At 41.5% G+C, this 288358-nt stretch overlaps 9 protein-coding genes across 16 annotated transcripts in view; 4 read left to right on the top strand and 5 right to left on the bottom strand.

The window, feature by feature from the left end:
* atxn7l2a (ataxin 7-like 2a) overlaps positions 1-15817 on the top strand; it is a 16532-nt gene extending 715 nt beyond the window's left edge. Inside the window, exons 2-10 of the mRNA XM_084543387.1 lie at positions 606-674; positions 1195-1537; positions 2569-2816; positions 4857-4939; positions 9881-10092; positions 10335-10515; positions 11111-11232; positions 12800-13754; positions 14682-15817. Coding sequence (XP_084399513.1) covers positions 606-674; positions 1195-1537; positions 2569-2816; positions 4857-4939; positions 9881-10092; positions 10335-10515; positions 11111-11232; positions 12800-13754; positions 14682-14699 — 2231 coding nt within the window. The 3' untranslated portion in view covers positions 14700-15817. The remainder of the gene's footprint in view (positions 1-605; positions 675-1194; positions 1538-2568; positions 2817-4856; positions 4940-9880; positions 10093-10334; positions 10516-11110; positions 11233-12799; positions 13755-14681) is intronic.
* Positions 15818-17978: 2161 nt separating this feature from the next.
* On the top strand, positions 17979-28133 carry cyb561d1 (cytochrome b561 family, member D1; the record flags this gene model as incomplete). The annotated part of the gene is made up of 3 exons (XM_084542862.1): positions 17979-18135; positions 23303-23340; positions 26040-28133. The coding sequence occupies 3 exons, from the start codon at positions 17979-17981 to the stop codon at positions 26547-26549; spliced, it is 705 nt and encodes a 234-aa protein (XP_084398988.1). The 3' UTR covers positions 26550-28133.
* Positions 28134-28151: 18 nt separating this feature from the next.
* zbtb40 (zinc finger and BTB domain containing 40) lies at positions 28152-40756 on the bottom strand. Its single transcript, XM_084542861.1, has 12 exons — positions 40664-40756; positions 39905-40097; positions 37863-38290; positions 37522-37712; positions 36715-36928; positions 36237-36635; positions 34528-34734; positions 33372-33536; positions 32996-33210; positions 31439-31595; positions 30944-31116; positions 28152-29974 (listed from the first exon to the last, which is right to left on the bottom strand). Exons 2-12 carry the CDS (start codon positions 40054-40056, stop codon positions 29750-29752), a joined length of 2526 nt encoding a protein of 841 aa, XP_084398987.1. The 5' UTR covers positions 40057-40097; positions 40664-40756; the 3' UTR covers positions 28152-29749.
* Positions 40757-43382: 2626 nt separating this feature from the next.
* On the bottom strand, positions 43383-63442 carry usp48 (ubiquitin specific peptidase 48). 4 transcript variants are annotated; one of them, XM_084543958.1, is made up of 28 exons: positions 63268-63442; positions 62527-62664; positions 61944-62064; positions 61626-61767; positions 60740-60867; positions 60301-60425; positions 58578-58686; positions 58177-58310; positions 57950-58035; positions 57667-57846; positions 55389-55526; positions 55089-55238; positions 54553-54753; positions 53158-53269; positions 52906-53048; positions 52346-52420; positions 52110-52234; positions 51130-51252; positions 49003-49064; positions 48773-48883; positions 47891-48021; positions 47059-47165; positions 46858-46965; positions 45627-45836; positions 45411-45536; positions 45245-45293; positions 45124-45150; positions 43383-44142 (listed from the first exon to the last, which is right to left on the bottom strand). In XM_084543958.1, exons 2-28 carry the CDS (start codon positions 62658-62660, stop codon positions 44120-44122), a joined length of 3180 nt encoding a protein of 1059 aa, XP_084400084.1. In that variant the 5' UTR covers positions 62661-62664; positions 63268-63442; the 3' UTR covers positions 43383-44119. The 4 variants fall into 4 exon arrangements, 3 of the variants coding, with proteins under 3 accessions (XP_084400084.1, XP_084400083.1, XP_084400082.1); XM_084543957.1 differs by having other exon boundaries at positions 63182-63296; XM_084543956.1 differs by lacking the exon at positions 63268-63442 and having other exon boundaries at positions 62527-63168.
* Positions 63443-67924: 4482 nt separating this feature from the next.
* Positions 67925-81510, top strand: camk1ga (calcium/calmodulin-dependent protein kinase IGa). The gene is made up of 11 exons (XM_084543067.1): positions 67925-68845; positions 71680-71805; positions 72813-72887; positions 74249-74610; positions 75259-75334; positions 75598-75710; positions 77515-77593; positions 77689-77776; positions 78147-78496; positions 81202-81298; positions 81393-81510. The coding sequence occupies exons 1-10, from the start codon at positions 68760-68762 to the stop codon at positions 81263-81265; spliced, it is 1419 nt and encodes a 472-aa protein (XP_084399193.1). The 5' UTR covers positions 67925-68759; the 3' UTR covers positions 81266-81298; positions 81393-81510.
* A 160-nt stretch (positions 81511-81670) lies between these two features.
* Positions 81671-97999, bottom strand: lamb3 (laminin subunit beta 3). Its single transcript, XM_084542858.1, has 22 exons — positions 97722-97999; positions 96679-96833; positions 91635-91749; positions 91316-91389; positions 90775-90966; positions 90565-90628; positions 90269-90459; positions 89552-89672; positions 88536-88724; positions 88267-88422; positions 87423-87616; positions 87016-87112; positions 86449-86824; positions 86174-86334; positions 85873-86084; positions 85511-85717; positions 85236-85380; positions 84870-85077; positions 84309-84450; positions 84052-84228; positions 83679-83838; positions 81671-83282 (listed from the first exon to the last, which is right to left on the bottom strand). Exons 1-22 carry the CDS (start codon positions 97744-97746, stop codon positions 83143-83145), a joined length of 3501 nt encoding a protein of 1166 aa, XP_084398984.1. The 5' UTR covers positions 97747-97999; the 3' UTR covers positions 81671-83142.
* A 12550-nt stretch (positions 98000-110549) lies between these two features.
* On the bottom strand, positions 110550-124106 carry ldlrad2 (low density lipoprotein receptor class A domain containing 2; the record flags this gene model as incomplete). The annotated part of the gene is made up of 5 exons (XM_084543833.1): positions 110550-110851; positions 119850-119990; positions 120164-120313; positions 120805-121290; positions 124037-124106. 5 exons carry the CDS (start codon positions 124104-124106, stop codon positions 110550-110552), a joined length of 1149 nt encoding a protein of 382 aa, XP_084399959.1.
* A 1695-nt stretch (positions 124107-125801) lies between these two features.
* On the bottom strand, positions 125802-146732 carry nampt2 (nicotinamide phosphoribosyltransferase 2). 2 transcript variants are annotated; one of them, XM_084543782.1, is made up of 11 exons: positions 146341-146732; positions 141210-141345; positions 134719-134822; positions 134500-134628; positions 132648-132806; positions 132422-132552; positions 132084-132309; positions 131489-131608; positions 129258-129398; positions 128485-128610; positions 125802-128204 (listed from the first exon to the last, which is right to left on the bottom strand). In XM_084543782.1, the coding sequence occupies exons 1-11, from the start codon at positions 146386-146388 to the stop codon at positions 128043-128045; spliced, it is 1482 nt and encodes a 493-aa protein (XP_084399908.1). In that variant the 5' UTR covers positions 146389-146732; the 3' UTR covers positions 125802-128042. The 2 variants fall into 2 exon arrangements, with proteins under 2 accessions (XP_084399908.1, XP_084399909.1); XM_084543783.1 differs by lacking the exon at positions 146341-146732 and having other exon boundaries at positions 140951-141708.
* Positions 146733-152640: 5908 nt separating this feature from the next.
* Positions 152641-288103, top strand: LOC311487606 (calcium-dependent secretion activator 1; the record flags this gene model as incomplete). 4 transcript variants are annotated; one of them, XM_084543952.1, is made up of 28 exons in its annotated part: positions 152641-152991; positions 176807-176920; positions 179976-180308; positions 194208-194288; positions 194434-194670; positions 196711-196832; positions 200572-200683; positions 200774-200913; positions 207355-207421; positions 215095-215203; positions 215680-215892; positions 224228-224364; positions 225652-225839; positions 232848-232949; positions 233052-233115; positions 233465-233588; positions 235207-235275; positions 238345-238451; positions 243127-243283; positions 246126-246267; positions 250300-250455; positions 251225-251372; positions 253822-253896; positions 254415-254498; positions 255224-255256; positions 257910-258017; positions 278960-279064; positions 286490-288103. In XM_084543952.1, 28 exons carry the CDS (start codon positions 152641-152643, stop codon positions 286661-286663), a joined length of 3852 nt encoding a protein of 1283 aa, XP_084400078.1. In that variant the 3' UTR covers positions 286664-288103. The 4 variants fall into 4 exon arrangements, with proteins under 4 accessions (XP_084400078.1, XP_084400077.1, XP_084400080.1 ...); XM_084543951.1 differs by having other exon boundaries at positions 238345-238457; XM_084543954.1 differs by lacking the exon at positions 235207-235275.
* Positions 288104-288358: the final 255 nt, after the last annotated feature.

The following is a 288358-nucleotide window of genomic DNA, read 5'->3' as shown; positions in this document are numbered from 1 at the left end:
GCTAAGCTAGCCAGAATAGCCGTTTATGGCGAGGCGGTTAGCCTTAGCATGCTAATGTTAGCAGCAGAGTAGACGCCGGCGGTGGAGGAGGAGGAGGAGGAGTCTGGTGCTGGTGCCACCATGTAAATGTCCAGCCTTTATATATTAGCAGACGTTACTCGGTGTTTTCTTTGCTTCATCTCAGTGTTCACACCTGACCGGCAACATCGCCGCCTCCGTTTTTACTGATGTTAACGTTTTTGTGTGCGACAGGAAGCCATACATGTGTGACTTTAGTGTTCTTGTCTCCTAGCTTTATGTATAGGATATATATCCTATATGTATAGGATATATATATATATATATCCCTCCCAAGTATTAACGCTGGCCATAACTATCAAATAAAGTCGTCCTCCTGTTCACACTGCCATTAAGCAAAGTATGATAAACGTGACCAGGAAGAAATCACCTGCCACAGTCACTGGAGAAGCAGCTGACCTGTAAATCAGCCCCATGTGTAATACAGCTTTGTGAAATTATTTGATGTATTTGTGTCGATGAACTTGAACACTTGACCTCCCGAGGCCAACGCTTGCTGAACATGTGTGTGATGTGTGATGTTTCAGGACCTGATGTGGACGACTGTAGCAAGAGTGGCAAAAAGGCTGCAGAGGCCATGTCACTCAGTAAAGAGGGTAAGTCTGCACGCCGACATGGAACGAGATAAAGCCGTGGGCTGGATATTTGAAAACAGGAATGGAGAGGTTTCATACTTATGTGTGCCTGTGAATTCCCAGTAAACCCACCCTGGTTGCCTGAGCAATTGACGTAGCTACCGGTTTGCAGAGACCTGAGCATGTATTGGTGCTGGATAGTTTTGTTTATAGGCACCCTGCTGGCATGTACCACGGCTATCTGTACCAAAGCATGGCATGATTACTCCTGTGTGGAAGTGTGTTCACCTTACTGTCAAGCTGCATCTACTTCACAACACAATAAGACAGAGAACGGGTCTACACATTCACACGCAGGTTTTCTGTTCTTTCTTCCTTTTGCCACTTCTCACTCATTTAGTCTTCACATTAATATCCATCCACATATGTTGGTCAGAATCCAGGATGTTGGGGACACTTTCAGCGTCAACCCTGCCTGCCACGTTTCCTCTTCTACATCCTGATATTTATGCATTTTGTTTTTTTCCCGTTCTGCTTCCAGACATGTCCATCTTTGGTCTCTACCCCGGTCACGATGACTTTTACCTGGTGGTCTGCAGCCACTGTGGCCAAGTAGTAAAGCCGCAGGCCTTTGAAAAGCACTGCGAACGTAGACACGGCCCTTTGGCCAAGTTATACGCGCGACTGCGCTCTCCCACCCCTGCACCTCAGCCCCAGCAGCAGAGACCCCACCACGGCCACTCTCCTTCCCATGGGACCAACGCAGCTTCCGTTTCGTCGTGGGAGGGTCGAGGTCAGGGAGTTGGGCAAATACGGGCAGCCCCGCCTTCGCCTTCCACCCCACCCCAGTACAGACACTCCAAGAACTCCAAGGATGGAGTACGGTGAGCGCAGAGTGGGGTAGACTGGGGAGAAACTCAAATCACACTTCAAAGGTCATAGAATAAACTGATAAGAATAAGGTCTGAGCTGGGATGAAGTAAGGTTATGGTTTAACTTTTTGGGAAATCCTCTTATTCAGTTTGAGTTAGATCAGATGATTGGCTGGTAGCTAAGCTTCACCAAAATCCACCGTATGCCAAATTTTCTTTATTTTCAGTTGTTTTATAGCAGCTTAGACAGTAAGTCATACACAAGTAAAGCAGAATAATCACATGTACGGCCAGCAGAAATCTTTAAAAGGTTTACTGCTTTTTGTTTGAGTTTGTAAAAAGAATGACACTGTCAAGGAGAGGAGTTTATGGTTTCACTGCTCCCATTTACAGTGCTGCTTAAGAATTTTCTACATAAAAAAAAAAAAAAAACGACTTAAAACATCAGATTTTCCTGTCCTGACAACAGATGAAGACTTCCCAGTCCCAAACAAATCAAAGAAATAATTCTACTTGTGTATTTATGCATTCAAGAAAATGAATTATTTGTTCATATCTGTGAGTTGCAGAAATAAGTGAACCCTTGTCCTCAGTATCTGTTGTGACTCCCTTGTGTAACAACAGAAACTCAACATTTCCGCAATTACTTACTGTAATAAAGGCTCCGGCGATAACTTCACACATAACTTCACCCGCCTCCTTATACATCAGCATGATTGCATCAATAATTAACCACATGCTGATAAGTTACTTTATGAGAGTATCACACACAGCGTACGCATATTAAATACTTCCATTCGTTAATTGTTGAGTAGAGTTGAGTCTTATTTTGTTAATGAACAGCTACAAAGACGATATTTTAAAAGGCTCTCGCTGCTAATGAGTAGATGATCACTTAATGTTCAAAATAGTTTTGAAAATGCTGAAGGGCTTGAATACTTTTAAGTGCAACTGTATATCTGAAACAGCAGGAGTTGTTTTCTTGGCTTGTCAGCTGTAAAATGTACCAAAGTTAACGCTGTCCTTCCTCTCCCATCATCCAGACATTCCCCACTGGAGAAATCCTCCCACAGCAGCCACACAGAGTCATCAGTATTCAAGCAGCCCCCGCCTCTGGAACCAGTGAGCTCTCCATCTCCATCACTCAGAGATCCCCCCTGGCCACATGAAGGTACTCCACCTTGTAAATCAACGTCCAGTGACAGACACCCTACTCAAAGGAAGGACTCCTCTCAGCCCTCTATGTTGCCAGGCCACCGGATCCCCAGACCCTACAACAAAGTGGCCTCCAGTGAGTACAAAGGGAGAGATGTGGGTGATGTAGAACGAATAATGTGTAGATGGACGGATAAATATGTGGTCTGCTCTACTGATCATGTTTACCTACTAGATATTCATGATCTTGTTTTTAGATTTATTCCTGAAGACCTTAAGTGGAAGTTGTACTTGCATACGACTGTGTAATATAAGGTTATAGAATATGTGCAGCAACTGAAATGATGCTCTTCCATTTTGGCTTTCCAGGAGGTAAGCACTTGGGGAGCTGCATTATTTGATGTGTACAGTTAAATAGCACCCGGAAGGCTAAAAAGTAGGGATGCACCGAAATGAAAATTCTTGGCCGAAAATGGGGGGCCCAAGGCCGAAAACCGAAACGCCGAAAGCAGTTATTACACCAATGAAATCCCACATCTACTACGACAGAGAACGGCTGATCATCTAAGGCCGGGCATACACTGTAAGATATTTTAAATCCCTTGATTCAGCTCCATCTCAAACTGCACGACAAGATCGGTGAGTTCAAAAGTTCACAGTCTACGAATCATGTTCTCACACTATACGACCTGATGCTCTGATGCGACTTGACTGCTCACACTGTACGTCCATATACCACACGTCAGACTTTTGTATCCGGAACTGCAACGGCAAAAAGAAGTAGAAGAAGAGGAGGAACCCGGAAGTGGGAGACGCCCATCGAAGCTGTAACTTCAGCGATTGTGCGTGCTCTGTGCGAGAGGTTGAGGCAAATCGGCTCATGGCACTGCTTCTACTGTGCGATACCTGCACGAGGAGCGACCAGGATTTCAAACAAGTTTGATTTTCTTGCGAGCACACGATTTGTGATCGGGAGCTCGTCGTGAGGTGTTAATCTCTCCTCGTTACCCCACGTATACTGCACGAAGCACGACACGCGATTGAGCCGAAATTCGGCCCGATTCAAAAAAAAAAAAAAAATAGTCGCACGAGTGGAAAATCGGCTCAAAATGAGCCGACAATCGCACAGTGTATGCCCGGCTTTAGGCACTGATTCCCAAAGTGCGGTGGGAGTGCGTGAGTTGCCTCTAGGGGGCGCACGAGATGAAAAATGTAATGACGGAGAAGGAGGAGTTATCTTCTACTGCCATATATGCACACCTGGCTGAGCGACCTGCGCTGCTCTTGAAAATCCTCAGATTTATTTTTTTTTATCTGTTCCTGGGCCAGTGCTCTTTGTTATCCATGTTGTGGGTCGTTATTACAATTTAATTCAAATTATTGGCATTCTAATTTTATGTCCATAACCGCTGTGTTATGATGACGGGGTTGTGTTAACTCCACTCCAAAAAAGTTGGGAACCGATGATCTGAGGCAATGAATTCCATAATCTTTTGTAATGCCCACTGGGAAACTTCCTTGCCTTTTCAAAATGTCCGCCACAGACGGAGTGGGCGTGCTCAGAGGGATCCTTTTCTGTACCGCTGCCGCATCTCTCTCACGTTCGGCATAGCGATCGGGGTGTTTGGATTTCAGGTGATGAATTAAACCCGACGTGGGGTCCCCCCTCTTGAAATGTCAGCATTACACATCTTGCAAATCGCTATCCGTGGGTCATTCTCGGGTATATTGAAATACGTCCACACTGCAGACATGTTGGCCCTTCCAGGCAAGCCCGTGCTGGCCGCAGTTTTTGCTCGTGCCATTAAAACATCCTGTTTCGGCCGTGTTGTTTCGGTGATAAAAGTCTTTCGGTGGCTGAATATTCGGTGCATCCCTACTGAAAAGCTTGAAAGCCTATCGTATGCCAAAACACACACGCTATAGAAGTTTTTAATCCAACGAGGCATGATTTTACAACCCCAAAATGTCATCAGTTGACAGTCTTTTTCTACTGCTTAATCAATCAAAGGGGAAACCAGGGAAGTACACTGTTGGTGTATAAAAAGACATAGACAACAAAATGTCTGTTCTTTTATAGCAAGTTTGTTGAGATTCACAGCAGTATGTGGGCTAAGGAGAAGCTCCTATGTTTGAATTTGGTTCACTGACTGTGTGATATTGTGTGTATCCTCAGAGAGAGAGTGTGACTTGGACAAACACTGTGGCGTCCTCGACCCCGACAGGAAGAAAGTCTGCACTCGCCTCTTGACGTGCAATGTAAGCTCCACACTCACCGAGCTCCACCAGACTATTGCTCGCCCTTTTTTTTTCTCACGTCTCTTGTCTTTCTTTCTGTTTCTGTTTTGTTCTCTCTGTGTAGTTCTGTAAATTAGTGTATTGTAAAGTTTTTTTTTTCATTTTCCTGAACAACTAGAATCAAAAAGGTGAAGTCAAACAAGCTTAACACTTCCAGATTTTAACAAAAATGGCAAATTCAGATATTAGTATGTTAATACAGACAAAGTTTTTTCAAAATGGTTTCACAACAAACATCATCTGGCAATAGAAAAAAAGAGGGAACTGCCCCTGCCCACCTGATTTCCAGTCCTTCAGGATCTCCATCTTTGCAAAACGTAAGCGCAGATGTAAGCGCTTGCTAAAAATGGTGGAGGGAGAATCTGCATTTGTTCTGAACATCCTAATGTCGCTAAAAGACTGTCAGGGGTTAGGCGTTTGTTATATATTATGCTGTACGGATGGAAGATATCATCCCAGAAAGCTTGCAACAGGCCCAACGTTTGAGCCTTTTTATTTACAGTTTAGCATTGCAGTTGAACTTCCTGGTTCTAATTGAAGCAGGTTAAGGTGCTGACTACTATTACAGCACATGCAGTGAAAGGATCCTTTCGTCTGCAGCAGTACCAGTAAATTTCTACAGCCTGCTCATAACACCGGGCACAGCGTTTGTGTTGGTTATGTTGGTGTTGGGCGGGGAAATGTGTTAAAATGTCGAGGAACTTAGTTGTTTGTGTTTGAATTAATTTGTAACCAGGTGAGGAATTAGGCTCATTGATTATTCAACTGAATTAAGAGCTCACTTTATTGACCCAAACGATTAATTTCATATACAACACGTTTCCATATGACACACATTGTTGTAGAAGACGGAGAGATTTAATTTCAGCATTCCTTTTTGCTTTTGATTCAGTTGGAACACAGCAGAAAGCAGAGCGCGAGTTTGTGCTCTCTTCATTACTGAAGACAAAACACAACACATCAGATAACGTTAGATACCGGGTTGACTTTCTGAACTAAGCGTATTACGTAGTCTCCAGATCAGCTTCAATGTTGCTTCTATTATATGATATGATTATTTGATTTGAATTATCCAAATGCAAACCATTGACGTAAAACTTATTTTCTATATGGAAGCATTTGTGGTTTCTCTCGTTCAGCTTTCCCTTTTAATTTCTTATTTGCCTGTATAGAGAGAATAGATGGTACTTGGTTTACAATTTAATTTCATTAACTTCTAACCATTTTGTAGCCCTAGCTGGAAGTATGATAGCACATGAATCCTTGCCAAATATTACCACATTTACTTTGAATCACAGGCCAAAGATCTAATGGCAGTTATTTACACTGTCACACACTGTCAGTGTGGCAACAGATTTATTAAATCTGGAAGAAATGGGTAAAAAACAAAAAACAATTTTAGGTTGTGCCACTGTTGCTGTACCTCTTTGTTGTTATTCCTCTGTACTTTCATGCAAAACTTAAAGTGAACTGCTCACAAGTTGAAATTCGTTGTTCTTTGAGAAATAATTCCCTCCAGATTGTCTGCAGACAAAGCAGTATGATCTTGTTATAATATCTTAAAAATCATATTCAAACTTAAATGTCTCGCTCAAATCACAGACCTACAGTGAAGAAAATAAAATTGCCATTCAAGGAGTTGAAGCTGAAGAAGAATGTGGCAAGATGAGAGCAGATGTTCTCGAATAAATGAAAGAGCAGCCAGGGATCCTTGTTTCTGATCAGCACTGACTGATACTGACTGAAAATGGCTCCCAGCACAGGAAGAGTCCTTATATGGTGGCTTGTGTGTGTGTGTGTGTGTGTGTGTGTGAAAGAGGAAGTGAGTGTGAGGGGCCCACATCCAGCCACAGAAAGACAGGATGACCTGATTAACAGGAAATGACAGAGTGAAAGGAGAGATGGTGGGATAACACGCTACGTCTTATACCTGTTGTGTAGGTGAACTGATTTCTCTGCCACCTGCTACTGAGAATGGAACATGTCAGGCAGTCATTTTATCTATTCATTCAGCTACGTTTGAAAATTAGCAGTGTAGTTAAGCAACTGTAGCTACAACGATAAAAGCCACCTATTCTAATGAACCTAACCTACCCTAGAAGGACATTATTTCAGTTTCCCTTCTTTGCAAAGTTAAATAAAACATAATGCATCAAGGGCCACATGGGTTTAAAAAAAAAGGTGCTAGAGCATCATACACAACATAAAAGAGAAATGCATGTTTACTGTACCAACATACAAATGAGGCATCAGTAGGTACGTTTCTCATGTACCTTTTAAAAGCAGTTGATGAGATGATTTTTAACAGAACTGAAACCAACTTTATATTAGGTTTATAGTACGTTTTGGAGAGATGAAAAACGTTATTTTGCACCATTCAATCACTGCGGCTCAGTGTAAGGAGGTACTTTTCATTGCTTGAAATAGATGCCAGTATACACTGCCTGGCCAAAAAAAAAAAAGAGTCTCAACCTGGATTTAACTAAGCAAACAGGTAGGAGCCTCCTATTGGATAATTACTGCATGGGTGATTATCTTTCAGCTGACAACAAATTATGTAACCCCAACTGATGCAATGAGTAGCTTCTCATTTCTTCAACAACCATGTCTAAAGACACATCCTGTGGTCGTGGAGAAGATGTTAGTCTGTTTGAGAAGGGTCAAATCATTGGCATGCATCAAGCAGAGAAAACATCTAAGGAGATTGTAGAAACTACTAAAACTGGGTTAAGAACTGTCCAAGGCATTATTAAACTGGAAGGATAGTGGAGAACCATCGTCTTTGAGGAAGAAATGTGGTCAGAACAAAATCCTGATTGATGGTGATCTGTGATCACTTAAACGTTTGGTGAAATCAAATGGAAGAAAACCAACAGTAGAACTCAGGGCTATGTTTAATAGTGAAAGTAAGAACATTTCCACACGTACAATGTGAAGGGAACTCAAGGGATTGGGACTGAACAGCTGTGTAGCCTTAAGAAAACCACTAATCAGTGAGGCTAACTGGAAAAAAAGGCTTCAGTTTACTAGGGAGCAAGAAGGTCATGTGGTCTGATGAGTCCAGATTTACCCTGTTCCCGAGTGATGGGGGCATCAGGGTAAGAAGAGAGGCAGATGAAGTGATGCACCCATCATGCCTAGTGTCTACTGTACAAGCCTGTGGAGGCAGTGCTATGATCTGGGGTTGCTGCAGTTGCTCAGGTCTAGGTTCAGCAACATTATGTGTCCAAAGAATGAGGTCAGCTGACTACCTGAATATAAAATGTAAACGGGTCATTGGACTCAGAGTTGAAGGTAAAACATACACTCACCGGCCACTTTATTAGGTACACCTTGCTAGTACCGGGTTGGACCCCCTTTTGCCTTCAGAACTGCTTTAATCCTTCGTGGCATAGATTCAACAAGGTACTGGAAACATTCCTCAGAGAGTTTGGTCCATATTGACATGATAGCATCACGCAGTTGCTGCAGATCTGTCGGCTGCACATCCATGATGCGAATCTCCCGTTCCACCACATCCCAAAGGTGCTCTGTTGGATTGAGATCTGGTGACTGTGGAGGCCATTTGAGTACAGTGAACTCATTGTCATGTTCAAGAAACCAGTCTGAGATGATTCGCGCTTTATGACATAGCGCGTTATCCTGCTGGAAGTAGCCATCAGAAGATGGGTACACTGTGGTCATAAAGGGATGGACATGGTCAGCAACAATACTCAGGTAGGCTGTGGCGTTGACACGATGCTCAATTGGTACTAATGGGCCCAAAGTGTGCCAAGAAAATATCCCCCACACCATTACACCACCACTACCAGCCTGAACCGTTGATACAAGGCAGGATGGATCCATGCTTTCATGTTGTTGACGCCAAATTCTGACCCTACCATCCGAATGTCGCAGCAGAAATCGAGACTCATCAGACCAGGCATCGTTTTTCCAGTCTTCTATTGTCCAATTTTGGTGAGCCTGTGCGAATTGTAGCCTCAGTTTCCTGTTCTTAGCTGACAGGTGTGGCACCCGGTGTGGTCTTCTGCTGCTGTAGCCCATCCGCTTCAAGGTTCGACGTGTTGTGCATTCAGAGATGCTCTTCTGCATACTTCGGTTGTAACGAGTTGATTTTTTAGTTACTGTTGCCTTTCGATCAGCTTGAACCAGTCTGTCCATTCTCCTCTGACCTCTGGCATCAACAAGGAATTTGCGCCCACAGAACTGCCGCTCACTGGATATTTTCTCTTTTTCGGACCATTCTCTGTAAACCCTAGAGATAGTTGTGCGTGAAAATCCCAGTAGATCAGCAGTTTCTGAAATACTCAGACCAGCCCGTCTGGCACCAACAACCATGCCACGTTCAAAATCACTTAAATCACCTTTCTTCCCCATTCTGATGCTCGGTTTGAACTGCAGCAGATCGTCTTGACCATGTCTACATGCCTAAATGCATTGAGTTGCTGCCATGTGATTGGCTGATTAGAAATTTAAGTTAACGAGCAGTTGGACAGGTGTACCTAATAAAGTGGCCGGTGAGTGTATGTGATCAGCTACAGAAACTGCACTGAGGGTTTCTGTAAATGATACCAGGGAAAGTTTTTCTGATATGACTTCCTTCAATAATACACCTCTCCATTAGCAGTGAGCTGTACATCAACAGCAGCTGCACAGTTTGTTTATCCACTCTAGGTCAATACCACTGTTTACAATGGTTTGAAAAATGGTTTGTTTTTGTAATTACTAATTTACATCTACACCTAATTTACATTTGGAGGTACGTGATAAAAGATGAGTAGGTTGAAACTGTAGTTTATGCTGCTACAATCCGAATACACTTATGGTTCGGCAGGCCAATCACGAAATCCCCCACACTATCAAAATGAAATTGTGACTTACTCTACGTATCTTCACCCCCAGATCCACTCCATACACCAGCGGAGGAAGGTGGCTGGCCGCAGCAAGAATTTTGACCAGTTGGTGGCGGAACTCAAGACCAAAGTTCGGGAAAAAGGGGTCCAGGTGCTGGAGGGTGGCTCCTCCACGGGACGATCCCCTAGTCCTGAAGCCCCCAGGGAGCAGGCTGGGGCCCCACACTGCAGGAGACCTCTGGCCAGCCTTCCTGCTTTCAGGTTGTGAGCTCTACTGAAGCTCATGATGCATACGTGAGCTAGGGCATTATTATTATTGTGGATGTGTTTAGACTTTGCATGAAGATCCGATCTGGGCAACGTGGCCGTACTTGATGTTTGTTCATTGTTGGAATGAAAACCTGCAGCCACAGCGGCCCTTTCACGGATCAGTTTGACACCTGTGATGTAAAGGGTCTAATTGGATATCTAAACTGAACCATCTCACTCTCGTTGTTTTCCAGTCGGTCTACTGCTGCGTCAGACAGCGCCCCAGACGAGGAGAAGCAGCGGCAGGATGAGGGTAGTTTCCAAGCCCCCTCGCCGCTTGTCCATGGGCGAATCTCCAGTGATGACAGTGAGACAGAAGGACTTGAGGAGCCTGTCGAGTTCCCATCTTCAAGTGCACACCCCAGACCAGTTGCGGTGAGCCGTTTTTGTTTTTGGCTGTGGTTTAGCAGTGTCTGTTTCTCGTAGCTTGACTTCAGACCTAACAGAATTTTCTGCCCTCATAGAAGCACTTTGGGGGGGGTCGGTTCTATTGGCAGTATATGGCACATAGAGGGAGGGAGAGATGCTTTCGGGAGCAACAGGAGAAACAATGCGAACACAACGTTGTTTGAAACGTGCAAAAAACAAAATTCCAATTCGTGATGGGACCATGGCAGAGTAAATTAGATCTCGGCGGGCCTGCATCGTATTAGCATTGCATGGAAAACACTGGTTGTCAATTACATTTGAACAAGCAATTCTGTTGAGTGGAACAGCGCGGTGATAGTTCCAGTGCCAGCTAAACTTTCCTGCATGTCTTTAGCGGTAACAAGTTTTAGTCCAGTAACAATGTTGATGTTTATTTCAGTACATCTTTGCCCACATATCACAGTCAAGTCAGTGCGAAATACAAACTGGTGTGACATTAATGTCGTACAGCATTGCATTACTCATCGTCTTCATTCTACTCAGTCAGTATAATAGTATGAGAATTCAGATTAACGACAACATGTCTTCTGTCTTTCTGCAGATGTGTTCGTTCGGCAGCCATGCGTTGGGTCACGGCATCTACACGTTTGACCGGAGACTTCACCACCTGAGGTCGGCTCTCAGCAGTATGCTGGAGCAGCACATCAGTGCTCATCTCTGGAAGTAAGAAACTTCAGTTCACATTCCAGCATGGCTTTTTTTATTGGTTTGCCTGAAGAAAATAAGTTGTTCTGTTTTTGTAAATACTTAAATCTGTCTTACATTGTCGTTAACTTAAAATAAGGCTGGATGTTTTCTGATGTCAGTACTAATGCCAGAACAAAACATTATTTCCAACCTTTCTGCGCGACTTATACCATCCTCTTTGACAAGTCATTTTCAGGATAAACCTGTTAATCAGTAGAAGAGTTGTAGAATTGTCTCTGCTTACTATTTTTACCGCAGTGTTAAAATTCTAATGTCTGTATATACAATTAGGGATGTGCGATATTTCATGGTTTACGATATATCGTCAAAAACATTCCCCACGGTAAGAATATGTCATCCCGCGATAAAAACGATAAATTCCCATAGATGACGTATATATGTGCGCGACACACTCGCAGCCCAACACGTGTGGAATATTGACAAATTGACAATGGCGGAAGGCGGAGCAGATACGCCGGGCAACGAGGAGCTCGCTCCTAAACGAGGCTCCACCTCCATTATCTGGAACTGGTTTGGTTTTAACCCCTTAACGCTTAACGAATTGATTTTTCAATTATATAAAGAAATGAATTATTTGTATTTTTGCTTACCACTCCGACCGGTCCTACGAGGAACTAGTGCTTGCAAAAGGTTCCTAGGAATCCAAACTGACATTGGAGTATTACATGCGTTATTTCGGCTGCAGTCTGAACGGAAACAGTGTGTCGCGAATTCGCGACACTAGGCATGAAGGGGTTAAAAAGTCTGATGCGGAGCAGCAAATTACAACATGCAAGGTTTGCAAACAAATAGTGCATAAAAAGGACAGTAACACCACTGATTTGTTCCACCACCTCAAACACAAGCACAAACCAGAATATGAAGAAAGCCAGAAAATGCGCAAGGATGCAGAAGCAGCGTCGACTTCATCCAAAGAGTCCGGTAAAAAAACAACAACTCAGATAAAACTTGCCGATGCATGATAGTCAAAAAGATTAGGCTGAATCGGTGTTTATTTATCGTCATTTTTATTGTTACCGTGATAAATACCAGAAATTATCGGGATAATTTTTTTAGTCCATTTCACCCATCCCTATATACAATTAGATTTAAGTGCTAGATAAGTGATTCGTAATGCCAGTATGTGAAGTTATTTGAGTGTAACCCACTGCTTAGTCACTAACAAATGAGGCAGATGGTGTTCTCTCCTAGAGTAGCAACAGTGAATTGTCTGTGAAGTCGGCATGAAGATGGAGACTGATGTCTTTTGAATATCTTCTGCATTTACGTACATGAGAAAACTGGTTCAGGCTCTGGGGATGCGGTTTATTTGTCACATTAGACTTCTTAACAGTCACTTAATGTGAAGAGGAGGTCTTGCCACATCATTTCCTCAAGATATTTACCCACATGGACCAGTTTCCAGGTGTATCTGCTGTGATATGCACATTCATTCCTTTCTACAGTTCAAAGAATGGTCAAAAGAGAAAGAATCTAGTAGCTATAAGATATTATTTAATGACCTTTTTTTCTCTCCATACAGGAAAATACCTCAAGCCACCGATCTTCAATCTCCTCTTCCTTCTTCAGCCAAGGCCATGACGTCTTCGCCTCCCTCCTCCATAGGCACCACATCCTCCTCTTCATTACATTCTAAGGCCCGCACAGGAAGTCATATCACCTCCTCCCTCAAAACCACGTCGTCCTCACCTTCTTCCAGTCGGGGTCCAGGCAGACCCCCAGCGACCATACAGTCAGAGAACTCTGGTGCCAGTGGAAGCAGTGTCACTAGTGGCCATCTAGTGTCTCCAGGTAAGCCCTCGGTGGTGCGTCAGGGGGCTCCTGGGCGATCCAAGAATCCAGTGGGACGTCCCAGCAAACAGATGCTGAAGCTGCGAGAGGAGGCTGCTGCAGCTGCTGCCCTCCGGAAACGTAAAGCCCCAGCACAGGAAGGAGAGCACTCAGGCCCCGACAGGAACTGCATCATTCTCCAGGACCGGGGCCGTCCACCCTCAGCTCCCTCCTCCTCCTCATCATCTTCCTCTTCCAAAGCCCCTGTTTCCTTGCCTATTCCACATGGACAAACCAATGGCACACTTTCCCCCAGCAGCAAACCCCGTCCCCAACCTTCCCCATCAGAATCCCACTCACCAGCTGCCAAGGCAGTTTGGACTTACAGACGGACACACCCTCCTCTGGGACATTCATCTCCTCCCGACCCTTCCTCCGCCACCAATTCCCATAGCCGTGCTCAGGACTCGGGACTGCACGGGCAAGGCAGCGGGCGGACCTTTGAGCACCAGGGACTAGTGAAGAAACGCAAGGGAGCTGGCATAGAGGAGCACTCCCCCTCCTCCAAACCCACAGTGCACCGCCTGCCATCCTCCTCTTCCAGCTCTGCCACTTCTTCCTCTCCGCGCCCTAACTTCTACCCCTGGAAGGAAAGTAAAGGTGGGGGGCTGGCTGGGGGCGTGGAGAAGAAACTGGGCACACAGAAGGTAGGTGTGAAGGAGGGAAAGTTGAGGTACTGAATAGCACAGAATGATGGGGACAACAATTTGGCAGTCAAATTTGCAACTTGCTGATTTGTCTTGGAGGGTGAGGTATTGTTGGTGCCCTTGTTCCTAACCAGTAAATAGTTACCAGCCTGCCAATCAAACCAAAACAACACTATCATGATGTTTTCTTACCATCACGTCACTGTCGATGCTGCATTTACCAGGTTAAAGGAGCCGCCAGCTAAATGCAGATGTGATACACTTGTATTTTACGTTGTCCAAAACAAAAGTCTAATTCAGTCAAACCAGAGATGTATACATAACTGATTATTTCATGTTAGAGAGAATACAACAGAGGTAATGTTTGGAATATCAAACACTGCCGTGTGAATACTCAGCTGATCTCATTGCTGTCCTCTGTGAAGGAGCAATCTGAGCAACCACTGATAGAAAGTTGCATTACATTATGAACATAAACTACTTGACTGAGCTTATTTCACCTCTTAGACTAGTTTAACACAAGTCTCCTGGAAAATATTAAACATTATGTCTGAAAAGTTTCTCAACATACCCCCAGGCTATATTGCTCAGCTAAGAGCTGTTTCCATAGCAACGCTCAGTGTTCCCCTACTAGACGTGATGGACAGAGACTGCTAAACATTGTCTTGAGTTGTTCATCTTCTTATTTAAAAGCTTGAAGTTGGGGACTGGTCAACGATGAATTTTAGATTGAAAACAAACCGCAGCACAAGTTGTTCACTCTTGAGTTATTGTCCATATCCAGCAGTTATATCCCACAAAACCCCAGAAGCCACATATGAAGAGTGTCTTAATTCTGACTTCTCCAAATAGGTGTGTTTAAGTGAAATATGCACATGTCTGTAAGAATAAAAGTAATCATTTCAAACATTTTCTTTTGTTCCACAGCCAAAACTGCACCATTAAGTGTGCCTGCCTTACAAGCCACTATGAGGGAGCCAGCTCTGCTCAGTCTAGGACTGAGGCAACAGGACTCAAAGTGTGTGTGCGTGTGTGTGTGTGTGTGTGTGTGTGTGTGCGTGTGTGTGTGTGCGTGTGTGTGCGCGCGTGTGCCTATATCTGTATGCCTTTTTGTCTATTGAGTGTAAGCTCAAGTATGAGAATGCCAGATTGTGTTTTTACGTGCAGAGTTAGTGCAGTATGGATCTGTCTGTGTGAATCACAGCTGGGAGTCTGGGTTTGGATGAATGTCTGGGGGAGAACTGGGAGTGAGAGGGTGGGATGAAATTCAGAGTATGGATTTAGAAATACCTCAAGACCATCCGGTTATGCTGCTAAATTAAATATGTTGGTTTATAAAAATGGATTAAAAATGTCCTTTTCACTTGGTTTCTGTGACTTTTTCACTACGTCTGTTTGAGCCAAATGTAAAACGCTCTGCAGAGTTTTTTGTCTTCTGGTGGAGCAGTTGAGTGGGTCCTTGTTTACACACAGGCAACACAACACACACTCTGCCATTGGTGACACACTAAGGGCCCGTCCACACGGAAACGCAAAAACGCCGAAACGCAGAAGTTTTTCATCGTTTTGGCCTTTCGTCCACACGTATCCTGTAAACGCATTGCCCTAAAACGCACTTTTCTGAAAACGGGTCCCAGGGTGGAGAAATTCGAAACGCAGCTCTTGCGTTTTCATGTGGACGGCTAAAACGGGGAAAACGATGACGTCATCGCCACACTCCCGAGCAGCCTTCCACCTCCCGCGAGACGTCTCGTAACAACATCAACAACAATGGCGGACTACATGCTAGTTTTCATGCTGGAGACGATATTGAGCCTATTAGGGTTACTAGGGCAAAATATCATGCTCCTGTGCCACCACGCTGAGCAAAAAAGGAGATTTGTAAACAGCGCTGAAGATTTGTGCGCATGCTCCGCCTCTTCCTCTCCGTTTTTGGTGAATTTCTGAAACTGAAACAGCGCCACCTATAGGCCTGGAATATGAAGTAGCGTTTTCGGTCGTGCTGAAACGGATCCGTGTGGACGCGGATATTTTTCTTGAAACGATGATCGAAAACGGAGAGGAAAAAGATCGTTTTCGTACGTGTGGACTGATCTACTAGTCTACAGATACGCTGAGACACCGGCCATCCCCAGCAGGATGCAGCCTGACACAGACACACACACAAAAACGCTTTAGGAACAACTATAAAAACAGCACAAGGTGTTGACCTGGCCTCCAAATTCACTAGATCCCAAACTGATCAAGTATCTGTGGGATGATCTACAGAGGCCCCTCCCCTCAACCCATAGGACCCCCTCCACTAACAACATCCTGTTCCCAGACACCACAGGACATCCTCAGAAGGCCCATGTCCATTCTCTGATGAGTCACCACAAGGGAGACCTGCACAATATTAGGTAGGTGATCATAATGTTATGCCTGATCGGTGCATGTAATTTATTCTGGAAATCCTAAAACAAAGGCAACTGCATCCAGTTAGCTTCTCATTTCTAAATGATGGGGCAGGGAGGTTAGTTTATTTTGTAGGTGGTGTCAGATGGAAGGTCACATGATCACCAGCATTTAGAGGAATTTGTTCAGATGGTCCTGGGTGAGTGTCCTGATATTTCATGACAGCTGGGCTATACGTTAAAACATATATTATGAAGATGTGTCTCACTCCACCTCTGCCGAGTCCTGAGTCACACAAAGGTCTAATAAAACCTGTGTGTAGGTAGCACTTCTGTTTGTTAATGTTCCCCGTTCACACAGCAGTGAGAGTCAGTGTCTTGATATCCAGTACAGGAAGTTAATTGAATGCAATACTTATTCACACTCAGGGACGTAGCACCAAATTCTGGGCCCTGTACACTCTTAATGTCAGTGCGCCCCTATCCATGCCAGTGCATGAAGCGCGCAAGCAAAAAAAATATAAAAACTGGGGCATTTATTTATAAATAAACATTAACCGTGTTTTAAGCTCAGATCAGATCAGATTATATTGATGACTGGTTCTTTCATTCACCACCTGAATTGATGCATTTAGCCTACTTGTGCTCAAACACCTATCAACATCAGGCTACATCTGGTTTGTGTACTAACGTTTTGATCCATGACACATTTAAAAACATCTATTCTTGAACAGGAGCCAACAACAGAGAATCAAGTCAAGTAAACGATCTCATTTTTCAATAAAATTGTTCTTCAGCTTGCAGAAAAAGAAATAAAGCTTTGCTAAAGCCTAACACGAGATGTAAGGATGTAATTTAGTTAAGCAACAAGTAAACTGGTTCACCTTTCTGTGACCTTTCCCCAGAATGTCCAATATGTTGAGAGGGCTGTGACACAAAGTTCATTCTCTCAGTTGATGTTATCAGTATATTTGAAATACATTGACACCAATTAATAAAAATATATATATTTCATGGGCCCCCCTCTCCCTACTCGGGCCCTGGGTATTCAGCCCCCCCCCCCCCCCCCCCCCTCACGCCGATGTTCACACTTAAGCTTTATTCCAGGGTCACTCCTCGGCTTTTTGAAACGCTTTCTCTTCTACTTTGGATGAAACGCATCCAACACAGCCAGTCAGTCAGGTGAAGTTTTCCACTCATACTCGTGGGGCGGAAGAAAACCGAAACCAGGAAGTGGGAGTCGGCACCGACCGACCGGACGGCAGGTTTCACCGTCAGTGTTTAGCTCGTCGTGGGGTTTTGCTGCGGTCAGTACCACAGACTGCGTGGACCGTTGACTGAGCTGTGGACCGACTTGTCTGCGTCAGGAGCTGTGGTGGGGGACGGACGTGGGGGACGGACGTGGGGGACGTCGGTGGCCAGTTGACGGTAAAGCTTTGTGCAGATTTGTAGAAGCGGGATCTACACTCGTTAGATCAGGGCAGGACACATATAAGAACAGGGACAGAGCCCTTACTCTGCATTGTGCTGATCTAACAAGAACATAGAGATATGAGATGAAATAATGGAGACGGAGAGTCGCACCGGAAGTATTACGGGGCTGCTGCTGTTGTGGTGTGTATTTGTGTGTGTATAACGTGACTGGTTTCAGTCTCTTGTGTCATCTCCTCCTCCTCCTCCTCCTCCTCCTTCCACAGGTCATGGAGCTCCAGAGGTCTCCCTGCAGCTCGCTCGACGCACCTCTCGCTCTCGGTGCCCTACCGCTCCTCCGCAGCAGGTAGCCGGGCAGGGCAGTAGGGGGGGGGGGTCAGGGGCAGGGCGGGTCAGGGGCATGCCGTCCGACGTGGAGTACGGCCCGGTGGGAGAGGGTCTGGGGATGCGGGACTTCTGGCTGTACGTCTGGCTGCGGCGAGTGGCGGCGATAGCGGCTCATATCACTGGACTGGGACTGACCCTCGTCATCTGCCTGCTGTCCAGACCCGGAACCAGTGAGTGACTGGATGCATGGGTGATCAGTGTACAATACGATGATGATCATGGTCATCAACTGTGTTGAAACACCCACAGAAGGACTCGTGTGGTGGTTTGAATATATGCTCAGTCAGTCAGCTATAATACATTTATTTATGAAAATTATAACCATGGTGTCATTATTTGGCGTGAAGATGTAGTAAGAACTTTTAATATTCATGTAGTTTCTGTCAGCTGCATTCTTCTGCTTTATTGTACTGTACTTTTCTTGACTAACTGGAGCAGTTATTTCCCCTATGGCTTCAACTGGAGGAGCAGACGTTGTCATTTCACTGCTGTATATTTGTATATAATCGTAAGAGCTGTGGTAATAGACATTCATTAATACACAGGATTAGATGTTACAATCCCTTGTGCCAAAATCCCAGGCAAAACACATTTAGAGGCCCTGTTCAGCTGAGAAATTAAGCCAAAGCTGATATGCTAATAATTTAGCTTTTTTAACTTTTGAACCTCTTAATCTGTTGAGCAAATGCTCAAGAATTAACTAAGTTAACTACCGCTCAGTTACACTATTTAGCATTTCTCAGCATTATAATTAGCATTTATTAAGCACTTATGATACCACTAACTCTCCATGGCAACGGGGACGCTGGCTGCTCAAGCCGCTCCGTCTGACCTGTTTTTGTTTGGATTTTTTATTTTTTACTATTTTATTCCCGATTATTTTTCTTAAATTCTTGTATATTCGTTACTTTAGCTGTACAGTTATAGATAGCCTTTTTTGTTTTGATTGTTTGTTTTGTTTTTCCACACTTTTGTTGCGTTTTGTGGGGTCTGTCTCCGGTTCGCGTTTTGGTCGTTTTGGTGATCAACTGTTTTATTTATTTTTTTTCTGCTGGTTGCCATCGGCGAGGCCTATTTCACTGCTGTTGGACTTGCTGTCTGCTTGTGTGGTGGGAGGTGTGTTGGACTCGAGCTTGCTGGTGTCTCTCCTTTTCCATCCTGACGCTGGGCCAAAATAACGTCAGTATCAGGTAGTTTTCGAGTCTAGCGGTTGCTGCTCGTACAACACCTGCTCGGAGACTCCCTGGAATTGGTCATCGCTGCTGCTACCTCAGCTGGCAAAGTGGACACAGGACAACCTGGGCTCAGCTTGTCCCTGCCATCGTGAAGTGCATCTGGGAAGTCTGAAACCACCCATCGCCCCTGCCGCAGAGTTGGAAGTCCTTGTAGCTAGCATCCTGGCTACGCGGCTAAAAACAACCTGCACTTCTTCCACGCTGTCGCCGGCACCACCACTATGTTGAGTTACACCCCCAACCAGCTGATGAATCTCAACAGTTTTTTCACTCCACCATGCACTGCAGTGATTAAGCAACTTGGACTTCTCCGCCGCCCACGCTACATCCATAGAAGTTCCCGTAGAAAGTTTGTCTGCTCACAGACAAGTCCTACCATCCCGGTCCATCCCGGTCCACGCATACGTCATCAGAGCGCTGTCTCCCACCGGATAAGTAGTTTGGGCGTCTCCATGGCAACACCTCTCAGTGAGCTAAATGGGAAACGCGGAGTGGATTTCAGTCTGCTACGGCCAGTGCAAAGACCTGTTGCATCATCAAGTAGCAAAATTGAACTCTTAAATGCACAGTCTATTACAAACAAATCCTGCCTTATTCATGACCATATCCTGGATAAACGTCTGGATTATATGTGCATTACAGAGACCTGGCACCCACCAAATACTTTTTCCTCTTTAAATGAGAGCTGTCCCCAGGGATATAGCTACCTCCAGAAAGCTCGCAGCACAGGACGCGGTGGCGGCCTGTCAGTTATCTATCGCAGCGATCTGGAGCTATCTCTGCAACCATTACCTGAACTGTCTTCATTTGAATGCCTTGCATTTAAATCTAAGTCCCCTTCCCCTGTGCTGTTCCTCCTCATTTACCGACCACCAAAACCAAACCCGTCATTTATCACTGAGATGTCAGATCTTTTCACAACTTTCTGCACATCCTCTGCCGATGTCATAATTTTAGGTGATCTGAACATCCACGTTGACACCCCCTCCTCCCCTTTTGCAGCTGAATTTCTTCAGATACTGGACTGTTTTAATTTAAAACAACTTGTTGATGTCCCCACGCACACCAGGGGACACACCTTGGACCTGGTCATTACAAATTCTGCCCCTCTCACCAACCTGCAGGTGTATGACCTAGGTGTGTCTGATCACAAGGCCATTTCTATGGATCTGCAATCCCCATCCAGCCTCTCCAAGCCTAAGCGGAATATCTGTTTCAGAAACCTAAAAAACATAAACCCAGAACTCTTGGCAGCAGACTTTCAACATCTTTCCACACACTTTTCATCAGCCGATGAAGCAGTGGACTACTACAACAGCCATCTGAGCAGCCTCCTGGACCTCCATGCCCCTGTTAAAACCAGAACAGTCACCTTCACCCGCTCAGCTCCCTGGTTCACAGATGGGCTTCGTAAGATGAAGGCAGCAGGGCGAGTCCTTGAGCGGCGCTTCAAAGCCTCTGGCCTCACTGTCCACAAACAAATGTACCGGGTGCAACAGCAAAAATATGCTCAGTCCCTCAAAGATGCAAGGTCACAGTTTTACTCCGATGCCATCAGAAACAGTCCAGGAAATTCCAAGCAGCTTTTTTCCACCGTAAATCACCTTCTCAAACCACAACCCCCTCCACTTACTGCCACTACAGAAGAGCAGTGCAATAAATTCATGGATTTTTTCACATCAAAAATTGCACATATTCGCTCTGCCCTTTTTGGTCCTCCCACCCAAACTGTTCCTACAGCGTATACTGTCTCACAACCCCTAATCTGCTTTCCTGTGGTTTCATCAGAAGAGGTGCAGAACATCATCAGGAAGATGAAATCCTCGACCTGTCCTCTGGACCCTCTCCCAACCTCCCTGGTGAAAACCCATATCACTGTCCTAACCCCCCTGATCACCGCTATTATAAATCATTCCCTCCAAACTGGTCACGTTCCCCCTGCCTTAAAAAATGCCATAATCAGACCATTACTCAAAAAACCCACTCTTGATCCGGACGTCCTATCCAACTATAGGCCCATTTCTAATCTCCCCTTCATATCGAAAGTACTTGAGAAAGCAGTTGCCACCCACCTTCTGGACCACCTCAAACATAATAACCTTTTTGAAAAATTCCAGTCCGGTTTCCGCTCCGCTCACAGCACAGAGACCGCCCTCGTCAGAGTCACAAACGACCTCCTCATGTCATCTGATGGTGGCTCTCCCTCCCTCCTCATCCTCCTGGATCTTTCTGCTGCTTTTGACACTGTCGACCATGGCATTCTTTTAAACCGGCTCCACCTCACCACTGGACTCAATGACACTGCTCTCAGTTGGTTCAAGTCATACCTCACAAACCGGACAGAATACATCTCCCTGGGTCACTCCAAATCACATCCACACACAGTCACCTGCGGTGTCCCCCAGGGATCAGTCCTTGGCCCCATCCTCTTCATCCTCTACCTCACCCCCCTTGGCCAAATCATCAGCCGTCACAAAATTTCATTCCACTGCTATGCTGATGACACGCAGCTTTATGTAAATGCCACAGCTGCAACCTCATCCTCACCTTCATCCCCATCAAAACTCACCTCCTGCCTGGAGGAGATAAAGTCATGGATGGAGCACAATTTCCTCCAACTAAACAGCTCCAAAACCGAAGCCATACTGATTGGCACCCCTCACCAGACCAAATCATCATCCATAACCAGCATCACCTTCTCTGGCGCCAACATCCCCCTTTCATCAACAGTCACTAATCTTGGTGTAAAAATGGACTCTCAACTCACGTTTGAAGCCCATATAAATCACCTCTGCAAGACCTCCTTCTACCACCTCCGTAACATTTCCAAACTCCGCCCCATTCTCTCCCTCTCAGATGCTGAAAAGCTGGTTCATGCTTTTGTCTCCTCCAGACTGGACTACTGTAACGCACTTCTCATCGGGATTCCTAGCAAGAGTCTGCAGAGGCTTCAGTACATCCAAAACTCTGCAGCTAGGATCCTGATGAGAGTGCGGAAACATGAGCACATTACCCCCATTCTCCACTCACTCCACTGGCTTCCCGTCTCCACCAGGATTGAGTACAAAGTTTCCCTCCTCACTCACCAATGCATCCATGGACACGCACCCCCCTATCTCAAAGAAATCATCAATCCACAAAACACAACACGCTCCCTCCGCTCCACTCAATCAAACCTCCTCCACATACCCAGAACCAGACGGAGGACCATGGGAGATAGGGCCTTCTGTGCTGCTGCCCCACGTCTGTGGAATGCCCTCCCTGACACCTTGAGGGCACCACAATCCACTGACTGTTTTAAAAAAGGTCTTAAGACATTTCTTTTTAGCAAAGCTTTTGGTCCCCTTTAGATGTTTTTTCTTTTTTAAAACCTTTTCTTCTTCTTTTTAACCTGTAGCACTTTGAGATATTTGATGTAAAGTGCTTTATAAATAAAATTTATTATATTATTATTAACAAACCTACAGTCATGTGATATGACGCTTAACCTACAATCTAAACGAATTAAGTAAATGCTGCTGGCTTGTATGGCCCGCTCAGCAGCTAACCATAGCTACCAAACAACATGAAGACATCAGGAACCTGGCCTAAACAACAGCAGTATGCAGCATGTCATTGGGGTTTTCAAGTGGGCACCTCCCTTCACCAATGTTTTCGTTAAGTTAGGCCCAGGACACCTCAAGAAGGCTTAACAGTGAATTCCAGCATCCTGGAGTCACCCCCCTCCACGCTGCCACTGCAAAAACCGTTTTCCTCACCATTAATATTAGACAACAACTAATATTTCAATAATTAGCCTAGTCCTTTTATGAATCACAACACAAACAAATCTACCGTGGTTCGCCCCGACGATGCGGACTAAACCACGAACCAATCGACCACATCTATAATGATTTGCAAGCACACTAACGTCACGCAGCCATAAATCACACAATATTTGGCTACGTTCGCAGATCAGTTTCCTTTGTCAGTCATCTGCCAATTAACTTGAGCATTTCTAAAGCAAGTAGTCGTGCCATCTGTGTGTCTAACTGGAAACGCGTCCTGGAGCGCTACTGATTTCAGGTCGTGACATGCTCACCTGTGTTTCTCTCTGTTCCAGGTCTGTTTTCTTGGCATCCAGTGTGCATGTCTGTTGCTGTAAGTAACTCTCCATATATGACGTTACTATGTTTCTCCACACGCACATATTAACGGAAAGCAAAAGGATTTGTTTGGCGACAAAGCAGTTGCCGTGTGGTATTATCAGTGAGGCATCTCTGGCATAAGTCTTCTCTTAGAGAGGCCTACTGAAGAGAAATGCAACTCTGAAACATAATTGTCTACTTTAGAGTCCATGATTAGAAGGTCTGGCCTGGTTTGTTGTCTTTCGCATTAGAGACTGAAGCTGAGGGTTGAGGTTCACTCTTTCTTCTTTGGTTTATCTTTAAGTGATTGTAGATTCTGCATGAACGCTTTAGTCAGATGTACATATCTATGACAGATGTATGTTTATCCTATTCTCTCTCTTTTTCTATCTCCACCCAGCCAGCCTCAGGCAGATGGGTGCCTCCATATGAGCTGGGTTCTGCTCAAGGTTTCTTCCTGTTAAAAGGGAGTTCATGTTCGCCTTCATGTTTGCTCTGGGGGTTTCAGACCCGATTTTTTTTAAAGCGTCTAGAGACAATTTGTGTTGTTATTGACGCTATATAAATAAAATTGAATTGAACTGAGGTGCATTTGAATACACCTAATAATTTTGCTTACTGACCCTACTCGGTGTCTGCATAGGCCAACAAAGTAGCCCCTGTCCTTCAAATTCAAAGCAGTTTAGCTCTATTCTAGGAAGTCTCTCCCGTTTTCAGGCTGTGTGGGAATTGTCACAGCTATCTGGAATATTGTGTCAAATGCAGCACTGATATTCATTCATTCATTCATCTTCTGTACCCACTTATTCCTGTGAAGGGTCACGGGGGGGCTGGAGCCTATCCCAGCTGTCATTGGTCTGGAGGCGGGGTCCACCCTGGACAGGTCTCCAGTCTATCGCAGGGCGGCTGTGGCTCAGTAGGTAGAGCGGGTTGTCCACGAACCAGAGGGTTAGCGGAATGTGCCACATGCCGAAGTGTCCTTGAAGCAAGACACTGAACCCCCAGTTGCTCCCAGTGCGTGGCACTGGTGTGTGAATGTGTGTGTGCTTGTGTGAGCGAATGGGTAGATGTGTCTATGACTGTAAAGCGCTTTGAGTACCAATAGGTAGAAAAGCGCTATATAAAAGCAAGGCCATTTACCATTTAACACAGAGAGACACTCACACCTACGGCCAATTTAGAATCACCAATGAACCTAACCAGCATGTCTTTGGACGGTGGGAGGAAGCTGGAGAACCTGGAGAGAACCCACGCAGACACAGGGAGAACATGCAAACTCTACACAGAAAGGAACCAGTCGGCCCACGGACTAGAACCCGGGACCTTCTCGCTGTGAGGCATCAGTGCTAGCCACCTCGCCACTGTGCCGCCCGCAGCACTACGCTAATATAGCGTAATTTAGGTTTTATTTACCCCAGTGTGATGCACTGGGACATGCCTGAAATATCATCAGAGATGGTATAATAGACTTGTTCCTACAGTCACTAGTTACTAAAACTTATATGTAGTATACTACATTAATTAATGTACTCTCCTAGAAGCACTCACCTCAGGCGCCTTCTCGTCTTTGCGTCTCTGTCTTTTTTCCACTTGAATAATAGATAGGATGGACTGGCAGAGGGAGTGCTGACACGGTCCAGCTAGCGGTGTTGCATCACTGCACCAGCTATTGTGTTACACACCGACAACATGTAGGCACTAAAACAACTTTCCAATCGATGTTTGTGCGTTCACGCATCATTGCAGAATGTCGTCCTTCATATCTGAACTGTTCTCCTGCCAGAGGCAACTCCCACCAGTGAGCTGTAGACCTTTGATTGATGCGTCAGGCTTTAACCACTGCTTTTGACGCATTGTTCTATTTGTTAAGCACCACACACACATTCTGAGGTCAGACTTATTTATCTATTATAAATTCATTCAGTTTTGCTTCGTTTGATCTCATAAAGTATTTCTGTTTAATAGCTGGACTGATATTCACAAACTTTAAAGGAATGATGGATCCTACAGTTCTGGCTGTTACTGGCTTATTGGTCTAATTGTGCTCTAAAATCATAAACGGACAAGTTGGAAGATAGAGAAATAGACATGGTTGTGTTTGAATTTTTGAAAGGGTTCGAAAATAAATGGACACAAAAGGTTTGTTGGGCAGGTTTGTCTCATTTATTTAGAAAGGACGCAAACAGTTCAGAGTTTTCAGCAACAAACCGTAGACTGTATATAAATATGGACGATGTCTCCTGCCACCCTTGTTCAATAGAATCTTTTTCCACCAGGACCTGTGCTGCTTTTTTGAGTAACCATTGACGGTATATTCCTATACTAGGAAATAACTCAACTGTTTGTGTGGATCAGTTGCTTCTGCGTTGCCAGAGGCGGCTTCTCTTTCAGCTGCACCAGCCATGCTGTTTGCCGTAAATCGCACATTGGCTGACAGCTGTTGTAAAACTTTTTTTTCTTGAAGGGGGGTGAACGTTGTTATTTCCCCCCAGATTGAGCCAAACTCACGTCTACGCTCGCAGTTGGAGAAATGATGCGTTCAGTTCACAGTTTACAAAAAATATGCACAGCACTGGTTCAGGAAGTTTCCTGATGTAAGAAGATAATAGAAGCTGTGTGTTTTCTCATATACAGTCTATCAGCCTCTATTTGCTTTGCTAATACGTAATGAAAACAGCTTGATTAGCCTGTCCTTATGTTCTTTCTCTGCAGTATTGCCTGTGCCTGACTGAAGGCGTCCTTCTCTTCTCAGCTGAGGGATCTCCCTTCTGCTTCAAGTCTCGGAAGGGTAAAGTCCGTCTGCACTGGTTCTGTCAGACCCTGGTGCTGATAGCTGCCGCCACCGGCCTGGGCTTCATGGTGGCCAGCAAAAACGTGTCAGAGCTCCCCCACCTGGTCACCTGGCACAGCCTGCTGGGCGCCTGCACCCTGGCCGCCACCGCGCTCCAAGCCGCTTGTGGCATCTGTGTGATCTTCCCCAAACTGCTGCGCGTCTCCTCCTCGTCCCCGCCGAGACTGAAGCTGTACCACGCCACCTGTGGCCTGGTGGTGTACCTGCTGGCCACGGTCACCGTGATGTCGGGCATGCTCTCAGACTGGTTCCAGGCCACCGTGAAGGGAGTGGCGTGGTGGGCATTCCTCCTGCTGCCCCTCTTCCCTGCCCTGGTGGTGATGAACCAGATCACTAATGCCTACCTGCCCCGCAAGAAGATGTCCAGTTAGGAAGCACTTACTTTATACTGAACTCGGAGAAGAATCAGATTAGACTAGAGCAGCCTGGGAAGATAAAACATTGAAGCCATGGCTTTCTGAAAGGAATTCCTGAAGGTGTTTTTTTTTGCTTGAAACGTCTAGAAAATCTGCTTTGGCAAAGGGGTGTAGTATGGGCAGATGAGTTTCTACTCTTGAACTGAAATGATCCGTACAGTCTCATCGTATGCAGGCTGCTTTCTGAAGGGTTATCTACTGCTGTTTGTGTGAGGACACAGCTTTAGAGAGGAAGGTGCTGTGAGTGATTACATACCAGCCAGCCTGTAAACTCTATTTATTTATTCAGTTATGGTATGTGAAGGGCGGTTACATTATTTTTGTTTGTTTTCCAAATCTTAACTTTGTGTTGAATTACGTGTCGATCACACCAACAGATCATCATAGAATCATCATCCACTGCTAATGTGAGATATTGACCGTCTCACATTAGCAGAAGCAAAGGACTCTGATTAACACAACAAGCACTACTCACCCACCTGGGTCGGATAACCAACAAAAAGAGAGACTGATTTCTAGGATATTATGCTGCTGCTCTTTATATTCCACTGGCACAAACCACTTTCCAGCTGCAGCTCAACAATAAGACCGTCACATCGGTAACAAATCAAATTTCCTTTATTGCGATGCAATGTGAGCTCTGTCTACCCTCTATGTTTATAATCTGACTTTGTTTTTGTGAAAAATTAATCTCTTTTTGTGTTGCTTTGTCACAGACGAGGCTTTCCTCTAGCACTGACGTCAGCGACCCACCAACCCCGTCATTAGTTAAAGAATTCAAAAACACTCTGAACGTTACCAATCAGTTGCACTACATCCTAATCAGACTGACTCTTTACCAGCCGTGGTATAATAACTCTAAACCGAGCCCAAACAAACCAGCATCAAATCAAATGACCTTGGTTCCTCTGATCTCATCTTTCTGGTCATTCCACAATTCACCAAACAGTTTAGGAACTTCTATCTACTGTCAACCGAACTAGCCAGACGGGTCGTTGCTGGACATGCAGAGGCTACAGACAGGCAGCATGTAGGTTGATACTTTGCTTTGTGGTTTTCCAGGGAAGCAGCTTCAGATTTGAAACTGCAACAATCAGGACGATGAATGTGGACTATTTTAAAATGCTGTTAGATAACTAAATGCTTAAAGACGTACTGCATATATCTGCACTGATCCTCCAGCTCCTTGCCTTAATGTCCTGTTGTATTCAATACATATTAAATCCATTATAAAAATCAGGGTGACCTTTGGACAGCCAACAGGGCTCCTGTATATCTACTGTGTGTGTGGTATAATAAAAGATGATTCAGCATATTTAGTTTCTTTAAAAGTACTCAACAATGCACTTGGTCGAAAATATCTGTTGTTTTACTAAAATCTGAACTTCCACTAATAGAAAACCTTCCTTTCTGCTTTCTTAGCAAGTTTGTACCTGGTTCCACTATAATTTGGATGAAAACTCTGAATGCAATGAGATTGTAGAAACTACTAAAACTGGGTTAAGAACTGTCCAACGCATTATTAAAAACTGGAAGGATAGTGGAGAACCATCGTCTTCCAAGAAGAAATGCGGTCGGAAAAAAAATCCTGATTGATGGAGATCGTTGATCTCTTAAACGTTTGGTGAAATCAAATGGAAGAAAACCAACAGTAGAACTCAGGGCTATGTTTAATAGTGAAAGTAAGAACATTTCCACATGTACAATGTGAAGGCTCTTAGACGGTACCGTAGGGTTGAGTGCTTCGGTGGTATGCAAATTCCATTTTAGTAGCCGTTACCAGCATAGACATAGACGTATATACATATATATTGTTTATTGTTTAACCGAGGTCTGACGTGTGCATCAGTGTAATCGGACTTTGGAACGCAAACTGTGTTCAAAGACAGGAGCCAATTAATATCGTCACTCGCCACCAAGTGGTCGGAGTGTGAATTGCAATCTGTCAAAATGACGGATGACCTTCAGATTTTTCCGTCAAAGTTTAAAAACTTTCATCTTCTGTAACCACTTAGTCCTGTTAAGGGTCGCGGGGTCTGCTGGAGCCTATCCCAGCTGTCATCGGGCGAGAGGCGGGGTCCACCCTGGACAGGTCTCCAGTCTATCTCAGGGCTAACACAGAGAGACACTCACACCTACGGCCAATTTAGAATCACCAATGAACCTAACCAGCATGTCTTTGGATGGTGGGAGGAAGCTGGAGAACCTGGAGAGAACCCACGCAGACACAGGGAGAACATGCAAACTCCACACAGAAAGGAACCAGTCGGCCCATGGATTAGAACCTCCCCACTGTGCTGGAGCCTATCCCAGCTGTCATTGGTCTAGATTTATAATCAATCTGATGCTATTTTAATTTATTTTCTTTCAAAAACAAGGACATCTCCAGGTGGCAGAACCCTTTGCACCGCAGCGTACATCAACCTGCTGCTTTGAATATTTCTGTGTTACCCTGCAGCCGAAATGTAAAATACCTTTCTTTCTTTTTGAGGATGAAATGTTGGGCGGCACAGTGGTGAGGTGGTTAGCACTGATGCCTCACAGCCAGAAGGTCCCGGGTTCTAATCCATTCGCCGAATGGTTCCTTTCTGTGTGTAGTTTGCATGTTCTCCCTGTGTCTGCGTGGGTTCTCTCCAGGTACTCCAGCTTCCTCCCACCATCCAAAAACATGTTGGTTAGGTTCATTGGAGCAAGCAGATACAGAAGATGAATGAATGAATAGTAAATGTTTTACAAAAAACTTTTTATTTTTAACAGTGAAACTACATAAGTGACCCATTTTTTTCAACAGGAGCCAGTGGTCCCATTGAGCATCCACAGACAGGGCAGGGAAATTCATAAAGTACTGAAAGATAAATAGTCTTTTCATGGTGTCAGTGGACACTAAAATAATACAAACCTTATTCAACAATCTTTCACAGTATGTGGAAGTCAATAAAAAGTTAAGACAACTTTAAAGCTACACACCATATTCCTAAAGTGTACGTTACATCTCTACGTGGTCCAGAAAGTTCAGTAAAGGAAGGAGGGAGGAGGAAGCTTACTCAAGGTCATATGCTTCTGCTTTTGGGTTGCGAGTGCACTTCAGGGTTTCCGGCGCAAACTAGACACACTGTTCTGTGTCCAGAGTGATTCTCCATGCATCAGAGATCGTACTAAGAGTCAGACGGTGGGGGTTTATCCTCGCAGATGAAGGTGACTGAGCTGTTCAGAAGGTCGTACATGTTCACCTCAACCACGTCTGCTGGCGATCTACCTTCTGTCTCACCTGCAAGAGCTACAAACACCTGCTGGCCATCTCCCAGCTGCTTTTGCTCCTCAGGCAGGATGGCTGACTCTGTCCCTTGCTCTCTTTCCTCTACTGGATTTGCTGAAATCTCCTGATTGGACAGAAAAGTTCTATATTAAATGTAGAAATTTAAAAGGTAAAACTGCTCAAAAAAAAAATCATACAGTATGTACTTGGACTTACTTATAGATGCATTTATTTTATAGGACTTATTAAGTATGTGTGTATTTTAGAAAACACAGTCTTTCTTTTGTCTCTGTGAGAGAACTGAATGCTATAGAACTGTGAAATGTACGTAATGTCACATTATATCACTCAAAAGTGTCTTCACTGTCTTATTTTATAATTTTAAGGCTGGCCATGCAAACTATTATTAAACTATAGTTTTTGTGACAAGAAAAAACACACAAAAAAAATATTATATTTCCCATCTGACAGTTGTGATACCCTAGTGCTATTCCCCGCTGACTCCAGAGTTACCTGTTATCATACTAACCTCTGACCTGGATGATGTCACCTCTGAGCGACGGTCGGCTTGTTTACCTGTAATGTGCTACTGCTAGTTTTTTGGAACATGGCTGAATATTTTTCCGATTCTGAGGTTGTGGACGACGACTTTGTTTATGATGGACGTCCTTACCGTTTTGAGCCAGAGTATACGGATGAGGAACTCGTTGAGGCAGAGAGAGGAACAGCTGGCCAAAGAACAACAAACCGCTGCACGTCCGTGAATAGTTAACAGGTAACTCTGGACTCAATGGGGAATAGCACTAGCGTATCATAACAAAATATTGGTGAAATGAACAAGTTACACGGCAGATAATGTGTTATTTAGAGGCTGCGTTTCGGTGCCCCATTCACTCCCACTATATGGATATACACAGACCTAAATATTGTCCGAATGACTCCAAATGACACCAAAGTTATATGGGTGAGTATATTTTATGCCAGAAATAAGGTCCAGGTTGTACAAAAACAGTAGTTTTTAAGATGAACATTAGTATTCAAGTATCTAGCAGCAAAAGGCTGCACTTGCTTTGTTTGAAGTCATCATCCTTACTGTGTACGAAGTGGAGGCCTGCTCCTGCTCTGTCTCCATGTGGCAGGCGAGCAGGTGCTCCTGTAGTTCCAGCTGGGAGGTGCAGACCAGGGAGCACATGGGGCAGCTGAATGGCTCGTTGCACTGGCTGATATGTTGGCTGCTGATGTGCTCCTGCATCTCCTCATCACCACCTAGAACAGAAGGGCAGTAAAGGCAACGTGCTGGAAACGAGTCTGGCGGACGGTACACAGATAGATACATAGACAGATTAAGCATCTGCCTCCAGAGGTTAGTAAGTAGAGAGGAGCATATCTGCCATGTTGTATGAACAGATGTCTTGTGTAATAGAATGGAGGGGTCATCAACACAGCGAGTCAGTGTGTCCGCCCATGCAGATGTGTGAACAGACTAATCCGATTCGTCTGCGGTCTGAATAAACCCCTTTTAAGTCTTTAGCTTTTTCAGAATCAGAACCACTTCAGCTCAAAATATCAAAGTCTGCGTCATCCTCACCTTGGTGCTCAGCAGCTTGGTGTTTCGCCAGACTGGCAGCACTGGGAAAGAATTTAAAGCAGATGTCACACTGGACCAGGGTCTTGAGCTGCCGGGTGTGGCTAGCAAACACGTCAGGATGGTTGGTCCGGTTATGGTACCATAACCCTGAAAGTTGCTATTGCAACAGAAAGACACATTTATACATATGAAACACACGACACACTATTTGAGGACTGACGGATTAGAACATACACTGACTGGCCAAAAAAAAAATGGATTTAACTAAACAAACAGGTAGGAGCCTCCTATTGGATAATTACTGCATGGGTGATTATCTTTCAGCTGACAACAAGTTATTTAACCCCAACTGATGCAATGAGTAGCTTCTCATTTCTTCAACAACCATGTCTAAAGACACATCCTGTGGTCGTGGAGAAGATGTTAGTCTGTTTGAGAAGGGTCAAATCATTGGCATGCATCAAGCAGAGAAAACATCTAAGGAGATTGAAGAAACTACTAAAACTGGGTTAGGATAGTGAGGAACAATCGTCTTTGAGGAAGAAATGTGGTCGGAACATAATCCTGATTGATCGTGATCGGCGATCAGTTAAACGTTTGGTGAAATCAAATTGAAGAAAAATAACAGTAGAACTCAGGGCTATGTTTAATAGTGAAAGTAAGAACATTTCCACACGTACAATGTGAAGGGAACTCAAGGGATTGGGACTGAACAGCTGTGTAGCCTTAAGAAAACCACTAATCAGTGAGGCTAACTGGAAAAAAAAGGCTTCAATTTGCTAGGGAGCATAAAGATTGGACTCTGGAGCAATGGAAGAAGGTCATGTGGTCTGATGAGTCCAGATTTACCCTGTTCCAGAGTGATGGGGGCATCAGGGTAAGAAGAGAGGCAGATGAAGTGATGCACCCATCATGCCTAGTGTCTACTGTACAAGCCTGTGGGGGCAGTGCTATGATCTGGGGTTGCTGCAGTTGCTCAGGTCTAGGTTCAGCAACATTATGTGCCCAAAGAATGAGGTCAGCTGACTACCTGAATATACTGAATGACCAGGTTATTCCATCAATGGATCATATTCCAAGATGACAATGTCAGGATTCATGGGGCTCAGATTGTGAAAGAGTGGTTCAGGGAGCATGAGACATCATTTCCACACATGGATTGACCACCACAGAGTCCAGACCTTAACCCCATTGAGAATCTTTGGGATGTGCTGGAGAAGGCTTTGTGCAGTGGTCAGACTCTCCCATCATCAATACAAGATCTTGGTGAAACATGAATGCAACACTGGATGGAAATAAATCTGGAGACGCTGGAGAAGATTATCGAAACAATGATACAGAGAATGTGCTGTAATTAAAGATAAAGGTGGTCCAACCAAATATTTGAGTGGGCGACTTTTCTTTTGGCCAGGCAGTATATTTGATTTACTAATTTATATAATGTCACTCAGTGCCACCTGAGCTTAGAATAAAACATGCCAGGAAGTGTTTTCTCTTCTCTCATTTCAGTTGTTTTCTAAAATGCTTTTATTTTATTTTTTTAATCGTAGCTTTTACCTGGTATGATTTGTTGCAAAGGTCACAGCTGAAGGGCTTTGTTCCAGTGTGTGTGCTCTTGTGTTTGTCCAGCAGGGCGGCGCTGGTAAACACCTTGTCGCAGGTGGGACACTTGTGGAACTCCTTTGGGTGCAACTCCTGGATGTGCTGCCGATGCTCTTCCAACGAGGAGAAGCTGAGGCAACACTTCTGACAGTCGTGCGGCTCTGACATGTCTGACACAGACAGCGGAAAACACGCACAAGGAAAAAGTCACTGAAGCCACTGGAACGACTTGTTTCATCATTAAAATGAGATCTGATTGAAATCTAACTCTTCATAATACAGAATGTGAACATATGAAGACAGAGTGATTTCCATCCATGGGTGTTCTTACTGTGAAAGGTGTGCAGGTGGACAGTGAGACCGCTGGCCTGGCTGTAGCCTTTGCCACATTCCCGACACACGTAAGGCCGATCACCGGTGTGTGTTCGCACGTGGCGTGTCAGCTCTATGGACTGAGCGAAGACCGCCTTACAATACTGACAAACATACATTTTCCCTAAAATAAATAAATAAAAGACACATAAAACAAAAATATAATAAAGGTCACAAATATATAGGTTTTGTTTTGTGTGGTGAAGTGTTGTAGCAGTTTGTAGACCTTTGGACTGAGGATGTTTTGGGGAAGTGAGGACATTTTTCAACACCTCTCAGGTGACGCACCACATGCCAACCTGCTTCAAGACCTCCATTATCATTCCTGTCCCCAGAAAACCAAGGGACCTAATGACTACAGACCTGTTGCCCTGGTCTTTGTGGTTATGAAGTCATTAGCGCACCTTGTTCTGTCTCACATCAACAGTTCGCTTACAGAGCATGTGTAGAAATACAGCCCTCCACTCCATCCTTCAGCACCAAGACTTCACAGGAACCTACACTACGATCCTGTCTGCTCAGCCTTCAACGCCAACATTCCAGCTTTGCTGCAAGACAAGCTCTCCCAGCTGCAGGTGTGATCAGATTTCCTGTTGGACAGGTGGCAGCGCGTGAGGCTAGGGAAACACTGACTGACTGATTTCTGATGGGGATGAGTCCACGTACAGGTGTAAGATTGAGCAAGTTGAATGGATGCCATCTGCCGTCTCTCGAGGAGTTGGCCATCTCTCTGGCAGGAGGCTGCAGCCCACAAACCGCACATCACAACAGTTTTTTCCAGTGAATGTAAGCATGAATGGACCTAGACTCATGAACAAGCACCTCCCTCCCTCCTTCCCTCTCCTACCGGCCAAGGCCGGTGCTGCTCAGGGGCCGGAATGCAGATTAGATTATGATTGTTTGGGTTAGGGCGAGTAGTCGCGTTTCAATAGACACGACTTACTCTGTTTGTCCATTCTGGTCTTCAAATCGATTCATTCGCCTTTGCAAAGCCGACAAGCTTCTCCAAGATGTTTTCCATGTTGCGGTTTATAACCACAGTCTGAGCGCTAACAGCTCTCTCACAAAAGTAATATTATGTCAATGGAAACATGTGTTGTGTGTGTGTGTCTTACCCTCAGAGTGTTTCTTCTTGGTGTGGTATGCGAGTGCAGCAGCCACACTAAAGGTCATGTCACAGTGTTTGCAGTGGTACGGTTTTTCTCCAGTGTGCAGCCGCATGTGATTCTTCAGAGATGAGTTGGCGCCAAACTTCGCGCCACATTCCTCACAAGCAAAAGGCTTCTCCTCAAAGTGCTCAGTCCGTTTGTGATAGATCATACCTGAAATATGACTTTAAGTTTAGTCTCTCACAAAAGTAATATTTGCAAGTTTCAGATTTAAGTTAATAAATAACAGACATCTATTTATAACAGGGAATATGTAAATATATGTAAAAACTTTTTTTGTATTGATGTGGTGGGACTAAGTTCAGTTACTGTCAGATAATTTGCCAATACATGGACATGAACATTATTAGGCAGGACCCAAGGTTTCCCAGCAGAATGCTGCCCAAAGCATCACACTCTCCCCATAGTGCATCCTGGTGCAATCTGTTCCCCAGGTAACCCAGCCATCCACGTGATGAAAAAGGAAAAGTGATTCATCAGACTGGGCCACCTTCTTCCATTGCTTTGTGTTCCAGTTCTGATGCTCACGTCATTGTTGGTGCTTTCAATGGTGGACAGGGTTCAGCATGCTCACTCTGACTAGTCTCCATATGCAACAAACTGTGACGCACCGTGTAATCTGACACCTTTCTGTCAGAAACAGCATCATCAATTCAATTTCATCAATTTGAGCTACAGTAGCTTTGTCTGTTGGACTGGACCACATGCATCCGTGGGCCTTGGTCGCCCATGACCCTGTCGCCGTTTCACCCCTGTTCTTTCCTTGGACCACATTTGATAGATACTAACCACTGCAGACTGAGAACGCCACACAAGAGCAGCAGTTTTGGAGATGCTTTGACCCAGTCGGACGATATTTAGATCCACGTATATCCATATAGTGGGAGTGAATGGGGCAGCGGGACGCAGCCTCTAAATAACGCATTATCTGCCGCGGAACTTTCACCAATATTTTGTTATGACACACTAGTGCTATTCCCCGTTGAGTCCAGAGTTACCTGTTATCTATTCACGGACGTGCAGCGGTTTGTTGTTCTTTGGCCAGCTGTTCCTCTCTCTGCCTCCACATCCTCCTTTCAATGAGCTCCTCATCCGTATATTCTGGCTCAAAATGGTAAGGACGTCCATCATAAACAAAGTCGTCGTCCACAACCTCAGAATCGAAAAATATTCAGCCGTGTTCCAAAAAAACTAGCAGTAGCAAATTACAGGTAAACGAGTCGACTGTCGCGGGTGCACGTGGCGCTCAGAGATGACATCATCCAGGTTAGTAGATCAATCTACAGACCCCGGATGATGATAACAGGTAACTCCGGACTCAAGGGGGAATAGCACTAGCGTATCATAACACAATATTGGTGAAATGAACGAGTTTCGTGGCAGATAATGCGTTATTTAGAGGCTGTGTTTCGGTGCCCCATTCACTCCCACTATATGGATATACGTGGATCTAAAAATCGTCCGAACGACTCCAAATGACACCAAATTTATATGGGTGAGTAAACGATGGTATTTTCTGCCAGAAAATTGTTGCTGAAATCAAATTCAAAATTAACAAATTAAAGTTCTTCCTTTGTTTGTCTTTGTTTTCCTTTCCGCTTACATGACACCATCATGATGGGAGGTTTCACATGTAACCATCAGCTGATTCCTACCTGATGGATGAGCAAAAGTGCGTCCACAGAGGTCACAGGCCACCTTCTTCTTGACCCGTGGGGTGCTGCGGTGAGCTTCAGCCAGGTGACGCTGCAGCACTCTCGGATTGCCCAGTTTCTCATGGCACTGTGGGCACTGTTGCTCACAGTCCTGGGACATGGAGCAGCGCTTTGTGTGGGCCAGCATTCGGCACTTGTAATCAAAACTCTTTTTACACCAGTGACAGGAGTAGGGCTTTGCGTGGGAGCAAGGAGAAGAGGAGGGAGGAGGAGACGATGAGTTTGTTGTGGCATTTGCGTCTTTCTCGTCGTCTTCAGTCTCCTCCTTACTGTTTTCATCTTCTGCCTCTACCTCCTGTGTTTCTTCACTTCTGGGGCTTTTCTGTTGTTCTGAGTCAGCTGTAATAGAGAAAGCAACGCTTAAAAAGGAGAAATGTTAGCATATCTACTCACACAGTCACTAAGCGCTCAGATTTACCTCCAGTTTTGTTTCCATTGGGAAGCTGTACATTCCTCTGTAACTGCTCCAGCAGAGAGAGCAGCGGCGTGGGGAAGGAGGACGAAGAATTCTGCTGGGCGGTCTGGAGAAGCTTGAGAAGTGCAACGTCACTGATCAGTCCTTGCTTCACTCCACTCCTCAGCTTTTCCAACACTGAGCTGGGATCTTCCTCCTCACAGCACTGACTCACAACCTGGCCAGAGCAGAGATGTACAGCGGATTCTCACAGCGCATATTTCATCAGTATAACCTCTGCCTAATAAAAATAACGTTTTCATTCACTGAATACTCCTAATTGTTTCTACTTCTCTGTTGTTTCTTCACTCAGGATTAAGTTATTGAGAATGAAACACTATAGTCCCTTGAAAGGTTTTCATCTTAGGCTTCCAGTAGTTAAAATGTCATAACACTGCCTCTTTTTATTACGCTTTTAATTTGAAATATCCGAAGGAGGTGTATGTACAAATTTCATATGTGAGCCGTTTAATTCCAAAGTGACTCGAGCTTTGTTTCACATGCTAATTATGCAGCTGACATGGCCTGGGCTGAGCTGTAGATACATATGTGTTAGTCACATCTAGTGCCACGTTCTTATTTTCATGCACTTTCTCCTCCCAAGAATTGGCATATATACAGGAGACAATTAAAAAGTGATTCTCAATTAGAATGAAAAGCAAATGTGCAGACCACGGCGGAAAGGCAAACAGTAGGCAAGTGCAATTGAATGCATAAAAAGCTGCTAGAAAATCATCAATTGTAAAGCCAGGTAGAAGATATACAACGTACCTGTCTCTCCTTTTCATCCAGGCTGCTCTGTGCTGCTTGACTCAGCAGATCCAGGACAGATGACATGTTAGTGGGCTCAACAAGTTTAGAGGAATGTAGCATTAGATCTGTGGCAGGCCCGTTGGATATTGTGCTTGCCGATGTGCTGTTTTCTTCCACTGCACTCTGTGAAGATTTTGCTTCTTCAGGCTCTGTGTACACAAATGGAGTCCAGCTGTCAAGTCAAGTTTGTTGTCTGGGATTGCATTAGGTTGTAAGTGTTCAATCAGATTAGTTATTCTTTCAAGACACATTCTCACACACAAAACAAGCTTTTAACATGGTAACCCACTGAAACGGACCTGAGGCATCCACACAGGGTCGTTTACATGTTGGTTCCGCTGTGTCGTCTCTGTCACTCTGACAGTGTTCCCTCTTCTTCACCTCAGCCGTCATCTCCACTTTGTCCGAAGTCAGGACGTCGCTGCAGGGCAATGCTGAACCTTCAGGGCTCCCGCTCTGGGTTTTGTCGGACACAGGGGAGCTTGGGGTTTGCGCAGAATTGGCTGGAGCCGAGGGTTGCTGGTTCACCAGGCTGGTGAGGATGTGTTTAAAGCCGACAGCCACATCGAACATCTGCAGGCTGTCTGCAGCAGCAACAATGCGACCGACGTTATGCTTGCCCAGGGGCAGCTTGCCAGTGTAGACCATGTCCAGGAGACAGTCAAACTCCTGTGAGGAAACCACAGCTGTGTCGATGGAGATGGTGTCAGAGCCCTCAAGGAGAGACCTGAAAGAGATGAGATGACTCGTGTTTTTACTGTTCTCTTATTAATATTTATACGTATGTGATGTTGGCAAGGAAAAACTTCCTTATAACAGGAAGAAAACCCAGCTCATATAAGGGGGGACACATCTGATTGAGGCTGGATGAGTAGAGACAGAACAATAGAGAGAAGAAAAGTAAGGGAGGAAAAAAGGAAGCAGTTAAATTCATACCTAACTGGATAAAGCACACATGACGCATCTAAACATGAGACAAACAAATCATTGCATGGACAGAGAACATTTCTGAAACTCATTGACGGTGAACCCAGCTCATCATGGTATCTATAAATGCAAATTAAGACCGTACAATGCAAAGATAACAACATGGCTTCTATGCAAGAGCCATAATCACACTAAACAACTTGAACATTAACGCAAAATAATGTGAATTGTGCAATAACTCATACAATAATTGTCACAATGTGCAATACATCCGTGCAATAATTTCAAATGTTTCATACAATCTCAATTTCATGACGTAGTAACGTGACTTCTTATTATGTGTCAATGGTGTTGTTATGTCATGTTAATGTCTATAGGTTTGTACATATTTTTTACTTTTTTATTTTTTTATTGCAATACTTCTACGGCACCTAAGGGGGAACTCGGGTCACCTAAATTTAGTTGTACCTGTACATTGTCAATAAAGACATTCTATTCTATTCTATTCTATTCTATTCTTTTGGTCTGACCAAACAAAAATGTGAAAAGAGGAGATGCCATTAGTTTAAATGACATGTCGAGACAATATTTGTTAAACAATTTATACAGAAGTCCCGGTAACCTGCAGGGTAAGGGTTGGACAGTCCTCCATGATGTCTAAAAACAGTTATGTGGGCTGTCTTTATAATGTGTGTAATATTAAACTTTTATATCCTAGTTTTAAGAAAGATTGTAATGCAAACTACTGTATTACTAGTTTTGCGCTGTGTTTTTTAACCAGACTGTAAATAAAGATGGACGACAGAACTGCTCCTCAAAGGTGAAGCCAAAGCAAGTAGAGCTCCCCCTGGTGGCTGGCTGCAGTATGGGTCATAAGATCCACCCCCCAAACTCACCAGATGGCATCGCCCGCATCTTTGGAAACTGGCTTCAGTTTGGCCGGAGGAAGGAAGTGGGAACGTGTAGTCCATATTTATATACAGTCTATGTTTTTAACTAACAAGACCAAGCATTCCAACGCATACAACAAACATAGCATAGATCCCATTAAGGCAAATGTTCAAATGCACTGACAGGACTGTGTCACTGCTTATTATTCACTTCTTTATGAAGAAATAAAAACTTACATCTTACCCTCAAACATTTTAAAATGACACGAGACCTTACAAAATATCTGGAAATCCACTTATCTTTTTCAGCAGCATTGAGACTGAGGTCCAGGAATATGTTTATGTCAAAGTACTTTTTTTTACAGGGTAAAGAATGAACTTTCATACTTGATTTGTCTCTAATGGGTTGCTTGGATCTAAGGGAAATGACTTGCTGGATATGAATTTCAATCCAATTTCAACATTTTACACGAATTAATCAACAGCTGACCAGTCTTTTTCCAATCCCACACTCACAGCACTACCTGAAAAGCATGCTGGAGGCAGCCAGCACCAGTTTATGTGCACGGTGACAGCCGTCCCCCACCAGGATGGTGCAGTCGCAGAAGTGGCCCTCCTTTCTCAGGGCCCACAGCTGCTGCATCAGCTGGCTGCTGTAGTTGGGTAGCTCCATCATCCTGTCTAGTGGTTTGGAGGAACAACGTTCTTCTTCCCCCACTGTTCAGGACAGAACATCACGTCAGACTCACTAGAGAAATGGTCAGGGTATTTTGTGTTTGTGCTAAAAGTTGCCAAAATACTGAGCCACTCATTGTTTGGATCGTTGACAAGGGGAAGTAGGCTACTGGATTATCTGCCAGCCTCCATATCCTATTGCATATTTTGGGAAGTGCTTAACTGGAAGCTTACTTTTGTGCTTTGTGCTCTGGAAGTATGCTGAATTTGTAAACAAACAGGTTCACTTACACTGTAGGTGAATAATTGTGTGAATAAAAGTGGTATTTGGCATAAGAAAATGTGCCATATACTGCCATGTACAACATAAGTGCTCCACATTTTCCTTAACAGCACAGGTTCTGTTTTCCAGGTCAAAGTTACTCATGTTGACAGGGTTTGCACTAATATTTATGGCCATGCTAACCAGCTCGAGCACTACAGTATCCATCACTAGCTTTAGCTAAGATTGCTAATGCAGTGAAACACATTAGCACAGTTACATCTCTAGGGTAAAGAAACGCTTCCGGCTACCCGACTAGCAGCTTCCAGTCAGTCATAGTCGTTACCTTGAAAATTCAAACGATCCGTTTCTTTATTTAAACGTTTCTGCTGAACAACGCTGGCGTGCGCAATAAAGGTTAGCCGTTTTGAAAATGGCGTCAGGCGGTACGGCAAGTGAAAGGGACCAGTTCCGGCTGGAGAAAGTACGCTTTTAGTTTTATTCTTAAGAGTTGGGGTTTCAAGCTGCAATAAATAAGCTCCCAGTGGAATTGTTATGAGAATTAAATGATACTCTGGTTAATTTTAATCTTTTGATTCAACAGTGACAGCTAAGGCTAAGAGACCAGTAGGGCTGCCAACTCCCTGAAAAATAAATAACGGACACCTAACTGACAGGGCCAGCCGACCCGACTGCCCTCACCCTTCCCGGCGTGATGCTTTTTTTTTTTAAATTTTATTCTTTTTTAACTATTTGACTCGAACCTGAATTGAATTAGATGCATATTTTTGAGTGATATAAAAAATATGGAAAACAAAATATTATTCAGCAATTTATTTTTAATACAAAATTAACAGAATAAAATAAATATCTTTCTTAAACAGTAACCTGCTCTGTTTAACTTAAAACTGTATAAATTAATATAAAACAATAGAAAGCAGAACATTCCTCTTGTATAATAAAAAGTGCAATAAGAAAAGTGCAAACAGAAACTGTGAGGAAAAGTTTGTTGTCTTCCGGTATCTTCTTCGCAAGCGACGGTACCTCGACCAATGAGATGAGCGGGATTCCCGCTACGCTGTCAGCTCATTGGTCACAGAGCAGGAGACGGCCCGGGAATAAGTTTACCGTAAATCTTCACATAAAGCGCCCTGTTATTCATTCATTCCATTGACATTTTACACACTATTTTTGATTCTCACGGTAATACGGGACAGCATAATGGACTTAATGTTATGAGCAGGTTATGCGTGAAGGACATCTACCTGGCTGTGCTGGTGGTGTGAAAGTGTTTGCCCTCCCTTCCTGATTTCTTATTTATTTTAATTTTTTTGCATGTTTGTCACACCTAAATGTTTCAGATCGTCAAAAAAAATTTAAATATATGACAACACGAGTAAACACAAAATGCAGTTTTTAAATGAAGGTTTTTATTATGAAGGGGGGAATCCAACCCTACATGGCTCTGTGACAAGTGTCCCCCCCCCCCACTGGTTTGTCACACCTGAGTTCAGTTTCTCTAGCCACACCCAGGCCTGAATACTGACACACCTGTTCTCAGTCAAAAAATCAATTCCATAGGACCTGGATGACAAAGTGACGTTAGACCAAAAGATCCTCAAAAACTAGACATCACGCAGAGATCCAAAGAAATTTAGGAAGAAATTAGAAAGAAAGTAATTGAGATCTATCAGTCTGGAAAAAGGTTATAAAGCCATTTCTAAAGCTTTGGGACTCCAGCGAACCACAGTGAGAGCCGTTACCCACAAATGGAACAGCGGTGAACCTTCCCAGGAGTGACCATTCGACGAAAATTACCCCAAGAGCACAGCGAAGACTCATTCAAGAGGTCGCCCCACAACAGCATCCAAAGAACTGCAGGCCTCACTTAAGGTCTCATTTAAGGTCAGTGTTCATGACTCGACCGTAAGAAAGAAACTGGTGCAAAAATGGCCCAAATATGGTTCCAAGACAAAAACCACAGCTGAGCACAAAGAACATGACGGCTCGTCTCAGTTTTTCGAGAAAACATCTTGATGATCACCAAGACTTTTGGCAAAATACTCTGGACTGAAGAGACAAAAGTTGAACTCCTCAGAAAGCGTGTGTCCCATTACGTCTGGAGGACCTGGAAGACTTGCTGTGATAAATCCTGAAGGAGAATGTCCGGCCATCTGTTCATGACTTCAAGCTGAAGTGAACTTGGGTTCTGCAGCAGGACAATAATCCAAAACACAGCAGCAAGTCTCCACCTCTGAATGGCTGAAGAAAAGCAAAATGAAGACTCTGGAGTGGTCTAGTCAAAGTCCTGACCTGAAACCTGTTGAGACGCTGTGGCGTGACTTTAAAAAGGTGGTTCATGCTCAAAAACCCTCCAATGTTGGCCGCCTTCAAGTTGTGCAAAATGCAGCTGTCCGTCTTTTAACTAGCACTAAAAGAAGAGAGCACATCACTCCTATCCTCTGTTCCCTCCATTGGCTGCCGGTCCATTTTAGAATTGATTTTTAAACTTTTAATATTTGTTTTTTAAAGCTCTTAACGGCCTCGGCCCATCTTATCTGTCTGAGATGTTGACCATTCGTGAGTGCGGTAGGTCTTTGAGGTCGTCAAATCAACTCATGTTGGAAGTGCCCAGGTCAAAACTTAAACACTGGGGGTGACCGAGCTTTTTCGGTTGCAGCACCTATAAGCTCCCCAGTGACATGTGTCTCATTACTGACCTGGGCCTTTTCAAATCAAGTGGCTTTTAGTATCCGGTAGTGTGGTGACACTTTCGTATTTATTTTACTTTTTATCCTCTCATTTATTATTTTTACTTTTTAAGCTCTCTTTTACTAATGTACTTGTTTTCCGTTGTGTTGTTTTAATCATTGTTTAATCTTTTGTAAAGCACCTTGGTTCACCTGTGGGTCGATGTAAGGTGCTATATTAAATAAAATAAATTCTGCATTTCCTTTCTATTACAGTATGATGACCGTCTGTCCTATGATTGTGAACAAAACTATGAAGAGAATTACAAAGTGAATAAAGAACATACTGGTGTATAAGTGTCATAAGGTTTTGGCTTCATAGGGCTGAAATAATTGTCACACCACTTTGTTGACGTAACAACAAACGTTAACAATTTTAAGCATGTGAGGAGAGTGCTTTGAAAATAATTTTATTGTCCAATAGAAATAACAGTGAAAAGAACAGGATATATTACTGCTTGCTTTCTGTTTCTCACTTCCAGCTTACGAGGTGTGCACTGTTGAAATCTGCCTCGATACACTTTGTAGTTATGGATCTCTAAATGCCACAAGGAGTATATGGATATAGATTTGCTGTAGAGGTAATAAATGTTCAAACACTTAAGAGCAGTTATAGTTGTAATACTTAACACTTACTCGTGCATTCTTTTAACAAACCTGAAAGCTCTTCAGTTGAGAACACAACCTTCCACATAATGAAAGAACATTGTCTTGAATTTATCTTCTGCCATAATTAAAAAGTTGATTTTTTTTTTTGTGAAGTCTAGCATCAGAGTACAATATATCATTTTAGCTACTTCAATTTGTTTCTATTAGTCAGGCTGAAGCACAACCACAGAGTCCTTCAGAACAATTAGAAACTTTAAATATCAAAGCCAGCTAACCTTATGTAGAGAAAAACAGCCGCTTTGGAACATAGTCACAGTTTTATCAAAGAAAGGCTACTCAAAAAATAAAATAAAGCACTTATTTATATATGGACACTTGACAAATAGAACTTTTTTTTAATCTGTCATCCATCCAATTCAAGCATAACTACAGGACAGTCTTCCTCAATGCCCAAGAAGCCCAGTGCCTGAATAGAGACAGAAAAGAGTAGATTAACTCAGATCTCTAAAGACACAAAAAAGAGCAGACCTCTCCATAATACAGTTAACAAAACTCTGTTTTAACAATACTATGCTAAAAGTGTAGTGCCATTATTTTCCTGCATTCTGTTTCTACACCTCTGAAAGCTGCCCCATATCTCCAACGTTTTTCCAGTACTTAACACAGAATCGTGCTGATGATTCAGGTAGTTATCACAGTAGTCCCTTTCATCTTTAATGCACCAATGTAGACATCACCATCACACAACTAATCTAATCACCATCTAATATTAATGGTGAGAAATGGTGAGGAAAACAGGGGTTGTGCAGTGGCAGCGTGGAGGGGGGTGACTCCAGGACGCTGGAAGTCACTGTTAAGCCTTCTTGAGGTGTCGTGGGCCTAACTTAACGAAACATTGGTGAAGGGAGGTGCCCACTTGAAAACCCCAATGACATGCTGCCTACTGCTGTTGTTTAGGCCAGGTTCCTGATGTCTTCATGTTGCTTGGTAGCTATGGTTAGCTGCTGAGTGGGCCATACAAGCCAGCAGCGTTAGGTTAGCTTATATTTCACAAGTTTCGAATTATCCTCTGCTGCTCTGTGGGCCTACAAGCCAGCAGCATTTACTTAGTTCATTTAGATTGTAGGTTAAGCTAGCCAGTAGCAGCTGGTTTGCTTATATTTCACAAGGTTTGAGTTAGCGTCTGCTGCTGAGCGGGCCATACAAGCCAGCAGCATTTACTTAGTTTATTTAGATTGTAGGTTAAGCGTCATATCACATGACTGTAGGTTTGTTAGGGTTTCTCAGCTGGACAGGGCCTCTAAATGTGTTTTGCCTGGAATTTTGGCACAAGGGATTGTTACATATAATCCTGTGTATTAATTAACACCAATGTAGACAATGAAGAGCTTCTAATTACTGGATGAAGAAAAAAAACAAACAACAAATGTCGAAAAAGGGTGCTCACCTTTGAAACCTTCTTCAGGCATTCTCACTGTGAAAGAAGTAAATCGTTCCACATAAGAAAGGTTTTGTTTGTTTGATTTAAAATCAAAGCCCATGCTGTAGTAAAGGTGAGAATGACTTACCTTGGTAGACATCATCCATTGCAGAATAATCTGCTATTGGCTCATCAGCCTGCAAGGAAAGAATGCAACTCAAGTTTTGGAAAGAAAAATGTCTGACACTCCTCTGTTCTGTTGGTGCTATTACACTGTAAAACATCAGCCACAAGGAAATGAAAGTAACGCCTACCTTTAGACAGATGATGCTCTCTGGAATGACACCCAGACTGCCCAGTGTGGCCGAGTCATCTGTCAGACTTTTTCCATCAATAGAGAGGTTCTGGTCAAATGGAGCCACAGAGAAGGCGTGCATAATCTACAAAAAAAGTCAGGCACAGCAAAGTTAGCGTCGTGAACACACCATTCCTTACCTGCAGCACTGCGTTGAGTAATATCAATCCCTCACTTGTATTTTCAGCTCTTTTAGTGTCTGGTTAGCTGAAACAATGAGTGCTTTTTCTCCTCTCAGTTTTCTGTGCCGGGTGCTTCTCCGGATTCCACCCAGTTTGGTCACATTGGTCACAGGAGGAGGAGGAGCAGCAGCAGCAGCAGCAGTAGCAGCTACTGAGGCTACACTGTTGTCACTCAGCTTTAGTCGCTTTGCACCATCCTGTGACTGAAAGAAAGCATGTGATTATTAGCACTGGATGACGGCTTTATTGCTTTTTTTTTTCAGTAGAACTCCAAAAAGGTGAAAGTAAACAAGAATGATTAAATATAAAGACTATCTGGCAGGAAAGTGCGCTTTTCAAATTACTATTCGGTTGACAGCTGCGAGCAACTAACTAACTTGTCCTTGTACCAGTTGCATCCAAAAATGGTCGACAGCTGCTGTGCCCCAGGATGGCAGAATAGTCGTGGACAAGCAAAGTGGAAATCGTTTTACAGGATTCCCAAAGACTGTAGATGTAGATCGCTGCAATAAAACTTTCAAGAAGCCGGAACGGGAAAACGGAGCGGTGGGATCCCTCCAGAAACGGATTTATCTCGTGTAGCGATCACTTTATATCAGGGACAGAATCCAGCGTCTACCAAGTGTAATGTCTTGTTTATTCAGCATGTTAACACCATGTCCAACAGATTTCTTTTCATAAAGGGAAGTTAGGTTAATGTTTGTAACGTGGATTATAAAGGGGTGTTGCTCATTCAACACTAAAACTACTCACAACGAGAAAGAAATTCAGGATTAAACAGTTATTTGTTGTTGTAGTTGCGTTACTGTCATGAACCTACTCAGAAAAAACATTCAATGTATGCTTTCAGTGACTCTCTGGAGTGGGACCAAGGAAAGTTAATGAGATGGTTATTTGTATCGGGATACTGCAGGTCAGGAAGATTGTCCACACCTGCTGTTTAAATGCTTGAAAAAGGACACCTGGGGCATGATAAGGGTCTGTGATATATAATCTGTTGTTGACCAGTACAAGGTCTGTCTGTTTAAAGTGCTCAATAAACCACAAGATGTAGGATGTTAGAACAACCAATCGTATGAAATTTCTGAGCAATCACAAACTGTCATATACTTAATACTGTAGAGTGCAGTGAAGTGTCTGTGTTTGACCTTAAGATAAGTTAACTTCTGTTACTGTGAGTGCAATTTCTACTAGAGTCAGATAGTATAATACTACGGAGGTTACCTGATTAAAGTCTGGATCTTTCTCTCCATCCAACTTTGGATGTTCTTCCCTTTCTTCCTCTGCCTCAGAGCTGCTGGCGTTCATCTCTGGAGCTGCCTCCTTTATCATCTATTTAAAGAAGACAAGTGTGGAAACTCATTTTAAAATACGCTTGTCACTGTTTGGCTAACCTAAAATGTCTAAAATGTTTTTTTTTCATACCCGCTGGTCTTCAACGACTTTGCGGATGTAAACAGTCGCTTGGGTGTACTCTCTGAGATCCCTCTGCTGCTGGAAAAGGAAGCTCTCTCGGCACTCCCAACAGAGATCTGAACGTACAAACACAGTCTCACACCAAATGTATAACCACCTAAAACATTATTTTTATTATATAACAAATATATAACCTGTTAAGCCCAGGCCATATTTTAAGAAAAACGCCTAAAAATACATACCCAAAGTAAATGAAGAATTGTGACACAATTACATGGTTCATATGCATTTCCTTCTAGTCTGGGAACATCTGGACCTCAGGGAATGTATTCCCAGTGTCAGAAATGTTGTGTCTGTTACTATAGTTGAGTAAATTGCAATAAATGAAAGGAGAAATGTGACATTTCTATCCTCGCCTATTTTGTTTCCTATTTGTAAGAGGATAACACTATGCTAACAATAATCCCATGCACACAGGTGCCACTTTTTCAATAACTTTTGATACGCAGTAATCATTGTAGCGCTCTCCCGGACCCGGTACCAGGAGGATAATATACATAAAAACCTTCTTCAAAACCTTCTTTAAATTTGGATGTAAGTACCCCCAAATTCAAGTTGAGAGTCTGCCCTTAGTACTATATTCATTATATAACTTAAATATGTTTTGGATTAAACGACAGAAATTATTTAAGTGTCCAAACATATCAGGGCCTAACTGTGTGTTACAGTATATATGGTATATATTGATAAAAAATGTAGTCACTCTTGAAATATTTCATAACAGAGGTGAAACAATCCAAACTGACTTCTGGCTGCTGCCCTCCTTACGTTACACTCTTACCAGGTTGAGTGGTGTACTGGGTGGTGGAGCCACTTTGCGTAGTCTGTACGAAGCAGTGGATGGAGATTGCCTGGTCCACAATGAAGAGTCTGCTGATAACGTCCCATTCACTGGGCCAGAGCAGAGCTATACTGTGCAGGACAAACAGCACAACATGAGATCACTGCAGTGTCCACAAGACTCAGAACAACGCCCTTCATTTATTAAACCTGCCCGGTGCCAGTAAAAGCTGCACATCGGTTTTCATTCAGATTTGATCACTGCACTGTGTTTGATTTATCAAATACTTAAGATATGTGCAAAAAGAATTAAATGCAGAAGGGGGCGACAGTCGCTAATGTTGGTTGACATGTACAGTTTAAGTGGAAAACTTTCAGGTATTTTTTCTTTCTTTCAGAAATAAGCAGTTTTGGTTCATGTTTAGGCTCACTGTGGCTAACTGGTATTTGTTCATGAAGTGAAAATAAGCAAATACAACCCCTGCATATTTTTCCAATATGAATACACTGTTGCACAAATGTAAAAAACAGTGATTTTGAAGCAGTTATGGCACATGGTATTGGTATATATTGGTATATGGTATATAAGTATGGTATTTTTAGGATAGGCTCCAGCAGACCCCCGTGACCCTTAACAGGACTAAACGGGTGTAGAAGATGAATGAATGAATGAAAATGAAGTATGGTATTTTTAGGGTTTTTGAATTTCTGGTAATGGTTCCACAGTATTCCAGTGATTAAGTTCATATGGATTCAATGAATTAATATATTACCTACATCTTTGCAATGTTTTATGAGGAAGGGAATGCATTCAGCACCTTGGTAAGACCACAAGCAGAATCCATTTTGACATAACTGCTTGTTGAAAATAAGCAGAACTCACTGTTGTGCATCTCCACCGATCAGTGAGTCATAGGTGAACATGAAGCCTCCATGAGGACAGAGCAGCAGAGTGTTTCCCACATTGGACACTGGAGAGGATTTTGTAGGCCTCCTGTCATACATGTGATAAACAGAATTATCTGAAGGTTTGACGACTCAAATGAAAGGTTGTAGCGTCAAGAAAACAAATTTATATGGTGTGACACTTTACAGTTACTGTAACAAACATACCTGATGAATTTTCTCCACTCCTCCACAAAAAACAGAGGGACTATGTAAAGTACATCTGTGTCCTGTGGGACAAGGCAGAAAAATACACTTTTGTTGTCATGTGGAATCACTGAAACGTTTTATATTAAACGATCATTTTGGTCAGTTAGGAGATCTGCTTTACGCATAACAAGAATGTTTCACTATTTCCCTATTCAAGTGGATCAGAAGTTTACACACACACACACACACACTGTTGATGGTGTCTTTAAACAGCTTAAACAAATTCTAGAAAATTATGTCATGGCTTTTGATAGGACAACTGACATCATTTGAGTCAACTGGAGGTGTACTTGTGGATGTATTTTAAGGTCTTTACACTCAGCGCCTCTGTGTCTGACATCACGTCAAAACAAAAGAAATATGACAAAACCTCAGAAAAAAAAAACACTGTGGAACAAGTCTGGTTGGGAGACACTATGTTCATCTGTACAAACAACACCAGGCACATTTAAACATCACGGGCCCACGCAGTCTTCAGTCTGTCTGCTAGAGGTGACCATACTTTGGTTTGAAAAGTAGAAATGGATCTCAAAACAACGTCAAATGACCTTGTGATCTACAGCATGTCCACAGTAAAGTGAGCCTAACGTCAACGTAACTTGAAAGGCTGCTCAGCAAAGGAGAAGCAGGTCCTCCAAAAGAGCTAAAAGATTAGCTGCACATGTGGCCATTTGGAGAATTGTCTTTGGGTTTGATGAAACAAAACCTGCCGGCACCTGGACAACATGTCAAAGTGTCCTGGATCAAAACAGTAAGCCCAAGAGTTGCTCCCGGGCCTCGACACTGGATGTGTGAATGTGTGAGTGATTGTGTGAACGAACGGGTAGATGTGTCACTGTGACTGTAAATTGCTTTGAGTATAAATCGGTAGAAAAGCACTATATGAATACAAGACCATTTACCATAATGACCAGTGTTACGTCTGGAGGGAAAAAAGGGCAGGTGTGCAAATTGAAGAACGCCATCTAAACCGTGAAGCATCATCAGATTATATAAGGGGCTGGTAGATGACGTCATGAGGAATAAAGATTATGTGGATATTCTAAGGTATTGGACTGGTCATCCCAAAGCCATAGTCCAATAGATTTGTGGCAAGAACTGAAAAAGCATGTGCGAGCAAGGATGTCTACAAACCTGACCCGGTGACACCAGTTCTGTCACAAGGAACGGGTTAAAGGTCTACCCAAAACACTTGACCCAAGATCAGGGGTCAATGACCGAATATTTTCCGTCATTGACCGTTTTTTTTAAAAATGCGACGAAAGAATCTGAAGGCCATCCATCATTTTGACAGATTGCAATTCACACCTCTGACCACTTGGTGGCAAGTGACCTTATTAATTGGCTCTTGTCTCTCGTCGCAGTTTGCGTTCCAAACGTCGCAGAACTTTTGTTGGTGCACGATTTCCTGGTACACCGATTACACTGATGCACACGTCAGAGCTTGGCTACCCAGAGACATACATACAATATATATATATATATGTCTATGTCTATGCAGCTAACGGCTACCAAAATTGAATTTGCATACCACCGAAGCACTTCAACACTAAGGTACCGTCTAAGAGCTGTTTACGCTAGCAGCCCCGTTCCGAGTACGGATAAGACGTGTCGGCAGCATTGACTGTTTTTTTTTTGTTACCATTTAAACTCAATACTGTTCTGAAAAAAGTACTTAAAGTTAATGAAACTTTAATGAAAATGACATGCCTAATATTGTCTATATTATCATTTAAAAAAATTCAAGTGACAGGTAAAAATAGATTACGACGGGATTTTTAAGACCCTGTCAGTGAAAATGACAGACAACGAAAAAGTCTAGCGCAACCTCTGACAAAGATAAACAATTTGCAGCCACTGCTACCAAAAACTGTACTAGCGTATATGTTTTCTTCTGACCCACTGGAAAAGTGATGAATGAAATAAAAGCTACAATAGATCTCTCTCTCTCTCTCTGCTATCATTCTGAAATTTCATATTCTTGAGTTAAAGTAAGATCCTTATGATTAATGTTCAGTTTCAGTAATTTTAATGATGTAAAAACGTTACACAGTTGACAGTTCGGTGCATCGCCTTTGTGTTTACCTGAGGCCACTTTGTGAGTGTCGGCCGGTTCTTCTCATGGAAGAGGTTGAGCAACTGGTTCTTCTGGTCGAGGGCCATCATCTTACTGACTGCCTCATTGTCCTTTTCCTCCTGCTCTAATGTCTGGACACGCAAGAGAGAAAAGTTTTACATTTACAACAAAAGGCACATCTTCCTACTATCATAACCCATTAATGTTTCTGACTGCTCTATTGCTGCAGATGCCATCACTCATTACTCAAGTATGTCTGTGAAGGTTCTCAGTCATCCAGCTCATGGCATATACAAAAAGGTTTGAGAAAGGGCAACTGGACTTGTAGAGTTTTTTGAGAAGACGTTTCATCTGAGTAGCTTCTTCAGTTCTAGGGGACTGGTGGGAAGTCTGAGGTTTCAATAGGAACTCCTACTGGAACCTGCTTGTTGTGTTAATAACCAGAAACCGGTGCAGCTAATTTCCGTTAACGGTTTGGGTACTTACCTGTCGTTGAGGGAGGGACTGCTTTTGTCCCCGTCCTCTTCCCTATGAATGGTGCTCTAACGACTCTTGTCTGTCAGAGGCTCCAGAAGAAGAAGAAGAAGAAGCTACTCGGATGAAACGTCTTCTCAAAAAACTCTACAAGTCCAGTCGCCTTTTTTGAACCTTTTTGGATATACTCATTACTCAACAATAACTGTGACCGGTTAGTTTGATACTGAGGACAAATAAGCAAGTTGAAAAAGTCACAAACATGAAATAAGGCAAAAAGCGAATTAAAGAATACAAAACACACTTAATATGGTCTTGTACTGAGCCAGTACTACAAACTAGTCCACCTCACGTCAATAACACCAGAGGCACTTGCAGCAAGAAAGATTTACACTGTGCATAATTATACCTTTACAATTTTATATAAAGGGTTATATAGGTACAAAAAATGAAATGAAATCTAGTGTGGGACCAGTTGTGTTGTAACCCTAAAATGGCATCTGTGTCCATTCACCAGGCACTGCTGACAGGGCTGTTGGTTTTGGGTAAATTCTGGAGCTTTGGAGAAGTATTCCCTCAGCTTGGTCCAAACTTCAGAGGACACCAGTTTCCGTTCCGTCTCCAGAATACTCAGACCTCCTAGAGAAGGAACATACAAATTATAATATGGGTCCATGTACAATTGAAATGACAACGGCAAACTTTTGATCTGCTCAATTGTATGAAAAGTTTTGAAAACATGAAAAATACCGTGACTGCAGACAATATCTTCATTGAATGTCTTCATCTCGTCTTCTGTTCCCTCTGAGAGCTCCGAGCAGAATTCTACAATCACACAATTTACCAAACATGTTGCTGTTCACAACTCACGGAAACTGTTGAATCTAACACCAACATAAAAAGGAGGTCAGCCTGCACTTATTCAGTGGGGCATGGAGCAAATCAAGTACCGTCTCAATATCAATATACACTGCTCAAAAAAATTGAAAGGAACACTTCTTAATCAGAATATTACACTAAGTCAATTCAGCTTCTGGGATAATGATCTGGGGCCTCATGTACAAAGACTTCGTGGATAAAACGTGGTGCACGCTCAGATCCAGAAGCACATTTCCTTTGTACATTCCAATCAACGTGGAATTGAGCGCACATGTTGTCCACGCCCCTTTTAAATATGCAGAAATACTGTCCAAAAATAGCAGCAAATGTTTTGACAATATCTGTTATTAATAGTTTGGCTTACAAATATATAAAAAAAAAGAGAGATCTACATAGTCATCATGATTTACCAGCCATAGAAGAAGACCTACCTTTGCTGTTGTTGGTGTGTGGTCCCTGTCCATTGGTTTGGCCGTTGCTGTGTTTGGTTTCATGTTCGTCCTCCTCCAGTTGTTCCAGAGCCAGCTGCCTCCAGCTACGCAGAGATGCTTTGCCCACCCAGTAACCCTCACCACTAAAGACAACACACAAACAAATAACTGAAATGCCAACTGATGTTAACTTAAAAGTGGATTCACAACATTACAATCCATCCGCCTAAAACTTATCTTTAGGCTGTTTACCTGAATGTGCGTTTGACAAGATTAGTAACTTCTTTGTAGTCTTCATTTAGCTGGTTCTTTAGGCGCAGCACTCTGCATCGCTGGCCAACACACTCTCTACATAGAGACGAGCCTAAATAATAACAAAAAAAAAAAAAAAACACAAAAAATAACATAGTGATTTTAGTGGGAGGAATTAAGCCTTGTGCTTTCACTACAAAGCATCTAAACAAATGAGGTTCACAATTTGTCAGCAAATGATAAATTGAAGTTAGGATCATAAACTTGCTTTTGAACTAACTATTCGAGTTTGCTGCTACTTCTTTGACTATTCTTCCATCACTGTGTTAAACCTACCATAACTAATTGACCAGCTTGCACACATGACCCACCACTGAATATGTAAATATTATAAAATCCTTGTATCACTACTGGCGTCAGAGGTCGAGCAAGTATCAAATCAACCAAATCAACCTGCTCAAAACTGTGGAGATGACAGTGGACGTCAGGAAGAGCCCCCCCATCAGCCCCTCCTCTCACAATCCTCAACAGGACAGTCCCTACAGTAGACTCATTCAGGTTCCTAGGGTCCACAATCTCACGGGACCTGAAGTGGACCTCCCACATAGACTCTGTAAGGAAGAAGGCCCAGCAGAGGCTGTACTTTCTGCGTCAGCTCAGGAAGTTCAACCTGCCTCAGGAGCTGCTGATCATCTTCTACACCTCAATAGTCCAGTCTGTCTTGACCACGTCCATCACTGTCTGGTTTGGATCCGCCACCAGACAAGACAGGGACAGACTGCAGAGAACAGTCAGGTCTGCAGAGAGGATCATTGGCACTGACCTTCCCTCCATTCAGGACCTGTACCGGTCCTGGGTCAGGAAGCGGACCAGGAAAATCTCCACAGTCCCCTCACACCCTGGTCACAATCTGTTCAGACTCCTCCCCTCAGGCCGGCGTTACAGAGCACTGTACGCCAAAACCACCCGTCACAAGGACAGTTTCTTCCCTCGGGTTGTCGCTCTGTTGAACTCTGAGCAGTCACAGAGTGTGAGACCATCCACATGAACAATAAACAATAACTCTCCACTACTGTATATACTCACTTTACAAAACCCTGGTTTGGTGTATATATCTGCTCTATCCTATATTTTATGTGTACAGATTGAGATTTATTTTATTTTATTTTTATTTTCTTTCACTTATTTAAGTCTGTGTGTTTCTGTACAAGAGAGTAAAGTTACTGGAGTCAAATTCCCTGTATGTGCACATACTTGGTCATTAAAGCTGATTCTGATTCTGATTCTGAACCTCATAATAGAAATATATACAATTAATTTCATGCCAACATAAAATCCAAATTTTTGTGAAGTGCAGTAGCTCATGAGTTGAAAAGAAGCAGAAGTTTGACTAACCATTAAGCCTTGGCCCTCCACCATAGCGTTCGTAAAGGAGGGCTGCAGCTTGCAGGGAAACCCTCTTGGACTCTGCCACCTTATCTGGGTGCAGTTTACCATGGGAACACAGGAAGAGGGAGTTGTCAATTTCTTTTGTGGCAGTGGAGTCATCGAGCCATTTCTTCAGCCACTCCAGGGGGATAAACTCATACGTCTCCCCTGTGGTGGGAAAGGACAGGAAGACATCGGTAAATAAAAAGACAGAACCACAGCTTGTTTAAGATGTTAAATATTAATATCATTATATAACACTTAATCAGGAAATATTATTTGCATTTGGCAAAAAAAATCACGTTATGAGTCTGCAGGGTGTTGTGGCATGCTACCAATATTGCAACAGGCAGGGGAGCCGTAGACTTCAAGCAATATCGCCCCACTCCTCTGACTGACCATTTATTACACTGTCTGCATTCTATCAAGTTCTAAACTTAAAGTCACAAGAAAAATGCACACTGTTAAGTAGACTTTGGGTGATAGTGAATCTTTTTACCGACCGTCTCTTGCGGGCAAAAGCTCGTAGAGCTCCTTCACCTCTTCATGCTTGGCTTTGCCCTTATCCACGCTCTGTTTTCTCATGCTGGCCATCTCACTACACCACTCCTCAAATTTATGATTGTCTTGGTCTACCAGCCTCTGGAGAAAGGCTGAGGGAAAAGACAGAAAGAGAAGACCATCAGACAAAATAACTTGGACCAGGCATGCTGTTATTACTCAAAGTAAACAAAGATCAGCTCATCGTCGCTTGCCTGGCTGATGTCTTTGTTTTTAAAATGAATGAAATGTTTATCACTCACATGGCACCTCAACAATGGTCCTGGAGGGATCTGAACTCTCATCTTCTTGGATCTTATACACGAGCATGTAGGCATTTCTGGAGCAGTGGAAGCCTTTGCTGCACTTTGGTTTTCGCGACTGGGATTTCACCGTCTCAGCTAGGGAACGAAAAGACCAAGAAGCAACATGAGAAAGTGTGTACTCTTACAGACTGTTTAATTCAATTCTTTAGTTTACCAAAGCACCATCATTATCAATACACATTCTTGACAAACTGCATATGACAGCAGATGAAAAGTTCAACTTGTTAAAAATATGTTTTTAATACCAAACAACACTATTGTGCAATGATAGTAATGCCTAGAATACAACCAGAAAAACCTGCATAGTACTGTCAACATCAGTTCCAGGATCACTGGAGTCACACAAAGAGACTTGTGTTCCCTCTGAGAGAAATGGGTATAAATAAACAAACAAACAAATAAATAAATAAATAAAGGCAAAAAAAATATTAACAGCTAGCCTGACCTTCTGTCATGTGAGTTCTCTTTGATTCCTTCTGCTATTAGGTTACTAAACTTGGACAGTAGTCATTTTAAAGGACGTTTTAATGATCGTGACTTGATGACATGAAAACAGGGAATAAATGTCTACCTATTAATTATGCTGCAGTTATTTATATAAGTGTTATACACTGCCTGGCCAAAAAAAAAAAAAAAGTCACCACCTGGATTTAACTAATCAAACAGGTAGGAGCCTCCTATTGGATAATTACTGCATGGGTGATTATCTTTCAGCTGACAACAAGTTATTTAACCCCAACTGATGCAATGAGTAGCTTCTCATTTCTTCAACAAGTCAAGTCAAGTCAAGTCACGTTTATTTATATAGCACACTTAAACGCAATGTAATTGACCCAAGGTGCTCACAGAAATAAAATATATACAGTAAGAAAAACAAAAATATAAATGACAATAAATAAAATAAATAAAACATAAAATAAATGAAAATACAAAATAATAATAATAATAATAATAATAAACAGATTATGATTTGTAGATAAAAGAATGTCTAAAGACACATCCTGTGGTCGTGGAAAAGATGTTAGTCTGTTTGAGAAGGGTCAAATCATTGGCATGCATCAAGCAGAGAAAACATCTAAGGAGATTGTAGAAACTACTAAAACTGGGTTAAGAACTGTCCAACGCATTATTAAAAACTGGAAGGATAGTGAGGAACCATCGTCTTTGAGGAAGAAATGTGGTCGGAACATAATCCTGATTGATCGTGATCGGCGATCAGTTAAACGTTTGGTGAAATCAAATTGAAGAAAAATAACAGTAGAACTCAGGGCTATGTTTAATAGTGAAAGTAAGAGCATTTCCACACGTACAATGTGAAGGGAACTCAAGGGATTGGGACTGAACAGCTGTGTAGCCTTAAGAAAACCACTAATCAGTGAGGCTAACTGGAAAAAAAGGCTCCAATTAGCTAGGGAGCATAAAGATTGGACTCTGGAGCAATGGAAGAAGGTCATGTGGTCTGATGAGTCCAGATTTACCCTGTTCCAGAGTGATGGGGGCATCAGGGTAAGAAGAGAGGCAGATGAAGTGATGCACCCATCATGTCTAGTGTCTACTGTACAAGCCTGTGGGGGCAGTGCTATGATCTGGGGTTGCTGCAGTTGCTCAGGTCTAGGTTCAGCAACATTATGTGTCCAAAGAATGAGGCCAGCTGACTCCCTGAATATACTGAATGACCAGGTTATTCCATCAATGGATCATATTCCAAGATGACAATGCCAGGATTCATGGGGCTCAGATTGTGAAAGAGTGGTTCAGGGAGCATGAGACATCATTTCCACACATGGATTGGCCACCACAGAGTCCAGACCTTAACCCCATTGAGAATCTTTGGGATGTGCTGGAGAAGGCTTTGTGCAGTGGTCAGACTCTCCCATCATCAATACAAGATCTTGGTGGAAAATGAATGCAACACTGGATGGAAATAAATCTGGTGACATTGAAGAAGATTATAGAGACAATGATGGCCAGGCAGTGTATGTTTCACCTTCTTTCCTCATGTGTTTTTATCTGCTGCCCTTTACCAACCTCTGTATGTCTGTCTGTGACTTGTGATGTTGACATGTAACTTATTGGATGCAGTGTGACTGAGGACAGGGCATGCTTCAAATGAATTGTCCTCCCTGGGATCAATGAATCTGAATCCAAATATTAAATCGACATTACATATGATATTGGGGAAGTGCACAGTGTCTAACAGTTTAATATCACTCACCAATGTCCTCCTCAGTACCAAGATGCAGCTTCTTGCCTTCCATCTTCTCAATTTCCTCATCATTGAATTTGTACCAGTCGCCAGTACGAGCGTCCTTCACATGGGCAATGTAGTGGCCAGAGTAGGCGCTGATTCCTCGATGGATCAGCACTGCACTCAGTTCATAAACGCACTTCTGGTCTGGAGAAAAAAAATCAGTCCAAGCACACACAGAAACATCAGGATTTTATAAACAAAAAAGGTCACTCATGTGGTTGATCAATGCAGTTCATATTGCTGATACCATGTTGTCCTTCCAGGAAGGGCCCCATGTCAAGCTGCTCTGGAAAACTGATGAAAGTGTTGAGCTTCTTCTTGTGGCCTGTTTGTCTGGAGAAGAGAGTTGAGTAAAGCCTCTGTTCTTTAACCAGCAGTAAAATTAGTTTTGTTGTCAAAAAGCACTGTTATTGTATATTATGCATTTCCAAAGTGCTTTTTTAAAGTGGAATGTAGTATGCAGTAATGGCTGACCTATCAAAGACAAAGCGCATGAGCTGCAGGTTGAGGGTTGGAGGAAGGCTGTGCAATCTAATTCTTCGAGTGGCATTCTGTTTACTCTGGCAGCTCTCACAGAAGTAGCGGTTCTCCCCATCCAGCTTCTCCTCCTACAAGCAAGGCGCAAGGTGACCATTATGACAACACACAAACACGTGTACCAAGACATAACTTACTCATGTTTATTTAATATACTGTGGTAGACTCTTCGAGAAGCATTCATCCTAATTGGTAGTTTGGAGTACGTTCTACGTTCTTCGAGACATGTTTTCCACACACACAAATCCTAATTTGTTTATACACTCAACATCAAACATTGCACTCATCACAATTAGGATTTCAGCGTGACTTTTAACTTGGTAGAGAGTAATAGTTACCTTTAAAAACTCCGTGACACACTCTGTGAGGTTCTTGTGGCCCTGGATGTTCAGCTCCAGCTCGTAGAACCGGGACGGCAGCGCAGATGAGCGTCCACATTGGTTACATCTGGAGAAAAAGCCAAACCAAACAAAGACACATCTGTACTGACTTCATGCATGGTGCAAAACTGTTCTGTCAATGTACAATTTTGCAACAAATACAATGTCAGTTCTAAAAGCATGAATGTTTAGGCTAATTAGTGTTTCCAAATCGGTGTGTGCATGCTGGTGTGAAAGGTTGTGTCTCTCTTTGTGTTAGCCCTGTGATAGATTGCGTGGATGAAGTGAATGTTAATTTAAATTATTTTGTTTTCCCATTTCCATTAGGAAAACACAACCTTTCTTGGTTTGTTTTATTGAACATAAAGTACCTGGTATCTAGCTTTTAACCCAGCTGTTAACCCTAATCTCACCGCCGACTGGCTTAATAATGGGAAAAAGTGTTACACAACCAGCATCACTTTTAAGAATAATGTCCATAAGGACAACAGAACACCACATCACCGTAAGCAACAAGAAAATAATTTCATTCTCTGACACAACTCAGTCAAACATATGACACAGTATAAAAGCTAACTGTAACACATCCAAAGATAAACGACCTTTCTCGAAAACAGCTTATTTTATATTGGTTTTTATATGAAAAGGAAACACCAAGTTATACAGATGTCACAATTATGAATCAAAGCCTGGCACCTCACTCACAACTAATGTGTAATTTATAGTACTGCGTCAGTTTGACACCCCGGATCCCACGCCATAGCCTCATGTGCAGCGACACAGACCGTAACGGACGTGACTGGTCCGAAAGGCATTTTCTTGTTCACGTACCTCAGTGGCCAGATGAAATTAACTGTAAATCTACATGAGCCACTGGCCACTGTGTGAGGTACAGAGTGAAAGTCAACGTAGCTGGCCACTCGACGCCTCGTGTTTCGGTGGAGTAATTACATAAAAATATTGACCCGCCAGTGTACCGGTATAAATGCTCCGGATGGCGTAACAGCCTACACTGCAGTTACACACACGCAATGTGTTGTTACATCAGTGTGCAAAAAATATCTGATATAAAAACCATTCTGTGCATCTGCAACAGATATTGACCACTAGTGTTAATGTCACAGACAAAATCACACAGTGGATGGGACATAACGACTGCCAGCTGCCAGATAAGTTGACTGATATTCTTTTGCTCTACAATAACAAGATAAAGCAGACAGTAACTTACAAAAATGCACAAGTATAACATTTTAGTGATTCTAAATAAGGGAATTCATTAATATATTTTTAAATTATAGCAAAGCCAGCTGGTGCATTTGGTCTTATGGTAGCCCCACATTAGCCATTCAAATAAGTCGTAATTCCAATCTTGCATCACACGCAGCTGTCTTTTATCGATTTTTGAAGGAGTTCCACATCTCTGTTGCATTTATCTCTGTTAATTCAGTGATGCTAATGTGGTCGAAATCAACAATGAAACCAAAAGAACACAACACTATTTCTTCATATTGAATAGCCAAATTAAATTACAGCCCCAAGGAGGTTCACTGAAAACATTTGGCAAGTACTTATGTGGAGGGCGATGACAGAATGCCCCCAAAACATCCTCCTGGAGTTAACAAAATCTTTTCTCAATCAAAAAAACAAAAGAGATTCAGGTGTCAGTGCTGAGTGGCCTTACACAGTAACATAAGAGAACTGTCCACAGAACTGGTGCTGGATGACATTCTGCAGGTTGGGGTTCTTCTGTTTGGACAGAGTATCCTCCAATAAAGTCAAGAAAAGCTTTGAAAACTCCTGGGCATCCTGGAAATAAAATATATGAATTCGGTGTTCTGTAGAGAAACCAAGTGTGCAGTAATAAAACAAATCAATAAACAAGCTGACATTCCCACTTTCTGTTATATTTCTTCTGTGCCATCCTGAAATAAACTAGGAAACTTTGATGTTCAGTTTTAGACAGTAGGTCAAGTTATAGGGTCTTGTTGTTACCTTTCCAATGTTCTACAGAGAAAATAAAAAAAAAAATCTCATAATGAGCAAAACCCAAGTAAAATAAATATTTCAAACTGTGAAACCAACTCTGTATTTCTAAGTCACTGATTTATGTCTAAATGTACCTGTTGCTGCCCTGTGTCCAGGCCAAGTGCTTTGACCAGACCTGAAGGGTCAATGTACTTTCTGTTGCTATTCTGCAGGAGCGCAAACAGGTATTGCAGATGTTCACAGATGGACTCGGGCTCGTAATCTGAATAAAAAAAACAGAGATATATTTGAGAGGATGAGATGTGAATGGGTTTATTGTTGACAACACAAAAGGGGCCTTCATTTTTGTCAAATCAAGCGGAAAAATTTGCAAGGAAAAACTCAAATTGTCCAGTTTGTCTGAGCAACGCATGAAATTGGCAACAAGGCAATGGTGGTAAAATTTAGTTCATTATTATTGCTTCCAACAGCAAAGTAATTGTTGCTCTTGTTCCTTTGCTTGACAGAAAGCACAGCTAAATCAAACTAGAAGTGTGGTAAGATTTGAGGTGAACTGGTTTACAAAATAAAAAAAATAAAAAAAAATGTGGCATGAATAGATTCCTTTGGGTATGAAATCTACCCAAGCAGATGTTCTGCATTTTGTGAATGTTTATGCTCTTGGAGTGTAATCGACGTACGAATTCTAGATGAAATTGGACCAAACTGGCGTCCTCTCAAAGACGTAAATGTTGCTTTGTTCCTAATTAGAAAACTTGTGTTTGGATACAAAAACAAAACAAAGGATTTGATGAATTCTGGTTTTGGCTTAGACAAACTTCTAAATTACAGTCTACTACAGTCTTTGCCAGAAGAATTTATGCCGATATTTTCCAAGCACCAATGATAGCCTGAATGTTGCTGGTTAAGCTGGATGGTGTACGCACAACAAAATGAAAATATCTGACACAATAAGGCTGAAAAGAGATGGCTTAACCAGGGAACAAGGCCCCCCAAATATATAATAGTTGTCAGTCATACCCGACTCAATGTTGTGGTCATGTGCTCGGGAATTGTTGCATTGATAGAGGCTCCTACGCAGCTCCAGGTTGTGGAACCACACTTGCAGGAATGTGTTGACGTAACATGTTGCACCGAGGTTGGTCAGGCCAACAAATGTGTTCTACAGGCGGGGAAGACACAGACAGAGCAACAGACAGGATCAACTGTATCTGTAATATTCTTCCATCTCTGGCTTTATGACAACTTCTAGGCAGCCTAGTTACGAACAAGGTGATGGCAAAAAACAAAACAAAAACACAACCAGGCACTGTGAATATGTCGCAGTTAAAGAAATACCTTGTCTCGACGTTCTGAATTTGGGTCATCGATATTGTGGAAAGCATTTTCGTCAATCTCCCCAAGCCACGCTTGTTCACCGATACCCACGAGACAGTTGGGATTTCCTTTGCAGTTCCTCCTGGAAATGACAATTACAATAACTGAACTTAGTGACGCACGTCATTGTTTTAAATGAATTCCCTGTAAACCAAATAAAAACGAGACGGTTTAATACTGTTCTGCATGCTGCAAACTAACCACACTCCAAAAATAAGCTCTTGTATTCAGTTTGTGGTTGCAGCACAACATGTAGATCAATATTTCAACAGTGTGACTGCAGAAAGAAGAGATGTCTGTGATGGACACTGCCAGTGAATTGAGGAGTGGATCTTAGTGACCTTTCATCTTTCATAAAAAGTCTGTAGAGCTGCCCTACACACAGTATGAAGGCTTACAGGCAAGCGAAAACAGACTTTGACGCAGATTAGCATCTCTGAGAGGAGCTGTCCGCTGTCCCCTGTCCCCCCCTCCCCAAAAAAATGTACTATAGTAATAACTGTTAACGCAGTAGAGGCACGTGCATAAAAAGTTAATACTGTACCTGCAGGTTCCTCTCTTGCAGGCCGGGAGATTGATGCGATATGCTAGCTCGATATGCTCCTGTCTGATTTCTTCTGGTTTCACGGTTTCGACCCAACGCCAAGCCGCTTTGTCCAACTGTATGCGCGGCGCCATGTCCCTACAATTTAACGCCAACCACAGTCAGATATGCGACGTAGAAAAAGGAAGAAACAAACAAATGAAGTTAGCCAAAACTAACGGGAACGTTAACATAGCCGGCTAGCATGAGCTAAGCGAGTCCTAGCAGGTCATAGATAGGTTTTTTTTTTTTTTTTTTTTACGAAGCAACCTCCCGTTAGCAATGTGGTGCTACTTAACCTAGCCAGCTACTATTAGCGTTGTAGTGCTCTCACTAACTGGCTGACTGCAAAAGTGCGCATTTGACACGACATCGTAAAAATACGAAGAATAATGAAATCCGATAATAAGTCACGATAGGCAGTATTTTCAGTGTAACGTCAGAAGTAAGAACTATACTCGCGCTAATGTTAGCTGGCTAGCTTAACGCTGCTAGCTTAACGCTGCTAGCCCGACCCGGCTGAGCTAGCAAGTCATTTCCCCCTCTACTTTCTGTTTAACGCTATCTGTCACTAACGTAACGAATTTATTTGTGTTAAGGCCAAATATTTTCGAACCTTTCATGCGTGCGGCTGCTTTACCAAAATCTTTTTATGTATTTTCACATTTTATTCACGGTTTATTTTAGATTTAGCGCCCTTACGTCAGTTTTTTAAATAAATTATTTCTCCGCTCAAAATCAACACGACGTCAACAAGTGACGTCAGCGACGTCTCTTTGTTGTGACTGGAAGCAGGAAGAGATGTCTGCCTCTCCTACCAGCACGTTACTGTCCCAGATACAAGTCTCAGCCTGAAGCCTCGTCAATAAAACGGTGCATGCTGTTAAACGTGTTGAGTATTTGTATCACAATACTCCTTAATTCATTTGTAATAAAAAAAAAAAGGGTACATTTTTAGATTCAGCTTTATTGTCATTACACATGTACAGGTGCAGAGCAACGAAATGCAGTTTAGCATCTGATCAGAAGTGCAATAGGCAGTAAGTAGTGCACTTGGCATAAATATTATGGTAAATAAGTATGGTACAAGTTGTTTTTACAGCATATGGACAATATTTACAGATCAGAACCTATGTACAGGTGAGACCATATATACAGGTTAAGATTCAAGATTCAAGATTTCTTTATTGTCAGTTTTTCAGTACGTTCACAACATACAGAAAAATCGAAAAAACGTTTCTCTCTCTTCTCACACAACAATAAAAAAAAGAAAAACCTAAATAGACCTAAAGTGGATGAAGTGGCAGTGAAACAGTTACTATGTAAACATTCTGTATAAATATATGTATAAATATGGTGAATAAATAGAAATAGAAATAGAAATTACTATGTACAACTTAGTGTAATGTATAGTTTGCAGCTTGGGTTTTCCCAGTAAATGTGCAAAAGGTGCAGTAAGGTGCCCGATTACTGTCAGGTTGAGTCTTTTTGTAACTAAGGCAGGTGAGGTAGGGTCCCTGTGTGATGGGTGGGTTATAGCCCGGCAGGGGGCATGAGGCGGGGGGAGGGGAGGGGGAGATGGGCGGAGTTCAGCACCCTGACAGCCTGGTGGACGAAGCTGTTCAGCAGTCTGGTGGAGCGGGCCCGGAGGCTCCGGTACCTTTTCCCCGATGGCAGGAGACTAAAGAGGGGATGTAAGAGCAGGATATCAGAATCAGAATCAGAATACTTTATTAATCCTTCAAGGAAATTGTTTTGTTGCTGTTGCTCCCATAAAGTGACAGTTGCTAGTTGAATAAAGGTAATACAAAAATATATAAAAATAAGTAAGATGCATTTAAGGAACAATATTGCACAAGTGTTCACAATATACAGAGGTAGAATTTGCAAATAAATTAACAGCGTCTAAGTGTTAAAGAGTGACCAACAATCAGTGGGAGGAGTTATAAAGTTTGATGGCCACAGGCAGGAATGAGCTCCTGTGGCGTTCTGTTGTGCATTTGGGTAGAATGAGTCTGTTACTGAAGGTTCTCCTTAGACTGGCCAGTGTGTTGTGGAGTGGGTGAGATGAGTTGTCCAGGATGGTCTTAACTCTTGCCAGCATCCTCCTCTCTGACACTGTGTTCAAAGAGTCCAACTCCACCCCGACAATATCACTGGCCTTGCGGATCAGTTTGTTGAGTCTGTTTGCGTCTGCCGCTCGCAGCCTGCTGCCCCAGCATGCAACAGCGTACAGGAGCACACTGGCCACCACAGACTCATAGAACATCCTCAACATTGTCCGACAGATGTTGAAGGACCTCAGTCTCCTCAAAAGGTGGAGTCGACTCTGTCCCTTCTTGTAGAGTGCCTCAGTGTTCACACAGTGTTATACATAATGATTGAATGAGGTACTATGAACATATTATACAGATGGATTTGTTCGTTAAATGTGAGTAGACTATAAACAGGAACTATAGCAGAAGATGATGAATTATGTGAACTTGTGCGCAGGCGCCGACTTGAGCGGCTGCTTGTTGCTGGTGCTCCCGACTGAGTTTCCAACTTTTGTAAATATTTCTTTTGCACGCAAATATACAGTATATTTGTTAGTTTCATTTACTTTAAATGCATCTTACTTATTACTTATTTTTATATATTTTTGTATAACCTTTATTCAACTAGCAACTGTCACTTTATGGGAGCAACAGCAACAAAACAATTTCCTTGAAGGATTAATAAAGTATTCTGATTCTGATAAGCAATACAAAAACAGATAACGTGAGCAATTTACAGTGCAAAAATAAACAATAAGCAGTAGCTATCTAAAGTTACTAAACTAATGCAATATTCGGTACATAGTACTGTGCAAACAGTATTATATATCAGATTATATAAAGTGAGCATGTGCAGAGTAGTCCAATAGTGCAGTGGTTCTACTTAGCACTTGATGCCTCAAATGTGTGTGTGTGTGTGGGGGGGGGGGGATGATTCAAACAAAGCTAGTCATAATAAAAATCAAAGAACATGTGATGCATCTTTCAAACAAGTTTTGTAGGCTTACACTTCTACAGTGAAAAGGAACCCGGGTCAAAAGCTAGAGACGCCATAAAAGTGCATATGTTTAAAGACAGACAGAAAACAGCCAGACTGCCACAATAACTGGCTAGATTATAATTATTATTTTTGCCCAGTTCAGTTACTTTCTCCCAGATACGTATAAAAACTTAATCAAGTGATATACTAGCAGTATAGGATGAAAACCTAAACAACTTTGAGCCAGTATGTCTTTACGTTGCTACATTTCTGAGTTGAGTCCATCATTACCCCTAGCATCCTGTAGCCCACACACTGGTTGACTTTTTTTCTTTTTCTTTTTGTGCATGATTTTTCATCTTTTTACTTCTGTATATGTTTTTGTTCATGTTGCATTGTTTAGTTTGATGTTTGCTTCCCTTCATTTTGTTATCAGCATAAACTGCTGGCTAACTTTGGTGTTAATATCAGTGATGTATCTCACAAATCTTGGCAAGTGTTAAAGTAAAAGCACTTGTTTTTATTTATTTATTTATTTTTTACTCTTGTCATGTTCGTATGAATATTAAATCAATTATAATAGCTAATGATGCTATTGAATAGAACATCTTGTATTAGCTGCTCACATATAATCTGCTTAGCTGTGCTATTAACACCCTACCCCTGATAAAACATGTCTCGTGCTGCAGCATTGCATATCTTCATACTGCTGAAGTGAAGCAGGCCCCAGTGAAGAGTTGGTGCAGATGAAATCCTCTTCAGAGTTTTTGTTGTATTTTAAAATGTGAGTTTTGTAAGTACACTGTGGACATGTCACATACATGGATGGTTTATCATTGCACAAGTGCATCTTAAGAGATACATTGAACCTGGAAAGCTAACGGGCATATGGTTAGGTGTTGTAACTATGGCAGACATGCTGACAGCATGTGCATGAGATAATCACATGCAATAAAATGGCCGTGCTATTTCAGAGACTGCTGCTGTTCACTGCTATTCAACATGTGTGTTGTGCTTTGTAAATTTAAAATATGTCGTCCCAGACAAGCAGATTAGGAAAATCTACAGCAGGGTCAGTTACTCCAGGCAGTTTGAGTATCAATAGGTAGAAATGCACTATATCAATACAAGAACATTAACCACTATCACTTTGTAAAACATAGAGGTTCATGGGGCACAAAAGGGAATCGTGTTTTCTGTTGATTATGAATCTGTAGGCTTTACTTGACTGATTGGTGGTCTGCAGGCAACAGCACAATTATGAAAAAGACTCAAAGAGGGTCTGCTACTTGAGAAAGAAATTAAATATAAATTAATATTATATAATTAATATTGTTTATATTTACGTATTTCTTGTTTATATATATAATTCCGAATGTTATTTACAACTGACAAGAAGTTTTCTAAAATAGAAACAACAAGTTAACGTTTCAGATCACGGAATTTCCTAGAGTCTGTGAAGGCAGCACGTTGTCACAGCCGTGAGGAGATAAACGGACGAGGCTCCGCCCCTGGTCCTCAAGAGCCTGCCTCCACTTGAGACTGTAGGTACATGCAAGGATACCTCAACCCAGCTACCTCTACACCGCTCCACAGGTAAAAAAAAAGAAAAAAGAAAAAAGAAAAAGTGTTTTTATTGTTAATTATAAGCTTAAATCGTATTTATTCTAACAACTTGTTTGCTCACTTTCTGGCTTGTATAATGAATGTTGAAACTTGAGTAACTAGAAACACCAAACTAGCATGTTACCAGTGCCTGAACTACTTCCACATGCAGCTAATTAATTTCTAAAAGACTTAGGCTAAGATTAAAAGCATTTAATTCATCATAGTCAAAGATTTTTGTTTGAGGAATCACCAAGTAACAAACACAGCTAAAAGGGTCTTAATTGTCTTTATCATGTTTTATGTATAAGCTGAGGACAAGTGGTTACAGAAAACGAATGCATACATTCTGTGTTTCCAAAACTGCTCAGTTTTATCCCCCAGTTTTTCTTACATCTTCGCCTGTAGACAGTAAGCAACATGTGAGTGTGTTGAGTTGGTTATTTTCTGCAGATGGATACTTGAGGAGCATACAGTGTGTTTATGAAATGTTCAGGTCTTGCATTTTAGCAAATGTTCTGCATGCAAAATCTTTAAAATGTGATGGAGTCATCGTCATGATCAGTTTTAGGATTTAAGAATAAGAATAAGAAAAACCTTTATTTGTCCCACAATGGGGAAATTGCAGTTTGCAACAGTATGTAGAAATGACAGAGATATAATAAATAATAGATATATTGCACAATCAACGTGCAGTCCAGAGTTCATTGGCCTTTTAAGGCCAGGTTCGTAAAATAACCCAGTTTCTGTTCTGTCAGGGAATCAGCTGCTAATCTGTTCCCACAGCAGACACAAGGAGATGACAGGGAGCGAGGGCAGGAGGGGATGCTGTGAAGATTAACTAAGCCGTGCTATTTACCTCTGTAATCCTCTGGCTTTTTCAGTCTTTTGTAACTGATAGGTACAAATGTGCTTTACCAAGCAAGAGCTGACCTCAGGCATGGACATGTAACTGTTTATGCAACCAGAACATACGGATAAAGTGTAGGGACATCTGTGACAGTTATGAAACAGAGAAGGCTTAGGGGTCAGGGCAGGACTAATACTGAGGGCCCAAGCCCACCTACCTGTACAAGAGGTTGACTAAAATCATTGCCACTGCATGCAGAAAATACAAGAACATTTCTGCAGCATCGAAAGTGCCCAAGAGCGCCGTAGCCTCCATCATTCTAAAACTAATGAAGATCGTAACCGCCAGCAGTTTCCTTAGACATCGCCACCCAGCAAACAGAGTAATCAGGAATGAAGGTCCCCAGTCAGACAGATAACCAAGAATCTACAGTGAGACTGTAGACTTGGGAAAACCTTACAGTAAGAGAACTATCAGTGCAGGATTGCACCAATCAGGCCTATATAATAGAGTGGCCAGTGGCAGTCTAACATTAAGAAATTTCAATTTGATGGCATGCTTAATACATACATTGAAATGATTCCACTTTTTAAATAGTGACTTTCAAGCACTGCCTAACCGTGGTGATATGTCTTATTATTATTATTATTTTTTTATCTCATAAGAAATATATGTATTTTATGTTTTCTACACTTCAGGAATCTACGGCAACGTCAGAGCCAAGATGGGGCGGAAAGAAATAATGTGCAGCTGGAAGAAAAGCACCAGTAATATCAAGGATGTGTTTGTCTTCAAGGGAAAAATGGGATCGTAAGTACTGTGGACAAACATAAACAAACACAGACAAGATAAAGGGAGGTGATGGTCCGATGTAAATCTGAAGGAGAGAAGGAATGGCCATTTGTTTGCTATTACTTTTACCTCTTTTACTACTTTTAAGATTCGGAGCATGCTGAACCAAATTGTTGTTGCACAAAAGCTTTACCAACCGTAACTAATTCCTTACCAGGAAGCCGTTTAATGTAAACATATTAGTCAGAAGTGAAACCAGCAAGCACACTATTATTTGTCACCGCTTTAGGTTTTGATTTATTTCTGAAGGTGGAGTTTTCCTCTAGGGAAACGTGCTTGACTCCAGGTTTATATGAAAAGCATGAGCTGTCATCGAGGATGGGACACACGTCTTTGTAGCAGCTACCATGTTCTGTACTGTCCAGCTCCTGTTTTACAGTTAATTATAGGTTCACAGGGCACTTACTAGATGGAATAGTTTGACAGCTTTCGGCCTTGTCAGTGACTTGGGTGAGTTTGGCCTACGGACTAGGGATAACCTCTTTCATTATCTCCCAGAGAGCTTGTTTTATCAATGGAGCCTGTAATCTACTCACTGCTGAACCTGACGGTGGAGAGCTTTACATTGTTAACCCGTTGAATGACAGTGAGGCTTCACAGTTTACCAAGTAATGATGAACATCACAACTTTGAACAGACATTTTGCACAGAGCACCTGCAAAACTATAAAAAGTTATTTAGCTAAGATGGGATCTGATCTATTTTGCTCCATTTTTGCTTGACCCATACTAGGGAGAAAAAGGGAGTAAATGTTTAGAAGCGCACTAAATAGCTGAATTTGCCTTTTAACAGCCTTATCAAACTTTGTAAATCTATTTCTGTTCACATCGAAACACAGTTAACATAAAAGCAATACCGTACAAATGAGCAGCATCATGATTATATCACAAATAAGTCAATAAGGCTTAAAAACACTCAATGTAAACTAATATTTAAGTTTATGTGATAAGTATTAGGTGACACCAAACTTAATCGCTTTTACACAATTTACAGATATTTAGTGAGACTGGTAGAATCACCTGGAATAAACTGTTTGTGTGAAGAAGCTGTCCTGCAGTGCCAAAGCTGCTTAAAGTTCTCCCTTGTCAACTGACTGTGAATGAGCTGAGCCTCTGTGCATGTGTATGAGTGTCTGTGGTTCCTGAGCGCTGACGTCAGAGCTGCAGTGCGGGAACATCCTAGCACCACTTCATTATAGGATTAAGCATCTGACTGACCATATAATACTGACTGTATTATAGTCAGTATTATATGGTCAGTCAGTATTATCTGACTGACCATATAATACTGACTGTACTGAATGGACATGGAGGGAGGTGGTGTGAGCAGGCTCTGGTGCAGGTGTGGGTTTATCGGAAACACGAGACAGAGACGTCTAAATGAACGCATCTGCTGCGCTCTGCATCCAGCGAAGCAGTCGTTTTGTTTGCATTCATTAAAAAAAAAAAAAATGTTTAAATTGAGTGAACTAGTAGTAAACAAGCATTTTTATTCTCCAGTGTTTTTTTGTGTTTTTTTTGCTCTTCTACACTGTCGACTAATGACACTAATGTTATAGGCTTCAGTTATGTTTCAAGTTGTGATTAGACATTACAAATCTTCTGCTCTAAAAGATTAAAATACAAGTCTGTAAAGGTTCTCAGTCATCCAGGTCATGGTATATCCAAAAATGTTAAAGAAAGGCAACTGGACTTGGGCTACACCCACAGATGTCCCTATTTAGACCTCAACTTCCCACCAGTCCCTTAGAACTGAAGAAGCTACTCAGATGAGTGGCGAAACATCTTCAAGAAACTCTCTAAGTCCAGTTGCCTTTCTTTAAAGTTGCAGTTGTCATATAAAGTAATAAATATAAAGTGTATCTAAGTCAGAATGCACTGTGATCAAAAAAATACACCAACATGTACAGGTTAAGGGAGCCCAGATACTTGATTTGATATCCAAAATGTAGAATTACACCCAGGCTGTCATGTGAGGGAGTCAAAAAAGTTACCTGATATCAGCTGGCATTGACTGGGTTACATGATGGGGATGGCAAAGCACCCTGGCATATACTGAATTACACATCACATGGCAGCTACAGAGAAGTTATCTGTCTGTTTTTAGTCAAAGGCTGGAAGGGCTTGATATTTGACTTACCGTATATTATTTGACCCCTCGAACAAAGAAGAGAGGGCACATATTTACACCCAACTCTGATGCAGAGAAAACTATCAAAGGAACCATCTGGTCCCTTAACCAACATTTTTTTGTAATTTTTTTTTTTTTTTATGATTGGTCCTTGTGCTGCATCGTCACCAGTCATATCTACTTCGAAAATGGCCACGGTAGTGACTGTTTGGTGAATTGTCCTATCATAATTTAGACACACATAATTACCAAAGACTGAAGAGCCTAAGAGATGTATGTGCGTGACATTTATGACACTTCTAATGGAGGTAATACAACTCATGCTTGGGGAGCCCACTATTTTCCCTGTAGACCAGTGGTCCTATATGTTAGGTTTACAGTCCAGTGGCTTAAAATTTAATCGCAAATACTTCTGGGTTACCCATGAGAACATTAACAGATAACTCTCCATCACCCTGGAAATATGAATTTCTTTGTGAACAGTGAAAACCGTGACAAGTAAAGGAATACAGCAGAATAAAACTACTTTTGTGAAACCCTACTGATAATGACAAAAACTGAACGGCAAAACTAAACAAAACAAAAACTAAATGACAATAATTCATTAAACTGTCTTTTCTCCGTCAATCCTAATTCAATGTGTCTTTGCTGTCTTTGTGTAGGGGGTCGTTCTCAGAGGTTTTTATGGTGAGAGAGAAGGCGACTGGGAAGCTGTATGCCCTGAAATGTCTGAAGAAGAAACACCTCGCTCATAGCAACCTGGAGAATGAAATCAATGTGTTGAGGAGGTAAAACAAACACACACACAGGCATGCACACACACAATATATGGCTGTCTTTGTGAGGACATTCATTGACATAATGCATTCACCCTAACCATCTCAACTAAGAGCCTAACCCTAACCCTAATGATCCTAACCATTATCTAAATGTTACCTTTACCAGGGTTTACCATACAATGTTAATACCAGGGTCTAATTTACTCGCCATGGTGCCGTAATGAAACACCAGAGGTTGCGCTAGACTTTTTCGTTGTCTGTCATTTTGACTGACAGGGTCATAAAAATCCCGTCATAATCTATTTTTACCCGTCACTTTAATTTTTTAAATGATGACGTATTCAGTAGCATTTAAATTTTATTATAATATCATTAACTTCAAGTACCTTTTCAGAACAGTATTGATTTTAAATGGTAAAAAAAAAAAAGAAGTTTGGGCTGCTGACACGTCTTGTCCGTACTCGGACCAGGACTGCTAGCGCTAACAGCTCTTAGACGGCACCGTAGGGTTGTAGTGCTTCGGTGGTATGCGAACTATTTTATTTTTGCACAATTTGCACAAAACTCTACTTTTATCAAGGCTTCCATCAGGTAGTTTTTTTAAATAAAATTTGCGTTCCATCAGTCCTAGCAACGTGCTTTCATCCGATTTGTCCATTTTGGTAGCCGTTAGCCACATTTAGTTAGCTGAGCTCTGACGTCTGCATCAGTATAATCGGTGTACCAGGAAATCGTGCACTGACAAAAGTTCCGCGATGTTTGGAACGCAAACTGTGATTAGAGACAAGAACCAATTAATAATGTCACTCGCCACCAAGTGGTCAGGGGTGAGAATTACAATCTGTCAAAATGACCGATGGCCTTCAGATGTCAGTGACGGAAAATATTCGGTTAACGCGACCCCTGACACACACACACACACACACACACACACACATTCATGTAGATGATTTCCAGCAGAGGTCTGCCCCATATACTGTAAACATGGCTCTTTGTTCCCTTTCTTACAATTTTAGGATAAAGCATGAGAATGTGGTGGGACTGGAGGATTTCTACGAGAGTCGTACACACTACTACCTGGTCATGCAACTGTAAGTTGACTCATTATTATCATGTGTCCCCCAAGTGATTACCTTATATCAGGGGTGCCCACACTTTTTTGGCTTGCGAGCTACTTTTACAATCACCAAGTCCTAGTGATTCATATATATGTATGTATGTATATATACACAATTAAGTGGCTGGAATAGTGTACAGGAACATCTGTACCCAATATGGAATAGAAGCACCCAAATCCCAATGGGCCGCACCACAGAAGGTGGCTGAGAACAGCAGGGCCAAGGTTCTGTTGGGACTTCAGCTTCCAGACTGACAAACAGGTTCTGGCTAACCAACCGGACATAGTGGTGGTAGACAAAGAGCAGAAGAAGGCGGTGGTGATAGATGTGGCGATACCAGCAGACGCCAACATCAGAAAGAAGGCTCACGAAAAGGTTGAAAAGTACCAAGGGTTGATACATATTTGTCTATAGTACGTAGTATAGATGTAATTTTAGGTATGAACAGGCATGAATGGTAAAAATGGTAGCATTTAAATTTTGGCTGTCAACATTTATTGAAATTATTTATTGAAATTACAAAATCGGTATGTACAAATACATTACAAATTATACACTATTCACTATAACACATTATATAACATTATGATCCAATGTGCAACAAAGCTCAAGATTTTCACTTGGGACTTCTAAACTTTAAACCGTTAATATAGAAATGAACATCCTATTCATTAGCTTCCGTTAACCGGATGTAGTTCCCACTCCGACGGGTCCTACCAGAAACTAGTGCTTGCAAAAGGTTCCAAGGTGAATGTATATTGAATGTACACAAACCAGCATTGGAGGAACACGTACGTTATCTTGGCTGCAGTCTGAGTTGAAGCGGTGTGTCGTAAATTGGCGACACTCGGCGTCAAGGGGTTAATTGTTGCTACGGTGTTAAAAGCGTTATCCATCTTTGGTTTTATTTTTATTAAGAAAAAGTGCACTGCACCTTTAAAAAAGTAGAGCCTTCCCTTTAAGAAAGACGTTTGTCTTGCTGTTTGTTTTGGAGTTGCAACAGATATATGATTGGACTAACATCCAATTCAATGGCATGGCATCGACCAGTAGATCGCGATGATCGACCAGTACATCGCGATGATCGACCAGTAGATCACGATCGACATGTTGGGCACCACTGCCTTATGTAATGTAACATTGCCATTGGCACATTTTTCTCCTCAAATCACTGTAAAGTTAGAAACATCCCACTAAAAAAATCACATGCACTTATTTCATAATGCCATTAAGTAAACCCAAACTTTTCCTGATCTGTTTAATAGGTTTATTTATAAGTGATCACAAGCTTATTAGAAAGATAAAACCACTAATGACTCTTCTTGTGTGTGCAGGGTGTCAGGTGGAGAGCTCTTCGATCGCATTGTAGAAAAGGGGGTTTACACCGAGAAGGATGCCAGCAAAGTGATCAAACAGGTGCTGCAGGCTGTCAGCTACCTGCACGAGAACAGCATCGTACACAGGGACCTCAAGGCAAGAGATGGCTGTCCCACAAACATGCACACACACACAGATCCACACAGACACAGACATATTCTTTACTTTCTCAAGTTTTCTCTCTCTCCCTCACAGCCTGAGAACCTGCTCTACTATAATATGGATGAGAATGCTAAGATCATGGTCAGTGACTTTGGTCTGTCAAAGACGTTAGAACACGGTGTGATGTCTACAGCCTGTGGCACGCCGGGATATGTTGGTGAGTAAATGAGGAGAGGCATTCACACGCAGGTTTTGCAACACCTCCTCTTTTGTCCCGTTATATGTGCTTGAGGGTTGCTAGCCTCCTTAAAAATTAAATAGTTAGTCCAGGTGTCCAGATCACGTTCTGGGTCATTTGACCATGCTGCTTATTCCTCTACAGAGATGTTTGATTTGATTTGACTTGATGTTTTCAGAATTATTATTATAAATATCTGTTTTATATTTATTTCATCCAATGCCACCGCAGCTAAAACATTCACACAATCATAATGACGTGTTTAATTTCCACACTCCAGCTTCCAGACATGCTGGTTAGGTTCATTGGTGATTCTAAACTGGCCGTAGGTGTGCATGTGAGTGTGAATGGTTGTCTGTCTCTCTGCGTTAGCCCTGTGATAGACTGGAGACCTGTCCAGGGTGGACATAGGCTCCAGCCTCTGCGACCTTTCACGGGTCAAGCGGTTACAGAAAATGAATGAATGAATAAATTAATTTATACAAGTGCAGAAAATGAATTTACTTTTTTTTTTTTACAGTGTAATCATGCTGTTACATTTCTGTAGATGAACATCCATTATGACATCATTATCCAATCTGAATACTGCATCTTATAACTGTGTGATACTGTTATGTCAATCTGCAGCCCCTGAGGTTTTGGCTCAGAAACCCTACAGCAAAGCAGTGGATTGCTGGTCCATCGGAGTTATCACTTACATCCTGTAAGTATATTTCTGTTATATAATTGAGAATCGAGAGAATTGAGAGAATCACTCTAAACTTAAATTTGCAACCTTACTTTTATTAAAAGAACAGGCGTCCTAGATAATTCTTATATGGATATTGCATATGCTACGGCCTATAAATACTATTTTTTTCATGGAATGGTACTATGTTTTAATAATGGTGATATGATAATCTGAAAAGTACCTTTAAAGAAATGTATCTTTTAAATGATTTGCTAAGTTAGCTCTGTTTGCTGCAGGCTTTGCGGCTACCCTCCATTCTTTGAGGAGAATGAGAGTCGTCTGTTTTCAAAGATAATGAGGGCTGAATATGCCTTTCATTCACCCTTCTGGGATGACATCTCTGAATCAGGTAGGAGAAAAAAAGAAGTATTTATATATCTATTCAGTGTAAATGACATGCTAATTTCAAAAGACTTAAATGCGGGACACGGGATGCAGTGTCCAAACAACAAAAACAAGCTTTAATTAAAAAGTGAATCTAACATAGCAGTAGTCCAGTTAACACGAGAAACACGCTGATAAAAAAGAGAAAAAACATGAGGAGTAAAGCAAAGCTAGACACAAAGAACAAAGCTGAAGAATACCAGGAGGCTTCACTGAGCAAGGATGAACAGGACAACACTAACAAATATCCAAAGCAGGGATTTGTCTTGGACTAAGTAGACTTGGGAATTTAGACATTGGACTGGCTGCAGACTGGACTCAATGGGCAAAAGCTACTTAAAAAAAATATATAGATTTGTTATATATATATTGACTGTTTGCAATATGCAGATCTATGCGAAAAAAGTTGAGTGACTAGATTTTAGTTTGCTCTGTTGCACACTAACCAAACATTAGCTGAAAGACTGAATATGTTTAATGCTGAATATGTTTAATGTGATGTGCACAGTATAAAGAACAGTTTAGACAATACAATAAAATCCTTCCAGTGCAAAAATATTCGAGTTGTATGAACTGGCCTGAGGGTGGAAACTGTTTATGATTGATTGCTCATTCAGTTTTGCCATCTGCCATGAATGACTAAAACTCAGCTTTAGCTGTTTCACAAACTGTGACAAAAATAGTGTAATTACTATATCGGACTATGGTGTAAGCTAACTAGACGGGGATTGTTTCACATTACCTTAGAGATTAACCTGATATAGTAGGTTATAATACTGACATCATCTCCCGAGGACACAGTGTACTATGTAGTGGTTTGACCTGCTGGATTAGGTCAGAAATAAATAGGCAAGGACAACTCTCACTTGGCTGCAGAAATTAAATTAGCTGGTATTAAGATATTGGTCAGCTGTCCTCCTGACCCAAAGAAAGAAAAAAAAAATCATACATTTTTGCTTGTATTTTATTTTATTTTGTAAACACTTTTATTTTTACTAATGGTTTTCAGAGTGTTTATTTTTGTTTATTTTTGTGTACAACGGAGCTACTGTGACCAAGAAATTTCCCTTGTAAATCAAAAAAGTCAAAGGCCAAAATGTCTTTCCTCAATTTCTCTGATTGTTACTTAAGAAAAAGATCTACCTTCTTCCTTTCGCATCCTAAGACATGTTGCCTTAGTCTGTCCTCCCAAACCTACCTTAAACACATACAGAAACCTCTCTGGACCTCCCACAACCAGTGTCACTGGACGTTGTTCTGTATTCTCTGTCATGACTATATTCTGTTTTGCTCTTGTGTTTATTGGCTGAGTGTATATATTTATTTATTTATTTATCATTCATTTGATCAGAATTATATGTATACCTCATTATATCTACTTCATTATTTTAACATAACAGCGTATACTTGCCCTATGTGGATCCCATGGCTGCATGGACATGACAAATGATTTTATTCTCTTATTCATGCTCTAAATCCTCCACTCAACCACATCAACAGTCATGTTAATGCAAACATTTTATATGACTTTTGCTTTGTGACATGGTGTGTAGTAGTAGTTGAAGCTCTTGACCTGTATCTCAGGGAGTTTATGTATCACTGCTACCACATGTTTGGCTAATAAGATAATTGCACAAATATGCAGTTGCAAAGGTGTTCTTAATTGTGCTTTATGAGCCTTTATTTTTTCTCTTATTATATGCTTGTAGCATGTCAGACTGCTGAACTCTAATCTGAAGCTAATTATTGTCAATTTCATGTGTCAACAGCCAAAGACTTTATCAGGAATATGATGGAGAAAAACCCCACGAAACGCTTCACGACTGAACAGGCACTCCGACACCCCTGGTTAGTCCTTTATTTCGGCCACAGATAAGTTTTCTTTCTATCTTTCTTTTGTTTTTTTTCCCACACTAACCACTGTTATTTATTTTTGACTGCAGGATTGCTGAGGATACAGCTAAAGACCTGGATATTTATCACTCTGTCTGTGAACAGATGGAGAGAAACTTTGCCAAATCCAAATGGAAGGTAAGTAACACTGCTGCTGGATTAATTGAAGTGTAAAATATCAGCCTTTATGGCACGAACTGCCATCAATTCAAACAGGTTAGATCTGCTTTTCTAAGATACAGGGACTTAAGGTAAAGTGGCCAGGAATTAACCTAAAATACAGTGTCAAAGCCTGTAAAGTGTTGTCGAAAGCTAGGAACTTTGTATTTTATTATATTGTAAAAATCACTACAAATGCCCTTCACATATTATTACAAAGTTTCCAAAGTTTCCATTTAACAGAGTTAGAAAACCCTGTTAAATAAAGCTTATTGACATGACCTGTGTCTTTACTAATTCAAGCCAGACGTAGGCATCACCTGTATATGTGTATCCTTATCTCCAACAGCAAGCCTTCAATGCAGCCACAGTAATCAATCACATGAAGAAACTGCAGTTGTCCCACACTGAGCCCTCCCCACTATCCGTGCCCAACATCGCAGTGCAGTCCTCTTTTCACAACGACTGCACTCAGAAGGAGCTACTGGGACCCCACCACGGAGGGGATGACTCCCTCGACCCCAATGGGAATCTCGTTCACGCTGCCAGCCAGCTTTCTTGCAGTAACCCTGAGTCGGGCAGATGTCCAACACTGAGAGCCATCCACAGTGAACCCGGCAACCACCTCGCCACTGATGAGTCAAGACAAATCCATAACTTTCATTCAGAGAGCGATGCTTCATTCAGGCCATCCGAGAGGTGAGAACTGCTTCCTTGTTCCAGCTGCTAGAAAAGCAGCAATTTCATATTTAACAGCTAAGTAAGAAATAAATAAGGAATTAAATTGCTTTATTATAGTTAAGTGAAACACATATGACTATATGGTGATCATATTTGATAAACATTCCAAATGCATTAGCAACATTTTATTTATAGCTTTTTTAAAGATTGTTTATTATGAGAAAGACAAGTGGTTGAAGAATAGAGCCCTGAGGTACCCCACAATTGAATGTAAACACTAAAGATTTACAGTAAGTATTTGAAGTATTGTTTTTTTTCAGTGCAGTGGAAGATCTAACGTATAGACTGTGATATTGTTATAGAGCTTGACTAATTAGATTAGATTCAACTTTATTGTCATTACACATGTACATGTACAGAGCAATGAAATGCAGTTTAGCATCTAACCAGAAGTGCAATAGGCAGTAAGTGCACGTGGCATAAATATTATGGTAAATAAGTATGGTACAGGTTGTTTTTACAGCATATGGACAATATTTACAGATCAGAACCTATGTACAGATGAGACCATATATACAGGTTAATGAGCAAGATATACATAACGATTGAGTGAGGTACTATGCACATATTATACAGATGGATTTGTTCGTTAAGTGTGAGAAGACTATAAACAGGAACTAGCATAACATAATCATGGCAGATGATAAATTAGGCGATACAAAAACAGATGACGTGAGCAACTTACAGTGCAAAAATAAATAATAGCAATCCAAGTTACTAGACTAGTGCAATATTCGGTACATAGTACTGTGCAAACAGACTGTATAAAGTGAGCATGTGCAGAGTAGTCCAATAGTGCAGTGGTGATGATGTAAAAGTCTTTGGTCAGTGATTGAATGATGAGTTAAGGGGTGTGAATTGGTGTGTGGGGGTCAGCAGGGGTCAGCGGTGGATCGAGTTCAGTAAGGTCACAGCTCTGGGGAAAAAGCTATTCCTCAGTCTGCTGGTCCTTGTCCGGAGGCTTCTGAAACGCCTGCCTGAGGGCAGGAGGGAAAATAGTCCATGTGCCGGGTGGGAGGAGTCCTTCAGAATGCTGCGGGCACGACGCAGACAGCGCCTCTTCTGGACGTCCTCAATGGCAGGGAGTGGAGTTCCTGTGATGCGCTGGGCAGTTTTCACTACGCGCTGCAGGTGTTTGCGCTCCGCAGCAGAGCAGCTTCCATACCAGACTGTGACACAGTTGGATGTTCTCAATCACGCAGTGGTAGAAGTTCACCAGTATGGCTGAAGACAGATGGTTCTTCTTCAGTGTCCTCAGGAAGAAGAGGCGCTGGTGAGCTTTCTTGACCAGGCTGGAGGTGTTGGTGGTCCAGGACAGGTCCTCTGAGATGTGGGTCCCCAGGAACTTGAAGCTGGAGACACGCTCGACGGCCATTCCGTTCATGTGAATGGGGTCATGCGTCTTCTTCTCTCCTTCCTGGAGTCCACAATGAGCTCCTTGGTCTTGCTGATGTTAAGGAGCAGGTTATTGTCGGCACACTATGTGGCCAGGTGCTGTACCTCTTCTCTGTAGGCTGTCTCGTCGTTGTTAGTGATGAGACCAATCACGGTGGTGTCGTCTGCGAACTTGATGATGGAGTTGGATCCATGCACAGGTCTGCAGTCGTGGGTGAAGAGGGAGTACAGAAAGGGGCTCAACACACAGCCTTGTGGTACACCGGTGTTGAGTGTGACAGTGGTGGAGCAGATGTGGCCTGACCTCACGTGTTGTGGTCTGTTGGTCAGAAAGTCCATGATCCAGTTGCAGAGGGAGGTGTTGGTGCCCAGGGCTCCAAGTTTGGTGATTAACTTGGAGGGGATGACAGTGTTGAATGCTGAGCTGAAGTCAACAAACAGCAATCGTGCATAGGTGTGGTTATTGTCCAGGTGTGAGAGCACAGACTGCAGTGCTGTGGAGACTGCATCATCTATGCTCCTGTTGCTACTGTAGGCGAACTGGTGTGGGTCCAGTGTGGGAGGGAGGGAGTCCTTCAGGTGCGCCAGGACCAGTCGCTCAAAGCACTTCATAATGATGGGTGTGAGTGCTACAGGGCCGTAGTTCGTTGAGGCACGTCGGCTTGGAGTGTTTTGGCACTGGCACGATGGATGTCGCTTTAAAACATGTTGGCACAGCTGCTTGGGCGAGGGACAGGTTGAAAATGTCTGTGAAGATCCCGGTGAGCTGCTCCGTACATGCTCTGAGCACACGTCCTGGGATGCCGTCTGGTCCAGCAGCCTTGCGTGCGTTGATTCTGCTCAGTGCCGTGTGGACATCAGTGGGGGAGAGTGAGAGGAGCTGGTGGTCTGCAGGGAGTGTTGTCTTGGTGGCGGTGTCTCCGTTGTCCCTCTCAAAGCGAGCGTAGAAGTTGTTATGTAATGTTATGAGAACATCGATAAGGTATCATTTGCTGAATGCTTTCTGCAGTGGCGAATTGTCATTTATTAATTTCTAGGTGACTTTAAGTGAGTTTATTCTTGAAGGAATATTTTGTAACGTTTAAAAGAGCATAGACTCTATGCTCTTTTAAACGTTGCCATAGAGCAAATCAAAACGTTTATGCTGTAAGTTATCAGTTGCATTTTCTGTGACGTCCTCCTATTTTTCTCTAAACCATAGAAAGTCATCTACAGTTTGTCATTTTTATGTTACTCTAACATGAATGCGGCTGTGTAATGTTTTTCAGTCTGGATTCTGTGGCTCAGAGGAAGGACCAGCCTCTTCAGTCTGGAGTGTGTTCTGTCATGTGATTGGTTAACTGACCCGAGGTGAATTCTATGCAGGTAAACAGTAAAATTAAACGTCACCTACACAAATTCCTGTCTCAAATCTGACTGTAACTGTAATTTTTTAACACCTCTCCTCCTTTTTTTTCAGTTTGTTTCTCAATGTGATGGCACTCAGAGGCAACACAAAGGTGTTCTCACATCTGCTGCTAAGCTTTTTCATAACCCCTTGGCTCTCTGCTTGAGGAACTGTTCTGTTAGGTGCATACAGTGTCACTGTAAAGAATGTGTATGCAATGAATGAAGTAGGGATACCTAAACTAATATTATAGTTTAGGTATTATAATATGCATTTAATTTATCCCCAAAAATATTGTATATTACTCTCTCAGCATTTTACAAAAATTCCATTAAATATATTTGTTTTGACTAGACTTGTCATGGAATGTGTAAGCAGACTTATTTATTTATTTGAATCTATTTTGATGGACACGGCTGTGCTTTTAGTTTGAATGGCTTACAAGGTTTATAAACACAATGAGCTATTTCAGACTCTGACGCTGTGTATATCTTTATTAAGATTCTTCTTTTTAATCAACAGTTTCGATGCTATAACAAAATCTGGAAATGTATCTCTATTTTTTGGAAATGCATTGTTTTGCTATTCATGATGGAATTTATTCCAACTTCAACATTCAAAGGTGATCATGAACAGCACATTTTTGTATGAGATTAAACTTTATTTTGAGGACAAATCATTAAACACACACACACAGCAGTGGGATGTTAGCTGTGTTAACTATGATACGTCCGTAGTCTGCTATCAAGTGCCACAATCCGATGTAAAGCTGCTGTCACCACTAGTGATGGTTCTGATGATTCTGAACATACAAATGCAGATTTTTTTTTTTGTATCATTTTCACAATAAATATGTTGTGACCAGTCTTCCGGTCTCTTATTTTGTTGAAGAACCAGCCAGTTTACGGCGCTGGATTGACAGATTGAAGACAAAGTATTAACAAACTTTTATTTGAGTAAAACAACAGAAGCAAACAGAAAATAAATAATGTAAGTTTCACCTGTTATTGAGTCATAAAGATGCAATAATTGTAATGCAGTTTCTAGCAGGAGGCTTAATGCTGCTGACAAATAAAAGAGCTGTCTGATAGTTTTTCTAGATAAAATGTTGAATGTTGAAAATAACCAACCTACACATAATGCCTATATAATACTGATTAGAAAGGGAATACACTCTTGGTGAATGGGAATCTAAAGAATACTAAGTTGGCCACTTTTCCAGTTTTTTTTTTTTTTTTTTTTGAGTTGATGTTTAAACTCCATTTATTGGACAAAGTTGTCAGTAATTGCACGTTATACTATAGTCTGATGAACTGCGCCTGTTCATGAGGAGGTGCATGCTTGTGCCATTTGATCATTAGCATAAACTATGCCAATAGTGTTACTGTGTACTGTAACAGACTGGTCTGACATAAAGGTACACACTAAAAACACATCTCAAACGCAAAGCCGTGATGATGAGAGGCATGAAGGAGCAAAATGACTGCCAGCGTTACACTGTTGCTGTGCCAATGAAGCATGCCAGTGAAATGACAACAATATTAGTAATAAGAAATATGCTTTAACTGTTACAAATGCAGCAACTGGTTATGTTGAAATGAAAATTTGAATTAAAATCATCTTGTACTTTAAATCCATTTCATTTTTGGAATGAAACAATCATGCACATTATTGCATTATGACTTCAACGGCAGACGTTCTGCACAGCATAAGACCAACCAATCAGGCCTGAATCATCCATACATTTGGTTCGAACCAAAGAGAAATTTCAAACACAAACTGACAGTAACAGCTGCAAGTGTGTGGCCTGGCATGGTGGATCTCAGTGTATACAGGTGCTGTGGTGATGAGCTTCCTTTTGAAGGTTTGCCAAAAGGTCTCTAAGCTTGGCATCAAGTCCTTCGAGCTTTGTTGACTTCTGAAGGATCTCACCCTGCAGCCTTCTGAGGGAATCTGCTTTTCCTGGGAAAGATAAGAAAGATAAGACGACACAGAGTGACTACGGATCTGAATAAAATCTGTGCTCACACTCATGATGGAAATGTTGCTTTCTCTGTCTGCAGATTTTGTTTTTTTAAAAGAATTTCCCAACAAGCCTTAAAAAAAAACAACTCTTAAACCATCATGTAGGGTCTGGAGCAAAAGACAATAATAGTCACAGATGCTGTAAATTAAAAAATACGAAAAACAGTCAAGAGGTAATATTTGTACCATATTTTCTACAGTCGTCAATCAAAGAATATTCTAATGTCAGCTCACAATCAGCACTTGGAATCAGTGAGAAAGAAATCCTCTGTGGATTTATTAATTAGTCTCATTTGCGAATAAACAACCAATACAGATTTATGGCCGTATTACCTTCAAGAGCCTTCATCATGCTCTCGGTGGTATTAACCAGCGTTCCAGCATCTTGCTGCATCTTGGCCAGTCTAGTCCCCATCGGCCCCATCTCTCCACTCGTCCCACTCGCATCTTTAACTTTAAGACGATCAAACTGCTTCTCCAAAGTCAACAATTCCTACAAAAAAAACAACAACATACATCTTTGCATTAGCATATCACACTATTTTTAAAAAAAAAATTAAAATTCAATTCAAATTAAATAATTGAAACAATTGAAACCTATTAAACAAAAGCCCCCCGTAGCAATTAAGATGACGTTTAAGACACTGCGCCTTGTAACGGTGAATTCTCATATTTCAATACAGAGCATCTATAGCAGGCCTCTCACATTTCCTGCAGCAGCTGCTTCATCCTCAGCTCTCTCCGCATTTTCTTGTGCATCCCCGGCTTGCTGTTCTCCATTCTGGAGCATCCGTTTCAGCTCATCCAGCTGGGGTTTCATGAGCTTAATCAGCATTGACACATCATCCAGATTCTTCCCCGCTGGATTCAGCTTGTCTTTAGCCTGGATGGAAACATTTACACCTAGTGAGCAATTTTTATTGGAAAAATTTAAAAAATGTTTTATGAATCTATGCCTCCTACATTAGTCAGGTTGTTGTTCAGGTTGTCAATGAGATCCATGCTGTCTTGCAGTTTTTCCTCCAGGTCAGATTGTGATCCCTCTGCGGACCTGAAGCCTTCCAGAAGCCCATCCACATCAGCTTTCACTCCCACTGCAATGTCCCTGTGAATGTGCAACCTGTGAATACATTGATCTGCAGGGCTGCCCTATTAAACTAAATCAGTGTTGTCCTCTACTGGACCAAAGTCCTGCTCTAGATGTCCGATTTCTATTTATCTTTCAGGGACATGATGCTCTTATAGGGTTTTTGGGCCCTATGTAGTTTTTTTCAACGTTTCTGTATACAAATGACCGACAAACATCAGTGGAGATTCAGATAAGCACTGAAAGTAGACATAGAGAACCCAATTAAACAAATAAAACTGAAATATTACACTTGTGTATTGGTATTTTCTGGAACAGGAGCCAATATTACATATCTGTGAGGTGCAAATGTAAGTTTATTTAAAGGCTAAAATCTGTTCAGGAGCTTTCTGAGGAGCTCGGAAAAAAGTTTTAAACGGTATAATGTCAAGGCCTACCTGGCATTCTGGGCCTCCTGCAACAGTTTCTTGGCTGCGTCCAGCTGCGGCTGTGCGTCCTCTAGTACCGCTGTGCTGTCCGGTAGATTGGCTGCTAGATTCTTTAGCTCCTCCAGGTTCCCCTTCAGAGAAGCCAGGCTAAGGGGAAGTTTGGCTTTCAGGATCCAGTCACTCACGTTCTGGATATGGTTCAAGTTGGACGATGGGTCTGGACACACAGAAATGGGAATACTTGGAGATAAATGACAAAGGATTTACACTTCAGCGTCACCTTCTGATAAATTCATGCAATATTAGCCCAGTGTACTTTCACCCTAATTCCATTGGTCAATCCATTCATTCCTAACAACCCAAAACGATCTCTACCTGACAGGAAGTCTTTGAGCTCTTTCACGATGTCACGCGTCTCTTTTAAGTCGTCTTCTAGTTCATCTCTGGTCGACTTCATCTTACTGGACAGCTTCTCTGCAGACTGCCTCACCTGATTGGTTGTCTCTTGTGTTTTCTGGAGCTAGGAGACAATGCAAGTTATATAATCATTCAAAAATTGTTAACCGTTAGTCCAAATATAATATTTTATGTAATATTGTCATGCTTTTTCAACGGAGCGTGTCTTTGGAGCTGATAGAGTGAGTGTGTACCTTCTCTGCAGCCTCTGTGATCTTTCTTGTGAGATTGGCCAGTCGGTCCTTCACATCCTTAGCATCAGTGTTTGCCCTCTTGCTCAGAGGCAGAGCACCCAGACATTTTCCCCCCTTATCACAAGGTGGGATTCCCTCAGATGGACACAAGTCACCAGCCTCACACTGGAGAGGGGTGCAGGGCTCTGAGAGAATGCTACCACACACCTGAAACACAACACACAAACATTGTAGGTGCGTAGCAATTTGAGGACCACTGGTAGGCCGAGGAGGTTGTTTCTGAAACATACTGCAAAGCTGTTTGCTCCTGTCACACAATCACACACTATACTTTCTGAACTGACGTCAGCAATGCAAAGTACCTGTTTGGCAACAGGAGCGAGATCAGGCTGGGAGGCCATGCTGTACTTCAGTATGCCCAGATCTTTGGTGTTGGCTGGCTGAACTTGGTTTTGAATGTCCATAGTCTCTTCTCTGACATCAGCTGACTCCTTTATGGTGTTACTGCTGTCATTCACCTTCTTGGCTGCATCTGTAGACTGATCGTAGGCATTCTTGATGGCAGTGATGTCTCCTGAACAGAAAATCAGCATGAGCATATAAATCCATCAACAATCCTTAACTAAAACGTAAAAATGTTGCTCATGTGTCTTTGTTTCTGACCTGCATTGCTAGGATTCACAGAGTTATCCAAGGCACCTTTCTTAGCTTTGTACACCAGAGTGAGGCTGTCCAGCAAAGCCTGCAGTTTGTCCAGCTCTGAGTCCAGAGCAGGAGTTTTTACCAAGGGTGAAAGGTTGTTATTAACACTGTCCAAATTGTCCCTGAGAAACAATGAGAGTGTTCTGTTAGGCATCTCAATAGACTACATTCACAAATATGTTTGAACTTTCAAAAGATAAATATGTGTCCCCCTGAAAATCTACACAGTTCTTCACCTCAATTTGTCCAGCTGAGACAGAGCATCTTCAACCTGTCTAGCGCTACTGGGTGGAAGGGAGATGGAGTCCCGAATCTGGTTCAGGCGGATTTCCAGGGTCAGAATGCGTGGTCCAAAATTTCCAAGATCACCAGCACCTCCAGGACCAGAGGGTATTCTGGGAGAAAGTCTTTCCAAAGCTAGACTGAAGTTCTGACGCATGGTATCTAGGGTGAAGAAGCAAGAGGGGCAAAACTCGCAGGCAGGGAAGGAGTCACAGCGTCCTCGACTGCAGGAGTCACAGCGAGCACCGGTAACGCCTGGCCGACACAAACAGAGCCCTGTCTGCTTGTCGCAAACTTCTGGAAGGGTTCCTTCAGTATCACACCGGCATGCTGGGGAGGAAGAGAAAACACATGAACAGAAGATAATAATTTCACAATAAAACACCACCTGAAGTAGAGCAATTTAGTCAGTAGTCAGATTTTTATTCATTTGTTTATTATTTATTTTTGCACTCTGGCAGAGAGAATGTATCACCATTCATCAGTAAATAAATGTGGTAATCAAAAGATGTCTGACTCACGTTGGCAGCCTACGAGAGGGTCTCCATATGTGTTGTCTGGGCACTCAGTACATGTGCGGCCTCCAAAGCCTGGTCTGCACTGACACTGACCTGTGAGCTGGACAGAAGGAAGAAGAACTGATTTTAATATCCTTACCAGTGAGGACAAATATGAACTGAAATCCTACCATGTATTCAGGGACAGAACATATTCAACCTTAGAAGAAAAGTACAAACTGTGTAGTACATGTGGGACTGGCCATAGTCATAGTATGTCCATAGTACTGTACAAATATACACAAACCTGTCACAGATCTTATACCAGTCTTATGCTCTAAGTGTAGACAGTTGAAAGAGAGAACGCTCTCTTGTACATTTGAAGTAAGTACATGCTGTAGCTCAGTAAATTCATCATATTAATGAAATACCTGGTCACAGGTATCACTGCTTGACCGAGTGGGGTCACAGCCGCAGGGTTCGCAGCGTTCTGACAGGAACGGCTTCCAGTAGCCTTTTGAACACTTGTCACAGTTCAGGCCATGGAAGTGGGGACGGCAGGGACACTGGCCCGTCAGCAGGTCACACACATCTGACAGCGAGCCAGCTGCAGAGCAGGAACACTCTAGAGAGCAGGAATAAGACACATACAGTGTGGATATTTAGAACATGTGCAGACTTTCATGAAAACCTCAGGGTACAGTATGTGATGTACCGACTCTGGACATTAGGTGTACTTATCAAGACGCATGTGGTGAATGCATTTACTGGAGTAAGAAGGAGACAAACTATTCACAACTAGTACTTCAGTAAAAAGAAAAAATACTAACACTACTCTGTAACAGTTCCTCAACAGGCTGATACATACAGTATGTCAGTGTAATCAGAAAAATGAACCTACTGGAAAGTAGAAAATTGTGAGGACTATTACTGTATACCGTATACTGTATATTATTTTTAATCATGCTCTAATGTATTATAAATATTTCATATAGCTTAGAAGTATTCTAAGTCATTTGCTGATTGTTTTCTCAAGTCTGTATGTAAATTGAGTGAATAAAGGAAGCCCTCTCATTTGAGAGTCTAGATGAACGTTTTAAAAAAACAACTAAAATGATGATCAAATTAGTTGCTAATTAACTTGATAACTAGTAACAAACTCTGCCACATGAATGTAGTTGAGTTAAAAAGCATATTACCATGAAAAGTAAAGTATTTAAGCCCTGTACTTGAGCTGTGCAGTGATTTATATACTGTAGGTGTTAGATAACTCACTGGTGCAGCCCAGGGGGTTGGAGGTGCTCAGGCTGTGGTATCCTCTTGTACAGTGGTCACAGCGGGGACCCTCCACATTCACTTTGCACTGACAGGAGCCTGTGCTGTCATCACAACGCCCCCCATTTACGGTCCCCTCAGCACTGCAGATACAGCCTGGCAGAAACACAATCACAAGCAGAGCTTAGTGTCAGTGGTATTCTGTGTGTTTGCACTACAATGTGCCATGTGAAAAACCTGACTTAAAGTTTGGACTTTCATTCACTTACGTATACAGGCGTCGGGGCGGTCCATTCTGCTGCGGGGGTTTGGCTGGTATCCCGGGGCACACTGATCACACTTTGGCCCTGTGGTGTGGTGCATACAGCCATCACACACACCTCCACTCTTCCTCCCACTGGACTCATACACTGTCTGATCAAAGTGACAGCGCTCGGCATGGTTGTTACACTCACAACCTGAGGACGGGACAAAGGCGTTAGTAAACATGATACATAGGGCATGTTCAGACCTTGCACTAACATCCGATCTGGACCATCTAGTCTAAACGTACCTAAAGTGGCCAGTTTTAGGCACGTGTGTTCAGGCATTAACATGCATTTCCAAATGCGTTCTGAGTTTCACACTCATCTGCGGTAAGTAGAATATTTTAACAGCTACTGTCTCTAATGGATCTCTACTGTTGCTCCAGAATCAAGAACAGCATTGTTTTATGTGTGTGTGTCATGACTTTGGCACATTTTAAGTTATTATGTATTGATCTCTGCCCTGACCTGCACAAAAATCACATTATAAATCCAACCCTGGAAGTTTCCATAATCTCTGGCAATAAAGATAAACAAAGACAGCAGACCACTTACCATACAAAACAAGCAAAAGTTACTTTAATATAAAATATGTTGACTAGTATAGTGGACTTCAAACATTATGGGTGCACTGGTGGAAATATCTTTTATATAACCCATTGCATTGTAATGAAGTCTCTTCAGTATGTTTATTGGATTTATTAGAAGAGGGACATCCTATAACATTGGTATTGGTGGTACTTAAAATATGAATTGTATGCATTTGATTACATGCCTTAACTTCAAACCTCCATAACCTCCTGCTTAGGACCTATTTTCCAAGTTTCTAGTTTAGAACTTCAGAGAACCAGATATAAACCAGTTATACATTGTGAATGTTGGACCTCTATCATTTAAATTTTTAATTTTACCCAAAGATGGAAATGTTGGCCAAATAAATAGAGCTCATAGAGATGTGAAACATGTGTGGGTGGTCTCACGTTTGCAGGTATGAGTGTTTCCCTCTACCGCGGGTCTCCAGGGCAGATCATTGTAGAGGTCAGCACAACGCTCGCAGTTTACACCAGCTGTGTTATGTTGGCAGTCACACTGAGGGTTAACCTGCAAAGAGACAGAAAGAGAAAAAAGCATTTTAAAATAAATGTGATGATTAGAGGACTCATATCATACATCATTCACTAAGCTGCAACACAAGAGGAACAAGACAAACACAGATAATCATAGATACATACATCTGTCTAAAGCATACATGATGATGATGATACAAATACAAGATACACTGATCAGGCATAACATTATGACCACTGACAAGTGAAATGATTAACACTGACCATCTTGTGACAGTACAATGTTCTGCTGGGAAACTTTTAACCCTGGCGTTCATGTGGATGTTACTTAGACATGTAGCTCTCACCTAGACGCTTTAGGAACAACTAAAACAAAACAAAACATGAAGAACAGAACAAGGTGTTGACCTGGCCTCCAAATTCACTAGAAACTGATCAAGTAAATGTGGGATGACCCCCCCCCCAACAACATTCTGTTGCCAGACACCACAGGACACCCTCAGAAGACCCATGTCCATTCTCTGATGAGTCACCACAAGGGAGACCTGCACAATATTTGGAAGGTGGTCATAATGTTATGCCTGATTGGGGTATAGGTGATGCAATCGATAAAATGCCCTTCCCACCTACCTGTATGCCGTTGGGCAGTAGATTGTTGTATTGTTCTTGTAGGCATCGGTTGGCATGTCCGTGGCACAGGCAGCTGCCCATCACCTTCATCTCCTTCAGGGCGTAAAACCTACTGAGAGCTCTGCCTGGCAGACGAGGCACATCGCCCAGCTCCGTCATCCTCACCCTCAGTCCCGTTAACCCAGACACATCTGTGGATAAAACAGCTGTTGGTCAGCATGCTATAAACTTGGACTGGGTGTATAGCCCTTTTCAGTTACAACCCAGGGAATCATAATGACCTGACAAACACTTACCTTCAATTTTTTGGCTGTTGGGAGCTGAGACATAGGCAAACTGACGCAAAGGGCTGAACTCAATCTGGAGAAGAGAAATATATGCCATCACTTTTTAGCTGTCACAGATCACAGGTTTTGTTTTGTACTGTTCAGTGATGTAAGTGATATTGCTAAAACTAAAGTTGTAGAGTTAACAGTGGCTGCTGACAATAGATTGCTTGTTCTTACGTTGTGATCTTGGTATGGGTTTGCTCCAGTAGGGGGAAGCGTGTAGCAGTATGTCTGGTCCAGGGTAAGAGGAGTTGCTGTGGGGACTCCAGGAAATGATTTTTGACAACTTGCAGCCATGTATAGAGCTGGTTGCCATGTCTGACCATTATCAAGCGTCCTTTCTATGACCAGGGCACTGGGACGAGGTCCCTGCAGAAAAAAAACAGAGAAAAAAGTATAAATTACAGATTTTACATTAACCTAAAAGGAAATATGTTTTCCAAGTAATTACTGAGGAAATATTTCATCCTACTGCATGCATTATATTTATGGAAAAAAATATTAGTTTCTAATATTACTGTTAATTTACCTTTTTATTTTGGATTTTGCAAATGTTACTATTCAGATTAATTTCCTCAGGACTGAAACATGAACTTAGTGTATCTCAGTGTGATACAATGAAGGTGCTTGTGGACATTTAAGATTATTGTATTTGATCATTTGTGCACCGACATACAAAGAATCTTTAGATCTGTCTGGATTGCCCACTGTATCTTACCTTGAAGCTGAGCACCAGGTTGTCAAGCTGGAACAGGTTATAGAGGTCCAGCTGGAGAACAACTTCATTTACATCTACAGGACACAGAAGAAGACGAGCGTTAGACAAATTGTTTGATTTCATAAAAGTCATGGTATTCTCTGGACATTGTTTAGCAAAGTTTTGAGCTACATAACAGGCCCTCTGCTGGTTAGGATAGCTCATAGTATAGAAAGTAATAGAAAGTAAAGAGACAAAAGACAATTGATGATGTTTTAGCAATCATCAGCAGTTTTTCTGCATCAGTACTGAAGCCTGCATGCTTTTTTTCAGTCCCCACCTTTCCTGGACTGCCACCATCTGCCTGGTGCAGAAGTAGACAGGACATTCTGCACAGTGTGGGCCAGCTGACTGTTTGGGTTCCTGGAGTCACATGGACAGCACTTCATTTTCCTCTGAGAGAAACAAAAGACATAGAATCAAGGCTACAGGCTTTCATTGTAATGTGTGTTGCATGCATGTGTGAAATTGTGTCACTGTGAATGGCAGGCTTGTGACCTAAAACTGACCAATGGACCTGAGACCAACTTTTAAACTGGGCTTTCTGCCATGCCAGATAAGCTGTGTCACTGAGCAGGTCACATAGTGTCCAGAGGGACAGAAAATCTAAATGCCCGATGACAAACATTATCAGGAGACATGTGCTGCTCTTGTGTTTTGCATGGATTCAGATTTGTGACACAAGGAACTTGTGGCCACAGGGAAAACAAATTCACTCACATTTATTCACCAAACTTTTTCCACCTCACCAAATTTGAATGAACTGGTGGTAAAATTCAAACCGAGTTCCTCTCCAAGAATAAAAACATTTTGAGATTTTCTTTTAAGATTCATTTCTGAACACTACACTGAAATCAACATCTGCTCTTCACGTGCTGCTCATGCACACAGACCCTGGCTGTTTCCCCTGCAGGGAAAAGTTCTCTCTGGCTTGCTGATTGTTACAACATAAGCCAGCTACGTGTCTCAACTCATGCACCACTGTAGACACAAACTTATAATGGAAATGGTTTAAATTTGCTTTCCATTAAGGTAACTAAAGGTAAGGAGAAAGCACAGCTAACAGGATTTATTGCATCAACATCAGAACATTAAGTACATCTTTCAAGATTAAATATCCACTGTGATTAGAAGCAGAATTGTGAAATAGTTTACCTTCTTCCAGAGGGTACAAACTGAGATAGCTACTAGCAATTAGTAATCAGACAAATGAAACTGGCTGCAGGGGAAGCTGCTTAACAGAATAAGTGAACATTCCTCTGCACTGGGTAGTACTACTCCGATGCTGTATAAAACCTGGATATGGACATACAATACCAGGCCAAAAAAAACGTCTCCACCTGGATTTAACTAAGCAAATAGGTAGGAGATTCCTATTGGATAATTACTGCATGGGTGATTATCTTTCAGCTGACAAAAAATTATTTAAGCCCAACTGATGAGTAGCTTCTCATTTCCTCAACAACCATGTCTAAAGACACATCCTGCGGTCGTGGAAAAGATGTTAGTCTGTTTGAGAAGGGTCAAATCATTGGCATGCATCAAGCAGAGAAAACATCTAAGGAGATTGTAGAAACTACTAAAACTGGGTTAAGAACTGTCCAACGCATTATTAAAAACTGGAAGGATAGTGGAGAACCATCAGGGTAAGAAGAGAGGCAGATGAAGTGATGCACCCATCATGCCTAGTGCCTACTGTACAAGCCTGTGGGGGCAGTGCTATGATCTGGGGTTGCTGCAGTCTAGGTTCAGCAACATTATGTGTCCAAAGAATGAGGTCAGCTGACTACCTGAATATACTGAATGACCAGGTCATTCCATCAATGGATCATATTCCAAGATGACAATGCCAGGATTCATGGGGCTCAGATTGTGAAAGAGTGGTTCAGGGAGCATGAGACATCATTTTCACACATGGATTGTCCACCACAGAGTCCAGACCTTAACCCCATTGAGAATCTTTGGGATGTGCTGGAGAAGGCTTTGTGCAGTGGTCAGACTCTCCCATCATCAATACAAGATCTTGGTGGAAAATGAATGCAACACTGGATGGAAATAAATCTGGTGACATTGAAGAAGATTATGGAAACAATGTCACAGCCAGTGCTGTAATCATGCATGAGTGTGTGACCTTGTTTGTTTTTGGTGGTGACTTTTTTTTTTTTTTGGCCAGGTACTTTGGTCCTTCTCTTGCACCCATAGCATACATTATCTCTGAGTTGTCTTTAGCTCAGTGGGTTGCAGACATGCCAGTAAAATACAACCCACCCACATCCACAACTACCCCAGGTCCTACACTGACCCCTGCTATATTATCTGTAAATTTGATTGTTTTCTTTGCATTGCAAAAGTGAGAAATTTATCTAATCTCAGATGATAAGGATCCAAAGGTGTGTCTACACCATTTGAAATACTTCTTCACATCACTTTTGCCAGTAAAATCTGACAGGGACATTCTTAACTTAACTTTCTTAACTGTCTAGGTTAAAAGTGATTCTGCGGGGAAATTTTTTTGTGGTTTGTGGCTTTTGGCCATGCAGTGTGTCACCGCAAACACACTCTGTTAACATTTAGCCAGTGCCAGCTCAGGTGTAAAGTGTAAAGTCTAAAGTGGACATTATGATGAAATTAGTTAGCTAAATTTATCTGCTATCTTGGTCTGTATTGGCACCAAAGAGTTATATTTTTGACTTATATTAACTGCACTACAAAAAGACAGGAAGAAACAATACAAATAATATTCTCTATATATCCCATCAGATACATCAGTTAGACCAACAGGCCCGGCGTAATGTAGTAACAAAAATCTGTCTATTACAAGCATAAGCTGAGGAAACTTTACTAGCTTGGGTACATTATAGAATATGAGGTGATTTTCTCAACTGTAGAGTGCAATTAATCTAACTTTACAGTTTGCACTAATGGTGAACTAATGGGAACATGTTTGTATTTCCGCAATTTCTATTTTCTACTCTTGAAATAAAATAACACTGTACATAGATGTGAAGCTGAAAAGCGGTAAGCCTTTAAAAAGCATTTTTTATGTCTGTTAATTAAGATTAAAATAACTTTTTAAATGCAATAGTTCTTTCTGAATTCTCATCATGAGTTAACACAACCTGGATCTTATTTCTGGCATAAAATCTGATCGTTTACTCACCCATATAACTTTGGTGTCATTTGGAGTCGTTTGGACAACATTTAGCCCCAGTGGAGCGCAGCATATATCCATATAGTGGGAGTGACTGGGGCACCGAGACGCAGCCTCTAAATAACACATTATCTGCTGCGAAACTTGTTCATTTCACCAATATTTTGTTATGATACACTAGTGCTATTCCCCGTTGAGTCTGGAGTTACCTGTTATCTATTCGCGCCATGTTGCAAAAAACTACCAGTAACAAATTACAGGTAACCAAGCCGACCGTCACGGGTGCGCGTGGTGCTCAGAGATGACATCATCCAGGTCTGATGATGATTACAGGTAACTCCGGACTCAACGGGGAATAGCACTAGTGTATCATAACAAAATATTGGTGAAATGAACGAGTTTCGCTGCAGATAATGTGTTATTTAGAGGCTGCGTTTCGGTGCCCCAGTCACTCCCACTATATGGATATATGCTGCGCTCCACTGGAGCTAAATATCGTCCGAACGACTCCAAATGACACCAAAGTTATATGGGTGAGTAAACGATTGTATTTTATGCCAGAAATAAGGGCCAGGTTGTAAAAAACGGTAATTCCCCTTTAACTGTTCAACTATTTTTTAAAAATGACCTTACAATCTTTCCATGATTTATTGACATGATAATGCTATGGCACAAGACTAAACAACATCTGCCAGAGATTATTATTTTATAATTTATGCACTTAACCATTTGTTTTCAAAATCTGACACCCACATCTGTATGATGAAGCATACCCAACAAGATCCCACTAGTTTTCTACACCTCTGATGGTAGTTATTGGTAGTCATGAGTACATGTTTGTATGTGTCAGCTCTGAGGTGCAGCTGAGTGTTCCTGCCTTCCTGCCACTCCCTGTCTGGACGAGGTGTGGCTCAGTTTAAAACAAAAAAAGAAAAAAAAATGGAAAGCACTTATCAATAGGACAGGGTCCACGCCTAACACACTATTCATGTCCCAAGGCTAATCCAACACACTACACTCTGCTCTGTAACCTTATCTGCTCTGTGCTTATTGAAGCTTATGTAACATCAGCCTGTCTGTCTTAACTGCTGTTTGTCTTTTAGGTTGTGTATTATAGAAATTTAGAATAAAGAACACTGGGACACAATCTTTGAAGGTAACTTAAATTGATCTCCTAAGCCAGATCCAAGTTTATTTACCATTAGGCACTTATTTCCAGCCTGCTAATTTTTTCCTCAGCTATGTTTGTGAGGAACTCTAGCCTTTTCCATCCACTGCATTTATCTTCAGGATGGAGTTTTTAACCTTCAACTTCATGGACGACTTTTAGTATCTTTGACTGTGGTTTGGGAGCGTTTGCTGCCGTCACCCTTTTGTGTTGATGCCATCCCAAAGCTACAACAATGCACAATACATATCCCGTAGAACATTTACGTACATACGGAAAGTCTTTGGGGAAATTCTCACAGTGCAGTTGATAAATAATACAAAACATTAGCTAGATTAGACAGATGTGAACTACTGACTATGGTTTCACTAGAGGTATATCTGTATTGCAAACGAAGAATTTAATCTCACATTGGAAGCTACCTTTTTTGCAAGAATAAAAGTTGCAACACTGCAGCCTTGAATCTTGCCCACTCTGTGTCACTCTGTTGAATTCACATTTCAAAATCACAATTTACATTCTGTAACTGCTTGTGCTGAGGCAGCAGACAGACATCGGTCAAAGAGTACAGTTGCAACATGATGTTCTGGCACTAAAATCAGACATATTTCACAAATGAAAAGCAAACCGCCGCTGACTCCATCATGCACGTCTGTCTGTTCCCACTGACCTCTGCACTGCTTGTCTTCTGGGAGTAAAAACCCCATATGAAGACCCATAAGTCGCCTGTGTGATACCAGCTGGCTGAAGCAATGTCTGAAGTGGGGCTTCGCAGGAAAATATGTTGGTGGTGAATTTTGGAATATCTTCTACATTTGAACTAAACAGTTTTGGAAATCAACTCGCCTTCTTCTTCAGAGAGGTTTGTCTTGAAGTTTTGGACCTAATGTTTTTTTTTTTTTTTTTTTTTAGATGTATAGACATTACAAGTAATATAGTTCAAAGGAAGACTAACACAAATTTATTTTTGTTCCACAAAGATAAGACACAGAACTGTTGTCCTACCTGCTGGTAAGGGGTGCAGAACACCTCGGAACCGGTGAGGCCGCAGGTGGACGAGGCCCGGAGCTGGCCAGCCCTGCCCAACAGCAGGTCATTGGTTGGTGGATAACACGCACCCCGGGTGCAGTCATTCTGGGCCTGTGATACTGCTGCTATGGCTGCCAGAAGGAAGGAAATACAACCAGAAATACAATGTTACTGACATTTATCAGGACTACAGGACTATGGCTGAAAAAATAGAACTGCTTTATTAAATCTTTATTAAATCTGTACATATGGATTTTCATCTAATGTTTTTTTTTTGGTTTTTTTTCTGACTCGTGGAGGCAGTGATCTTGAAAATTGATTTTTTTTGCCATACAGCACAGTGTAAAATGAAATAGTTTAGTCTCTGAGCATTGTATCTGTAGACTATATTTACAATATTGTGTACTCTCATTCAGAGTAACACCAAGATCTTATTAGATACTTCCACAGTAGATGAGCTCCTTTTATTACAGTGTGGTAAATGGTCTTGTTTTTGGTACTCCAGGCGCTTTATAATCACCCTGTCACACTGACACATCGTCATTAGCTCAAGTACACAAACATTCACACTCCAGTGCCAAGCACAAGGAGCAACTGAGGGTTCAGTGTCTTGATCAAGGCATGTTCGGCATGCTCCTCTGGTTTTGTGGACGACCTGCTCTACCTACTAAACCACAATACAACTCCAGCAATAATTAGATAATTGATCATTAGTGCACTATTTTAATGTTTTAGTCATTTCTCAAGTTGAAATGACAATATTGTGTTTGTTAATACCAGGAGCGACTACTAGTTACTGTTAACAAACATAAATTCTTTCATGGTTATCAGCTCTGTAACCATTTGGTTTCAGTGGTTGAAAACCCCGCTTATAAGTTATCATCTCCCATGGATTTAGTATTCCAACATTTTCTGGATAACGGTGAAGTTGTAAAGTTAAAGACAAACCTGCAAAACAGAAAGCCACCAAAAATAAATCATTACATAAAAAAGAAATAAGAATAAGGGAAGTACCATACCAGCTAGAAGTAAAAGTATCCTCATGTTGTGTTCCTCTCGTGAATAAGTGTTTGTTTCTGTCTTGCGGCTGCTTTATACGCCGTCTCACCTGGACAGCATGATACAGTCTGTGTCAGACTCACACCCTTCTGAACCACTCCCTTTACTTTATGAATCAGAGCGCTCACACGCACTCAGGCATGCAGACAGATGCAGACATGTTGGTAGCACACACACAAGGAGCCATTTACCTAAACAAACTTGTGTGATACATCACTATTATGATTTCAACTGAGCTGAAATGATCCATTGAACTTGTAATAATTAAAAATAAAAATAGTTTTTTTTTATCCAGCTATTCAGGGTCCACCAACTTAACCTTTCACTTCACACATATGCAGCTTCATCATCATGTTGATACCTTTGGTTCTGACCAAAAACAGTCAAAACTAATGATGTTCTCATAAGTCTCTGCTGTGCTTTGCATTTACTGCCTATTACCAACTGTAAACATGCTTACACATTAATTACAGAGTATATTCTGTTATTATATTCACAAAAAAACTACATGAAACAGCTTCTCTAAACTGTTAATACTTAAGAAATGTATGGAAATTTGGTGTTGTATAAAAATATCTAAAGTGCTCATATTATTTAGGTTGTGGACCTGTAAACTGACACAATTCCACAGATCTCCTGTCTCACAAAACACTTATACTCTAAATACTCATTTAAAATATTTCTAGAATGACTGGATATTGTATAGTCAATAGGTTTTGCACACATGGTCACAGTGTATTAGGCCACATTTCTTTTCCTCAGCAGCTCACGGAGACTGGAAAAATGAGAAACTCAGATTCTTTAAATTCCAGAATTTTCAACAAACGTGTTCTGACAAAGTCCAGGACATATTCTACACGTATGTTCCGAGACAAAATGCAAGAGATTTGTTTCATTAGGAAAAAAACACAGTGCTTGGGAGGGGACACATTGTCACTCAGACAAGAAGAGACAATCCATGCCCTGCAGGCAGAGTTTAAGCTTTACCAAGCGGTGTGGTAACGTGCTTGGGTCCTTTTACTAATCACCTGTGTGTAATAATAAGGCAGCCTAAGGCCAGTGGAAAACACACATTATGGTTTTCATCACTCTCCACAGACACACTGACTAAGACCAGTGCTGGGTGTGTTGTCTCTCACTCACTCACTCACTCACTCACTCACTCACTCACTCACTCACACACACCTTTGTATGGCTATCTTTGTGAGGACATTCACAGACATAATGCATTCCCCAACCTCTTACCATAACCATCTCAACCAAGTTCCTAACCCTAACCCGTATCCTAACCATAACTTAATTGTAACCTTTACCCTAAAACTGAGTCTAAACCCTCAACCAGCCTTGTAAAGAAGTGAGGACAGGCCAAAATGTCCTCACATTTGCATGGCTATCTTTGTGAGGACATGCATTGACATAGTGCGCTCCCTAGCCCCTTGCCTAAACCTAACCCTTACCCTAATCCTAACCTTAAATCCAAGGCTTAACCCTCAACAAGCCTTGTAAAGAAGTGAAAACCAGACAATATGGTAAATGGCCTTGCTTTTATATAGCGCTTTTCTACCTATTGGTACTCAAAGCGCTTTACAGTCTCAGACACATCTACCCATTCGCTCACACAAGCACACACACATTCACACACCAGTGCCACGCACTGGGAGCAACTGGGGGTTCAGTGTCTTGCTCAAGGACACTTCGGCATGTGGCACATTCCGGGGATCGAACCGCTAACCCTCTGGTTTGTGGACAACCCGCTCTACCTACTGAGCCACAGCCGCCCTGTATATATGCCCTCACTTTGTGGAAATGTCCTCACTCTGATGGTGGGAAACCCCACACACACACACATGTTTGTATGACTATCTTTGTGAGGACAGTGATTGACGTAATGCATTCCCTAGCCCCTTACACTAACAGTCTCAATTAAGTGCCTAACCCTTACCCCAGCCATAATCATAATCATGCCATAATCTCACTGTAACCTTTACCACAAAACCTTAACCCTCAAACAGACTTGTAAAGAAGAAGGACTTTGAGAAAATGTCCTCCAAAAGTTAAAACTCAAACTGGTCCTCAGAAAGGACTCATACATCTTCAGACAGGAATTGCCACACCTTTAGTCGCAGTGATTTATTTCTTGGCAACAGCCTGATGTTTCTGCTTGTTCAGCACTTGTTCTTGGACACAGTGAGAGGGATCACAGGCTGCTTGGAGTTATTGATATAAGGTATAAGGTGTAAGCACAGGTAAGGGCTACCTGCATGGCGTTTCCGCCTGACACACCTCTGACAGTGCCAGTAGGGTAGCTGCAGGGTCTTCAGCTGGGAGCCACCCTTCACTGATGTTTCGCTCCATTAATCCCAGTACAGGACGTCTCCCTACAGTCCCCTGCAGCTACCCCTAGGATCCTTGCTTTACCCACAGCATGTCCTTTCTTTTTAGCCATAGCCAGAAGCTTGCTTTTTCTGCCTCTTCAGCCAAGTCCTTGGATGCCTTCTTCAGCCTTGGCCCGGTCACTCCCATGTTCCTCAGGAGGCGCTGGATGGATGTTCCCGTGAACCCCCTGCAGCCAACCTCCACAGGACAGTTGACCATCCCGCCTCTCGACACTCAGCTGCCAGCTCGGTGTATTTCTCTTTCTTCCTTTCATAGGCTGCCTCCATTCCTCCCTCCCAAGGGACAGTGAGCTCTACCATGATCACTGATCTTGCTTAGGGGGACCACAGGACGATGTCTGGTCTCAGAGCAGTTGTAGCAATCTCAGGTGGGAACTTGAGCTGCCGATCAAGGTCCACTCTCAGGTTCCATTCACATCCAGGTGTTAGAAGAGATCTTTTCTCCCTCTGGGCGATGTTCTGAGCTGTTTAGTATTATCACTTGCTTGTATACAACCCATTAAACACACAATAATGAGTGGTACCTGAACTGTATGGTCCCAAACAACACCAATCTCAGCTAACCAAACATAAACCACACGTCACATTATATGAAATGCAATTTCTGAAATAAAACTGACCTCCTAATCAGTTGTTGTCTGGACCTGAGCAACTGCAGCAACCCCAGATCATAGCACTGCCCCCACAGGCTTGTACAGTAGACACTAGGCATGATGGGTGCATCACTTCATCTGTCTCTCTTCTTACCCTGATGCCCCCATCACTCTGGAACAGGGTAAATCTGGACTCATCAGACCACATGACCTTCTTCCATTGCTCCAGAGTCCAATCTTCTTGCTCCCTAGGGAATTGAAGCCTTTTTTTTCCAGTTAGCCTCACTGATTAGTGGTTTTCTTAAGGCTACACAGCTGTTCAGTCCCAATCGCTTGAGTTCCCTTCACATTGTACGTGTGGAAATGTTCTTACTTTCACTATTAAACATAGCCCTGAGTTCTACTGTTGGTTTTCTTCCATTTGATTTCACCAAACGTTTAAGTGATCACCGATCATGATCAATCAGGATTTTTTTCCGACCACATTTCTTCCTGGAAGACGATGGTTCCCCACTATCCTTCCAGTTTTTAATAATGCGTTGGACAGTTCTTAACCCAGTTTTAGTAGTTTCTACAATCTCCTTAGATGTTTTCTCTGCTTGATGCATGCCAATGATTTGACCCTTCTCAAACAGACTAACATCTTTTCCACGACCACAGGATGTGTCTTTAGACATGGTTGTTGAGGAAATGAGAAGCTACTCATTGCATCAGTTGGGCTTAAATAACTTGTTGTCAACTGAAAGATAATCACCCATGCAGTAATTATCCAATAGGAGGCTCATACCTGTTTGCTTAGTTAAATCCAGGTGGAGACTTTTTTTTTGGCCTGGCAGTGTATTTAATGCATCAAGTCCCAAAACAATATCACCACAAATAATTCATATACTGTGCATCACTCCAAATATGTTATGAAAATATCATGTAAGTTTTTAATCTGTGTATAATGTAGTAAGACATGTTATTGTTAAAGCATTTTAGAATGTAATGAAAAGAAAAGTTACCATTGAAAGAACACTCCTGTAGTATAAAGTGCAATGTCTCTTTAAACCACAAATGTAATGGTTGGCTCATCTGGATCAAGTCATTGCTATGCTGCCACCCGAGGTCAATAAAAACAGTTTTAAAACATTTTCCCGTAGATTTAAACAGACAGCCCAGTATAACGTCCTGCCCTCCTAGATGAGGGGCCAGTCGCTCGTTACAAGTAGACAATCACCCTTAATCTGACATAGTCACATACAGATGTTCCAACTCTAATGTTGTTGTTCATCTGTTCACACTTGTTCCAACTAGTATGACCTGTTCAGATGATGCCTCATCGTCTGCTAAAATGGGATTGCCTATGGACATGTGGCGAGACATTTTTCAGGTATTGGATTGCCCCCAGTTACACGTTTCACTTGTTATAGGAAAACCGTAAGACAGGGTAGTTGCAGTTGTCAATCCTCTGTATGCTGGCACCACCACCCACCCACAGACACACACACACACACACACACACACACACACACTGATAACAGCAAATAAAAGAACAGATATCCCCGCACACTTTGCTTTGCCTTGAAATAGACATCATGAGTGTGTGTGGTACGTGTGGTTGGGTCCGTGCATTGTACTGTACTGCTCCACTGACCATAGTTCACAGCAGCAAAAAGGCTACAGCGCAACTGAGTTTACACAACCTTTCCCCTGATTTGGTGACTGTGGATGTGGAACCGATCACATGGACTCCATGGGCAGACGGGAGAAACATCGGTACGGCTTTTAGCCTATGTACCCAGACTGCACCGACGTGACAACAAACAACTGAGGGACTTCTTCATGTATTCCTTCTTTTTTTTTTTTTTTTTTTAATATCACCTTGAACTTTGACTGCTATTACAGTAACTGTAGTATTTTCCTTCCCATAACAACATTTAAAGTAGTCTCTGAAAACACATACAACAATGGTTGCAAAAAAAACAAACTAACAGAGTTGCATGGCTAAAGACTTTTGTATTCATTATTGTGGTCAGCATATCTATCTATCGATCTATCTATCTATCTATCTATCCACATACACACACACATACACAGTACACATCTAGAATACTGTGGCATTTGTCACCATAGACTCACTTGTTAATTCTACAGATGCTTTCATGGAATTTTAGTAAGAGCATTATTGTGGACTATGGATTAAGTCTACACACATCTGGGTAAAAGGTTCTAGCTCAGAGCCTTCTTTGACTTCATGAATATTTAACAGCCGTCACTGTGTGGGTGGAGAGACTGGTGTTATAAACGGCCACAGTGTCTACGAAAGCCGTGTTCTTGCCACATACTGGAGCTCACGAGTCGAGTGAAGCTGTGACTAAAACAAACCAACTACTTCACAGTAAGTTCTCTTTTTGTAGATATTTATAGTGAAATCTGTGTTAATACAACAAGATACTATACTGTGTTTACATTAATGCATTTTCAGGAGATTTCACTTTTTTATTCTTTATAATAATTGGAAGATAAATATATTTACATGTTTTTTTTTACATTATAAAAATCGGTTACATAGGTCAGTTTCTTATGTTCCGATATCGTGGCAGTGCAGTTTCAACAAAGCATGTTGTTCTTTTTTTTTTTTAGAGGTCTGCACACACAACAACTTGTGTCTCAGCTGAAGAAGAGCTGCTCAAAATGGAAAGCCTGCAGGAGCTGATCCCATTTGCCAAAGAAATGTTGAGTCAGAAACCCAGCCGGGGACTGCTAAAGGTCTACCTGGTGGGCTCCGTGTTTGCAGTGCTGGGAACAGTCATTGGGTTGGTCGATACCGTCTGTCACCCTTTCTCCTCCGGTGAGCCAGTGGATGCGGAGATGATCCTCATGTTGGCCAAAGAGCAGAGAACTGTGGAGGCCGAAACACAGCGCAGCTTGGGGGTTCAGGGAAAGAAAGAGGAGGAGGAGGAGGAGGAGGACCTTGCTTGTGAAAATGAAATCAAGACCCAGAGCACGACCCTCTCCAAGACTCATGAATCCAGCCCACGAAGCATGGCCAACCGTCTGCACGCTACTTAAAACCAAAGTCACTTGAGATATTTATTGGGGGAATACTCCTGCTGCACACAGTACACACAGTCAGAATGAATGAGAAGTGTTTAAGCTGCTATTCCATGGTGCATGTTAATGATAGTACATTTGCGTGCTGTCAGAATGTATGAATTGGGCACGCGTCATAGGTCTAGGTAACATGGAAGAGAGACTTTGTGATGGGCCTGTCGTCAGAGAACGAGATAGCACAGCAATGGTTTTGTACTCAGTTCTGTTGAGCATTCTTCTGCTGCAACAAGTTTAGAAAACGAAGGGAAAGACTTAAGTTCCAGAGGAGCACCAGAAGGCAGGAGGTGTTACGTCTTTCTGTCTGTGGTAAACTGGTGTGCAGCACCACCTGGTGTCTGCTGGATCAATCTGAATGGACACTCTAACCAAACTCCAGGGTTATTGTAAATATTGTATTATGTGTAAATACTGTAAATATAAAGTCTTTTTACATGAAACTTGTTATTTATTATTATTTGTTTAAGTCTGGTTTTGCTGGACTGACTCCTGCAAGCACCACACTGATTACTCCGTCCTTTAAATCAACAGTTTAATGATACTGTCAAAATAAGTGATTTATATCTTCTATTTAAATGTATTGCCATGCTAAAATGCAAAAAGGGCACCGGGGCTCTGACCAGTCAGTGAAAGATCTGCTACGTAAAAATAATAATAAAAAAAAACTAGCATGACTTAATGTATGTGCCTGTATTACACAACTGTGATAGTACCATTATGTTCTATATTTTGAACCAGCCAGACAATGTTCCAGCACCCTGCTGGATATATCACATGCTGAATTGCATTAGACTAAAAGGAAGCGTTGTATGGGCATTGCAGTCCCTTCTTCTGACCGCTCAGAGTCCACCTCCACCCTCTGGCACCCAACAATATCCTGAAATTACACATACTCACACAACGGTCATTAGTTTTGGTCTCGTCAAGTTTGGAATACCTGCCGTCTCTGCAGCGCTTTCTGATTTGTCTTATTTTTTCATTATATACTTCTGTCGCTAACTCCTGATTCAGCCCACTCTGTCCTGCATTTGGCTCTTACCCGCCCGCTAACCCCTTGATGGAACGACGTGACAGAGAACAAAGGGGAAGGCCGGGCCGTATATACACACAGGGGACAGAGGGGTGATGAGACACAGATGAAACAAATCAATACAGAGCACACACGGAGAAATCAATGAATCAATCGAAAGGGGACAACACAGGCAGCAACGCAAAGCAGGAAACCAAGAACTTAACAAAATAAAACAGGAAACAGAAACCCAGGAAGACTAATCACAAAACCATGACAGTATGACAACCTGTGTCTGCGTGGGTTCTCTCCAGGTTCTCCAGCTTCCTCCCACCGTCCAAAGACATGCTGGTTAGGTTCATTGGTGATTCTAAATTGGCCGTAGGTGTGAGTGTCTCTCTGTGTTAGCCCTGTGATAGACTGGAGACCTGTCCAGGGTGGACCCCGCCTTTAGCCCCAATGACAGTACCAAGGGGCAGTCTGTGTTAATCTGAGATACTCAGCTGGATACACTTTGTGGGTTTTGTGGGTTCTGGCAAGGTAGGACCCATATGCAGGATGCAGAATTACTTTAATAAAAAGTTACCAACTTGGTAACAAAAGACGCTGCAGGAAAGGCAGGCTATCCAAAAAAGACAACTCCAAACACAGGTGACGACCAAAACCAAGACGAGAACTCATGGAAACACAAGGACATGAACGGTAGGATAAACAGAGGTAACATCAAGGACGACGTGATGAAATAACAAGAGACAGGTGAGACCAATGAGGGGAGGAGCACGCAGAAAAAAAGACACGAGGCAAGACAGGTGAGGTGAGGTGAATCAATTAATTGATCAATTAAATCCAACAGGAAAACTGATTACAAAATAAAGCAGGAAACACAAGACAACATTACAGAAAACATCCAAAACTCACAGCCATGACACTTTAGTACTGTTTTAACGGCCGACTGCAGGGTTTACAGGGTCACAGGATGTTTCACAAGAAACACTAATAAAGAGACCCAGCAGCAGCAGGCCTCAGTGAGATAAAATGGCAACAAAGGAACACTTCCACCTGACACGTGAACACACACGAGTGGGAGGCCCATACAATCCTGGGTCAACAAGATAGTCTTCAGCCTAAGAATAGTTTGTGTGATGGTGTGTGTCAGGCTCTAAACCTGCTGCCTCTGAGCCCCCTCAAACAAATTAAAACATGTTGGACCATCTGGAATGGTTCTGAACTGGTTTATATCTTATTTGTAGACGTATCCAAACACACCACAGTTACTTGAGGAAGGAAAGGAGGGATTTTGGGTACACTATTTTTAATTTATTTATATTATTCTTTGGTGTTGTCTTAAATGGACACAGGAAACAACTATGCCAATGATACGGGAGCAACTGATGCTCTCTCAAGATACACAGCCTGGCCAAAAAAAAGTCTCCACCTGGATTTAACTAAGCAAACAGGTAGGAGCCTCCAATTGGATAATTACTGCATGGGTGATTATCTTTCAGCTGACAACAAGTTATTTAACCCCAACTGATGCAATGAGTAGCTTCTCATTTCTTCAACAACCATGTCTAAAGACACATCCTGTGGTCGTGGAGAAGATGTTAGTCTGTTTAAGAAGGGTCAAATCATTGGCATGCATCAAGCAGAGAAAACATCTAAGGAGATTGTAGAAACTATTAAAACTGGATTAAGAACTGTCCAACGCAATCTGAGTACATGAGTTTTTTTTTTTTTTTTTTTTTGGAGTAATATGCCAGATGTTCCATAGTCTGTGATTGTGTCTGTCTCCTTTTAACTACTGAGCTGTGTTACAAATCTAGGAGGAAAACAGTGAGTTGTGGTTTAGTGCAAAGTTGGTAGAGGAGTCTTTGTGGATGCATAACTTCTAGTGAGTGACTTGTAACTGTCAGTATTACATATTGCATTAACAGTTTACGCCACAGGGTGGCGCCTCCTTTGTTTTCACCGCTTAGTACGGCAAGTATCACACTTGCATCTGTCTCTTTTTTTTTTAACCTCCGTAATGTGGATGCTGGTGGAGGCTACAAGCCATGACTGTTTTATTGTCCGTGAGTGTTGTAGAATATGCCGTGGGACCTGGCTTTATGTGGTCCTTATCTGTGTTTAATAAATGAATTGTGTGGAAATCCCTCCACTTCGTCTCCTGCCTTGCAACTTTATTCATGCTGAAGCATGTTGCTAGCAATCGTGACTAAGCTTCTCTCCAACGCCACGTTACAGACTCCTCTGACTTTTTACATTGGATCCATTCTTGAATATAGAAATACTGACTATTGCAGCTTTTAGGCCTAAGTGATGTGTAACCTTAATTTATGTTTGAAAAGAGAAGAGCAATTAAAGGAAAAAGGGTGACACTTTATTTTATTGATTTAATAAAAAGCTGGAACAAACTTACACATACATCGATCAACCACAACATTAAAACCACTGACAGGTAAGGTGAATAACATTTTCTGGTAACACAATTCAGTGTTCTGGTGGGAAACTTTTGGAACTGGCATTCATTGGTGTGGATGTTACTTGACAGGTACCACCCACCTAGACCAGACCAGGCACCCCCACCCCATAGCAATGACACTCCTTGATGGCAGCAGCCATCCCCAGCAGGATGCAGCCTGAAACAGGCACACACACAAAAACACTTTAGGAACAACTCAAAAAACATGAGTTGATTTGTTAAACTGGCCTCCAAATTCATTAGATCCCACATTGTAAGTATCTGGGATGCTCTGGAACAAGCCTGATTCACAGAGGCCCCTCCCCTCCACCCATAGGACCCAAAGGCCCCCACAAACAACATTCTGTTGCCAGGACACCCTCAGAAAGCCCATGTCCATCCTCTGATGAGTCAGAGTATGCCTGTTTTGAAGGCATGAGGGAGACCTACACAATATTAGTAGTAGTTAAATGTGCTTTACAGTCAGAGGTGAGAACATGCACAAACATCCAGGTGGAGTGTTGACCTTCCACACAGAGTGACACACGTGCATGTATGAGTGTGTGTTTATTCAGTGGATGGCTGCTTTTGTGTGTGTTGTCTGATGGGCGTAGAGATGCACGTGTATACCTGTACAGCCGCTGAAGAAAGCAAGACGGATAAAGACATTTAGAAACTTAGTGCGTTGCAGCCTGGCAACCTGAGGGTAAGAAATGCAGTATTTGCTTAGGCATAGGGTCTTATGCCTTACCCAGGACACAAGTCAAAATCTCTTAAAAGACGGTGAGTGGGCCCTGTATGATGTGGTTACACAACACGCAGTGTATCAGAATAAGGAAAGGTTAGGGAGCTACTTCATCTAGAGGACGCCACAAAGAAAGTTTGCTTGGTGTACACATGACCCCCCCCCAACAAAACATCAATCCAAGGGGGAAAAAGACAAGGGCTTGAAGTTACTGTACTCTTTACTGTACATAAAGCCTGTGAGAGAACAGGAATCTGCTCAGAGGACACAGTCTGCATATTTTCACCTCACTGCAAGTGTTTAGTTAAGTTCATACACTCATTTCTTTTGCCAAGTACTTGTATGATTCACACAAACAAATCAAACTGTAAGCCCGTAGACACTGTTCATAGGGTCCGCAGGATCCCTATTGTTTTTCTTCCAATTTTTATTCTTCTTCGACTTAATTTTCTGCTTAGTGTCTGCCCAGGACAAACTGCGAGGGCGAAAGGCATCAAACCTGGTAACTTGGTAGAAGTCATAGCATTTCACTTTGCCAAGGTGTCAATACACATGCCTACAGCTAGGTGGCGCTATAATAAGCCAATTTACGTTTTGGCTCATATCTCGAGAACTGTGTGCCCTACAAACAAAATTCTTTCTCCGTCTAATTCCTTACGTAGCCCTGGTTCTAATGGACTAGGCCACGCCCATTTTTGTTCCACCATTTTGAAACAATTGCACCTCAAAGCAAAATAAACTCCTCCTAGCCCGTTCATCCAATTCTCAGCAAACTTGGCATCAAAACAAGAGACTGCAATCATGCCAGTGATGCTGTGCGACTGTAAGTGGGTTCAGCAGTGCTTAGAGTTAAATGTTTAAGTCAGCATGCTAACATGCTCACAGCGGCACAGTGTTTATCCATAATGTCACTGGTACAGCTGGCATTTGGCAGGAATAATGTGAAAATTCACCACCATGCAAATGTAAGCATAAAACTAAATGACAGTTGAGGCTCTCATTTTGAAAATAAACTAACAAATCAGAATAATTGAAATCAATGAAAATCAAGAGATCATCAATATTGTCAAGTCGGAAGATTCCTCATTGCACTGAACTGCATAAACGACATTCCTCTGTTTTAGGCTGTTTCTGCCAAGTATCATGAAATTATTTCATTTGAAAATATTTCATGAAAATTCCCCTGAGTTTCTCTGATACTCAGGTCTTGTACAGTGAGGAAACAAAACAACCCCTTCACAAACGCATGACTCAGCACAGCAGAGCTGAGTTCTTCAGGTCAGGATTCAGCAGTCCACCAGTAGCTGCCTTTGTCTTAGCCCTGCTTTTTTGGATATATATGATAGGAGTCAGTGCGCAAAACAAAGGAACAAGTTGGCCGTCACATACACATCACCGAAGTTTCACAGTTTGTTGATGGGGAACATAAATGGGTGTACCAAATATAATGATAATGGTCTATAATAAATACAGTTCAGTGAAAACCACAAATGTGAAGGTGTGATAGAGCTCAAAAGTTGGTAGGGTTAACCATCTGTGTACTGTTGATATCTACACAAAATTCCATTGGCAATCCTTTCAGTGGTGTCTAGATATTCCTGTTCAGACTAAAGTGATGGACCAATTGACCTGCCACAAAACACAGCATTGCTGTTGCTCGAGTACTACTGCAACCATGTCTAAAAACACGAGACATAATAGGTATATTAGAAAAATAGAGTTGACAAAAACCTCCTGTAGATACTTTCCAAGACTTTGAGTTTGTTCTTATAAGCTTCAATATACAGCTTCAATATATAGCTTCACACAAGCATTGCACACTGGCAAAACAAGCTGACATTGGCTTATACAGTGAAAAACAGAGGAGTGCTGGCAATAGAGTTTGAAGCGAGAGGGAGAGAAGGGAGAACAGCTGTTGTCACTATGTGGGTGACTCTGGGGTTGCTGCCTCAGCAGGCATCCACTAAGAATTTTTGGTCAACATTATAATCTAGAAGTGTAGTTTCACTGCAGGACTAATTTGTTTTGTGTAAGAGTGAATACAGAATGTCTACAAGTAAGATATCAGCATATGATTAAACTCTTCATTATCTGTTCGAAAAACTGACCTATTACTCAGATTTCACAAGTGGTCCTTCCAACAGAATGCCGCCATTATCTAGAAAAATATTCCACAAGAGGTATAAGAACCGCTTTCAGATTGTATTATATTTTGATACAATCCATAGTCAAATTGGACCCTGCATTACCATCTCATAGCAACATAAACAGCAGTCTCACCACCTGCAGTATCACATTTAAAGCACACAAACCATAGTACAGAATGTTCATCAAACACACCCCTTCAGCTCTGCTCAGCATTGCATTCTGGACCACGTCGGTCAAACCTGCACTAAAAAGACACATGGTCATGTCCACCAATAGTCACAGCTCAGTATTAGCATACTGTACCCACATTTATGCATAAACTGATCAGTTGGAAAGTCTTTCTCTACACAGCAGCTGTGGTAATGTTTTCCTCAGTGCTGTTGGCAGTGGCTGCCGCGCCGATTGTCCCATTGACTGGTGTGTGTGGGGTGACTTTTGCCAGACGGTGCTCCTTGCTATGGGTACAACTACGAGTGCAGAAGTGGCAGGAGGCGCAGGCCGAGTTGCAGCAGGGTAAGAAACGACAGATGCTGATGCGCCACAGGAACCAGCCAGGTGACCAACAGCACCAACAGAGCACTATGCCACCCGCCACCACACCTAGGATGATATAGAGAACCAACAGGGACAGAGAGGCAGGGGAATCTGGAAATACAAGGAGCAAAATACATTTTATTTTATTTGACAGCTATATTTAAAATCATAATTAAGAGTGGGAAACACCTACTCAGTGCTAGTGACTTACAGTATGAAGAACTGACATTTCTTACATTTTTAGGGTTTGAATCATAGACTGTATATAAATATAGACAACGTATTTCCACTTCCTTGCATTATCCAAACTGATGCTTGTTTCCCGGGGATACAAGCGGCACCATCTTGTGAGTTTGGAGCCAGATTCTGCGCAGTATGTTCGAAAGTGGACCCACGTGAAGCCACATTATCACTTTTTCATTTGATTAATACTGCGCTCTGCTCTACTTCCAGCAGTTACAAAGAAAAGTTGGATTATACTCTGTACTTATTTATTATTTATGTCTCGCACGGTCGTACGGACCGCTTTACGGAGTGGTTGACATGGCAAGTAGTATTGATCATAATGTCACATCCTGCTTGTTTATTCATTCATTCATTCATTCATCTTCTGTAACCGCTTGTCCTGTGAAGGGTCGCAGGGTGGCTGGAGCCTATCCCATCGGGCAAGAGGCGGGGTACACCCTGGACAGGTCTCCAGTCTATCACAGGGCTAACACAGAGAGACAGACAACCATTCACACTCACACCTACGGCAAATTTAGAATCACCAATTAACCTAACCGGCATGTCTTTGGACGGTGGGAGGAAGCCGGAGTACCCAGTGGAGCTTTACTTGCTTTGGCTTCACTTTAGAGGAGCCGTTCCTATGAAGGGCCATAAGGGACATTATTCAGAATTAGACTCATATACACACGTCAAAATGCTCTCACATACACATGTCAAATTTGAGTAGAAAAGGAAGTTGTTTTAGTGGAAACGGAAGGCATTTAAGTAGAAATGAAAGTCGTTTGAGCAGAAACCAATGATTATATATACCAGTGGCGGCCGTCATGGCCAGCAAAGCCTTCTCTGCTGGCCTAAACTTTATCAAAATCACTGATTTACATTAATCTTATTAAATTATTCCCAATAGCCTATTCTTTTCATGTTATGGCTTGTCTGTCTCTCAGCTGCGGTGCTTCTGGCAGTGTAACTTTGCATTAGAGCTTTTATCCAATCGTATTTCAGCCATCACGTGTTGCCGGAGTCAAAGAAACACATTGTAATGATGCCGTTCCTTTAACCAATCGCATTTCAAGTTGGTATTCTTAGGCCTTCTCTGTGGCCTATGGTAGTGTCAGCGTTTTCGCGTCCTCTGATTGGACGGTCAAAGAGCCGCTCCGTTTAAGCCAAGCTAGAGGTTCATGTCCATCTGTTGCTAGCTGCAGAAGCAAATCGTCCCCGTTAATGTTTTGAATTTTTTTTGTGACTCACAATGGTCGAAGGAGGAGAAGTTATTGATTCTGTTGGAGATCTTCTTAGAAGGACCATACTCGGATACTCCAAAAATGGGCATGGGGTTAGGGACGGACCGAACAGAGCCTGGTTGCTGAAGCATGCCCACGCAACCCTCTCCTTGAGCAAGACACTGATTCAGACTTTATTTGTCCCGGGGGGCAATTTAAGGCACAAGTGAGCAGCTTAACGTGCAAGTACAGACATTTTAAGGAGCAAAAACCAAAAATAGAACAAATACAAAGTATATACAAGTTACCATGCCACAAATGTTTTAACTATCCAGAATGTCCATGGAGAACGTAAACCGACTGTAGGAGTAAAGGGACTAAAGTGCAAATGTAAACAGTAAACAGTAGTTGCAGGGATTATACATTTACAAGTTATTGTCGAGGTAGAATGGGTAATAAATATAAAAACAAAATAAAATAAAAATAAAAATATATTTTAAAAAAGGTGAGGAATGTTCCTGGGCAGTTCCTGGGAGTATAGAGGTGGGGGGCAAGGGTGCTATGGCTGTGTGTGTGCTGGAGAAGAGTCAGATTGAGTGAGTGTGTGGGGAGGAGTTTAGGAGGAGGATGGCTTTGGGGACGAAGGTGGCCTTTCTCCTCTGAGTTCTGCAGGCGGGACAGCGGAGCCGTCGTCCAGAGGGGAGCCACTGGAATGCTGAGTAGAGGACGTGTGAGGGGTCTTTGGTGATTTTTTTCTGCTAAGTTGAGTGTCTGTTGGTCGCGAATGTGAGCAAGAGTTCTTACAGGCAGGTCAATGATATCTAACGTATCTAACGGCGCGTGCTCTGCTGCGACGACACACGTCAGTCAATGTTCCATGGCGGCGTCACGTCTCTGTCTACCGTCGGTTTGTTTGTACCAGTGTGTCTAGCGTTTGTCTCGTGAAGTTTCTCGCTAGTGTCTACGTCTTATCCACTCGTCGTTCTACGGATTGTCAAGAATGAGGGATCTAAACACACTCATCGCAATCGCGCTCATAACATCGTGGATTATTCAAAACAACAACCTGGCGCTGGCATTACTAACCAGTGACCAGAGACCACTCACCTACAGCCGGGCGGATCTCCTTCAGCTCCGATCCTCTGCACTCTGCCAGCAAAAACCACCAGTTGCACTCCCACCGGAGATTAAACCAAGGCGAAGAGGCAGACGAGGAGGCGTAAGAACTAGACTCCGGAAGCGTCCCTTCAGACCCCCTCTCCCTTCCATCATATTAGCGAACGTTCGTTTGCTCAGGAACAAAATGGACCTGCTGCACGCTAAGTGCTCCATGGAGAGAGGCTACAGGGACGCCTGCATCATCGCGCTCACTGAAACCTGGCTGGACGAAGAGGTCCCAGAGCCCGAGGTCAGTCTTGATCCCTTCACCATCCTAAGAGCTGACAGGACCCATCAGTCAGGCAAAGTGAGAGGTGGTGGGATCTGCATCTACGTCAACAACAGATGGTGTGATAACATCAAGATCCATAACAAGGTTTGCACACCAGATGTGGAGATGATGACCGTGAGCCTGCGTCCCTTCCACCTCCCCAGAGAATTCCAGACGGTGGTTGTCACCTGTGTGTACATCTGCCCAAATGCCAACGCTAGGGTAGCAGCAGAGCTGGTAGCCGACAACGCTAACACCATGCTGGCCGCCTACCCGGAGGCTCCGGTGTTTATACTGGGTGATTTTAACAACTGTAGGCTCAGCGATGTTCTGCCATCCTTCCACCAGTTCGTGGATGTTCCAACGAGGAAAGAGAACATTATTGACTTGTGCTATGGCAATGTTGCCAGTGCCTTTACCGCACATGCCTTTCCGCCACTTGGTTTCTCTGACCACAACGTCATCTTCCTCCTCCCGCAGTACAAACCGGAACTGAAACGAATCAAACCAACAACCTACAGCGCCACCCTACGGTCGGAGGACGCTATTCAGCAACTCCAGGGCTCTCTAGCCTGCACAGACTGGGACATTTTTCAGGGCACCTTGGACGAGAGGGTATCCACCATCACTGAGTACATCAAGTTCTGTATCCACACCACCATCCCCACCAGAACTGTCAAAAGATACCCAAACTCCAAACCCTGGATTACCCCCCACATAAAACATGCACTTAAAGAAAAACAGACAGCATTTAGGAAAAAGGACTGGTCCACTCTCAAAATACTCAACAGACAAGTAAAGAATGACATTATCAGAGCCAAAATGCAATATAAAAACAAACTGGAGCAGGAGTTTAGCAACATGAACACAAAACAAGCATTCCAGAGAATCAAAAAACTTACAGGTCAAGAACATAATCAACATCACAGGCCAAGTCCGGACCCTCTACATAATGCAAACACCCTGAACAGTTTCTTCAACCGGTTCGACACCCAAGACCACACCCCCACCTGTGAGGAATTTCTCAGAACCCTCCCCCCTCAGGAACCTCACCACCCGCCCTTCACAGAGGAAGAGGTTCAGCGGCAGCTGGCCAGGTGCAAAGTTGGCAAGGCACCAGGGCCAGACGGCATCCCGGCAAAGGTGCTGAAGTGCTGTGCCATGGAGCTCTCCCCCATCATCCACTCCATCTTCTGGGAATCCTACAGGACAGCAATACCCACCCTCTGGAAAACATCAACCATCACACCTGTACCCAAGAAACCACGCCCCTCAGAGCCCAACCACTTCCGTCCAGTCGCACTCACCCCAATAGTGATGAAATGCATGGAGAAAATCATACTGCACCTCATCCTACCAACAGTGAGCACACAACTGGACCCATACCAATTTGCATACCGGCCGAAAAGAGGGACAGAGGACGCAGTGGCATGCCTTCTCCACTCCCTCCTTCACCACCTCCAGACTCCCCATAACTTCGCCTCAGTTCTGTTTGTTGACTTCAGCTCTGCATTTAATACAATCCAGCGCCATCAACTAATCAAGAAATTACAGCACCTGAATGTCACCCCTCTCCTCATCCACTGGATATATAACTTTTTAAGCAACAGGCCACAGACGGTGAAAATGGGGACAACATCATCATCTACCATCATCACCAACACTGGAGCCCCCCAAGGTTGCGTACTCAGTCCCTTCCTGTACACACTTTACACAAATGACTGCCAGAGTTCACTACCCAACACCACTTACTACAAATATGCAGATGACACAGCCATAGCAGGACTACTTACAGACAACAGTTCCATCACAGCTTACCACCAGTCCATCACAGATTTTGCACTGTGGTGCTCTGTTAACTACCTCCAACTCAACATTGACAAAACAAAATAACTGGTCATTCACACATCAAAAACAGCCCCTGGACTCACCCATATCACCATCCATGGCCAGCCAGTTGAACAGGTCAGCACTTTCAAATATCTTGGCCTCATCATGGACAATAAGCTTAACTTCAATGAACATGTCACCATCATACAGAAACGTGCACAACAGAGACTGTATGTAATACGCAAACTAAGATCACTGTCTGTTGCCCCCCACCTCCTTCTGCTACTCTACAAAAGCATCATCCAACCCCTTCTACTTTACTGTTCCCCCTGTTTCTTCACCATATTAAATGTTACCAGCAAGAACAAACTCATTAAAATCTCACACATAGCATCCAAGATAATACAGCTTCCCACCCCCAGTCTCACTGATGCAAATGACACAGCCACCACACGCCTTGCCCGCACCATAACAAGTAGCCCTGACCATCCCCTGAACCGTTTTTTCACCCTACTCCCATCTGCCCGCTGATACAGAGCCCTGGACTGGAAAAAAGCGCACTTTAAGAAGAGTTTTGTACCCTCAGCCATCACTGCACTTAACAAACTCCAGTGACAATAATCCATCCCCTCTATTCTTTTGTGTTTATGTTGTCTGCACTGTCCACTTTTGCTTGCACTGTGTTGAAGAGGGAGGGTAACTAGAGGGGAGGGGGGGTATGGTGTGTCATATTATATGTTATTTGTTATATGTGATGTGTGATATACGTATGAGACTGTGATGTTAACATCAATGCTGCTGTCTTTTATGGAATGGAATGACGTGTGAAGAAGAATATCCTTTATAGGACAATAAAGACTCTATCTATCTTTCTATGATCTTAGAGCAGACTGAAACAGTGCTCTGCAATCGGTTTCTGTTGTGGAGGCTGATGGAGTGGAACCAGCAGGTTATTGAGAAGGTGATGATGCTCTCAATATAACTGTAATAAAAAGTCTGTAGAATGTCTTTGCTGAATCCAAAGGAGCTGAGTTTCCTCAGGAGGTAAAGACGTTGCTGTGTTGGAGGAGAATTTCAGGAGATTATTGAAGATCTGAACTCCTCAACCAGCTCCACTGGCTTCCATGGATGATGGTGGTGGCTGCTGTAGGCAGGTCCCTCTGATTCTTGGAGAAGGTCAAGGAAGACCTACATTTCAAGGCCTTCCTTGTTTTCTTTTATCCCACAGTTGTGACAGAATAGTATTGTAAACTCATCACTGTAAGTATTTTTTATACTTTTATTTTCCTCCTATAGTTGCAGTGTGGATCACTGGTGACATGATTGTCTAGCATGGGCTCTAGAGAGCTACAGACACCTTCAGTAGTAACCTCTGCAGGCTGGACGTGTGCATCTGTTTGACTGGTGTGGACTTGGTGTGGAAAGGTTTTCTCTTCTTCTTTTCATAATCCCTGCGAGGAAGAGCAGCACTGAATGTCCTCATTATCCTCTAAGATGTCAGTGATAAGGAGGAGGTCAGCGACATCAGTCTGGTCATCATGATGGAGAACATCCACCCACTTAGCACCTTTGCCCTTCCTATGAGCAGGGGTGCACATAACTGGTTCGCAGGTACACATGCGCGAAAAAAATCAGGAATGCGTAATACCACTTGCATTACTATGCGCCTTTGCGTACTTGATCATCTCATCTAACCATACACATGTTGCTTGTCAACTACTGTCAGAGATGTCCAAAAAGCAACAGACATTAAGCAGCTTCTCTGGCTTCTTTGTAACGTTGCCGTTACATTGATCGTATGGAAAAGTCAAACGAGACGTAAATATTACCTACTTCAATTGGTGGACTAATATCTCCCAACCTCAAACTGACACACTTTATTTAAAAGTATCACCCCTCTTAACACTTAAACTTCAAGTTTTGACTTTGGTGCCGGTTTGATAAACGCTACAAGTTCCTGTTAGCCACGGCAACACACTGGAGCTTCGGTGGAAGGCTAGACTAAGGCTTGATTCATTAGCTGGCTAATTAGATAGTTAGTTTCAGCTACCAGGCTACAGCGCCTCACTTTTTCCACATTTTGCTATGTTACAGCCTTCTCCCAAAATGGATTCAATAATTGCTTTGCAATGTTTGCAAATTTATTAAAAATAATAAAAAAAAAAGAAATCACATGTACACAAGTATTCACAGCCTTTGCCATGAAGCTCAAAATTAAGCTCATGTGCATCCTGTTTCCACTGATCATCCTTGAGATGTTTCTACAGCTTAAATGGAATCCACCTGTGGTAAATTCAGTTGATTGGACATGATTTGGAAAGGTACACATCTGTCTATAGGTCCCACAGTTGACAGTGCATGTCAGAGCACAAACCAAGCATTAAGGCAAAGGAACTGTCTGTAGAGCTCCGAGACAGGATTGTCTTGAGGCACAAATCTGGGGAAAGGTACAGAAAGATTTCTGCTGCTTTAAAGGTCCCAGTGAGCACAGTGGCCTTCATCATCTGTAAATGGAAGACGTTCAGAACCACCAGGACTCTTTCTAGAGCTGGCCAGCTGTCTAGAGCGATCGGGGGAGAAGGGCCCTAGTCAGGCAGGGAGGTGACCAAGAACCTGATAGTCAGTCTGTCAGAGCTCCAGCATTCCTCTGTGGAGAGATGAGAATCTTCCCGAAGGACAACCATCTCTGCAGCAATCCACCAATCATGCCTGTATGGTAGAGTGGCCAGACGGAAGCCGCCCCTTAGTAAAAGGCACACGGCAGCCTGTCTGAGGTTTGGCAAAATGCACCTGAAGGACTCTCAGAACATGAGAAACAAAATTCCCTGGTCTGATGAGACAAAGGCTGATTTGGTGTGAATACCAGGCATCATGTTTGGAGGAAATCAGGCACTGCTCATCACCAAGTCAATACCATCCCTACAGTGAAGCATGGTGGTGGCAGCATCATGCTGTGGGGACGTTTTTCAGCGGCAGGAACTGGGAGACTAGTCAGCAATGTACAGAGACATACTGGATGAAAATCTGCTCCTCTGCTCCGCTCTTGACCTCAGACTGGACTGACGGTTCAGCTTTCAGCAGGACAACGACCCTAAGCACCCAGCATATTCAGAAAGACTTGAGGCTGCATCAACAAAGTATTAAGCAAAGGCTGTGAATACTTATGTACATGTGATTATTTATTTTTTATTTTTAATAAATTTGCAAAAATCTCAAAAAATATTTTTTTCATGTTGTCATTATGGGGTGTTGTGTGTTGAATTGAATTTTGAGGAAAAAAATGAATTTAATTCATTTTGAGATTAGGCTTTAACATAAGAAGATGTGGGAAAAGTGAAGCACTGTAAATACTTTCTGTATGCTGAAAATTAGTACATGAGAGAGTTAATCATGACATCTATCGGACACTTCAGAAAATTGGTTTTCAAGATTACCAAATTCAGATGTGTGGAAATGTGGAAAAAGGCTGAATTAACAACCATGCAATGTGAATGTATTGAAGGTCATCGTAAAACAAAACTGCCACTGAAAAAGGACAAACATGTTAAAAAGATCTGAGGAGTGGCATTGAAAAACCTAAAAATGTAAAAGAGTAGTAAAGTAACGTTTTTTAATTCCAATATTTGTTTGAATGCCGTTACAGTGTTTTTCAATACAAATGTCTCAATGCGAATGTGAGATTATTCAAGTTTTTCTTTTCAATGTCAATTTGTACTTTCAGTGCCAGTGTTCAGTGTTTTATACGGTGGCACTGAAGGTCAATACACAACGACATTACAGAAAACACAACGACATTACAGATTATGGAAAGGGTGGGGACAACACTCCTTGTTTCTGATTGGACAGAACCCGACAGTGTAACGCCATTTCCTGTTTCTACTCCGCTGTGTCCGTGCACGAGTTTTAAACCGCGTTGGAAAGAACGGAGGACGAGATGACATTAATAGAGGAATATTTTGAAAGAGGACATATATATAATCTCATTCTTGATATGCTTTCAACCCATAATGACATTAACATGTCCCTCTGAACCGTGAAAGCACGGTTGAAGGAGTTAGGACTGAGTAGACGGGGCTACTACGTCCTCATCGTGCGTCTCCTCGGTCTCTTTAAATAATGCCAGTGTCTTTCCACGAGACATGCAGAAATTTGGCAACGACTCAAACTTCTTTCCACAATGTGGACAGTACATGTTGTCTGCTTTCAAAGATCATCAGCAGTGTCTACATTTCTTGACTGGCAGTGAAACAACCAATCACATCAGCTTATGTTTTGGCACGGGTTCTGTCCAATCAGAAACAAGAGGTGTTGTCCCTCCCCTTTCCGTAATCTGTAATGTCTGAAAGAACTTGGTGTGCTCGTCAAATTAATACACATTTATTATCGCAAATTACTCACTCACCCGTCGCTGACTCATGACTGGGAGCGCTGTCTGGCATGCCACAATTCATATGTAATGGGATCAGCACTGTGGGAGGATTCACAGTGGTTGGGGCTGGGGTAGCTTTTGGTGGTCCAGGTTCAGGGGGTAAAAGCTGACCTGCTGATGAAGGACAGATTTGAGGAAATTAAATTGCATCAGCTTAAATTTCCTCATTCCATACATTTGCCATAACATTTCAAAATCCTCAGATATCCTCTCGTCACACTGGTGGGACAGAAATGAGGGATTTTGTAGGAGTGGCTGAAATGGTACCAACCCATCACTTAACCGACCTTTGCAGCCTGTAGTGAGGTTTTCCTCCAGGTCGCTTCCATCCCCACAGTTGTCGATGCCTTTTTCATCACACACCAGACTGAGAGGGATACACTTCCCATTCTTGCATGAAAAGTAGGGTTCACTGCTGCACTCTGACTGGTTGAAGCCTGAGGAGGAAGATAACAATTAAGTCAAGGTGCAAGAGGAAGGAACAGGTTGGGCATCCTAATTTTAAATCATTAAACTAAAAGAGAAGCTACAGCACATTGAAGAGAAATTGCCTTTGTGGATTCTTAATCAGCACATGAAGTCAGATTTTCATATACATTGTTACATGAGCCATCCATTCATTATAATATGTATGAGTTTGTTTATTCAGTTCCTGCATTACCATTACCTGGACTTCCCTTTACCCAAATACAATAAATACTACACAAATATACAAAACTACCTAAAGCAAAATGGTAACTAAGGATCATGTAAATTCCAATAAACCCGATGCTGATATATCCAATACTGCCTTTTGTCTAGAGTCACAGAAAATACAGACAGTTGTGTTGTTTGGCAAACAGCTAGGGTTGAGGTTGGATAAAAACTGTATCTTTCTCTAACACAGGAGACAGCTCTGTCTTGTTACCAGTGTTTTTCATTTCCTTACCCAGTCTGAATGAGGTAAAGTCTCCGACAAAGTCAACCCTGGGCTGAGTCCCCCTGGTCACAAGCCTCAGGGTCAGGTAGTTTCCTGTGGAAAGGACAGGCCGCGGTGGGCTCTTCCCACAGAGAGGAGGACCGAGGGGAGGTGAGCTCCTGTCTAGACCGTCATAGAACTGAACATATGACCCAGCGTGACACGGGTCCCCGGGACTTTCACCAGAGGTGGGCTCCAGTCTGGCATTGAGAGGGGCGGAGCCACGAGGGGACTCTGGGAAGAAAGGGGCAGGGCTCAGAGGAGCCACTCGAAGCAAGCTGTAGACCAGGAAGAAGCGGAAGTGGAACTGCACTTTGTCTTTTGGAGAGCTGGCCTGCATGGTGATGTGACAGTCGGTCCCTATAGTCACAAAGTAGTACTTCTTGGATTCCTGGTGTGAGTTGACAATCATGCCATCGTCCCGGATCGTCTGGCCACAGAAGTCCACCACGTTCACTGACAAGGAAAATGAATCCTCCAACATTACATAAAACATGACCTGTGGGCCTCTCTTAATACAACAGTAAAAAAAACGTTGATTCACTTGTATTTTTTCAGTACTGTACCCTTTATGTACCCAGTACCCAAAACAAGTTCATGCAGTTGTGTCTTCAAGGCTGGATTACTGTAATTCATTACTGTCTGGCTCCAAATAGCTCTTTAAAAAGCCTCCAACTGATTCAAAATGCCACAGCAAGAGCATTGACAGGAATTAACAAGAGTTTTAGCAGTTTTAGCTTCTCCTCATTGGCTCCCTGTCAAATCCAGAATAAATTTAAAATCCTCCTCCTTACATCCGAGGCCCTTAAAGGCCTAGCTCCATCATATCTTAAAGACCTCATTGTACCATATCATCCCAGCAGATCACTTCCATCTCAAAGTGCAGGCCTACTTGTGGTTCCTAGAATTTCAAAAAGTAGAATGGGAGGTAGAGCTTTCAGCTATCAGGCTCCTCTCCTGTGGAACCAGCTCCCAGTTTGGGTTCATGAGGCAGACACCCTCTCTACTTTTACGGTCAGGCTTAAGACTTTCCTTTTTGATAAAGCTTATAGTTAGGGCTGGACTGAACCATCCCATAGTTATGCTGCTATAGTCCTAGGCTGCTGGGGGACGATGCACTGAGCACATGTCCTCTACTCTCTTTTCTCTGGCATTTTGCTCATATGCACTAACTTCTTTTCTAATTTCTAATCTATTACTACTCATGCAATTACGTGCATGACAAAAAAAAAAGAATATTTTAACCTGATAACTTGGATTATTAAAAAGAGCAGCTAAATGAAATGGTAATTTGCTTTTAGCACACTGCTAGATGTACAAAGACACACAGTAAAGGTAAAGCTGGTCTGCCATGTGATGGACAGTTTGAGAAGCAGCTCAAAGCCCATCCACAGGCAGGACCACGACAGATGGTTGGGACAGACCCGGCTCCAGCAGCCCCCTCCCAGTCACACCCACTGCCCCTGCCTCCGGGCTGCAGGCCAAATAATGAGAAAATTTATGACTACCCCTGCAGTTTATTAGCTCCGTCTCCCTGGGAGACAACTAGATCCTCCTTCACTGACCTCCAGGAATGTCCCAGCGTCCGGGAGCCCCTGTTGGTGGGAAAGAGCTGATCCCCTCCTCACAGAACAAGCAAATACAAAACCTCAAGGGGGCATTGCTGAAAAGATAGGTGACCAGAGGACGCTAAGTCCTCAGTAAAGATTTTTACAAGCTGAAAATTCAACTCTAAACACTATCATTGTAAATGGAAATCAGTTCAGTGAGCAAATCCAGAGGGCAAGTTAGGGTCAAGATCCTGGGTGACACACTGTTGAGAGAAATGTCTTTGAGACAGCATTGTGTGGAAAAGGGCAGCAGCCTCAATGTCCATCCATGTCTAATCCTAACACAGTGTAGGCTTCTATTTTATCACTTCAAAGTCCTGCTTTACACAAACTAAGTGTATAAACAGAAACTGGTGCAGTGAGTTTTCAGAGGGGATCTATAATTATATAATGTCACCTACCAGACTGATCAGTAGTGAGGCTTAATGATTTCATGGCTGACACACTCATTTTCTAATTTGTCTTAATGGAAAACCTCATTAATGAAGTCAGAAAGTTGGAATATCCATCCATCCATCTTCTATACCCGTTTAGTCCTGTTAAGGGTCACGGGGGTCTGCTGGAGCCTATCCCAGCTGTCAAGTTGGAATATATTCTTATTAAATAAACACATAAAGTTAATTTTAGGCCTGAGTGTACATCAGGTCACAAACCAGTGCAAATGGTTTGATCATCGTTCAGATCATCTGCACTGAACCTGCATCATGACACAAGTAATGCTGTCAAACATTTACACTGTTATTTTTCTGTTTGAAGGTTATGGGTAAGGTTATGTGTACTTTTTTCCTAATTTAATTTTACAAATACAAAATTCTTATGAAGCAAATAATAAAGTTGTTATTGAATAACCAACCCCCTTTTTCCCACCTGCCTTATACTAAGAACTAAAAAAAAAAACATTAATGTGTAATTTTTACACCTCAGCTGTCACACCCCAAGACGCATCCACCTTGGAGTTCATCCCTATTTCTTTTTAAGTTGGATTTTAGGTAACCTATAGCTTGCACTGTCCTCTTATACAAGCTCCCTTATATTTGTCTTTTTTTAATTAATTGCTTAAATGGTTTCCAGATTTCCTCTTGTTTCCCCAGTTCAGATGTTATTCATACAGATTGTGTACGTAGGCTATGTGTATATGAATGATGTTTCCTGTTTTGCTTTAATACGTTAGAGGCAGAACTCAATAAACCAGCTAGTTAATCAGTGTAATGGACTAAACGAGTCATGCAAGTCAGCATCTTATTTAACATCAAAAGTAAAATGATTAGAACACGATTTCTAACGAAATTCAACTCACATTCAGCATTCTGTTTACTTGTTAGACAGGAGCAAAGACGCATCAGACCACTCTTATTACAAAACTTGTTCCCTATACTTGAAATAACAACAGGTCTCTGCATCCTACTCGTCCAAATCGTGCACAGTGACGCACAGACAAAAACAGCTTTAACTTGGCACAGTCCCGGTGCGCTTTACTCTCAGTCATCAGTTCATACTTGAAGACTATTCAAAACAACAGCCACTCACTCACCCACTGCATGTGAGTGTGTGAGGAGAGCTTCAAGTCGACATATCTGTCCCGTAAGTCTTACCGGTCTCCATGGCCGAGCTGCGGAGGGTCATGAGGCGGAGTAGGAGCACCAGCTTGAGCACGAGCATCATCCGGACTGAAAGACGAGCAGAGTCCGATAGAGTCAGCTCACAGAGGAGACATCACATCAGTCACTGTGGCTCATCCGTCCACAGGAGCAGAGCCACGTACGGGCGTCAGCTGGGTTGTGTGAGAGCGCAGATGCCTGTCCAGATAGTTTGATCGCAGCAGAGCGCTTTATTCTGCCCCCTTTATCTGTCCACGTGTCCCTCTGTCTCCATGACAACAACCAACCAGTCAACAATCAAGTCACAGAGAAAAAAATTCCGTGAATAACTTTAAGGTTAGGGTTTATTATAAACTATTGCACTTAAAGACGTAGTAGCTTGATTTGAAGATAATCAACTACACTGTAAAATCTAATAAGTTGACTTTAGTTAAAAAAAGTCCAAATTAACTCCTTGCCCCCCCCCCCCCCCCCCCCCAAAAAAAAAAACAAAAAAAACCCAAAATAAACTTAACATAGTTAATTAAAGCTGCTGTTCAGTTTATTCATTCATTCATTCATTCATTTTCTGTTGTCCTGTGAAGGGTGGGTGGGGCGAGCTGTCATTGGACGAGAGGCGTGGTACACCCTGGACAGGTCTCCAGTCCATCACAGACAGACAGACAACCATGCCAGAGTGAATATGTGCTGTAATCAAAGCTAAAGGTGATCCAACAATTGGACCAAACAGTTGTAGACAGGTAAACCCTTGTGATGTCCCTGGAGAGTCCAGGATATTGGATGTACAAAAGGCTGATAAAGCCAAGAGAGATGCATTAATGCAACATGCACAGGGGTTGTGCTCTTTGCAGAAACCCTGAAAAGATTCTGTTTGGATGCCTATGACACCGTCTTCACCTCAACCACCAGCCCTTCACAAAAGAAAGAATCTGTTCTCATGAGGATGGAGGATAAGCCCTCTCCTCGACGGAGAGCACAGACAAGGACAACGACACTGACCCTGGTCTGTAGATACACCTATTCATCATAGAATTGCTTCCTACTTCAGATTTTGAACAAACACACGTTTAAACCATTTGCTACACAGACATCAGCTACATTTAAACTGTACTTAGATAAATGTGATGAACTATTTCAAAGTTCTTTCAGAAGACAAAAATGAGGACCTCTCCTCCAGCCCATCACATTCAATAATCCTGTCTGTGCCAGCAGAATACTTCTGGGTACAAGTCTTTCTTGGCAGTCAGGTGGCTGCCCTTGCTTGCAGGAAGGCTCTGATGGCAGGTGACGGACACGACACCTGAAGGTCTTCCTTTAGCTCAGAGTGCAGCCTCATCTCTGTGGAATCCCTCACACCCACTGAGCTGAAGGGCAACCGCATTTTGGAAAGCACTGTTTTCACCCATCCTGCCATCTCCTCTTCGAGCAGTTCCTGCATCAAGGAACTGAGCATCTCGACTGCCAGTGTTGTTGACGAGACTGAAAAGAAACGGTTGGTTCCTCCGAAGACATACGGTTGAATGATGTGGAAACACTTAAGGTTTCTTTGATGTTATTCAGTACTTCAAAGCCTTAACTCAGACTGCCCAAGCTTTGTTTGGTTTTGTCCCCCTCTTGTGGCTAAAAACAGAACACTCGCGATATTCTGTTGGTCTCAGCATGGAGCTCTTATCCATCAGGTCCACACACCTGAGGGACACACACCAAATGTCAAATTTTCAAGTTTTCAAGTGAAGACAAGTAAAATAACCCTCTCTCTCTCTGGTGTTGTTTGAAGCACTGTTTTCAGTTGAGTAAGACAACTTGAGCAAATATAAAATGTTTTTAATTTCACAAAACCAAATTAGAAAGATGCAGATCAGATAACAAACAAACAGTATATATATATATCTTTGAACATATATGTGTACAGAGCAGTCACTAACAGGCTCTGACCTGCAGTCTGAAATTTAACAGATTTCTGCAGAATATGTCGCTGAATCTAAAAGGAAGAAAGAAAGATGGAACACCATGAAAAAAAAAAGTAAGATGAAACGACACTTCAGAGAAACTGGTCCTCAACAGACAAACAAAGCAGCTTTGGCATAATTTAATCAATGCATATCGGTATGGCAAAGGGTTAAGTCATTTCTCAACAGGAGCAATCCACCTTGAACCAAGAGCTAAAGGCTAATTAGTCCCACAAAAATGACTACATTGATTACAGCAGGTAAAGACATGATTCACACACTCTATAATGGTTATTTTAGCAGTCCACAATGACATTACATTTAGAATTTGAACAAACAAAAGACGAGGTAATTAAAAAACAATACTGCATCCAAGTGAAAAGGATGCAAAGGAAGACCACTGAAAACCAAGCACTTTTGAAATGAAACTCAGCTGGAGTTTCCTTCCTCCTGATTAGAGTACTATTCATCAAATGCATTTAATCAGAATCCAAAACCTGAATGAAAACCCAAACTTGAAAGCACTCCATGACGCTGTGATTAAACTTTATGCATTTAGATGTGAGAACTTGGTCATCACATCTCCACATTACATTTTCTGTCAATATTATCCAAGAGATTACGCCAAATTATACGGAAGTACTACGCCGCACACTTAAATCTGAAGACTGAGGATGCATACGTTCTGCATGAACAGATGAGAGCAGTTCAGTGGGCCTTTACTGCATGTTGTTACAGCACCGCTGTTTCAATTGAAACCAAACTTAGGTCAAAAAGTCAGGAAAGCCAAATTGGCTCTTCCTGCAATAAGAACACAGAACTCTATATGTCTCTAAAGGTGTTGACAGACCCACTGAAGCAGTTCAGGATATCAGATCAAGCCAGAACATCAGGTATAGTTCTAATTATCTACAATGATGCTATTCTCCAAGAGAAACAAAAACCTGTACTGTCATATCTCAACACCAATGGTGGCAGCTTTAGTGTTTATACGTAAATAATGTGTCTTTACACCCATCCATCGCTGCTGATAGAACAGTTCAAAGACACCATTTGCATACATGTCCAGAAATCGAACAAACATCTCAGCCTCTCGAAAAACACCGCTTCACTTCACTTTCCAGCTTTCTTGACATGTCGGCCTTTGAAGGAAATTTCAGCTGACAATAAAAAGAAGTGCTAAATATCAAGTAGTAATAAAAGGAATAGTTATATTGGATTGTATAAAATATTAAAACCAAACAATAATTTATGGAGCAATCGAAGGATAGAAAAAGCCAACTTCTTATTATAAAAATGATTTCAGCTTTATGTGTTCCTTTATGTGTTAATGTGTTCACATTGCTGCTGTTTCAGTGTTTTTAATTGTTTATTGGTCAGGGCAAGCAAACCGTGGCAGAGCAGATTTGAGCATTATTTCAGTAGTTGTAAGCGTTGTGGCGTCTTTTATTCAGTACACAACATATGAAGTGTGTGTTTGTTGGAGGCTGAGTGGATAGATTAAACAATGAATGTGCTAAAGGAACAAAAAAAAAAAAACCTGTTGTAGACTCTATGTGACTTGTGAAGTAGGCAGACACTGACCTGAAATGAAACTTTATGAATCAAGGACTCTTTTTTTTTGTCTGAAATGCTGCTTCAAAGAATTTGAATTCATATATATATATATATATATTTCTATACCAAATTAAGAAAAAATAAAATAAAATAATAAATGAACTAGCTTGTGTGACCCTGAGCTTGTGTACTGGTCATGGTTTGACAGGACAGTGTAACTGTTTTCACAAGGCTGCAGACAGCAGCAGTCCTGCAACATCACTGTTATCGGCTGAGTGTCAAAGAAGCTGATCTACCTCAAAGCAATGATACCACGAGCTTCTCTAATCAAGGTGGTAGTGGTGTGTTAGTACTTGGTGGTAATTTAAACAGTGTTTCACACCCCTTCAACTTACTGAGTTTACACTCTTGATAGGTGACTTTCAAAAACACTGCGGTCATTCCAGCACACCCTGTTAAACACTGTATCCTATTCAGGGAGAGGTGGTATGGCTCTAATGAATCCCATTCATGATGTGATTGTGCAGCTGCTCGTGTTCGTGGTTGTGCAGAGTGGGGTGCAGCTCCTCATCTCGCAGTCGGGCATTCTTCCTGATCTCCTCCAGAGAGTAGTCCTGTATCAGGCTGCCATTCTCAAAAACAGTCACCAATAGATCCTGAAGAGTTCAGAGCACAGAGGTTACCTGGTGTGCACCGACAAATTCAAGCTGTGTCCAATTTATGGCAAAATTTGGGAGCGATCAAATTGAATTTTAGCTGGCATGCAAGGGAAATTCTGTTTGTGTGTTTTACTGAAGCATGGTCACTCATTGGTACTAATAAAAAGCTTGACCAGAATAGAAAAAGGTTCTAAATATTAAAGGACAAACAAATAATAAAATTTGTAGTTCATCAATTAAAAATTTATGTCAATTAAACTAAAATGATGTAACTAACCTCCTCAGGCTTGCCGGCTCCTCTCTCCACTGTCTCTAAGAATCCATCAGAGTTTCTTCTCAGTGATAATCGACCCCTCTTCGAACCCTTGGATGGGTCGGTCACTGGCTGCTTGTACACATCCATCTAGAAAAATGCATGAAACTAGTTTTATCAGCTATAAAAAATCCGACTTGTTTGAAAATTTGACTGAAAAAATTTAAAGTTAATACAATCACTAAGTTAAAGAAGGCTTTAACTGCATTACAGAACTGTGTTAGTACTTGGCTACAATACAAAATGGCTGCCGCTCTAAGTCTCAGTCTCAAATCCAATCAAGTCTGTAAAACTGCACAGTGTTGGGTAACTGCATCTATTATTTCATATTTTACAACTGTATTGAAAGAACAAAGTTGGTAGCTGTGTGAGAACTAATGGGTAAGTCGTTTTTCCAAGTATCTCTTAAGACAATACTGCCATGCCCATATGTACACTATAACAGTTTTTGTTTGCTGAAATAATTTCTCCTGTTTATACTGGGAAATATGAGATCCCTTCCTAACGTACTCCTGTAGTATGAGATTTTTGTTCTGAAGTGCATTTATTTTGCACAATTACAGAAATCAAACTGCCATTCTGTTCAGCGTCACTTCCACCTGCTGTTTTGCTGACAGACAGTCCGTAATTGTCAAAAACCTAATCATTAGGTCAGCCGTGTATTTGTTTAAACCTGTCTGGTAGGCAAGTAAAGTAATGTCACCGGATTCAAACAGAGCCAGAATCCTTCCACTTACCCCCTTGCCATTGGCCTCCACATAGCTACACTTGAAGGCACAGTTAAGTGTATCTCTGTTGAGTTTCTGAAGCAAAGAACTGCCACATCCAAAGAAAACATTCTCAGCGCTCCAGCCTTCATCACTCAGCTTTAGGAGAATCTACACAACACAGAGAAAGGAAGGCATCAGACTCGGGATGGGCGATATGGACTAAAAATTTTATCCCGATAATTTCTGGTATTTATCACGGTAACGATAAAAATGACGATAAATAAACACCAATTCAGCCTAATCTTTTTGACTATAATGCATCGGCAAGTTTTGTCTGAGTCTGAGGCTTTGGATGAAGTCGACGCTGCTTCTGCATCCTTGCGCATTTTCTGGCCTTCTTCATGTTCTGGTTTGTGCTTGTGTTTGAGGTGGTGGAACAAATCAGTGGTGAAACCTTACATGTTGTAATTTGCTGCTCCACATCAGACTTTTTAACCCCTTCATGCCTAGTGTTGCGAATTTGCGATGCAGTTTCCGTTCAGACTGCAGCCGAAATAACGCATGTAATACTCCAATGTCAGTTTGTGCACATTCAAAAAATTCCTAGGAACCTTTTGCAAGCACTAGTTCCTCGTAGGACCGGCCGGAGTGGTAAGCAAAAATACAAATATTTAATTTCTTTATATAATTGAAAAATCAATTCAGGCGTTAAGGGGTTAAAACCAAACCAGTTCCAGATAATGGAGGTGGAGCCTCGTTTAGGAACGAGCTCCTCGCTGCCCGGCGTATCTGCTCCGTCTTCCGCTCAATTGTCAATTTGTCAATATTCCATACGTGTTGGGCTGCGAGTGCGTCGCGCACATATATACGTCATCTATGGGAATTTATCGTTTTTATCGCGGGATGACATATTCTTACCGTGGGGAATGTTTTTGAGGATATATCGTAAACCATGAAATATCGCACATCCCTACATCAGACACATTAAAACAAACATCATCGTGTTTTGGATTTAGTTTAGAATAATACACTGTGTTTTTCAGTCAGTTCAAGGTTAAGAGCGACAACAGAATAAATACACAGATCAGCCACAACATTAAAACCACTGACAGGAGAAGTGAATAACATTGACCATCTTGTGACATCAGTGTTCTGCTGGGAAACCTTTAGACCTGGCATTCATTGGTGTGGATGTTACTTAGACATGTAGCACCCACTTAGATCAGACCAGGCACCCCCACCCCATAGCAATGACACTCCTTGATGGCACCAACCAGCCATCCCCATCAAGATGCAGCCTGACACAGACACACAAAAATGCATGCATGGCAGCATATTCTATCAGCAGATCTCACTAATGGATCTCTACTGCTGCTCCAGAACCAAGAACAGTGCTGTGTGCTTCATGACTTTGACACACATGTTAAGTTATTATTTACTGATCTCCACCCTGATGTTAGTTAGACCTGCACAAAAGTCAGATTATAACTCCAACCTTGGAAGCTTCCACAAGCACAGAAATCTCAGGTAATAAAGGTAAATAAAGACCTCAGTGTTTGATAAAATACGTAACTTAACCACTACACAGCTCCTATTACACCAACATGACCGCACCAATAATTAACAGAATTACACTTGTGTACACATATTAAATACTTTCATTTGTAAATTCCTACTTAGATTTATTTATTTTTTAGCTAGTTAACAGGAACAAGGACAGAATAATTTAAAATGCTTTAATGTGACTCAAGACTCACACTACCAAAGGAATGTAGACACAAGTGGACCCAGACAACCTCTGTGGATCAGGCTTCTAGTACATCCCACAGATACTTGATCAGATTGGGATCTAGTGAATTTGGAGGCCAGGTCAACACCTTGTGCTGTTCTTCATGTTTTTTTGAGTTGTTCCTAAACCGTTTGTGTGTGTCTGTGTCAGGCTGCATCCTGCTGGGGATGGCTGCTGCCATCAAGGAGTGTCATTGCTATGGGGTGGGGGTGCCTGGTCTGGTCTAGGTGGGTGCTACATGTCTAAGTAACATCCACACCAATGAATGCCAGGTCCAGAAGTTTCCCAGCAGAACACTGAATTGTCACAAGATGGTTTAAATGTTATTTACTTCTCCTGTCAGTGGTTTTAATGTTGTGGCTGATCGGTGTAATGTAAACTGATCCGTACGAAAGTTGATATTGTTAAAACACCAATCCTTATTAGATGTAAACTGCAGAATTTAACTAGCAATACGACTGTTTCTTACCTCATCTACTGAGCTGAGATCAATGCCATCTCCTTGGATGATTCGCAGGTAAGAAGGCAGCACCTTGTATCCCATAGAATTCATAGAACAGCCAAAACACTCCTCCAAAATTTTAATGACCTGCAATTGACATTTCAGTTATTTTCTAGATTTTGTTAAGTTAGATACATAGAATCTTACATCTGAACACACAGACGAACAACGGAAAAATATAACGTAATTGCCAGCCAAGAGGATTACACTAGAATTATGTAGCCACTAACCAGTTAAGTTACATTTTATTAAATGTCTGTCTGATCTCATAATATATAATATTATATTCAAGAAATTTGTTTTTGCAGAATATATACAGTAAACTATATACTGTATACATTAAAATGTTAAGTTGACCATTTGGATGTAAAACACCTTGATTTCATAATTTTATCATATTGGGACGTATGGAGGTAAAAATGGACAACCCAAAAACGTAACGACTTCGGTCACGACTGTTGCCAGCTTGGAGGCATAATAATAGCAATGAAGATAACACAAGAACTAGATGATACCAAAATGAAAGCAGAAATCACAGTACTAATCCAGCTCCGTTACTTACCTCAATAAGAGTCTCTGCTGGGTCTCCAGAATCTGGCCGGATGACCAGACAGGAATCCTGGCTGCGCTCCATCACTCGTTCCTTCAGCTTTTCTCCCCAGATGTGTTTACAGGCGTTAAAGATGTCATAGCTGTCACTGACCACTGACACCGGCCCTGAGGTGAACTGGTCTAGGAGACGCTCGAATGCCTCCTTCTCCCTGCTCCTCCCCCAGGAGATGATGGTGCTGGATAACAAGACGTGATGATGAGTAGTGAACGCCATGCGGTGCTGGAGGTGGCTCTAATACTTGAAGACACGTTTTAATTTCAGATTTATCCAGAGAGACACACACCCACCTGTGCTCAGCTGCTGGAATGGAGAAGCCAGCCATTGGGCAGCCATAATATCGTTGAGCCATTAGCAGCCCAGCTACTGTGTCTGTACTGCAGAAATTAACTAGGTGAGCTGCTCCACCTAATGCTGCAGACTGGACATAGAGATAAAAATGATCAATCACTCATGTTGCTACCACTAATCGTAAACCACTGTATACCATCTACAAAAGAGAAAAGTCTTCCTGACCTCCTGCGAGGAGACTCCTCTGTAGCCAAAGTCATGCAGTTTCAGGTCCAGGCCTTCTAGATTCCCTGAGGTAGCGTTGAGATGTTTGGCCAGAATCTTCTTAAACTCCCTGGATATGGTGGCTACTGTGATAGGATACCACATCTGGACCAACATGGTCTAAAGCCAACAAGGAGAGGGTATTTAAAACAGAAAAAAAGGTTGGTACATCAATAAATAGACAGAGAGAGTAATCTCTACTTGAAGAGAAAGACAAAGGAAACAGAGCAGCAATATTGATATTAAGTAGGGATGTCCCAATGAAGCTTTTACCAATCTTTTGATATTGGTGGCCGATTCGAGTCCCGAAATGATCTTAAATAAACTCATAAATAAACCTTCAATAAAATCTACCCTTAAGATTCATTAAGGCTTTCTTATCTTCATTGTATTCACCGAGATGACATGTGCAACTGTAAACCTGTGTTCTCTACTCCAGAAATTGGCTGGTCATCCAACGTGATACACCCTGTAACCCTGTCTGTATTATTTTTCATCTTGACGATGTCTCAAGGAAACGTTTGACTTTTTTAAATGCACCATTCAGTGTTTGTTGTTGTTGTCTTGGTGCAACCTTTGCCTGAGTGGACTCCAATTATTGTTTTGTAATTTTGTTTGGAGGTGGCCTACTACTAGTGGCTCCTACTACCACCTCCCCAAAAATCCACAATGCACAATTTGCTGCAACTTCGACACTAGCCAACAGCCAATTTTGATGCTACAGAGATGTGTTTTTTTTTTTTTGCAAACCTCAAACAAAGCATGTACAAAAGATCAGGCCTGTTTGAAGCTTGATCCAGAACCAATCATTTTAAAAATGCCTGGATCGGCTCTGCTTTGTCATACTTTGTCATTTACAGTTTATTTATAAGACGCCTAAGATCGGAAATTGAGTTTGCTGTGAAAAAATCTGAAATTTTACTTTTAGGACAGCACTTCTGAAGAATAATTCAAATACAAGACTAACTTTTGTGTCAGTAAATTGTCGAGCACTTTATTTTACTGACAGTCCTTATTGTTCTTTGCCCTTTAATTTAATAAGTACAAACATACTGTTTCCTCCGATCTCAAAAAAATCAGAGAACCATATTCTTTCCAAACAAACAGTTCCAGGAATTTTGTTACCAGAAAAATTCAACTGGGTGTTAAAGAGTAGCTTTCCCATATTCATGTTTATGTTTTTACTGCATCTAAAGAACTAGGAAAATTATATCAGTGATAAATTGAAACACACACCCACAAGAAGGCTTCATTCTGTTGATCTTATAATCCTATGTGACCGGCATTTTAGTTTACATAATGACTGAATGCAAAATAAACTGGGACTAAAAACTGTGCCAATTTGTAAATACAATGCCACATATTGTACCAGTCTCTTTAAACTCTCTTTAACCATTTTGTCACCAGCAACTATTCTACAAGAATTCAGTTTTGTTCTTTCTAGTTTAAGGTTTTGTGGGGAATTCAAATACCTTTTCTCAGTGGCCCGAATTGTTGTGGACAAATAACTGGGTTGGATTATCTCTGAGTATCACTGGCTTGTGGGATGCTTCCCATAAACCCTAGTTCCTACCAATGGTGGTCCAAGAAGGGACGAAACGTGAACCACTAGTGTTAAAGGATTTTTCTGAAACAACTTGGACCTGCAGGTGCTCCAAACTGCAACTTAAAGACAAATAATCTTCTGCTAAAATCTTGCAGCCAGATATCACAGAACACCTTCAGTAGTCAAATAATATTTTCATTGGTGTATGTTGTCTGACTAATCTGTTAATTTAAACCTTTCATCATTTAAAATCATTTCTGAGTTTACCTCAATGTAGTTTGTAAGCCAGAAGAAATTGGGATCTGTGTTTTCCACAGTGAAGAGCACGTTGCCTCTGGGTATGATCTTGCCCTCGGGAACAGCTTTGATTCGGATAGGAAGGCGACCATCGTGTTTCTGACACAATAAAAAGCAAATTTTATTCGTTCAGATATATGATGACAAGTCCTTCTGCCTCAGATAAACTAGAGAAGAACAGCTGTATACCTCGAGGACTTTCCTCCAGCCCTCTTCGTCAAACACAGCCTGTTTGAAGTGCATCTGGTAGAAGAGCTTGGCTTCCTGAATCTTTTCCTCTGTAACAACTTGGCCTGCAGAGAAGACACATGAAAATTCAGTCACATTCAGAGATACACACATCTGACCTAGTATCCAGAAAACTATCAGTAGTCTTGTCGCCAAAAAACTGTACAATTGAAGTTAATCTGCTTTTTCCCAAGGGTATTGGTTTGACCAAACTCACGCTTTTGTTGTATGAATCTTACTGTCAAATTACAGTGTGCTACTATCAACCATTCTCATTGAAAGAGGACGCATTTGCTCCTTTGTCAAATATAGGCAGTCACCACGGGCCCCACCTGCAGAGGGCGCCGCTGCAAGTCCTCAAACATACAATCAATTAAAAACTTGTCAGCTGAAAGATAATCACCCATGCAGTAATTCTCCAATAGGAGGCTCCTACCTATTTGCTTAGTTAAATCCAGGTGGAGACTTTTTTTTTTTTTGTCCAGGCAGTGTATTTGACTCCACTCCAGTGAGTGGCGTCTCCAATTCGCTTTCTGTGAAGTTTTTCTTTTTTCCCGTCTTACTCATTCTTATGTTTTAATAATAATAATAATAATCAATTTTATTTGTATTGCACTTTACATTTAAAGCAATCTCAAAGTGCTACAGGGCAAACAGTTTAAAAATAATGTAAGTTAAATAATCCAGGGTCAAAAATTTAAAATTAAGGTTAAAAAATAAAAATAGAAGAAAGAAAAAAATACAATTTAGTTGTAGGCTTTTTTTAAAAAGATAGGTTTTTAAGTCCTTTTTAAAAGTATCTGTAGTCTGTGGGGCCCTCAGGTGGTCAGGGAGGGCGTTCCACAGCCTGGGGGCAGCAGAAGCAAAGGCCCTATCACCCATGCTGCAGAGCTTGGTTCTGGGGGTTTGAAGGCTGTTTGAGGTTGCAGACCGGGAGCATGAGGAAGTGTGGGGGGTAAGGAGTTCCTGCAGGTAAAGGGGGGCATGTCCATGAATGCACTGGTGAGTGAGGAGGGAGACCTTGTACTCAATCCTGAGTGGGACAGGGAGCCAGTGAAGGGATTTCAGAATGGGGGTGATGTGGTCATGCTTGCGTACCCTCATCAGGATCCTGGCAGCGCTGTTCTGAATGTACTGGAGTCTCTGGATGCTCTTGCCAGAGATCCCAATGAGGAGTGCATTACAGTAGTCCAGCCTGGAGGAGACAAAGGCATGGACGAGCTTCTCTGCATCTGCTAGGGTGAGTGTTGGACGGAGTTTGGCGATGTTCTTGAGGTGGTAAAAAGCTGTCTTACAGAGGTGTTTGATGTGGGTGTCAAAGGTGAGTTGTGGGTCCATTTTAACACCCAAGTTGGTGACAGATGTGGAGAGGGAGATGGTTTGGCCAGAGAAAGTGATATTGGTGATGGTAGAAGAGCGGAGCAGATGTGGTGTGCCAACCAGGATGGCCTCCGTTTTGGAACTGTTTAGCTGAAGAAAACTGAACCTCATCCACGCCTCTATCTCCTCCAGGCAGGTGGTCAATGTGGAAGTTGGTAGGGGAGCAGAAGAAGTGGGGGTTGTCCTGAGGTAGAGCTGCGTGTCGTCCGCATAGCAGTGAAATGTTATGCCATGTCTGCTAATAATATTGCCAAGGGGAAGCATGTAGAGAGAAAAGAGGGTGGGGCCCAGCACAGAGCCCTGAGGAACACCGCAGGTGACGTTGTGGGTGTGTGACTTAGAACCTTTGATAGGAATGGAAGATTGGAAATGGGCCTGCAGTTGGAGAGAACTTCTGGATTTAGGGTGGGTTTTTTCAGTAGAGGTCTGATGACCGCAGTTTTTAATGCAGATGGGATATGGCCGGCCAGGAGGGAGTAGTTAATGATCTTGGTGATGAATGGAGAGATGGCAGAGATATTTGCCTTCAGCATGGCTGAAGGGAAAGGGTCAAGGGCACAGGTGGACGGCTTCATTTTTTTCATGATGTCCTCTACTTCCTCCTGTGTGGCATCAGAGAAAGTGCAGAGCGGCTGGACAATCTCAAGCGGTGGTTCAGCAGTTGGGAGGGGCAGGACCGCAGTGGTGGAGAGGTGAGAGCGGATGGTGTTAACTTTTTGTTTAAAGAAAGTGATGTGCATGTTGCACCTCTCTTCGGTGGTCTCAGAGTGGGAGGGTGAGGGGGGTTTAAGAAGGTGATTTATTGTTGAAAAAAGTTGTTTGGAGTCACCGGGGCTGTTGTTGATGATGTTGGAATAGAACCTGGAACGTGCATCCCTCAGAGCTTCTGCATACGCCCTCCTATGTTCCCTGTATGCCTGTTTGTGGACAGTCAATCCAGAGGCCTTGAGCCGTCGCTCAAGGACACGCCCAGCCGCCTTCATCTTTCGCAGCTCGCAGGTGTACCAGGGTGCTGAGCGCGAGAATGAGACTGTCCTGGATGTTAAGGGGGCGTGGAGGTCCAGGAGATTACTCAGGGACTGGTTGTAGAAGTCCACAGAGTCATCAACAGAAAGGAAGTCAGTAGAGCCAGAGGAGAGAAGTTGAAGGTCCAGGGTCAGGGCATCCGCATTAATGTTTTTCATTTTTCTGAAATGGATCTGTCGCTTTGGTTTGGTGTGGGTGGGGGGGAAAGGCAGCTCCATTGACACGACTTTGTGATCTGAAACCCCAAGATCGTAGACCTGTAGGTTGCTGATGGGGGCGGAGTTAGAGATGACCAGTTCAAGTGTGTGTCCCCTGCAATGTGTGGGGACATCAACATGTTGTTGTAGGTTGATGGAGTCTAGCAATTGAAGAAAATCAGCAGCTGGACGACATGAGGGGGTGTCGACATGAATGTTTACATCACCCAGGATTATGGTATTGGCAGAGGTAGCACAGAGTGTTGTGAGGAGATCAGACATTTCTGGGATGAAGGCAGAATTTGGTTTTGGGGGTCGATAGATAAGGAGAACAGTCATGGGAAAGGGGGGCTTACATTTAAATGCAAGACATTCACAGGAAGATGTTGTAGGCAGCGAGATGGGGGATAACTCCAAGTCCTGTCGGTAAATGACAGCTAGGCCACCACCGCGGCCAGTGCTGCGAGCTGCCTCCAAATAACTGTAGCCGGGGGGACAGGCTTCATTTAGGGCAGAGTAAACCTCGGGTTGGTGCCAGGTTTCTGTCAGACACATGAAGTCAAGTCCTTTCTCCCTGATGTGTTCTTCAATCAGTGTGGATTTATTGTTGATAGATTGAGTGTTAAAAAGTTCGAATTTGACCAGTGACTGTGGGGTGAATCTCTGTACAGAGCGCAAAACATTAAAATCCACTCCACGCATCTGGCAGGGATTTGCCTCCCCACCGGAGTCCACAGTGTGGTATGCAGAGTTGCAAACAGGAGTGGACCGTCCAGGAGAGCCGCACCGAGACTGCAGAGTCGGGATGGCATCCTCCGTCGCTCGATGATAGATGGTGAGAGAGCGACGCGACCCTCTATGCATATAGCGCTTCCTCCGAAGGATCCCCGCAGCCTGGCAAATGTGGAGCACATCTTCATCGATGGAAGTGATGGCATGCTGTCGGAGTTGTTCGGCGGTGTAGACAAATCTGCCCATGTAACGTTAACATTACAAGACAAACACTGTGGAAAATGGAAGCACGAACACAACACAAAGCCTCGATCTCCCTGGAAGGTAGTCAACCGACTGACCTAGCAGCTGGTCAAAAAACAAACTCGCCGACAGGATGGAAAGAGAGACACTGTGTAGCCAAAAGTCCAAAAACCACCAGCTCAGTAACAGTGGAGCGCAGCGCACTTATCAGCTGTGAGTAACGTCAGCCTTCAACTCAGTCCAGGCCAGTAAACTTAGTCCTCCAAAAAAATAAAACCCACGATGGGGTAAAGTGCAAGAAAATTACAGCAATGTCAGGATAAAAAATTTAATTTAAATTCCGAAAAAAAAAATGAAAAACCCAAACAAAAACAAGCCAGACGGAGCGGCGTCAGTCTCGCCAGCGTCCCCGTCTCCAGATGAAAAACTCAGTAACAGTATGGAAAAACGAAATAAACAATTGAAATAAAAAGGCTATATATAACTGTGCAGCTAAACTAAACGAAAGTACAAGAATTATGGAAGAATAATCAGGAATAAAATAGTAAATATAAATAATCCGAACAAAAACATGTCAGACGGAGCGGCTTGAGCAGCCAGCGTCCCCGTTGCTTCTGATCATGCAGAGAGAGGAATCAGAGGTGCAGGGTCAATTTAAATATAATTTGAATATTTAAAAGGTGGCATGGATAGGGGGTACAACAAGTGCGCTCAATTCCACATTGATTGGGATGTACAAAGGAAATGTGCTTCTGGATCTGAGCGTGCACCACGTTTGAGTAGGAAATCCACAAAGTCTTTGTACATGAGGCCCCAGGTCTTTATCATGAACACCACACGCATTCTCAAAAAAGCCCAGCAGCGTCTCTTTTTTTTCTGAAGAATAAATTTCCTCCACCACTTCTGAAAAACCTTTACCGTTGCACCATGGAGAGTGTGCTAACCTACGAATGTACGGTATGGTACGCTAGCTGGACCGCAGCAGAGAAAAAACAGCTGCAGTGGGTCATCAAGGCGGCCGATTGTAGGCTCCCCACTTCCACATCTGGACAAGATCTACTGGAGCCGTCTCCTTCGAAGGGCCACAAAGATCCGCAGGGACCCCACTCACCCAGGACGCTCTCTGTTCAGCAGCCTCCCCTCTGGTAGACTCAGAGTCATGCGGGCCCACTCAGGCTGCTGATGGAATGTTAACCCCCCCTGACTAATGTGTTTTTACTCCTTCTCTTTGACCTCTGTCCTTGGGGTTATAGCCTGTGCTCAATGCTGCAGGGTTCTGATGATCCCCAGCCTGTGTTCCAATGATAGGAATCAAATAACAGACGTTGGTCTATGTATGTGGGTTTTCTATACACATCAATGTTGAGACTCCTGTCCTCCTCAACACGCACCGTTCTAGTCCAAACATAGTGTAGGGACTTTAAGAATATGAGGAGTTTTTGTTTGAGTTAATCAAGACTACATGTCCCAGAATCCTTTGTGTTACTGTTGTGTTTCCGTTTCCTGTTAAAGGAGCCAATGTATTTTAAGTCTCGAGGAGACTCACCTGTGGGTGATGAACGGTGTGTGCTGTAGTGAGGTGGAAAGGATTACTAATGTCGTGCTGAGTCATTTTGCTGACTAAAATACAATAACGTATTGCCGCAAGTGCTATTTTGCTGATTTTTTTTTTATTTCGGTGCAAGTTACCGTGTAGTCCTCTCTTATCCTGAAGTCAGGTGACACACATTCGCTTTGTTTGATTTAAAAAAGTAGAAAAGTGTTAAACGGACTTTCAGACGCTAACTCTTGGCTAGGATAGACAGTTCTAAGAAACAGCTGAAAAAGCCAAGCGTTTGCCGTCACTAAGGACGAAGAAGGATAAGAGGAGCCACTGTTGTTCGATAAGAATCGGAATTAGGACGAACTCGACGCAGCGTGCTGGGCCAGTCTGATTGCATGGGCAATTATCAGCATCGTCATCATCCTGTTTCATCATCTACCGGCTCATGGATTCTCGCAAATCGGGTGGTTCCGTGAGTAACTAAGACAATACATTGAACCAATCATTCCAACTATTCTGAAGGAATTTTTTTTTTTTTTTTTTGTATATGCACCATCGTATGGGCCACAACAGCAAAAAACCACAAGTGCTTGGTTGTTTTATTTTTTTATTTCTTATTTCCTTACCTTATATAGTTTTAGACATTTTCCCCTGGGGTTACTTCGTTGTTTGCCTTAACGGAATAGTTTGAGTTGAAGAAATTCCAAGTAGAAACCAGTGAATAAATTATTTTTGTTTATTTTTTGTGTTAATTTATATATTTACTAAGTTTACTTGAGTCTTATTTGCTGATTTGAGATTATGGTTTACTGATATATATATATTTTTTAAACCTGATGATGTGGGAGTTTAGCTAATTCACCATCAACAGCTAAACTCAGGATACTGTTCAGTAAATATTGTAACCTGCTAAATTTTAATCACCCCTTAGTTGGCGGCAGAGGGTTACAATAGCAAATTATCTCTACTGATTTCCCAAGTGATCTCAGTGTTGCTGTCCACTGAATATATGTGTTGTGTGAAAGCTTCCATCTTCTGTGTTTTAATTTTAAGACGGGTGTCATCCACATACCTGACCCAGTGGGAGGTGGCTCCTGTAAAAGAGCTCTCTACATCTTCCATATACAGACTGCTCACTATAGGTGACACTGGTAACCCCATCACACATCTGGTCTTTCCAGTAAAAACCCCAATTAAATTGGCAGTAGGCGGTAGTAAGGCAAGGGTCGAACGACACACAAACGAGGTTTGGGGTGAGTTTGGACTGTCGACCAAAGCACTGTCCTGTAGTAGTCTTTCTAGTCTTCTTCTTAGATAAGAAGACAGCATACCTGTGAGGTACTTCTTCAGCAGATACTGAAGACCGAAGAACACCACTTCACTGAACTGAGAGCCTTTCTTGCGCCTGCATTCAAAGTAGGAGTAGATTTTGCTGACGTTTGGCGGATACTGCTTGTAGTGTGTGATCTGAGTGACGAGAAACAAGCACAAATCATGCACATCCAGTTAGCTGGCACAACCCAATACAAAAACTGAGACTTCGTTAAACACATTACAGTACTGGTAAAATTATTTCATCACTTTCTAATCACATCAAACAGATTTGCATTGTGAAACATAACCAGATGGAGTACACTGATGTTAACCCCTTAAGCTTTTTATTATTAGTTTTTTTCATGTCAGCCTGAAAAAGCATACCTAAATTCAATCAATAATAGTGTCTGGAAGCCTGGCCAGAGGAAGGGCTTTAGCCTCTCGACCTATCACGGCCCAGCTAAGCCAGGTTGGTGGCATCAACAACAACAACAACAACAAAAAAGAACGGCGTGGAATGAAAGGAGAATATGAGTGCGATAGTGCGAGAGGAAATTGTAGATAAAAAAAGGAAAGGTCACGTCACCAGTTTGGCAATATTTTGGTTATTTTAAGTCTGACAAGAGTCAAACTGATGTTGTCTGCAAACTTGGTGGCGAGTGAGCATATTAACTGTCTCTTGTCTCTCTTGATTAGTAGTGTAAGAGTCGGTTAAGTTTCGTTTATCTGCCGGCCGAGTGAGTGGCTGCTGACTCTTGGTAAAGCCGATCCACGAGCAGTGGTTATGAGTCGGTTAAGTTTCTTTTCTCTGCGTATTGTGCGTAAGTGAGTGAGTGTCTGAGTGCCTTAGTTTGCTAGTGGTCAAGTCTGGTAGTACGTTTTGTTATGTCACTGTCATCAATTTAAATTAAATTGAATTAAAGTGACGGGTAAAAATAGGTTATGACGGGATTTTTATGACCCTGTCAGTTAAAATGACAGACAACGAAAAAGTCTGGCGCAACCTCTGATCTAGAGGTACACGGCAGCAGAGAGATACGACAAAACATCAAATCGATATAAAGGAATAACGGATGCAGTGGTGTATCATTTAGAAGGACATGCTCCTGTTCAGCTCAGTTGAGAAGTCTGGGTAGAATAGGTTAAAAAAACTAATCAATAATTATCGATATCGACTGATATGAAACACTTATATCGTGATACATTTTTCAGCCAGGTACGTACCGAACCGTGACTTGTGTGTGCCGTTACACCCCTAATCCATATCCATGATCATTACCACTTTCATATTATGCCATATGCGTCATATATTATTATACTATTACAGTACTATAACCACTATATTTATCACAAATCAGCAATGTTCTTTCTTTATCCTTTTAGTCTCTCTTTAATTAATTTATTTACACAACACAGCACACCCTTACACACACACACACACACAGATAAGCGTTGCTCTTGTTTGTGTTGATAAAAGTAAGTACATTATGAAGTTTAATAAGCAATTACAGCAGGCTGAAGGGATATGTAGAATTGCACAAGTGCTAAGAGTCAATACAGAGTCAATAGTGTCAATACAGATTTCTGCTACATAAAAAAGCTTAATTAAATCGGTCTAAAGTGAGAAAAACTGAAGACTAAAGACAACATGTACAATAGCTGCTAAATTTACTGTTGTTAGTTGCAGTTTGACTAAATGTAATAAGTCTGTCATGACAGTCATTCTTAGTTGTTATGTAGCACAACCTCAATGATCTATAGTAACAACGAGTCAGCCACCGGAAGAAATAGCTTCAAGAGGTATTTCTAGATACTGGTTTCACGTCACTAGTTTAATTATATTGCCACACCATCTGTTGCCAAGCTATGCCAACTGAAAGTAAAATATTGCAGAAATACCACAAGTCTCTCTAAACAAAGACAAAATAAGTTTTGGGAAAACTAATCACACAACAGAACTTATTACATACTGAGAAGACAGTTTAATTTAAGTATCATATAAATCTGTATCAGCTACTGGAAACGGCTGCTTAAGAACATCCTTTGTTTCTTTGTTCTATTGCAAGAACATATCTTGGAATGTTCTTTGGAATAACAGACGTATACGCTGACTGCTTACAAAAATCTGTCCATTTGTAATTTTCCACCTATACGTGCTGTATGGGGTGGCTGATTATCCGATGTGATATCTTATGCCGTAGCTCAATGTGCACCTCTTCAGAAATGTAAGAGCATCTTTTGGTGACACAGTCCACAAAAACTGTGACTGCTCTGCTTGGCAGCATCACATTTCCTGCTATAACCCAAACTGTAGCAAGACCCCGAAACATAACAGTGCTGAAGGATAAAAGACAAAACAAGCAGCAGCCTCACGCACACACCATCATGATTATGGTATTAGCATGCTGTTGAACAGATCTAGGAGTAGTTGCGTATTAAGAGCTGCACACAGCAAGGCACAATAAGTCTGCGTAAACTTTAGCTGTGAAAACTAAAGCTCAGTACTCCAACTGTGGTGCTGTGGGTTCTTACTGAATATAGAGATTAATTATTACACACGTTATGCAACTGAGAATTCCAGTAGAAAACGAAAGCATCCAGTCACATGCAGAACAAATGCTGAAGCATGTGGTCATGCAGGCAGACCAACGTCGGAATGATTACTGCTATGAGAACCCAATTATGCAAGAGCAGATATCGGGAGCTGAGGTTGTGGGATCAAAGTAAAAGTCAACTTACAAGGACACACAGAGGACTGAAAGTACATCTATCTGATCCGTATGGTATAAAATATTTATATGAAAAGCTGGCAAACTACAGAAAACTATGTATAAATAAGAGCAGCGAGGCACATGAGGGTTAAAATATATTTACATTATTAGCGCAAGGTAGCGTAAAACAGGCCAACAGTTGTAAACCTTTGTATGCTACTTGTGTGATTGAGGGTGCGCATGTATCGGGGAGCCCGCGTCCAATGTGATGCCGCTGGACGTGTCGTTGCCAACCTGAGCTGCATGTGGTCCACCAGTAAGAAATGACAGCAACCACCAGACCCAGAGAGCTTTTCAGGCTAAAAGGGATTAGATTTGTTTTATAACCAATTGTTCGAAACACCTCATGAGCATCAGTGCAATAGACGGTAGGCACTGACACTGGACAGTGACGCCATCTTTGGCCCAAGTATATTTGTGGAAGCTTTGAAGCATGGCTCAGAGGGGTGTTTAAATATTGTTCGGCTGTTAGCTGACAAACCATCAGCGCGTGATGCTATCTCGAGGCACCACCATTACTTAGGGGTACTCAGGTAGTTGGATTGACTACGAAGGTGGACATTTGTCATGTCTTTAGTCTTAATAGGGAATAGAGAAACAGATAAAGAAAAATGGACCGCCATCTACAAGATGAAAAAATAAATACAATTCTCCAAGGGGATCAAGACAGATTTATCTTATTCTAATAGTTGGCATCAAATGTTTTTTCCATGGTTAAAAAAACATGTCCTACTAAAAACAGGGCTGCCAGACATCACTGTATATGTTCTGTTTTTGACACTGAGCAGATAATATTAACTTTGTGTTGATTAGATTTTCCTAGTTAGAGTAACTAACCTTTTTTTTTCACGAAAATGTCACAGATAGTGGACTGACTGTAGCCCCTGGAGAGAACAGGCCAATGATGTTGGCCAACTAACTCAGCTGAACAACTTCGCAACTGATGTTACCTGCTTCACTATGTTGAACTACACAGTTACATGCCAGTCATTGTGAGAAGAACTGATCCTGCCGTGCAGTTATTCAGGACAAACTGCTTTTAGTTCAGGGGCCAAATACAGCCCAGTTTGATCTCAAGTGGTCAGACTGAACCCTCTGGTGGGTCGATTTTGTATACAGTATGTCTCAGAAACTGACACTCATGAAGCAAAGGCTTCTGTATTTCAAATTCTGTTTTGCTACTACAGCTGAAGCAGATAAGAAGTGCACAAGTCCTTCGCAATTTGTCAAATGTAATATTACATAGATAGCAAAGGTAAAGCTTGTTACGTGTTAGATGCCACTGCAGTGATGGTGACTTGTTTACTGCCAGAACTTCCCTGATTGTTCTGCTCCTTTCTCTAATGTCTGTGAATCAATAGAGGCCGTCAATGCAAAACTCTGAAAACCAGTAATTACTATTTCGTTTACGAAATAACCGTACTCGAAACTGAATTCTGTGAAGTGCTGTAAACCTAGGACAGAGTGGACTTTCAGTTTCATCGCAACGTATCCATATCAGTTTCTATTATGTGATTTTGATGAAAGTGGAGGAATCCGGTCGCCCGTGTTGCTGTTTAGGTTTTGCTTTCATTGAAACAAATAAAAAGGCCAGTTGTGAATCACCATCCAAACATTTGCCATTTTGGCTGGAGTGCAAACATTTAAGTGACATCTAATAGTGGCATCTGACATTTACCACTCGGAGCTGAGCAGTGCAACCTGTCCAAGCAGTGGAATGACTCACTGCTGGATTTAAGTTGCAACTGAAGTGAAATGAAACTGAAAACTAGACAAGCATTTAAGGGCTGGGTTTCCCAATAAACTGCACTGCAATGAGTTAAATATTAAAAGTACAAAGGTCTTACTACCATACTGGCTGCAATATCTGACAATACTATGTTTAAGAAAAGGAGGCCGTCTTATATTCAGAAACTGTTCTCCATATCAGTGTTTACATAAAGAGAGTACCAGCGCAAATGTCTGTTGTAATGTGCTGTTACTACCATGAAGGAATTAAATGCCTGACAATATTCCTTAAATCAACAATGATCATAAACACAAAAATACAGCATGCCTCCCCACTGTGTATGTGTCTACAACACTGAACTATCTAAGTGCACCCAGATCACTTAAGTATAACTACGTTGTCATTTAGATCCTTCAAACTAACAATAACAAATTAACAAAGGTCACTGGTATACCGTAATACCTGGTGTGAACCAACTGTCAGGTGTACAATGAAAACAAATAAATATCTCACCAACAGCTGGCGCCTTACTTTCTGCTTTTGTTGTAATCTATTACAGTTTAATTATTGCTCGCTGTATTCCAAAACAAACTGAATACATCCACATTTAACTGAGAATGGGAGGAAGAACGGAGTCCACTCACTCACCTTGTAAGAATCCGTCGCAAGCAAGAAATTAAAATCCTGCGCTGCCATTGTTGTTGTAGAATAATGAATTAACGTAAATGACACTTTTAGTCTATGTTCACCTCCGAACGAATTAACAAACCAAAGACCCAGAACCCGCACCGAGTAGCCGATGTTAGCCTGGTCGAGAAGACGCTGGAGAACAGGCAGCAGAGACAACGAGCCTTCAGCGTCGACTTGTACGGATTTGAACCCCGCCGTGTTTCTCCAGACAGCGCTACAGCAGTGGTGGAACAGCCACAGCAGTCATTTTGTTACTTGAGGGGGTTGTTGTAAAGGGGCGGGGTTTTCACGCGCATGTCGGGTCACAGCCTTCCGACTTGTTACGTCATGCTGCATTCAGGTACTTGAATAGAAAGTGCGAACACTTTACGGTGGTGATTAGGGGTCCACGCAACGATATTGCATGATTTTGTTGCGATTTTTATTTCTTCTTATAATTATTAATCTTATTCTGCGTAGCTAAAGTGTCTGCCCAGGACAAACTGCGAGGGCGAAAGGCATCAAACCTGGTAACTTGGTAGAAGTCCTAGCATTTCACTTCGCCAAGGTGTCAATACACATGCCTGCAGCTAGGCCAATTTTCGTTTCGGCTCATATCTCGAGAACCGTGTGCCCTAGAAACAAAATTCTTTCTCCCTCTGATTCCTTAGATAAGGGGTTTCCAAACTTTTCCATGCCAAGGCCCCCCAAACAGCAATAGCTTCTGGCCGAGGACCCCTTTGCAAACCTACAGACAATGCTACAAAGTAAAGAAACATCGACTTTTAGAATGTTTTTTCTTACTTTTATTTACTATTCAATAACTATTAAATTTGTTTAGCATAAGTGCTGCCTCATATTTTCTGATTTTAGTTGGCCTTAGGTTTCGTAGGTTTTCTTGCAGCAGTGTCCTCCACAGCAGGGCTGTTGGTCTGTTCCTTCAGTCTCTTTCTTGTCAAAAACCTGTCAATTTTGCACTAGCTACATGCTAGCTTGAGGGGCAAAGCAGCTTGATAAATGGCACAAACCGATGAGCATGGCAAATAACATTTCAATATATTGGAGTTATTATAATACTATTATATTATTTTATATTTTATTATATTATGAAAATGATTTAAAAAAAATATTCGAATATATTTTACAATAATGATTAAATAATTAGATTCTATTTTTTTATTTTTGCAATTTTTTTTTTAACCTTCCCTCCAATTATCTGAGGCCCCCCTAGCGCCCCCTGGGCGCCCCCAGATAGCACCGGTTCTAATAGACTAAGCCACGCCCATTTCCGCCTGCCATTTTTTTCCCGCCATTTTGAAAGAATTGCACCTCAACTGCAAATCAACTCCTCCTAGCCCGTTCATCCAGTTCTCAGCAAACTTTGCATGAATCATTTATGGACAAAGATGATGAAAAGTTCTCAAAAGAACTTTACCAGGGTTATTGATTACACAGTTAATGGCTAATTAATTTTTTTGGCATGCAACAGTATAACTTCAAAGCTAATATTTTGTGAAGTATACACCCAAACTTAATCAAACTTCAGATCATTGATGATAATATGATTCTGTACAAGCACCCTAACTTTTGTGACCCTTGGTCTCTAGAGGGCGCTACACAAGCAATATATCAATATTTCTGCAATAGCTAACTTCATGAAATTTTGCATTCACAGTCTATAACATTGTGTAGACGCCCATCAAGTTGCGTGACATTACGTCTACAGGGGGCGCTACAGGTGACACGGAAACATTTCATATGACTTTAAGGCATATAAGTTTTGGAGTATTAACCCAATCCTTATGAAACAGCCGTCACTGTAATATGCTTGCGTACAATCATGCCAAGTTTTGTGAAATTCGGGCTGTTGGGGGCGCTACAACCACTACATGTTTATATCTCACAAACCACTACAGTAAACTGCTTGAAACCTGTGGATGACTCATTCACTTGTCAGCCAAAGGATTCCTCCGCAGACACTTTCAGCCCGTGTCCAACCCGCTTATGCCTCTGCCTCCACTTAGGGACGACTTGGCCATGGCATGGACCCCTTTATGATCACTTGCAATCATCTAGTGATCTATGTATGTCTTTTTTAACTGAATTTGATGACTGGAAACCATTTAATTAAATTTCAATTAGACTGCACTGCTTGATTTGTTTAAGGAGAAAAAGCTTTATGTCATCGCATGCGGGACTATTCTGCGCGTCAACAGTGTTGATCCGGTTTGTCAACATTATTCTTTAATGAGTTTAAGCTAAGAAATGACTGGCCACGTCAACACAGTAAATAGAAAACAGAAGCCAAAGTATAGATTTTATATGACCACTGAACAGACTGAGGCAATCAGAGGGTACATTTTCTGTGGTTGTGGACTGAGAGACATGAGCAAGGAAACTAATTTTGGACCAGTCACAGAACTGGTCATCTCGTCTCTGCGTGAGCTTTTGTTTGAAGTTATCCATGATTTGACATAACTCAACACAAGTGATTTCATCACTCTCCAGCTTCTTTACAGCATCCTCAAAGAGAAAGAGGATGTTATTGCAGAAGAGAAAGTAGACCTCCACAATGTCTCCATACTCCTCAGTTGAGTCCTCACTGAGCTTTAACAAAGCTCGTAGTTGTTTGGGACACTCCTCCCCCAGGCTGATGAAGTAAGATTTCAGTGCAGTCCAGGTTTGCATTAGCCAGGTGATGGCTGGATTAAGGGAGAGCCATCTAGTGGACATTTTTAAAAGGCGCGGGTTTTGTGAGCAGCCCCGTGTGTGTGGTGTCTGTCTCTAGGCAACCGTGACAGCACCACCGCACACAGGCAGCCAGGTACAGACACACAGAGGAGGGGGAGGGGGGGGAGGGGAGGCTTTTGACCATTAGCGTTGATGTATGTGTGTGTGACAGACATGTGTATTGGACATTTATGGAAATACATACATTCATTCATTCATTCATCTTCTGTACCCGCTTATTCCTGTTAAGGGTTGCGGGGGTCTGCTGGAGCCTATCCCAGCTGTCATCGGACGAGAGGCGGGGATCCACCCTGGACAGGTCTCCAGTCTATCTTCTTCCAACTTGTGTGTGCGGTGTGTATGCACCTGTGCTCGTTGAGTGTGTCTGCTCCTCAGGGGAGCGACAGCTTCCACGCATGTGTTGTGTGTTATGGCCCCTGCCATTTCAGTCGGCGCGTTCACAGGTGAGGCAGATTTCCCCCTGGAGACTTATCGCCAAGCCCCTGGAAGGACTGATTGGTCGGGGAACTCAGGGAACAGATGGAAGCGTGCCTGCAGCTTGCTCGACACTGGTGTGCCCATTCGTTGAATCTATGAATCTGTGAATCTGTGCTTATTGTTCTGTTTAACTACTTCCAAAATACACTCTGGCTAGTTTCGTTTGTATAGACCCAGGTTTAGGTTTGGGGTGTTGTTTATTGGTGCGTTTTGAGTTTGGTTACGGAGGTAGGATTTTCATTTGAGATTTTATTTCTTAGAAAGGACTTGGTCTATATGTTTAGTTACCCCATTGTCCAGCCTTAGTGATGCCCTTTTTGTTGTGTTAAATGCTTCGCAATCATAAAAATAAACCTTAACTAACTAAAAAGCCATTTCCACCTGGTTTTAACTCTGCTAGGGGTGTTGCTTCCCTCACCCCTACCAGAGTCGGGTTGTAACACTGAAATTTGAAGCCACCCTGACCTGAGATCGACCGGAAAGTCATCAGATTTTCAAAGAAAAATGGGACTGGATTTCCACATACACACACGGGGAAAAATCAGAAAAGTGGTCGATGCTCTCCCCGCTCGGTTGAGCCTACAGGCCAAACCGTAGTCCCTACAGAAATCAGACCCACATCATTTGAAATCCATCTGAATTTTGAAGAAAATCTGAAGTTAGAGTGCGACTTAGAGTGTGCCCATAGGCTCCGATTATAAACAAGACATTTTTCAGATTTTTCCCAAATTTCATCAAAACGTAAACTGCGACTGTGACCACACTGTAAAAGGTATTGAAGTGCCGATTTCAGGCACAAAATGCTACTCTTCCCGTGCCTCGCACAAACTTCCAGCTTCCGAGTGACGTCTCAGCAAAATGAAGGTGGACATTTTGGAATGCTGGAGACTTTTTTGGCCTTCTCCCACCGTTGGAAGAATCGCTTACACAGATCATAGCACACCATTCCCGATTGAAGCACCCATCTGGATGTCCAATTTGTCAAATTATTTTTTTTTTCAGAGCTCTGGGACGAGTTAATAGGTGAAATTTAGTGGGAAGAAGTTATAAGAATAATAAACACGCACAATAACAATATATGTGCCCTGGGAGCCACATCCGCTGGCAGGCATTGCATGTCAGTTTGGCCAATGCAAGGCAGTGGGGATGCATTGTCCATATTTATATACAGCAATGCTCTGAGAGACAACGTGATTTGAATGTAATGGTGGTTCATTTACAAAACCAGTCAAAAGTTTGGACACCTTGTTATTCAGTGGTTTCATCTTCTTCTGTAACCACTTGTTCCTGTGAAGGGTCACGAAGCTGGAGCCTATCCCAGCTGTCATCGGGCGAGAGGCGGGGTACATTTTGGACAGGTCGCCAGTCTATCGCAGGGCTAACACAGAGAAACGGCCGATTTAGAATCACCACTTAACCTAACCTAACCTAAAGAAAAACATCTGTTCATCATTGCCTTAAGACATGAAGGTCAGTCAGTCTGGAAAATTCCAAGAGGCAGACACATCTCAGCATCAACTGTTCAGAGAAGAATGCATTGATCAGGTCTTCATTGTCAAAGTGCTACTACTGAGGAAGAATAACAAGAAGCAGAGAATTACTTGAGCCAGGAAGCACAAGGAACAGACATTAAACCAGTGGAAATCTGTACGCTGGTCTGATGAGTCCAGATTTGAGGATCTTGGTTGTTGTGAGATGCAGAAAAGGTGAGTGGATTGTTCTACTTATGTGGTTCCCACTGTGAAGCATGGAGGAAGAGGTGTGATTGTACGTAGGTGCTTTATTCAAAATTCAAGGCACACTTAATCAGCAGCATTCTGCAGCAACATACCATCCCACCTGGTCTGCATTTAGTGGGACCATCATTTGTTGTCAACCGGACAATGACCCCAAACACGCCACCAGGCTATGTAAGGGCTATTTGACCAAAAGGAAAGCAGATCACCTGACCTAAAACTAATTTATAAGAGTTAGACCACAGAGTAAAAGCAAGGCAGCCAACAAGTGCTCAGCACCCACAGGAACTCCTTCAAGTCTGTTGGAAACCATTTCAGTGACTACTTCATGTGTGTGTGGTGTGTGTTTGTCTCTGCGGAAATCCACCACCAGCTCCTTGGTTTTACCCACATTCAGCTGAGGGCAGTTTTCCTGGCACCAGACTACAGTGGAGGTGGAGGGTGATTCCGTGTTGTGTGTTCTTTGAGGAGGGCTTGAGGCAGGGGTGGAGCAGGTCACAGTGGGTGTCGATTCCTAAATGACATCTTGTTTTCGTCTGTTGTCAGTATTGTTAATAATGTTGTTTACTGCAGTAACGTATACTTGTACTGTCTGGTGACAATTGACAATTTATGTGTTATTGTTATTCTGTACTGAATTCATTGCAATATCTCTTTTGTACATAGTAGCCTGTGTGTGTATAAGTAAACAAAACGTTTTTCCCCATACATCAATTATTCAATTCATTTGGTGCGGCTTTTATTGTGAAAGACACACAGATTCCGGTCTGGTGCTTGTCTAAACCTGTACTCTTTAGACTCAGCTGGATCATCAGGTGGTCGTTCATGCATTGTGCTCACAATCAGATCGAACTGATCCCAGAGCAGCCGGGTATCGGGTTTCAGCACCGCGGTCAGCTCCGAGCCCTGCCTCTTCCTCCTCCAGGCAGACGAGCATCAACACATCAGTGTTTCCTCTTTTTTTTTCTCTCTCTCTCTCTCTCCGACCCCTCCCCCTTTATATTCGCTCTCATGATAAATCCCTCCTATGTGCTACATACTGGCAGAGTTGAAAGGCTCGGAAATCACGCAGATAACTAGTCCAGTACAACACTTTCATTATTTTGCTCAGATTGACTCGTGTGACGGCAGTTTTGTTTTCGTGGGAAGCAACAGTCTGTGCCGCTCATCAGTCAGGTTTTGCGTCTCCACAGCGACTTCCCTTGGATATCTCCCTCTGTGGCTGTCACTGAAGCTCATCGGCATATTGTTCTCTACTTTTGCAGTTTTCCTTTGAAGGAGGTAGGTTATAGTTTCCATTAAAAGCCCTAGCAATATGTTGGACCCGTCTTCCAGCGAGGAGGAAGGCGATGAGGTACAGGAGGTGGAACGCAAAGAGGTGTCGGCCCCGAAGAACCTCGGAGGAGCCCGACTGTCACCGGGCCGAGCCGCCGATGGTCATGGCGGCGCAGGACTCCAGCCCCGGGGCCGCGGGAGTGGCGGTGGCCGACCCTCGAGCCCCAGCCCGTCAGTGGGCAGCGACAAGGAGAAGGAGGACCTGGAGAAGATGCAGAGAGAGGAGGAAGAGAGGAAGAAGAGACTCCAACTATACGTTTTTGTGATGCGTTGCATCGCCTATCCATTCAACGCTAAACAACCCACTGACATGGCCAGGAGACAGCAGAAGGTGAGATCAGGGCGAAGAACCCAGACCCAACTTCAAAGCTCTGATTTAAACGCACCCCTCACTTCCAGAACACATCTCTTTCATACACGACACCAACTGTTGCTTCCACAGCCGCACCACGCCGCTAGTTGCCTTTTGGTCGAATATTCAACAACGCAACAAAAAGGCTAACTCATTTTGTTGAGCCGTTGAGTCTTAGATGAACCTCTCTCTCTCTCTCTCTCTCTCTCTCACTACTCTGATTGCACGCCCCTCATTGATCCAAATGTTGACCGATAGTGATCAGTGACGTGCAGTCTCCCGTAATAGTTCCACCACCATCTCTTTCTGATTTAAAGTATTTTATTTTCTTCCTCCACCGTGCGTCATCCAATGCAGATGACAAAGCTAAATTGTCTCAGAAAGGGGTTAAACAGGTTTCAGACGCAATTAATGTGATCAGCCACGGTTAAAAATGGACAACAAAATTAGAAGCTAAAGGATGACACGGGAGAGAAAGAAAGAGAGAGAGAGAGAGAGGATTGTGAATTCATCCATTCACACCCACTGTAGTAGGCTTACATATGTCAATTGTCTTTGGGCATAGTAGCAAGAGTGCTCCCACACTCTGCTGGTCTCAAGCAACACTCTTATTAGAAAAATCGATTGAGCAAGAGAAAGCGCTTTTCTACACCACTCATCATGCCATCTCTGTCCAGAGAAATGTTCTGTCTACTCTAGAGTATGCCTCCAGGTTAGCCAGATGTAGACACACTCAGTTCATCTCAAAATATCACTTAAGAAATGCATATTTTTTTTGTGTGTGTGTGTGTGTGGGAAGTTCGGGTTGGCTTCCAGGCTACTTCCAGGTGCAATTGATGAAGGAATGTCACCAGGCTTTGTTGCCAAGGGGGATAGTCCGACTTCTAGTGTTCCATTCTGGTACTGCAGGCCTTTAAGGTCAAACACTGGTCACCTTCTGCATGATGGGAAAGGTGGTAGTACGCTATATTGTCCCACACGAACTGGAATATGGAGGGACGATCATGCTGCCAACTCACTTTTACAATCTTATGACCATGTTTTTTCAGAAAGTTGCAGAAATTCAGAAATTGCAGCATCTCAGTTCCAGTGTCAGGAGAGAGGGAGGGGAGTTCTTTGGCGGGATCAAGCTGACATGTCACACTTGAGACCCTTGGTGGTGGTCTGTACTGGTATTAGAGGGGTTTGTTAGCAGCATGGCTTTGAGCCCACAAGTGAAAGCATGCCATTGAGGGTCTGTGCAGTACTCAATCCAGTCCCTATGCAGTCACAGTAGTTATGTAAATCAGAAGAAATAATACTGTGAGTTGTAATTACAGATGCAAAATGTGATCTACTACAAGGCCAGTGTAGACAGCTGTACTAATAAAAACTGAAGTTTCTTCTGAACGTTCAAGAGATAGACAGCTGAAACATGTCCAATGTCCACAGTGTGACTCAGCCTCTACCGTGTGATTTGCCTTGATTTTGTCTTGGCTTCAATATTGCAGTACTGCTTTTCTGTCTCCCTTTTCTGTCCTTCTCAGTGTAAGAATGAATGTCTTCTCAAGTGATCCTCCCCCATCTCAATCAATGAGGTCCTTGTGGTTAGTTAGCTTATCACAAAGGGTTCAACCTTTAATGGAGGCTGAGGACCACTTTGTTGAATGTGGGACTCTTTACACCAGCTGTCCTTACCTGATCAGGCATAACATTATGACCACCTCCCTAACATTGTGAAGGTCTCCCTTGTGTCTCCAAAACAGTTTGACTCATCAGAGAACAGATTAGTCCTTCTGAGGGTGTCCTGCGGTGTCTGGCAACAGAATGTCATTAGTGAGGGCCTTTGGGTCCTATGAGTTGAGGGGAGGGGCCTCTGTGGATCATCCCACAGATACTTGATCAGTTTGGGATCTAGTGAATTTGGAGGCCAGGTCAACACCTTGTGCTGTTCTTCATGTTGTTTTTTTTTGGTTGTTCCTAAAGTGGTTCTGTGTGTCTGTGTCAGGCTGCATCCTGCTGGGGATGGCTGCTGCCATCAAGGAGTGTCATTGCTATGGGGTGGGGGTGTCTGGTCTGGTCTAGGTGGGTGCTACATGTAACTGAATATACTGAAATACAAGAAAAATCACTGGTTTTACCTGTGAGACATTCTGTCTAAAATAATCCAATCCACAGTTTGAGGAAACACAAAGAACTCTTTACTGAGTCTAATCTGAATCAGTAATTACGTGACTTTCCACAATTGAGCAGTAAATTAAAATTCAAGCACATGTGTCTGTGGGATAATGTGGGATGATGTCGCTCACACAGCTTTGACATTCCATAGAAAGGTGTTACTAAAAATAAACAGTTAGAATTGTCCTTGTGGGTAAATAGTCTCCACAGCTTTACATGAGTCTCTTTACAGTGGCAGTCTATGGGAGGAATGTTTTCTTCACTAGTAGAGTTGGCTACTGAAACAACCTGGCGAACGGCTGACTCACCACACTGTGTCTGTGGCTGTGTCTGAAATCACCATCTTGTTCACCCATTCACTTCTTCCTGCACTATGTAAGAGACAATCAATAGTTCACTCAAGTAGGAAACAGTAAACTAAAAAGTAGCAGATACCATTTGATAAATATCAGAAAATCTAAAAGTCTTGCTTCTTTGTACCTTCTGCACTAGACCATGAAAATGGTAGTAACGATCACCAGTGAGTTGTTTGATCACCATGTAGGAATAGGGATGTATACACCGGTTGAATTGCACAATAAATTCATTCCATCAGGTAAATGTGGCATCTTTAACCACAATACACAATACAATACACAATACAATATAACACTGCGCTCCACCACGAACAAAAAAAATGTCGCATTATACACTGTACTTATTTATTTATTTATATTTTCCTACTGTCACGGTCCTATGGGACCACTTTACCCAGCAGTTGGCATGGCAACTGGTAGTCATCATGTCACATCCTGTTTTTATAGCGTTAAATAACTAACTAAAACGAAACTTATCAGACAAATGGACACTTGAACATGCATCAGCATTATGTTAACTACCCAAAATGACAGAAACCGGCCTTGAAAAAAATGATTCGATGTGTATTTTAGTTTGTTTGTTTTAGTTTTCTAACATGGAGGAGGTGGAGCTTATGACCTATACTCCCTGGAGGTGTGTTCGGGGTCACTTTCCTGTTGAAAATATTGGTCCCACTAAGTGCAAACCAGGTGAGGTGGTGTGGTGCTGCAGAATGCTGTGTGCCTTGAATTTGGAATAAATCACCAACAGTGTCACCAGCAAAGCACCTCCACACAATCACACCTCTTCCTCCATGCTTCACAGTGGGAACCACACAAGTAGAAACCATCCACTCACCTTTTCTGCATCTCACAAAGACTTTGCAGGTAAAACCAAAAACCTGGATTCATCAGACCAAAGTCTAGGTTTCAACTGGTCTAATGCTAATCCAGTCTTTGTGTTTCTTGGCCCAAGCAATTCTGCTCTTTTTCTTGTTCTTCCTCTGTAGTGGCTTCTTTGCAGCAATTTGACGATAAAGACCTGATTCACACAGTCTCCTATGCATAGCTGATGTTGACATGGGTCTGGCTCTTGAACTACAGCATTAATGTGAGCTCTAATCTGAGGTGCTGTTAATTTGTTGTTTCTGAGGCTGGTAACTCCAATGAATGTATCCACTGCAGCAGAGGTGACTCTCAGTCTTCCTTTTCTGGAGCGACCCAAATGAAACCCAATATCGTCATGGAGTGGGTTTTCGTGACTTGGGGTTACATTTTCAAGTACTTGAAATTTTCCACGCTGACTGACCTTTTATGTCCCAAAGTAATGATGGATTGTTGTTTCTCATTGCTTAGTTGAGTGGTTATTGCCACAACATAGATTAGATTATTGTCAATAATTGCCATAAATGCTTTCATAATGCATTTTGTCTCTGGGAGATTATCCATGGCAAATAAAAAAAACATAAAAATCCTGCAAGGATTTTTCAATACTGTATGCTTATACATGGCCACCTGGATTTAACTAAGCAAATAGGTAAGAGCCCTCTATTGGATAATTACTGTATGGGTGATTATCTTTCAGCTAGCTAGAGTCAGATGAAGTGATGCACCCATCATGGCTAGTGTCTACTGTACAAGCCTGTGGGGGCAGTGCTATGATCTGGGGTTGCTGCAGTTGCTCAGGTCTAGGTTCAGCAACATTATGTTGCCCAAAGAATGAAGTCAGCTGACTACCTGAATATACTGAATGACCAGGTTATTCCATCAATGGATCATATTCCAAGATGACAATGCCAGGATTCATGGGGCTCAGATTGTGAAAGAGTGGTTCAGGGAGCATGAGACATCATTTTCACACATGGATTGTCCACCACAGAGTCCAGACCTTAACCCCATTGAGAATCTTTGGGATGTGCTGGAGAAGGCTTTGTGCAGTGGTCAGACTCTCCCATCATCAATACAAGATCTTGGTAAAACATGAATGCAACACTGGATGGAAAGAAATCTGGTGACAGTGAAGAAGCTTATAGAAACAATGCACAGAGAATGTGTGCTGTAATCAAAGCTAAAGATGGTCCAACAACCTTTTTTTTTTTTGGTGGCAACTTTTTTTTGGCCAGGCAGTGTACTTGCACCTTGTCATTGCTGAAATATAAAACATTCAGTAGCAACAGTAGTTTTAAAGTCATAAAAGTATGTGTGTGTTCACAGCAGTTCCTGCACAGTCTGAACTCATTAAAGCAGATGGAGGACATTTAAAGCTGTAACCACCACACTGCTGCTTACAATGTATATTACATCAGTAAATTACCTTTTCAAATTCAGTAATGATGTTGTTCTTCCCAACCATAAAAGCAGTTTCTTTTGCTATCATCATTTCCCTCCACCGAATTGAGCAACCTAAACACAATGTCCCATTACCATTCCTCCTTGACTTGTTTCCACCAGAATTAATCATTTTGCTGCTACATTTCAGCTCGTTCACACAAGAAAAACTGATCAGTAGGGACTAAACACTCATTAGATGTGGTTTAAATCATGGTACAAATATTACACATTTGTAGTTTTTAGTTCATTCATTCAAGCAATTGTTCCAAGCACAGAGACCAGTACACACCACAATAACTGTTCAGACACAATGTTATGAGAGGATATGCAGTCTAATTTGACATCCAGTTTAGATCAAACTCTGGAGTTCATACACCTTCACAAACACATTTGTCAGTCAGCTGGGAAGTGGGTGGCCCTACAGTGGCTTGAGATGCTGTAGACTGAAAAGAAGATAAAGCATGGCTCTTCCTTCTTTAAAAGGATTATTTAATGTCCAGATATTGATCAAACATTTGTTATACACCAATATGGCTTAACATCATGACCACCCAGAATTATGTCTGTGTCCAGGCACATCAGACCTGCATAAATACAAGGAGAAGAAAACATACAGGGCCTGGGAATACTAGGAAAGTAGCAGCGTTTAATTCATAACAAGATTTTACAGCAAACGACTGTTAGATAATTTGGGTTTTCTATGGTGATAAAGAGTAGGTTAGGTAGGTGATAAAGGACAAAACAAGAAAACTATAGGATATAATTACTCTTTCTTAATCAGCTTTCAAATATAAAGCTGAGCATAGTCACAGAAGTAAAGTTTAGCCTGTTTATGCAATGTTGTCATGGAGCTGGTTCTCTTCCAATTGGGAGTTTTTTGGGTGCTATAGAGACATCCTCCAAATCCTGTGTTTATTGCGTCTACAACTATATTTATATTCCAATCTTTGGTTATTGTTCACTGGGATACTTGTTTTTTTATAATGTATTTTAAAGTCTGGATATCTTGGACATTGGCTCTCCTTACAGAACCCATGAGCAAGGAAACATTCCCAGGAATTCTGCGGGTACCAGATGTGGGCTCAGCGGGGGGCTGTGTCAGTTCATTGACCATTCTTCTTCAGGGTGTAGTGATGGAGACACTAGCATGTGCCGTGGGAGCAGGCAGATGTGGAGGCAACCTCAGTTGGTCCTGGTTATGCAGTATTTGAAGTTGGAAAACGTTGCTAAAATTCACCTTTGTCGGCAGGCTTGTTGAAAACGCTTGCAAATAATCTTGTTGGTCGGACAAGAAAGCTCCACTGTACTATAAATGCAACTCTTTGAGTTCACAAAGCAGCAATGAAATCTTGGCTAACTGATCTTAATAAGTAGAAGAAAATGTAAAAGTGGCTCAGAAAACTGGACAAAGGAAGACTGAGGTTCTGGGAGTTACTGTGGGTGGTAGAGACCAGACAGGCCTATTTATTGTTGTTGTTATTTTTATTATTATTATTTGATAATTGTATTTGTGATACATTTTACAATGTTGGATTGAGACTAGGTTTACTAAACTGGAAGCGCCATTATATATATATATTTTTTTTACGTGGCTTATTTCTTCTAACAGACCTGTTTGCTTCTAATTCTGCTTTTATCAATTCTCATAATAAACATGGGGGTAAGAATCCGTGGCTCCAGGTTTTGTGGTGTGTTCTGGGCCTCTTGGCTAGTTGAGCATATTGAATCTGTGGAGGTGCTCACTGGTGAGAGAGATCACTCTGATTGGCTGTTTAGTTAACTAATGTATGAAGAGAGAAACGGAAGGGATGAAAGCAAGCAAAGGATAAGATGTCAAAATGGAAGACAGGCTCCTCTTATTTTGTTTTCATTGTCTTCATCTCGGGTGGCACAGTGGCGAGGTGGTTAGCACTGATGCCTGTTCCTTTCTGTGTGTAGTCTGCATGTTCTCCCTGTGTCTGCGTGGGTTCTCTCCAGGTTCTCCAGCTTCCTCCCACCGTCCAAAGACATGCTGCTTAAGTTCATTGGTGATTCTAAATTCCTTTGCATTGTTCAAACTAATGCTGTAGTGACAGTTAAGATCTTCGGGCTGCATTTACAACACACACTGTACATCGCTATGCGAAACAAATTTAGGAAGTGCCAGAGCTAATTCAAAGTTTAGGTTGTGTACAAACTAGTTCTTTAAGTGTGTGCTGATACAGTTAATAGTTGTTGTAAGTAAAACATTGCAAAAGTAGTTACTCATCATTTAACATAGCATTAAATCTAAATCCAAACTTCCTTTCTTTCTCCGGTGGCAGGAGTGGTCTGGAAGACACTTGCCCTTCCCCACCCCCCACCCCCCACCCCCCACCGAGCTCAGGTTCAAGCTTCTCCATTAACACTAATTCTCAGTCACTGCTTTTAGTGTTGGTTTTCTTGGTTACACAAAACCAGGCAGTCAAAGAAAGGAAAACCTTTTTGAATAATGCCATCAAAGGTTTGTGTGCGTTTGCTTGAGTGTTTGTGTGTCCACAAACAATAGTGTCTGCATAATTCATGGGAAGCATGTAGCCTGCTAATGATGATGAAAGCCTTGTCAGTTGGCCTGTTGTGCTCATGTGCAAAGACACATGCCGAACACTACGCTCAGACACAAATGAACGTGTGACCATATGCTTCACTGTATGGTGGTCCTTTGACACATTCACTTATGGAAAGGAGAGAGGGCCGGGCAATTAGGCTGAGTGAGTCATCGTACCAATCTATTCTCTATTGAGAATATGATACTCATCATCACAGTCTGCAGGGCCACAAGGCTATTAGCATGACAAGCTCATGGCACTCTCCACAAGCTTTCCTTTGCCACTGACGTCATGACACAACATGAGGTGATGTTTTCACACGGCGGAGATGAAGTTAAAACAAAACTTTTTGAAGAAAGCATATTTGTGACTGGTCGATTGATGTAATGAAGAATTCTTGTTAATGAACATATTTGACAAAACCTAAATTTAGCAATACTAGTTACATTGTAGTGCTAATAACTATCAAAACACTTTAAATAAGCCAGAGGCTAAAACCCCAAGCTTCTGGCTTTTATGAAGTAGATCATCTCGTTTGTGACCAGGCAGGTAGAGACAGAAAAAAAGAGGGAGGAGGAACAGAAGGGAGGAAAGAAGGAGAAGAATCAGAACCAAGCAAATAAATTCATACGTGTATCAGGATAAAGCAGTTTACATTGTTCTCGTACAGTTGCTTATATGGATCAGCAAGAACACAGGGCAGGAAACAATCTGTGCAGCACAAATCTAAAATGTGTTTCCAAAGATGTTTCAGTGATGAAATATTCTTCATATAAATCAGGTCTTACGGAAAGTAATTTACTTTGACAGTTGTGGGAATGATGTAATTTCTCGAAACTTTTGGACCGGACATTCATGTGGATGGTACTAGCACCCGCCAAGACCAGACCAGGCACCTCCACCCCACAGCAATGACACTCAGCACAAAGTGTTGACCTGGCCACCAAATTCTCGGGGTCCCAAACTGATCAAGTATCTGTGGGATGATCCTCAGAGGCCCCTCCCCTCAAAGGTCCCCCCACTAACACTAACATTCTGTTGATCAGACACCACAGGACACCCTCAGAAGGACCATGTCCATTCTCATGAATGAATGAATCGCAACTGTTTTGGAGGCCAAAGGCAGACTTACGCAATATTAGGCAGGTAGTCATTATGTTATGCCTGATCAGTGTATATTGAGTATACGTTTAATATAACCAAATCAAGTGCTTAACTAGAATATACAGGACATGGTTTAAATGTATTAATTAATTATTCACCATACAGAGACAATTAGTGTTGCAGTATCAGATGTTATTGATGAGCTAAAATAATAGAAAGGCAAAGTACAGCAAAGCACATTGCAGGAACAGGAAGTAAAGTAATACGCTCACTGGAATATCAGATGTCATTTGAGGGGAATGCTTTTAAATTTGATTCTGTTAGCTGTTGGGAGAGGCTGCCTGAGACTCTGAGAGCAGCTCAGACAAACACAGAGCATGGTAGTTGTATTCAAAAGAATTTTAGAACAGCTGATTGGTGAGTACGTCACAGTCTGGAAGCATACACTGTATTGCTATAACCAGTAATCAACGACTGTAAAATTCTTGAACATACTGAACCAGTTTATGTTTGAGAATTTACAGTAGTTTAGTACTGTAACAGCAGTATGTTACATTCTGTCACGTAATATCGGGCTTTTATGTCTAATCTGGCTTCAAGGATACTGACAAAACTGTTCTATTTGTCATCTACCTGAAGGTTCCTCTGAGCTGTGGCTGCATCTGGAGGTTTCTTTTCTACTTTTGCGATGTCCAAGCAGCACGTCAGCTGTTCAGATCCTTGTTTGTGATGCACTGATGTCCCAAGTGGAACAAAGATCCATATTGTTGTGTTAAAAAAACAAAACAAAACAAAAAAAGACAACGCAAAAGTTGCTCTAATAATAACATACTGTATTATATCCGTACTACAGAATATGTAGAGGAAGGGATTGCATTTATGCATAAGGCAATGCACTGGTAGCCTAATCCTTCCAGTCCCATTCTTGATGTGGTTGATGTGATTTCAGCATACAACGCGACAACGCTGCGCTCCACTGCCACTCAGTTCTCAGGAGCCTTCAACACAGCGATCAGACCAATCGAACATCTGGGCTCTAATTCAGATGTTGCAGCCTAATACTCTCACATTTACTCATCCTGTCGGGCTATACTAGATACTGTGGCTCCATTAAAAACAAGGCTTTCCAAACCTAGACCTGAGCCCTGGATAGATGATGCTATGTGTGCTGTCAGGCGTGAGTGCAGGAGAGCGGAAGAAGGACAAGCTACAGGTGTCCTTCCAGATGTTGAAGGACAGCTGGCATCCAAGCATTTTTCAGACGTCATTACGTCTGTCACAATCCTCGTGTTCTGTTTAAAACTGTGAACTCTGAACTGAAGTCTGTGACAACTTCTTGAGCTTTTTTATTAATAAGGCTATGAGCATTAAGGCCATCATTAATCCTCCCTCTTATGACCCCTCCATATCTGCTATATGCTCTGCTGTTTTTGAGCTTGTCAGCATGCCCTGTTTGAGAGAGATAATTGGTCATATGAAGCTTGCTGGGTCTCCCAATGATCCAATTCCATCTCGTCTTTTTAAAGAGGTTTCATCCACCGTAGCACCATATGTGCTCAATATAATAAATGGCAGCTTAGCAAACGGGATTGTACCTGCGAGTTTTAAACACGCTGATTAAAAAACCTGGCATAGACTCATCTGTACTTTCAAATTTTTGGCCAATCTCCAAACTCCCTTTCCTCTCTAAGATTCTGGAGAAAATTGTTTATCGCCAGCTGAAGTCTTTCTTAGGTTTTAAATATGTTCTTTTAGCCACAGACTCTGGTCACTGTGTTGTTTTGGTTCTGTTGGACCTAACAGCTGCCTTCGATATAGTGGACCATCAGATCCTCCTGTCTGATGGGCATTCGCGGTCGTGCCCTAGATTGGTTTAGGTTCTACCAAACTGAAAGAAGTTTTTGTGTCCGTGTTGGGGCCTCTTAGTCCAATACAGCGCTTCTCAGATCAGGAGTGCCCCAAGGCTCTATACTTGGCCTGCTTTTGTTTTCCCTCTACTTGCATCCTCTTGGATCAGTTCTCTGGAAACATGGCATTGCATTCCATTTTTACGCCGACAACAGTCGAATTTATGTGCCACTTAAACAAACGGATGATTACTCTGCAGACAAACTGCTAGAGTGCTTTGCAAAAATACATTTTTACACTTAAACGATAAAAAGACTGAGGTCATGCTGCTTGGGTCTAGTGATGCCTCCGAGGTCCATGCTGATCTGGGGTCTTTAAAACAACATCTGACAAAGACAGCAACTAACCTTGGTGTAAGACTTGACAGCGATCTCAAGTTTGACGCACAGATTAAATCAGCGGTTAAGTCCAGTTTTTTCAACTGTGACAACTGGCCAAAGTGAAACCATTTCTTTCTCTGCATCACTTTGAGATTTTAATTCATGCTTTTATCACAACTCGTTTAGATTATTGCAGTGCACTTTATGTTGGGCTTAGTCACACGATTCAAGATTCAAAAAACAAAGGTCGTCAGATCGGTCATTGTTGGTTGTCCCTAAGACAAAGAAGAAGTTAAGAGGTGACTGCGCCTTTTCAGTCGCTGCCACCAAACTGTGGAATGACCTGCCTTTGCACATCAGGCAGACTCACTTCTTCTTTTTAAATCCTCTCCTCTGTTGCCTGTATTAAAACAGACAAGCATCTTTAATTTAATCTTCAGTGCTGCCACTGTCTAAACAGAAGTCTGGAAATGAGTAGGATGGTCAGGATTCCAGAAAGCAGAAGGCTAACTGGCACAGATGCAGATTTCCAAGCCTGTACCTCTATTTACTGACGACTTGTTGGATTAATCACTGATGTCAGAGTCAGTGTCAGTGTTTCTATTCTACTGGTGAAATCTATCTAAATCAAAAGGTCTCCACACTTTTCCTTTGCAAAACCAACCTCTCACTTTATTGTCACTGAATGAGACAAGTACAGCATCTTTTGGCATCAAATGTCTTTTGGCAACCTTTGCCAGAAAGAATTGCCAGCAGCTGATTCAGTGCCAGTAATGAGTGGGTGGTGCGTTTTGAAGCTTTCTGAACACAGTATCCGTACACTTTCAATCACATTGTTATTGTTCTGAGGTTTTGATTTCCATGTGAAAGATTTAAAGGTTTTTAGTTTAGATTTATGTGAGAATGGATTATGGACAGATCAGGGCAGAACTGTAGGAGAAGGCAGAGATGTGCCTGTGACGGATGCACTGTCATGTATTCATGTAAAAGCCTTGTATGTCTGCCTTTGCCCCAGTGAACACTTTCTCGATCCTTTGTTGGTCTGCTGTGCAGTATGTAATCTGGGATTACCCATCCATTTGATGTTATATTATTGGCAGGGAGTTTGAGCATGTCCCCTACTTTGTCGGCAAGGGGGTGGATTTAAATGCAATATTAATGTCTCTAATAGTCTGTGTGTGTGTGTGTGTGCGGCATTTCATCAGAGCGAGCAATCTTCCTGATGTACTACTGGATCTTTGTTGTTTCATCCTGGGTGGTGGTTTTGACTCTCATTTGTGCTCAGCCTCTTTCATTCAGTTTAGTGTACAACCTCAGCGTGCTGGATTTGGGGTGCAACCATCCATGCGTTGTGAGGGACTTCACTGTCTTGACATCAGTGGCCTCTATCTCCTCCTTTGGGCATCTTATTATGCCAGTGGTGTTTCTGATGATCTGCAGTGCGTAGGTATTGGTTGCCCTGATCTTGTTCCTTCCATTCAGCTGACTTCTCAGGATTTCCACACTCTCTGTAGGTATTTGGCTATGGTTTGCTGTGGCGTATGCACTGGTCAGGCATAGTATTATGACCACTGACAGGTGAAGTGAATAACATTGACCATTTTGTGACAATTCAATGTTCTGCTGGGGAACCTTTGGACCTGGCATTGGTGTGAATGTTACTTAGACATGTAGCACCCACCTAGACCAGACCAGGCACCCCCACCCCATAGCAATGACACTCCTTGATGGCAGCAGCCATCCCCATCAGGATGCAGCCTGACACAGACACACACACAAAAACAGTTTAGAAACAACTCAAAAAACATGAAGAACAGCACAAGGTGTTGACCTGGCCTCCAAATTCCTTAGATCCCAAACTGATCAAGTATCTGTGGGATGCTCTGGAACAAGCCTGATCCACAGAAACCCTTCCCTTAGGACCCAGAGCGCCCCCACTAACAACATTATGTTGCCAGACACCACAGGACACCCTCAGAGGGTCCATATCCATTCTCTATAGAGTCAAAACTGTATTAGGCCAAGGGAGACCAACACTATATTAAGAAAGTGATCAGAATGTCGTTTCTGATCAGCGTATAGAAAGCTTTATAATCACTAACTAAAATAATGAAGGACATCAGTAAGGATGGAAGGACTCCTTAGGTTTATGGTTATCTGTGGGGCCTATGAATTACCCATTTGTCCCACAACGTCAGGAATATTAACTTGTACCTTCTCTACCATCAGCAAAATATAACCTGTGTTTACTACTAGCGTCTTCTTTTTCTTCTTCTTTTTGAGATACTCAAATAGCTACCTATAGTATAGGTGCAGACAGAATGTTGCTGTCATGTACTATTAAAAGCTGAGTTACTTCTAGAAGCAGCCTTGTTAGTGTGGGCGAGAGTGGAGACAGCTGTCAATAACCTTTCCAGCGTTTTGACATGTAGGGCCAGCTGTTACATGAAAATATACGTTCTCATATATGTGGACTGAACAGCAGAGTGTAAACATACTGACCATTGCAATACAAGAAACAGAACTTTGGCCCGAATTACATCTGCAAATTGTTAGACCATTGAAACTTAACCGATATTTAAAGCAAAAAGTTAACATGTGTTCTTGTGCTGCGCTCTTGCTTCTCACTCAGCACCATGGGTCGCGTTAACCGAATATTTTCCGTCATTGACCGTTTTTTTAAAACTGTGAAGAAAAATCTGAAGGCCGTCCGTCATTTTGACAGATTGCAATTCACACCCCTGACCACTTGGTGGTGAGTGACCTTATTAATTGTCTCTTGTCTCTCATCGCAGTTTGTATTCCAAAGATCGCAGAACTTTTATCAGGGCACAATTTCCTGGTACACCGATTATACTGACGCACCCGTCAGAGCTCGGCTAACCAGAGACATATATACAATATATATGTATATGTCTGTGTCTATGCGACTAACGGCTACCAACATGGAGGAATCGGATGAAAGCACGTTGCTAGGACTGATGAGTTTTTGTGCAAATTGTGCAAAATAAAAGAGTTTGCATACCACCGAAGCACTTCAACCCTACAGTGTCATCTAAGACCTGTTAGCGCTAACAGTCCAGGTCCGAGTACGAACAAGATGGATAATATTGTCAATACTGAAAAAGTACTTAAAGTTAGTAAAATTTTTAATGAAAATTAAATGCTATTCAATTGCATTATTATCATTTTAAAAAATTGAAGTGACGGGTAAAAATAGATTATGATGGGATTTTTATGACCCTGTCAGTCAAAATGACAGACAACGAAAAAGTCTAGCGCAACCTCTGGTCAGTACTGTAGATTCTTGCAGATTCCTGTTGACGCAATCAATAAAAACAATTCCAAACACAAAGTTATTTATTGGTTTTCTATTTGGAGTTGTGTTTAGTGACTGAGTGAACATGCAGAGATCTGCAATACTGAGTAGAAGTAACAAAAGAGCACAAGGACACATGTAGATGTCCATGAATGTCATTGCCACATGAAGAAGGTAATATTTCCATCGAAACACAGACACCCACACCCACACACCCACACACACACACTTCACAGCACAATGCATTGACTTACATTGACTTACATTCGTTGGTTTTACAGCCTGCAACTTTACTGTCTTGGTATATGCTTTCATCATTTGTGTTTGCTTTGCTTGTCGCTGCAGCAGGCAGGTGTTTTTAGTAGAAATCCTAAACTAATAATATGCCACCTGTCCAATAGAGTTTGCGAGTAACAGGTAAACACAGAAAAAGGTGGTGGAAACCAAAATAGAAAAGGAATGAGTGTAAATACTAGACCTGGAGAACCTTAAACAAGGTAGCTCGAAACACCACCCATATAGCATCTACAGTATATCTGAACCTAGAGGACTAGACTGTTGCGACTGAACCAGATGGTGAATTTAATGAACAATGGGCTGAACGAAAAACCTCAGGAGAGCCGAGGTGACAGGCAGATGGCAAGTCTGGTGATAACTTTCAGTGAGTTAGATGTAAAATCTGCCATCCCAATAACCTTTTAGCTGCAGTCTTTGCTGTTTTCAACATGTGTATTGTTATGTACTGTATATTGTATGTGTGAAAAAACTAAAATCTACACACAATATTTACAAGAACAGGGTGCAGTTTGTGAAAAAGTGGGAATGAAATGTTTTTGTTTGCGAAAATAAATCAAAAAGCACCCTGGATCTATAGAGACTGTGAAGCAGCTTGCAGCTGTTAAGTAACAGTAGAAAGTAGAAAGAAACTTTATTGAAACTATTTGCGCACATTATTTCTGTCCAGACCTCCCAGCGAGTGCCAATATATTTACAGTATTTATTATCTTAAATATTTTATAGGACATAATCACAAAGTGCAAGTGGAAAGACCTAAATCTCTATTGTCTGAGCAAACTGTACACTGAACTGGGTTATCTGCAAGGACTGTAACCCTTTACCTGCTCTCCTGTTCTTTAGAAAAGTATCCTGGCTAAATGCAGTCTTCGAACATAGCCTCAGAAAGCAAGATGTTGGTTTGTTATCCTTAATTTTTCATCACATTGTTCACAGAAACCTTCCATCTGCCTCCATAACAGCAGCTCCTACAGACTCTTTTTAACTTGTAATACTACTTTGATGTTCTTTGGTATCTTCTCCCTGGATTGTCCGTGGTAACAGAGTGTTACATTATAACAGATGCCTTTTAATACGCACAATTGGAGTGGAACAGTATTTTCAGAAGCCCTGAGGAAAGATGATTCTGGTGAAAGCAAAACATCACAACAACAATCTGCTGTAAAACAAATACAACACATCCAATTTATCTGCATATGTGGTGTACAAACACATCAAACAGACTAGCAGCAATATTACCATTCATATGGAGTCAGAAATCAACAACTGACAGATATGTAGCTTCGTTTTTGTCTCCATTAGTTATCGTGATGATTAATACAAGCAAGCTATTTAAGTTCTGTGCACTGTGCACAAACATTCAGGACTCACCACATTTTAAAAGCCTCAACTGTTGTTTTTTACGTGGTAAAAAGTATAACATTTTACATTTTACAAGTCAGAGAGCCAAGCAGAATTCCAGTTGCTTTCAGGACACATGACACAGCATCTTTGCCTCAAGTTTCCCTCCATGCCCTCCTATCAGTTTGAAAACATATACTCCAAAAGTGAACTACAGATAAACCACCAAGACATATTTTCAAATGTTTAATTAAACTCTGCATTTGAAAAAATGTGTCTCTTTGTCAGCAACTGGGTGTTTTCTCTGTTACTTATAATTGTTAAATAATATCAACAAAGCACATCAAAGTTACAGTAGATATTGTGCAAGTAGAAGTTCTGACAAGAGCTATTTGAATTTGTGTCTGTGCTGCCTGAAGTCATGTCAGCATAGTCCAAGAACAAACGTGTGGACAGACAGGCTTTGTCAACATGCACAGTGGAGTGGTTGGAAGTATCGGTCGTAAGTTTAAATGTTAAACTCTGCAGTCCTCTGAGGCACGGCTATAAAAAAATAAATCATGGGAGCTTAGAGAGGCTGTAATCACCTTCTCTTGTACTTGCCAGACACAACAAGTGTTAATGAAGCACAATCACATCAGCAGGAGAAAAGAGCTTGTTCGTGGTTGACTCCACACATCTGCTGGTTTTTAGGGATACTCACTTGGACAGAAAAGGAATATGAACTTTATGATTATGTGTGTCACACCATTAAACCAAATTTAGAGAATCTGGAATTAGCTTTTCACTTGTGTATTGCAAATATAGTTCAATTCAAATGAAGTCTATACGAGGCAGGAATAATCTCCTGCCAATGTATGGTTTATTTGTAGTGCACTTACTGTTGAGCTCACCAAGAAAAAAACAATGATGAGGTCAACAGTGATTTTCTACGTCTGTATCATGTGGGTTTTGCTACTGTTGTGCACTTGGCTGCATGGCCCAAACGTATTTATTTAACATGTAATTGACCAGTAACCTAAAATAGCATTGTAGCATAGCATAAGTACAGTATGTGCTGCTTGTTCCACAATGACAACGCCACGTAGCCACAGACTTTATTACCACGCATTGTAATAGATAATGGCAGACAGCAAGATTAGCCTCATAACTACTCAGTTTTGTTGACTTGAATATAATAATACAATTTGAAGCACTATTGTGTTCCAGCCAATGTGCAAAATAACTATTACAATTGCCTCCGCCCCACCAAAGCAGAAGGCTCTGCCTCCCAATCTACTACTGGAATTGTATGAATCACGAAAAAAAATAAAAACCTGCGAGTGAGCGAAGCGTTCTACTATTGGGATAGTAATGTTCTATGAATTGATATGAAGTGTATGTTCTGTTAACCACAGCATGGGTGAGAAAAACGTCTGTCAGCCAAGCATATGCTCAGTGTCCCTATAAACCTGTTTGCCTCATTCTCTATGTATATCTCAAATATTGACTTCCCTCTTATGCCAAGTCATGTCACATTTATTTACAGATACACAAGTTTGTCTCAAGTCTGTGCCTACAGAACCTTAATTTGGATTCTCTCCATCTGTATCTCACATGGAGAAGGTGATAATGACTCACTGCAGGTAACTTGCCCAACATGACTGGAGCCCTTGTATAGACAGAGACATTGTCCCAGTTCATGCTGACTAGGTCTGAGCTGTGGCAAGCCAATCCTGTCTACTACAAATGTACTGTATATTATTGTTAAACTAATCTGGAAGAGTTTTGAACTAAACGTAATTGCGACAATACCCACTTGAAGTAGCCACAGCATTATTGGGCTGTTAGTGGTTGGTTAGAGGGGCCTCTGTGGATCATCCTACAGATACTTGATCAGTTTGGGATCTAGTGAATTTGGAGACCAGGTCAACACCTTTTGCTGTTCTTCATGTTTTTTTTTTTAGTTGTTCCTAAAGTGTTTTTGTGTGTGTGTCTGTGTCAGGCTGCATCCTGCTGGGGATGGCTGCTGCCATCAAGGAGTGTCATTGCTATGGGGTGGGGGTGTCTGGTCTGGTCTAGGTGGGTGCTACATTAATGGAAATTAGCTGCACCAGTTTCTGGTTATCAGCATAACAAGCAAGTTTTTTCAGGAGGAGTTCCTATTTAAACCTCAGACTTCCCACCAGTCCCCTAGAACTGAAGAAGCTACTCGGATGAGTGGTGAAACGTCTTCTCAAAAAACTCTACAAGTCCAGTTGCCTTTTCTGAACCTTTGTTGGATATGGTCCTACATGTCTAAGTAACATCCAACATAACTTTCCATAAGACCTGAAGAATATTTCATCACAGAAACACCTTTGGAAACACATTTTAGGTTTGTGCTGATACACTGTTTTCTGCCTCTGTGGGCTAGGTTGGTGCTACATGTAACATCCACATGAATGAATGCCAGGTCCAAAAGTTTCCCAGCAGAGCACTGAATTGTCACAAGATGGTCAATGTTATTTACTTCTACTGTGGTTTTAATGTTGTGGCTGATCAGTGTATAAGCCATTTACCATTTCATAGGGTGACCAACGGCCATCAAACAATGTAGTAACGTAGTACCAACACATTCATCATATAATCATCTCTGACCATAGGCCTACTCTGCAAAATGAATGTAACTGTCGTGCTTATACATAATTGCTCCTAACTCCATTTTACTTTCAAATCAGCACATCTACATCTGGGAGCTGAAAATGATTCAGTGTTCGAGATTAGTTACAATGTGGACACTGTAAACTGTTTTACTTGGCGGTGCCTTCCCCTGTGTTCACAAGTGATTTAGGAGGTGCTTTCGCTTTAACAATTTCAAATATTGGTGGGGAAATAAAGCAACAAATGCAAACATGTTCAAAGAAGGACACTGTGTTCATGCCAACAGAATTCTTCCATGTTCGTGTTTAACGTTAGAAATTGGGAGAGCCTTGTATGGTATCATTTTCTGTGCATGCCAGCTGAAGTCACACCACAGAACATCTGCATCAGCGTAAGCCGGCTGAATTATGAAACACTGACCCACAGTCTACTCACTAGCATCCAGCTGGCTTTACTATAATTTAACTGTAAACTTTGACCCTCTTAAGAAAGCTGTAATCTCACACTGCTCCCTCTGCTGCAGTGACCATAGTAACCGTTACCAGGACAGCAAATGGGAACTGGCCAACGGTTGTGTAGTTTTCCAGCAGGGAGAGAGCCTCTTATTGGTCGTTTCATTCTGGTGTTTCTTTGTTGAGCGGTGGCTCAGTATTACATACAGTAATGCATTATTTGGTACCATTAACTGAGGAATCATCAGTCAGTGGTCTACAGAATCAGAATCATAGAATCAGAATAAATACTTTTACATATTAAAGAGTATGTTTGTAAATACAAGGGATTTGGCTTGGTGTTGTTGCACACAGTATGCATAAATAAAATAAAAATATAAATAAAATAGGGGAAAAAACTGTTACAGGTCAAAATTAAAACTACAATTTCTGTGTACATGTGCAGACATTTACATTTTGAATGGAGTTTTCCTAATAACAATCATCTGTGGGCGAACGACGGCACAGTGTTGCACTTAAATGACTGCTCCCATATAGCGCACATATATTGTAGATTTGTAGTATTTGTAACATTTAGAATAGAACTTGCTGGTTAATTTGCAAAATGCCACTGTCTCATAATCAATACCTGCGTGGGTTAAAAGTACAAGGGGTCTAATATTTGTGAATGTTAGTGACGTCAGCATGTTGTTTGCAATCAAACTAAACCAGGCACCAATCATAAACCAGATACCAGTTACTCTTTCACTTGCTAATTCATTCTCTACCTGCGCTGATTATTCAAAATGTTTGCGGTTACGTTTAGGCACTGTTACTTCTTGGGTAAGGTTTAGGAAAGATCTTGATCTGGTTTAAGACATAAACTGTCCACAGACACGAGGTGGTTAGCACTGATGCCTCACAGCGAGAAGGTCACCGGTTCGAATCCATGGGCCGACTGGTTCCTTTCTGTGTGGAGTTTGCATGTTCTCCCTGTGTCTGCGTGGGTTCTCTCCAGGTACTCCAGCTTCCTCCCACCGTCCAAAGACATGCTGGTTAGGTTCATTGGTGATTCTAAATTGGCCGTAGGTGAGAGTGTGAATGGTTGTCTGTCTCTGTGTGTTAGCCCTGCGATGGACTGGAGACCTGTCCAGGGTGTACCCCCTCTTGCCTGATGACAGCTGGGATAGGCTCCAGCAGACCCCCGCGACCCTTAACAGGACTAAGCGGGTACAGAAGATGAATGAATAAATGTCCACAGACATTTTAAATTGCATTTAAGCAAAACCACTGGACTGAAGTCTGGATGTGAACCCTGGTGCTACCCTGGTAGCGAGAGTCAAGTGTTTTGCAGACCCACCATCCTGTGCCTACAGAACCTTAATTTGTATTCTCCATCTGTATCTGATAATTACTCACTGCAGGTAACTTGCCCAACATGACTGGAACCCTTGTATAGACAGAGACATTGCTGGGAATGGCTGCTGCCATAAAGGAGTATCCACCCCATCCAAATTTGATGCAGTTCATAAATGTGGGGCCTCATACTATTTTGCTTCTGCACATATGTCATATTGCAATTATGCAGAAAAACACTTTAGTTGCATAGGAACATTGGACCTGGGCCCGTATTCCTAAAGATTCTAAGAATCCTCTAAGAGAGCTCCTATCTTAGCCTAAAAATTCCTAGCTAGGAGTCTTAGCTTAGGAGTGATTCCAGAAAATTCTTAGAGAACTCTGAGCAAGGAATGGACAGAAACTCTTATCTTAGTGAGGAGGTGTGGTTGACCCCGTTGCTAGGTATGAGTCATCATTTCAAGAGGTGTGATTGGTTGATCCTAAAAGCTAGATAAAAATACACTTTTGGTGATAATTGGCCTAGAATGGACCGTCAAATTAATAGACTTAATAACAGAATCTAATCTCTATGAAGACTGTATAATTATAAATAATACTTTACATAAATAAATAGTTCGCTATACTTTAAAAAGTATCCTATAAAATGTGTGATTAAACTCAGGCCACTACCACAGTATTCACATGCTGATAGTTCTATTTATTTGCTTTCATTCATTTACCACACTGGTAACATTTTTCACTTCACCTATTTGGTATTAACAAGAGTAAAATGGCTCAGCTTTCATCAATTTCTGTGATTGCTAACCGGCCTAGAAGAAGCAGTGTTGGTTGATGTTCAAATCTTCCAAAAACAATACAGCAGTGGAGAAGAAATGAAGTAGGAAACCCAACTGGACAGAGGAACAGTGTTTGCTTCTGGATCAACTGGTCAATGAGAATAAAAGTGTTTAAGACGTAGATTTGGCCCCAAGTCATCACTGCTGCATTGTTGCATTTTTCCTGTTGCTAAATACCTCAGTGTTGTGATGACTTTCATTTCCGATGATACAGTAGTCCCTCGCAGGGGTGGAGCAGCAATTTTAAAAGTGGGGGGGTTCTAGGGGTAGCACATGAGCACCGCAACCGCCTTTGGCCCCTGTTTCAGTCTCTTTCTAGATTTTTTTCATCAGGATATGCAAATACTATTGCATTGCCTGGACTTCCCTTCCTCATCCTACATAAATAACTCAATGTTAATATTCCTGAACATGGAAGTGTTGAAATATTTTATGTAAACTTAGAACAAACCTCTACAGCCTTGATTTTGATGAGGAAACATTCCTTTCTTTTGTTGTTCTTTAATCTGATTTTTATTATTTCACATATATTTTGTTGTTCTAATCTGTTTTAACTAGCTATTCTTTCATCCTAGCCTTTATTGTACTCTATATTATTGTTTTATCCCTCTTATTATTTAAGATTTTAATAGTTTTATTGCATTTCATTGTCTTCATTTCTATTCTTTTCTAGTTTCTGAGAGCAATGACAGGGATGAGTTGATGTAGGGGATTTTTTTCATTGAAAGGTTTTAAGCTCCAACAAATACCTTTAAGTTACGTAAATGAACACCTATATGGCATTAATGCAAGAATGTGTACTACTGTACAATTGAATTAGTGGATTTATGGATTGACAGCTTTCTGTTTCCCTCCTGTCACCTAATTACATGACAACATGAGTGGAAAAAAAGTCAATCTTCTGCTGCCTTTCCTTTTTGGCATTCATCACAAAAAGAATAATGCTTGCAAAACTTTGCATTAACTTTGTTTGCCACCTGGCTTGCTTAATAGTTTAGTTATTTACAGAGAAAATTCGACATTATTAACTAGTTAAATTACCGTTTCATACCTCTGCTCTGTTTGCTGTCTGCTGCTGCGAGTGACGGGTCGGCAGCTCCGTGTTAGCGTTTACTTTGCCGGGCGGCCGGGACTAGTGGATTTGGTCAAATGACTGTGATTGGCTGGATGGCTGTCAATCAAGCTAACTGTCTGGGGGACTGAGGTGCGCTCCATTTCAGTACGCTGGTACACAGCCAGGGCGGGCAAACGGTTTAATACCTTAGGAAAAAGTGGGGGGGATGAAATCAGCTTGTTGAAAAAGTGGGGGTGTTGCAACACCCCCATCCCCCACGGGTGTGACGCCCATGGTCCCTCGCTATAGAGAGGCTAAGTCCCGCCCCCCTACTTCCGGGTTATGGGACCTATCTTTCGAAAAAATATGAACGGCAGTCTATGGAGAGATAATAATTATTTTTTGGTCCCGATCGAATTGTGGCATGAATTTCACATATGATGTGTGTGAATTTAAAAGATAATTTTTCACGTCAAGAGATAAATTATTTGACGTAAATAAGCTGAACAACATTAGGTTTTGTATGAGATCGCTTAGTGAACTACATCTCTCTAGAGATCCCTAGAGAACTATGGCTGTCTCCTTGTTGAGCTTTACCGTCTTCTTCCAGGACGAAGGCAGAAGCATCAAACGAGGTGAAAATCATTATAAATCGGGTCATGTCGAGAGCTGTAGTTACACGAAGGGAGTTTTGGTCGGTTCTGTACGCGCCAGCATGCGGGACTTGTAGTTCGTTTAATTACGTATTTTCCATAGCGTTTTACTTAACTATCTTGCGACAAACTGTGACATTCTTGACATGTAAAATCATTTTTTATTCTGAAAAACAACATATGTATAATCCAAGGCACAAGTCGATCGGGACCAGAAAATAATTTATCTTTCGCCATAGACTGCCGTTCATATTTTTTCGAAAGATAGGTCCCATAACCCGGAAGTAGAGGGGGCGGGACTTCGGCTCTCTATAACGCGGTTCACCTTTCGCGGCCTCGCGGATTTTTTTAGTGCAATTTTGCATGCTTTTTTTTTTTTTTTTTTTTTACAGCGCATTGTTTTTTGCGTCCTGATTGGCTAAGGGACTGTAGACCATTGTCAATCAATCTCCTCCGTACGGTGTCTCTTGTACAGTACAGAATGCGTTCAGCTTGCCAAATTTATACAGTATCTTTGATCGTGCGGTATGTTTGCAAGTTATTGAGAAAAGTGTATAAAGTGTGTAGTGAGGGGTTTTGCAACCGTAAAACATTTATAATCATTGTAAAAAATAAAACTGACTACTTCGCGGATTTCGCCTATTGCGGGTTATTTTTAGAACGTAACTCCCGCGATAAACGGGGGACTACTGTATTGCGATTGTAACAAGCTTGATTGTCATTGAGTGTTTGGAGAATATCTCTCCTGTCTCTTCTTTCAGCCATTTTCTCCTCTGCTTAAGAAATTCCTAAGCCTCCTAAAAGTCCTCCTCCCTGCTCTTAGCAGATCTCACCTTAGGAGTACTCTTAAGAGCTAAGATTCTTTAGGAATAGCTTTTATCTTTACTAGGAGCTACTCCTAACTTTGAGAGGGAAACGTCACGATTCTAAGAATTTTCTTAGAATTTGGCCACTAGGAGCAACTCTTAGCGCTAAGAATCTTTAGGAATACGGGCCCTGGTTGTCAAAATAATCCTCCATATTGCTGTTTTCTATTTTTTTAATTTTTCATATTTTTCCATTTTCTTAACAGTATTTCAGTTAGTTTAGTGGAGGTTTTAATAATCAAATTGGGATTAACTATTAAATCATCTTTGTTTCTTGTCTGTTAATTTCTCCCTTAGATAAGTAAGCAGCACTTGCAGACGGTCAAAGAGCGGTTTCAGGCGTTCCTCAGCGGGGAAACGCAGATTGTGGCTGATGAGGCCTTCATCAATGCTGTCCAGAGCTACTGTGAGGTAAGGCCATGCAAAAGTGTGCTCACAGAATGCCTATATATTGTAGTCATTGTACAGCTTGTGTATTTTGACTGATAGCAGGGACATTTGCATATTACAAAGTGATGTGTTGTGCAGGCTGCGACCTGTCTTAGCAGAACTTTGGGTTCCCTGTGGAGAAAGAGACAGTTTCTATTTGAAATTAATTAAATTCTAAATGCTAATACCTTGTCATTAATTACAAAAAATTAATGTCTGTAGCCATAATTCCAGAAGTCTAATTGCCTTTTGCAAGCTGTAAACTGACCCCTCATGAGACCCCAATCTTCCCATGCAGGAAAACTAATATTGGAAGCAAAAGTTTACAAACTCAGCAGAGATAACATGTCCTGACTTTGATCAGTGATGCACAGTTTGCACCGAGCCTCTCTGGGGGGTTTAGTAATGTGTCTCCTAATGGCTTGAATTGAGTTTGTTTTATTCACCCAGACTAGGAGAGTAAAATGAAAAGAGATGAAAATAGACCCAGAGTCAGAGCTTTGCTGTCTTTTTGCTTCATTCTGGACTCAGCGGTTGCTTATGTGTGGCATTTGACATACAGATTAAAATTTGCTGCCCCATAATTTGTAATTACCCATAATTTTCAATTCCTTTTTTAACGTTAACCGTATTTTATTTTCAAAAACAACTCGATCACAATAGTAATCAGCGTAGGGACAAAACAATGTATGCATGTCGAATGCATTTATAAAGCAAACAGTTCACCTCGATTTATTTATTTATATTTATTTCAGCGGTATATGATGGCAAACATGATTTCCCTATCTTACTGACCACATGATCATGAAAATATTCAGTTAGCATGACCTACTGGCAGTAATCAATTAATCTATTGTATTGCTCATCCATATGTCATCAGTGAGAATGATACGGCTTCAGTTTTCCCTGTACTGCATGTACACAATTTAAACGTCAGTGTAGTTTAGAAATCTGTCGTTATTATTATTATTATTATTATTTACTTTTTGAAAGCCAATCTAAATACAAGTGTTCAAACTGAGGATATCAGGACATTTAAGGCTTCTGTTGGGATACTGTGTGCTCAAACTAACCTAGGGAATATGAGTGTGCTGGGTTGGCAGTGCAGACACATTGACTGGCATTTCCTTATCAGTTAATGTTGCTGCACAAGCCAGCCAAACGAGAACGGTGTGATATTTAACACATGAAACAGGTTGCACAGGTTGTGCAATTCCATAAAAACCTAAAGCTCTTATCTTGGTCTTACCTTTGGGTTAAAACTGGGGGAGAGAGAGAGAGAGAGAGAGAGAGAGAGAGAAAGTTGAGACAAAGGGTCAGACAGAGCTTGTCAGTGTTGGTAGCTGGTGATGAGGATTTACCATCCATCAGTCACAATCGTGAATGCAGTCATATGAGTCAGCATTCACTCATGGGAAAATGTGTTTTGTTTTTTGTGCTGCTGTAAATCCAGCATGTATTTCTTAGAGATTTTGCTGTCAGTGAGCATAAATAGTGCTCCACACACACGTCAGAGTCAGCTCAGAGTCAAATGCCAACATATTAACTAGACGCCACCAGAAGTAAGAAAGATAATAGGTTGTTTTGGGTGGAACTGATGAAAGAGAACAAAATGAGAACTACAAGTGGACACTACTTTATACATTTTTTTTTACCAAAACAGGTCAGACCTGTCAAGGTATGGACTACAAGATGGCTAAAGTTACCCCGTCCACTGTGGTATCTGGCATTAAAACATTAACAACAACACCTCAACACCCTGTCGACCCCGACTTTCGCTCCACCTTACTGGGAGTGAAAGTGCAGAAAGAGTATACAGACAGTTCATTAGTGTTAATATGTTAAAAATATGACAGTTATCAATGTCTTCATATAGGATATAAACGGAAAATAACAATATTCAGCGTAGGTGGCGGATTGTCACTGGCCTGACAGCCATGGGCATAGTGGGGGGGGGGACCTGACTACCCAGGGCCCGAGTAGGGAGAGGGCCCATGAAAATCCTGAATTTTGGTTTTTATTTTATCTATTTTTTGAATAAATTAGGCCCTCCAATTAATTGATGTCTTAATGTATTTCAAATATATTGATAACATCAACTGAGATAATGAACTTTGGGTCACAGCCCTTCCAACATATTGGACATTCTGGGGGAGACGCAAAATGGTTTAGTCCGCCCATAGACAGCGGCCGGCGACATGTACGTCAGTGAGCCCAGGTTGAATGACCTGGAGGCTAGCTGTCATCATGCCGCCCAGAAAACACAAATGGGGGTACCAGAAAAAGAAAGAGCGGAAAGAAAAAGAAATAAGGCAGAATGAGGGGAAGCAACTGTTAACTGCTTTCTTTCTGAAAGGTGAACCGAGTTTACTTGTTGCGTAACTGCATCCAATTAACGTTAACGTTGTCGTAGTCCAGAGTCAGTAAATTACATCCTTACATCTCATGTAAGGCTTTAGCAAGGCTTTATTTCTTTTTCTGCAAGCTGAAGAACAATTTTATTGAAAAATGTGATAGTTTATTTGATTTGATTCTCTGTGTACAGTTGTTGGCTCCTGTTCAAGAATAAATGTTTTTAAATCAAAACGTGTCATGGATCAAATCGTTATGTTGATAGGTGTTTGAGCACAAGTAGGCCAAACGCATCAATTCAGGTGGTGAATGAAAGAACCAGTCATCAATATAATCTGATCTGATTTTAGCTTAAAACCCTACTTATGCTTGTTTATTTATAAATAAATGCCCCCAATTTTTTATTTTTTTTAGCTTGCGTGCTTCGTGCACTGGCATGGATAGGGGCCCACTGACATCAAGAGTGTGCAGGGCCCAGAATTTGGTGCTACGCCCCTGCTGACAGCATTTGTTACTTGCAGTAGTCTGTTGCTGAAGGTGTTCCTATGTTCATCCAGAGTGTCAGTGATACATTTTTAGAAGCATCCCTTCTCTCCAAAACAATCAGAAAGGTGCCAGTCTTTCTGATTTTACAGAGTAGAGGCTGTAAACTGAACTGATCTTTTGTGTCTCAACTTGATTCCAGGTCTTCCTGAAAAGTGACCGTGTATCCCGCATGGTGCAGAGTGGTGGCTGCTCAGCCAGTGACTCTCGGGAAGTTTTCAAGAAACACATAGAGAAACGTGTGCGCAGTCTGCCTGAAATTGATGGCCTGAGCAAAGAGACAGTGTTGAGCTCCTGGATGGCCAAGTTTGATACCATCTACCGAGGTGAAGAGGACCTCAGGAAGCACCAGCAGAGAATGACAGCCAGTGCTGCTTCGGAGCTCATCCTCAGCAAGGACCAGCTTTATGAGATGTTCCAGCAGATCCTGGGCATCAAGAAGTTTGAGCACCAGCTCCTCTACAATGCCTGCCAGGTCTGTCCATTAACACATTATGTCACTTGCATTTTGCAATATGTTTGTGTCATGTCTGTTTTTCTTTCTTTCCATCTGTCACTTGTTTGTTTGAAACCTAATTTATCTATAGAAACCTGTGTCCACAAACTGTCATGCCACAAACACGATTACCATATGTTTTCTTTATTTAGGAACCCAAAAAAATAACTGAATTGTCATACTGCTTGACTTCATATAGTCATTGTGGTAGTTTTTGCTTTTGTTTTCCTGTGGATATTACGTTCAGAGAGGTTTGGCATATATATATCAGTCTGGGTGTGGGAAAGGCTGCCAGGAGCTGCTTCTCAATCAAAGAAAACTGATATTTCCTTGTTATTTCGATGATTGGATTTACAAAACCTCAGTCATCTTCTCTAATCTTAGGGATCCTGGCAATATCATATATGACATACATATTGTGTTTTTTGGTGGTGTTATTTTTTGCTCAAACATGCCTCGAAACTTAAAATCATTTACCGCAAATGACTCCCTATACAGTGGCGAGGTGGTTAGCACTGATGCCTCACAGCAAGAAGGTCCCAGGTTCGAATCTGTGAAAGAATCGGCCTTTCTGTGTGGAGTTTGCATGTTCTCCCTGTGTCTGTGTGGGTTCTCTACAGGTACTCCAATGAACCTCATTAGGTTCATTGGTGATTCTAAATTGGCCGTAGGTGTGAATGGTTGTCTGTCTCTCTGTGTTAGCCCTGTGATAGACTGGAGACCTGTCCACGGTGTTCCTTTTTGCCTGATGACGGGCTCCAGCACCCCAGCACATGAATGAATGACTCCCAATGCCAAACTGTCCTTCACCCTAAAGCCAAATCAAAAGTAAGATGTGACCAGAAGCAGTATCAGTTATCAGTTGCCTCATCTATCTTCACCAACCTAACTGAAGCGTATAAGAGGAAATTTTGTAATTCCTAATTGATTAATTTTTATCACTCTGCCTACAATGAAAACAGAAACATCTATTGCATCTCTGCAGGTACAGATACTATTAGTAAGTTGGCAATATGACGTTAAACAGTGGAAGAATAATGCATTTGAATGGTCTGTAAAAATTATGCTTCACTATGTAAGAAATAGATTCAGGAAAGTAAACATAGTAAAGTCCTGTGTCTAAGACCTAAAATAATGCTAAAACCACTTTTAATGAGATCAGATCACATATGATTCTTTGTGCATTACCATACTGTTGGATTAAAATACCTAAGCATTCTGAGAATTGGCAGTCTCTACTTGCCTCTATACTGTAGTTCGCATGGTTAAGGGTTGGGATCAGGGTTACTAATAATAATTCCTCTATGGATTAACAAGAGTGTGAGAGAGAGTGTAAGAGAGAGCAGAGGTGGTCAAGGGAACTAGTGGAAGCTGAATGAAGAAAGGGTTCTGTTAGTGAGAATTTAACAGTGAATCTGAGAATTAAAATGTTATGTAGTGATGGTTTCATGTAGATGCTATTTTCGGCCGAAAATGGCATTTTCGGTTTTCGGCCGAAGATTTTCGGTGCATCCCTACTTTCATGGTACGTGGCCACACCTTACAACCCCACGGGAAGGTGCCACGTTTCCCCATTTTGTGTGAATGCAGCAGAGAGGGACACTTCATTCTGTGTCCTGTGGCTTCCTTGCCTCGGCCTTGGCCTCGGTTAAACGGACAACATGCTTGTACATCTGTATAAATCTGTGATACCATCTTTTTCGCTGTCTCACCCAAGTGATGACAGAGAAGGATGACTTTTTCTATGAATCTACACATTTTTGAATTAGCTCCAAAACTCAAGTGTTTCAGGTAAAATCTTGGGCTTGGTCAAAAACAAACAAACAAAAAAAAAAAACACTGACCAGTGGTAAGAAACGGGACATGAACAGTTGTCTTCAATGATCAAGCTAGAGACACTCTATGCACAAATGTAAACCAAATATCATTTCTGAGAGAAGACAGAGGGTCTTCTCTCAGAATGTCATGTATTGTAAAACTTCTGCCAACAGGCTCCTAATAGATAAACCATAAAATGAAACACAGCAAATCACTGTTGATTTTCACAAAGAAGCCAACTTCACTTTAAGACATGTCACAGTTCAGTGCATTTCCTTTGAAGGAGAATGATCACAAGAGTGGAGGCTTGTTCAGGCTTTGTGGCAAACTTAATGCAGGAAGCAGTCTGAGCACGGTGGAGGAATAACAAGACAGGCTCCTATACACGGATGATCCACTGGCGCCAGGTATTGTATCAAGTAGAAAATGAGTTATTAATATATGTAGACTGTAATGATAATGACTAGGGTTAAGAGTTTGTTGTAAAGGCAGATTGTGCCATATGTATACCCATCACAGCAAGACATATATGGGAGCTATAATGGGGGAATAGATCCATGAAAATAATCTCTATCATGCATTAAAATCATACCAAAATAGAAAACGGATACAGAACACTACATCTGTGAAGGTTATTAGGTCTCAGTTTGTTGAAGATGTTTCGCTGCTCTTCCAAGGACTTGACTGACCAAACATCCAGTTGCCTACAACTTATTTTCCTGTTTTGCCATTCAAGCTTGTAGTATAATTAATTTGAGAGAATGGACTGTGAAATTTGTTGGCCTAAGCTGATCAGTATGTGGAGCAAAAAATGCTCTAAATCCACAATTTAAAGGATTGTGTTATAGGGTTAGAAACCGTTGTACCCTATATCACTGAATGCAATGTTTTCTCTGAAGGACTGCGGGTGCTATCTACACATCGTCAGTGGATTTGATTAAAAGGCATCATTTGTGCTACATCTCCAACCAAAGTGCTTTTAACAGAAGCAGTGTTATTTCTTAAGCAATATAGATGAGTATTCAAACATTTTGTGAAAAAAACACTTATAATCTTTACTGGACTGAAAAAGACATCGTAGTGTGTTTCTTTAATTGATGGAAGGGATGAATTACTAAACAGTTCCAGGTCTCAGTCCCTGGCCACTTTATTCATTACACATATTAAAAGCAATATAGTTCAAAAGCCAAGCTACTCTCCTACCTCTATGAATTGTATATGTATTTGTTAAAGAGTTAGATTTTAGGAAGGATTTAGGATTTCAATATAATGGAAACGTATGTATATTTGGTAGCCAATACAGTATGTTGTAAATAGGTCAATATCTCGACCTTTAGAGGTATGGAACTACTACATACATAAGAATACTCATCACACAAGCCAACTGAATTCATGCAGGATATTTAAAATGAAATCTAGGTATACTCCAAGAGAATGAGATGACTGGAAACTTGCTAGAAGCTGTCTGACAGCAGGCTGGCAATTCTCAGTGGCTGAATCTGTAGTACTTATTCTAGCATATCACAAAAACATCTTTTCGTGTCCGACTGAGACAAAAATTTTATAAATCAAAATGCTCCTCTTCTCGTGTCCAGAGTAACTACTAAGAATTAACCCATAGTAACCCAAGGAACCATGGTAAATGGTAAATTGTTTTTATACAGCGCTTTTCTACATATTGGTACTCAAAGCACTTTACAGTCACAGACGCATCTACCCATTTGCTCTCACAAGCACACACACATTCACACACCAGTGCCATGCACTAGGAGCACTTGCTCAAGGACACTTTGGCATGTAGCACATTCCAGGGATTGAACCGCTAACCCTCTGGTTCGTGGACAACCCGGTCTACCTACTGAGCCACAGCTGTCCAACCGTGTATGGTAACTTCATCACACATTTTAAATTGCCTCCCTGTGCCTCTCAGTGAGGTTTCAGAAGCATGCGGCCAATCAGTGAAGCTCAAGGGAACATTCTCACGCCAAGTCAGGGTCAAATGTGGTCTGCAAGGTTCACCTCTGCATGAACGCTGAGCGTAACTGCTTTATTAGGTACTAAGAAGAAGTGGCCTAGTGTGTACTGTGATAATGTGTATGTTGACAAGTGCCTGAATCAGCCCTTATGTTCTAGTGGTCTAAATACATGTTTACATTTGTTTACCACTTAAGGGCAAGGAACCATTTGAACCAATTCATTGACCTTGATTTTCTATATGACAATGAATTTGAAATTTAGAATTTCCAAGTATTTCAATGAGTGCCCTATAAAGGTTAATGAGCGTACTGAGAATTGTGATTCTGACTGTTGCAATACAGCAATGAACGGATAACAGGAGGTCTTGTTGCCAGTGGTGTTGCTGTTACTCTCCATTTGTGGTGCTGCATATCAATCCTAAAAGGTTACTTTTCTGTCAGGATCTGTGCAAAGCTGCACCAGGCTTTTATCAGATGTTTGTGCACAAACATAGGAGAAATTTAGTATGAGAGTGCACAGAGCTATAAAAGGGAGGCAGGATATTATTAGAGGCATAATATAATATAATATAATATAATATAATATTATATTATATAATATAATTCACTAGTGTACCTAATAATGTACCTAAAAAGTTAATTAAACACAGTGAATATGCTTACTGTATATTTGTCCCTGTCAGTCGGAAGGTTGTAAACAATAAAGTTCATAACACCACACAATCCTGGGTATGTATGAAGAAGACATATTTACCCAGTCTTGTGAACTTGTCTTGTGACCAAGACTTGGATAGAGTTAAAAGTGTTTGTGCTCTGTCTAGCTCTAAATTTGTGACGTGACCACCGTTTTTCCCTGACTTGTGGAAATGCATCCTAGGTTAGTGATGTGATTACTAGTAAACCAACTCATAGTGAAAGAATATCACAAGATGAATCTCAAGTTATGACAATGGAGCTTTTTGAACTGTTTGATAAAGAGAATTTGTGACAAACATTTGTTACTGTTACAGCTGACAGCAGGTACTGCACTGCTGCAAGTTGCAGTGGAATGTCAAGGCAGTCCACGAAGCTTCAGTTCATAACAATTAGTGATTTAACATGTCCATCTCGAATTTATATAAAGTGAAAGAGACGTTAAAAAAAGAGACAGAGGACTGGGTTATACAAATGAATGGCTACTGGAAGATGAGCACAGTAAGTGTGGGTTCACTGTTTAAATAAGGGTGGTGATTAGTAGGAGGCAGACAGGAAGGGAGGCCCTAGCATTACAAGAAACAAAGACATCCCCACTAAATAAGCCCTTAGTTTTCCAGTTATCCGTGCTGAGAGTAAATATTGGCTTGGTGCGGGAGCTGCATGCTGTGCTTAATAAGTGTCAATTAAAATCAGTACAACAGTACAAGCCACATTTAAACTAATCTAACCCAAGACACATGGTTACTGCTTCCACAGTCGTGCACTAACAACTATATCTGATCCCTCAGTTCAACAATAGCTGTTGTTCCCAACACTCCGAATGAAATTATTGCACATTATGTAAAGCTTTGAGTATTGACATATGGCCTGCTGATTTAAGATGTGTTAAGAAACTTTAAAAAATGCTCTATTATCATTTAAACAGGCTGTAAATCCCAGCCCCTAGCACGTTGTATGAGTTAATGCTTTAATCCACATTGTGAGCTTGGAAATCCCTCCACCAAACAGGATGCTGAAAACCCTTTCTCCCACAAGCTTATGTCTTAATGGTGCCACATAGCAGACTAATGCAACACCTGTAACATGTAACGTGGAGATGGCAGTAACTGGAACACAGTAAGAGCATATTAGGATGAAGGGAGCTGGAATCTGACTTGTTCCCAGCTGTTTTCTTTTGCTGTGTGTGGGTGGGGTCAGCCAAGCACAATGAGTCATGCATGAATGTGTAAGTGTCATTTTACCCTGCGTGCGCAATTATTAGGCAAACTGTATTCCACATAACTTCACTTTCAAATAAATACAGTGCTCTCTGTGAGTTGAAACCATTATTCAGTGTCATACCTCAATGATTACCTCAAAGATTAACTAACTATATAAGTGTCGACACTGCTGAACTAATACTTGTTGAAGTATGCACTGATTTTATATCCAAATTGGAAGAATGGACTACAGTCCCCTATTTTCAGTAGTTCAGAGGTGATTGGACACAAGCTTTTTATGGACAGATGTGTGATATTCCTTTAGCATTTGCTCATCAATTAAGTAGATCAGAGGTTGATTAGACTTTTTTTTTATATTCCCCCTCGCAGTTTTTTCCACAAATTTAAATATCACGTGTTCACATGTTGCACCCGTGTTGGTTGTACTATTCTGTTACAAAATGTCCAGTGAATGAGATTGTTGTCCTCTGACAAACTGCACACATCATATAAAGAGAAGCGGGGTCAAAACACAAGTTGCCTGTCTTTTGGCAGTAATGATGATATTACACAGTGAATATACAGTGAGGCAACAGAGTGGGTGTTCTTTCCTTTTCATCAGATGGGTTTTAGGACTGTGGTTTAGTCTGTAGCCGCTGAAAGCCTCTAACTGGCCACTATAGACTAGAGACAAACTGGAAAACACCATGTGTTCTGAATCAGTCAAACCACGAGCAGAGAGAAAAAGAATCAAGAGTGATTTAAATAATCAGTTAAAGGGTCAGTTCATCCAAATTACAAAGTGTTTTAACAGCAACATCCTTCACAATAAAACATTTTAATGGGAACTAGTTGCTGCTCCTGATGGAACAGCCTCTGAATAACATGTTTCTGAATTCAGTTCTGTAATCAGTTCTGTAATCACTAAAATAAACTAAATGTCACAGGGACTGATACATCAAAACCTGGACAGTCCACTTGCATGAATAAACACAACAACATATGTCAACGTTTGGTTGAACAGACCCTTTTTATTTTCAATGACATATTTTCTCCTGTGTTATTACTAATGTTTTTTTTTTTTTTTTAATCTTATTGTTCTGATGAATTGTAGCAGCTAAAGGTTCAATGAATAGGGTGAAAAAAAGAGGTGAAGATAAGGGTTCTATGGGTTCAATGAACACAGGAAAAAGATGTAAAGATAAGGGTTCTAAGGGTTTGATGAACATGGTAAAAAGAGGTGAAGATAAGGGTTCTAATGGTTCTGAGAACTGGTTATGTTTTTTCTAAAAATGCCAGAAATAATGTACTTCCCTCTTCACCTCATCCAAATAGAAGAAATTGCAATGTGACAGTTTTGCACAGTACACACTGTTACATCTCATAGGATGAAAAACAAATTAACTAATTAATTAACAGTTTAATTAATAATATGCATTAAATAATATGTTTTACTGTATTACTCAATGACTTGATATAAAAATGGGATTTGCACCCAAAGCCATGAAAACAACTGATTAAACTGTTATCTGTATTGCAAACTATTTTGACTATTAAAACATCTAGACTTAAGTAAACCAGACCCAAGTATCTGCAGGAATGTGCACCTAATAGGGCATCTGGTTGGTTTCTTATCTCAGGTTGAGACAGATAGGAGGATGTGTGTTTCTGTTTGTGCAGGAATGCAGATTATAATATCCTATTAAAACGTGGAAATAACATGATTTCATCCTGATAAATTTTCAATTTCTTTACGTGAAACTCTTTTTTTTTTTTTTAACCTTTCAGTTCTTGCCAGTAAACCCGACTCTGGTGGTTTTGTTCTTGTCCTGTGGGTCCTGTGTGTTAACAAACATCCATGGTACTGCTTGTAATTTGATCAAGCTAGTCAAATTCAGGTCCTTTTTGCCTGTGAGCTAAAGCCATAGATATTCCAGGTTACAAAGTTGAATGCAGCCATTGATACCATTTTGGGTAATCTGTCTCGTTTTGCAAAGCTGTTTGTGTATTCTAGTGACACGTAATTGGTGTGATTGTATGACTTTGCAATATGTGTGTGGTGTGTCATTACCTAATAGCAATGACTGGAGTACACTAGGAGTTTTGTTTTCTTTTCAAATAATGTACTGCACACACTGTGTAGCCTCTGTAACAGCATTCTGTATGTGACTAAAATGTGGCTAAATGAGAAAGCGACGTTGCCACATTAGTGACAGTTTCCTCCCTTTTAATGCAAAAGCAGTTATTCCAAAATTTAGCAAAATATAATAGAAAAAGAGTGCACTGTATGCAATCTGTCGTCCCAGATTGTATTGCTTCAGCCCATTATGTACCCATCCAACTGTGGTCCACCAGGAAGCAGATAAAACAGTGCAGACCAGGTATCTGTAGTGAATTTGAATATGAATTTGAAATGAAACACTTATCTGCCGCATCTGCAGCTTCTGAGCTTGTTGTCAGTTCATCTGATCTTCATATTTTTACAGATATCACTGGCACACTTCGAGTTAAGTAACGATGTTCTTGATTGATTTGCAATATAGTGTTATCTCAAGCCTGATCAGTTTATCCATAAATTTAGTTTTCACACAATTGTGAAGATGAATGAATGAATGAATAAACGAATGTGATGAATGTGAGACCGAAAAATGTTCTGATTTGAAAAATAAGGTGCGATTAGTCAAAAAGTCAAGTCCTTCTCCATGGTTGAGGCCTTTATTTTGGTCTGTGTGTGTGTGATATAAACTTTTGATGACATTCAGTATACAGCAAACTCATACTAGAAACATTTGAATGGATTTCTATATATGTGCTGATGCACACATATGAATACACTCGGTGCCCTTTATCTTCTTGTATGTGGTCACCATGACATCTGTACATAGAGGCTGCTGCTCAGTCCCCTCCCTTGCCATGCCGACTATTGTTCCCTTATCTGAATTAAGGGTGAGTGATTGCTTTTCTCGTAATCGCTATCAGAGTTTGACGCAGTTAATCCATCCAGAGAAGAGAACCACTTGTTTAAATCAGTGGCAAGAGAAGATGATTATGAGGAATGGTGTCTGTGGAAAGAAAGATTAGGAAGGAGTGAGATTATCTATACCATTAACTCAAGTTGCCTTTTACTTAAATTAAAATTAAAATAAAGAACAAAAACAAACAAAAAAAAAAAAACACATGAAGGCATGAGCACTGTTTTTTCTGAAAATAAAATATACGTCCTGGCTTTTTAAACACTGTTTATTTTGACTATAGTCTTCAGACAAAAATTAGTCTAAGTGATTTAGTCACATTTTAATCAGTTTTATCTTTCATTATTTGAATCTAGTTTTAGTAAAAGAAAGTCATTGCGTTTTTGCATCTTATCTTGTCAAACTGCAACTAACAGCAGTAAATTAGCTTTGCAGCTTTTTTATGTAGCAGAAATGTTAATATAGGTAACGGGGACTGCACTTGTGTTGATTCACTTGTGCAATTCTACATATTCCTTTACAGAGTCAGATATCAGCCTGCTTTGTTGTCCACTCTAATTTGTACAGTTACATCAAAAATTACAGTTTAAAGAGGTAGCATATACAATTCATGCCAGGAACTACATTTATGGACAATTTTAGTTTTCTGAATGCTAATCCATTATACATTCTACTGTACACTGTTTAAATATGTGCCAGTTAAAAGTCAGCAGAGGTATTTGTATTTCAAAACAGCAGCATTCTTAGATGAGGCTCATTTTTAATTTCACTGGATTGAGGAAGTCTGGGGGACCAGACAGTGGTGAGGTGTGCTGTAGGTGTGACAGATGTTTTCGTGGTGATGGTAGGACTGCGTCAAGGATTGACTCTAAGCCCCCCCTCTTGTTTGCTGTGGTGATGGACAGGCTGATGAGGTCAGGCAGGAATCTCCATGGACTATATTGATCTGCAGTGAGATCAAGGAGCAGGTGGAGGAAAATCTAGAGAGGTGGAGTTTCGCTCTGTAAAAAAAAAAGAGGAATGAAGTTAAGCCGAAGCAAGGCTGAATACATGTGTGTGAACAAGAGAGACCAGAGTGAAACGTTAAGGTTACAGGGAGAAGAGGTAGAGAAGGTGCAGGACTGCCGTTTTTTTACAATCTGTACCTTATTTCTGGCATAAAATACGATCGTTTACTCACCCATATAACTTTGGTGTCATTTGGAGTCGTTCGGACGATATTTAGATCCGAGTATATCCATATAGTGGGAGTGACTGGGGCACCGAAACACAGTCTATAATAACGCATTATCTGCCACAAAACTTCAGTTTTCAAAAAAAAGTTCATTTCACCAATATTTTCTTATGATACGCTAGTGCTATTCCCCGTTGAGTATTATGCGTCCTGCTTTTGGAGTGATGTTTGTTGGACGAGCACTCCTGTGGAAGGTAACAGTCATCTTAAATCTTTTCCACTTGTTCACAATCTGTCCAGTTTGTCCTAAACTTTTTAGGGACGGTTTTGTAACCTTTTCCAGCCGGATGATCAACAACAACTCTTTTTCTGAGCTCCGACAAAACTGTGACAAAACCCTGCTTTTTTAAAAAACAAAACAAGGCGCTAAGCAACACCTGAGTTTCACTATACCGACTGTAAAGACTTCTGAACAGAAGGACTGCAAATTGGCCTTAAAATCAACTTGTAATCCTAGAGGTGCACTTACTTTTGCACCTCACAGATATGTAATATTGGCTCATATTCCTGAATAAAATAATTAACAAGTGTAATATTACTGTTTCATTTGTTTAACTGGGTTCTCTCTGATTTACTCAGTAGACCCACAAAGCATCAGCTTCGTAAGTGGCAAGAATCTGATTGCCTTGTTTACTCTATTACGTCTATTTGAATGAAGTCAGCATTAAACCTAAAATCAAACTGCAGGTATTCCATGAATTCAGTACTCATCCTTATAGTAGGTTCACAGTGAAGCAGACGGTTCACTTGTTTTACGTTTCTTTAGGTAAAGGACAGCTGGCAGTTTATTGGAGAGCCAGATGTGTTAGATGAAGGCTTGATCACTGCCATTGAAGTCTGGAACTTCAGTGGCTTGAAACTTCATTGTGAGAATCTGAGACACCAGGCATTCAATCTTCTGCGGGATATGCGTGTTCTTCTTTCTCTCTGGATATCAGAGGGAGAATTATACATGCATGTACATATCAGAATGTCTGATGTGTATATTAAGGGGTGTGCACATGGCGTGTGTGGGCACATGTGTGCATGCCTGGGAGAAGGCGATAGGTCAAACATGGTCCTCAGAGATAATCAACGGTAAGGGCAGACAGGTGAGAGGGTGTGAGAAAGAGACAGTGACAATGAGACAATCAAACACTCTTGATCTGTTCTCAGAGATATTCAAGGGAACAGCTCTTTCTGGGAGTCCATAAAGGTTAGTTATGAAAAAAAAAAAAGCGGTATGTTGATGGCGTAGCTGCGGAGTAGTTCCTGACCCTAAGACATTTCCTTTTGTGCACATGAACAAACTGTGCATTCAGCCTAATACAGTTGCTCATTTAGATTTTCTCCTTGTCACACTCAATTGTATTTCTGATGAGTGGGTTTTTTTTTTTTGACCTGGGCCATCTATTGAGATGTTTGCTGGGAGCCTTCTGCCCAATAAGCCATGATAACTTATATCATCAAAACAAAATTACCGTAAAGGACCACTTTGCAGCCGAGACATTTAACTGTTAGTGTTGGGGCTTGTTATGACCAGCTCAGAAAGTCACAACCGAGGAGGGATGCAACGCCTGGTTACATGCCAATTACTGAAAAGCTTTATTCAGAAAGATAAGACACAGAAACAAGGCTGCGATGCTGGATCAGATGCTGAGAGAGTGAGAGAGTTGGTCATAATGAGAAGCCTCCAGGACACATTTTCTGAACTTTATCAAGAATCAGTGGTTGACTTTGTTCTCTGGTCTCAACCCTTTAAGGTGCACACTACCTGCTAAATGAGAGTTCCTTCTCTGGCAAATTCCACACGTCTGTCTGGTTAGGGTTAGAAAACATACCTGAGGAACTTACTAATATGACTTCTAATATGTGGCTCTCACTCGACAAAAAAAACAAAACAAACAACAAAAAAAAAAACACGCTCTACAACCACAGCAACAATGTCAACAAATAGAACACAACAGAACTCAACATAAACACATGAGCTATTGCTGCAAATAATGTTCAAAAGACAACTTTAAACTATGCAACCTCTAACTGTAAGTCCAAATAACATAACTGCCTTAATTTGGGTACGTTTGTTGTTGATCAGAAGTAAAAATATTAGGGATGCACCGAAAAAGTTCGGCCGAAAAAACGAAAATGCACTTTTGTGCCATTTTCGGTCGGAAATTGCTGTTGTTGCTTGCATCATCACAACAATCCTGTTTCGGCCGTGTTGTTTCTGCGATAAAATTTAAGCCGAAAATGGCCCGAAAGTGCATTTTTGGTGAAAGGTCATAGGTTAAGCATAGGTTTTTCGGCCAAACAATTTCGGACGTTTAACGCCGAAACAACACGTGCAAGCAACAACTGCAGCAATTTTCTGCCAAAAATGGCCCGAAAGTGCATTTTCGGTTTTTGGCCAAAAATTTTCGGTGCATCCCTAAAAAATATTAAGTTAGCTCTACTCACAATCATTATGCCACTTAGATAACCATTACATTCTCTTGTTTAAGTAACTCAGTAGAATTTTGTGGAACCTGTTGACGAAATAAATTTAATTAAACTAAATGTTAAAGGTGACAGAGAATGAAAGGTGACACTCTCATTCAATTCCCTCCCCTTCAAAATAATTTGCATACATCCGCCCTCTCGCCTCCAACGGGAAGTACATTGCAGCAGTGCTTGCGGAGTTCAAGGCGAAATGGCGAGTCGCGTTCCGAGGTGTGCTCTTCCAGGCTGTGCAAGCGGTGTGCAAACTTTCCATTACATTCCCACCGAAAGAAATGCACGAGATGCGTGGCTGCTGTTCATTTATAATCGGATTCCAACTACATTCAACCACAGACTGCTACTTCGTTTGTGAACGGCAGTCTATGGCGAAAGATAAATTATTTTCTGGTCCCGATCGACTTGTGCCTTGGATTATACATATGTTGTTTTTCAGAATAAAAAATGATTTTACATGTCAAGAATGTCACAGTTTGTCGCAAGATAGTTCAGTAAAACGCTATGGAAAATACGTAATTAAACGAACTACAAGTCCCGCATGCTGGCGCGTACAGAACCGACCAAAACTCCCTTCGGTAAGTAGAGGGGCGGGACTTCGGCTCTCTATAGCGAAGTTTACATTCTTTTGAGTGGCAGCAAATGCAGCCAATCAGCGTCAAGTGCTTGCATTTCATAATGAGGTTGCCAGTTAAGCCCGAAGGGGCGCCAAATAGGTGCAAAACCACGCGTTTAAAATCCCCCACCCTAATATAGCTTTCTGAGAGAGGTTTTTAGGAAGCTTCTAAGGCATTACAGACCCAACCAAAATTTTTTTGTCTGCATGTCACATCACAGATCAAGGATAAATACCCCGTTCAATCATTCTATGTCACCTTTAAATTTCTTTGTAGTTGATTTCTGAAAAACATACTAAACCCTAGCTTGGATGCAGCTCAGTTTGTGTCTATGGATTCTTCTGTGCCCCTCCAGTCAATGAGAAAAGAGGCCAACTCCAATCCTATGCGTTTTAAAATCCTTCTTAGCAGCCACATACATATTCAGATTTAGATTCAGAAAACTTTATTCGTCCCTGGGGGGCAATATAAGGCACAAGTGAGCAGCATAACGTGCAAGTACAGACATTTTAAGGAGCAAAAAACACAGTATCATCCACTGTGCCCAATAATAGCAGCAGAATGTCTCAGCCCAAGAATGCAGTAGAACTTTGTCAAATCATGTAAACCCTAACTCTCCACATTGTTTTCCCATTTGTGATAGTGTATTATAACATTATAAACTATCATATTATAACTTGAAATGTTAAAAAAAATATCATGTTATGGAGCTATGAATTCATACTATTCAACAAGGATGCATTTGACACTGTTTATATTTTAATTGAAGATGAAAGCACCATACGTGATTATTAGTAGTATTTTTAATTTTTAAATAAATTCCATTTGCCATTATTGTTGTACTAATTATTATTATTCAATGAAATATAATATATTTCTGTTGTATTTCCCTAGCTGGACAACCCAGATGAGCAGGCAGCTCAGATCAGAAGAGAGCTGGATGGAAGACTACAAATGGCAGACCAGATTGCCCGGGTAAGGGACAAGAGCTAGTAGATTGATAAATGGACGGATGGTGTATTTCCACAAACATGTCATTAACTGGTTTGCATATGTTGTTGGGTCGTTTAGTGGACCGTGCTCCTAATTAATGAATTGGCTGCCTTCCTGTTTTGGTTAGCATGGTGGAAGGTTCCCTAAGTTTGCCTCCAGAGAGATGGAGGCCATGTTCATTGAGGAACTGCGATCTTCTGTCAACCTGCTGATGGCCAACCTGGAGAGCATGCCAGTGTCTAAAGGAGGAGAGTTCAAGCTGCAGAAGCTAAAACGAGGCCATAATACCTCCATCATGGACATGGGCCAGGAGGATGAGAACACGCTGTCCAAGTCTGATGTGGTGCTGTCATTCACTCTGGAGGTAGGTGAGACCGTTCAGATAGTTTTGGTGGTGGTTTTTGCCTGTGCTGTTTTCTTGTACACATTAAAAAAAGAACAGACTGGAAGAAAAATATATGACATCAACCATTATGTGATCTGGTGAAACCTGACAGCTACTGGTTTATCTTACAGTTGGCAAGAATGTGAATTTAATCCCACTTTGTCCACTTCTTGTGGGCCTGAATATGCTGTGTTGGAGTAGGCATATACTGCAAAATATAAAATATGAGTAAGAAGTTGTAAAAAGATTTGACAAGGGAACAAAGAATAGACAGCCCTGAACAAGGGTTCACCCCCCATAGTGTAAAATAACAGTGATTCAAAAGGCCAGTGCTCCTATGGATGAATGAAATTATTTGAATCATGTATAATTAGGGCCGTGCCATTCACAATTTTCACATTTGGACCAGTGATTGTTATTATTAGAGACTTTTTACATGACCAAGACTGCATTAGTGAGACAGAATCATTATATTTTTTATTTTTACAAACCAAAAAGTCTTTAGCTATACATGTGGTCATCATAACATAATTTTGCCATTTCTAATTTGGTACAGATAAGCCCATCCACCAGCCAAAAACACCTGCTGTGTAGAGGGACATAACAGAACTAAGTCGTTGTTTTAACTCACTGTTTAACTAGAACACATCAGGTGAATAACATAAATTAAATAAAACTTCCATTATACACAAATATTAAATATTTGCCTTCCATCAGTCCTAGCAACATACTTTCATCCGATTCCTCTATTTTGGTAGCGGTTAGCCGAGCTCTGACGTGTGCATCTGTGTAATCTGTGTACCAGGAAATCTTGCACTGACAAACGTTCCGCGTTGTTTGGAATACAAACGGCGCTTAAATGCGTTCATTTTCTTAACGGGATAATTGTTTTGTACTTAATTAATCGCAATTAACGTGTTAAAGTCCCACCCCTATTTTTAATTTAATAATATTTAACAGTATAACATTCTCCAAAATGGTCATACAGTTGAATTGACAACTGTCTGACCTGTCTGCAACTGTCTTGAATCTGGCATAGTTTCAACATAAACTGAATATTACAAGGACTGTTTATATTAGAATGCATTTTGCAGGCATTCAGGCTCTGTGAAGTTTGTTATAGATTGAAGAAATAAACTGTACAGGATCTTTTATACACCCCTAGTTGAGGACAAGACCCCCTGTGCCAGTAACAGACTTGTTGAAAGAAATTCTTCAAGTTGGGGGACTTATCATGCGTACGGATTTGGTGTACTGAGTGGATACGCAAGAAACTGCTTGTTGAAGTTTCACAAGGAGTATAATTATATGACATACTATGTTTCGCGAACTTACACTTGTATCAGATCCTGTAAAAACTATGCTGCAAGTGATTTTATGCTTTTTTCAAATGATTTTGTCTCTTATGATGAATTATATATTGCTCTCAACATTGTCTTATGAAATGGGAATTCATAAATCCTCCACACAATCAAACATGAGTTAGTACAACTACACACTGCAATACATCTGTGTCAGTTGTCTTTTTCTGCAAATGGAAGGTGGCGACTCCACTCTCAACATTCAGCAAAAACAAAAACAAAAAACATCAGCGGTTATGAGCGGCCAGGACCGTGGGAGACTGCACAGAAAGCTGTTTAGTGGCCAAATGAAAATGGAGGGGTCTGTTGAGGGGAGCCCAGTGGCTAAGCTGTTTGTTTCATATTTTATAGGGATAAAATCAGTTTTTGACCTTGTGTCTATCTCATGCCGCTCCCATCCTCACATCTCCTCATCTAGACTTGCTTGCTTCCTCCTTCCTCCTTGACGTTAACGCAAATTTGCCTTTGCCTCAGCTTCACAGTATTTGCAGCACACTGCTGAGCCTTTATTTCGTCGTGTAAAAATATTTGTGCATGAATGACAGAGCTTTAATCAGTACTAGCAAACTCAGCATGCGGCCACCGTTGCTATTCACCCTGTAACAGTTGGCACATGACAAAATATATCTCGTTTAAACTCTGCCTGTGTGTGTTGTAGGTGGTGATCATGGAGGTACAGGGTCTGAAGTCTTTAGCTCCAAACAGGATTGTTTACTGCACCATGGAGGTGGAGGGAGGACATAAACTGCAGACAGACCAGGCCGAGGCCTCAAAGCCCACGTATGTATGACCGCAGAACTGGTCCTCCTTCACACTAATCACACTTTTTTTGGTAGACTTGTTAAAAATGTCTTGGGACACTCAGACATACACAGCTCACTTCACTTCCAACACATCAGAGGACGTTACTTTACTAATATTGTTTAGAGCCTGTCCCTCTACCCATAGTGACTGCTTGCCTAACCAGATACATTCCTCTGTATTTCACACTATACCAGAGTTTTAAATGTGTTTTCTGTGCTGGTGCTCCCATAGAGATGCGTTTCACATTAACCAGCGATGATGGTTTTCCAAAACTGAAGAGTATGTAGTGAGATAGAGTAGACTACAGCAATTACGACTATGATGGAGTCAATAGTGGAAATAACAAAGAAACTCACAATTCACAGAAGGAATCAATGATGAGGACAGGCCAGTGATGATGATTACCACCATTGTTGTAACTTTTCTTACCTTTCTTCTTTTCTAGAAGTAAATCTTTGATTTCTACTTGTTTATTTTTTCTTCATCTGCATTTTTCTTGCTTGTGAATTATGGGGGCTATGTTGGGATGTGCTTAACGTTTTTCTTTGCACAACTAGCTTGACGGTTTCCAGAGCCAGCCTTCTTTCTAAGCTTCTATCTAAGCTTCCTGAACAAATATTAACAATCAAAGTCTGCTCTGTGTCATGATCTAAAAAGCCTCCTAATACATTTCCAGCTGAATTAGTTGTTCAGGAAAGCACCAATCGCACCTCTTTTCCCAGATTCAAGATTCAAAATTTCCAGATTTATTCTATTGTGACTTCTCCTAGTATTTACAAGTGGTGTGGTGGTTAGCACTGATGCCTCACAGCAAAAAGGTTCCGGGTTTGAATCCATCCAGTACATCAGCGCTCAAAACAGCACACAAGTCGGAAATATTTGACAACGGCAGTAGAACCACTTCTTGAGATCCATTGTACAGTTTGGGGTGAAAACAGCCACTTGGAGTCACTTCTTGCTCTTAATTTGACCATAACTTTCACGGTATTGCAGCAAATGGAATGATTTTTGGTGAGGAACATTAATTTTACATACATTTTGAAAATAAGATCATTTTCAATTGCATGTTAAAGCAAGCAGTGACAAAGAGCAGGAGGCTGATTCACTCTGGCACCAACTGGTTTGAGGGGAAGTAAACCAAGATATTTTTTTATGCATGATGGCTGCCCAATAATAGCCGATTAGATTGGGTAAACCCAGTCCCCCAGCTGATCTATCCCTACAAAGTAGTGAGCAACTAGCTCTTGGCCGTTTACCAGCCCAGACGAATGAAGAAATAGTGTCATTTATAGCCGTGAAAAAGGATTTGGGAAGAAAAATAGGTAAGCACTGAAAAACATATAGGTATCTAACACATTCATTTTTATAATTTGGATCCTACCAACTAAGGACAGCGGCAGGTAATTCCATCTTTGTAAAATGGACTTGACCGTCGATGTAAGAGTTTGCTCTCGCATTGTTCACAAGGATCTTGTAATTGTAATGCCAAGATATTTAAATGCTGTGTTGACTATTTTAAAGGGTATAGTCAATGGTGGTATGTCTGTGGCCAATTGGTTGATTGGGAAGCATTCGCTATCTGATATATATTTTACAGCAATTAAAAGTTAGTGGCCACGAACACTATGAAAAGGTAGTGTTTTTGAACGGTACACAAGGATTAAGTGGTTGTTTTGGGTGGGCCAGTACAAAAGTGGACAAGGAGGAGAAAAAAAAAGGATTATAAGAAAGGACAAACACATAAACTGAAAATGCTTTCCCGACATAGTATCTTTCTATGAAGGTAGTACACAACCTACAGCCTATCCAGTCAAAAATATATTTGCAGTAGCAGATGCATGTGTCATTGCATAGGCGCAAAAGTACTGATAATAAGCCATTTTGGAAAAACATACATGCAGAGACATTGTTAACATACTGCATGACATAAGATACATAAGTACATAGTAACCATGTCATATATCACAAAGGTAACAACAGAAAAATAACATAATGTCAGAAACATTTCATTTCAATAATAAAATGTCTTTTTCTACACAGGCCAGTAATATCTCTTTTAGCCCTGTTATTTTGCTTCTTGCTATTTACACAGAAGTGTGATTGTTCAGTCTTCTTCTTGTCCTGTGGGTTCTGCATATCCATGTTTTTGCCCTTTTTTTTAAATACATTACGGATTTGAGAAAGAATTGGATTTATTATTGTCATTTGTTGTCTAATGCTGGGTTCAGCATGAGCAAAGATGGCAAGATGGTGGCACTGTATTTAAGGCCCATAATCGTAATTTTGGAAAGGCCACATCCTTGTCACCTTAAGTTCAGTACAGTGTGCTCTGCAAAAATGCCTCATGGACCAGGATCAGAACTACCAGATGCTGCTTTCAGGCAGGCAGCAACATACTAATATACAGAAATACCTAGAGGGAACGGCAGAATTGCATTAGAGAGGATAAATATAGGTGTAAGAGTGCAGTGAGAGGAAATAAAGCCATGGCGGAACACAGAAGCACCCCTCAATGACCTGCCACAACAGTAACCTGTTACCACCATCAGTCAGTTCTTTGTAGTCTGTATGTACTACTATAGGCCCCTCTGGCCCGTCTCCATCCAACAGGCCAGAGGCACAACAGGAACTTCATCCCCACTGATCTGGATCTGTTTGTCATTGAGGCAACAGATCTCTGGAGGATGAGCATTTAAACTCAGAATTTTATGTTTAAATGATCTGCTTAAACAGTTTCTATAATTGATTTAAGAAAAAGATTAAGGTTCTTAGTTGTACTGGTCTGTATGTCTCTGGGTTGTTTTACTGTACACTGCAGTATGTTGTCTTTGATGACCTTTGGTATAAAAGTGTGTCTGCCCAGAACTCCTCTCATGAGAGCTGCCTGAGTTACATATTTTATTTAATAGAACCCTGTGGAAATCATTCAAGTGAAACACTGCAAGGGATCTGTTTTTCTCAAAACCAGACAGAACCCTGTGACTTACTGTAGTGACAGCAGATCAAAGGGAATGTCCCAAAGGAAAGATCCACCACCCCTTGACAATTCTTAACACTGACAGTGGTTATTGACAGCGTTTGTCTCATCGGTTTACAGTATGCTCTACAAAGCCAAAAAGCCATATATTACCATATATTTGGTAAAAATGACATGAAGACTCTCTTCTAAAGGTGCCTGCATGGTTTGCTCCTCCCACACTAGAGAAACAGGTTAGGATAAGTTCATTCATCTTCTGTAACCGCTTGTTCCTGTTAAAGGTCGCGGAGTCTGCTGGAGCCTATCCCAGCTGTCATTGGTCTAGAGGTGGGGTACACCCTGGACAGGTCTCCAGTCTATCACAGGGCTAACACAGAGAAACAGACAACCATTCACACTCACACTCACACCTACAGCCAATTTAGAATCACCAATGAACCTAACCAGCATGTCTCTGGACGGTGGGAGGAAGCTGGAGTACCTGGAGAGAACCCACGCAGACACGGGGAGAACATGCAAACTCCACACAGAAAGGCCCAGTCGGCCCATGGATTAGAACCCAGAACCTTCTTGCTGTGAGGCATTAGGATAAGTTGATATTGGTAAATAAATGGAAGTTCTGGTTTTGCGGGACCCATTTTAGTCAGACACTGGAACAGACAGCCCCGGAGTTATCATCATTTCTTACATAGTGTTTGTTTGTATGCCGTCTGTGTTAATGTGTGTGCCGGTGTGTAGTTGGGGTACCCAGGGTGACTTCACCACCACTCAGCCGTTACCTGCTGTGAAGGTGAAGCTGTTCACTGAGAGTACAGGAGTGTTGGCACTGGAAGATAAGGAGCTGGGGAGGGTAAGAAATGACTCAAATTAATTGAGCTACTTTCACTTGTATGTGTCTCATATAGCTAATATGCAGTTTTTGTTATGACCTCATTCCCAGGTTGTGCTCCACCCAACCCCCAACAGCCCCAAGCAGTCTGAGCTCCATAGGATGACAGTGTCTAAAGGCTGCCCAGATAGCGACCTCAGGATCAGACTGGCCATTCGCATGGACAAGCCACAGAACATGAAGCATTGTGGGTAAGTGACAGGCAGATTGTCTTTGTTGTTGGCCATGAAAACTGAACTGAGCACAGTAGGCTGATTGTGTCGTCATTGTTTTGAGTACTACCCTAACCAAAGCAGCCTTGAACAACACTCAATGCTTAAGTGTGTATATGTGCACAAAGTAAGACCTTTCATGCAGGTTTTGAGGCACTTATTACTAAAAACAGATGGATGAAACGGTCTCCTCTGTTTTTTCATCTTTCAACGGTTTAATTATAGAATGATTATCAAGAGAAATTAGAGATTACAACTATAGACGTAGCCTTACACAAATAAGGAAGTATCTATCTCATTTACCTGTGAAGTGGTGCAATGCATGGTATGTACATTTATTCAAGTATTGTACTTAAGTCCACATTTATCCCTCAGGTGTCATTAGGAACATTTCTGTTCATTTGGGCAAATTTTTCCTCCTGGCACAATTTTTTGTAACAAAGTCACTCTCTACACAAAGTTTGAAGTTTAATTCTGTTTAATTCTAATAGGTCAACAGAACACTGTGAACAAAATGTACTGCCCTCTTGAGTCATTAAGGTCAAAAACGTCCACGTCCAAAAAACTGATATAAAAACATAACTGATTAATACTTTTTCTGCATAAATCTCTTAAACCACTTCAGCACTACCAAACAAAACTACCAAACCACCAGGACTTTTGCATATTTAACATGAAAAACTGCAACATACATAATGGCACAATACATACCATGGAACATAGTGAAGACAGTCATCTGCAAGTGTAGGCAACAATGAAATCCTTCCAAAATTGATGCGAAGACGAAAAAATAAATGGACAGTGAAGCTGACAAGATGTTTCTGGTAAGTAGCCCTACTGGTTGCCCAGATGTGACAACCATCTGCTGTATTCATCATCTGTCTGGCCTATGGTGAAAGATGCAAAGACATAACAATTTTCTGATGAAAAAACATCCGACTAAACCTTGAAAAGACATATATCCATTCTCGACAGACCGAGATGTAACTTTTTGCCCAAAACTGTCAGATGTATGTTTGGTGCAAAACCAGCACAGCACATCAGCAAAAGAACAGTTTCCCCCACAGTGAAGCATGGTGGTGGCAGCAGCAGAATTATGCATTCTGTTTTTCTACATCTGGAACTTAATGAAGAGAGGCGCACATTCAAATCAACAAAATACTGGCTTTTAAAAAAAAAAAAATGTGTCAAGCTGATTACCAGAGTGAGTGCTTTAATAATCATATCTAATATCTTAAAAACTTGTGTAGTAGGATAGTGAAACATTTTTCTAACTCTTTAGGTACATTTATCTGATTAAATTTTTGCTAATCAACAGGTTGCGATTGCAAACTTTCTACTTAAGACGCAGTATTTTAGGTATTTTATTATTTTATGATACCATTGGTAATATATTTTATAATGGATGAGTTCCTGGAGGTGCTTTGTGAAAACATTGTGTTTTGCTTCCCCCTTGTGGTTACCAGTAGTTACTACCCAGACTTCCGCTTCCACTTTTTATCTGGTGCCTATGCGTTCACCTGCATGTGCTTGAAACAAAACAGAGAACGAAACTCCAGAGGCATCCCCTCAGCTATAGCACGCCCACACACACAGTTGTTTTGTTTCCTTGATTGCAACCCAGTTCAAGACTTCCCTCTTTGTGACATGTGAAGGCCATCTCCTGTTCGTTTCATTGCACGTTTAGCAGCTTCCACATGCCTCTCTAGAGGTGCCATCGTATGATATACAGCACTGAAAAAAAGACACAATATGAAATCTCATATCATGTATAAAATATAAACAGAATAAAGGAGGAATGTCAGAGTGTGTTGTGTGATAATGTACAAAATATAGATAATAAAACTATATAATTCAATGAACAAGCATTCTGACAAACCTGCTGGACCCAGCTGGCAAATACACAGGAAACACACTTGTTCTGTCACTCAGGCTACAGTAAGACTGAACAATTTATCCACACCTCCTCAAGTGTAGCAGATTGCACAGGATTACTATTACCTCGGGATGTCATGTGAGTCTGAAATGACCCCCAAATGTCTGTGTTTTGTGTGGCACATTCGCATGGGATAAGCAAACTCTCAGATATACTGGTTATGTCTTTGCTGCTTTCTGCTTAATACCTCTACACTTTTTTGACAGTTTTAGTTACTTTGCAGATTCCGAATCATATTAAACTATTACTTTTACTATTTAAGTCAGCCCCACCTTTACTTCTGTGATTAACAAATCAATACTCCACTCAATAAAATCCAGCACATCTAAATATTCTTCCCCGCATGACATCCGTATCCTTTACAATCCCTTGCGATTTTCATTCTTTTGATGGTTTTGACTGAGCTTGCTTTTTTCTGTGAAAGGGTCTGTGTGCTCTGCAGCGACATCTTGACTTTGCGCTCAAACAGCCGTCCAAACTTTGATTTACAACACAGCCTTCATAATTCTTGAGGGAAAAGTGGCAGAAAAAAGATGTGAATCAAACAAAACTGACACAAAACACATCCCATATCACAGAGGTGCAGAGTTGTGCTGGGTTAATATTAACACAGGACCTCTATGTTAGGAGAAATAGGGTGGGTAATTTGTGGTGTAACTTTTACTTTAAAAATTTCCGACATGGACGATTCACACAGGACTAAGATCACAGATGACCTTTGCATTTACAAATTACCAGAGGTGCCTAGGTAAAAGCTGTCCTGTGTAAATAGGGCTAAGCGTGTGTGGAGGGACATAACAATGAATTTTGGTTAGTGGTGATGAGACCTTTTTGTTGACAATGAGTTTAACTTTAGACAAAATATAAAAAACAAAAAGCAAACTACTAACTACTAACTTGGTGTAGACCAAATCTAAGATCAGATGTCATCTGTTAGAAAGACAAATAATTCTAGTCATAATTTTAGTTCTGGACATAGTGTCCAAGATGTCAGCCTGGGACCGTCCAGAGCTTTGCAAACCAAATGCACTTCTGACATGAATCCACTCTGAGCCTCCTTGCACTGATCACCATTTTTTTCTATAATTCATTTTAAAATTGTTCTGGTGACATGGACGACTTCTCATTACAACGTGCCATAGTAATATCAGTCCAAGTTAAGGTCAGAGTGTGACTGAGCGTGTTCCAGTATTTTGATTTGAAATCCTGTCTTAAGACACACTAGTCATATTTCATGTTGTGTTACAAGTTAATGTTAATTTTGACAGTTGCTTATGTTTTTATTCTTGTCACTCTTCCTGAATTTACTCCGATCTATTTTTTTGTGAGATTTTAGATGTCTGCTTTGATGCCTTTATTAATATTAGTGATTAACTGTGTCCTCCACAGATTCATGGCACGCTGTGCAAGGTAGCATGAGGCAGCCCTGTAACAAAACTGATGTTCTGGTTCCACTATGAACTTGGAGCTGATGTAAAGTACCAACATTGCTAGGACATTATCTTAGCAGCATAGAATTTAGAGTTTAGGGACATATTATCTTATTGTGACTTCTCTGCCTGAATTTAGAAATTTTCAGTTACGGGATTTCATGTGCCAGAAGAGGTTCTTCTTCCAGGGAGACCAATTTTATTTTGACAGTGACTTACAGGACCAGATGCTATTGTACATTGACCTTTCATTGGTTATTTTTCTCCATTCACTACACTAAACTAACATGACGAAGCCTGACTCAAAACTAAGTTGTGGGAAGCGGGAGCTGGTCTGGCTACCAGACTAGGAATAAGAAAAAGTCAGCCCATTTCACAGCTTCTGTGACAAACCAAAGACATGCAGATATTTTCAGTGAAAAGGGAGAACTTGCACCTCTGAACTAGGCATGGTTTAAATTAGGGATCGGCTTCATGGCTTCGAGCTTCTGCTAAAATCAGCTTTTGTGGAACTTCAATAGCAAATCTCCAGCCCTCAGACACCTCTTTGCAAACTCTGGTTGCAAAGTCACCAGAAGACCATGGCAGTGCAAATTATGACTGTTGCACTACCCATCTTTATATACAGTCTATGTCTTATATGCCTTAAGTGGGAGTTAGTTCTGTTGACTGGAGAATAAATGGCTGTGTGTAATATATACTGGAGAACAAACACTCCACTCCCTGTGTAAAACAAAGTATTGCTGTGCTCTTTCTGTAGCTCTCGGGAGTTATATGTCGTCCTTTCTCCCTTTCTTTCCTCCATATGCTTTTTTGGAAGCCTTTAAGTAGGCTGCTGGGCAGCCCTGTAAGATGCCCATGCTGCATCTCTTTACTGTGTAACTGGTCACACTCTCTGCACAGCACACATGGACAGGATGCTCATGTGTCACCTCACGGATGCTGGTTTATTTGGGACGACAGGCAGGAGCAGCTTTGGGATGGGCCAAGGGCAAAGACGGACTAAGGCAGGCAGAGGCAAACGGAGGCAGCCCTCACCAGTGAGACTGACAGCTAAGCTGCAAGCAGCAGAGGCAGATCAAGCTGAGGTCTTCACCCTCAGATGTTCTTTTAAAATCAAAGCCCTCTTCTATTCTTCTCTTCCCGTCCAAACTGAAAAAAACAAACAAAAAACTGTAACATAAAACGCCTAAGGAATTACACAACACACACGTTTGTATTTGGAAAACAACTGATACCAAAAAATGCCGGCTGCTACATTGTGGTCTATTTCAGAATGAAATATTGAGAAAAATATTCTAGTCTCTATTTTCCCATGTGATTCCTAAAGATCACCTCAGAGATCTTCAGAGGTCATTGTCTTATAGTGCCTCTTTGACACAAACATGTTTTAAGAACTGACTGAAGACCACAGTGGACCCTAGTTATTGAAGCTCTGCCTTCATTACACTCCCAACAGACTGACAATATGTCATGCATGGTTCAAGCTTAAAATAAGTAAATGCAAAATTGTGCACATTGCTATTTGACTTTTATCACGTGTTTTGTTATAAGATTTTGCTCCTCTTTTGTGTTTCATGGACAAACAAAGTGCTTCTGTTTAGTCCTTGCAGTCTCGTTCATATTCCTCTAATTTCTCCAAAATGTCTTTTGTGCATATAGTTTCATTATCACTATTTTAAACTTCTCCATCATTAAAGTTGCTAATGTTAACAGACAAATTGTCATTCAAGAGTGATTTCAGCTTCTGCTTCGATCTCCGTTGATGTACCTCTTGATTTTATACTTGGTCTAAACCAGTACTCCATTTAGATGCTCCTGTCAGGTCACATTATTTAAAATAATTAAGCTGATGAATCACAGATCTAACTACACCGTGAACATAATACCTACAAACAAACTCACCAACCTGTGCAACTGTGCTCAAGACTCAAAGCCTCCATTTCCCCCACTGCCAACTTTTGTTGAATAAAACAATAAAAGCCTGTATGAACTGAGGTTTAAAATTGAAATTTGATTTAGGTGCTGTATATTCTCGTGCGTGGAGCTGGCAGCACTTTGCATCAGCAGTATTGTGTGTGAAGTGGTATACTGTATAAATAAAATACAGTACATTATTACTAAAATGAATGATTCCATTTACATGTCTCAGTTTTAGTTACACCTGCACTGTTTCCCGCCGCCATACCTGGTTCAAGAAAAGGCTCCCAAGGGCCAAGCAAACAATGGGCCTCATGCACGAATCATACATACGAACAAATCTGATCTTAAACTGTCCGCACTGACAATTCGAGAAATTCTGTGACATTCACTAGTAACTGCTTACTTGTCATGTGTTTTTTGGTGAGATGAAAATTTGTGTCCTTGACCACCCACGCCACTACCTACATAAGCCTACTGGCATTTTGTGCTTAGAATTATTGATAGTGGTTATGAAAAAAAAACAAAAAAAACGGTTTACTTATTTAAAGCTAATTATCTAAAATCCGTCATTCATTTTTCGGATCATCCTTTTGTGTTGATACTGAACAATATCTTGAGAACTTGCCAGTTGATCATGGGTTATGATGTCTGGTGCAGACAGGTGGTGTGGTTATCTGCGACAGAGTTCTGCACATTCAGTATTAATTGCACTGATGATGTTCCATGCTTTGCGCTCTTCTGGATGGGCGACACCACTGGGCACACTTGAAAATAATTACTAGATTTTATTACATTTCATTTATTATTGTTTCTATCTTTGCAGAAGAACTGCTCATATTCTCTTTGCTAAATAAAATACTAAATAAAATCAAGGAAACATTCCTGCAGGAGGCCCATTGACATGTGCTTGTTTCTGGTTGCAGTAATGGCATTTTACCAGGAGAGGTCAGTAGATGTACTGCACTGAAGCTATACATCCTTTCTGTTGCTCCAACCTGGTGCATCACAGTTCAGCTTCGAATTCATCCTTAATGGAAATGCAGAGAGAAGCAAAACCAACTGCATGAAGGTCAATGTGAGATATGTTAAAGTTTTACTTTGTATAAATTAGTTTCCCCTTCTGCCCCACAGATACCTTTGGGCCATTGGCAAAAACGTGTGGAAAAGATGGAAGAAAAGATTCTTTGTGTTGGTTCAGGTAAGCACAGAGATACTTCTACTGGATTTGTTTATTTATTTATTTATTTTTGCCTGCAAGATATGTCAAACACAGATTGCAATATAACACATACAAAAACAGAAAGTATTTGCTGTTTGGAAGAGCAGCGACGCCACTTAAGTCTTACTTTGCTACATGAGATCATTTTTTCATTTGGCGGATGTTAAGTCAGTTTCTCCACAAATTAATCTGCAATTATTTTTGATTACCAAATAAATAATTTTTTTTATTATTATTTAGATGGTAAACAGGTCTTGACTGTTGGACAAAACCTAATTTATTTTTACTCAAGATCACCAACATCATGTCAATTACATGATGTTGCTTTATGGAAATATTTAATAGCAAATGTTCACAGCATACTAGGGTCACTGTGTTCTTCTAAACAATAATGATAGATTTAAGAAGACAAGGTTTTAAAATGAAAGACCAACAGAGTTCTTTCTTTGTACAATAAGAATTATAGAATTCAATAATAATTAAGAATTAGATCCACGGCCTATAATTAAAAGAAGAACATCTTATGACACATATTCATCACATCATTTTTAGTGGAAGCCTTATATAATCCTAGATGTGCATTTACATGTGTAATTAGTGAGGCTGAATGTACATATTATGTTTTTTTTTTTTTTTTTAAATTGGAACTTAAAACTAAAAGAAAAGGTTGGGAATACCTGATAAATTGAAGCTGTTACAGATGATAGACGGGCGGGGTGGTTCTGCATTGGGAGGTGGGCAGGAGGCAAGAGGATGTGGGGGTGTGCAGGGGTGGCCGGGGGAGGTCTGTCTCTTGCGCGTCGGAGAGGATATGTCTCAGAGCTACAAGTTGACAGGGGATTGACAAAGTCGAGTGAACACTAGCTGGCCTAACACTCGCAGCTAGAAAAGCCTGAGCACCGCCAACTTGAAGCCTCTCACTTGCCCCCAGCTAAATTTATTGCAAGTGACAAATACTGGTCAATAGACTGCGCAGTTGTGTGTGTGTTTTTATGTCTGTCTTTCTATGTGCAGGGATGTTTGTCTTAAAGAGCAGGGACACTATCTGGTTATTGCTATATGTGTTTGCGGATGCAAGGCTTTGCTGCTGTTTCACTGATTCTGTATGACATATAAAAGTGCTGGTTGTCTTTTTTTTTCTTTGTTTTTCTTTGATCAGTGTCTTGCTCATACAGCCTTGTATTTGTCTTTAATTCTGCACGCTTTGATTTGGAACCTTGCTTGTGATGGTGTGAGGGTTTTTAGTGAGGGATTTCCAAGGGGACTGAGTTCTTCAGGGTTCCAAGACAAGGATGCAGGAGTGATCAGATGATCAGATGTGGCACTAACACTAACTAAATTACAGTATCTTCTATTTCCACTCAAAATGTGAAAATGAAACACCTTTAAACTTGTGTATCACATCTTCTGCTGAAAGATTCGCTACCACAATCACTTTTCTTTTAACTGTTTTCTAATGATTTCTTCAACATTTTAACTGTTGCCTCGTGGACGTGCATTTGCACCTCTCTTGCAAATTAGTAAATGGGCGTGTTTTTGGAAAGGTTTGTCTACAGTCAGCTTCTCTTCTGTTTGGATGAGCTATCTGGTTTCACTTTGGAATGAATAACGGATCACCTTATCTTTAAAAGAGGAAGTATGAAAAACATACGTATAGCAGCAGGTATATTGTACGAAACCAAAAAGCAACAGGCAGCAGGCTTTCCATTCAAGGCTAATGGTTGACATTACAAATATATACATCACAAAAGAAAAAAAAAAGGATTTAAAAAAAGAATAGTTAAAAGTTTAAGAATTTTTTTCAGGATGTCCAAGGTAAAACATAATGGCACAACTAAAATGAGAAACAAGTTTAAAGAAACAATAATAAAAGTGAAGAAGATTAAGAAATGTTAAATATATTAGATAAAACTACATATAAAATTGTCGCTGGTGGGACAGGATTTAATAAAACATGGAAAACTCTGGTTTGGATGGGTGGGTTGGGGACTGCAAGGAATAACTGTGATAAAATCTTGAACCAGGTTATCACAGATAGGGCCTTTTCCATTTTGGGAAATAATTACCATTTACAGACTGTCATCCCTGAAAAGAAAGGTTTGGCATTTTGGCAAATTAGTATTCCTGCAGAGAGATCTGTACTGCTCATAATACTCATATCCATACAGCAAGTTACCCTCAACAGCCAATTATGTTAATTTACTATAGCAACATTTCAAAAGGGTGGAAACAGCTTCAACAAAACCAGGCTAGCAGAATGTTTGAACAAGCAGTAGAACCAAAGGAACTACTTCATAGTTCTGTTGACCATACTGATTGACGTGAGAGTACATTGATTAGTCTAACACATAAATGCAGCGCTAGCCGTTTTAAAAACCAGTGTAAACAGGAAAACATAAACATAAATTAGCATAGCGCTAGCTAACCTGGGACTTCTGTTGGACTACAGAACTTCCACTTAAATAATGGATATGTATTAGCTTACTCACTGGGCTACTTCATTAAATATCAGCCTCAAATCATCACAGTTTACTCAATAACAGGGGAGCAACTGCAAAGCAGAACTGCAGACCTTTGGGAATCAGTGACAAAGAAAGTAAAATGTAAACAATTATAGAACTAATTTAAACCCTATATGTAATTAAAAAATAAAAGGCGAAATGCAATAGAGAGAGGGACAGAGAGCTATCCAGTAGTAATACACAAATGCATGGATGGTCAGAGAGAAGACATTACGGGTGTGCAGTGCATCATGGGAAGTCCTCCAGCAGCTTAAACCTATAGCAACATGACTAGGGGCCCAGAAGCTAAAGACTGCGCCTTTCGTTTTACTTTTTGAAACTCCAAGAACCACAAGTAGGCCTGCATTTCGAGAGTGAAGGATTATACTGAGGTGCTATGTAACTGTATTTGATGCATAGTGGAGCTTGGTCTTTGAGGGTGTATGTAAGGAGAACGTTTTTAAATTCTGTTCTGGATTTTACAGGGAGCCACTGAAGTCTTCAAACCAACCATTCCTGCCTAAACGGCCACACAGTTGATTAGCAACCAGTTTTGCTAGAATTTTAGATATAAAAGGATGATTGCATAAGAGCCTATAGTTGGCTAACATCTGGATCAAGATATTTTTTTACATTAATTAATGGCTTAACTACAGCATCCTTAAAAAGACTGAGGCTCGTAGCCACGGATAAATTTATATGCTTTAATAGGGTAGAGTTCATTATCAGAATATTATCTTTGAGCAATGTAGGTGGGATAGGGTCTAAAAGGCATGTTGATGGTTTGGATGCCATAATAACTGAAGTTAGCGCAGAAAGATCCAAGGACTTACAGATGTTTTTAATGCCACTGTAGTTTTTGTTAGTGTTGGCACGATGCCTTGAATTTTTTCTCTAATGCCTATAATTTTGTTGGTAAAGAAGCTCATGAAGTCATTACTACTGAGGGCTAAATGAACTGATGGTTCAACAGAGCTGTGGTTCTTTGTCAGACTGAAAAGTGCTGAAAAGAAATCTGGAGTTGTTCTTGTTTTCTTCTATTAATGATGAATAATATGATGGTATTACAGAGGGCAACTTGTATAAAAACATTAAGGCTGACTTCTTCTGAATTAGTGGAATGCCTCTTTCTTTCTAACTTATGCTGTCTGCTTTGCATATTTCCAAATTATACCAAGGAGCTAGGCTCCTCTGATTTGTGTTATTTAGTCACAGCATCATCAGGAAATTTATTTCCAATGGCTATACAGTTCAAATGTTAAATCTAAATTAAATCAGATTAAAAACTAAGAATTCAGTTAAAAGTTAAGAGTAATTCAGTTCAATTCAAGCACTTTATTCATGCCCGAGGGACAATTTAAAAAGACACAGAGAGCAACACAATACACTTGGCAGACAGAGTAAGGAGCAGACGGGTGATACAACTGTATGAACATAAGACTAGGGCCATTTTATTATTGTCTCCACTTTTTTGAAATGTTTTGGTGGCATAAAATTGAAATGCCGCCATCATTGCACACTCGATTCCAGTATATGATTTTCCCATTCAAACAAGTTGATAGTTAAATTGCTAAACAGGAGTATACAATACTTTCTGCATCACAACCACACTTTTTAGTCATTTATTCCATCCCTTTCTCAGTCCTCCTCCATCTCTTCTCCCTCTTTTCCCACCTCTACATCTTTAACTGTAGCATCATTTTCCTATCCTCCTCTTCTCAGATTTGTTCATCACTGTTCTGTCATCCCATCCTTCGCCATCCTCCACACTTCCTCTCGTCCTTAAGTCACCTCCTGGCACTGCCTGTTCTGTCAGTTCATAATCAGTGCAGTGGTTGTGGCCTGAGTCGCTCCTCTTCAGAGCACTCCGACGGATTACAGATCAGCTAAAACCCTGCGTGTTCATCTTGCACTAAATTTAGTCACCCAGTATGTCAACATCTGCCTTTCATTTTACTTCAGTTCATTTCAGTTGAGCTAATTTGAGCCCAATTTTATTTGGCTTAGTTCAGTTTATTTGAGATTAGTTCATTTCAGTTTGATTTACATTACCCCATGTCACTTGTGATGAATTCAATTCAATTCAGTTCAATACAATTCAGTTTTATTTATATAGCGTCAATAACAATAGCGTCAATAACCCCCAAAGCAAGCACGAAGACAGAAAAGAGAGAAGAGAACAGCAGGATGAACGAGATACACATACATCTGTCATAGATACGTACATCTGACTAAAGCGTACATGTAGAATCTGATGATGATACAAATACAACATATAGCTGAAGATGTTACATGACAGTTTGATAATGAATATAAATAAAGCTGTTAGTGACAGCAGTTGTTCTATCACAGGTGAGTTAGCTGCTATAATGATTGAATATAAGAGGAATCACAGGCAGGTTAGGGAATGATGCATTCAGGTAGGAGTGGATAACTGCAGGACATGAAGACTGGGCAGGTTGATGAGACCAGGAGCACAGATGTAGTATGGTTAATTCAGTTAATTCAGTTACATTCGCATGTCTCAATATTACTATAATTCAGTTCAGTTTAATTACTAAACTAAAGATCGTTTAGGATAGTTTGCCTTGATTCATTTAGTTCACTTCAGTTCAATTCAGGTAAAGTAACTTTAATAAAGGTCAGTCCAGTGGAATATCTGAAATTTCAATTTTCTATATGTATCTGTCATTATTAAGAATATCAGCCATAATATAACCAGTGTTGCTCACGGCATGAATTCTTTATTTGCTGTGCATTTATTGACATTTTAGGGCTCCTCAGGGATGGACTAGAACGGTTGGTTATGTGTATGTTCACATTCTTTTCACTTACCCTGCCTTTTGAATTCTTCATCTTTGTCTTATCTTTGCTCAGACAGCTGAGAGAAAGAGAGGAAGGGAGGAAGAGAAAGAGTGAGATACATTGAGAGGGAGGCATAAAGAAAGGAAGCTGGTGTTCTGGAGTGTGTTTGGGGGCGGGGGGGAGGGTGGGGGGTACTTTAGAATCTGAATTGCCATTATGATGTCCTGCAGGCCAGGGAGCTGCTGGAGAGCTAGTCCGGTTCCCTCCATCCTTTACTTGGCCCTAGGAGTCATCATTGCTGTTGTGGGGAATTTCATTTGTCACACACACACACACGGGGGAAATCCAACACACACAGGCACAACAGAATGCAGCTGCAGCTAGAGTGAGAGCTGCCACTGGGAGCAGCAGAGGTGGCAACAGCGGCAGATTGGCCAGGCCTGGTGATTTGTGACGACAGGCTGGTATGACTGGCAGCTACAGTAACAGCAGGCCAGCTACAGCTAGCAACAGAGTGTCACTACGGTTCCTGTTAGCAACGCAGGGGACAGCGACAAGATCCCAGCCACTAACCTAAACCAGAGGAACGCTTATAGTATTTGGCCTTTTATTAACTGGACCCAAAGCCAGCTACTAGTACCAGTTCCATTCACAGCACGTCAACACATGTCTTAGGTGCAACTTAGTAGGTTTGCTCTAAGACTGGTACTAATCCTATATTGATATCACAGTGGAGGGAAGGTAATTATTGTAAAGATTCCCTTATCCAACAAAGGTTCAAAAAAGGCAACTGGACTTGTAGAGTTTTTTGAGAAGACGTTTCACCACTCATCATCCGAGTAGCTTCTTCAGTTCTAGGGGACTGGTGGAAAGTCTGAGGGTTAAATAGGAACTCCTACTGGAACTTGCTTGTTATGTTAACAACCAGAAACCGGTGCAGCTAATTTCCATTAACGGTTGGGTACTTACCTGTCTTTGAGGGGGGGACTGTTTTTGTCCCCCTCCTCTTCCCTATGAATGGTGCTCTAACAACTCTTGTCCGTCAGAGGCTCCAGTGTCAAGGTGTGAATGAGACTGAAACTTCTTGGGGACAGAAGTTAAAACTGTATTGTAAATAGATGGCAGATTAAATCTCAGTCCACCTCCTCTGTTCAGAGAAGGTTTTTCCACTCTGACATAGATGGCTTCCTTTACTCCTCTTTCAAACCATCGGTCTTCTCTGGCTAAGATTTGGATGTTGTTATCTTCAAAGGAGTGTCCTTTGTCCTTCAGGTGCAGGTGGACCGCTGAATCGTTTCCTGACGAGCTGGCTCTCCTGTGCTGGTACATGCGTTTATGGATGGGCTGTTTGGTTTCCCCAATGTATAAGTCTATACACTCCTCACTGCACTGAACAGCGAACACCACATTACTTTGTTTTTGCCTGGGTGTTTTGTCGTTAGGGTGGACCAGTCTTTGCCTAAATGTATTCCCTGGTTTGAAATAAACTGGAATGTGGTGATTTCTGAAACCTCAGACTTCCCACCAGTCCCCTAGAACTGAAGAAGCTACTCTGATGAGCGGTGAAACGTCTTCTCAAAAAACTCTACAAGTCCAGTTGCCGTTTTTGAACCTTTTTTGGATATACCATGACCTGGATGACTGAGAACCTTCACAGACAAAAAGATTCCCTTCTTTACAATTTCGGGACCGGGATTGGCTTCTTTCACCTGACCTATATTGCCAAAATTATCGCTGTATCAAAGTCATGCTTAAAAACACTTCATGCATTAGTTTCTTTTAGGCTGGAGTTCCTCAGTTTATTATTATCAGGTTGTTCAATTAGCTCAAAAAGACTCCAGCTTAATCAGAATGCTTCAGTCAGACTGCCGGCAGGAATTCGCAAGAGAGATCTTAGTATTCTAATTTTATCCCCTCTTCATAGGCTCCCTGTAAAATCTAGAATAGAATTTAAAGGGCCAAGCTCCATCATATGTCATAGAACTTTATTACGCCAATATAACACTTGGGTCTTAAAATGCTTTTTTCTTACAGCAATAACTTTGTGAGCACACTGCATCATTTATTTCTCATCATACTCTTCTTTGTATTATGCATGTAGGCTTTATTCAGATATATTTATGTATTAATCTCATTCCTCCTGTTGCTCTCTCCTCTCTCTTTTTCTGTCTCTACCCGGTTGGCCTCAAGCAGATAGCCTACCCCCACATTAGCTGGGTTTCTTCCTGTTAAGGAAGGCATAAACCAAAAGTGTAATAATATAATTGCATCTTCTGATCTGAATGATACTGTACTTCTGAGACAGCTGATATGAGAACATTTCCTCTCTCTGTGATTGGCGCACAGGTGAGTCAGTACACCTTTGCCATGTGCAGCTACAGAGAGAAGAAGGCCGAGCCTGTGGAGCTCCTTCAGCTGGACGGCTACACAGTGGACTATACCGACCCCCAGCCAGGTAACCATGCCATGTCACGCTGTTTGAGGTTGAAATTTGCTGCCACTGTTCACCCACTCGAGCTGTTTTCACTCAGACGATTAGACCTTTAGGACTGCAGTATGTGTGGTTTGATTGAAATCTGCCATCGTTGTCCAGCTAGTTCTGTGGTGCCTGTTAGAGAAATTGTTTAATATTTGTAAATGGTAAATGGCTTGAATTTATATAGTGCGTTTGCCTACCTATACCTATTGATACTGAAAGCACTAAATGTCACATCTACCCATTTGTCACATAGGAGCTTTGTTTAGTCTGGGTTAGACTTGGGACTGATTTATAACAGAATGCCTGCATTAGAATATTGACTATGGTTTATAAGGCCCCTTTGTCTATTTGTGGCATTTTTATTACATAAAAGTGTTGTGATAAGCGAGTACCTATGAACTGATCCTGTTAACAAGACTTAACAATGCCCTCGTCTCCTGTCCATTTCTCAGGTCTAGATGGCGGTCGGACGTTCTTCAATGCTGTAAAAGAGGGCGACACTGTGATCTTTGCCAGTGACGACGAGCAGGACCGTATCCTATGGGTGCAGGCCATGTACAGGGCCACTGGCCAGTCACACAAGCCAGTTCCTCCCACCCAGGTCCAGAAACTCAACTCAAGGGGGAGTACAGCGCCGCAGCTTGATGCACCTATATCTCAGTTCTGTAAGTTTTCAACTCGTATTTCTCATATTGGAGTTATGCTTCACCCTGAACAGAATTTCATAATCTAAAATCTTCATTTCCAGACTGGTTTTTAGGTCTAACAACTGAATTGTTGTTCTTAATAACTGTTTGATCAGTCTTAGTCTTTTTCTTTGGTCACTTTTCTTCTCCTCTGTGCTCTACATCTCACTCTGTCTATTGCTGTTGAGGTGTACTTACGGCTTTATTTTACATATTGGCACAACACTGTCCTTAGTCTGTTTTGGTCAGCTGTTACTGTTAGTATTTTCCTTTGTGTTGCTTTGCTCTTTGTTGTAGGACTGCAGTGGTGTTCAAGTGTTGGTGGCTTTGCTGTGTGTCTTTATGTTTCTCTGTTTGTTCCTTCTTTCTTTTCTTCTTCTTCTTCTTCTTCTAAACCATGACCCTGCTATCTTGTAGCTGGATTAAAGGGTAAGTGCTTTCCTCCCTTTCTTTCTTTCCCATTTTGTTTTCCATCACTCTTCTTCTGTTAATAATCAGTCTAATTGTATCTTCATGTCTGTCAGAGGATATGCAGACACTAATCTTTTTGAATCCGGCCATGATTTGCTTTGGCTGTGTTTTTGTCCACATATTTGAGATTAGGAAATACGGTATTTTATAATTGGGTTAAACATTGTGTTTTCATTAGTAAATAAAGAAGAAGAATGTGTCCAGGTATAGAAGTTGCACAGCTATTTATTATTTTTTTTTGTTTTTGGAAGAGGAAGTGGAATGCACTTGAATGCGTCCTGTACTTATAACCTTATCACATAAGCCTTTTCTGCAGCCTCTATCAGTGATAAATTATTATTACACTATATTGTTAAACACCTAGTGGTGGTACCTAAGGTTTGTCTTAATCTAACTGCAACATAGGCGGACTAAGAGAAATATATGCCTAAACGGGCAATCTCAAACTTCCTGTGGTGACACCAGGCAACACCTGGCCTTTCCCCACCATTCTTTGAGCAACTTTAAAGTGTTTATATGCATCTCTTCATCTAACAGCTCACTGTGGCTGATCTTTCCTTTTCCACTACTGCTCTCATTACTTACCAATTTGTAATAATTCAGATATAAAAATATTGTAATTTCCATTAATTGGCAATAGGGTCGGTTTAGTGTTACTTGATTAGGGGACAGCAACTTAAAAGACATGCATTTAAATGAGAATCTTTGAGACTGCTTCTTTAATGTGATCATACTCTTTGGGATGTCCCCTGAAAGTATAAAGGACACACTCCGGTGCACTCACACAGGATGAATTTTGAATTCATATATATAATTGCTGACATAAAACCTCACACATTTAATACATTTGATAATACTCTGTAGTAGCACAACCAAGACAAAAAAAAAAATGGTTTCAGACCAACACACCCAATAAATAATGAAATGCTCCTGCACATCCTGGTGTAAGTGAATTCACTGAGTGAGATGTTTTTGACACAACCACTGGAGTCCCACTGAGTCTCAGCAGCTGGTAATTACCAAGGTAAAAGTGCCAGGCCATGAATAATACAGTGTGGTTCCTGCACAATTAAATCCGGCAGCAATCAGTCAATGTTACCAAATAACTACTTGCCAGTTCACACCTGTATCAGCGCAGTGAATAATATAACATCATGTCACCCACCCAGCTGCCAACCCCCCAACCCAAATCAAAATAGACCACATTAAAACATTGTAACAACAAAGACAGACCTGACAGTTTTGCTTTGCTGAAAGGTGAAATTGAGCTTCACAGTTTACTGTTTTTCTTATTATGCTGACTGACAGTTTAATTTGTTTTGACACATTTTAGTACCACAAAAGAAGATCATCTCTGCACTTGAAATTTTTAAGTTTGGTAGACTTTTTGTACTTTGTGTTTCGCTTTTTTTTCATACTCTATTGTCGTTTTCATAGTACTTATTGTATACTAACAAAACAAATCTGTTTTTTTTATTTATTTCCCACAACTGCTTACAATTCACTTGGTTTAGTTAAAGTTTTGTTATCCTCTTCAAAATGTCTACTCCAGTGTCAAAACTGTGTTCAGTCATTCACGCCTATACCAAACTGTCAACTTCATATCAGAACCAGAATCAGAATCAGAATACTTTATTAATCCTTCAAGGAAATTGTTTTGTTGCTGTTGCTCCCATAAAGTGACAGTTGCTAGTTAACAGAGCAAATACAATAGAATAAAAGTAGTACAAAAATATATTAAAAATAAAGTAAGATGCATTTAAAGTAAAAGAACAATATTGCACAAGTATTCACAATATACAGAGGTAAGAGGTTGCAAATAAGTTAACGGCGTCGGAAGTGTTAAAGGTGTTAAGAGTGACCAACACTCAGCGGGAGGAGCTATAAAGTTTGATGGCCACAGGCAGGAATGAGCTCCGGTGGCGTTCTGTGGTGCATTTGGGTAGAATGAGTCTGTTACTGAAGGTTCTCCTTAGACCACAGGTGTCAAACTGATCCGTGAAAGGGCCACTGTGGCTGCAGCTTTTCATTCCAACCATGCAGCAGCACACCTGACTTGGCTCAATCAATCAACTGAACTGCCTTCACGCAGTCATTTCAGGTGTCCTCTTGCTTGATTGGAACAAAAACTTGCCAGCCACACCCACTGCATGGGTGCTGCATGGGTGCTGCATGGTTGGAATGAAAACCTGCAGCCACAGCGGCCCTTTCACGGATCAGTTTGACACCCCTGCCTTAGACTGACCAGTGTGTTGTGGAGTGGGTGAGATGTGTTGTCCAGGATGGTCTTAACTCTTGCCAGCATCCTCCTCTCTGACACTGTGTTCAAAGATATTGCAGATAACCATGTTATAGTTGGCATAGGTTGTATTACATTACATGTTCCAATCTGTAGTCAGTGTAAAGTTTTTTTGTATGTGAGTGAGTGATGAGTAATATTTGTAAAATCATATTGTTCCCTATGCTGTTGTCAGTGCAACATGATTGCTATCACTAATTTGAAACTTTGAAGTTTCAAGTCAATTTAATATTTAGGGGTCAAAAACATTTGCAGACCTTTACACGTAGAACTTCTCAAGGCTAAATTAGCAAACAGTGCTGGGTTTACATAAGTGAAATCCACCATGGTAAAATATAGAAATATTGTCTCTTCCAGCCTTACTATCGCTCAATTCTTACTAGTGTTTCTCCTGAGTTATTACACAATCCAGTGGTCTCTCATACACTTATGATATGGTCACAGGTTTAAAAAAAACTTTCCTGTGCTCCTTTATTTGTCAGTGCAATGTTTGATGACTGACGTGGAAAAGATGTGCACAATAACAAAATAACAGATTCCTTGACTGTTATTAATGTAATAAATATGACATTTATAGTCCAAAGACGAAGTGAAGAGAATTATTCTCTATCCAGCTTGTTTTGATGAGGGTAATGACAGTAAGTGACATCTGTTTTTAAAGCGAGGCTGAAGGTGCCGTGTGACGTGGGGTTGTGCATCCTGACAGCTGCTGGCAAGAAAGAGCCTCCTAAACGCTTTGAGACTCGTGGCTGAATGTGCTTCCAAGCTGCCTAAACTCAGCACACAGGATGAGAGGAGTTGTTATAGATTATTACTGCCAGATAAAAGTTTTAGGGCTGTCAGTAGATTGAAATATTTAGTTGATTTAGTTAATAGGTTAATAACATTAGCATAATGAACATTCATTTAAATAAATCTGTTTTATTTTATATTCTTCAAGTTTTTATTCTTATACTGGACATATATTGGATAAATATGCTACTTTGTGCATATGCATCATCAAAAGTGAACGTGCGTGTGTTAATCTGTACATTTGTGGCATTCGAAATAATTCGCTTTAATGCATCATTAATACAATTGACAAATCTGGTTTCACATGAATAAACATAGTTATTAAAAGAGAAGACTGCCCCCTGAGTACAACCTCACTGCAACAAAAATTATTACACATACAGTGTAGTTCCAGTTTAGGCTTTAAGTATTTAAAAAGCATGCCAGTTCCGCCACACTTTGTGTCATGGTGATGCATTTTTATTCTACAGTAAAAAGAAATTAATTATTTGTATTTTTGCTTATCACTCTGACTGGTCCTACGAGAAACTAGTGCTTGCAAAAGGTTCCTAGGAATTTTTTGAATGTGCACAAACCGACATTGGAGGATTACATGCGTTATTTCGGCTGCAGTCTGAGCGGAAACAGTGCGTCGCGAATTTGCGACACTAGGCGTTAAGGAGTTAAGTGATATTGCACCACAGTATGTTTTGACGTATTTAGCCAATGTCACTGAAGCTTCCAGTGAAGAGACATAAAACACATCTGTCTGGATCAATGAGGAAACTGCTCACTCCCTCAAACTTTCCCATCATTTGAGGCAGCTATGTACATTTCTGCATTTTCTGTTGCATTCTGTTGATTCTCTAAGAATGTTCAGTTCAGTTCACTACATTAGCTAATTTGTCAATGCGGTAACATGTTCATGGAGTTTATTGCTGTTTTCCGGACAAACATTGATTATGCAATAATAACCCTGTGGAACAGCAACATCAACTCATGGGAAGACTCCACTTCCCATTTTCTTCAGAAAACGTCAAACATTCTGCTACTGCATCAAGGAAATTTCTTCTATCACTGTGACAAATCCTACTGACCCTGTTGACCCCTGGTAATTGGTACTTGATAGTATAGCTCAAAACCCTTGCATATAATGCTTCAAGTTAATTCGAGATGATGAAAACAATGCCGTACAAGCTGTTCAACTAGCATTTCATTTGTCCAAGGAAGCACCTGCCTATTTTCATCACCAGCTACTAGCTCCTACACATTGATTACTATGATACACTGTGTTATGGCGAAGTCCAGCTGGAAGTCCAACAGGAGGGTCAGTGAAACTGCAGTAAAACGTGAGGAGATGTAGAAGGTGATTGAAATCACTTTTTTGGTGTATGTTAGCCAGAGGTTGGTTTTGGGAATCTATGGTGACAGAAGAATCTAGATGTGTTTGTGTTCACATGTGTTTTACGGTCAGTCCACAAAAAAAGCATGCCACATGCTAAATAGCCCCAAATGCTTTTGACCACAACAACCATGACCAGTGTCCACTGCCTCCCAGTTCATCTCGTCTAGATCTATAATTGAGTAGCAGCCATCAATCCCCAGCCCAGACGGACGGGGGTGACTAATGTCACTCCATGTTACTGTCCAGCCCTCCCGCCTCCACTCCCACTCACTCACATCAAACAGACCTGACAGGCCACCAGCTACAGACCAAAGGGGCACCACAATGTCACCTTTTTAGATTTTTGGGGGAGGGTGTGGGGACTTGTTGAGGGGACACAATCAGCTCCCAGCATCTTGGTCTTTGTTTTGTTTGATGACTGACAGCTGGGGTGCCTTCGATGGGCAGTGAAGAGGACGCTGGCTGACAAATCTCTTGATTGCTGTGTAGCTCAGGATAACATCCATTCTCATCCATCCCAGGGCTTTCCTAGCTGATGGGACAGACTCCGTGTCTAGTTTGTATTCAAGATCAAAGTCAACTGAATCTGTGCGGTAAATAAGACCTTTAGACTGTTTTATAGCCAAATTTGATTGGACTCCAATTCTTCATCTTTACCGCAATCAAAACAAACATTGTTCATTTATATTTTGGGAAACACTGCTTGTGTTCTTGATATGACAGGTCACTTGAGAGATCCCTTCCTTTCGCTTTTTACAGTATTGGTGGTAGGCATTTCAGAGACATGCACAAGGTTCCGTTGCAACCCACCCATGTCATGTGACAAAATTTCTCTGTTGCTCCTTTATCCCTCGTCCATGTGATCTATTTAAATGCTATAATGTGAACTTTTCATGAACTTTACTAAGTAGTTTTGGTGCCTAAGAACCTGTTCAGTCCTTGCATTAACATCTATCCAGAGGAATCCAATCACAAGTGACCAGACTAAAGTACAGGTGTGAACACACCCAGGACGCACTGAGATCACATTTGGAGGTGGTCTGGGGCTCTGTTCAGTCCTTACGTTAACATCCGTCCTGGTCACTCTGCATTAAAATGCATCTCCACATGCGGCCCCAGCCGGATTCTCAGATCAGATCTCAGTTTTGCTCTCTGTACGCAAATAAACCCAGACATCATTTGTGGCGCAGTAGAATATTTTAACAGCAGTTGTCTCCAATGAATCTCTACCTACCACTGTTTCAGAACCACAAACGTTGCTGTTTTTGTGTGTGCGTCATGACTTTGGAACAAGTTATTATGTATTGATCTCTGCTCTGATGTTAAACCTGCACAAGATCACACTGGTGATTGAGGAAATACGTAACTTAACTCCACCAGGCTCCTTATACATCAACATGACTGCATCATTTTCCACATGCTGACACATTTTTTAATGACATAATCAGTGTGCTCATATTCAATGATTTGTTTAGATTTATGTATTAGTTAGTTGACAGCTATTTTAAAAGGCTATCATTACTTTTTCCTTTTCAAGTGATCATTTATAATAGTGGTTGTGTGTTTTTTTCTGAATGAATGAGGCAAATGCAACTCAGACCACCTCCAAATGTAGTCAGAGATCAGATCTTCCAAAGGCATCCCCCAATGTGTCTTGGATGTGGTGGTGGTCAGATTGTGAACTAGTGGAAGAGATTTAAGGTGACTGTTGCCCTCCATAGGAGTGGTTGACCACTAAAGATCACTGCAAAAGCAGGATGCATAATAGTCTGAGAAATCACAAAGGAACCCAGGGTTAAACAACATATCTGCCCATCTGTAGTTTGCTGAACATCATGTGGACAAGCCAGAAAACTATTGGGAAAATGTTTTGTGGATGGATGAGACCAAATAGTTTAAATGAAAGCTTTTTCAGGGCAAAGTAGACAAAGAAAACTCAATTAAGGGTTCTCTATGTCCACTTTCTGGACTTCAGTGGAAATCAGTTGTCTTGAGTTTTTATGCAGAAATGTAAAAACATTCTGGAGAGCACAAAATCATTTGATCGGCACGGCAGCATATTTACTGGGTGTATAAACATAGCAATAGAGTTTGGTTAAATGTGTCTCCTACTAATAAAGTGCCCCTGGGTAAGGTTGACTTTTATGTTCATGGGTACAGCAGTAAAATGCCAGGGTTGCCCAACATTTGAAAATCTTTCAGGTACTTACAAACTTTGCTTGGTCTTGCACCTTGTCTACGTTGTCCATACAGTGAAGCGGCAGGTCGTTCCTCTCCGCAGTATCTACATGTAGCGCGGATGATACATTCTGTTTAAACAGGGCTCAAAGTCCAATGCTCAAATAATGTATTTACACACATGAAGCTAAAAAGACGTCTTTAGATTCAAATTAATAAACTTAGGGAAAGGTCTTTTATTTTTATAGCACTTTTCTACCTATTGTTACTCAGAGTGCTTTACAGTCACAATGACTCATCAATGCCTTCACTCACACAAGAACACACACTGAGGAGGGCATGTGGCATGTGCCAGGGATCGGACCACTAACCCTCTGGTTCGTGGTCAACCCGGTCTACCTACTGAGCCGCATCTGCCCCTATTTGTTTGAATGAACACACTATGACTCCCAAATGTGATAACTAACCTTCAACATCCAGATCAGCAGTGACCTCCTGATATCTGCCTGGAAATGTCCACCTCAACCCTTTCTGATGAGGCAAGCCTCATGAAGGACCCACAATGGAGGCAGTGCTGGGAGCTTATAATAATAAATAATAATAATAAATTATGAATTAATTTTAATGTGAAAACCTTAGCTTAGTCCACTATGTTTATTCATTTTATAAATTTCATTTTATTAATTGCTCATTGATCATTCATCAGAAATACACATGTAATTCTAAATTGGATTCTAAATTGACCGTAGCTGTGAGTGTGAGTGTGAATGGTTGTCTGTCTCTCTATGTTGACCCTGTGATGGACTGGACACCTGTCCAGGGTGTACCCCTGCCTCTCGCCCAATGACAGCTGGGATAGGCTCCAGAAGACCCCGCGACCCTTAACAGGAATAAGCGGTTACAGAAGATGAATGAATGAATGAATGAATGAATGAATAATTCAAAATTGACTTTTCAGATATACCAAAATTCTTCCTTACCAAATACATTCTTTACCAAATATGTACCCACATCTGTTTAATTTTTCCTAATCTTATAAGTGTAATTATTTCAGTATATTATTTAACTTGTTTTAATCACATTTTTGTCACACATGAAAATTAATTTTAAATCACTTTTGTTCCTGCTAGACTCTGATATTTCCCGTCCTTTCCCCTCTTTCTCTCTCTTTGCTAAATTTATGGAAACAGATGCGGATCGAGCCCAGAAGCATGGCATGGATGAGTTCATTTCAGCTAACCCCTGTAATTTTGACCACGCCTCGCTGTTTGAGCTGGTACAGCGCCTCACCCTGGACCACAGACTCAATGACTCGTACTCCTGCCTGGTAAGAAAATACTTTATATCAAGTCCATCTATTAGTTATCGTGTTGATATGACGTGTTGTATTCCATTAAAAGAGATGGGAATATCTTGAAAAGGTTACAAAACCACCTCTAAAGAGTTTGGAAGAACTATTTTTCTGTCTGTACCTGGCCAGTCCCAAGGACATGGGTCCCTCTATATGAGCTGGGTTCTGCTCAAGGTTTCTACCCGTTAAAGTTTTCCCTTGCCACTGCTGCCTTTGTGCTTGCTGTGTGGGTTTCAGGCCAGGTTTTGTAAAGCGTCTTGAGACAATGTGTATCGTTAGTGATAAATAAAACTGAATTAAATTGAATTATCCCCTGGTCAAACTTTAAAATGTGCATATTTGGAAAAGTTCACTCCGAGGAGAACTGGCTAGAGGAAATAATGATAATAAAAAACAAAAAAACAACAGGAGTTCATCTTTGATCAACCACTGTCAGAGCAGTTTCTCAAACACAGTCTCTCTAGTGTGCAAATTACACACCGACTATAAACATTACAGTGGTCAAATTCAGGCGAATAAAGCATGGTAATAGACTCGTGTGAACATTTAATAAAAACAGTGGCTTTCCCGCCTGCAGTTTTTTAGCAAAACTATTTTTCCGCTTGGTTGAATAGTTTGTGGGCGGCGCAGTGGCGAGGTGGTTAGCACTGATGCCTCACAGCGAGAAGGTCTTTCTGTGTGGAGTTTGCATGTTCTCTCTCTCAGGTACTCCAGCTTCCTCCCACCATCCAAAGACATGCTGGTTAGGTTCATTGGTGATTCTACATTGGCCGTAGGTGTGAGTGTCTCTCTGTGTTAGCCCTGTGATAGACTGGAGACCTGTCCAGGGTGTACCCCACCTCTAGACCAATGACAGCTGGGATAGGCTCCAGCAGACCCCGTGACCCTTAACAGGAATAAGCGGGTATAGAAAATGAATGAATGAATGAATGAATAGTTTGTCTATTAATAACAGCAAAACTCCACTCCACTGCTGAGATGAAAACTAAGAGAAAAACAAAATCGACATGGAGAGATAAGGAAACAGTCACTTTCCTTGCATGAGCACATGAAATAATATACGTTATAGATTATCATTATGTTTTCTGCATTCTTTTCATTTTTGCTGGTTTCCCTCTACATTTAGATGGAGATCTAACTTATGTTGCAGCTTTTAAGAAATATAAATACTAATATTTGCGTCAAGCTCCCTGGCCTGGAGACATGTATGGAATTATCTCATCAGAGGAGTCATGCAAATGTGTTTACATGTGTTATCCTCAGGGCTGGTTCAGTCCCGGTCAGGTGTTTGTCTTGGACGAGTACTGTGCTCGCTATGGCGTTCGAGGATGCCATCGGCATTTGTGTTACCTGAGTGATCTCCTGGAGAGAGCAGAGAATGGAGCCATGATTGACCCCACTCTGCTGCACTACAGCTTTGCCTTCTGTGCCTCCCACGTCCATGGAAACAGGTATAAGTCCAAATGCTTTCTGACAGTGTGCTTCATTTTCCCCACAGGTACAAACTGCTCCAGGATGCTAAAATGATTTCAAAACTTAATTTTCTATTGGAACTAATAATAACATTGGAACAAGATCAGCCACTCCTGTGTTTTTTGTACTTCTAGGTGTTATGGTTTGATTTGTCTCCTCTGGTCTGTCTTTTAGTTTTCACTTTCATGTTGTTTGCATGTTGACTTTATTCTTTCTTTTGTCTTTTTCTTTTTTTTTTTGCCCTTGTGTATCCTCTTTACCCAATTCACTTTCACAAAATGACCTTCCCTCCACTGTCCCTAAATCGCTGCACTTTGACATAACAAGTCAACGTGTGTCTGAGCTGTTAAACTGGCCAGTATCTAAGGCAGAACTTGAACAAGCCCTGCTCCCCTCTGTCCCTGTACTCCATGCCCAAACTGCCAGGAGAGAACTCAAAATCATTGAGTTTATGAAGAAAAGAGACTTCAGAGCCACAGTTTTGTCAGGAACAAAAAGGTAAGTTATTTCATGATCCAGACTAGACGGTGGCTGTGTGCACTGCTACATTAAGCACAGGGCAACGGATGAATCAGGATGTAGCTCTGCAAAACATGAATTTATGAGAATGTTTCATCTATGCTTTCACATCTTAACAAGTGGTTTAGATAACTGGGAGATACTACTGACTTATTTCCAACATGTGCACTCTTTTGGAAGAAAAATGAGATCCAGGTTTTGTGACACCCTGTGGGCCTCAAGGCCTGCTTCCTGTTTAGGGTGGCTACTAGGATCTTGGAAGGGGCTTGTTTTCCCTTATTGCTGACACCTGTGACCGCCCACCTATATATACTGCAGCAGGCAGTCTCAATCTCTCTCTCTCCTTTCTGGGTTGTGGTTTGAAGGAACATAATGGTTTGCATGTTCTCGCTCCTTGTGCGGTATTGTTTAAGTTTGGTTAATAAATTTGAGTTTTACGTGTGTGGTCTCCACATTTTGTCCCTCCTCTGAGCTAGGTCGTGACAAAATGGGGGCTCGTCCATTCATCAGATTGTGATAATGGCAGTTTTTCTATCTTGCTTTTTTTGTTGGAGCATCACACATGATGAGTAGGTTTTCTTAATTTGGAGAGCTTTAATTCATCTAGACCATTTTGGCTCATTGTTTTTGAGGAAGGCACATGGTGCTAAATTGTTTGATGTGGCCTTGGTATAACTGGTGTTCTCCTCTGTTAGGTGTAGCAGCAGTTTCTGATAGGGAATCTGTTGAAAGGGGTTCTTAGTGTGACGGGGAAAGTGGTTGAAGCCATTGGCTCGGGACCACATTCAGGGTTTTGGGGTATTGCTGTTTTATGCAATTGCTTTCGAAGGCCGCTGAGTTTCAGTGAATAAATACCCACCACAAGTACCTGTACGAAGACTAGGTATCAGTTTAGTTATTTATTCGGCTAGGTAGTTAGTGGGGAGACTCCAGTTTATTTATTTATTTATTTATTTTTTTGGCCACTTGTCATATAGTCCATGCACAAAATCGTATTAATCGCATTAAAAAAAAGATTTGCACCATGTGAGATTGAGCATTTGTTTGTTTTAAATTCTTACTAACTTGTAATGTGACTCTGAAAAGTGAGCAGCTGGATCCACTGTGAAAGAACATTTTAATTCGTAACAGTGACAAGTAATCCCAGTGGTGACCCAAAAAGCCCAAACAAATAAATATGAACTAACAAAAATACTCCAAGTAGGCCAGAGCACTGTGATGTCTATGCAGTGCAGACTTTATTTTATGAGCTGATGAGTCATTTGGATTTGTGCGCCAGCCCCTGGAAAACAGGAATAGTAAAGTGTCTAAAAGTGCACAACCCAAAACTGGCTGATAATATAAAGAATGCTGGATGAATACTCTAGTGTACACTTTGACTATACAAACTGTAAATAAATTATAATCAAAGGCAGTAGCTAGTTAAGCACCAGAACTTAAAGCTGCGACTTGCAATTCACTCCATTTCGGACAAATTAATGTTGTAAAAGTTGCAGCATGCACTCCTTTTTTTTGGATCTATGCTGGACACAGTGACCAAAACATGAAGTTCAGGCTCCTTGAGTAATGAGTCATTTTTGTGTTTTGGGGATGGTTCTGAAATAGTGAGTACCTTGTAATAATGGATTAATAATGGATGTCCCTGCGTGCAAAGTCTTTTTTATAGCTGTGGTATAAAGCTAGCTTTCAGTCAGAGATCAAATGGTGTCATTTCCTGAAGGTTCTTTCTTCTGTGACACACAAGTCAGCTGGTTCCTATACCAGTATGTACCCTGTTATCTAAGTTGCACTATTTACCACTTGACTAATCTACTGTGATGTGCTCAGACATCACATCTGTCAACATCACAGTCTGCCATCTGCAGATGACGTGTAACAAAGATAGACGAGGGCCACTCCAGTGCTAAGGGCAAAGGTCAGTGAGGACTGTCTGTCAGTGCTCCCCACCTCCACCTCCCCCATCATCGCTCCAACTAACCCCATCCTCCATCTCTCCATCCATCCATCCTTCCGTCTGTACTGCTGACAAACACTGATGGAGGACTGAGGCCTTTTTTGATCAGCACGGACAGATCCAAGAGATCCAGGGACGCACTGAGAGAAAGAGAGAAAAAAAGAAAGATGTACAAATAGAAGACAGATACAACCAGAAGAAGTTTAATTAAAATCTGTGGACTGAGAACTCTTGAGTCTTAAATATTAATATTTAGGAAATAGTTTGATGACGGATTAAAAACCAGTTTCTTGTGGTCAGAAGAACAGTTGAGACAGCACACCTATGTACCATCCTATGTGACTTATGCAATTAACAAAACACATTCACTTTCCATAAAACCCCAAAATAATGAGGCCTACATATACTCACATCCACACGCACCAAACAGAGACCTGCACTGCAGTCCAGCAGTCGTGCCTGGAGGTCGAGGCATGACAGGTTGACAGGTTGTCATGTGTGATGGCCGAATGTCTCCACCGCTGATGCTTCTGCGTGTGTCCCCCCCATGCACACACCTCAGCCAGGCCAAACAAACACACATACAAACACCCCACCCCCACCCCTGCCTCCTAATAGCCTCCTGGCCTGGAGGTGTTGGTGCACCAAGTTGGACCCAGTAGCTTGGTTGCCTGCTTAAGTGTCAAGATTTGACTGCTGTCCAGCAAATCACAGAGTCACCATTAAGATCGACTTTCTGTTATGAAAAGTCTTTTAAATAAATACATACAATCTGTTTATCTTGGTTTTATATGAAATGAACTAGAACTATTAGTACTGATTAGCCAGGTGTGAACAGAAATGACTGGTAGCTTTTTTAAGTTAAATATTCAAAACTATTGGGTGGCAATGTATAGAACTGGTAATCGATGGGCTGTAAACCGCACTTACTATACAAAGAGTATACAAACAGAGTAAGAGAACAAATCATTTTGGACAAATTTAGTGCCATATATTCCTCTTTTTCCAAAGCATGTAGTAGAATATTAAAATTGTAACTACAAATATAAACTAGGGACTCTAGCTGACAGTGGCTGTCTACTATATTATAGTGTCATTTTTAGAGTGATACATTATAATGCCACATTTAGGACCTGATGTGGCTAAACAGAAAAGCACATGTGAAAGTGTTGGTGGCCTGATGTGTGTCTGTCACTGATGGCTCATTTGCTTGTTGCTGTTATTGGAGCTGTGAGGTCATCGGGTCAAGAAAACATGAGGAAGCTGCCAAGAAATAAAACGGGACTGGAAGAAAAGAAAAGAAAAGAATCAGAGCCCCCCTGGTCTTCTTATAAACTTATTTTATTTTATTTACTTATTTTTTCACAGTACAAAAAGTGAGATAGGTTTTTTTTTTTTTACATGACAATTCTTTCCCATCTTTGTTTCAGTCATGCATGTGCTGCAATTTTTTGTTTTTTTCTGATGCAATCCCCAGCCTTAAAACAAATAAAAATTTACGAGCTCAACCCTCTGATCACCACTGCCATCAAAAACTCTTTGAGGAAGATTTGATTTCACTCACTAGTTAAGAAATAACCAGGTTCAAGCTACACTGCATACATTTTAGCCTTGATAAATGCGGGATTTTGTACAAATTGTGCAAAAAAAAAAATAAATAAAAAAAAAAAGTTTGCATACCACCAGAGCATAAAATGACACTTTAACTTTAGGTCTGTTCGGTTTTGGCCAGGGATTTTTTCTTTCTTTTTCTACTGTTTTGAATTGAAATGCAATTAAATTCATTTTTCCAGACGTTAAAAGAGAATGAGATTACAATATATTACCTATTATTTGATTCAGTCGTCCACTAAAATCCATTTAAATTAAAAAATGTTCCTTTTTGGGGCAAATATTGTTATGTAATGTGATTAAAACGTGATTAATCAAAAGTAATTCATTACAAAGCCTCTAATTAATTAAATTTTTTATTTTATTTTATTTTTTTTAAATCTTGTCCCACCCCTAATTTTTTTATTGTCTTCTCCAGCCTGCTGTAATTTACCAAACTATTAAAATAACCAACCATTGCTATTCATTTTCGGGGCTGCAACAACTCATCAATGCCATCGGTTACGCTGACTACTAAAATACATCGATTTGCAAAGTTTATTAAAAAGCCCTTATCCAGATGTCAGAAGTGATTACATTCATTAAGCAGAGAGCCAGACGCGTGAGAGACATTTCTCGTTGTTAATACTTTTATAGCTGAGGGCATGACCAGTAGTTCAACCAATTTCAATGAATATTCTGTTTTAGCTGAGGTCAATACATTCATTAAAAAGAAAAAAGAAAAATTGATTGAAAAAATAATCGTTTGCTGCATTACTACTATTTTAGTTACTTTTTTTACAATTTACTTAATACCATGTTCATTTTGTTCGCTCTGTTGCAATTTTTCGAAGAAGACATACTTCAGGGTTAATAAGTCTTACCAGTTTAACTGCTGATGTGGTCAAAGCAACCAGTCTACAGACTACAAACCTGGACACCATGCTCTCCAGCAGTAGAGGCCTACAGGTGGCTGTAACACACAGAGGGTGTCTCAGCTCATGTCCATGAAAGCTGCGTCTGGATGAGATAATAACGGATGCTGAGCAAACTGAAGTCGAACACAGCTCTCATGGTGTACTGCAGCAGGGAAATGAAACTATATTTGAGATAGCCCCCCTCCTCCCAAACCCACACACACAAGCGGTGTCACTGCCCGTTGAAATGACATGTCAAACAGGGGGGGAGAATGGAGAGTGTCATGTCTCCTGCATCTCTAATGCTGTCATGGCCACCAGTCCAGCACTTCTTCTGTCACATGCACTCTGCTCAGAATCCACCCAGACCCTGCTATGTCACAAATGATAAATACACTGGGTACAAACATACCCTTGTAAACCTGCAACTGAGGCATGCATTAGATATTAACAACATTAATATGAGACAGTGTTATGTGCCTACCATTACTTCATGCTAATAAATATGAACTAAGCATCGCTAATATAAATGATTTTATATGACATTTTGAAAGGTCATTATCCAAATGAATAGTGTGTGCAGATGCATTGCAGAGTACAGACCAACGTGTCTTTTTTGTTTGTTTGTTTTTTAGTTTGCTTTGTTCTTAGTTTGTACCATACGTGTATTAAACTCGATTTATGGTAGGAATGAGTGAGGCGAACAGGTACATTCATTTAAGTTAAGGCTTGTGTTTATCCAACTTAAATAGTGAAAAAAAATAAAGTAAATGTTTTGCAAACTCCTGCATTCTCCAACTAAATAGCCCAATTTAACTGAATCTGCTAGCTATGTGATGAATCACACATTATGAAGTATCAGGACTCACTCTCTTTCATTTGAACAGAGATAAGCTTGATTTAATTTACTTCAGCTGACTAAACACGAGGCCTATATTCATTTAATTTATTTCCCTTTTAATCTCCCTTAAAAAATAAAAACACACTGTATTTGCACCCTGGCCCCTGCCATATTTACCATTCCTGGTTAAGAACAATGATTTGTTTTCATCATTAGACTTACCTGGGGCCTTACTTTAACTGTAATTTAGTAACAGAAAATCTTCCAGTTACAATTCACTTATCGTCAACATAAACTCGAACTTGTTGTGAAAATGTAGTGACAATTCCTACAGAAAAAAAGTGAATCTGTGTACGGCAGTTCACCTGTTTGGGGTCCAGAAATATGTTTAGGTTTAAAAGGCTAGCATAAAACTGAGTTTGAAAGTGGCTCTGAAGAGTTGTGTGAGAGGTACCGCCACTGTAACACTGGCTACTTGCAAAGTCTTCAAAGCTATGCTCCAACCCCTTAACATATAGCTGCAAATCTAACTATAGCCCTCACCCATGGACATCAGCTTTGGACCAGAATCCCAGATGAAATCATGTGTACAGGTGGACAAAATGAGGTTCTTTGCAGGGTGTCTGTGCTCAGGGTTCAGTATGGCTGAAACCGACTAGGTCATCCAACCTACATGTCATGAATGACCATGGTCAGAAACCTTCTGTAACCTTTCTGAAACTGTTCTGTCAGAGAACTGTGTTTCTTTTGCATACTAATCATATACATGGTAAGGTATTAGTCATGTTTGTTGTTGGGACCTTGTCACAACACTTGTCTCTATTTTCTTTACTGCTAATCACTACTTGTTTTCTATGGTGTCATAGCTAATCAGATGTTGTTTTCATGCTCCCTGATGTGAGCACATGCTATGTTATTTGCCCTGATTTATGCATTTTCACACTGATCTGATGAACTTGAGATAAGTGTATAGATCTGGGTGTTTTGAATCTGAGGATATTCGGAGACCGATATAGAGGTTCCTCAATCACCTGATTCTAATATCTGAGAATAATTCCCAGCATCATTGAACTCTCTGTTATATCAGTTGGTACTAAAACGCTGCCTGGAGAGACTTCAAAATATTTCATGACTCCGTCAAACCTGACATGCCTCTGTATTTCAGGCCGGATGGTATTGGCACTGTGACAGTGGAGGAGAAGGAACGCTTTGAGGAAATCAAGGAGAGGCTCCGGGTGCTTCTGGAAAACCAGATCACACACTTCCGGTAGGAACAAGATGAACCAACAGGTTGCTGTAATCAGGGCTCTGTGATCCTGCTGATTTGGACTGCAGAGGGTTCAAATAATAATAAAAATTTCTTCTACAGGTACTGCTTCCCATTTGGACGGCCAGAAGGAGCACTGAAAGCCACTCTGTCCCTGCTTGAAAGGGTAGGTTATGGTAATGGTAAACACATGGCCACTTGGTTTATCTTTAAATATTTGTTGAATGTTATTTCTACTACCTATAGTTCTGTCAGGCTTGCTTGCTTGCGTCAGGAGGAGACGGAGGCAACTTATCACCCCAATGTACATAATTGAATAGAGTGCACCAACTAGATCTATCAATACGAGCCCGAACACCTACTGACTGGCTGACTAAGTCATCAGCTAAGATCTGATCTAAATGTGTCATCATTTCATGCTAATCCAAGTGTGAATGGGTTATTTTAGATAAGGTTTTGTAACCACTGGAAACAAACAAAGACAACCTTTCATTTTGTTGGGTTTTTCCTGAAAGGTTCTGATGAAAGATATTGTCACCCCAGTCCCACAAGAGGAAGTCAAAGGTGTGATCCGTAAGTGTCTGGAGCAGGCAGCTCTGGTCAACTACCAGCGTTTGTCAGAGTACGCCAAACTGGAAGGTAAGTTACTGCTTCACCAGTGATCTTTCACTTTCACTATAGCAAATTTGGACATACAACGTCAAACACTGTTGTTCTTCTAGCCAGGCTGTGTAAACCTTGTTGTAACCGTTGCAATAGACATTTGAAATTAAGCCGTCTGACCTACTGTATATCATTATTCAGGTCGATGTGGGATTTTCATTTTGTTTGTATGCAGTGAAGTTGTTTAACTGCATGGAAATGGTATGATGTCTGAATGATTCTAGACAAAAACAGAAGATATTTAATCTTTGGCCAGTTGGGGTCCTTAGAATGAAGCACCTTTGCAGTACTAATGTACTGTTTGGTATTGTACTGCATTCCTATTATGAAATTCTTCACAGATGCAGAAAAATCAGTCTACTTGTCTTTCATAGTATATTTAATGACATGATAGTTGTTGAGTGGTTAAGAAATGCTTTGATTATATTGCTGTACCTTAAACCTATTTAAATTTGTGGTAGCAAATGTACCGTAAGTAAAAATGCATTCAATTTAATCTTTATGCTGACTTCATCCACCGTGCCTCAGCTTCTACTTCAGCAGAGTCCTACACTACCTCTGTCTCTGGCTTGTCTTTAGCTGAAGTGATGCTCCCTCCTTCCTCTTTCCTGCTTTCTGCTGACTTCCATACTCACTCCTCTCATTTCCTTGTCTGTTGGCCGCTTTTTGAAAAGAAGCCAATAAACATGATGGGACTGTCCCTTGTGACAGTTTTTATGTTGCATGGCCCAGGTTTTCTTTAGTAGGCATCAGACACATCCTGCAGACCTCTGAAACAATTAATACCCAACCTAATATGATAACTTTCACATAATCCATTCTATCTGTGATTCTTAACCACTGACATTAGGACAATATGCTTATTTGCTGTATCCGCCCTCTGTCTAGTGCTTGGTTTATGCTCTAGTAATGAATCTATGCAGAGTCCAAGCCATAGCGGGCTGCACCACTGTAAGCTTCTGTACTTGTGTGCACTGCTCAGTCCTGACCCAAAGAAACCTGAGTTTGAGTTCATGAAACAATTAGACAATTGACAGATTTGTGACTCATTAAGTTAATTTAAAGAGCGTCTGCACCTCAAACATGAAGGATTGCATGTTTCCCTCTTGGTAAACTCAACATTTTAGGGTTTGTACTACTAAGTTAACCTGGGCTTCACTTTCACTATTTCTTGCATTCTCAGAGGTAATGATGAAAATGTGAATTATTCCATCATAGAGGTAACCAGTTGCACAAATAGCTGATTACTTCTTTGACAGAATAATACAACCTTTCCCCAGATTTTGTCAGACAAAAAACAAAACAAACAAAAAAAGTGGTTTTGTTCATTTTGACCCTATAAGACTGAGCCACATGGGACATTGTATTTCAAGAGGTACAAATTTCTTAAAGTTTTGTGATAAGTCGTTTCTGTTCCCAGATCATATACGGTAAATATACATAGTTCTGCTGTTCTTGCATGAAATTGCTGAAGGTGTAACATATTTAACAGCAGCACAACCTTTCATATCGGTCAAACCCTAGTGACCTCTGTGCTCATCCTCTCTGACCCTGGCGTTTCGTATGCCACGGTATCCTCCCTCTTTCTCTCTAGGGAAAAAGAGAGAGATGTATGAGCATCCTGTCTTCTGTTTGGCGTCTCAAGTGATGGATTTAACTATTCGTGAGTACCTCCCTCATTCCCCAGCCTCACCTCACCAATCCACCCCTTTATTTTTCTCTTACAACTAATGTGCACCCCAACCACCACAAGCGACCACCGATGTTTGTCGTTGTTGGCGTCCTCTGGTTTGGTTGTTTGGTGTTTTAGTCTGTAATGTCTACTTGTTACTGTTCAATGATATGTTCCAAGCACAGTTTGTCGCTAGAAGTGCTTTCTACTCATTCTTTAAACTCGTTTTCTGTCCTGCCTAAACCACTTGTTCTTTGTCTGTCTTTGACTTGAATGCATTTTTACTTTGCTTGTGTGTAAATCCTTTTAAGTGTTTAAGATCACGGTACATTAAAATGAGACTCACATCCAGCACTTAAAGGATGCGTTCTTCACTTCTCATAGACATGTCTGTCTGAATGAATGAAACCACCATTAAATGCAGATAGAGACTGTATATATATATTACATTTGTTTTTTAAAAAAAGCTTGTTTCTCCAGATTTTCACCGTACTGGATTTTTTTGGGTCTTCCTTTTCTTTCAAAATGTAAACCTTTGGCTCAAGGGCTGCTGACATATGTTGAAAAGATTTGTCTTTATTTCTGATTCCTGTCTTCCACTGTATTGTCTCTGTATTGCTTGTATTGAATGTTAATCTTTTCCCTCTCACCTTCTACCTGACACTTCCCTACCTCTCTATACCTTTTTTCCATCCTTGCTACCTGATTTTTTTTTTTTTTAATGCAACTTTCACTTAGTGGAGAAATCTCAGCAAAAGCTGAAGGATCCAGGTGATGTTGTACTGCCTAACCTGTCACAGCCTTCCCGACACATTACATAGATCAGAAAAGTGCACAGATTCCAGGTCGTTATCCAGGTCTCTAAACCTGTTTACTCTTGCTTGCCCAGTCTTTTTATCTTGTTGAATGGGGATATTGGTAGGCATTCACTATGGCTGAAACTAACTTCTCTTCAAGGGCCTTCGCTCCCACCAAAAGCAACAATTTATCTATCTGCATTCTTTTCTTGCTCTTGTTTTCCTTTACAGTCATTAGTGTTTGCTGATTTGCTGTGATTTGCAAAGGTTTAAGGCTCATGGCTACTTTTTAACAATATATAGTAAATAATAATAATAATTATAATAATAACAATAATAATAATAGTTCACTGTGACATTATAATATTTTGCAAAGCCACTTTAAGTTCCTTCAAAGTTTTCCTTTCCATAAATTATATGGGTCTGGGTATAACTTGATAGGTAGAGTCATACAGCCTTAGAAAACAGAACAAGAAACTACTGTTTTTCTTTTTTTTTTTCAACACTTTTTCAAACTGACAGAGATCAAGAGATCTACAGACATTACTAGATGCTAACAACCTCCTCTTTTGAACAAGTACAGAAGTCTCATTCTGTGGAAGCTTTCAGCCGTGTTAGCCTGACGTAAGTTCCAGTAGACAATCACTCGTCATCCTGCTGTGCTGTGCACAGCATCAATGAGTCACAACAATTCTGCTATTAGGTGGACTGAACATAGTCATAGGCTCTGACAGGGCCTATGCGTGTGTGTGTGTGTGTGTGTGTATGTGCGTGTATGTGTGTGCCCAGTATATACACACACCTTGGCTTATACCACAGCTTCTTCATCATTCCTCATTAGGAAAAATAAACCTACTCTACATTACAACTTAGATGAGACTAGGCATCTGTCAGCCAGTTGGAAACTAGTCTATTTTCTGGCCATGGTATGACGCTTGTTATTTCGGCATTCTAAAGGTTTGATTAAGAGGAGTCTACGCTGATGAGCCAACACATAATGACCATTCCTGATTGATATGATGTTGGTTCACTGCATGCTTACAAAACAGCTCCTAGCCTTGAGGCATGAGCTCAAGACCTGTGTAAGTGTTCTGTGGTATCAGGCAAGATACAGCACGACCTTTGAGTCGTGTAAGTTGTTGTGGTGTAGCACGTCCCCCAACACCCTGTTGCGGGTTCTTTGTCTGTCCTTCCTTGGACCCCTGTTGAAGGTAACGTTGCTCACTGGGAGTACCCCACAACCCATGCCTTTTGAAAGATATTCAGTCACTAAATCATATCTTCCATATCCAAGATGCTGACTACTAGAAACCAACTGTTCACTTATTATATCCCAAACCTTGACATGCCCCATTGTCAGGAGAAAACCAACATTATTAACTAAATCATAAGTGAGTGGTCACAATGATTTGGCTAATCAGTGTATGTACTGATACTGAATTATTTGACAATCCTCATATTCAGTCCTCAAAACAATCAGAGACTGTGGACATAAGTGCAACATGACCGCGTTACTGCATGATGAATGTTCAGTGTACATGCCGTTTACATTCCTCAACATGTCCATGTTTTCTCTGGACAACCTCATCACTGTTCTGTTGCAGTGACAGAGATGTGACTCATTAGCCGCATACCACAGCTCATCACTACTTCCAGCCATCCAACAGTGCTTTCAGTATTCAGGGTAATAGTGTTGATATGAGAATGCCTTAACAATATGTAGTTAAACCTGGAATTACATTATAACTAGGGCTGAGTTAAACCTACAATGTGTTATAAACTTTGCCTTTAGAAAATACAGAACAAAATAAGCACCAAATATAGTTTAAAGCAGCCACTTAATTGACACTCTTCTGTGCTGCAAACATTATATAGTCTTTAGTCTCAAAGTATTAAGGTACTGATATCCAGCCCTAATTATAACAAGATGATATTTCATGCTTGTGTTTTAATATGACTATGAGATTGTCCCAGTGATTCAGGATGAGGCTATAGACTGGACTAAGGATCTCTTTTGATGCAACAGCTATGTCCAAAATTTGTGAGTGACTTAATCCTTTAGCTCAAGTGTTTGGGAGTTGGCAGGTTAATATGCATGTTGGTGGCATTGTAAGATCTAAATCCTGTACTTATATTTCATAGCAGGGTTGCTCTTATACACTAGGTTGCATGCATATAGTATCAAAACTCTTTGTTTAACAAAGAATAGCTGATGATCATGCCCAGAGGCTACCCACACTAAGCTTTAACTTTTGTGCTGCAGAGAATGTAGGGCGGTTAGTCACTCCTGCCAAAAAACTGGAGGACACCATTCGCCTGGCTGAGCTGGTGATCGAAGTTCTTCAGCAGAATGAGGAGCACCATGCAGAGGTCAGTGTGCATCTGTCCAAGCGCAAGCACCTGCACTCGCTCACACACACTGTAGCCGTTTAAACTAACACTGTTAATGTAAACTACCGCATATCCCTTAACCAAGTGCTGCCAGTGTCTAAGCATAATCATAAAATGCTGAAAATGTTAAATAGTATGATGGAAATGTCCAATTGGAAATGTTGTCGTTGCATCATAAAGGTGCTTAAAACAAATAATAAACAGGTCAAGAACTGATTCATGTCTGTGGGATTAATCTGTGAACACCCCCAGGATGCTTTGAGATCGCATTTGAGAGATCCGAACTCTAACCACATTTGGAGGTGGTGTGGGTTGCATGTGTGCCCATGTGTCCGCATTCCTTTGGTATTCTATTATTAAATGATCAGCTGTAAAGGAAAGAGCACCGTTAAAAATGAAAGTATTTAATATGAGTACAGGAGTGTTATTCTGTGTTAATTATTGATGCGGTCATGTTAATGTATAAGGAGACATGTGATATGTTCTCAATAAAGACATCTTATTTACTGATGTCTTTATCTACCTTTATTACTGGAGATTGCAGTGCTTATGCAAAGTTCCAGGGTTCAGTTACTGAGATCGGATAGCCGAGATCGGATCTTAATGCAAGGTCTGGACAGGCCCTAAGTGATGTGGTGTGGTTTCTGTAACAAATAATGCAAACAACACAAACTAATTACCAGTGTAAATAATCATAAACAAGTACAGGTAGTGTCACTGGGCGAGAGGCAGGGTACACCATGGATAGGTCGCCAGTCCCCAGTCTATCACAGGGCTGAGACAGACCATTCAACCGCTCACATTAGCCAGAACAAATTGCTTGAGAATCTACACTATATTGCCAAAAGTACAGGACTCTGTGTAGACCAGTCAAGATCTTCCACACCAAACTCGCTCATCCATGTCTTTATGGACCTTGCTTTGTGCACTGGTGCGCAGTCATGTTGGAACAGGAAGGTGCCATCCCCAAACTGTTCCCACAAAGTTGGGAGCATGGAATTGTTCAAAATCTCTTGATATGCTGAAACATTCAGAGTTCCTTTCACTGGAACTAAGGGGCCAAGCCCAGCTCCTGAAAAATAACCCCACACCGTTCTCCTGGCAACCACCAAACCCAGATTCATCCATCAGATTGTCAGATGGAGAAGTGTGATTCATCCCTCCAGAGAACACGTCTCCACTGCTCTAGAGTCCAGTGGTGGCGTGCTTTACACCACTTCATCCAACGCTTTGCATTGCACTTGGTGACGTATGGCTTGGATGCAGCCGCTCGGCCATGGAAACCCATTCCATGAAGCTCTCTACTCTGTTCTTGAGCTAATCTGAAGGCCAGATGAAGTTTGGAGGTCTGTAGCGATTGACTCTGCAGAAAGTTGGCGACCTCTGCACACTATGAACCTCAGCATCTGCTGACCCCACGTCATTTTATGTGGCCTGCTACCTCGTGGCTAAATTACTGTCTTTCCCAATCCCTTCTACTTTGTTATAATCCCACTGACAGTTGACTGTGGATTAAATTTCATGACTGCACTTGTTGCACAGTACCACGCTGGAATCCACTGAGCTCCTGAGAGCGACCCATTCTTTCACTAATGTTTGTAGAAGCAGTCTGCATGCCTAGGTGCTTGATTTTATACACCTGTGGCCATGGAAGTGATTGGAACACCTGAAATCAATTGTTTGGATGGGTGAGTGGATACTTTTGGCAATATAGCGTTCCTAATGTATATTTTACTGCTATAATGTAAAATAAACCAATAGATTATTAAATGCATAAACCATGTCTCTGTACCAAGAAGTAAATTTAACTGCCGCAGTTAATCATTTAAATAAATTTTTTTTAAGACTGCAAATAAGGTTACGATACAATGTAAATAAGCAGTATATGCACAACTAAATGAAGTTAGGTTACACAGTTCAACACTAAACATGAAACAAGTACTTCTCCAATAGCTACAATGAAATATGAATATAAATGGTACTTACTGATGCACACAAACTCCTGTACAGCAAACGTGGGCTCTCTGGAATGAACTAGCCAACAAACGTCAAAGTCAATACATATTAACCAATCAAAGGAGCTGATTGGCTCCTGACACACCAGGGTACAAGCCATCCAATGAAAATAAAGAGGCTGCGGATATGAGTCCACATTAATTACAAACCTTCTTAACAAGGGGTCTGAAAGTTGACGCTAAGTGCAAAGGCTAATGTGGCAAGTGTGCATCAGTTCTGGAGAACTATCACTAAACTTTATTTTGCAAATGTTGAGCTGAACAGATGTAGGATTATTGATTCTTTTTTCAGGTGTATTGAGATTCTTTAATCTTCCACTTTTCTGCCGTTTTGCTATGAATTCTGTGCTTTTGACAATACTTGTTGTTGAAACAAAACAAAATTGACTTACTACCGCTTTGCTTTGTATTTCAATTATTTATTTGGTTCACGGGGAATTGTTTGGACAGGGGAAAGAGGTATGTGATTATCTTAGTGCCATATGCCCCATCCCCTACCCTACTGTAAGATCTGTGCATGCATTTAATGACACGGATGTTGTTGTGGAAGATCATTAATGTTTCCCATCTAAACAGTGACCTAGACCTCCTTGCAGCTTTTTTGCTAAACAAGTGCTTATCACAGTGCTTGTTAGCTCCTAAGCTAGCCACAGTAATGTCTCTGCTTACGAGGATCCAAAACAAGCACGTACACAGTCTTTATGGTTTGTCATTACCCTTAACTTAACCCATTACCCTCTGCTCTGAGAAACAAAGTGCAGAGTTGTGTGTATTGATACTACTTTGTTACAACTCTGTATCTTGTTTTTATCAGTCTACCCTGAACCATCCCTGAACATGCCAACCTGTTTCATGTGTCCAACCCAGCAATTAAGAGACTCAAAACCAAATATTGCAAACACTTGTGTTGTTTTGCTAAATTCACAGTGTGAAAATTATTAGAATGAAATCCAATTAGCATTTATTAATTTTGATGTGATTGTAATGATGGTTTATTCTCATAATTAATAGTCCCATTTTATGCCTCTCATGTAATCACCAGTTCAACTGGAAGACTTTGATCACTAATACACACTCACAGTTTGCCAGAATGAGGATTAAAACTTCAGCAGGTTGTTTAACAAAACATTTGATGACACAGCCTAAGACAAAGACTCTTGCCATGTCACTAAAATATCCCTCCTAGTAGAGGTGAATTCAAGGGCCTTTCGTATGGGGCATCTCCTAGAAAATGGTGATGGAAAAATAATGCTGCCTAAACAAAGATGGCCTGCAGATACCAGTGGCCTATTCATAATCACTAAAAGTTCTTCAGACTCTCGTAGTTCGGATATAAACCTTAAGCAGCTGAGTCTCGCTAGATAAGGTGACTCCCCTCATAAATTCAGTAAATTTCAAAGAAACGAGATTCTTAAATCTTGACTCGTGTTAGCTTTGAATGATGTGACAAGATTGAGGGCAAGGCTACATAATGAGTATGTTGTCCATGTTTTATTTTGTGAATTATCCGAGTCGTAGTCATAGTTCAGCCAGTAAGATGTCGTCTCTTTGTTGGTTTACAATTAAGATTTTGTTGCCCTAAATGGCATGATTGACTTAATTTATAATATTTCTATGTGGAAATTATGCACATATGTTTAGGTACATAATTTAAGTACAATGGTTGTAGCTGAAAGGGGTGCTATTAGGTGCAGCTATCATTTCCAGTTGCCATCTTTGTTTGGTTTAATAATAGGAATAGGAAAAGTCGATTCTAGACATTTTAATAGAAATATCTGGTACAGTAAACCAGTATTTTTTTTTAATGAAGTGTATTAATTTTTTGTGTTATTCCTATGACTTCAATATATATTACATATCACTCAAGTCTCAAACGTAAGAATGATTACATGAGTGGCACTGACTGGCTGGACCCTAACTATCCCACACCAAACCCACTGCTTAGAAACTCCCATGGCAAGTGCATGAATCCCCAACCACCACCACAACTTAAGCTAGTGGGTACATTCACATTACAGTGTTGACAGCTTGATGTGAATGAGCAAACACAGTGGATCCTCAGGGGTCCCTATTAAGAGGCCTGGCATAAGTGGGGGTGCATGGAGAAAAACAAGTGTTTTTGATGTGCATGAGAGTGGCCTGGTCCCTAACAGTCACTCCACTGTGTCTATTGGATGGGAGAGAGCGTAGCACAGCTCGCTACCTCCTTTCTACTGATTGACTCACTGAAGGAGCTGCGGGTGAGTGTTTAAGTAGCTCCCTGCCATGCCTGTCAAGGAGCTGCTGCTGCTTCCTCTGTGGGCCAACAGAAAAGCGTGTGATTTTCCGTGCCTAAGCGCTGTTGTTTCTGCTTCGAGTTGTGAAGAATCCTTCCCCAGAGATCACGCAATGAAATGAGGCAAAAACTTGATTTCATGTGGTGAAAAGTGAGACAGAGCCAAGGGCCTTTGAAATAGATCAGTAGAGCTACATTACATCTTCTTATGGTAAATGAGAGTCGAACTGTTAACTGTGAATTCTTAAAGATATTTTGTTTTATCTAACTTGTCTTATCTCTTGTACTCTCAACTTCTTGATTTGCTTCCACTCTATGGATCCTGTGGCTTTCCCTCTATGCCCTTCCTCCTCTCCATCTGAAGGCCTTTGCGTGGTGGTCAGACCTAATGGTGGAACATGCCGAGACCTTCCTGTGTCTCTACTCAGCTGACATGGACGCAGCTCTTGAAGTCCAGCCACCTGATAGTTGGGACAGTTTTCCTCTCTTCCAGCTGCTCAACGACTTCCTGAGGATGGACTGTGAGTGAGGAACTAATAAATTATATTCAGCTGTCAGCATTGGTACTGAAGATTAAGATTAAGATTAAGTGTCTGTCGGCCAAGTATACTTGTGTATACAAGGAATTTGGTCTCTGCAACCGTGAATTAGTGAATTAGTGAACACACACAAAGCACACAGTGAGGTGAAGCACACACTAACCCGGAGCAGTGAGCTACCATGCTACAGCGGCGCTCGGGGAGCAGTGAGGGGTTAGGTGCCTTGCTCAAGGGCACTTCAGCCGCTTTCTACCTGGTCGGGGGTTCGAACCGGCAACCCTCCGGTCACAAGCCCAAAGCGCTAACCAGTAGGCCACGGCTAAGTAGCTCAGTGTGTCTGGTAAAGTGATTGCTCTAATCCCTAGTGCCCAGGAGTCACTGTGAGCAATCAGCTCAACTCACTGAGTTGGGTATTTCAAACAAGGTGTACTGACCAACGCTATTCACTGCTCGCTCTCTGCAACTCAGATTCTTTATTGTCCCTGTCAGCCATATCTTCATTCAAGGCTCATGCAGCTCCAAGATGTGAAGCTGCATGAGCCTTGTGAGGCTGACTGCATGCAGCTTCAAGATGTGGTAAAGTGCATGCAGTCAGCCTCACAATGCTCACGCAGCTTCACATCTTAAGCTTTTACAGCAGCTTCAAGAGCTTTTACCGACCATGAAACATCTCTCAGTACATGAGATGTACTTTTGTTGCTGAGCAGTTCATATAATGAATCTCTCTCTCTCTCTCTCTCTATTTCTCTCTCTCTCTCTCTCTCTGTGCCTGTGACTGAGGATAATGGTCAGGTCTTGAAGCTGGTTGCTGCAGGCCAGTCATCTCTCTAATGAACTGCATGTACTTGCCTGCAGGAACACTGTGGAGCTGTCCATGGTTCTGTAAAGGATATACTTCACTGTTCACAATGCAGACGCAATCTGCAGGGTGTTAATTGTCCCCAGGGAACGGTTTCTTTTTCAGTTTGTCAGCCGGGAGTCAAGGAGAAGCCAGAGTATGGTCCACTTATTCAGCTGAACAGAAATGACTGCAAATAGCTTGTTATGGTCGTGCCTTAGTATCATCAAATTGGCCTCCTTTATATTTGCTACATGTTGTGGTTTCAGTTGTGTTAAAATAGCAATTGAAATGCATACCAATGAACGTAGCTACACAGCATGAAAAGGAAACTGTGAAGCACCGGCAATAATATGATGACTTAAACAGATAATGTGTAATTCCCTGCGTCGCTCAGTCAGCTGGAACCTTTCATGCATAAAGGGCAAAGATTCCTCTCCTCGTAGAGTGGTAAAATGAGTTTGTGTTGTGGAAACAAAAACTGCATTGCACTGAGACTTACTGGAAATATATATTAAATATATTCTTCTTGTTACTAAACTTCCTCTGTCACGTCTGCAAAAACTTTAAGAAAAAAAGACAATCTCCAGTTTTCTTATTGTCAGCAATATGAATGATTTCTATTAAAACCATTTATTGTCTTTATTTATTTCATAATGTCTCACCAATATGTCGTGTCGTATAGTAGTAGTCTTTAATTGTAGCTTTTTTTAAAACCACCTAAAGTGGAAAAATGTATATGCATTAGATTTAAGCAGCTAAAAAGTAGTCAACTCCCTGTACTTCTGCAACTACTACTGGAGATCATCATGCTAATGTGCCACAGTTCATTTTGTGAATGACAATCCTAACACAAAGCATTAACCAACAGTGCTAGCACTTTGTTGCAGAATGTCTTGCCATATACACAGAAAAACAAACCGTCTTCGGACCCAGCAGAGCCCCCCACTGTCCACACAGTGTAATAAAAACACTTTGGTAAAGTGTATCATCACAGGGACATCCTTTCCATAGAAGGTCATCTTCTCTGTTGCCCCACAGCTGTGCTTTTATGTAGCAGTAAATAACCATAGCACTAGACAGACGCCAAAGTCGGGCTGCAATTCGAGGAGTTAATGAGGTCTAAAGCAGTGGTAGCTGGGCCATGGCAAGCCCTGCAAACACACTCCTGGACACAACACATCCAAGTGGACAGCAGCCGCTCAAGTGGCTAATTGGGAGAGTGGCAATCAGGGAACACAACAAACATTGCACCTACTGTGTATCATCGACCTTGACTCCAATGCCAACATACACAAACACACACATGCTCAGAGGGGGAGAGAAAAACAAAGAGAGAGAGGGAGAGAGAAAGCAGACACACTGCATGGAGCCGTGAGGCATCACATTAGCACACACTGGCCTCCATTTTAACTCCTGTGGTCTTTGTCAGTGTTGCCTTTTTACAGTTGGGAGCCGGCAGAGACTGGGGTAAATGTGTGTGACGGATTGGATTTAGAAACTCCCCTAGACGCCGACCTTTTGGTTAGAAAGACTGACAAGCTGAAATTCTGTGACATACCTGTTAATGAAGAACTCAAACAACAACCTTTTCGGTCATCATTCATTATTGCCACCTACAGCAGGGCTAGTCCATTCATTCTCTCTGTCGTACAGTTTTATTTTTTGTTCCAACACAATAAAAAGAGCTTTCAGGTCACAATTACATGCGTAAAGCAACAGTGAAATGAGGCCTGTTGCACTGCCTTTGTAAACACCTGTAGTGCTTGAAACCAAGGTCTTTCTGTTCTGTGAAACACACCTGAGAAAGACGAATGAAAAATGTGACTGCAACACATTTTGCATAGGAGGACGTTCAACATGAGTTCATAAGGCTGCAAATGAAGAAATGATTCATCTCGTGCTGAAGAACCAACCAAGTTATTTTCTGTTAGTGTTCTTTGTCACTTCCACATCTTATTTCTCCCCTCCCATTGCTTCTTTCAGACAACCTGTGCAACGGGAAGTTCCACAAACACCTGCAGGACCTGTACGCGCCCCTAGTAGTGCGATATGTGGATCTGATGGAGTCATCCATTGCTCAGTCCATTCACAGAGGCTTTGAAAGGGAATCCTGGGAACCTGTTAAGTAAGGGCATCTTCATTTACCTACCTTCTACATATTTATTTAGGATGTGCTGCAGATGATTAATCAATAAGGAGGTGGGTGCACGGATGTCCCTTTTTTTCAAGCTATACTAGTTCCTAGTTTGTTTGTTTTTGTGTCTCAACTGTTCTCACTGACACACCAGTGTCCTACCACGTCTGTGTCCCAAGACCATGCTAGAACTTTTTACTTACCTCTGTCTATACTTTATATTAATGTTGACAGTGGATAACTCAAAGTAAATCTTGAGAGCAAATTAAATCATATTATGAATTTACAGCACTACTGACAATTTCAAACCTGAACCCCAAAGATGAATGAAGCGTCAGCAGTATCAGACTTAATTAAAACCTTACCTTACCTTATTCTTCATGGGATATCTCCCAGTGTGTTTTTGTCACTATTGTCTATACAGTCCTGTTTAAAGTTATTCAGGATCTATTGGTCAGAAGTCTACTGAATCGTTCCTCACTTTTTCCTCAGTAATAACAAACATTTTTGTGTAGATATATAGACAGAAAGATAGAAAGATAGATAGATAGATAGATAGAACACAACAGTGTATAAAAGCAGTATACAAACTAAATACAAAATACTTTTTTTATTAATTCATGATGGACCGGAGTTTGTTCCAGGCAAAATCTTGCATCCGCCACTGATGTCAGAGACTCCAACTCTGCCCCTACCACAGAGCCCACCTTCTGTATCAGTTTGACTAGCCGCGAGGTGCCCTTCTTGTTAGTGTTGCCTCCCCAGCACGCCGCAGTGTAGACGAGGGCACTGGCAACGATAGTCTGGTAGAGGTAGAACATGTTCAGCATCTATCTTCTGGCAGATATTAAACAACCTTAGCCTCCTTGGGAAATAGAGGAACAAGGAAGTAGTGTACAGTGTTACATACTGCGAAAACATTTAACGCTAATCTCTCACTCATTTCTCACATTAGTAGCCCAGTAAAAGAAGAATCATCCAATTTCAAATGATTCTTTGAATTGTGAATTGTTTATCAATACTCAGACAATCCTAAGTAGTTTGCAGGAGTGATATGAAAGATACAGATTAAGTACTGGATTGTGAAATTCAATAAAATGGGACAGTAGTATTGATCAACACCATAGTATTTTCCCAGTGTATTTCGTCTACATGTCACTACACACAATAGATAGGAGTTAAAATGCAGTTGGGAGTTGTAGGAGTTTATAAACTACAGTTAGTTTTGTGTTTAATATATATATATATATCATATATTTTTTTTCATTAGCATTATTTTTCTTCCCTATATCAAACTCAAAGCACCCCAAGTACTAAATCTAACAATGCCTTGCCTTTCTCCACTCAGCCGGATGGCAGCTAACTATGCGGCATTGACCATAAATATATGGTGCATTTATATATTCAGTACTTGTATGTAATTAATAAATCAAAGAATACTTGTCAATAGCTCCGTTGGACAGTGAGGTAAAATGTCCTGTATATGTTGAATTGAAATGGCTAGTCTTTTATAAAGCAGCCGATTAAAGGATCTGATTAAAAGTAACACTGCTTTAAAAGAAAAGGCGTAGAAGCATAACTGACTGATGTTATTCAGTATATCCAATATATTTGAACAGCTGTAGCAGCCTCTGAATTCACTGAGGATTTTTTGTGAAACTGTCTTGTGAGCGCTGTCATTAAAAGCACTCTGCATATCATAATATACACTTGACACATCATCTATAGCACTTTGAAAACCTAAGCGATATGTTGTCTGCACAGAGATCAAAGGTGTAAAAGTGCCTTCATATTCTGTTGTATCCTGCAGAGTGTGACACTCTCACTACAGAATCTCTGTTCCCTCTTGTGGGATTTTGTGGATACATATTGAGAAATACCAGCACTGATGGTACTGTGGAAGAAAAATCAGCTTTTTAGGCTTCACTTTACAAAATAAAAAAGAAGGTGCCAGTAGAGATGATAGTTTCCTTGATGCACTGTGTGGAAAAATGGTTGCCACACTACAAGCAAGAGGAGGCATTGACGTGTATATGTTAACATGACAGTCAACTGCCATTACAAAGGCAGCTGAGGGCCATTGATACTAATATTGAAATGTATAAAAAGTAAATTAAGAACAGACATTTTTTAAACAAACAAAATGTAGATTGGAGCAAGCAAACACAAGTGGGCAAAAAGAATTGTTTGGATGAGTTTACCTTTCATATTGATACCTAGTCATGTGTGTTGCTCATGTCCGTAATTCTCACTTTCTTTTTTAAATATCGTGGAAAATACACCAATCAGGCATAACATTATGACCACCTGCCTAATATTGTGTATGTCTCTCTAGTGCCTCCAAAACAGTTGTGACTCTTCAGAGAATGGACATGGGCCTTCTGAGGGTGTCCTGTGTTGTCATGAAACAGGATGTTGTTAGTGGGGGGGGTCTTTGAGAGCAGGGGCCTCTGTGGATCATCCCACAGATACTTGATCAGTTTGGGATCTAGTGAATTTGGAGGCCAGGTCAACACCTTGTGCTGTTCTTCATGTTTTTTTTTTTTTAGTTGTTCCTAAAGTGTTTTTGTGTGTGTGTCTGTGTCAGGCTGCATCTTGCTGGGGATGGCTGCTGCCATCAAGGAGTGTCATTGCTGTGAAGTGGGGGTGTCTGGTCTGGTCTAGATGGGTAGTACATGTCAAGTAACAAGTAACATCCACACGAATGCCAGGACCAAAAGTTTCCCAGCAGCAGAACAAGCTTTGTATATGTGAGATTTCCTCCCAGCAGTCCTCTTTATCCAACATGGAACCTGTTTTCCCAGCTGGCATTAACAAACCGAGTCCCCACTCCTTCAGGAAAAGCTTAGTTTTAAAGCGGTAAATAGTCAATAAAATAAGCAGAGGACTCCCTAAACTGCATAAGTGAACTGTTTTCAAAATTCACAAAAAAAAATTTAAGGTCTGGACTCTGTGGTGGCCAATCCATGTGTGAAAATGATGTCTCATGCTCCCTGAACCACTCTTTCACAATCTGAGCCCCATGAATCCTGGCATTGTCATCTTGGAATATGATCCATTGATGGAATGACCTGGTCATTCAGTATATTCAGGTAGTCAGCTGACCTCATTCTTTGGACACATAATGTTGCTGAACCTAGACCTGACCAACTGCAGCAACCCCAGATCATAGCACTGTCCCCACAGGCTTGTACAGTAGACACTAGACATGATGGGTGCATCACTTCATCTGCCTCTCTTCTTACCCTGATGCCCCCATCACTCTGGAACAGGGTAAATCTGGACTCATCAGACCACATGACCTTCTTCCATTGCTCCAGAGTCCAATCTTTATGCTCCCTAGCTAATTGAAGCCTTTTTTTTCCAGTTAGCCTCACTGATTAGTGGTTTTCTTAAGGCTACACAGCTGTTCAGTCCCAATCCCTTGAGTTCCCTTCACATTGTACATGTGGAAATGCTCTTACTTTCACTATTAAACATAGCCCTGAGTTCTACTGTTGTTTTTCTTCCATTTAATTTCACCAAACGTTTAAGTGATCACAGATCACGATCAATCAGGATTTTTTCCGACCGCATTTCTTCCCTGAAGATGATGGTTCTCCACTATCCTTCCAGTTTTTAATAATGCCTTGGACAGTTCTTAACCCAGTTTTAGTAGTTTCTACAATCTCCTTAGATGTTTTCTCTGCTTGATGCATGCCAATGATTTGACCCTTCTCAAACAGACTAACATCTTCTCCACGACCACAGGATGTGTCTTTAGACATGGTTGTTGAAGAAATGAGAAGCTACTCATTGCATCAGTTGGGGTTAAATAACTTGTTGTCAGCTGAAAGATAATCACCCATGCAGTAATTAGGCTCATACCTATTTGCTTAGTGAAATCCAGGTGGTGACATTTTTTTTTTTTTGGCCAGGCATAATATATATGCATAATGATATGCATTAGATGTGTTGAGGTAGTACATTCCATATCCCATATCTTGTGGTCCAGATGCTAAATTCTGACCTGTGGTTTTGCAGTAATGGCTCAGGAACGTCAGAGGATCTTTTCTGGAAGCTGGATGCTCTGCAGACCTTCATCAGAGATCTCCACTGGCCAGAGGAGGAATTTGGCAAACACCTGGAGACCCGACTGAAATTGATGTCTAGTGACATGATTGAATCATGTGTAAAACGGTAAGAATATTTGTGGTTGTTAATAGTAATTTGTATACCAAATATGCTAGTGGTAACTAGAGCTGTGACGTTTACGAACAAACCAAATCTATTGACCAGGCTCTTTAAAACAAACGACGGGAACCGAGCTGCAGTTGTTAGCCATTCCCACCATTGTCCCACCAAGACAATATGCATTGCTGGGATGTCTAAGTTTGAATAATTCTGATTCATATCTTACCCTATCATAGTGCTTATTTTGAGGATAAAATAAGTTACCCCTAGGCTGGCCTCTTAAAAATAAATGTATAAATGTCAAAATGACCCAGTCTTTTAAACGGCTCTTTGAAAGGAACGGAACCACAAGATCCCTTCAAAGAGAAACAAATAATGGACGGATGCAACCAGTGGTATAGGAACTGGTAGATTCCTTAGTTACTGAAACAAATGGTGACATCTCCATCTCCAAATGTTTCTCTTTATCAACCAGTAGCTTTGTATAGTAATTATTTGTAATTATTAAAAGAGTTACAAGGGAACATCTCAGAAGCTTAAACAACATAAACGATTATCAAAATAACTTGTTTCAGGTCTACTTGCCTTTATTGTAATATAACGTATAGCAGTGGTTACTTTAAATCACTGTCCTCCCTTCAGGGGGAATTTAGAAAAAAAAAGTGTAAAAATATATATATATATATTTAGTTACTATTGTCTTTTGTTGGTTTGGGATTAAAGCACACATTTGTAAATGTGTCTAAATCCTGGTCATTCCTTCCTTTCTCTAAAGGACACGTGCAGCATTTGAGTCCAAACTTCAGAAGAGCAGCCGGGCCACAGACTTCCGCGTGCCACAGTCCATCTGCACTATGTTCAATGTCATGGTGGATGCCAAGGCCCAGTCAGCCAAGCTGTGTGCCATGGACCTGGGGCAGGAGGTAGGAGACACTGAATATTTCCTGGAAACTCACTTTCTTTCAGAGTGGAAACCCTGTTTTGGTACAAATAACTGACTCCCCATAGACATCATGGCCACTTGAGTTAAATGGAAATGAATTGTTTGTGTTTTTGTTTCGAGTGGCATTAACACTTAAACGTGTGAACATCTTTATTTTACTTTTATTTTGTCTGTCTGTTGGATTGCAGCGTTCTTTGTCTCTTTGTGTCTAACATATCATTTTACATGTGTCATGTTGCCTCAGTGTTTCTTCTTTTTCTTCTTCTGTGTCTTGTGAAAGTTTGTTAGAGAATGGGTAAGTGTGGCTACAAATTCAATTGAATTCTCACCCCTCCTTGTTCCCAAATGTATAATTAGTCATCAGTTTTGCCTGTCTGTCTCCCTCCACTTGAATTGTTTGGATTTCATTAGCATATGTGTAGATGGTATTGAATATACATGGGGTAGAAGTGAGAGATCTCATATTTCGCAGAATCTCAAGACTGATACCAATTCTGACGATGAATTAATTATTGCCAAGTCCTTCACTGTTCTGTTGGTGCCACAATGCTAAACAAAAGGATTCCTTGATGTGATTCTGTCTCTGAGTTACCATGACAGCAGATCTTTGCAAGACTAGTTGTTCCAAAGTGCTTGACTGGGCTCTGCTTTAGAGGAAGACAACCTCAGGGGTCTGGAAAATTGTTTTACAATTCAATAATTTACAATTTACAACCTACAGAAGTGAAGGAAATAAAAAGTAATTTTATTAATTATAAATTATTTAAAAAAAAAAAGGAATTAGTGCAGTGATTTTTCAGTCTCGATCTCCATTTAGATTGAACTGTGTTTTTCTTTGTAAGATGTGTGTCACTGTTCTCAAACTGAGCTTATTTAATCTTTTCATTTACTTATTTAATGTACAATAGATAGACGTGTACTAGACTGTTTAGGACTAAGCCAGAATGCAGATGATTTAGCTATATTATTAGGTTTTATTGTGGTGTAATGTGGTTGCTTGCGTATGTCAAGCAAGTGTTCTTGCACAGTAGACGGAAGCAGAATACAATCTTATAAACCTTTACAAACTCTCATGCACTAGGTCAGAAATATGTGGGCATTTCTCAGTACACAGGTGGAGAGAAGTACTGACCCCTAATGATTTAACAATAATCTGGTTCATCTAACAGTCTTCAGTCTTCTGAACTGGGAGCTATTTGAATGAAACACCCACTCAGAAATGCACCCAACCTAAGGTGACACTACCTGATGGAGTCCTGCTGGAGTCAATAATTTGTCCAAAAAACCACAAAACAATAACAACAAAAACTTTGAACGGGAGATCACCTGTCCTCCATTGTGGAGGTTGGTTATCTTGTATACAGCGAGGTTCCCCTCTTAATCTTTGAAAAGCAAGAAACTGAAACATAAATGTCATATGCAGCATATGTAGAATTTTCAACACATTTGAAAGGAGGATTTAAAAATATACTAGTCATTTTAAGAACAATTCAAGCTTTTATTTTGACAATAAGAACCAGACATTGAGTACCGCTAAATATAATTACTATTATTATTATTATTATTATTTGGAAACCAATGGTCAAGTTGTATAATCTAAGTTCAGTTCTACTACTCTTTGTTGCCCTGTGGGTCCATGTATTATGTAGTATTTCAAGTTTGGTTTTATATTCTAAAATAAAAAAAAATTAATAAGAGTTTATTTGTTTTTCTATTTCATTTTTCAACCTTTAATTTTACCTTTCGTCCTTTATATATGAAAAAAGAAAACAGGACTAAAAGAGAAAACGGTCGTTATTTGATTCTTATAAAATCAGACGTTTCTGTAGGTTAAAAAGAAGAAGGCAACACTGAAGAAGAAGTTCCGATGATGTTCAGTAGGAATAGAAAATGTAAATTTTTAGTTCATAGTTATGGTTTTTGTATAGGCTTGCAGGCGTCACATATTAATTAAACCCAGGTTAAAGGAGTACTACACTGTTATTTTTAATGATCAGCATTCTGCTACCTCCTTGCCACCCCTCTTTTTTCTGTTTACAAACCAGCATGAGGTCACAGTCTTAAAAGGGAACTACCGTTTTTTACAACCTGGACCTTATTTCTATCGTTTACTCACCCATGGACTTTGGTAAAAAGAACATTTTCTCTATGTAGACATTTAGAGTTAATTCTAAAAAATAAAAATAATCATAGTTACAGGTGATCCTACACTATAGTCGATGAATGTAGCTAGGCATGCTACATTTCATTTGTGCTTATACAGTTTATACAGTTGTGTATGGTGGATAGCTCTTCTCTGGCGAAACACTCTTTCAGTAGTATGTGAAGTATGAAGTGTTTCACTCTAATGGCTACTGTCACATCATGATGGGCTTGCATGTGTGTTTAGGTATAAATGGAAGCATAACGTGTTTTCTCTTCCTTTGCAGAGACAGTACCACTCCCAAATTGACAATCTTATTGAGGAGACGGTGAAGGAGATGATAACTCTGCTGGTAGCTAAGGTACAAAAGAATGTATCATACATTTATTTAATGCATAGATCCTGGGCACATTGGACACAGGCTCAAAGTTCATTGAAAGTGAATGTTAACATTTGTTGTAGGAATGGTCGACTATGAAGAGCGAAAGTTAAAATGACTACAGAGAAATACACAAAACAAAAATTAAGAGATTCAAAATTACCACAGAGACAAGATGTGACAAGAAAGTAAACAAAAAGTTAGGATAAATCAATACGATGTTAACAATATGGACATTTAAAATGACCAAAAAGTTATTCCTAATGACTACTTCTTCTCAAAACACCACAAAGAGAGACTCCTACAATGAAAAAACAGAATATAGCTACAACTAAATTGATAACCACCAGAAAAAGACTGTAAGTAATCGCAACCACCTTACAAATTTTATACAGAGAAAGATGCAGAACAATTTTCTGTGTGTGAAGGAGCCATTGACGTTTCAGTAGTACGTAACTGCCGCTCATAATACTGTTTTCTTCCTTTCTCCTCTTTCTCAGTTTGTGGTCATTCTAGAGAGCGTGCTAGCAAAACTTTCCAGATATGATGAAGGAACACTCTTCTCTTCCTTCCTGTCTTTCACTGTAAGTAGTAAATATACAAATTTCCATAACAATCCTCATTTTAGAAGGTTCCGGGTTCTAATCCATGGGCTGACTGGTTCCTTTCTGTGTGGAGTTTGCATGTTCTCCCTGTGTCTGCGTGGGTTCTCTCCAGGTTCTCCAGCTTCCTCCCACCGTCCAAAGACATGCTGGTTAGGTTCATTGGTGATTCTAAATTGGCCATAGGTGTGAGTGTCTCTCTGTGTTAGCCCTGAGATGGACCCCGCCTCATGACAAGTGGTTACATTAGATGAATGAATGAATGAATCAATCCTCATTTTGCCTATTATTGCTCCTAGTAGAATACTAACCAGATTCACTTTTGTGCATCAGGTGACCTGGAGTCATCACCTTTGAAAGAAGCCAACCGTGTAACCCACTGGACACTGAATGAATGTTCATTCATTCATTAAACAAGATGGGAAATGCTTTTAATTTTAATTTAGTGAAGACTGACATTTGTGCTCTAAATGTTTTCGTACACCTTTCATGCTAATTGTAGAATAGCTGAATACCTCAGGTGAATTCCCACAGTAAAGTAAAACCCAGGCTAGTGTATTTAAGGGCTCTTTTTGCAGTTAAAGTGACCACATGAGTCACAGTTGCCAGTTCAGTAGGAACTAAACTATAGCTTGGGCAATCTCATAACGGTGGGCTTCTGAAAAAGTGTTTGTTGATCCATTTCTTTCTTCTTTCTTTACGTCAAGGTGAAAGCTGCCTCAAAGTATGTGGATGTACCTGTAAGTATATCTTTATGTCTGTCTGTGTTTGTGTGTATGTTACGAGTCAACACAACATAAGCACCGCTAATATTGTGCTGGAATGTCATATGATAATAACTACAACAAGAAATATGTGAATACAATTCATATTGTTATGAAGTTTTTTTTGCCAACTTAATTAATATATTTTGGCATTAGATGATGGTATTCAAAGTGTCATGATAAACCTCTTAAATCGCCCACCATCCTTACATGGCGTGATATATTCCCCCCAAAAATCAACTTGATTTATGCACCGTATCTCGATATACACATCAGATATAAATAGTGATTATTTAGGGTTAATACCAATAGTTCCATCAGATAATGATTTCTCACACATTTCACTGAATGCATTTTATATTGACTGGAGCTCACTGTACAGGGCAGCAGTCGATGTTCTCTGTTGGATAAACTTAATAATGACATAGTTTTAAATTGTTTATTTTGTGTTTTATTGTGATTTTTCATGTAACTTAATTTGCTCATGCAAATTACTTAAATCTGAGCAATATTCCTCTGATATGGAATTCCAATAATAATAATAGGAATTTGCACCTGTAAAATGGAAAATGTAAGATAAGATAATGTGATGTGTGTGTGTGTGTTTGTGTTTTTCTTGTGCGTGTACAAATATTTAAACATGCTTTCACATATAGAATGATAATCCAGATGGTATTTGTGTCATAACTGCCCAATGAATGTCCCAGTTTTTCTTCTCCCAAATGTCCATTCACATGCATGTGGCCAGAAACTGACAGTCAGTCAGTCGTGCCTTGTGTCTCACTTTCAGTGCAGCATATATTTGTGAGTCCATGTTGCACAACAGATTCCCATTCCACTGTCAGGTTGGGGGTGGTGGTATGTGCATGTGTCTGTGTGCGCATCAGATCTGTATTAGCTGCCAACACTTCGGCCGCAGCAACATGCCAAAATTTAAATTAATGCCTTGTCAGTGAATGTGAGGAGCCACTGTGTACACTGGCAGGGGTTACAGTTTCAGGCCTGGTACGCTAATTGTGTCTTTAATGTACAAAATTAGAGTTCCACTGTTTGAAAAAAATGCACTCATTTACTCATTGCAATCGTTATACATATGTGTCAACAAAGTCCAGAAGTAGTTTTCAATGAGTTCATTAAATGTCTTTTAGAGTCCCGGAGAAACTGAGAGCAAAAGCTTAACAGAGTGTGTTATCTTGACAATGTGATATGTCCAAAGACAGCTAAGTTAGACATTCCCTGAGGACATTGTGATTGCAAATTAAAATATGAGAATTGCAGGCTCTAAGAAGCTGCACAGCAAACCAAAGTGAAGTGGCCTTGATCACTTTATACATGCCCAGACCGCAAGGGCAACTGATTTTAGTACTCATTTGACAAAAGAACAAATGGGAGCATGATTGTGTGTACCATCATTAGACAAGTCAAACAATTGCTAAGGATGAGCTCCAATAGCTGTGGAGATATTTCACAAAAATTAAAGAATGCCATTCTGATGGTGGAGCAACTGGAGAGGCTGAAGTCATTCAAGATCAATCTTCTACTTTTTCTAGTGGGTGTACTCCCCATCCTTCAGTTAGAAAAAAGCCTCAGCGGCTTGCAGTGCCAGCAGTTGACGACCAGTCACATGCTGAGGTTGCTAGGCACTGTTCACAACACACACTTTACTACACACAAATTAGCCCATAACCACAAATGCATATCACTGAGTCTGTGATCTCATCTAATTAAATCCTTTTTGTCCATAGCACATTTTTTAAGGAAATGACCGGCATTTTGTTCTTTCTGTTCTATTTAGATTAGAGGTGGGACTCGATTAAAAACGTTAATCTAATTAATTAGAGGCTTTGTAATTAATTAATCTCGATTAATCACATTTTAATCTCATAACAATATTTGCACCAAAAAGCAACATTTTTCAATTTAAATGGATTTTAGTGGACGACTGAATCACATAATAGACACAGACATGCATATTGTAAACTCAAGCTCTTTTAATGTCTGGAAAAATGCATTTAATTGCATTTCAATTCAAAACAGTAGAAAAAGAAAGAAAATATCCCTGGCCAAAGCTTAACAGACTTAAAGTTAAAGTGCAATTTAAGTACTTTAAGTACTTTTTCAGAACAGTATTGAGTTTAAATGTAAAAAAAAAAAAATAAAAAAAATAAAAATCCTATCATTATTATCAAGGTTTCCATCAGGTTTTTTTTAATTTATTTATTTATTTATTTTTTTAAATAAAATTTGCCTTCCATCAGTCCTAGCAACGTGCTTTCGTCAGATTCCTCCATTTTGGTAGCCGTTAGCCGAGCTCTGACATGTGCATCAGTGTAATCGTTGTAGCAGGAAATCGTGCACTGACAAAAGTTCTGCGTTGTTTGGAATGCAAACTGCGATTAAATGCGTACATTTTTTTTTTTTTATTTAACGCATACATTTTTTTTGTAACTAATTAATCGTAATTAATGCGTTAATGTCCCACCCCTAATTTAGACATTTTGTTATATCCTTTATATTAAATGAACTGTATGTAAAAGACAGTTATTTTTTAATGTACTCACTGAATGCAATGCAGCTGTTCTGATCTGTTTATTTTCCCTCTCTCTTCCTTCTTTCCTTCCTTTTGCAGAAGCCAGGAATGGATGTTGCTGACGGTTATGTGACATTTGTTCGTCATTCCCAGGACATGCTAAGGGAGAAGGTCAATGAAGAGGTGTACATAGAGAGACTATTCGACGTAAGTAAGCCACACCACCTCTTCTTTCTGTAAATGGAGGATTAGCAAGGCAACACAACCACAGCTCTATACGCCTATGTTATTTTCAGAATGTTTTAAAAGCACACTCTCATAATCACTTGAGTTTTTCACTTGAGTTCAGATTTTTGTTGCATTATTCACTTAACTGGTATTTGACCATTTTTGGTTTTCCAAAGTGCAGATACAGTGATGGGACTGATAATATCAAATTGTAAACTGTTTTACCTTCCAACACTTCAGTTTTTTCACTAGTTGCAATATGAAATAGACCATAGGGATGTTTTGTTTTTATATTTTAAGCACATTCTGACATATCATTAGATTTAAATAAAACTGCATTTATTTGTTATCATGGATCGACAGATAAGTCTCATTAATGCATGCTCTTCTTCATGTTGCGTGTCATTCTACCAAAAACCTGTGCAGAGTCATGCTTTGGGATGTTCACGTGTCATTTTTTGAATGTGACAGTACTCACGCATCACACGCCTCCATAGCTGATAGACTGCAATCAGCCCAAACTATAAATAATTTCCAAAACATTCCTGTATGCTGTTTGCTGTCACTTTTGCCGCCAACTCAGCTGCTGGTCTTCATTTTATTGGAGGATTTCTTAGCAGGATGCGCTAAAATGGTCTCTATGGGTGAGTTTTCTTACTGAGGCAAGCCTCTATGCAGATTCATCTCTGCCATACTTGTTTTTTAAAGTGAGACTTGCTGCGCCACATTTGCCTCTCCTTTCCTAATCAGCTGAAGATTTGCAAAATGATTTTGCTCCACCACAAATTCTGTACACATTTTCTTATCAGGATTTACCGGCAAATTGTTTCATCAGCCGCTTTAACAGAAGTTTTAGAACATGGAGGATAGTGGGGGTGTTGATTAGGCTTTGGGAATAAAATGCCACATTTAAGAAAGAACTCAATTATTTTGCAGCAAAGTAGTGTAAAGTGCAACAGCTTACCCTGGACACAGCCTAACAACAGAAGAAGAAATCTGAATGTCTAGTTATCAGTATTATTAGGAAAGATAAAGAGGCAGGAAACATTAATTTGCATATGAGTAAGGCAGTTATCAGGAAGTGTGGTTGTGTGGATCATTGAGAATCACAAATCTGAAACAAACCCATGTACAATATTTATGCACAGATGTGCTACACAGTGCATGGAAGCAGCCCTGTCTGTGCTCCCAGTGTAACTGACAGCCAATAAAGTCAGACCACTGACTACAATAATAGATTAATGCACACTGATTCTACAGCCCAAAAAACACACAACCAATGAAAGGATCTATCAGGCTCTGTATGGCTTACCCGCTCAGCTAAATTATTTCCACTGGGACTCCTAGTACGGATCCTGCCTGTAATGCTGGGTAATCTTTGATCTCCAAGTGGACATGGTCACGCAAACATGTTTGCCTTTACTCCAAATCTTAGCCAAAATTAAGTCCTTTCTAAACTTGTCATCTATGCCCTTATCTCTTGTTGTTAGAATTTTGGGTTTTGCTTTATTCAGCTCCCAGACAGAAGGCAGTCTACTTTCAACTAATCCAAATCACTGCGATTTCCTTCATTTGGCTGTATTTCTGCTCTAATTTGATCTTTTAAGCATCCGTTGAAAGATCGTTCCTTGTAATTGCTTTTACTGTATCTGGGAATGAGTCCACAACTATTGTCTAGACAAGACCCAGTATTTTGAAGAGAAAACAAATAAACATACAGTTTATGTACATACAACACAGCAAAGAAGCTTCACGCTCCACTTTTGATATGCTGGACTTACTGAAGTTCTGTTTGAAGTGGTTTAGATACAGTAAGGTTGGCTTGTAAACCGCTGGCTTGTTTATAACCTACCTAGTTGCATTGACAAGCTTGTGTTAATGTCACAGTATTCATAAATCTCAGCAGCATAACCAACAAAAAAGTGTAACAAAACTAGACCATTTTTATTGTCTTTAATCATAAATGTAACACAATATCTGTCCAAAAAGCTTGAATTATGTTCATTTTAATTAAGGCTGAAACAGAGACAAATAAAATAAAAGTAGAGTGGACAACCCAGTCGTAGGTTGTGTAATCTTCTGCACCTGACTTGAGTCTCACCTCTTTAGCCTGTGCGTGTGTGTGTGTGTCCATGGCTTCAGACTAAAGGGTAGGCAGCCATACAGATGCATCTGCACCTGTCTGTGACACTGTCTTGGATTAAGGCCTGGAGGTGTATTCCGTCTCCTATTGTAGGCCTCTCTGATTGTCCTGACAGAGGGTGACAGAAAGGTGCCCGGTGTGGAATGTTTGCTCCTTGCTGCTGCAGCTTGAGCCATTTGCCATGCATCTTCTTTCCCTCCATTTCTACTACGGTTAGTCTCAGCCTGGCTTATCTTTGTTGTCATCCTGTATTGGTTCTTCCTGCAGCGTCGCTGAGGCAGATGAAGGTGTCTGTGGCCGCTTTCTGCAGCTCTGTTGTGCTTTTATTGTCTGTCCACACTTTTTCATCTTTCAGCATTAGCGCTTGACACCAGGAATACGGTTAAAGAATAATGTTCAGAACGCATGGACAGAGAAATGTACTTGAGGAAGTGCAGCACATGTGGAGACACACTGCAGTAAAAGTGCAGTAAAAGTTTCACTACTGGCACCTAGTTTGGCTTGTCAGGTAATCTATCTTTTTTCCTTATGGTAAATGGTGTTGTTTTTATATAGCGCTATTTTAATTATTGGTACTTTACAGTCACACTGACACATCAACCCATTTGCTCACAGGAGCACACACCAGTGGTAAACGCTCTGGTTCGTCAACAACCCTCTTCAGCTGACACCCAAACTGAAATAAAATGTCACTGACTGAAAACTAGACTAAAGTGTCTCATGTTTTTGTTGAATCTTCTTAAACAGTTAATCAACTCTTAGTTAAGACCAATTGAACTGAGTGTGACAACACACAAGAGCAGAGACTTCAGAAAGTGTGTGCGTGTTGGGTTTAGGGGTGTGGTCTTCTTAAAATAAGGTCAAGATATATACCTCCACAATCTTTGCTTTGTTGTCTCCTCCCCTCCCTTAGTGGTCTTTATGTATTTGCTTCATTTATTTATCTTTTTTATCCGTTCCACCTGGTAAAGATGACAACTGATATACAACGCATGCTCTTTAAACAGAAATATTGTCTCACGGTTCACTGATTTAGCTTTGATGCTTTTATTCTCGTCTGTATGCATTTGTTCAGTAATGTATTTGTTGTGTAATGTTGTGACTGCTCCAGAAGGGCTAGCTAAAGCTAAACAATTGAACAATATCATTTATTTTGCTTTGTCAAGATTGGAAAGCCCTAAGATGTTTTTCTGCCGTGGCCAGGCACATTATGCGGTGGTTGACAAGATTACATTTTTTAAATCCTTCAATGTGCCACAGTATAGAATGATTGATGGAAAGAATCCCATCAATCATCCCAACGCTGTAATAAAGAGATTACATTTCAAATCACATCAACACCTCAAGTCGTTTTGCTTCTGAAGCCCAAAAGTATTTTTTTTTACATTTCCATGTGAAAAAACATCCCCAGGCTCAGTCAGTGACAGCTGCAAAACTGTAGGGCCAAAATGAACAACCTTTAATTAAGAGCATAGATAATTATCATTGTTTCAGGAAAAAGGTAAAATCCTGGCTCATGGACAATTTAAATCCATAGTGACACTAACATGTCTTCCTCCATGTGAGTTGTTGTCTGTTGGTGTTGTCTTTGTATGCACTTTGCACTTTAATACAGAATGGTGGGGTTAGGGGAAATTCTTTTATTTGTTTAGCCTCTTATAGTATATTTTTATGATGTTTAATTGTTTTGTTTTATGTGGATATATGTCCTGTCTTGTAACATCAGGGACCATGATGGAAATAAGTGCTTGCACTTTGTCGTGATCTATCCCTTGGATATGTCAGAAAAAACAAAAAACTAAAAAAAAAAACGTTGGCTCTATGGACAAGAGACACTGGGTAGAGTTTTGCAATACTGTAACTGCTTATCTTTATCTCCAGGCCATTGTGATATGTGTTGATAATAAACTACAAATTAGATACTAAATAACCGCCTTATAACAATGAGTCAGTAAACACTCGGGGTGTTAGTATTATTTCACACATTCCTGGTGAATCTGAAGATGAACAGCAACATGTGTTTGGTTTGGAGCTATTTGGAGCCAGCAATTGAAAGGACTGAAAATCTAATTGCATTTAACTGATTAGAATAGAGTCAAAAAGAATCATGTTTTTGTCTTTATAAAACTAGAGGCTAAACGTCAGTTTCAGTAAGATGATATGTAATTTAAATTAGGACTATGACATGCATTTAGCTCAAGAGTGGTATCAGGCGCAGTAAGGAGATTATTTTGCAATGACCTCTTAATTTCTAAATATGTGTCAACACTTTGACGTCTAGAGTCCCAGCAGACAGACCCATATGTGGTCTAATGCTGATCATGTTAAACAACAGCGTCTCAAGAAAGGGATAACAGATATGAGACATAACAAGTGCTAATACCTATGTTCTGACATAGACTGGAGGTTAGAAGAGCATGTCGGAACAGGATTATTTTAATTGATATTCGACCCACTTCTCTGATCACACCGTGTGGTGATTGCTCCGTCATAAGCATTAAATGTGGGGCTTTTTGAATCAAAAAGAAATCAGATTTACTTGATGCAATTTTATTTTATTGACCACAATCCTTACCAGAAATCCAATCATAGAATTGTTTTTAATATTATGCATCCTGCTACTGTGAAAGTTGCTCTGAAACCTGGTGTTTTGTGGCATCATGACTAAACTTTCATGGAAATTGACTGCAGAGAGGTGGCTATCATGAAGTCTCATTTCTTTTCTCATCAGTGGTTCCCTCCGATCATTTCCATATTAGATACATAGATTGCATTTTGAAATATTTTGTCTCCTTGCCCTTTACTACGTGTAGCCCACAACAGGAGCTTGTCTCTGTCCGACGTGTTCTTACTAGAAAAACTCAATTTAGTCAAAGTGTCGCGCCCATAGACAGTATATAGATGGACGGCGGAACAGCTCCTCTAAAGTGATGGCAAAGCAAGTAGAGCTCCCCCTGGTGGCTGGCTGCAGTACATGTCATAAGCTCCACCCCCTCCATGTTAGTGGGCGGGACTTGGGTCAAACTAAAACACTAAAATACACATCAAATAATTTGTTTCTGTCATTTTATTTAGTTCATGTAATGTTGATGAATGTTCAAGTGTTAACTGTTTGGATAGTTATTTGACGCTATAGAAACAGGATGTGACATAATGGCAACCACCAATTGCCATGCCAACTGCTCTGTACCGTGTATAATCCAGCATTTCTTTGTAACTAGTGGAGGTAGAGCAGAGCGTAGTATTAATTAAACAAAAACATGAGTGAGTCTGGCGGGTCATCGACATCGCGTGGCTCGGACCTTACTGCACAGACTCTGGCTCCAAAGTCGCAAGATGGCGCTGGTTGTATCCCCGGGAAAATAGTGTCAGTTTGACCGATGCAAGGAAGTGTCCATATTTATAAAGTCTATGTTAGAGCATGCAAAAGGCAGGATATGACGGAAAGTCTATGCTGTGGTAGTCGCTCACATAACACAGCACTTTCGAAGTAGGTTTATAATTTTGTGATAAACAAGCGTATCCCAGAATATGTCTGACTATTACGGTGTCAGCCCTCATCAACTTGTAATCTTGTCTCTTCAGTTTGACATTTCCATTGGTATCTTCGTGTAAAATACTCTTCTACTTCAACCTTGAACTTTGTATTGTGGCATTTTGCGAACATGCATGTAAATTACCTGGAAAGTTACCTGCTCTGTTCACACATGGACTCAATCTATGGCAGGTTTAAGTCTGTTCAGTGCCCCGCCAGACATTTACGTAACCACATCATGAACTTCACAGGGGAAACCAAAGGCATGTCTGAAACTTGTGGTACAAGCTGCAGCTCTTCCACATTCCTTGTATGTTCATGCTGCTGATGCAGTAATTGTGTCACAGTTATTTCATATATAGTTTTATAGTGTTTTCTTTTTACAGTACTCAGGCTTTCAAACTACCTCCGTCAGGAACTTTTGTTAGGTTATTGGATCTGTGTGTGTTTGTGTTTGTCTGGGGAACAGGGAGAAATTAATTTGGTCCCTTGCACCCTTCCTCCCCTCCCTGGTCCTTGAAAGAGTGGCTGAAGAGGCCCAGATTAAAACAGATGTGCTTAAATGATACGTTGGGGGTGGCGACTTAGCATGGCACAGCCTGGGGATCATTGATTAAAAAAGCCATGTCTTTAGTCTGAGCCAAATCCAGCCCTGCACTGATACACCACAGCTTCCTGTCCATGACACTGCCCCTTTACATAGACGGATAAACATGCGAGCCAGGTTGGGGCGAAGCAGGAAGAAAGAGGAAGACAGAGATGGCTCTGTGGTGCCAGTGAATCCTTGAGCCGCCTGCCCCTTTCCCCGTCCCTTCCCCCCAGGGATAGAGCCGCAGATACTGGGATTACACAGGTCAATTATACACTTAATCTGCCTTTGCTCACTGGGGATTAGGAGCATGGCTCATTGATTGATTTGAAGTATATCTGTTGACCTTGGATAGTTATCAGGTTCACAAGCGTGGCAAAATTGCACGTCTGTGTGACGAAAGTTAAAGCGCTTTTCAGTCACTGTTACTCCTCCCTTACGGCTGTGACAGAATGGAGCAAGTTCAGAGGTCAGATTAAGTTGCAGATTGGGGGATTTGAGACTGTTTTCATTGCCACCGCTGTACTTTGCTCACAGCGGGTGTGTGCGTGTGTGTGTGTGGTGGTGTATTTGGGGGCTACAGAGGTGACAGAATGCCCGCAGACTTGTGAGTGAGCGAGCTGCCGTCATACCACTTGGCTGTCTGGGGATGCTTCACCACTTTGCCATGGTCATGAACTCCCGGGCCCAGCGTCCACGCTAAGTGAACAATTTAATCAACTGAGCTTAGGCACCACACAAGAATAACTCCCTCTGCCTGTCATGTCTTATTCTGCTCCAGTGACTTGGTTGTATGGGAATGTAAGAAGAACTGTAAATTGTAAAAAAACAAACAAAAAAAAAAGTATATCATATATATATGCAGAATTTCTACACGTTGAATCTGGGTGGAAACGTGATAGCCACTGCAAGAGAATAAAAACAGAAGCCAATGTCCACACTAATAAATTGCAGTTTTTATTTTTATCACACTTCACTTTTATTAATCTGTTCTAAATATATCTTAAAGGATATGTTTTAATGTTTTTAATACTCTTATCAATGTGGGAGTGGGTCTTTTTTAGTGAAAATGTGAAATATTGCAAAAATCACAACAAATACTGCCACAAACATTCTCCAGAGTAACCTCAAAGGTACTGCAAGCTCCAAAAATATGCTACATCTACTTTGCAGGCTGTCTAGCAAGGCCTGTCATTGGAAAGGTGGACCAGATCTCTCTGCATCAGCTGTGTCCTAGCTAGGGGTTCTTTTTGGGAGAGCCATCTGGTGTGGCTTTGGAGTTGAGCTTCCCGTTCGGAGGACTGTTTGTTTCTGCTTGGAAAAATCTGTTCCTGTTCGGCATCTGCATCGATACTCCTGCATCACTTCCTGATTTCCTTAGATACTGTGCAGGCGGAAGGCCAAATTATAGAATATGCGCATGTTAAAAAAGGAATTTGTGTTAATGCTTGACAGCCCTAATATACAGTATTTGTGTCACCAAGAAACACCACAGTAACAGGTGTCCTTACTTGGGGTGGGATTGGCTCAGTACGTAGAGCAGGCTGTCCACGAATCAGAGGGTTGGCGGTTCGCGTATAATAATAGCCATAAGAAAAAGTGGGAGAAAGAAGCTGAAGGCCAAGATCAATGCAACACGGAAAGAAGTCAGTAGCCAGCAATTGGACCTCAAGTTCACTAGATAGTACTAGGTGGTACAATTCTGTTTCAGCACAGCGCAATGAGTAGAAGCTAGGAGAATTTACCAGGACCTTCTTCACAGATCCATCCAAAGTGTGCTCTCAATGGCAGACCCACCACAAAAATAATAGAAAATCATATGGGAGAAGGATACGTTGCATAACACCAGTGCTTCTATGGTACTGTCGTAACCCTAAAATAATAATGCTGAAAAGAAAAGACAACATTTCTGATTGGAAGGAGAAAATTCATTTATTCATTCATTCATCTTCTGTACCCGCTTATTCCTGTTAAGGGTCGCGGGGGTCTGCTGGAGCCTATCCCAGCTGTCATCGGGCGAGAGGCGGAGGGTACACCCTGGACAGGTCGCCAGTCTATCACAGGGCTAACACAGAGAGACAGACAACCATTCACACTCACACTCACACCTACGGCCAATTTAGAATCACCAATGAACCTAACCAGCATGTCTTTGGACGGTGGGAGGAAGCTGGAGAACCTGGAGAGAACCCACGCAGACACAGGGAGAACATGCAAACTCCACACAGAAAGGAACCAGTCGGCCCATGGATTCAAACCCGGGACCCTCTGGAATTAGAAACATAATACTTTTAAAGAGCATTAAAGGTTTTGATATCAACAAATTTTAGAATATGCACAATATAATATAATATGCCCTATCAGCGTTTTCAAGAAAGGTATTGAAGAATTAAAAAAGCAGGCTCTATCTGAAGTTCACAACTGATGAAAAAATAAATTAATTTTAACACAGGGTGGTTGAATGTGAACAAGAATATTAGTGGAATATTCATATTTTATTGGCCATGTAAACACCTTAGAGGGAAAGCTGTGTCTTTCAGTAGTCTCTACAACAATATAACTGCTATACTGCATTGATGTCCTAAATGTAAAAAGATTCCACAACCACAAAGGAGATAATATTGCCTATATATTTATACAATAATGCTCAAAAAAAGGGCCAAGCAGGAAAAGTTAGATTGACTGAGTGTGAATGTTCAAAACATGCCCTGAAAAGGTTTCACTTCCATTTAATGAAGTCTGTAAGCAGCTTAGAGTCCTCAATAATTACTGAGAGACAGCATTTTGTTTCCCTGCTTCGTTTCTTTCAGGTCTAAATCCTCTGTGAGCATTCTCAGCTCCATGATGCTGAGAGGAAACAGCTCAGGACACTAAAGCTACAATCATCCCTAGAGGAAGGAAATACAAGTTTAATGGAGACTTCTCTATTGTCAGATCCCGCTGGTTTATTGATGAAGGCTGGCAGGGTCAATTGATCGCGGGCACACATGTCATCTCTCAGGTCTCGATCAACCCTTTGCAGCCCCCTCCCATTCGCCGTTCTCTGCCTTGTTAAAAAGGGAGGTACGGTGACATTTGTTTGATTAACTTGTCTGACAAAAGTGACAGCTGCTCATGGGTGTATGTGGATGAGTGGCCCAGCGCCGCTCCCTCTTTGTACATCTGTCTGAGCCGGAGCAGGGCAAGCGGGGTGAAAAGAGACAAATTGGACCAAAAAAGAAGGCCATTCACCTTCGCCAGACCCCCCTCTGGATCTCCACCCCTCTATCCCATTCAGGTGCTCGGCGGGACCCTCAAGTGCTTGCTGGTTTATTCCATTTTCACTCCCTCTATAGAGTTCCCTGAGCCCACAAGTGTTTTAGCCCTCTTTTTTCTCCCCTCAATCCACCCCTAAGCGTCTCATTGTAAGTAGAATGGCTCACTTTTCTCAGGGCCTGAATCTGGCGGCTTTTTTTCTTATTTATTGTCCACCACAGAGCTTTTCTGTCGCTCATTGTGTGTTTACTCAATGACTGGTTGCTGACCGTAATTCCAACTGTTTAGTTCCTCACAACATGGCCCCTCAACTCCTTCCACCCACCACCCCAAATAGACACACTTCCCTTCTCCAAGCCACTGTGTTTTTATAAAGTTCCTTCTTATTTAGTCTGCTGTTTGCTGAACTAATATTTGTGAGTAAAAGGAGACGCAGATTGTTGATTTGAAAAAGAAACCTAGACCTGAGATAAACATTTACCTTTCTCCTGTGATGGCCTGTAGTTTGATGCTATCCCGTTCCACAGAATTACTTTTGTAACCAGCTGCCTGGATGAAATGCCAACTGAGCGCATTTTGTCGATGTCCCAGCTGTGCCCAGACTGCTGTCAATGGTCAGCCGCAGATTGCCTTTTGTGTCATGAGCGCAGTTTGAGACCTGTGACATTGTTAAGCTCAAAACTTTACTTTAATCCTACTTTCAGATCCTCCTTATGAATAGACAGGGGATAGACGCTGAGCCTCAGTCAGCTTCCTTCAACTCGTTCCACACTGAAACCATTTGAAACGTGGTTTATGTGTAGTTTATTGCTAGTGTTGCTTTGCAACAGCAGACTTGCATGTTTAAACCCGGAAGCTTTTTGACAGTGCTTTATCTCTGGTGAGATTGCAGAACATTTCTGCTTACATTATTTTATTGTTATGCCGTCTTTGGCACGTTCTACAAATTGCTAGTACTTTTCTTGTTCGTATTTTATGTATTTAAAATAGCATTTCTGCTTTTGTATTCAAATCAATGGATGGGGTGTATAAGAAACTGCACAGAGACCACACTGCTCTTCTTAGAAATTCTCAATCTCATACAAATTTATTTCATAAATAGCATTTTGTATCTCCAGGTTAACTATCTCAGGAGAGGGGCTTATGCATGTTGCAGTATGGGCCTTGAGAGTTTCTCAGGTCTCATGTTAGTCTGTCAAATAATCTGCCTTACCCCGGAGTCAATCAGCAGTCAGCATCACCATGGCATGTAGACAAACAGCTCATTGAGATTTTATAATCACGCAGTCAAAGAAGTCATCTACAAACCTCCGGATGTAAACAGGAGGTTACCCAGCGGCTGTGGAGCATGTTGAATTTGTTGAGAGTCATCAGACAGAAACAAGAGTTTCGTGGCATACCATGAATATGCAAGCAACACGAGCTAAAGCCAGGCTTCAAGAGTGTCAAAAACTTTCAGAAAAGGATTATTATTTTGTAAAAACAAACAAACAATAAAAATCTCGTGCACAGCAAAAAACATGAAAAAACTAAACCGAAATCAAATCAACTGTGTCTGTAAAATGTAATACATTAAATCCTTTCATTACCTGGCTCAAAGAAAGGACAAAATGTCCCACACATGAATCTTTTAAATAAAGTAAGTTTATTGTGTTGACTTGAATCAAATGTGCAGTCAGAGAAAGAGAGCGTTATCAGACACCTATAGATATAATAAACCACTCCCCAAACTCTGAATTGAAGGAGGCCGTCACAATGAATATATCATCACTCTGTGTATTTTAAGTGCTTGGATGTAGGATAAATCTCAAGAGGCAATCTGACAGTGGTAAAAAGTCGTATTAGGGAATCTAAAATGCTGATTAGATGATATTAAAGGCAGCAATATTTAATGCTTCATGTTTGAAAGGAGCATCATTTACTATTTAACCACACAGTCATCTGAGTGGAATGCGTCAGTGAAAACACCTAAATTACTTGACATGTTATGCTGACATATAAAATAAGAAAGTCAACCAAACTGGAGGCAGAAGAACACTGGCTCCATAACACTGCTGAAATGTGGAAGTGGCCATTTTACACTTTCAGATGTACGTCAATATCCCCACTTCAACAGCAGAGCAGTTTTTTAATGTATTCACCATACAACTGTGTGAGTTACTATGCTAATTGAGTGTCGTCAGCAATAGGCGCTCTCTGTTGAGCTGATCAGCAGGACAAGAATAGGCCGGCTGGTTCTGAAAGCCCAAGCAGGTAGGATTAGACAAGGCCTTTGTCCTAAGTGCATAATGTCTTGCAGTCAGATTTAAATACCCCACCCCCACCTACCATATCCTTATTATTTGTGAGTATACATATATATTCAAATGCCAAAACACTAGGTACACTAGTTAAAACAACAGTTCTGCGTTAAATCTCCCTTTATGACTGATTATGTTGAAACCGTATCAGAAAGTTAGTAATTCAACTGGATGATCCTTCTGGAGGATGTGTTGTGGCTGAACTGGATTGAATTGTTTCTGTTGTTTAGCCTAGCCCACTGACTGAAAATGGGTGTGTTAAAATAATAGAAACATGTTTTGGTACAACAGAATACAATTCAACAGTACAACAAACCACAGCCTCTACAATGATGAATCAACAGCGTTTTGAATAAATGCTGAATACCAGAACCATCATGTAGCTAAGATTTAGTTCAGGGCCTTTATTTTAGAATACACCAGTGGAAGCGTGTGAAAGTGCAAAAGAAAAAGTAGTGTAGCTTCATGGCACTCAATGGACGGCCATCCTTCTCCTTCACAACCAAGTCTGTCACTTTGTATTAGTGTTGCCGCACTAGCAATCATCATTCCATGCCTCCTGCTAATTGCAGACACAGCTGGGTCTCAGCAGGACATGCTCTCTCTCTCTCTCTCTCTCTCTCTCACACACACACACACACACACACACACACACACACACACACACACACACACACACATATACCACATTCATACAACTTACATGGAAGTACTGTAGCAATGACCATAGACTTTACATTTCTTCTGTGTAGAATACAGGCTCAGAATGTCACATCATCGTCAAGACAAGGTGGATTATTGCTGCTCACTACTTCTGATTATCTCTTAGCGGTTAACAGTAATTAAAATCATAAGATCAGGAATTCATTTCAAATCTGGACTTTATGAGCTTTGCCATTATTCAAACCTTTTAATGTACTTACATATTATTATTATTATCATCATTGTCATTATTATTATAGAAGTACTACTTTTCTCAATATAATGCAGTGAAACATTGAAAGATTTTTATTTTTATTTTTTTAGATTAGTTCTCTAACATTACGTACTACAATATGACCAAGAATTCAGTGTCAGCTTTCAGTTCATTCAGTCAGTACTCAACTGGTAATATGGTTTGATGTGCACTCACACACACACACTCACACACACACACATGCACAGCAACTGAGGCAGAAAGAGGCAGAGTTCCAGGTTGCTTGTAATCCCTGTGTACCCCTTGCGGTGAGGCCCCTACTCAGCTATAACATTCCTAGCTCCCACCAGAACAAAAGCTTCAGAGCAGCCCTATAAAGGAGGGCCTCTGACCTCAAAAATTCATTTAAATTCACTTCAGTTCAATTTATTTCAATTCAGTTCAGTTTTTATCGCATCACATACAGTCCAAATAATCCCAAGACGCTTGACAGAACCCGGCCTGAAACCCCCAGAGCAGGCAAAAAGGGGACGATGGCAGGAAAAACTCACTTTTAAGAGGAAGAAACCTTGAGCAGAACCCAGCTCATATGGAGGGACCCATCTGCTTGAGGCCAGCCGGGTGGAGACAGACAAACAGAAGAGGGAGGTGGGGCAGAAGAGAAGGGAGGGGAGGAGGTGAAGAGAGCAGCAGAAGCAACTGACAGATAAAGCATACAGTACATGTACCATTTTTTAAGGTTGTGAGGATGTGTGTGTAAGGGCTCGCTTATGGTCCTGTCTTTCCAGTGTGCCTGCTCCGACATGGTCAGATCATACATCAGAAATTTCACCCTTTTGTTCACATGTACCTGTGGGACTTTGTCATACTTTTACCAGTGTCTACTCAGTGTCTCAGACTCCATTTTCTTAATACCCTCTCTCAAACCTCAGGCTTTTAAAATATACCCTGCTTGTGCACAAATCAAATAATTTAAAGCAGTCAGTCTCTACATTCATTTGCCATATTTGTCAATAGAAATTACAATTTCACATCCTTTTGTGACACCAGAAACATGTACAAGAAGAAAAAAAAAAATAAAGTTAGCGCTGCACAGAACTAAGACCAAGATGCCAAGGAGGCCTACTGAAGTATTTTAATGTCATAATGTGTCAATATCACAGATTTGGTTTGTAGTTTTAGCTAAATTTAGCATGTTTACCAGAAGCTTTACATGCTTTATGTTTTAAAAATGGTAAAACTCACAAGCTAATGAGTAATTTGGCAGTACAAGGCACTAAATCTAATTTAGGAAACTTCAAGTCAGTCCTTTAATATTATACAATCCTCAGATTCTCACATGTGATTGTGAAAAGACAAGGTAAATTGGGGCCAGTTTAGTAGATCATTGTTTAGTACAAAAAAAATCAAATGTGTGCATAACAGTAGTGCTAATTTCAAATGTGATGACTACACAGCATAGTGTGTAAAAATCAGCTGCTCAAAAATAAACTCACCTCAGTTGAGAGATCAAGAATCAAGAATCCTTTATTGTCATTATGTGAGGACATAATGAAATTTTGTGCGGTAGCTCCTGGCTTAAATAGTGCAATACAAAGGAAAATTTTTAACTATAATAATAAAGAATAAAATAAGATAAAAAAGTAAAAAAATACAGAGATGGCAAATAAGTGAGAGAGTGGGAGCGGAAATGAGAGAACAAAGCTGGTGAACCATGGAAATCTGCAAATTGTTCGATCGTGGCTAACATCTGACACAGAATTTGAGTGTTGCGTGACAAAAAAAAGGAAATATGAACAAGACAAGTGCGTTTGTTGTCTTATATGAGTTAAAACTACACCTCATAAGTGGTTGAAATTGTATGTTTCATTATCAAAGGAAAGCACCTCATGTTCATTGTTAGTAATGTAATAACTGAACTGGACTGTTTCCTTTGGCTTATTACCTCCTGGAACTATGTGGTGTTAAGAGAATATTTACACATATGCTTTTGGGTCTATAACCACATCAGATGGGGTGCTCTCAGATGGAAACCTCTCTCTGGTCATGGCACGTTGTAATTCTAGTGAAACTTAAACCACAAGCTTTAAGTAGTCACTTCTTGCCACAGTCCAAAAACTTGGTCAGGTTGATTGGTGAATGACCAATGATATTTTGTTAGCCCTATGCTATGCAATGCCCAATGTCATCTGGAATTGGGTCCTTCTGCCAGTGACCATCTACTAAATGATGATAAAAGGCTATTGCTGCTGGGTGGATGTGTTCCTTCATATTTAAAAGGGCAATGTGCCTTATTGTACATAGCAAATATATGCAAAAGGGTCATGAAAAAGGTGAGTAGGTGGAGATGGAGAGGTGTGCTATTTTGTGCACCAAATCCTGCTGGTAACAGCCACCCTCCCAACCCCAGTTGCCAAGAACCATGTGAAGTCTTGGGTGTGAACACAGGCAAGGTTTGTGTGTGTGGCGGTTGGTGGGGGGTTTTTTGGTGGGAGGGATGGGCTGGTGTCAAATGGGGGCAGGAGGTCGCTTTATCGCCTAGCTCTCGCATGAAGGGGGATGGACCAGCAGATGTATATGAGTGCGTGTGGGTGTGTGTGTGACTGGTGTTGTACGGAGTGTGCATGTCGCCTGTGTAAAGGTAGGGGTTCATCAGTATGTTGTGAGGTGACAAAACACACACAAATGCACACAAAGATAACCCAATTGAAGAAATGGAGGCCCTTCCTTCAGATGGAACTCGTTACAGTGTCACAGATTTGAGCCCTGTCGGGTTATGGCATTATTTATTCAGAGTCATATTACGCTTGTTTTGGCTGTCAGCAAGTGCTAGCCCCCTGCTGATCCCCATGCGGCCTAAAAAAGAGAGCTTGAGTGAATTTGTCTGCTCTGATGATTTTCTTTTAGTTCTTCCTGCCAAGAGGAACGAAGCAAGAGGGACCATCACTGTTCATTTGACAAGCTCAGGAAGTCTTAAATTGTCTTTAAACTTTATCAACATGTGGATGCCACAATGTCTTATTCTAATCCTGAAAGACTGTCACCTTGTCTGGCTATTTAGTATCAGGAGTACAATTTGGAGGTGAAGATATAGTTAATAGATATATAGATAATATAGGTAAAAGAAAGATCAAGATTTGATGATACTTCTGAGAAAGGCAGAAGATAAAACCAACACTCATGGGAGAAATTAAGAACACTATAGGACAGTTAAAGATGATTGTTGGGGTTTTGACTTCTCAAAGAGACCATTTTTTTTGGAAGATCCAGCTTCCAATGACTCACAACAAAGCTGATCCTCATATTGTGTAGTATGGCAGTCAGGACACAGCCTAACGCACCGTTCAGGCCTCGCATTAACATCTGTCAGGAGGAATCTGATCACAAGTGACCAGCTTAAAGTACCACTGTGAACACTCTGAATACTTGAGCACCTCCAAATGTGGTCAGAGATCAGATCTCTCAAATGTGAGAGATCTACACAGGCGACATCCGAACGGTTCCATGAACCAGGTGGAGTTAAATGTATTTCCTCAATCACCACTTCATGTCTTTATTTACCTTTATTATTAGATTACGGTGTGTATAGCAGCTTCCAGGGTTGGAGTTATAATCTGAGTTTTGGGCATGTCTCGAAAATAATTGGCATTTTGGCTGAGCTCAGTAAATAATAACTCACGCATGTGTGCCCATGACATGATGCATTCACATAAAACAGTGCTGTTTGTGGTTCTGAAACAGTGGTAGAGATCCATTAAGACAGTATTCACAACGTTGGTGTTTATTTGTATACAGAGTATGAAACTAAGATTGGATCTCAAGAGCTGGCTGGAGACACATTTTAATGTCAGGTGTGAACACACATGCTTAAGGCTGACCACTTGCGATCAGATTGCTCAGGTCGGACGTTAATGCAAGGACTGAGATCGGATTGAAAGAGCTGACTCGGGACTCAAATGGAGGCGCATTTTAACCATTAGTCATTTATTTGCTTACATTTTTTGTATGCTGACATGCAGGGGATATCCATTGTCTTGCCAAATGTGGTTTCAGGTAGGTTTCAGACTGGAGTCCAGTGAGCAGTTAAAGATGAGCATAGCAGGGCAGATTGTGATGATGTAATGGTCATGTGACTACTACTTCTGATTGCAAAATGTTTCAGTGTTTTGCAATGAGTAAATGAAAATGTGAATGAGAGAACTAAATTTATGTGTTTACATTTTAATGAATTAGCAAAGCCATAGTTGGTTTGGTTACAGAGGAGGTAACTGGTACATGACTGCTACAGTGATTATAGTACTTTTGTAAATTTAATATATATATTTATTTACAACCTGAATACACAAGCACAAAAGTAGTAGCCTTGTAATTATGGACTGAATTCACCTGATTCATCGTTGAGGATTAAGGTAATTGGGTTAGGGTTAGACTCTGGGTTTACATCAGAACTCAACCGGTGTGCTTTCAGGGCCATTTCTCTGGCTGGCGTCAGAGTGTACAGTGATTTGGTTGTTTTGGTCACCTAAAGAAAATGGTCATACAGGAAGCAATGACCAACTATGTTGTTCATTAGTTTGGATGGCCTAGTGGACTGTGACATTATCTTCAATTGCAAACATTAAAGTCTTTGTATAAAAGTAATAAATGGCGTGTATGTTCTGAATTTGTGGTAGAGAATAAGCAACATTTCTAATTACTAATAATTACCTCACTGGAAGACTTCATCACTTGACACCTTTTCTCCGCTGACCTTATTTGCACAAGGAAAGACTTGAAAAGAGTGCTCCTTTACCTGTAGGCATATGCCATGTGCACATGACTACAATGTTTGTGTAAGTGATGCCACTGCTGAACGTGGCAGTCCGAGTACTGAACTACAGTCTTAGAGATCATGAATTGGAAATTTCAACCTGGAATCTAGAACTTAACCGTAAGGAGGCTTATGACATGTTGTTCACTTCACGTCCTCGTAAGGATGGTAAAATGTAAAAGGTCTGATCAGTTTTTATTGAGAGTGAGCCTATTCCAAAAACACAAACCATAAATGTGTGTTAGAGGGTTTACAGTCTGTAGAGCAGACCACATTCAACAGAAATACATGTCTTAAATATAGTTTCAGAAGTCTTTCTGTCCTACTTTTCTGGATTTAAACCAGTCAAGTAAATCAACCGTTCCTTTCATTATTGTAAAAATAGTGTAGTCAAGGCTAGTATAGTGTATTCAAATTGATATTAAATAGATCCTAACGCTGAAACAAATCACAAGCATTATGTGTGCTCAAGATGTCCCTGACAGACCTCCAAAATGCTAGTCATGGCAACAAGACTTGTGACATAACTGTCAGTCCTCTTTTTATATAAAATGAAAAGAACTAAAGCAGAACTGGCACAAAATGGCTGCTGCAAAAAATGGCTGCAGATGGGAGCTGTGTGGCACAGTGTCTAAAGAAAAAAGGAGATGCAAAGGAGGAGTGGATGATGGAAAGAGGGAGAGCAGCCAGTCAGTAGATCAGTCACTCCAGGCCTGGCCTCTCGGCAGGGGGTTGTGCTCGGGGCGAGATCACAGGCCTGCTGCCACGCCGAAGCCTTCACAGGCACACAGCGACAGATAGGAAGCTGCTGGCACTGGTTGCCTCACTGATTCACCCCGGCACTGCTTCCACACAGCCATCTTCATCCATGTTTCACTGACTTAGCTTGACCTACATGTAGACCTGATCCTGTCATCTGTTTTCTTCCATAAATGCGGCTATTGTGGTGGCCCTGTAGCTCATGCTGACTCTGCACTCACCTCTGGAATTGTAGAGATTCAGGGAAATGGGTGATGAGAAGGATTATTACAGTTTAAATGCTTGTCTGTTGAGTCACTGAGAGTAGCCACTTAGTTAAAAGCACTAGCAATCTACACACATACTAGGCAACTTTACACAAAGCTTAAAGTGAGATATATTCCACAAGCACTGCAAAGATGTCTCGCTGATGTTAATTTGGCCTAGTATCTCCAAACTGTGTCAGGACTTCTGTGCAAGGTACTAAAAACAGCTGCCAGTTTTTTCAGACATCAGTCTCACACATATCTGTTGAACAAATGTTCTGTCTGTGATGCAGGGGCTTGCATTTTACTCGCACTGTTAAATATATATTTGCAGAGGTTGAAAAAGTGAGTTTCATTTTCATTTTCATTAAAATCTATGGTGTGAAGTGTGCTAGTGGAAGAAAACACACATATATAGAAGTAGGGCCGTGCAGCATTGAGGCAAAAGTTTTTTGGCTCATGCTTCAAGTGTGTGCAGTCTTTTAGTCCGGTGTCTATTTCCGTTAATGTAATTACTATGCAGAAAAAGCTGTTTTACTTCTTATTGTTAGCAATAAGAAGAAGATCCCTTTGATTGTCATATTCATCATGGCAAACAGTTGTTTACTTTCAAAGATAGAGCCTATCTTGTACAACTTAGAATGAGCCCCCTGGCATCTCATCCCCTCTAAAGGCACATGCATACACTTCTACCCCCTTCTTCTTCAGTCCTCTTCCCTTTCTTCCCCAGCGCTCCATCCATTCCGCTATGACCGCTGAATGTCAGTCAGCTTCTATTAGTATCAGCCCATCATTATGCATCAATTAAGACTGGCAACTGCCAAGTCCCAAAGAGGCAACATCTGCAGCCTTTCGGCTCCATTTTTTGTAGAGGTACTGTCCTTTGAGAGGGTTTGTCTAAACAGAACAGTGGGCTTGTGTGAAGAAGGTGGTAAAACCTGTGTGTAAACTGTAAGAGGGTGTGGTTGTGGCATCGCACTGCCAGTCAAAACATTGCTTCAAACATGTGCTTGACTTGATTAGTATAGACATTTATTTTTCTCATGTATTAGCTGAATTACAGTAACTTTAAAATGTAAGACTGACATACTCGCACGTGGTTAAAATGTACATTTTACACGTGATTAATGCTAACAGAACAAACTTTACCTTGGTTTTGATGAGTAAATGAAGTGCAGACTTTTCAGAGGTTTTATTCAGAGCTATATTTATAATCCTGAGTGCGTGCTCTTTATATTTCTTAAATCTGGTAACTCTGTCTAAAGTGGTTGTTTATGTTGTGTCATTTATCAATCAACAGATCAGTTCACCATTCACCAATTCTTGTTTCCTTGACTTCCTCCAACATTTCAAATTGTTTCATTTCACATTACATATGTCAGATTTCTCCAAACTTCTCTGCTAGTGTTAATTCTGGCAGCGGATTTATATTTGCTTTTAGTCTTTTAGCAAAAACCTGATGAATTTGACATCTTAAGATTAATATTTTAGTAGTTAGTAGTATTTTAGTAATAGTTTTTGAGTGTCTTACCAACCATCATAGCTGACACTGTAATTCTTGGGTTGCCGTGTCAGTTCAGTTTTAGTGACCGTTAAATATGACCTGGCTATCCTTTACTTGGAGATGGAAAATGTGGATTGTCAGTGAATAAAAGTGTCTTAATTTATCAGAATGGCTTTCCTTTCTGTTTTTAGACTACAACAGCAAAAAATGTATTCATCAGGAAAGAGAGGGATGGAATTAGTTAATGTCAACACGGTTTAGACTAGAATAAAATTTCTTTCAAGCATTTAGGCAACTGCTTGTATCCTCAGAACATGTTGCTGTGTGCCAAGAGCATTATTAGCCATTCTCTTTATTAGGATTCACATTAACTGACACCTCAATTGCCGCTGGATCTTCCTGGGGTCCACACTTTAGACTTAAATATAGATCCTTAGCCCATGGGACAATGATGGATCTCAGACAAACTGTGGGCATCGCTGAACTGAAGCACAATTACTTCACTGCTCTGTGCTGCGTCGTTTTCTGTTGCCTTGATGAGGCTGTGCCAATGACATGACATAAACATCTTGGGATTAGACACGTCTTTCTGCTGACTTTAAGTATCAGTATTGTCCTTTTGTCCTCTCCCTGAGCAATCCAGAGGGAATCTAACCCTCATAATGGTACACAGCAACAATGACATCACACGCGTGTTTGTCTAGACACACAACAAGTAAAGCTGATTCATTACAGATACTAATTTCTGTGGTTGGTATTTAAATGTGTGTGCTCTGAACCTAACAAGTTTTGAGTATAGTTTGTGAAGTGTGACGATAAAGGTAAGATTTATATGTACTACTTTTTGTTTGTGTATCTGTTACAGCAATGGTACACCAGCACTATGAACCTTGTAGGAACGTGGCTGACTGACCGTATGGACCTGCAGCTCCATGTTTATCAGCTGAAAATTCTCATCAGGATTGTCAAAGTGAGTATGGCCAGCTTTTATATATATCTCCTACATATCTAAATGCAAGCCAAATGTTTCCGTCAACATTTATTTCATGAATATTCACACAATAAATAACAGAGTGACTCTCTGTTATTTAGATTAGATTAGATAAGATTTTCATCATTTGACATCTATTCTTCTTAAAAAGTACAATTCTATTTCATCCTTACTGACCGCCAGAGGCGGTGCTTCAGCACTGAATGTCTCCATCTCGTGCATGCGCAGGTCGAGTGTTTATACCAACAGAGTCATCTGTGACCCCCGATGACACCGGCTAACCTATATCTTCCGGTGACATCAGAGGATCTGTTCCTTTTCATCTTCTCGCTTTGCAGGTAGACGTATGTCAGTAAGTTCTAGCTGAAGTAAGCGTGTACTTCACTGCTGCTTCGTCGCCGGTAGCCTTGCGACAACGTTGTCGGAGCTGCGAGCTGCGCCCTCCAAAGGCTGCGACGAGCTGAGACGGGAGGTTTGTTGCGGTTTACCGCGGACACCCTTTGAGTATTTGTTTTAGTCGTTTGTTATAAGGTTGGTGAAGGCGTGGTACTCACTCCCTCTCCCGACACTCGTGTTATTATTTTCGGGCATTAGCGGTCGCGTTGCCCGCTTGACCTGTTGGCTGTGTATCGGTACACTGTTGGTTGTACCCGTTTTTCGTTGTAGTTTGATTTGTTGGTGAAGCCAGCGTACTCGCTCCCTCTCCCGACATTTGTACCGCCGTTATCCGTGACTAAGTTGTAGCCCGTTTTTCGTTGTTGTTCCCTGTAGTGGTGAAGGCAGTGTGTGCGCTCCCGCTCCCACTTTAGGTGTATATTATTACCTTAGAAAAGTAGTTTTACCGGCGTTTTTCTCTCGGCCTACTTGGTTTGTTTTGTTTTTTGCACAGCAAGCTGACTTGCTGGTGAAGGTAGTGCTCTCGCTCCCGCTCCCAGCATAGGCGTGTGCTGTTGCCCTTGTTGCGACACCTGTTGGTGAAGGCAGTGCGTTCGCTCCCTCTCCCAGCATCTGTTGTTTTCTCAGTTGTTGTCACCATGTTTGGTGACCACTCTTGCTCGGCCTGTCTGGCTTCTCTGCAGCCTGAAGATGGTCATGATATGTGTCCTTCGTGCCTTGGCCTTGAACACCTGAGGGAGGGGCTTTCGGAGGATCCATGCATGAACTGTAGCTTCATGCCCCGGGCAGTGCGGGTTGCCAGACTGGCTGAGGTTGAACACCTGCTGGGCCATGTTCCGGGGCTGGACCAGTTGACTCCAGCCCAGCGAATGCCAACTCAGCCTAGGCGACCTAGACGGCGGGCTGAGACCGTGGGAGCCTCCTCCGGGAGGGGGGCCAAGGAGTCTAAACTGGCCTCCAAGGTGGACCAGCTGACTGAGGAGTTGAACCAGGTGAAGTCCCTCTTCCTAGCCATCCAGTCTGGGACTGGTGCAGGGGAGGTTGGTGCTCCTGCTCCTCCTGCGGCCGTGTTCGATCCAGAGGATGATGTGCTCTCCGTGGCGGCATCAGCCACTGAGTTCGCTGACTGTGGGGCGGACGTGGTTCCCCAGGACCTTACCTCCAAGCATGGCTCTGGGGAGAGCTCCCGCTCCACAACCCACAGTTGTGCTGCTGGGTCTGAGGATAGCTCTATGGGTGCCATCATTCGTATGGCCCTGGCCCGCCTGCAGCTGGATGTTCCGCAAGCTCAGCCGGCTCCTGCCAGTGCTTTTTTCAGGCGGGGCCCAGCCCCTGCCACCTTTACTGTGCCTCCGTCAGGCGAATACCTGAGGGAGCTGCACGCATGCTGGAGGGATACTAGAGCCCTCTCTCATGCAACATCTGATGGCCGGACCCTGGCTGCCATGCAGGACGCAGCCAAGTTTGGCTTGGCCCGCATGCCAGCGGTTGAACCGACTATAGCGGCTCTCATCGTTTCGCCTGATGAGGCTCTGAGGCCAGATGCCAGGTGTCCTCGCCCCCAGTGTCGGGTTACAGATGATCTGCTCTCTAAAGCTTATGACGCAGCGGCACGCATGGGACGCATCGGCAATTCCCTGTCGCATCTGATGCTGGCTCTTTCTGCATCCCTGCAGGATGCTACGCTGGACGCGTCTGTCCACAGTTTCAGTGACGCGTCTCTGCAGGCTTTTGCTCTGATGTCCAGAGAACTGGGGCGCTTGATGTCCACTCTCGTCCAGGCTCGCCTCCAGGTGTGGCTGGCTCAGTCGCCTCTCACTGAGACGTGCCGGAGAACCCTCCGCAGTGTCCCAGTGGAACCCCGTGAGATTTTCGGGTCGGCTGCTCTAGAGGCGCTTGAGCGCACAGTCCAGGCCAGACAGACTTGACAGCAGCTCTCTGGGCTTCACAGGAGTATGCCTCCTCCCGGCAGGCCGGGGGGTTCTTCAGCTGCCCCCCAGCGACGCTCTCAGCCACAGACTTTCCCCAGTGGCCACCTTAGGTCTCAGCGACCGGCTCAACAGCCTGTTCAACGAGGGGCTCAGGGCTTTCGAGCCCCTGAACGACTGCCCTCTAGACAACCTCAGGCTTTCGATGCAGCCCGTCGTCCCCCCAGGGCCTCTAGAGGCCGGGGGACCAGGCGCTGAGAGCCTGGGGCCGGTCGTCGGCTGTTTTTCCCAGCAGCAGCTCAGCCACTGGGCTGCTTCCACCACGGACCCGTGGGTGATTTCCACCTTAACCCACGGGTACAAACTTCAGTTCCGACGCCGGCCCCCAGCCTTCGGCCGGGTCAAGATGACCATCATACACGACCCGGCAAAAGCCCATGCCCTCAACCAGGAGTTGTCCGCCCTCCTGGACAAGGGTGCCATCGAGCCGGTAGACCCCCTGTCATCACCCGGGGGGTTCTAATCGACTTGTAAAGAAAGACGGCGGACTCCGCCCTGTCCTCGACTTGAGGGGACTCAACAGGTTCCTCAAGGTCTTGCGGTTTCACAAGCTCAGCACTGCAGAGGTCCTGTGTACCGTTGCCAGAGGGGAGTGGTTTACTTCGGTAGACCTGAAGGATGCGTACTTTCATGTCCCCATAGCACCACACCACAGACATTTTCTGCGGTTTGCCTTCCAGGGCCGCCATTTTCAGTTCAGGGTGCTCCCGTTCGGCCTCTCCCTTTCTCCACGGGTGTTCACCAGGTGTGTGGCGGCAGCCCTCTCACCCCTGCAGTCGCGGGGCATGAAGATTCTGCCGTATCTGGACGACTGGCTGATTTGCGCGCCATCCCGGTCTCAAGTGACCCGGGACACGGCGATTCTCCTCTCACATGTGACCCAGCTCGGTCTCAGAGTGAATTTTCTGAAGAGCTGCCTGGTCCCCTCACAGAGTACACTCTTTCTGGGGATGACTCTGGATGCCGTTGCCATGAAGGCCTGTCCATCTCCCCGGCGCGTGGACGACATCATCCGCCTCCTTCTCCTCTTTCGGGAGGGCCGCTGTTTGCGCTATGTCCTGTATTTGCGCCTCTTAGGCAAGCTGACGGCTGCTGCCACTGTGGTCCCCTTAGGGTTGCTGTCGCTGCGTCCCCTTCAGAGGTGGCTGAACAGCTTCCACTTGGACGCCAAGTGGCACCGGCACAGGAAACTCAAGGTGTCACGGCGTTGCCTCCTTGCTCTGGCTCCATGGAGGGAGAGGTCATTTCTCCTTCGGGGCATGCCCATGGGCTCTATTGCATCCCGTCGGGAGACTGTCACAACGGACGCCTCCCTCTCAGGGTGGGGTGCTGTGTGGCAGAACCGGACAGCTCGCGGGCTGTGGCCTGCACGGGACCGCTCGGAGCACATCAACGTGCTGGAGCTTCGGGCAGTGCACATGGCACTGCAGTCTTTTCTTCCGTTCCTGAGAGCGAGGCATGTGCTAGTACGGACGGACAATGTCTCAGCCGTCTCTCACATAAACCACCAGGGGGGAACCAGGTCAGCACGGCTGTTGCAGGTGACCCGGGACCTCCTGTTGTGGGCGGCTCCCCACCTAGCCAGCATGAGGGCGATGTACTTGCCGGGAGAACGGAACTGGACCGCAGACTTACTATCCCGTGGCAAGCCTCCACCGGGGGAGTGGCGGCTTCATCCCGAGGTGGTGCTCAACATCTGGGACGTTTTTGGCAGGGCAGAGGTGGACCTCTTTGCCACAGAGGAGTCGACCCATTGCCCCCTCTGGTTCTCCTTGACAGGGGAGACCAGCCCTCTGGGCCAGGATGCTCTCGCCCACGATTGGCCGGAGAGTCTTCTCTATGCCTTTCCACCAATCCCTCTGATTCCTCAAGTACTGCAGAGGGTCCTCCAGCAGGGCCACAAGCTGCTGTTGGTAGCCCCCTTCTGGCCGGGGAGGACATGGTTTCCTCTGCTGCACAGGCTCTGCCGCAGCTCACCCTGGCGTCTCCCCGACAGGATGGATCTCCTGTCTCAGTTAGGGGGCCGGATTTGGCATCCCGACCCTCAGCGCCTGCGGCTTTGGGTTTGGCCACTGCAGGGCCCGACCCGCTGCTGACAGGGTGTTCGGACACTGTCCAACATACCATACTGAATGCTAGGGCGCCTTCTACCCGGTTGCAGTATGAGAACAGGTGGCGGCTGTTTTCTGTATGGTGTTCGAGCAGGGGTGAGGACCCCGTGCACTGTACAATTCCGAAAATTCTGGAGTTCTTACAGTCACTTTTGGATGGCGGACGGTCCCCGGCTACTCTGAGGGTATACGTGGCGGCCATTTCCTCTCGACATGCCCGGGTTGATGGCAACACCGTGGGGGGCCACAGACTCGTGTCCCTTTTTCTAAAGGGAGCCTTGAGGTTAAGACCCCCACAGGCACAGAGAGCTCCAGCATGGGATCTGCCCCTGGTGCTGGACGCTTTGTGTCTGCCTCCTTTTGAGCCCCTGGCGCAGGCGGAGCTGAAGTGGGTGTCTGCTAAGACTGCTTTTCTCCTCGCCATCACTTCAGCGAAGCGTGTTGGGGAGCTACATGCTCTCTCTGTGAGCGATTCATGTCTGAGATGGAACTCAGATGGCTCGGGGGTCACTCTGTGGCCGAATACGGCTTTTCTTCCCAAGGTTCTGTCATCGTCGAACCTTAACCGACCTATCCACCTGGCACAGTTTATTCCCCCTGCAGGGGAGGACGGGTTAGGACTGTTGTGCCCTGTGCGGGCTCTGAGAGTCTATGTAACTTTGACCGCAAGCATGAGACAGTCAGAACAGCTGTTCCTTTGTCATGGTGGTCCTAGGAAAGGCTGCGCTCTCTCCAAACAGCGATTGTCGCACTGGGTTGTGGATGTCATAACCCAGCCATATAGACACAGTGGTCGCCCCCCGCCATCTGGGGTGAGGTGCCACTCTACTAGGGCTGTCTCTACATCATGGGCGGCTCTGCGAGGCGTGCCCCTGCAGGACATCTGTGATGCAGCATCGTGGGCATCACCAACTACCTTCTCCAGATTCTATCAGGTGAATGTGGCCACTCCCCATCCGCTGGGTGTGGCCCTGTTGCCCACCTCTACTGCCTCCTCTCATTGAGGTATGTATTGGCATTCCTCGTGACTTTGTCGTTATGGGTCATCCAGTGCTGAAGCACCGCCTCTGGCGGTCAGTAAGGATGAAATAGAACGAGAGTTACGTATGTAACTACGGTTCTATGAATCCTGGATGACCGCCAGAGCGTTCTGTCACTCAGAATCCTTGTGGTTTCGCGAGAAGATTCTGCAGGAACAGATCCTCTGATGTCACCGGAAGATATAGGTTAGCCGGTGTCATCGGGGGTCACAGGTGACTCTGTTGGTATAAACACTCGACCTGCGCATGCGCGAGATGGAGACATTCAGTGCTGAAGCACCGCCTCTGGCGGTCATCCAGGATTCATAGAACCGTAGTTACATACGTAACTCTCGTTTTCTCCCCTGTTCACACATAGTGTGGTGTTTTTACCATCAGTTGTACTTATATACATCTTCTGGAGGAATAAAACTATTTTATTGTAGCTCAAGAACTAAACTAGTTATAATGTTGTCAGCCCACAAAGAAAGGTGATAATCTAAACACATGGTGATGCCACAGTTGGCTTCATGACAGATCACCTCCTTTTGGTGTGACCCAGATGCTGTTGATTTATCATTCCATATCCTACATCAGTATAGCTGCCAAGTCTGTACCATGTGTGCAGTTTGCAGTATGTGTATCTTTAAGGCAATATGTTAATCAACAGGGATCCATCTGACCTTAAATTGTATTTCTTGAAAGGAGATGCAGCACAGGTTCCCCTCAAAGTGATCATAAGGTCATATACAATATTATAATGAGTAGTACTTCGCTTGTGAGAGTTAGGGCTGGGTTATAACAGAAAAAAAAAGTAGTTTGGACGATGAGTTGTCTCGCCATATAGGAGATCAAAAGAGTTTCTAGCCGATCCAAAAAGCAAAAACTCAAAGAAAACCAAATGTCAGTAAGAAGTTGGAGATGCGTTGTCGTCTAATTGAGGGAATTCTCACAGTCCAGAGAGCAGTTACTCTGGTGACCTTAACGAAATACAGGGTTGGTTTACAAACTAGTTGGGATATCGCAAGTCCTGCAAGGAGGTTCATGCCTTCAGCTCTTGGATTAATTCTACTGTACCTCTGCCTGACGTAACGTCACATGTAATGAATGCCTTTGAGACTGGTTCTGTGGCATCTGAGGCCCCTTATACATGACTGCCTGGACCACTCTTTAATGCGGGGGATGCCATCATCTACCTGTACCACAGAGCTTACTCCCTTCTGGAAAAAAACACTTTGAGTTTCATGATCTTTGATACAGTATGTCCGTGTGCTTGTCAGATGCGATGTTAAAGAGTACTGGTGCGTCTCAAGGAACTAAACTGACACAGATTTTTTTTTTTTAATTGAATAAGAGCTAGGCAGAGTCAGGCCTGCCAGGACCGTGACATGAAACCACTCTTTACGAATCCTATAGATGATGTCCTGGAGGGTCATTCATCTTTATATAGAGCCAATGGTGATACTTACTTTCAAGCTTAGTTTTAAACCAATGGAAACCAGGGTCAAAGCTACACAGTGAAGCAATAAGATACCTTTAGTGTCAGAAGTGGTAGCTTTGCAGCACCTTGTCAGAGCTTCTATCAAGCGGGGGACACTATAATTTTAAATGAATCGTCTTAATACAGTTACATGGGTGCTTTGTGACTTCTGAAGCAATTTATTTCTTAGAAGGTGGACAGAAAACCTCTGAATACCCAGAGTCAATAACAGCTACAACCAGTATATATTTCAGCTCTTCAGGCATGGACCCCTTATGATAAAGTAGCATAGTACAAAGACTGGAAGAGTTTTTGGGCATGGACAGCAGAACACCATCTATCTAAGAAAATAAAAAACCCTAACCCTTATGCCTTTACTAACAAATTTTTTATTCTTGTGTTTGTGATAGAAAAAGTACCGCGACTTCCGTCTTCAAGGTGTGCTGGACTCCACGTTAAACAGTAAAATGTACGATACCGTGAGAAACCGGCTGACCTTGGAAGAAGCCACAGCCTCAGTGAGGGAGGGAGGGATGCAAGGCGTTTCCATGAAGGACAGCGATGAAGAGGATAACGACAACTAGATCAAAGGGCCTGAAAACTACAAGAATGGCTTAGCTTTTCAGAAGGAGAGGTATACTGCCTGAAAACCCACACAGCCTTCCCATGAGGTCAAAATAGCTTGGCCTAACATCCAACTAACCCCTTCCATCGTTTGCTTTAAGTTTTTCATTCTGTAATAGTTCCACATAGGAAACATCAAATTCATAGCAATTAAGAACTAAATGATAAATTGATCAAACAATGCTTTGTTTTGCCAGAGTTATGAGTAGACTTTCCAGAATATCAAAAAGGGCCAAGACGTAATAGTATTTCAGACAAATGCGGCAAAGACACTCTTTACGCCAAGCAGCCTTATAGATAAGACAACTAAAAAAAAAAAACATGTGAATGCAGCTTTGTACCAGGTCTTTGTAGCAGCTTGTTCAAAAAAATATTTATTCACTTACTTTATTTTAGGCTAATCAGTTGTGTGAAAAACCCAGAACACTTTCCCATGCCCTTGTTAGGCCTCTATACTGTGATTCCAAGTGAAATTGATACAGATATCTGTCTCTTAAAGCCTGACAACAAACGCATGATTAACGTTTCACTGTTTAAGTCAAGCTGCGACTGATGCAAATGTCTCTAGAAATTACGGTTACTTGTCAGACGACGATGAGACTTTCCCCAAACAGATGAGTTTAAACATTCAAAAGATTTTTATTTCTGAGTGATAACCAGCAATATGGATAACTAATTTGTTTCCACGTTTATGACCAAGTGTACTGTATGTTGTGACAAAAAAAGTTGCTATTGTGCGTTCCAGTGTTGTAAAGGATGTGATATGGTCTCGTACTAGTTTCTTTCTTGTGGCATTTTAAATCACGCAAGGTTAATCTCAACAGCAACGGTCACACAGCAAAAGAAATTGAGTGCATCATCTATAATAAAGTTGATGGTCCCAAAAGTGGAATCTTTAGTAATAGAATGACAAAAAATGAATAAATAAAATAACGTAATTTAACCTTCAATTCAGGTTTTGAGGAAACCCCACTGTTTGCTCTTTCATTATCAATTGTATTTCTGAGATTGTGGATTGGTACTCCCTGTGGACCAAATAATTGCTGCCTACTTAGCCTAATACAGACTTTGTGAGTCAAGGTGTTTGCATGTGTGCAGCATAAACACCAAGTTTCACCAAGACAGCATGGCAGTCTGTTAGTTGTTGTTAGAACTAGTTCCCAGCTAAACCAGGGAATGTAGTCTATACGCCATGTACACGTACTACAATCAGAGCTGCTTGAGACAGTTGGTTTGAGAGTATTGTGATTTCCCAGCAAATTACAGCAACAGTCTAAAAAAGTGATGGATCAGGTTAAAAACCCTTCTGACATGTTGAAACCAAAGCTGGGTATATCACTTGAAATACACCAAGGAGTGTATCTATTCCCAAAACAAAGGCATTACCCTTTCCATGCAGCGCTGAAGCACTTGTTACTGATCTCAATCTGCTCTGACTCTTCTAGTAACATGGTAAACACACATTTACCTAAATCCTGGAATGTTCTTTGAAAATGAGTCTGTGAACTTCCCTTACGGCCGGGCTGCATTTCTGCCCCCAATAAATGTGTGTAACAAAGAATCAACCTGTCAACAAAACACAACCAGAACCAAACCCTACAGAAGGCACCAAGGCGAAGAAGTGAAGAAGAATCAAACTTAAATTCATGCGTCTG

Source organism: Chelon labrosus (assembly GCF_963514085.1).
Source record: "Chelon labrosus genome assembly, chromosome: 4".
Taxonomy (NCBI): domain Eukaryota; kingdom Metazoa; phylum Chordata; class Actinopteri; order Mugiliformes; family Mugilidae; genus Chelon; species Chelon labrosus.
Note: the sequence above shows the minus strand (reverse complement) of the source record. Positions and strands in the feature narration are given on the sequence as shown.

Bases quoted from the DNA above. Each gene is read 5' to 3' on its own strand.
- lamb3 (XM_084542858.1), bottom strand. From the start codon at position 97,746: ATGAGGATACTTTTACTTCTAGCTG. The intron at 86,825-87,015 runs GTGAGTCAGACA...CTTCCTCCCCAG, and splicing joins CCCTCTCGTAGGCTGCCAAC to CATGCCGGTGTGATACTGAA. The intron at 84,229-84,308 runs GTAGGAGGCATA...GTTTCCATCCAG, and splicing joins TGAACAACAACCTGACTAAT to GCTAAAGACAAGCTGAATCC.
- usp48 (XM_084543958.1), bottom strand. From the start codon at position 62,660: ATGGCGCCGCGCATACAGTTGGACAAAGCGGCTTGGCGTTGGGTCGAA. The intron at 53,049-53,157 runs GTAAACAGCCTA...TGTTGTCTTTAG, and splicing joins CTTGTCAAACGCACATTCAG to TGGTGAGGGTTACTGGGTGG. The intron at 44,143-45,123 runs GTGAGCACCCTT...GTCTCTATTCAG, and splicing joins GCCTGAAGAAGGTTTCAAAG to GCACTGGGCTTCTTGGGCAT.
- zbtb40 (XM_084542861.1), bottom strand. From the start codon at position 40,056: ATGATGGAGCTACCCAACTACAGCAGCCAGCTGATGCAGCAGCTGTGG. The intron at 38,291-39,904 runs GTAGTGCTGTGA...CATCTCTTTCAG, and splicing joins GCCTCCAGCATGCTTTTCAG to GTCTCTCCTTGAGGGCTCTG. The intron at 31,117-31,438 runs GTGAGGATGACG...CTTCTGTTCTAG, and splicing joins CCAAGCTGCTGAGCACCAAG to GTGGTGATGAGGAGATGCAG.
- nampt2 (XM_084543782.1), bottom strand. From the start codon at position 146,388: ATGGCAGCGCAGGATTTTAATTTCTTGCTTGCGACGGATTCTTACAAG. The intron at 132,553-132,647 runs GTCAGGAAGACT...CTCTATGTCCAG, and splicing joins GAGGAGTCTCCTCGCAGGAG to TCTGCAGCATTAGGTGGAGC. The intron at 129,399-131,488 runs GTAAGAAACAGT...TGTGTTGTGTAG, and splicing joins ATCTCAGCTCAGTAGATGAG to ATTCTCCTAAAGCTGAGTGA.
- camk1ga (XM_084543067.1), top strand. From the start codon at position 68,760: ATGGGGCGGAAAGAAATAATGTGCAGCTGGAAGAAAAGCACCAGTAAT. The intron at 74,611-75,258 runs GTGAGTAAATGA...GTCAATCTGCAG, and splicing joins TGGCACGCCGGGATATGTTG to CCCCTGAGGTTTTGGCTCAG. The intron at 75,711-77,514 runs GTAGGAGAAAAA...ATGTGTCAACAG, and splicing joins GGATGACATCTCTGAATCAG to CCAAAGACTTTATCAGGAAT.